Raw genomic sequence first — 250,199 nt, 5'->3', positions numbered from 1 at the left:
GGGGCTTTGAGTGACCTAGTCTACTGTGAGGCGTCCCTGCCCATGAAACTAGATGAGCTTAAGGTCCTTTCCAATCTGAAGAGTTCCATGATTCTGTCATTCCATTCTATATGCTGCACTTCTGGTTGCTTAGAATATAATAAAACCTGCTCCATCTATATTATTTTGTATTAGTTTGAACAGTTAGTTCATTGTATTTTGTTCTGACTAACATTTGATCCTGCTTCCTTATCCTAAAAACTGCTGAAACTTTTAAAGGTTTGAATGTTACTTTGTATTTTATGTGAAGTCTCCTTCAGCAATAGGTGAACTTTCTGATGTAGTCATGGTCTGAATTCCTGGTCCACACATACGTTTTACTGGAAGAGATCTGACCTGATCAGCATCCCTTCAGAAAGTAAAACAATGCCATATTTTTCTTAAATCCAGAGAACCATATTGTCAATGTGGCATATCTCTATATGTTTCTGAAACTACTGTTCTATATTTGAATTTAACATATTATTATATCTGATTTGAGATGTACACGAATTCTGTGCACCATAAATCTGGCTTTGCAACTTTTAAAGATCTTTAAGAACCAATATACAGAGTCACCCCTCTCAACATGGTACTTTATAAGATAAAACATTGTTTTCACCATGTACACCTTCTATTCTTATCGCATTACTGGAAGCCAGCAGTTTCCTTCTTGGTAACTACTAAAGCCATTGTGGTTTAGCTACAAACATGTTAAAAATTGCTCTGCTGTGATTCTTAGATATCTACACCGTACAATTTGCAAACATACTCTAATTTGCATTAATTTGTCTAATCTGTGTATCAACAACTAGATACCTGCATGATAAGCCGATGCCAGATTTTTAGTGCATGTTGAGTAGCTTTTCTGTGCTGAGGCTTGTTTCCATTTCACCTCTGTGTTGCAGCTAGGTAGGGCTTTACAGCTACGTGAAATGTGCCTGTGCATGAACTGGTAGGAATTGTGGAACCATCTGTGGGACTGTCCCTAGCAAGCTGCTAGCTAGTAAGTGAGGTGGTCTCCTGTTTCTTCATTCTAAGAATGGATCACCACAGCAAATCCTCTTTCAAAGAGATTTTGTTCTTAAACAGGCAAACCTTTTTGTACAGGCAAACCATAGCTGCTTTATTTTTTCGCCACTAGATCTCACACAGTATTTTGCAGTTGACTTTCCAAATAGTGAATAAGAAAGATTAATTTATTTTCAAATTATTTCACTTTTTTATTGCAAAATCACATAAACTAAAATTGTATTAATAGGTAAAACAAATACAAAAGCAAGTTTTGGTGGTTGCTATTACACACATCAGTTACACTGATAAAGTTGTATATAAAGCAAGACAGATGTGAAATTAAAGCCAATAAAGATGTACATTAATGCTAAATACAATGTCTGCAATTAATTTTAAGCAAGTCGAACATGTGGTGCATATTAGAGTTCATAAAATCTTGCCACAGGCAAACAATTAATGTGCATACATCAAGTCTGGAAAGACAGCCAACTGAAAGCGATTAAAGAAGTGTGGAGTATAGAATTAATTATAATTTGCTAGAAAAGTAGTAAAAAAGTAAACAAGATTCTGTCATTGTAAGTTAAGAAACTATTCCATCATTTGGAAAATAATTTAAAATAGACCTCATGTTTGCTGAAACAGGAAGTTTTGATGTTCATAAAATGTGCCATAAAAAAAAAAAAATCTGGTTCTGCTTTACCTTTCATAACTTTTCTCAACAGAGCAAATAACCTGAAACTGAAGTGGCCTGTCAGTCTAAATTTAAAACCCCTGAAATCAGTTATGGTATTAGAAACATGTCTGCTTCTCTTCAAATGAGAGTGCTCAGTGAAGTAAAATACATTTCTTGGTAACAGAGCTTATGAAAGAGATAATTTAAAAACATGTTGACTGATGGAAGCATCAAGACAATTCATTCTCTTTGACATAGAAAAACTGTCAATAAAGCCTAATTACTATATCCTTCCAGAAGGTGATAGTAAAAAAAACCCCTAACAAATGTCACCAAGATACATTTACATTTATGCTATTTGTTCAGGCGCACTTTACTCTCTGTACTGCTTTGTATGCTGTATAGAGTTTTGTACTCTATACTGTCTATAATGGAGATATATATTAATGTGACTATCAATTTGCTGCCTGCAAGGCAGGCCAGGCCAGAGTAGCTTGCAAGTGTGTGGAGCACCTTCTTGTGAGAAGCTCTAATGAGACAGAAGATAATTTCAATTTGATTTCTGGAATAACATTGAGGGATTGATAGAGCTTTTTTTTTTCTTTCCAGTTTAAGAAATTGAAAACAAGAGAAACTATATTGGAAAGTTCTGGAGTTTGTAGAGCAGAAAACTGATCTCTTCAAAATGTGGAAAAACAATACTTCAACCAGAATCATGTTCAGTCCAGTCAAATCCTTCAACCATCCTAATGACCTAAATCTGAATCTAAACTCAAGTGTTTAAATATGAAGCCTGTCACACCTGTACTGTAGTAAAGATGGGCCAGTCAAAATCCTATCTTCTTTCTGGCCTTGGCTCACCGTCCAAGAGGACAAATGAGAGCATTTAGCAAGTGATGACACATCTATGTCTTTGAATACAGATAAAATGGATATTCATTTTGCTTTTCAAGTCAGGCTTCCATATCAGCAGTGCATTTGCCAGCATATCATAAGCATGGGCTGGAGATAGAAAAGGATATGTTGAAGAACACAGAATGCCATATGCTAATACTTCTGTGGATTATCCTACTGAATCTCTACTCGTATATAGGATTAGTTACTTCTCCATATGGTGCTTAAGGGCCAAATTGCTGCTGGAATATTTTCCAAAGGTTATTTTTATGTTTTGCTGTACTATGGGATTGCGTTAAAAATTGCATCATAACCTGCACCTACACTGAGATATTTTAAAGCATCCGAAAAGCTTTAAAAAAGCTTCTCCATGTTTTAGCAATTACAATACTCTCTCTATTAGTAATCTTTGAAGAACTCTCTGTAATTCATTCACTGCTGTACATACATTTCCGTATGAATACAGTCTGCGAGCTTTGCAAAAGTGGGTGTGGGTGGTATGAAATCATTTATGCTGCTAATTGACAATTATGCAGTTGCTTCTAGTTTCAAACAGGAAAAGAAGTCAGTGTAGACTGGCAGATAAAAAAGAAAAGGCAAGGCATAAAATACCATTTTTTTGCTACTGGTTTGTGTAGTACTGTTTAAATCAATTTTAAGCTAACTAAAACTAATCAGCTTTAGTTAAAATAAAGTTCTTTCTTCTTGCTATTCCATACATTAGCTAGCAAGCTCTGTCAAGATGACATTATAGTTATTATGAATTACAGATCAATGCCTGTTCCCATCTATACCTACACTTGAGTGACATGAGTGAATTCGGGTAGAACTTGGCTAGTATGAATTAATCCTGAATACATCTCAAAATACCTTAATAAAAATGTCAAAAGGTACTTTACTTATTCTAACTTCTGTAACTGTTTGTAATAAATATACATATGCATAATTTACGTATTAACAGTGATGGAAGTTATTAGAGAACTGATGTCTTTGCTAGGAATGGAAAAGCCACATGCATCTGAGAGGAATGGAGAGAGGAAGTAATGGTTTTTGATAAGAAGGAGTAGTGCACTGGGCTGTCAGGAGCAAGTGCTGCCTGAATGCTCCTTGGTTGCAGAAAGCTGTCTGAGTTTATCCCATGGCCAAGGGCCACATGCAGCATACCCTGCACCTGCTCAGGCACACTGTGATGTGGGCCAGTGAGTTCTCCATATGCAGTTGTCCTTACCATCATCATGACACAGGGACATGAGGATCAAATGGAACTTTTTATATTAGGCAGCTTTAAATAATGCACACAACAGCAAAATAACTTCTTAATTTTGAAAACACACCACATTTGATCAGATTTCAGATCCTAAAGAATAACTTTAAAGCTCCCCCACCATCTAGTTGAAATGTTCCTGCTCATTGCAGGGGCATTGGACTAGAAGGCCTTTGAAGGTCCATTTCAACCCAAACTAGTCTACCATTCTATATGTTCAAAAATTCGTAGCTAAATTCTTACTCTTAGTCTTTGATAACTGAGCCTTAAAATAATTTCCCTTTAAAATGCCCATGTTCACTTTTCTTGGGTACAGAATCATAGGATGGTTTGGGTTGGAAAGGACCTTAAGATCATCTAGTTCTAGCCCTTCTGCCATGGGCAGGGACACCTTCCACTAGGCCAGGTTGCTTAATGCCCTGTCCAACCTGGCCTGATTTCTTGGTCAGTCAAGTGAGTCCTCCTTCTCTATAAACTGTTTATTTTAATACATCCGTAAATAAGACACATACAAAACTGAGTGTGGGAAATGCCAAACTTTAAGCATGCGTAGTGCAATGAAGAGCTTGACTGAGGCTAATAAAAATACTTTACAAGAACTGAATGCTTGTGATCCTCCACACAGAATAATTCTCTGTCTTTGTAGATATAGGTGTTTTGGTTTTTTTTTTTTGGATGGGAGGTGTCCCATTCGAATCTAAGTAGGACAGTCAGTTGCAGCAAAACCAGAATCGAAATACCCAAATCCTGGACTTTTAGCACAAGACAGGACAGCACTGTGCTGTAAACCTAGGGTAAACATCAATAGCTGTAGAGCTTCTCGCAGAAAAAGCTCTCCCTTCCCAAGAGATCCCAGTGTAGCTTTGCTAACTGAGCATGACATGACTGCATGTGCAGAAAAACACACCTGAATGGAAAACCTACTTTCTCCAGCCTGGAATATCCAACTGTCAAAATGAACAGTCTGGAAACATTAGCAATACTGGAATTTTCACAACTGCATCAAATTTCTGTCCTACCCACAGATGTGGTCTTCACATTCCATGATATGCTACTTGGCTACAATTGCACTGTGTATTTTTACCACGTGAATTAACTGCGGTCCTTTTCTAAGTAACTGCGGAGCGAATTGGAGCATCCAGTGGGAAACTTAAAACATGGACTGTGTCTGCTAACAGAAAAGTTAAAGCTGCCCAGTAGTACTTGCTACAGGATAAAGCTATCAGTTGCTTTCCTCTTAAAGCAAGGGATGAAGCCAAATCACAGACTAAGATGCCAAAGCTCACTGCCTTTTCTGGCTCCTTTAAGCTATCAGCAAGATGCCCTTTGCAGAATGGAATAATCAGGGACAACTTATACTCTATATTCACAGCAGAAACAATCTACTATATAAGTATTTTCCAGCTTGCTTTATGTCCTTTCACTAGACTGGAGAAGGCTGATACAGAAACAGAATAAAACTTCCACTCCTGTATAAGGATCATGTTTTCCTTCAGTGGTTATCACTTCTCTCTGTTCTCTGCTAGAGATGTGCTTTCTTTATACCTTGGTGTTCTAGCTGCCTAGATTGCAACAGTCCATGTTTTGGGGTCTTTCTGCTGTTGTTCAAAGTCTGTACGAAAACAAACTGATTCTGGAATGATTTTCTGTATGAAAGAACAAAAATAACAGCACAGACAATGCAATACTTGTGTTAACTTCAACATCGCCTTCAAAATAGGATGCATCAGCAAAATTCTGTCTAGCACCTCCTCATATGCACAGATGGCATGAGAACTGCTAGTGAAACAGCTTGGTTTCTTTCTTTCTCACTTTCTTAGCCTTGATTTTTCATCCTTGATATAAATAATAATTTTCATGTCTTTTGAATTTTTATTGCACGAGATCATGTTTTTAGTCTTGCACAGCCATATTTCTTTATTAAGAGTTTCAAAAATACCTGAATTATGTTCCTTGCCATGACGCTTTTCTTTCTATAGTTATTTTTGGCTCGTCAGATGTCTCCCAAGCCTTCCTCAAGGAGAATGACTTCATTTCTCAGTCTGTGTCACTGTTTCAGTGCTCTTTTGAATAGGATATTGGAGACACTTGCCTGGGTAAAAAGCCATCAGTCCATAGTAAACTGGGCCTAAACAACACCAAGTGATATCCAGCTATCTTACCTCCTTTCCTCTCTGTGATCATCTCTGATTTTAAATAACCTTTCCTTGATGTTATGGAAATTTTCCAACTTATTTCTTTGAGTAGGGCCTGGCATGAACAGCTGCTTGAGAATCAGCTTTGATTTCTTCCCATCAGTTCTTCAAAGCATTTCCTTTGTGAAAACTGGACTAGACAATGTGCATTCAGCCTGGCCTCTTTCAAACCCACAATCACATGCAGTGCTAGGACTTGCAGCTCCTACTTACCAAATGTCAGGATTCATCTAGGGAGACAGTTTGAAAGAGGCTGCCAGGGAGCCAGAAAAAACCACGCATCTGTATGTGAGTGATTCATAACCCGATCAGGCATAGAATCAGAGAATCACAGAATGGTTTGGTTTGGAAAGGGCCTTATGATCATCTAATTCCAACACCCTGCCATGGACAGGGGCACCTCACACTAGACCATGTCACCCAAGGCTCTGTCCTTGAACACTGCCAGGGATGGAGCATTTACTTACCACTTTTTTGGGCAGCCTGTTCCAGTGCCTCATCACCCACACAGTAAAGAACTTCCTCCTTATTCCAACCTGAACTTTCCCTCTTTAACTCTGAACCCATTACCTCTTGTCCTGTAACTACAGTCCCTGATGAAGAGTCCCTCTTCAGCAACCTTGTAGGCCCCCTTCAGATCATGGAAGGCTGCTATGAGGTCTCCACACAGCCTTCTCTTCTTTAGGCTGAACAGTCCCAATTTGCTCAGCCTGTCTTTATATGGGAGGTGCTCCAGCCCCGTTATCGTCTTGTGGTCCTCCTCTGGACTTGCTCTAACAGCTCCATGACCTTCTTATACATAAGACATCTGTAATAACTTACGAAGTTACTGTACTCCAGCTTAGGCATGGTAAAAAGATAATCTTGAGAGAGAATAAAAATTTTCAGGTGTGGACAGGCACAGTGTCCTCCCTGCTCTCTCCTTACCAGGTTGTTCAAGGAGACAGAGTCTGTACTACATCCAGTAGGTGGCCAAAACATTTCTGGTGGACAAGAGAGCCTGACATCTCTCTGTCCATCCCCATGCCCTCTATGAGTAACCCTAACTAAACCGCATTGCTCAGAATCTTGGTCAACTGGACATTGGCAGCATTAGTCAATCCAAGTTACCCATGCCTGATTTCACTAGCTGTGGTGTCTTTACATAATGCTCACAAAACATGATTTGTTCTGAACTTCCTAAAACAACTGGGCATGTAATGTTTCTTATAATACAATGTTTAAAGTTTTATCACTGTCTTTAGAAAGCTATAATGGACACAAGAAGCCTAAAGCTATGAGTATGCTAATGAAGACATATCCTGGGAATGTTAATGAAAGAGCCTTCAGGAGAACAGAGCAAGGTCATCTTTGCTCTTTTGTAACTCCACAAATGTACCCAGGTCTCCAGCATATCTCTTGTATCAAAAGAGTCTGTGGCCTGAAGGACTGCACAGGCCAGACTAAGAGGTGGAAGTACTCAAAAAAAGAGGTGTTTCCAGGATTAACTGAAAAAGCTTTCCAGCATGAGAGGAGGGAGAGAGCAGCACAGGTAGCCCCATGAGACCCGAGGGAGTGAAGAGTATGAAAACCTTTATCCCCATTTTACAGGAGAGAAAATTAAACTGAAAATTACTTTCCCATAAAAAGAAGGGTAAGATGATTTACACAGCACGAAGTGAAGTAAGGTGGCATTTCAGAAAGGAGTTGATTTAAAAATAAGTACAAATCTTGTACTGTACAGGTGCTTTGTGAGAAACACCTAAAACCGGAGATGAATGGGAAAGAGAACTGGTGTAGACAATAGCCAAAAAAAGAAAAAGAAAAAAAGAGAAAACAGAGTTTCAAACTTCCTTCTTGATCGAGTGATTCGGTCTTTCCACTTCCATTTAAAGTAGTCAGGAAAGGATCTTCATAACCTTTTAGTTTATCTTCACCAAGAAAAGGTTGCTTGTCTAGTCTTTGCTGAATCCTTACCAAATACCCACAACTCTGGTTTCAGGAAATTACGCATAATTTTGTGAAGTTTTTGTTTTTTTTTTAAGAAGCCTTTACGTTAGAGTCAGTCTGTTGTGCTGGGGGGGATGCATTTGCATTCCTTGCAATATTTGCCAGAGAGACTTTCTTCTGCATAAACAGATGATGACGATGATGATGGCTTGACTTCGTGAACGACGAAGGGCTTTACCCACCCTTACTACAAGACAAATGTGAGTAAACCCTTTGGGCCTGCGCAGTGGACTTTTTAGGTGAGGCACAGCATGTGTGGAACTGGCCCCACTGCTTGGCATGTTTGCCAGCATCCTAGAAATTACATGTATAGGATGTGTAAGCAAAAAACACAGGATCATTGACAAGGAGACTACTACTGGCATCTGAGGAATAAAAAGTGCAGAATGAGAAGGGAACACAGTGTTAAGGCAAGCTAATTCATTTGTCCTTTCCTTTGGTGCTCATCACCACACTAAGCCATTGCTTTGGAAATGCTGTTAACTTCTTCCAATTCAGCCAGGGGCAATTTAAATATACCTCTGCAAGAGATGATGATGAGTGTAAACTTCAAATGCACATTTAATCTCTTATCTGGGTTTTCGTGTGTGTTTGTATTTTATCTTTAACTTCATCAACAAAAACATGCTCGTTTTTGGTTTCCTGTGCAGGTCTACCCTGCACCAACACACAAAAACACACTTCAGAAACTCTTCAATACAATGGGGGAAGAGAAAGCTGAGAAAAGAGGTCTACTGCTTACATGCAGTCCTTGGAAGCTTTGTCTCTCTCTCTTAAACATAAGCTAAAAGCCCTCAAAATAATCCTCCAAAGAGACTTTATTTTAATGAATCTGATTGACTTTTCCTTCCAGTTTCTGAGAAAGAGCCCAATTAGTATTTTCCACCATTTTTTGGAAAAGCTTTTATACAGGATAAAATTGGAAGTATTTCAGTCAAGTATTTTCTTCCTACGACTAGGATGTAAGGAAAAAAAAAAAAAAGGCAAGATTTGACATTAAACATAAGAGGTTAACAGCATGATATTGCCTTTCACCAGCTGAGAAGCTGCATCAGCTCCTGGATATGAGCTCAACACATTCAGTGCTCCATCTCCCAGATCCATTCAGTAGGTATAGATCTAGCTGGCAAGGCTAGCATTTTCCATCCCTTCCTTGTGGTTGAAAATGAAATGCCTGATTTTACTAAAAAACTTAGAAATATTAAAACCAAAGAATATGGTGCAATACCTGCACCATGTGTTGCCACTGAACCAGCATATCCACGCTCTATGTACCAGTCCCTTGTCCCAGTCTAAGCAAATAACCAAAAGGAAGAAATATTTTGGGCAAGATGAGGCATGCAGTGTGGGGCTCACACTTTCCTTAGCTCAGAGAAAGCATTCAAAAAACCCTCTTCTTCCCTCATTTAAAAACCTACACAAATATATTTGATATTAAATTAAAAATTAATATGAACTCCTGTGCCCAATTCTTCAACAGCTTCCACAAATTTCCAGCTACTGGCAACTGGAGAGCTCTTTTCAGTTTCATAATTGAGCTGATTAGAAACACATCAAGGATGTTTAATCTTCATCTCCATGTACCTATTTTAATGCCAGCAAACATTGCAAATTTGCACCTGGGACAATATCTGCATGTCTTGCTCTGACTTTCTTCTCTTCAAAAGAGAGGTAACAATTGCAGGTACCATTACATTGCATAGACTAGGGACTGAAATCTCATTTTCAAAATAACTCAGGAAGCTTCAAGACTGTGGGTTTCCCAGGGACTACTGGACACTGTATCTGCACTCTAGTGAAATTACTTACTTCACTTGTGAATACCAAGCAAGGCATTTACTTGGTATTTACACTGTAGGACACATGGAAGCTCAGGCACTTAATCAGTGTCTGTATAGCATATATGAGACTGATTGCGTCAGCATTAGCAGACCACTTTATCATTTTTATATGAGCAGAAATTCCTTCTGAGGAAGGGAATTTGCTGTAAACCCATTTTTTGCCAGGTACGAATATCACACCCAAACCCATACCTACCTGAAACTTCTTCCTCTGAATGACAATGCATGCATTTTGAAAAAATTTATTTATTTTCACTGCTTTATAATCTCTCTACTGTAGTGTTAGCACTTAACATAAGCATCCACTCTTCTACTGTTCTATTTACAATCCATTGAAATGTATACTCTACAAATACAATACATATTTTCAGAAATGTATGGGAAATACACAATTTTGTAGGGTTTAAAAAAGTTACACTCATCTGTACAGGATTCTCAAATCATCCAAAAAAGTAAAATTTACAAAGCAGTATGCACACAGCTATGTAAAGGCAGGTGCTACAGTGACAAAGCAGCAAACTTGCTAATACAATAAAATACAGAAAATTAAAGTGTTTTGGGGCACCAGATAACACATTTAGTACCGCTGAAGTTGTAAATTTAGTAATACCCATATTTCTAGAAACATGTAACTGCAAACCCAGAGAACGTTCTGAAAAATATTAAACATTATATACACGAGGTAAATGTACCTTGGTCTTTTAAGAGGTAATTTGAGTTTAAAGCAACTGATATGGTGAAGGTTTTTTAAAAAAAAACAAAAAACCAAAAACTTACAAAACAAAAAACAAAACCAAACCAAAACACAAAATGATTTAACACCTTGCAATCCTTTCAATGGCACTATATAAAGAAGGAACTAACTAAAAGGTGAATTTCATGGCAATCACTCAGAATGATTACTGGGAAAAAAAAAAATAGCCTCTTATTTCATTTGACACCTTCATGTCCCCATATAATCAATCCCAATGTCTTTACCTGCACACAAAGTCTTTCTTAGGATTGTAAGTGGAACCATTGGAAGGTGACAGTGTGTCATACTCGGAAAGTCAGCTTGAGAAACATCCCAGAATTCCAGCTTTTAAGGTTGGAAGGTCCCTGAAGAATTCCAGCATTCCAAAAATCAACATTTTCGGCTTTTCAGCATCAGACCATTTCCAATGCTCCCTATTTTCCACATCCATATCCATGTGGTCACAAGTCTGTAAACCAAACTGAGGCTTCAATGCTACCAGAATGTCAAATTGATTAAATCCACAAAAGTTAAGTGAATGTATAATGTACGAAATATTTACAATAAACATTTGCATCAGTATTCATCAGAAAATGTTTTGGTATATACTTGAAATGATACAAAATTAATATTCTGAATGCTAAAATATTTTGGTCCCCCTGGATTTCCAAGAGCAAATCTGGTGATATTACAATCTTAATTTAAAAAATACTTATATGTACCTGTGTCCATATATATAAGATATGATCTTACACAGGTAACATTTAAAGTTACATAATATATACAGACACAGCCTTTGTAAAAGGTGTTCAGTTTATATAATGGAAAAGAAGAACAAAGCTTGAAGTTGTGGTGTCAGAACTGAGGATACATACAGCCTTATTCAGAATTTCCCTTTCTGCATTCCAATATGAATGTGTCCCAAAATAACATTCCTAACATCACACACTGTATCAAGCATCCTTCCTGTGCTTTGTTTTTTGCAAGCCTCTATTACAAAATGAAAAATTAGAACAATTTAAGAATAGTTGCTAGCAATTCAGGAGAATGAAGACTACTAGGTGTTTGAGATGACACGTATGTAACAAACCAGCGTAGAGTTGACTGAAAAGTCTGCATGCTGTGATGTTGCTCAGCTGCCTTAGATTCTCTTCTAAATGCAAAAGAACTATCCTTACATTTTAGGAAACTAAACATTATATTTGTAGGTGCTAAAATAAGCCCCTAATGAAATTATTTGATGAACTTCATTGGAAGCTCTCTGATGTTACCATCAAGATTACTACAGAGATCTGAAGCATGCCGGTAGCATGACGATTCTGAAATATGAACTGTACCATTTGTATCTATGGTAAAGATCCAGTTATGCCTATAAAAAACTCTCCTGTGACTATATGCTGAAGAATGAAATGGAAGCAGAGTTAAGGTTGCTGCGTTTGTTGACAACAGGATGGATACTGATGTGTTCTGAAGAGTAGGAATTTAGGTGGCATATTAATTACCACTTTTAAATACTGAAATACTACCAAGTGTTTTGGGTATTAATAAAAGCAAAGGACAACCAGACTCTTCCTAAAGTGGAAATAAAAAAAATAATCCTGTTAACAGCAATTTTTTAAAGAGAAATTTCCACATTAATTTTCCCCATCCCCTCCAGAAGTTCTACATCTGGGCAAAGAAGCAATTCAATTTCTACAGAAGTTTGCAAAAATCTTGTAATACCCTTAAAACTTTGGGCAAATCTTGACTAAAGCTATGTATATTCTTCTGTGTTCTTATGACAACACAAGCCATCATAAGCTTTGTTCTTGTAACTATGACGAGAATTGCTGAAATCCTCTGGTATTTGTATCCAAAGACCTGCAGCTCAGCACTTTCTGCAGCTCACCGCTTTCTGTGTATGAGGCACACACAAAATACATGCACATAAAATTTTTAAGCAGCTTTGAACTTTCTCATAAAAAAGTCCAAATAACTTCTCCCTAATTACAGGTGCACTTAATCCTTGTTTAACTGCAAACACTGTTCTTTGAGCCTTAAGACTCTGAAGAACTGCACAGAAAATATGCTTTTCATATTTGATTTAATGGAGCAAAATCTCCCTTAAGAGCATCTTACTCCTCGTGCTACTTTTCTGAAGTAGGTAGGTACTTCAAGCATTTCAGAAGTACCACTTGATAAAAAACAACAAAAAACTCCCTTAAATATAATTATGACTCATGACTTGACAATTACGACAGTGAATTAACTATCTTACACTATTTAAAACTCCCACAGTGGTTTAAAGGGTCAGATTTTGGTAAAATTAAAGGTATTTCATGAATTATGCACTCACTTGCTGAAATGAGTGTGAATTAGATCTTAGCTAGGCAAAGGAACAGTTGATCATTAATTTGTTTTTTGAAACCAAAAGTACCTTAGGGTTTGTACACTCCTACTGTTTTGCATTAAAAGACTCAAAAGCGGCACTTACTGGTATAATACAATCTATTTTGAAGGCAATGTAATGTTCTGAGAAAGTGGAAAAAAACCCCAGTGATCATGTATAAAGTACAGTTGCATAAATTATGTTCCCACAACTGAATGAGGTCAATTTGTAAATCAAAGAGTCCAAACGATGTACTACCTTAACAGCTAGCTCCAACAGTACATTCACAATCTGAATCAAAGAGCCTTGCCGGTGGTTCAGAATAGTCAATGTACCAGCCAGGAATAAAGTTGCTTACAGAGCCATCAATGCACTCTAGAACAAATTAGTGAACCAGTTCAATTTTAAATGCGACCTCCTGTTTTTAGCACAGTTAACTAGAAGACCAGCTATCAAAATAAAAAATTATAGGTTAATAAAAATAAAACTAGACTACACAATGTTTTGCAAGTAACCTGGGAAAGAGGTTCATAGTGCACAGAAAGGACCCAACACAACTGTTCAGCACGTCCACAAAAATCCTAGTAAGTGACGTTCCTATGAAGTACTAAAAGGCAGCAATATCCTTCTGTTCCCCCAGTGAGGTAGAACAATTAACCTTCTTAACACGCCACTCTGGTGCAGACATGGATTTTTACAGTATTCTTCGGTAGCGAATCCAGGATTACATCTTTATCCCCTCCTGTTGACTAAGTTGTGATAACGTTTTCTTAATGCGCAAAGCTGTTAGCCTAGCGGCTCCATTGGCATACCAGCATTCCCGCATAATTTTTGCCATTACTCGTAACGCCTGTAAAGGAAAGAGAAGCAAATATATGTACTGTGGTTCCAGTGAAGATCAGGTAGCCTCTGTCCTACCTTATCCTCTTCATCTGTTTCTGAAGTCTATTATTACCCATGTATTTATTTCACACGTGCTACAACCCAGTTCTCTCTTCCATCATATCTTTATTAATTTCTCATTCCTATTGTAGCCTACCACAGCTATTCTCTTCAGGTCTGAATCAGAAAGAATTGGTTCTAGCCCTAGATGGGTTCCTACAGTAAGCAATATGAACAAAGCTGGCTGGAAAGGAAAGTGCTCACTGCTGTGCATACTAATGCCTGTGCAGTGACTACCAGAATAATGAACTCACCCCAGAATCAGGTAAATGCTTCTAGAGAGGCATGGTCAGTAGTCGCCACCGCATGTACACTGCAGTTCTAAGTCTTTGGCTTACTAGAGCTTCAGCATCCTAGTAACAGCGTTCATCTTTCAGTAAGCGTGTAAAGTACAAATTCTGAGATGTACAAACTACTAAGGCCATCGGAATTTTTGGTGAAAATTCTTAAACCTTTTTTTTTTTTTTTTAAAGAAAAATTCCTATTTTGGTCAGTCTGTAGTATACCTCTTCATTACACACTGAAAGGGCAAAGACCCTTGAGTGAGTTCCAAGCAAGCATTTAAATGAGGCAGCACAGCACTGTTGAAAGAGATAACCAGCCTAGTTACAAACCAATTGGCACAGACCTGATTACCTCATGTATGTTTACTACCCTTGTCGTGGGTTAACCCCAGCAGGCAGTTAAGCCCCACACAGCCACGCACTCACTCCCTGCCCAGTGGGATGGGAGGGAGAATCACGAGTGCAAAGTGAGAAAACTTGCAGGTTGACACGAAGACAGTTTAATAAGGGGGAAAAAAAACAAGCCAAAACAAATCCTGCCCCTCTACTCTGCTCTCATGAGACCTCACTTGGAGTACTGTGTGCAGTTCTGGTGTCCTCAACAGAAAAAGGACAAAGGAACAAGTCCAGAGGAGGGCATGAGGATGATCAGGGGACTGGAGCACCTCCAGTATGAAGACTGGCTGAGGAAGTTGGGGCCGCTTAGCCTGAAAAAGAGAAGGCTGCATGGAGACCTCATAGCAGCCTTTCAGTATCTGAAGGGGGCCTAAAAGGATGCTGGAGAGGGACTCTTCATTAGGGTCTGTAGTGATAGGATGAGGGGTAATGGGTTAAAACTTAAACAGGGGAAGTTTAGACTGGATATAAGGAGGAAGTTCTTCACTATAAGGGTGGTGAGGCACTGGAATGGGTTGCCCAGGGAAATTGTGAATGCTCCATCCCTAGCAGTGTTCAAGGCCAGGTTGGACAGAGCCTTGGATGGCATGGTTTAGTGGGAGGTATCCCTCCCCATGGCAGGGGGATTGGAACTAGATGACCTTAGGTCCTTTCCAACCCTAACTATTCTATGATTCTATAAACAAATGATATAAAACCAATTGCTTACCACCATCCAACTGATGCCTAGCCTGTCCATGAGCAAGAGCAACCCCTGCAAAACTTCCCCCTCCCTCAGTTGTACTGCTGAGCATGACACTACATGATATGGAATATCTCTCTGACCAGTTTGGGTCAGCTGTCCCAGCTGTGCTCCTTCTCAGCATCTTGTCTACCCCTAGCTTACTCAGCAATACGTGCTGTGGGGGGAGAGAATGAGAAATGGGGAAGCTCCATAAACACTGTTCAGCATTACATAAGACACCAGTGTGCTATCAGTTTTGGTCACAAATCCAAAACACTGCCTATATAGGGCAGTTAACCCATATAGGGCATATAAAGTTAACAACCCCAGGCAGCTTCAGTACAACCCCAGTTGCACAATTTATTTGCAGTGATGATTCCTGTATGCTCGAGATTGCCTCAGGAGATGTCAGTCCTGTTTGGAAACTTCCTGATCGCATAAGCAGCCTTTTTTTCCAAACAGATTTGCCTATCCCACATGCCGTTGGTCACTGTGCTTGTAGTAAGCATGGGTAAAGCCCTTCCCAAATCTTCACTCGCGAAGCCAAGCCGTCAATATAATTCAGACTAGCTTTAATTTACGTTAGGATCACCTATGCTTCAAAGGAACAGATTACAGAATGCTCCACACAAGGTTAGCTATTAATATGCATGAAAATACATTAAATATTAGCGTATAACCAAGGATCAATGACATTCAATAAAGCTACAATGATCAGAATGTAATTAAGGTCTCGAAGCAACCCTTCTCCCCTCAACAACAAGCATAATTTATAAGCCAGTGTCCATTAAAGCAGCTTTAGCAAGGGTAGTTAATACCTCACAGCTCTGCCATCTGTTTGGAATATTGGGCCTTAACTTCTGCTCACACACAACTTTCCTCATTTCTTCAACAGAAGGGTCTGAAGGAACAAGGTCATAATACGGCAACTGGTAATCTTCGTGGATTCCTGTAACAGGTTGCAAATGGCTTAATTTAGGTAACACTAAATTACATACTCTTCACATTTTACTGTGTTCCTTATCAGTACCCTATCATTTTCTTTTTTTGGTTTTCATTCTTAAAAAATGCATTACAATGACTAATATTAAAAAAAAAACCCAAACACCACCTTAACCATACCTTTGGTTATGTTCGTATTACCCTTGAGGAATTTTCAATTTTTAGATTTATATATTTGGAAAAGATGAAAGCTAGGCCAAATCTTTCACATGCTATACTAAAGGCATGCTTCTTGGAAGCGTATGATTTCTAATAGCGTGTTTTAATTTAAATACAGTATGGATGTAATGGTTTAAAACTTAAACAGGGGAAGTTTAGATTGGATATAAGGAAGAAATTCTTTCCTGTTAGGGTGCTGAGCCACTGGAATAGGTTGCTCAGGGAGGTTGTGAATGCTCCATCCCTGGCAGTGCTCAAGACCAGGCTGGATGAGGCCCTGGGTGACACGGTTTAGTGTGAGGTGTCCCTGCCCATGGCAGGGTGGTTGGAACTAGATGATCTTAAGGTCCTTTCCAACCCTAACTATTCTATGATTCTATATTTTTCTCAACAGGTATGGTTCATCAATTTAAAGAGGTTAAATAAACCAATCATCATCTAATGGATTAACAGTTAGAAAGTCTGAAAAACACTAGATATTATTACATTGTACCATTTTTTAGAACAGACTTTGCTCAAACTTATTCAGGTTCCGTAAGCTATAAATCCTTAGTATCTCCACTTTTGTAAAGACTGCTACGTACCACCAATTGAACATCGCCGAGCTATTTCCCAAAACACTAATCCCATGGCATAGATATCTGCTCTTTTGAATGACTCAAAATGTTTCATATTTATGGAATCATCTAGAACTTCTGGAGCCATGTACCTATTTACAATAATGAAACAAAACAAAACACCAAATAAACAAAAGAACATTTAATTTCATAAATACTTACTGTATAGAAAACTTCAATGCTATTGAGCTGCTCAAAACCAAATGTAAATATGAGGCAAAGGAAAATCTGCTTCATTAATCAAAGACCTCCAATGCAAGGAGGATAAGTAAACTGAGGGAACCAAGCAAAGCAATAGTGGAATAAGAGGAAACAATGACCAAGTAGAGCCATAAGCCTGACAAACATGGGATAACAGAGACAATAACAAAACCCCAAAGTCTCAGTTGCTAACTGATGTGCTATTAAAAAACTCCAGGCATAGCTTTTGGGAGGGCCAGCCTGCATGCTGTAACTGCTGATATGCAGGAAGCAAGAGGAACATGAGGACTGTCAATACTCGAGGGAGGCCTGTAGGACAATGCAATGCCTGCCAAGGAATGTTCAGGAGAAGGGTAACTGAGAGGAACAAAAGTGAGCAAAAGACAGTAGTTTATGCAAGAAGCCACTTGCATAAACACTTGCCAGTCACTATGCTTGTTTGACCAAGACCTCCAAAGGCTTGCTGCAGTGTATCTTCTTACTAAATCTTAACTATCTTTTTATGCAATCTCACTCTCAACCCCATGTGCACATGTGCTTTAAGGACTACATGACAGCAACTGGAGCCAGGCATGAAGGAGTTCAGGGGTAGCAACTGGAGTCAGACAAGGGATTAAGTTGCCACTGGGCCTGGTGTGCCAGCAACTGGAAGGGAACTGCAGTAAGTGTCCGAAGGCCTTAGAACTATGTATCTGGAGCTGCTGTGGGGGTACCAGCAACTGCAATCAGACAGTGCGTGAAGGTACCTCTGGAGCAAATGAGGGTCTCTGCTTCAGCCACTGAAGTAGGACGATGTGTCACAGGCTTCACAGTCACCAGCTTGAAGATAATGGCTACAAGGAAGAACTAAGATGCCAGAATCAGAGTAAGAGGCTCTCAACAGCAGCAACTGGAGTGGGAATAACAGGTCACAAGATCTATATGCCAGCTGCTGGGGTGTACTTCCCCCAAACCCGGCATGCATGGCAGGTGTGCATATGTGTAATTCACTAGGAACTTCAAGCTAGTCTAGCCAGCAAAGAGCTGACCCATGCAGGGATGGTATTCGACGGAATACCACACAAGTATACACTGGTATTAAAGGGAATCCATGCACACAGGTGTGCATACAGGTATATGTACCTGTTTGCTACTGTGCATTAACCCAGCCCAGCTGGTGAGTAGGAGACCTGCAGGGCACAGAAGAGGGCATTAGACAGACCAAAGGTTGCATTCACATGGGAGGAATTCATAAGCACACATGGGCTTGTCAGGCTACAGCAGAGAGTTTGCTTTTTAACTAATGAAGTTCAACCCTCATCAGCTGAAGGAAGAAGACTTGGCTGTTAACACTTATATTTTACGCAAGTTCTGACAGTGTTTTATGTGGGTGTTGAAGACACCACATGGTATATAGCAGTCTGTATAACCAGCCCTGTCAGTATTGTATGTGTCTGTATATGCGTAGCCCCACTACTGGTTGAAGCCCAAAAAAGAAAGCAGCAGCTATATCCATGGACCTGGAATGGACAGAGCCCAGCCCTTAGGACACACCAGGCTGGCAGAAGCCAGGCAGAAGGAAGCCCGAGCTCCTGGAATCTGCCAACATATAGCAGCCACTTATAACATCCCCTAACAAGACCACAGAGGGAACAGACATGAAGAGCTGATTAAAAAAGCAGCACTGATATGGATCCCTTGGGAACAAAGGCTCCCTGCCATTACAGTAACTGATTATTTCATTATAAAACAAAAAGATTACTTTTTTCAAATAGAATACTTTATGCAACATAAAAATCCGTGACAGACTTTCCTGGTTTCAGTATAGACTTTCAATTGAGAAAGAAAGACTGAAAACGGGTCATGGCATTGTTACCTTGTTTAGTGACTAAGCCCAATGTGGGAACATCAAGCAAGATGTCAGTGTGGTCTGCATTGTGAAAGTTAGCAGCATCCTCACTGGCTGCTGGAAGGAATGAATGGTATTTGCAGCAGTCAACATCCGCTGTAGTTCTGCTTTCTCAACCTGGTATAGCTCTGGCTACTAAATCCAATACACAATGTTTACCAGAGTTCAGTGTGTTTCTCCACATGCCTTATCAATCTCAAGCTGCCATATTAATGAAGCAGGGAAAAACATCACCAGGGCTTTGGAAAGCACAGATAACTGGTAAAAAAGCAACACACATAGATTACTGGAATGGAATATAATGTCAGGTGATAGCTCAACCTTGAATAGTCACAGAAGCCTATGCAGAGTTTCATTTTATCAATGTAATACCAGGATTTTTCCATAGGGATGTGAGGCAGAATACAAGACAGTATTTAAATTTCAGGACTATGAGACCTTCTAGAACACTCAGCAGTACTGTCTTATAGAAGTGACATACATTCAAGGAAGCACGGGCCATAAACAAAAGAGCAAAAATGTACCCAGTAGTTGTATTTGCTCTGGACTATCCAGAACTTCAACAACGGTTGCTGTCATGAGAGTTCTCCTAAGCACTGTACAGACACAGAAATTCCCCACAACTGATAAACACAGCAGAAGCAGAGGACAACTGTTTAAAGAGGAACATAAGGTTTACTTTGACAGTATTCATTGAATGGAAGCAGAATTCTAAGTTAAGTTTATATATGTCACAATCTTTAACATAAGCAAGACTCAAATTATTCTGGGCCACCTGTATCAAAAGCTTTTTAATCAAGAATGCAAGACTGTGATGAGTGTTTTAATGCTCTCCAAGGATTTTGCATTATTGGATAATCTTAATGCACTTGACAGTATAGTGATCAGCTTTGGGTTTAGAAGGAAGAGTATTTGAGCTGTCTTAAGATCACATGGGGATGTGAAGAGTAATAAAGGTGGAAAGCCACCATACCAAAACCCCCAAACATGCTGCAAGACTGTCAGCCAAAATCACTTAAACAAGCAGTAAAGGAGGTTGTATCAGTTTCTGCATATTGTCCTAAGGACAAAGGTTTTCACAGGAAATACTGAAAGAGGCTCCATGTGTCAATGGAGCTGAATTCATACCCTCAGAATAAAAAAATCCCCACCCTTTCCAAAAGTGACTTCGTCTGAATTTATTGGCAAATTGACCTCCTACCATGATCTTCCATCAATGCATTTAGACTGGCTTTGGTGTCCATAACACAGAATGGTAAATGACTGATCAAAAAGTCTGAGAGATTACTGCTGGAACAAGAGAGGCGAAAGGCAAGTAGGACATCTAGTGCAGTCAGCAGATTAGCCATTTCATGGCTATCAGACAAAAGAGAGAGAAACATGCATCTCCTTTACAGTTTATATATTAGAAATGCACTGCTTGTCAGAAACAGTATTTTGGGTTCTGGAGAGAATTACTCTACATAGACTATAGGTCTGCAATTCAATACCCTCCAAGACTGACAGCCAAAGTCTACAAAGGAGTTTAAAAATGTTGAGCATGGGTCACATTTGGCACTTTGGGTGCCTACTGACCTCCCTGCCTCTTTTAGTCCAAAAATTCTGTATTAGCTGCCTAACTTCTTGCACATATAGGGCTGGTGTCATCAAATAGGAAGCATACACAACAAGTTGAACATGACAACTCCATCTTCTGAACAAGCATAACTAGGATTCTGTTCATATTTGGTTTGGATAAACTACAGAAAAGCACCCATGTTAAAGTGGAATTTGAGCCTTAGGGAGTAAGAGAGGAATTCTATTTTCTTCTCAGTTTAAAGCTCATATTCTCTGCTTTATACTGCAGGCTGAGCTGTGAAAACACACAGTTCACACCCTCTGGGATAAAGCTAAGCCTCTGAACAGAAAAGAAATAAAGATTAATTCAGAAAGAAGGATCATCAGTCTGACTCAGCACCTACATCACACAAACAAGAATGAGTCTTGCTTGCTTTCTAGGCCATACATCCTTACAACAGACAATCATTAGAAAAATATAAACTTAGCCAAATCTCCCTGAACCTGCACACAGAGCATCCATGTGCAGAAAAGGTACCAGCAGCAGCAATCAATGGGAGTTAAGGTAAGATCTGAACTCTTTATGAAAAATTAGCTACAGGTACAGAATTACTTACCAAGAATGCACAAGAGGGAGGAAGAGGAGATCAAGACTTTTATCAGAATGAACAATTTTCAGAAAGGTAGAAAGGACTAATGTCTTCAAAATGGGAAATGAACTTCATCTTGCTGCTGCCCACCTCAGCAAGCAAGAGTTACTACAGCATTACCATTGCAAAGAAGCGTAAGGCAGCTGCATCTTCATTCAGATACAGATTTAATAGCGCCTACACAAGAAGAGAGCTTGTAAGTGGGATCTACAGACACAGATGAAAGGATGCTTCCTCCAAAGACTAAAGAAAGTAACAGATTTGCACGTTTGTTTTTTTTTTTTTGCATGTAGGTATAGTAAAAAATACCGTGACACGAAATGCACACTGCACACAGCTAAGTCTGCAATGACAAACCCCAAAGTAGTCTGCTGTTTTACTACCAATGATTCCTGGAGACTTTGAGAAGGAGTAACACCCAGTACTTTGTAACCCAGTAGCATTTCAAAAGTAAATCTCATCTGACCATTTGTGTGGTATTTCTAAAGTTGGCAAAGGACTAGTACAGAAGAGCTTTAGAATAAAATTATGTCAGCAATGTAATATTCAGTACAGTAAATTTTCAGTACATGTTCTAAAAACTTTTGTTCACTGGGCCTTAAAAAAGAAGTTTTTTTCTTCCAAAAAGACAGTGCTAAAGGTACATCCCAGTTCATCATTTATGCTCATCCCTCAAGCCCCCTTGCAGTATCACTAAAGAGATATATAACTGAAAACCTGCTAGGGCATATGCTGAAGTTAATCACATACAGCCCTGAACCACTTGGGCTTCCACACATTTCTCAGTGATAGGCATACAAACTTTAGTTTGGCATAGTACTGGACCTATAGGCATCAAAAGGACAAAATGTTGTCTGTATCACATAACTCTCTTGCTATGGTTCACTGTTACTGCTGTTATCTCTGTATGCTGTATAGCTTCACAGACTGCTAAAGAAAATTAATCTTCTCTGCAGAACATCTTCCAATTACTATTCTCTGAAGGTTCAGCAATGCTGAATTACAGCCAATAACAAACTGCACTAGTGTCGATGGAGTCAAACACTCTGAGTTCTTCTGAGGACAAAAAAAACAGATCTGTATTTCTGAATTCAGAAATACACTTAGGAAAGGGAGTATACTGACTCATGTACTGATAGTTCTATTTATGCATTAGGTAACAAAGATGAATGCTGTTTTACATTCTCATATCGCTCTCAAAAATATGATCCTATGATAGCCCGTATCCAAGACTGTACTTTGTATGATCTACCACATAGGCTTCACACTGAAAAAAAATCCAGCTTTTAACTTCCACTGTCAATATCCTGTTTTACACTCCAGATTGAGCTGCAATCATTTCCGTGCAACACAAGGCACAAAGAATAAAGATATAGCAGTGAAATTTCAAGACTGTCACTCATGAAGTCTCCCAAGTGTTTTAGGATATACTTGCACCCTACAATATTTTGCAAGTTTTCTGTATTTTACACATACTAGTAGAAGATGCCAAGATTCAATATGCTTTTTAAGCACCTACTGTCTAACTAAAAACCAGCTGGCAAGGAAGTGCCTAGGAACTCTACCTGCCATTGTTTACATTTCCCTGCTGCTTGTGTTTGTACACATGTAAATCTGCTATACCGGGCAAGAAAATCCAAAGCATTTTACTGTAAATATCACCTGACACATCACATTAATGATTTTACCTTTTTGTTCCCACTCTGTGGTTTGGGGCAATATCAATTGTATCTGTAGCTGAATCGTGCCTAACTGCCAATCCTAGGTCTGCAATGCAGCATGTTCCATTCTTTTTTACCAATATATTTTTTGATTTCAAATCTCTATGAGCAATCGCTGGTTTGCCTGTAAGGAAACAAAACAAAAACCAAAACAGAAATAACACATCTGTAAAAAATGTAATTGCTACTGTTCTAAAATGGGTGCAGATTTTGTTTTATGTTACAGAATTCCTTCCAGTTCTGCTACTTCATGTACATTAAGGTAACTCCTGAAACCACTCACTGTGGACTGGCTGGCTATCCAGAATTACCTTAAATGCCTGCCATATTACATCACTTTACTGCTCCTTTTCCTCTTCCTGCAAGTACTTACTGTGTACCCATACTAGCCACAAAAAAGTTTCTCATGTCTTTGGAAACAGACACATAGTTCTGTCTCAAATCAAAGAAGATTCTAAAGGCACCATTACTTACTGCCTTTTAGTAGGCGTTTTGTAGGAAGGACTGTCACATCATAAAACCTGGATACACCACAGAAAGATAAAAAAAATCCGAATTAAGAAGTTCTATTAGTTCAGATATTATGACAGGCTCCAAACAGACGTTTTTCAATTCCCTCAGCTCCACAAGGGATTAACCTGAGTATCTGCATTGAGTTTAGCTGCCTTATCATCACATAAGTAGCTGTGTGCAAAGCAACTACAGGTTGAATGTTCTAATTAAAGAAAATAATTATAGTAGAAAGAGCATGTATAATTTCTCAAAAAATCCAATACTATGCACATGACAGGCTGAACAGTTGTAAGATTACCTTGTGTGCCAACAATTTCCATGTGAAGATGAGCAAGACCACTAGCAGTGGACAAAGCTAATTTTATCATTCCTTCCACTGTTACTGTATACCTGTTCAGGTAATCAAAGAGTGATCCATGCTCATGATAGTCAGACACCAACCACAGCTGAGTCCATGTACCATTGTCTGCAAAACAACACTGGCATGAATACCACACATACACACACAAAACGACAAGCAAACTATATACGCCACTTTAATACAATGCTTATGAAATACAAATTACGATTTGCAAGTAACTTCAGCCAATTAGACTCTAAAATCTTTACTTCTATCCCTCTAAGATTTAAATGCCTATATAAAGGCTGGGACTACCATGCAAGATTTTCCAAGTAGCTTAGTGAGTATTATTTTATTTAAGCTAAAACACAAATCATAGAAATCTGATGTCACTATGATTCTGAAGAGAACTATTTTGTAGTATTAGCCAGGCCCTGCCCACCCTTATCTTTTCTGCTTGGGGGGAACAGTGCTGAATGCATGATGCGAAACTAGCCCTGTCACTGTTGGTCTAGTACAATATTGTCCAGACTACACATAACTATGAGGAACAAGACAGGTCATAATACATATGCAGATATCCCAAGAAACGCAAATGACAGGTAAGAACTACATTGTTCATTATTAAACTAGTGGATGCAAAATAACTTGAAGTTCAAGCCACAGACTTTCCTAACTATTAAAGGAATAATCAATCAGGATGGGGTAAAAGCTTGGTGGTTTGGTTTTTTTTTTGTTTTGTTACCCAAGATGTAGAAATATACCCAGAAAAAAAACAATCCTGCCACAGCTCTTTCCTACTGTGTCTTGTGGCCCTTCAACCAGATTTTAAGAGGGACAACGTTACATCCAAGCTTACATGAATAGTATTAATTACAGACAAGATGAAATGAAGTACAGTGTCCAGCTATTAGGTGAGACACACAACATTTTCTTTACCTTGCTATATTTGAAAAGCTACATATTTGTTCAGCTATCTAAGAAGAACACATTCTGATGAACTTAAGTCTTCTTATACTGTTGACAGCAGTTAATTATTACCAAGTAATAACCTGACCCTGAGTATTTTTGGCTGCACAGTAAACAGCATCTGCCATGAAGCTTTCAGTTACAGGATATGCATTATCAAGTAATAAAAAGTAATTACATTAAGTAGTAATTACATATAGTAGCACAGCCTTCCATAATAAGATAACCTAATTTAGTTCATATACACACCATGATCAAGATTCTTAAGCAATTTCATAACATTCAAGAACATTACATATGTTCTTGGAAACCTATCTAATTTCTGTAATGAGATTAATTAAGGTTATTTCATTTATTTGCATGAAACATGAAAGCATTTTAGATTATCAAAATCACTCAGAAGTAACAGGTTTTTCTTTTGCAGTTCTAACAAAATTTGAAATTATGAGTAAAGAAGCTTTCAGATTTGTTAGAAGACTGGTTAGTTTCAGAGAAACATTAGTGCACTTGAAGCAACATTCATCTTAAACAAGCTGCCTCTTGAAGAAAGGGATTTATAACAAATGCTCTATAAAATATAAAATCACGTTTGAATTAAAATTGAATAGACTGAATTTACTTAAGTGAAGACACTTTTTTCACATTGGTATTAGCAAAACAGAACTGAGGACTTGGCATATCATATGCTTGTTTTCAAACCAAATACTAGGTTTTAAGATTTAATAGTATTGGTTGGTACAAGAGTTGTGAACCACAGACTTATGCTCCAACTTGAATGTTCGAAAGAAGTTACGAAAACTGCCTAATTGTACATGTTCTCCAGTGTCATATAGTAAAAAGTGTTTCAAAGCAAACAGTGAGATGCCTTTTTTAGCATGCAGATAAAGTAAAAGAAAAAATACCAACCAAAAACCGAAGCAAAAAAGTATTGAAAAGATCAGACAGACATAGGAACTAGAACACTCTTAGAAATGAGGTACTCGAGATGTCAGGGAAAACACTTTTGTCTGTGGCTGAAAGAGGGCTGATATTTTGTTAGTGAACAGTTTGACTATCTCAATGTGATAGTCATATGATTAAATTAATGAAAAGTGCTTGAGCTGTGTAGATTAGCAAGATCTTCCAGGCAAACTGCTAAGGCTAAACCAGAAAGAGTAAATAGCTCCAATATTACTTTTCTCAAGATAAAGGAATTTCACTCATTTCTCCAAAGCATACTGCTGAATATTATTCTTGGGGATCTACTTATCACATAAGGTAGTCTGAACAAAACTTCCAGCTAGTCAAGTGCAGCTTTCAATTAAGGGGAAGGCATGGAGAGGCTTAAGTATTTTAGTGCATAAAATTAATCTGAAAGTGTGCAGTACAAGACTTCACCTTACTTGTAACATGACTACAGACAGGTATGATTACAGAAAACTAATCCAGGGAAGCCTTTAGTACTGTAAACAGAGGTTGCTGCCTGCTGCCACTGCTTTTCTGCTAGTAGAATACTGCAGATAAGTAGACCCCAATACACTTTACAATTAAGTATCTAGGCTAAAAAGAACAAAACAAAAACCCCACCCAAAACCCAGACTATCTTTTTAGATGTTTCAAACCAAGGCAACACATGGCCCAGAAAGTAATTTCCATGACCCAGCAGTATTTGAAAGTTAGTATACACTCTTGGCTAAGTAAAGAGCTAACCAGACCGCAAACATGCTAGTCAGACAGAACACAACTGCAGTTAAAATAATTTACCGATTTCCAGCAGCACCTACCCCAGTGAATTTTGGGATGGGAAAGCAGACAGACAGGACTAGCTCCTGTAGCCTTCTGAATACCATATAATCTTGGGGAAGTAGAGAATGAGATGGGAGAATGTGCCATTAAGGCATATGGGGAAGACTAAACAGTGTAGCAACAAGGAGTCAAGACAGCAGTTCAGTCACAAGCTTTGACTCCACCATCTGAGCTGAACACCACCGATTTAGCTAATCTACCTGCACTTGTAAACACTTCCTAATCTCATACATGCACCTTTCTACTTGAAGGCACCCCCACAATTTTACAACTACAATGGAGAGCCAGATGTACCCCAGCAGTTGTGAAAAATATGCAGTTGCGTGAAGAGGAGAGACCTAATTAATGCCTTTGCTGGTAGAAAGATTTGCAGCATTAACACTGGCCCACACTTACAGCACAAGCTACATGCCAGGAGGCAAGAGTCCTAAGCATTCATGATGGATACATGAGGATCTGCCCGAGAATTCTACATGTATCATTGAAGCCTTCAGCAAGCACCGAGTTGGGATTGCGCAAGTAACCATTTCACTGCTCCATCTCCGTAGTTAACCTTGCAAGGTTTCAGACACACAGTTTGATTCTTAGTCTCATGACTTTGTGCATTCCAGCTAGGCTGTAGTAACTCCTGAATGCATTCAACAGTACACCTTATGGAGAAATCAGAAGGAGCATCAAAAGAAGAGTGACCAGCAGGTTGAAGGAGGTGATCCTGCCCCTCTACTCCACTCTCGTGAGACCCCACTTCGAGTACTGTGTACAGTTCTGGTGTCCTCAACAGAAAAAGGACATGAAACTGTTTGAACAAGCCCAGAAGAGGACCACGAGGATGATCGGGGGCTGGAACACTTCCGATATGAAGACAGGCTGAGAAAGTTGGAGCTGCTCAGCCTAGGGAAGAGAAGGCTGCGCAGAGACCTCATAGCAGCCTTCCAGTATCTGAAAGGGGTCTGTAAGGATGCTGAGGAGGGACTCTTCATTAGGGACTGTAATGATAGGACAAGAGGTAACAGGTTAAAACTTAAACAGGGGAAGTTTATATTGAATATAAGGAAGAAGTTCTTTACTGTAAAGGTGGTGAGGCAGTGGAATGGGTTGCCCAAGGAAGTTGTGAATGCTCCATCCCTGGCAGTGTTCAAGGCAGGGTTGGACAGAGTCTTAGGTGACACAGTTTAGTGTGAGATGTCCCTGCCCATGGCAGGGAGGTTGGAACTTTATGATCTTAAGGTCCTTTCCAACCCTAACTATTCTTTGATTCTATGAAATGGATGCAAATCCATCAAAGCTATTACTGCTGTGAAATAATACTTCATCTTGCCCCTGGCACCTAATAAGCATTTAGCAGTTAGAAGCAGCATCTACAGTGGAAGAAAAATAGGTGATAGGTGAGTTTTAAGCCACTGGTCTCTAAAGACATATTGTGATACACTTGCTCCTTTCAGAGTACCATGACAGTGCACACCTGATAAACTAGAAGAACTACTTCCATAATGGTCCCTTTCCGTTATGTTCTCAAATTTAATGGGATGTAGGTGGCCTAAAGTATTCTAACAAGAGCTGAAGTATTAACTTCAATATTCAAGACTTCCAAATGCATAACCTAGAGAGAGAATGGTGTGTACATCTTTCCTCACTGAGAGAATGCAGGTGGTTATACTCAGAATTCTGCATTAGTGGGTTAAAAATAATAATCCAGCTTTCCACATCTGTTCAGAGAGCAATGCTGTTAGAAAAAACAGCCTAGAATAGCAGCATTTTTAAAACATGTCTTTACTCATTTCTCAATTACCAATTAATTCTCAAGAAAACAGGAGTCATGCCATAACCCCTAAAGCCTCAAATAATGGCATGACCTATCAACTAAGGATTTTTTCTTTGTGTGTACAGCATACCAACAACAGAATCAAGGAATAATGTTATATCAGATTATATCACAAGGAACCTAAAGATGACTAAGTCAAATGGAATTTCTTCCTATTGCATCTGAAACCTGCACCAGCACTCAAATTATTTTAGGAACCTACTTATTCTGGAAATCTTCTTCATAACTTTTTCGCACAGTAGTTGTGTATTTTTTAGACAAACTATCTACGGGTTTGGAGCAAAATGGGAGCCTGGTAAGCCTAACCACAGAAAGATTTTGTTAAAAGTCATAGCTAAGCTAATTGCAATATATCCTTTAAGCTTTTCAGTGAGACATAGTACCTAAGGCTTCTGCAGAGGTGGATTTCCATTTATGTCTTTAATGCAACTGATCTATTAATTTTAAACCCAGGCAGAAGATACTCCATTAGGTCCATCAGAACAAATTCAAGCCCTCACAGGTGCTAGTAATATCCAATCCAACCTTAGGCATGAAAGTAAGATAGTTACTAATGGTAAGCATAATAAACTGCAGGAAAACATTGCCTGGTATGCTACAGATCTGCAAGCTCTTGTAGCCCTTTCCTGGAGAAGGGAAGTGTTACACACAACCTCTATGGTTCTGTTCCAATTCTAGAGATCTGTAGAGATGTAGAAACTCGAAATTAATCTACTGATAATTAGAAAGAACTCTATTTAATGTGCGTATTTCAACTACGCTAAACTATTTAGGAATTTCCCACAAAACTGAGAGCCCTTTTAGAAGCCAAGGATGTCTGTGGATTCTTGACTTCCCCCTAGCACGACAGAATTTTCTGTCAGTGCTTTCTCTGCAAAAAAAAGTCAAAAGCCGTTTATGGTGAAACATGTAATTTCAGATTAAAATAACTGAATGAAACAGTATGACATTTTAGCTCCTCTTAATGTAAGAAAGTCAAAACTTCTGTTGGTTTTGACAAATTCTTGTGTCTAAAACTGGATGGCAGGAAAATCCAGGGAACTCATCTGACTGGAACTTCAACAAACCAAGTTAAAAAAAAAAGAAGTTTAAACTGTTCCTCTTAGTGGATGCTTAAAAGCTTATAAGGAAAGCTTCAGGAAACAGGTATAATTTTTCATACTAGGAACAAACCAATAATTACCCTTTTCCGAATTCTTTTCTAGCTGGAGTTCTTAATTAATAACTTCTCACATCTTAGCCTTAAAACAAATTCTCTAACTCCTGTTTTCTATTAGGACAACAGGATTAGATATCACCTCTTTCAGTGCCATAAATCTATCTTATTAGGCTATAAGGGAAGTACAGGTACATGTATTCAGCAGATGTGTGTGCTGACAGGACAAGGCATTTCCTTTCTGGTACCAAACTTAGCCAGTAATTTAACTTGCTTGCAGAAATCACAGCTTATTAAATATGCAATAAAAATTAAAAATTAAACAAAGCATGTTTTCCAGAAAAAGGAAAACATATTTTTTTCCTTCATAAAGGCTATGAAAAGCCTGTCAAAACCTGAAATGCTCTAGTAACAAGATTTTTTTTTTCTGCTCTTAACTGGATCCTCACAACTTCATTTTCCACCCCATTTACCATCCATTCTGAATACACAATCAGCAAAAGGAATTCATAGTATCACTAACCTTTGTTGTCTGCAGCTATAAATCCAAGAATGTTTTCATGCCTTAGCATAACTGTTTGATAAATTTCTGCTTCGCGAAACCATGAGCGTTCCTCTCTTGAAGAGAAGATCTTCACAGCAACTTCTTCTCCTCTCCACTTCCCTCGCCAGACTTCTCCAAAACGACCCTTACCAATGCTTTCTTGAAGTACTATAGTTCTTGCAATTGTTCTTTGCACAAGTAGAGGTAAACCTAAAAAGAAGATTTAACATTAAACAGCATTCTAGCAAAATAAACACGGTAAGTATTAAATGTAAGATCCATATGCCATAAGATACTTCTCTTAGAAGGCACATAAACTCTCTTAAGATTTTAAGAGCTTCTTGTGAACTGCTAACTAGTATGATGCTGCCTTCACCCTTAAAGGCCAGCAAAACAAGATGTTATACTACAAACTGCCTCTACAGAAGAAGACACAAACTTTCTTTCAGTTCAGAATTTTGATGGTTTAATTCAAACCATGAAGCAATTGGGATCAGGATTGAGGTTTAGTGGTTTGTTTTTTTTAACTTGGGGGGGGGGGGGGGTGGGCAGGAGGGTGATTGGATCTGCCCATAGCTCGCAGTTCAAGAGCACTTCTAAGTTAAAATTAAACCATGCTTATCAGCAATACTGTCAAAAGTTTACACTCATGCCCAAGTACACCAGCAGCCTGTCAGCACTCTCAAAAGCCAGCGTAAAATAGGGAAACATTCTTGTAACACAGGCTTCCCATTTCACAGGCCATTCTTGTACACCTCACTGTAATTATACTTGAGAAAAATACTTACATTCATGAAGGTTTTATAGCTTTGGAATATCTACATGCTTGCAACTCACAGCACCTCATACCATGCTTCAGTTAAGTTTATACTTAAGAAACAAGAAGCACTGGCATCCCCCAACCATGGTTGGTTTATTTTAAACCTTTGCTGTTGTAACTGCAAGGCTTATCACAGGAATCTGTGGTGATACTAAGCTGCAGGATGAATGCAGCCAGGTTATCTGCTCACAATAAGCTCTTTAGGTATGGGATTATTTCACTTAAACACTTTACAAAGTAATCTATTACTCCATAATCACTGTTACAATAGCTGATAGAAGAACATCTGCATATGCTATAGAAGATAAATAACAACTAATAGCTCAAATAACTACTTTGAGTCCATCTCTGGTCATTTTTTGCTAATAACAGCACTGAAAGGACATCTGATCTGGCAAGCAGCATTGCCATGCTTGTATCTCAGTCTGAGTGCAAACTAAAACAGTGTACAGAGCAGTTCTTCAAGACTTACAGACCTACAGGAATTTTCTGTATGATCTGTGCTGACAACGTAACTATGTGAAAAAAGGGGAAAACATGAACACCATCCCAGTGATTAATTTGTCAGGTGCTGTGATAATTCCTACTGAGAAAGTTAAAATTTTTGCTGTAATAGCTGGCCTCTGGTTCACTGTGCTGCGTGCCCAAACTGTCAAGGCTCATCTGTGAAGCCTAACTTGCATTCCTTATGGACAGACTCTTGAAATGTAGAAAAAGCCAGACTAGAAAAACCACGGGACCAAACCAAACACTAAAAATGTATAATTTGACTCTGTTGGCCAGAGAAAGCTTTCTGGTTAGTACTTACATGCTATAGCAAATTCCACTGGTAAATGGTAAACACAAGCCAATCTCCTACATGTGAAATGGGCAAGATGCCTAATATTTCTTCCTACATCTGTTTCAGTAAACTGTACATTTTGTGTTTCAAATATATTTCTTTCAAGTTGCTGTGCCATTTACAGACACCCCTTCTTGCTTAAAAAAGATGTTGAAGGGTATGAGTGAACCTCTACACAGATAGCTACTAAGCTCTAAACCTTCCAGACATGAAGCACTTCAAATTCACAAGTGCCCAAACATCACATTAACATGTCACAGTACAATAAACTCCCTGCTAACTGATCTACCTACTGTGCTCCTATAATTTTTGTATTTACAAGATTCAACTCACCTCTCTTTTTTTGCAACTGTGCTTTCTCCTACTACTGCTGCTGAAAAAAAATGTAAGATTGCAATCCATATTTATCTTACATCCATAAAAATTCCGTACAGACTTTGTTGCAAACTGAGCAGTCTCTTTATTTTGCTATAGAGGAAACACAGCCCTGTATCACCAAGAACTTGAGCAACTGCTTTACTGTAAACCAGACTGCCTGAAAAGCAGCTAACTGGCAATAGATACAACACCAGCCTTCGACATACACATTGGGCACAACTGTACTGCAAGCTCTTGAAGTACAGCTTCTTTTAACTGTGCATGAAGATGATGGTCAGTTTGCTAGTCAAGATCCTGTTAAATTCAACAGCAGCTCAGAACATTTAGCACCTTTTCTTCAGCCATAGTCACTCAATTTATCCCTGAAGCCTTCATCATCATCTTCATACAGCATAACAAAGTACCCTCAATCAAGCCTTCTGACAGTTTAACAGAGTTGTCATTTGTAAGTTGCAAAGTTAACAGCTGACCATCCCAATCTATTTATATAGTATGTAGCTGATAAAGAGATTTCCACCATGATCTGAAAATTGTTCTCAGCTCCAAAAGACTTTGAAATCCGTCTCTTAAAAGCTGCAGGTTCAGCAGAAGAATGCATTTCTGCTGTTTCATCAATTCCTTTCACCAAGCCTCTCGCTCTTTCAGGTCTTGATTGTCATGAAACAAGGCAATACTAACATCAGACTGAATAACAACAGCTTACTATTCATCATTGCAGAAAATGAATCCTACTTCCCTTTTGAGTAGGAACCTCATTTTTAGAGTTTTGTTCAGTTCTATTTTATATGCTTCTCTGCGACAATACCATAAAACAAAACTGGTAGAATCCTTTTTATTTTACTTCAATCTCTTCTGGTCCCTCAGCATGAATTTTAAAGTAGAACATCTACTTTAGGTCACTAGACTAAACACTTCCTTAGCTGTGCCTCTTAGGTCTGGATTATTTTGTCTGTTCTGTACATTTCCATTGTTTCTTGCAACCTCTAGCCTAGCAGCACCCCTTTCACACAGTTAAGTTTGACAGGGTTAAGCCTTATGATAACTAGCAGCTCTGAATTTTCTCCCTTCAGTGACCATGCCCCCCACCCCAGTTTATTCCATAAACGTACAGTCTTCTCAATGAGATTCAACAGCTGCAGACATATTTCAGAACACAAGAAAATTAACAGTGCAAGTGCTAGGGCACTGTGAATTTAGATAGTCACTGATTGACTAATTTTGAAATAAGGTGATGCAAGTCATCGCAAATACATACGCTGCCAACAGTACAGAAGATAAGTACTTGAAGCACCTCCTACCCCACAGCCATAATTCCACGGCACCCAACATGAGAAGGACACAGACCTGTTCAAGAGAGTCCAGAGAAAGCCAAAAAGATGCTCCAAGGGCTAGAGCACCTCTCCTAGAGAGAGGCTGAGAGAGCTGGGCTTGTTCAGCTTGAAGAAGGCTGCATGGGGACCTCATAGCAGCCTTCCAATATCTGAAGGGAGCCTACAAGGATGCCAGAGAGGGACTCCTTATCAGAGGCTGCAGTGATAGGACAAGGGGTAATGGATTCAAGCTGAAAGAGGGTAGACAGAAATTAGATATAAGCAAGGAATTCTTTACTGTGAGGGTGGTGAGGCCCCGGCACAGGTTGCCCAGAGAAGCTGTGGCTTCCCCACCCCTGGCAGTGTTGAAGGCCAAGCTGAATGGGGCTTTGAGCAATCTCGTCTAGTGGAAGGTGTCCCTGCCTCTGGCAGGGGTTTGAAACTAGATCATCTTTAAGGTCCCTTCCAACCCAAACCATTCTAGGATAATAAAAGGGCAGTACTGCTAAATAAAGCTAATACTTCTCTTACAAACAGATGAACAACATGGAACTCATTGTAGCTTAATTTAAGAGATCACTTCTAAGAAAACATCCAGTCTTGTTTTACAGGGAACACAACTTTCTCTTTCAAGCATACAAATTCGTGAAGAGCTTTCCTTAGGGGTAAGTAAAATTCAACCATACTTGGCAGTTTTCTTCCTCTGATGCAGCCATCATTAGCCAGTGCTCAAATACTGCAGCAGGTAAGGTGCTCTGGGAGTCTAGACCAGCTTGAGTGTCTTGAAGCTCTGAAAACAAAGTAATTCCCCAGCATGCTGCTTTTACTTAAAATGTAATTCACAAATAGGCAAGGGAAGAGTCAGTAGTTTCTAACCATTTGCTCTGGAGGAAGAATCCTAAGTTTCTTCTAACTGGGATTCCTCACTTTTCAAGAGCGTAATTTGAAGGAGTACTTCCAGAGTCTTCAAACACGAAGAGAGGCTCAGAAACACCACAGGGAGGAAGGCCAGAGGAAAAGGAAGGAATATTCCTGATAACAAGCAGAAAGACCAATTGACAACTAAGTCTGAATTAATATTATCATAGGCCTGATTTCTGATATAAAGAAGTGTGGGAAAGCAGCGATGTAGAAAGTGGCAGAAGTGCTGTGATTATCTGAGAAGTTAAAAGGGAACTATCAACCAGACAGTACTTTAAAACAACATACACCTGCTCTTTTAAGTTGTTTGTTTGGGTTTCCCTCTCTCCATTAAATTTCTTTTCAGCTTTCTTTAAGAAAAGTCTTTACCTGCAGATATTAAGTAAAGAGTTTTATGCTCCTAATAATGTAACAACTATATATCATAGGTTCTTGCATGCCAAGAAATGTAAACCTCCAACTCCTTCATATTCTCCAAGTCTCTTAATTCTGTATACCCCTCCTAGAAAGGACATAACTGGAGGAGTACGTCCATCATTTGCATTTATCAAGTTCTAGCCCAATATATTGGAACATCTATTTCATTTAATCTATCATCACTTTCATTATTTCAGTAGTTATCACTATTAGTAAATGAGAAATTTAAGATTAACACAAACTACTAACGCTCTAGTTCTAACCAGAGAGCAGCTTACCCCATCAAATCTTATTTGGACACTTTCTCAACTGAAACAACTCCCTACACGCTCAGTGCAACCTAACCTTCTTTAGTGAAGATATGACTGAAGATTACTCTTTCTTTAAACTATATTCTAAATATGCCCAGCAAGTTACATTGATTTTACTTGATAGAGCAATGGACTCTGAACAGTTTTACCAGTTACTACTGCCTTTGAGAAAGAAACACAAGCTAGATGCTTAGGTTTTGTTGATATAAATCTTTCAGTTCTGGAAAATTAAAAAATTCATCAATTGAGAATCAAACACCAATATTTCTTTGCAGAAAGTACACTAAAAGGGCATGTATAATTCAGCACATACATTTGCAAGTAGTTGGAATAATTTCCAGTATTATTTAATCTTTCTATATAAAGTTGATAAGAGGTTGCAGTACACAATCTGATGTCTCTCTCCTAAACATGGACCAGAAATCATATAATTTATAAAATTATTTATCTGACACATCATCCCCTATCAACACCTATTAAGCTATATTTCTGTGACACAGACCACCACAATCCTATAAGCAACAATGTCAAGATTATGACAGCAAAGACTGTATGCAGTGAACAGATTATTACATCATCATCCAGAGCAACACATGTTAAAGTCAGTATTAGAACAAAAATTCATGAAATCAAGGAACAGAAATTGTTCAGACATGGTCTGCACACTCCATCCATTCTATACACATAGCTACTGCTACTCGCAACTCAAAAAATATCTTCAGTAAGGAGAGAACTGGCTAAAATATTAACTCATACTTAGAATTCAGAATATTATTCATATACCAATAGCTACAGATATAAATGAATTTTCAGGCTAAAGATAAAAACTTCACAAATTATCTCAAAACCACAGAAGACAGTAATATATATATGCTGTGCAGAACAAGAAGGTAAATGAATGATCTTACTAATAGAGAAAACAAAATATTTACAATAGCTTGACCGTCCCTGCATATCTGACTGCAATCTCAGACTGAGAAACACTAGCAGCAACTCAGTATCTTTTATTTCACTTATTTCCATACTTTGAATCTTCACTGATATTGGATGAATCTGCATGGAAGTAGCTTTTCTAGTAATTTCTCCAGTTAATTTCAAGTTTAAGTAGATTTTGACAATATAAAAAAATTGATGCCTTATAAGGTTCTTAAAACCAGAACAATTACTACTAGAAGTGTGACATTACCTGACCCAGAGCCTGAAGTTGTCATATCATAAATCAAATCCTTTAAAGTAGTTCCTTCCGATATAAAGGGACGATCCAATGAGGGATCTTCTTCACTTGGCACACGATGATGAATTACAGTACGATTATGACAAAGATACAGAATCAACATTAGTGAAATGCAGACAAAGCACACAGGTCCAGCAATGACAGCAGCCAGTTCCACGGGTCCTAGATTAGAAGCTGGTTTTCCTGGAGTAGGGCCTGACAGTAAAAACAAAAGAAAATAGTAAAACTACTTCTTTCTTTTTATGATACTGAATCGATTGTATTTTGCAGTAATCTCCAAATTACTTCAATGTATTGTTTATAAATTTGCACAGTAACTTTTTCAAGAATAAAAATAAATATTACAAAGGCACAAAAGCAACTATGTGCTTACTCACAGTTTCCGTTTATTTTGCATATAGGTCTTCAACACTGTCCCTAACATCCCTATCCAGAAGATTAAATTTCTTGTTCCAAATATCTTTAAATTTTATTTGCAGAATCTAAAGTGTATTTTAGGCCTTCAAATTCACCTCCAACTTCAAAACTGAAGCTTCTACTCTTACAGAATTTTCTATTAAAAAAAATAACCCCCCAAATATGTTAAAACCCCTTACCTGGTGTCGGAATTGGAAGTTCTATTTTATTGCAGTAGTCTCTGTCACAGCAATGAGGGAAAGTAAAGACTCCATCTCTGGAGGAGTGGGCACAAACAAATGGTCTGTCTCGGGGAATCAGATCAATCTCTGCTATACACATACTATTGTGTATTACTTTGTCTGCAGTTCGTGTTACTGAGGTAAAACACAGCCCATCTGTCACACATGTAAAGTTGTCTTTTGTGCATAGATGGCAGTAACACCGTAATGCTGTGTTGAGAAAAAACATGAATGTTAGTATTGGTACATGTTCTGAGCCAAGAAACAACTTGAAGGACTAAAGAAATAAAGAGTTCAAACCACTGAGGCCTATGATCTTTTTGGTTGTGTAAACACAGAACTGCAACACTGAAGAACAACACAAGGCTTTTTAGCAGGACAAAAAACTAATAAAATTAGGAGATGATCAGACGAAAGTAAAATTTATAGTGGACACAATCTCTCCTTATACAATTATGTATTAACAGAGAAAGGCTGAAATCCCAGATGTTCCCCCAGGTAAAGGAGTTTCATTACAGATCCTCATAGTAAAGTTCTGGACTTCTTAACCCCACCACATCCCCTACACCATGCCAGTTTGCTGTTTGCATACTGAATACAAATAATGCCTTTTTTTCTTCTTCCACAACAACGAGGTGAATAGCCTCGGTAAGTGACAAGTAAGAATGCTGCTGGCTACCTAAGATTAATACTTTATACATGCCTTGATGGCTTCAACTTTGCACCAAGGAAAGCTCATATAAAGGCTTAATCCTCATTATAAATACAAACCCTAAATGATCAAAGAACACATGCTTTCATGTAAGCAGAAAATGGTTTAGACTTGTTATTTATGAAGCCACAGGAAAACACTGCTTTGCATTACTGAAGTTGCTGGTTTACTAAAGCTATCAATTGCACTAGGAAAGGAGGAGGCATGGGTAGGGAAGCAGGAATGACAGACTAATCACATCTAAGATGATCAGGTTACATTCTTTACATTGCAGAAGTTGTTGGAGATGGAAGATTACTATTTCAGCTTGCTTTCTCCATATTTCTTTCTGCATTTACAGGACCAAAGCCAGACGGGGAATGGTGCAGTAACAACAATAAAAATATCAATACACTGACTTGTTCATCTGTGGAGACCAAAGGTTTGCATAGAGCTTGTGTACATGCATGCAGAAAGATTAAAATACAGAAATTTAGACAAAATTACAATCTTAAACACCCGTGCCCAAAACACAAAAATGAGCTGAGCCACAAACAAGCCTCTCTCGAGGGTGTGAGGATTAATTGGTGGTAAAGCAAAAGATGCCCCAAAATCTGAAATTTGTGTGCTTTACTTAAATTCACGAGTTTAAGGTAACCACCTGAACAGTCCCTGATTTTACACTCTTCTCGGTCACTGGATACCACAGATTTAAATAAAAGGCAATCTGATCTCAAATACACATTCCATCTCAAAGTTTTAATTCCATTTTTCTGAAAATACCTCCTTCCCCTCAGATCTTGAGTCAAAACGTATTACTGACAATCACCCTCTACTGTTAGAGTAAGAACATGGTAAAGTATCTGCTTTATGCTGTAGCATAAAGTATATGCTACAGAATGAAAACCCATGTTTCTGAGAGATTCATCAGCCCACAAACCAGTCAGAAAAAAAGGGGGGGGGGGGGGGGGAAAGGGGGCAGAAATGGAATTGCAAAATTATTTAGTATTAAGATTACTGAAAAAATACTTAAAATATATATAAAATGAGAACTGGCACATAGGAAGGTAAAGCTTCTTTAGATTACCACTTCTTGAAGATATAATTTCCCACACCCCCATTCACAGTAGTAAGGCAAGTCTTATTCAGAGTTTAACTATGAGGACATTTAACAGTTATTTTCCTGTCAGTGTCCCTTTGGTAATTTACACTTTATTTTTAAACCTGTTAAAGCATTAAAGTTTCCTAAAATATTCACACGTTGATATTTCTTTCAACTTTCTTAACAAGCAGGATTTTTATCTCACTGCGTCATCCATGACTTTTTTTCCTATTTAAATAACATTCTTGGCTCATCATAACAGCACATGCATCTGAATGCCTACAGTAAGGGACATTATTCAGTAAGATATATTTACATTGGGTCACTGTACAGAAACCAAGTTACTTGAAGTGAAAAATGAGGTTTGGGTTGACCCTGTTGCACTTACTCATCTTCCTGATCTGGTGAAGTCGTAGGGACACCCTGATACCACTATGACTAAATAAGCAACTGGCATCTTATCTTCCTCATTCATTTTGTTCCCACCTCTCTTTTGCTACAGAATTCCCAATGAATGTAATTTGATACAATTTGTACTTCTGCTCCACTTTGATGCCAGTACCTTCTAATCTCCTGCCAAAACACAGTACACTGTCACACATAATTGAATAGTTTCCTCAGCACAAATGTATGTATCTTTACTTCTTTCTGAAGCTACTCTCCCCCTCCCTTAAAAGGGGAAAACAATGCCTAATCAGATGAATAACCGAAGCTTCTAGGAATACAGGTTTTTGCTGCTCTCTAGTGGGCACACTCTTAAAAATAAATAATAAAAAAAAAAATCAACAACATTTAAAAATTCTTCAGCCCCCTTCCTACTGTCACCACTAACAATTCTTCATGCCTTCCAACTTAAGTGGAAAATAACTGAATTTCCGTATTTTCTAACAGGAAAGCTAACTCAGCATCTTCAGCAACAATCCATTCCAGAAGGAAACAGAACTGGATTATCCTTGCCTATGTCTCACTCTCCCATTACCTATGTGTAAAAAAACAGACTGACTATGTGAATACATTGTAGATTAGATTTGCCATCAATGGGATGAGATGTCAATTACCAACTGTAGTTAAATCACTTCATTTCTATAACGAAGTGTTTTCACTTATAACTGATCTCAAAGAGAAAAATACCATACGACTGTCCTCTTGGAGAGGTAAATTTTTACTGTCTCCAAGTAGGCCAATATTTCTCTCAGAAAAGCATTATAGCAATTAAAAATAAGTCACAAAGAAACCAGTCAGGTCTTCAACTTCACTTGAATGAATACATACATTCATAAGACAGGTTGACAGCAGCATGCGATAAGAGAATGACAACTCTGAAGTAAGCTGATTTTCCAGAGCCAGGAATATCTTTCAGGTATGATGCATTTCCAATCTACTACCACAAAACCTCCTTTAAAACTACTTTACCCAAAGAGGAGGAAAAAAAAAAGTTTTTACTTCTTAGCCCATGATTTCCATGGCACTTTTCTGTAGTTTTGTGTTTGTTCTTTTTTTAAGTATTACAACAGTATTTGGATGAAACCACTAGCACGAAGCTCCATACCAACTAATGAAAGGTCATCCCTGCAAATGATACGAGGCTTGGGAAATGAAAAGTACAGACAACTAAATGAATATAATGAAGGTTATGTAAACAACCAATGACAAAGCCAAGAACAAAAAGAACATGATTTGGAGCACCATCGTAATTTAGTGCCCTCTATTGCGTTTCCTCACTGCATCATGACCATTCTACATGATCATTCCTGCTTTAATGTGACTGTTTACTGTAACGGTGAACAGTAAGACAATACAGTTATAGAAGAATGTGTGTGCATTATGACACGTCATAGAAGTTATCAACAGCATATTTCCCATACCTCAATCTGATTTAGTAAGAATATTATTAACAGGCTGAGAGCTGGGTTTGTTCAGCCTGGAGAAGAGAAGGGTCCACAGACACCTTAGAGCAGCTTCCAGTACCTAACGGGGCCTGTAAAAATGCTGGAGAGAGCCTTTTTACAAGAGCATGTAGGCAAAGGACAAGGAGTAATGGCTTTAAACTGATAAATTAGATATTAGGAAGAAGTTCTCTTCCCTGTGAGGCTAGTGAGGCACTGGCATAGATTGCCCAGAGAAGCTGTGATTGTCCCTGGTAGTGTTCAAGGCCGGACTGGATGGACCTTGGAGCAACCTGGCCTAGTGGAAGGTGTCCCTGCCCATAGCAGGGGGCTGGAATTAGATTATCTTTAAGATCCCTTCCAGCCCAAACTATTCTATGATTCATCGCTAGTGTTGAACACAATCGTATAATTTCTCAGGCTGAGACTCTCAGTTTGACAGTTTGGTATTTCCTTTAAGAAGTCTCTCTTCCATGGGCGTTGCAGTCTGGAAAGCCCACAGTAAGAGTAACGCAAGCTGGTGACATAATTTAGAGACAAAGTACACAGCTTGAAGAAAATTTGTTCCCAAAAGCTCCAATATTAATGCTATATACAAAATATGAACACAGAATTAACTACACGCTATTCACTTCACTTTCAGAAGTCTGTACGATCAGGTACCTATGGAAACAAGTCTTTTTTTGTCTCTGTTGTCTTTCTGAAGCAGAAAAATAGCACAAAACCTTTATTTTTAGAATCGCATAAAAACCTATGAATCACTATAATATTTGCTAACATCCTGAAAAATTACTTCAACCAGGCAGTTTAGCATAGAATACCTTCAGCCAAAAAATTTTTGGTTGGAAATCATATGTTGAAATACTGTCTTTCAAAGGATGTTAACAGAAAGAAGGTGTTACAGCAGTTAAACTTGTGAGGTGCTCTAAAGAAACCAAAACATCTCAAACCAAATTTCATTAAGAGTTACAATTTTATATCATAAAATCACAAAATGGTTTGCGTTGCAAGGGACCTTAAAGATCATCCAGTTCCAAACACCTGCCATAGGCAGGGGCACCTTTCACTACGCCAGGCTACTGATATTTTCATTTATTTACTGAAAGACAAATAGTTTCTGGCCCCAAACATCAGCAAGGATAGAGGTTCTTCAGGGAAGACAGGCTGGGGAGATGAGGACGGGGTGTCAATGACCAGCTGGAGTGCGTAGATCTCTGCCTGGGGATGGACGAGGAGCCGACCGAGAGTTCATGGGTCAAGGATTACAGTGAGGGCAGGTGCAGGCAACATCACAGGGGAGGGCGTCAGCTACAGGCCACCCAACAAGGAAGACTGAGTGAATGAGGCCCTCTATAGGCAGATATGCACAGACATATTCACAAGCTCTGTTCTTCATGGAGACTTCAACTACCCCAGTATCTGTTGGAGGGATAACACAGCACAGCATGAGCCCAGGAGTTTCCTGCAATGCATTGATAAAATCATTTGCCAAGTAATAAAGGAGACTAAGAGACAATAAGAGGGACTATGCTGGACCTTGTTCTTACCAATGCAGGGGGGACTGTGTGGATCGTGAAGTCCAAGGGCAGATTTGGCTGCAGTGACCACAAAACACACAGTAGAGTTTGGTAGAGTTTGAGATCCTTAGAGTGACAAGATGGGTGCACAGCAAGCTCACTACCCAGGACTTCAGGAGAACAAACTGGCCTCTTGGTAGATCTGCTTCATGGATTGACATGGGGTAAAGGCCTGGAAGGAAGAGGAGTTTGAGACCATCTAAGGAACCTGAAGGTGCACAAGTCCATGGGACCTGATGAGATGCATCCACAGGTCCTGACAGAACTGGTGGATGAAGCTGCCAAGCCACCATCCAGTCATGGCACACTGGTGAAGTTCCCACTGACTGGAAAGGGGATTTTGTTGTATTTCCTACAACTCCCATTTTTAAGAAAGGAATAAAGGAAGACAGATGGAACTACAGGCTGATCAGTCTCACTTCAGTGCCTGCCAAGATCACAGAGTAGATCCTCCTGGAAACTATTCTAAGGCACATGAACAATAAGGAGGTGACTAGTGACAGCCAACACGGCTTCATTAAAGGCAAAACAAAACCCTACTGTGGCCTACAGTGATAGGACTGCAGCACTGGTAAGAGGGAAGAGCAACTGACATGATCTACTTGGACTTGTGCGAAGTTCTGACACTATACCACGTGACATCCTTGCCTCTAAACTGGAAAGGCGTGGAATTGACAGACGGATGGTTCAGCACATAAGAACTGTCTGGATAGTTGTGCTCAGAGTTGAGGTCAATGGCTCCATGTCCAAGTGGAGACCAGTGACCAGTGCTGTTCATCAGGGGTCAGTAATGGGACAGTGCAACTACTTTTGTTAGCAACATGGATAGTGGGAGTCTATGGCACAGAGGTTGGAGCTAAATGATGGTAAGGTCCTTTCCAACCCTAACTATTCTATGATTGAGCACCCTCAGCAAATTTTCTGAGGAAACCAATCTCAAGGTGTGCACTGCAGTTGACACACTGGAGGGAAGGGATGTCATCCAGAGGAACCTGGGCAGGCTGGAGAAGTGGGATCATGTGAACCTCATGAAGTTCAACAAGGCCAAGTGCAAAACATGACCCAGAAGTGTATGCTTGAGCCCAGAAAACAATCGTGGGCTCGGCTGCATCACCAGCAGGTCAAAGGGGATTCTCCCCCTTTACTCTGCTTTTGTGAGACCCCACCTGCAGTCCTGTGTTCAGCTCTGGGGCTCCCAACATGAGAAGGATGTGTACTTGTTAGAGTGAGTCCAGAAAAGGCCACAAAGATGCTCCAAGGGCTGGAGCACTTCTATGGAAACAGGCCAAGAGTTGAGCTTGCTCAGGCCGGAGAAGGCTGCATAGAGACCTCACAGCAGCCTTCCAGTATTGGAAGGGGGCCTACAAGGATGCCAGAGAGGGACTCTTCATCAGGGACTGCAGTGACAGGACAAAGGGTAATGGGTTCAAAATGAAAGAAGGTAGATAGAGATTAGATATAAGGAAGGAATTCTTTACTATGAAGTTGGTGAGACACTAACACAGGTTGCCTGGAAAAATTGTGGCTGTCCCATCCCTGGAAGTGTTAAAAGCCAGGCTAGATGGACCTTGGAGCAACCTGGTCTAGTGGAAGGTGTTCCAACCTCTATGCCACAGGAGGACCTAAATGATCCTTAACATCCCTTCCAAACCAAAACATTCTATGATTCTATGAAAGTACAATTTCTGAAACAGAAGTTTCACTGGAAAGTGGAACTTCACCAGAACGACCATCAGGACTCTCAGTTCCACAAGATGTAGTTTCAAGGGATAAAGCGACAAGGCTAGATTATATGCAAGAGACAGTATTAGATTTTGGGCAGATGAGCGAAAGGGCTGTACTTGTAGTTTTTTTTCTTCTCCTGTGAAATTTGCCAGAAGCAAAAAAGCGTAATACAGAACAGTGCTGTCAGCTTTCTATTCTCTTATTCAGACAATTCCCTCAAACAATACACCTGACTCATGTCTGAACTCTTCTAGCTCAAGATATAAAAATGACATCTTAGGTCTTACAATTTCTGGATCACGCGTACACTTTTTTAAGCCACGACATTTCAAGAGCTGCACTGACTAATTCTTCTCACAAAGGCACCAAGTTTAACTTTTGTAAAGTAACAGCACTGGATGTCAAGCTTTCAGGACTACTTTAACAGACATTTCACCTATCTTTGTCAACGAAAATTACCAAAAACTAATGTTTTCAATGGAAAACAACGTGATACACTCAAGAAAACAGACAAACTACTTTATTAAGGCAATATTCTCAAATTGCAAGTAACGGGAAACCCTTGTGAAAAATCCCAGCTTCAAAACAAAGCAACATTATCTTCTATATAGTGCAGGTGCCAAGTTGTACTACCTTTTTTTGTTTGTTTTTAGCTCATCCACAGACCTACTCACAGGTACATTCATGCCTCCTGCAGGAAGATGCATTGAAAATGTATTTCTGACATCTTTCATAGAAGAGTATGCTTTAGAAAAAAGGAAGTTATAAGCCTAGATTATAATTTTACTAACATTATGAAAGCAGAAAGAATAAAGATCTTCATTTTTACTTTGAAATTCATTTCAGCATACAAATCATATTTCCATCATTATATGTGATTAGGAGCAACCGTGAAAATGCAAGAATTTCCAAGAGATGGCTCCCCACAACCTTGGGGAGACCAAAACCTACCACTCACACAGTTAAATAAATAAATAAAGCAAGCTAAATTTTAGACTGTCGTTAAAACCAGGGGTGTTCTACTGTTAAGCTAGCTGCTGTGACTCATTACAGGCCTGATCTCCATATGGTGATATAAAACATATCACAAGACAATTAATTAATGCAGTTTCACTAGTACACTGCAGAACAGCAGTATCAGAAGTCAGAAAATGCCTAACTTCTGTCAACCCATGATAATACTAAGTAACAGTAGCCAAATCATACCTTGCACTTCCTTGTCAACTGAGACCACAATGTTCTAATTAATTCCTTGTAAGTACCAGGACTGGTCTGTGAGTTATGGATCAAGAAGCCTGGATCCCCATATTCTCTTGGATAAGGAGGATTTCTCTCTTTTTAAAAACTGAACAAAAAAACCCACACACAAACCAACAACCACCACCATCACCACCAAAACGAAGGCCACACACCACCAGTTCTATTCTTGTATGGTTTTGCATGGAAGTTTTTTGTATGGAAGTCTATGTTTTCACATAAAGCTTTTAGACATTAATTTCATTACCGCTATTATGGGAAAACTGTTGATTGATCCGAGGCATCAAGAGGGAAAAGTTCAAAGCTCACATCAAGATAAATTTCCTTCAATGTCTAAACTGGACATGTTACATAAGAAAGCTTTTAATTATTAAAGCCTGTTGCAGCTTTTCAATAACACAAGAACTATGGTTAACTTAAGCTTAATTCACTGCCTCTCCATCAAGGATTCTCCATCTTCTTCAACAAGAACATGGGCAATTAACACAGCATTTTAGTATAGCAACTTCTGTCTTCTTTAAGTAATACTTTAATACAAAAGTACCATCTTAGGCTGAATTATGAACAGCATGGTAAAAATCGAGATGAAGGGACATCTTAAAGCTGTAACTGAAGAAAGCCATGGTGCTTCTCCACTTCCTCTTTAGAACCCAAAGCAATACTCAATATATCCACAGAGGAATTCAGGGAGCAGTCCATTTATAAAGTGCAGACTTTGTGTGTCTGTCATCATCATTATCTAACTCACCACAGATGAAAATGAAACCTAAATCAATTAGCTTAGTGCCTATAACATGCGTATATCCTATTGAGGCATATGGCCCAAACTGCTAACTGTAGAACAAAACGGTTTGTGGGGTTTTTTTTAATGGAAAATTACCTATTTCATGTATTTCTGAATGCTGCTAAGAACTCCTGTTTCATGCATTAGCTCTGCAACAGCACAGCTCTAACACCATATCTCTCTCACAAGATAACATAGGTAGAGAAGGCTGGAGAAACAAAACCGTTTTACTGTACAAGGTTCATCAAAGATTTTATTTCTGCATGGCTTGGACCATAAGAGCATTCAGGTTAGCTGTCTGACTGTAACTGAGAGATCACCTCTATCTCCAAGCTACTAGCTTTCAGAGCAGACGCTGCAAACACACCACAATGTGGCGTGTAACGGAGCTAAAGCATCTGACGTGGGAGTTAAGGGAGTCTTTTACCTTCACTACACGGAACATTCAACACGTATCTACACGAGCAGACGCCGCTTGTCTCTCCTCCCCCGTGACTGTTTGTAAGAGCTCCTCAGGAGCTCACAAGGCACGGCAGCTTTTCCTCAGTTTGCTGTCTAAACTGGCCCACCCCGGGCAGAGCAAAGGTAGCTCTCGAGGGCTGATGTGCCCATAACGATGGAGAGAGAGAGGACGGTGCTCCGCCACCGATAACCAAATTACCTTCACGGGCCACGGCCACCCAAACCCGCTTGTGAAAGGAAGAGCCGGAGCCCGCCACATCCTCAGGGGTCGACGGGCTCACGGGGCTAGGGGCGCGGGAAAGTTACCCCAGACAGAGCCACCCGAGGCGGCAACGCGGGCACCGGCGAGGGGCGAGTGTCAAGCGTGCACAGTACCGCGTCCACCCCTCATCACTGCCCTCCTCACCCAGCCGCACTACGTCTGCCCCGCGCCGCGGCCCCTCCCGCGTAGCCACCACTGCTCTCGGCCAACAAAGGGACGAGCTCCCGCCGGGCTCCGCCGGGCTCGGACACCGGGGTGGTGGGAGGGGTAGGGGGGAAGAAGGCGACTCCGCCCCAGCCGGCCCCTCCGCCATGTTGTTGAAAGGAACCGACGGAGACCCGCAGCTCCTCATCGCTCTCTTCCCCCCTCCCCTCCCGTCCCAAGCACCACCTCACCCACTCCCTCTCCTCATTTCCCTTCCTCCCTTCATTCCCTCAGACACGCGTGCACTCACCGGCCGCCCCTGGGAAGAGCGGCGCGGACACCACCAGGCACAACAGGGCCCAGAGCCGCCGAGCGGCCGCTACCGCCATGGTCCGGTCCCGAAACCGTGGAGCCAGGGCGCGCGCGCGCGCGCACCCGCGCGCCAGGATTCCGCCTATCGCGGCCCCGCCCCTGTGCTCCTCCCCCGAGAGACAAGCAGACAGCCGCTCACACTGCCCCTACACCTCCCCGGCTCGCTCCTACCGCTAAACTAACTGACGCAGCGCCGCCGCCTGATTGGCCTCTCTCCCCCCCTCCGCTCCGGCCCCGGCACCGCCCCCGGCAGCTGCGGAAAGCCCCAACAACAACAGGCGGCTGGAGGGCGCAACCGGTGCGTCCGAGGGGCGGGGCGCGGCGCGGCGCGGTTGGGTTGTGATTGGCGGTTGGCTGTCGGCGCCTTGTCGCGGTGCTGGTGAGGACCGGCGGCGGCGGGAACGCAGCCGGCCCCGTGAGGTACTTGGGCGGCGGGAATTGCTGTCCCTGCGCATGCAGCCTGGGGCGATGTGGCTGATGGCAGAAGCCGTAGCGTCTCTTAGAAACAGGGGCGGGCCGCGCGTTAGGGCGGTGAGGGAGCACCCGGGCGTGTGGCTGAGGCTCTGTGGCTGCTCTAACCAGCAGCCATCAGACACAGCAGGGCCCAGGGCCGCCGGGTGATCGCTGAAGCTATGGTCCGGTCCCGGGGCTGGGAGGAAGCGGGCGATAGCGGTTAATCAGACGGGAGGAGTTAGCCCTCAGTTTCTGAAGAAGAGGGAAAGCTGCAGTTACCCGAGGAATTGCTCCTCTGGAGACTGCGGGTGGGAGACGGACTGGAAGTATGCGGGGCCCTTTCGTTTATCAACTGCGATGCTTCTCTCTTACGTGATTTGTCGGATGGGTTGTAGATGTAACACGCAGTCTGACACCTTATTCCCTGCTAACGTAGCAGCTGGTGTATGTATGAGACAGCTCAGCGTTCCTGCTGCTAGTGAAGCCTGCGTCGCGATTCGGGAGTAAAGGATGCACCTTCCCGCAGCACGAAGATTATAGGGTAGAGAGCCTACAAGTTTTCGTACTCTGCGAGGGAAGAACAGCGCTAGTCCCCGTGTGTGGTTCCCGTCTTATTTCACAGTTTAACTGCCGGAGTTACTTGGGAATCAGAAACAAATTTGGACAGTCCAAATAGCTGTTTGAGGTTCTACTTTATCTTACAAACTAGAATCAACCCTTCGAAGAAAATTACATGACTGAGGTTGTTAATTCTGTCCAGAGCTTTATTAGCTATTGTATGGGTGACAAGAAAAGAGGAAAGGCTCTCTTGGGATCAAGTAACCACTCTCCCAGAAGTTACCTGCTTGCTCTAGGAATCTGCCCCCTCTCCCCTGACATCCTAGCTCCATTACATGGCTGTTGTGTTCAGAGTCCACCAAGTTCAGCATATACTTTTGTACTATTCTTTTTACTTGCTGTGTTACCCTCCAGTCGTAGGACGAGACACGTAGGTCACAGGAGCTCTGCCAAATGGTGACTTCCCAGTTCAGTGTTCAGGGCAGCAACCTCTGCAGTCTTCAGTGCCACATTCATTTCCATGTCACATTGATCTCCTGTCTCCTTTTTCTTTTTTTTTTTTTTTCAGTTGTTCAGCCAACACAGCTTTTATAAAAAGTCTTGTTTCTCCTACAGTACAGTTCACCTGGATAAGAATCTTGATAACGGTTCAAAGTGAGGTACATTTTTATTAATTCATTTTCTTTCCCTTCTAAGCAGCAACCAGCATCATATATAAGCAGACCCTAGTTATATTTTCTCTTGCAAAATCATATTTTAATGATTGCAAAGCTACTGAAATGGATTCTGTATGTCTGGAATCCCTCTTTTCCATGTTTCTGGATACTTAGGGCTGCACCTTCTGGTCTTAATTAAGGTGGTGTCTAGGAACTTTAGATTATGATATAGATTCTTGATGCTGGAAGGACTCTGGTAGCCTGTTGGATCTTGATCTTGTTGGAAGGTCACTGACAGTGAAAGTCAGTACCTACACCTTTCCCCATTAGCTGTCCCTTGTTTCTGTAAGATTCATCCCTGTGTTTTTCCATCATCTTTTTTCCACTATTGCTTCTGTAGTCAGTTCTTCCCTTCTAATATTTTGGTGTTCCTGTTTCTTCATATGAACTTCGTAATTGCTTTTAGTTGGTCTGGGTAGGACTGTATCTTTGTGAGGGTTACGTGGGAGGTACTTAGATTTACTGTTTGAGATGCACAGTACCTGAAGTTATATATTCTGTTTGATAATTAATCACCTGTCTTTTTTGCCATATAAGATGGTACAGTTACATAAAAAATACAAAATAAAAATGATAGCCTATGAAGAATTTAATAATGGGCTTCTGCCTGTGTCTGCAAACAGTTGAATGCCAATCCAAAGAAAATGAGATCTTACATATGACTGCACCAATAAGGCTATGTTAGACCATGACACAGTCAATAAACAGTTTCTAAGATACACTTTTAGTAAAGCAACATTTTATTTAGGAAGAAAATAACTCTCCTGTGACTTCAGATTTTTCAAAATTACAGTAATCACTTGGCCTTTTTTCTGCCAAAATAACCAGAAAAAATAATTTCACTGTAAAGATCAGGGTGATAAGGAATTCTAATGAATGTTTCAGCAAGAAAATATGCACAGTTAGTGCTAGAACAAGAAGAAATAAGGTGTTGCAAAACTTCACTTGCAGCTTTTACTGTTTTCTCTCCATGGTAATTAGCTAAATTTTATATGCTTTTAAAAGAACTATTGAGTGCATCATGGTATTTAAAAATTATGTTCACCAAGGAACTCAGCAAGAGGAAAAATACTGAATGGGTAGTGTTCACCAAGACAACAAAGTAAGTGATATTCAAAAAACCACCACCCAAAACATCACCACTACCCCAGCCCCACCCACCCCACCCCTCAGTCCTCGATTTTCCCAAGCAGTTTTCCTACTCAAAACTGGAACAGAAAGGATCAAAGTGCTTTTTAGTGTGCAGTTTCTATAAGTCTACAAATCAGAAAGTTTAGGAAAGATTTGAGATCTTGCTAAATTAGTCAAGCAAATGAAAACACTTTAAGTCACTGCTTTATAAAATATCCAGAATTAATTCACTTTATAACTTTATGAACATTGCCTGATTTGCCTCATCAGTGCTTCCAAAACTAAATACAGTGGGATTTAAACCCCACTTAATCAACTCCATTAATAAAAAGCCAGCCAAAGCTTAAGATGTGTGAAACCATTTTCGCTTCTAGTTCACCGTGAAACATACCAGATCCGTATCTCAGAGTCACAAACTGAACAGCCTAATAATACCCTGCGTCAGTATGCAGTATGCTTGATCCCTCCAGCTAACACTTGCCGTATTATACAGCTAATAGGCTTGTGGAAACATTATAATGTTGCAAGTTCTTACTTTGCAGTTCAGCATATCTCAGTGATGACAGTTTTGTGCTGCTGCTGTTAAACCGCTTGAATTTAGTTGTTCATTCCAGCTTGTAGAGTCCATCAGCTGCTGAGCTTGTTTCCTACATGTATGATATCCTACTTCATTTGAAATTAGGTTTAAATGTGTTTAAAGAGATCAGTGTTGATTAAAGAGAGGTCCAGATTATCCTGAAAGCAGGGAAGAAGTACATAGTGCAAGATGTTGCTAAACACAGAAGTGACTAAGACCAGTTAGCTTAGGGAGGGGTTGCCAGAAGCAAACAGGCTGACATCAACAGGGTCTGGAAATGACTTTACAGTGCATGTCATTATCTATTTGAAGGCCTGATATTGCTATAGCAACCCTGAAATTGCCTGAGTATCTCACCTGTGACTATAGAGAAGGATAGATGCATTAATGTAGCTTGCTTCTAATTAGGATATTTTGTTTTTTTCTGTGGAAGTACAACTTTTTTTCCTGCCTGAACAATACTCATACCCATATGGTATGGGGCAAGTAATAATTTATATCATTCTGCTTTTCAAGAAAGGTCAGTTTCCTCCTACACTGACACCAAATTTGAGATTGGACTCGGTTTAGACTTCAGTAGGGAAGGAGCTGCATGTGTAAAGCACCAGAAGTTAGAGTCTCTCTAGCAATGCACAGATCACAAAGTTTTCCTATTGTGTGTTTGATGAACTTGACTTTCTGTTCCATTGAATTAGAGATCATTACAGACAAGAAATTTCTTAGAGCAGGAAATGGATGTTGTGTTTAAGTTGCTAAGATCCCAAAGCATTAAATGGAGGATCTAGATTCCAGCTTAGTTTACATATCAGTCCTCCTTAATTTTTTTTTCCCAATAAAACTTCCACTCTGTTGTTAAAATATTTTCTTAAGTGTAAGTCCACAATAAAAAAGAAAAACAACCAAAAAACTGAAAACCCAACCCACAACTTTCAGTAATGATGTAAACTCCTGATACTGATTTATTAGCCCTGCAAACTGGAAATGAGAAAAGAGAGTTTTATTCTAGAGCATGTTGTAGGAACGGACTGTTTCACTGCAGTTTTTCTAGACTTGCTATATATACCCGTCTCAGTCCCATTCTTCAGAACTTGTGACTGAAGGTTACCTGAAGTGGTATGTCAGACTTTCTATTGCAGTTAGGTTCTGCCTGATTGTTTCAAAATCCTGTTTCTGTAGTCTCTCCTAGCAGTGTTTTCTGTATATTTTCACGTGTTCATTTGCAAACAGTAGCTGAGTTTACTCCAAAGGTGCACACTAAGAAAATTATATGGAGATTTTCTGTAGTGCATTCTAAAAAGGTGCTTTTTCCTTTAAATCAGGTAATGGAGTTTGTACCTACTCAGGAATAAAAAATTTAAAAGAGAAAAATGGACCAAAGGTCTATCTGAATAAGATGACAAATTGGTCAGTGAAGAGAGATGGTGGAAATCAGTTGTAGAACTTTGTTCTTTACCCGTTCTTGAGCAGTTAAGTTTCTGACTTTTCTCCAAGAAAGTCAGACTTTGAGATTAAGTAAGTCTTTCGTTATTTCTCCATTTTCAAGTGACATTATTAACAGGAAAGACTTTTGCCGCTGGACCTATAAAAAAGAATAATTTTTGCTGTTTTCATTTCTGAGTTAGTATGGGAATTCTGAACAACATTTTTTTGGTTGCAAATAATAAGAATGTACTTCATTTTGTTTCTCTACAAAGATAATTTTCCATCAGCCATATTCCTTAAGTGTGATGCCAAAGGTTGACTTTTATCCAAGAAGAATATTAGGCTTGATACAAGATTGCTGAAGAAACTGTCTCTCTTGAGAATTAAGGAAGGTAGTGAGAATGCTGGTACTAAAATACAACTTGAAGAACACACAATAAGGCAGAAAAAGTAGTGAGAGACTATGGAGACGTGGAAGCTCTCAAATCTCAAATTTGTTTAGGAAAGGCTAGGGATGTACAAAACTTTTCATACATCAAAAAATTATTTCATTTGTACCATAAACTACTTGGAAGGATGAATTTTTAAGTCATGGCCTTAGTAAAAATCTTCTGAAGCAGGTTTTTGGTTTTTTGGTTTGTGGTTTTTTTTACTGTTTCAAAGACAGTGACAGCTGCAATATCCTCACACAAGAAACTGAATGTTCTTATTACTGAGTCTAGAGTGTTTTGTCGGTAGAAAGTAACTGTTCATTTTTCTTGCTTTTTGTTTTATCTTTAGGCATTTTTTTAATGTGGGTCTTTGTTTTCTAAGTGGGGTTGCTGACTGCCAGTTACTGAGGTCCTATTAACTGTATATAAGAGCAAACTAAGCAAATACATAGTTCCTGTGCCTTTGGATGTGGAAATACTCCCATTTATGTATGCATCCTGTGCAAAATCCTAATGATTACATTACAATGTGAATTCTTGTGTATGTCTGGTTATATGTCACTATTATCTGATGTGAGTTCTCTCTTTCTAGAAGATGTGTGAATTGTTTTTTTATCTTTGATGGTTAACAAATTATTTAACAGTTTGTCTTTCCTCTTGATGCAACTTCACTGCCTGGAACATTGTCTCAAATCTTACTACATTTGCAACTGTACTGCTTTCAAGAGCTTAACTAGCCTGCTTCCAAACAGTATGCAATATTAACTATGATGGTTTGGAAGAGTGCCAGTTACTAAGATAAAGTGAGAAAAAAGGAGAAGTTGCTGTGAGGAATGACCTTCTATTGATACACATTTTTTTTTCACAGGGTTGTGGTTTGCTGGTTTTATTTTATTTTTTTAAACCAGGCTTAAGAACCTGACCTTCAAAATCTAAATAAACCATTCCTATCATGTTCTTCATATCTATTTTCCAGGCCAGTGGCAATCTTCAGTTGGCAGGTTTCTCAGGTAATGCTCTCCCCAAGTGTTTGTGAATGTAGGTGGATCTTACAGCACATAATTGAATAAATAAGCTCAAGCTCAGAAAGCCTTTTTGATGAGAGGTCCTCATAGATGACTGCTGGTATCCATTGTCTGTCAATTAATGTTTTGGTTTTTTTTTTTTTTTACTTTTTCTAGTATTTAATCACATTTAAAATTTTTTCAAAGTGCCCTAGTACATAAAGATAATAGCTGACTCACACCTCTACTTTTGTCTACTAATAAAGCTTCAAATTGCTCCTAAAGTTATGAATAATTTCTGGTTTCATTTTAAAAATTCAGCACTGCAACAGCACAGCACAGTCACAGACCTAGCAAACATCATACAGGTTTCCTGGCACTCAGTTGTTTGCTTGCGTGCATTTGGTAAAATAGTTCTAATATATTTAACAGGGAAAAGGTTTTTTCATGTATCTTCTAAATAACAAGCCAAGAGATGTGGGCTTCTAGTCTTACCCTCCTTGTTTGTTTCTGCCAATATTTGTGAGCAGTTTACAGATCCCCTTTGGTGATGGACAGAATATTGAAGTTGTGTTGTGCCACATTGACCTGGGCTGTGAGCAGAACTCTGAGCACTGACATTTGGGTGCTGGCTGTCCATCTAGGAAAACCAAATTGATATACTCAGCTGTCCTTGCTGTAATCAGGTCTTTTTGCTGCTAGAATAGATGCCAGAATCTGGACACCAAGTGTTTTCCAGCTTCACAAACCGCTCTGCATTCCTCCAGCAAAATTACCTGTATGCTATTTTCTAAGGGGCAGCATACAAATCACCAGCTTCTTTGAGCCCAATTACTTCCATTCATTTCTGAATAGGTTAGGTTCAAATTTAAGTGATTGTGCAGGCAGGAAGATGTAAAAACATAATAATAACAAAAATTAAAATAAAAATTCCATCCTACAGTTTCTCTGCACGCTTGAGAGGAGCCCATCCCTTTTTGATACTCAGAAAAAAGTAACTGTCCTTTCTGGGGACCATCTTGCTTCTGTGGCCCATTAAAACCCACCAGCAAGAGCAGATAATTGTATTGGGCTATGGAAGCTGAGAATTCATTTCTGGTCTCTGAAACAGGACTTGTTTTTACAGATTATGAAACAGTGAATCCTGCTCTGGTGTAGTCATTCTTTCCTATGATGATTCATGAAGAAATGCACCTAAAAGCTGGGGTGTATTAAACCTGTTGACCTATTTCTACACTTCTGATAGTGAATGTTAACTGCCGTTAAACTATCTGGAGGCCATCACAAGCCACTGAATGGGAAATGCAAGAGGAAGTTGACACTAAGAAATAAATACTTCTGTTAGAGTCTGAGAGGATGTTTAAATTTCTTGCCACTGATGTAATCCAAGTATTTCCTATTCCCAAAATCAAGACTAGTCAAAACTGAAATTAAAGAGATACTGTCCAGCCAAACTTGACCTTGCATCCGATTAAATTAGATTCTAGATAACCTACATATCACAGAACATCTGGAATAGTAGTGCTGAAAATGCTTTCATCACACCTGCTGAAACTAACTGTGTACTGTCAGTAGTGTTTAAAAGTGACCATTGCTAAGAAATCAGGATAAATGTGTCACTTCCTAACTTAAAGACAGGATAAAAATAAGGAAAAAATGAGCATTTGAATGAATGTTTGGAAAATTTTCATCATGGCACTCGATTATTCTTAAAAAAAATACTGGAAATTATGTTAGTAAGAGTATATTTGGTCTAATGAAGAGTAAAAGATGGAAAAGTTCACTGGCAAGAGCTTTTCAGTTTAACTAATTAGCAATAGGATTAACTTTGTCAAAGTCAGTGAATATATTACAGTACAGAAAATTAAAGGCTCAAGAAAATTAAAAGCTCAAGAAAAATTGAACAAGCTATGTTAATTGAACATTCATTATTGAACAAGAATATTTCTTGAACAAGAAATGTTCAGTATTCACTAGGGCAAAATATTGGAGTATTCCCAAGTATTGTTCTGTTGCAGTTTAGTTTTATACGGAAGGTTACTCCTTTTGTAGCTACAGTTTAAGTCGTTCGAAGTTCAGTCTATCATGCTCTTAGTTTTCAGAAGAACAGATTTTCTTCAGAAGCCAAATGCTTTATCTTTTTCCAAGATACAGTTTCTCTTAGAACTTTGCTAAAGGTCAAAGATCTGTGTAAGTATTACATTTTGAAGACTTGCTGTGGTGTCTTTTTTAATACAGTTTTAATTTCTGATCAAATCAACTCTCAAAAATGGGCTGGCCTACAAACACGACAGAATTAATTTATTCTCATAGCCTGGCTGAGAAAAAATGCTTCTCAGCATTTTGTAGGATTATCCAGGAGGTGAGATAAAAGGAATTGTATTTAGGTGCATGAAAAGAGTAATAAATTACACATACACAAGAAGCCTATGATAGAAAAAAACATTCAACACTATGAAATAAAGCACTTAAAAGTGGCAGAACTAGGTTTACCAATGCCCCATTTCCACTTGGATTTGCACATTTTAGTAGGTTGTTTGTTTTTTTTTTAATTCAATTTGTGATCATATTTACAATATTCTTGCTTTATTCAGTGCACAAAATGAGCAGAGCTTGCTTAGTGATAAGCTCTTCAAAATTTTGTTTCACTGTCACAGCTCAGTAGGTGGCCTGTGCATGAGGGTGCAGTACCTTAACAACGTAAGCAAGCACTATTGTTCTCTGCATCTGTGGCTATGTGATTCTGCCCTCCCTTCTGCTGATGCTTGCCCATATCTTATCCCACAGGAGCCAAATCAAAGAGCTAAATCAGCAAGGAACATGTTTCTTTTACTTTGCAGGGTTTCTTTTTGATCTCTTGTGCTCTCTGTGGGGCTTCATGATAAGGAAGGTGGACACAAGGGAGAATGTAGGACATGGAGCACAAATGTATTTTAACTGTTGTGGAATTGCATGTTGATCTACTCCACAATCTACTCCACACTGTTTGTAACCTGTTCTAAAATGGACTAATTTCTATGGACCTTTTCTTCCAAGAGTGAATCAGGGACAGAATCCAGTTTCTTTGGGTGCTGTTCTGTTGCCATAAACATGAGATCATCCTTTCTCCCATCCTTTCTTTTTGGCCACACAATGACTTAGTCATAGCAGCATTTGTAACACACGAAGCTGGGATTTTCCAGGCAGCCTTACCATGATGAATAGTCTTAGTTTACTCTCTGGATTTTGCCTTTCTGTGAGCAAAATGAGGAAGAAGTGTTGTGAAAAGGAAACCACTTGATTCTGAAAACAGTGTGCATTTGAATATTTCTACAAAAACACTTAAAGGCATAACTGGGTCTCAACAGGTTTGTGTCCTGTTCTGTGCTTCGTCCTCTGCTTACTTTTCTGTATGCTTCTGAGTTGGCTTTGACGGGAGAGTCACAGTTGTTACTGGGCACTACTGATACTAATGAAAGAGGCTGACAAGTTCTTCTAGAAGAAGTGGAGTAGGTGGCTTGTTACTACGTTCATCTTATGTATCTTACTTTGGCCCAAAACAAGTTTAGGCTTCTCTTGCATGTGAACTAGAATTAACTTTCGAGCAGGCTGTAATTTTGGATGGCAAAAAAGTTGCTGCTTTATTTGTTATCTTGACCTGCCTTTGATTAAAATAGCTTTCAGTAGTTTGGAAGTGCCTTATTATTTCAGATTTAAGCAGCTCAAGTCTTATTACTGTAGTTTTTTACTGCTGGATGCTTAAGTTGTCTGCACAATATACAGAGAGAGATACTCATGTAAAAATTTAACAGAAAGTCTTGTGAGCAGGGCACCAAGCGTTGTCTAAATGTCTTCACTCTCTCCACATAGTTGTTTCTATGTAGAATCAGAGTTTTTCTGCAAAAGTATACCTGGAATCTGTTACCTTTTAACCCATTATCCTAGTGGGAAATACAGGTTTAATGCCCAAGTGATTTGTTCTCACAGACCTCACTTGCAAGACTTAAGGATATTTGGACTGCTACTCCAAGCTCTTTCAGTGTCTGGATTCTTATTCATGGGCTATGGAAAGATATTCTTGCTCTTTAACTGCCCAGAGTGTGAATAGACTTACAGTTGCCTACAGATATTTACCAGTGGTTGAGGGAAAGATAGAGGATCATGAATTTTGGACATGGCTACATAAATCCTTTTTGTCACTGTGTTTGACATGTATTGGATTTACTGGGCTGCTCTTCACAAACATCTCTTGAGTTCACTGTCCCTTTTATAGCTCCAACCTGTAGACTAGCTTGTTTACCACCTTCAGAGTCACTTTTATAAAACCTACACAGAGCTGATAAGTTGCTATTTTCTTCTAACTTCTCATTCATGGAATTCACCACAACTCCAGTGCTTTATTATTCCTCCTTTTGACTTGTCTTACTTCTCCCTTCTTACCTCATGTCCTACAGAGTGTACCAGTAAAAGCAGATACAGCTGTGACTATTTTGGTCCCTCCTCTAGGCTATTCATCAGTATTCATGATGTTTTTTCCTGATGATGAGTCATTGGGTTTTTGTAAGAAAGGTACTGTGACTCCATGACTTTGGCACTTGATTGAGAACAGGACTTTGTTAGTGTGTGCCTAAGGTGTGCAGTGTCCTCTGATACATAATCAATAGCTAGGCTGGGAGGGTTGGCTGCCTTTTTTCCCAGAAAAAAAGAGTGGATACTGGGAGACGACTGAGTTAGATGCAATTAACTTGTCTTTCTCTTCTCCCCCAGCCTTTTCTTTGTAAAAAACAGAGGCCTTTCTTCAGGAGATATATTTTGAGAGGCCCAGGCCACAGACCTTTTCTGACAATTTGGTAACATCAGCTAGATACTTTCCTGCCCTAGCAGAAAAATATCATGGCACATGTGTATACCAGCTTCTTGCCTTCTTAAAATGGAGGGAAGATCTGTGAGCACACTGTGCACCTTCAGTTCTTCCAACTGCAATTTGAGAAGACCTAATTTACAAGTTAGCTTAGCTGTGCTTTGAGCAGGGAGTTGGATTAGATGACTTTCTACCATTAGCTGACGTTTTACCATTCTGAGACATATCAAACTACAGGCAAGCAGGGACAGAGGTAGTGAATACACATTCAGTCTATGAATCTCAATTAACTGTGGCTATTAATAAGTACCCCTTCTGACTAGCAATCTGTGTCCATTTTTAATTCATGTGAATTAATGTGTGGCATCAGCTTTGGCTGTGTCTGAACCCTTTGCACAAACAACAGTCTTATGTATGCTGTTTTGAATTTCTGTAAACTTTTAGAAAAAGGGGTCAAGATGGACATTCTGCAGTCTCAAGAATGAAAACATTTGTAAATAAGCCCCCCAGTGCTCAAGCTTTGTCAGTTGTGTATGTTTTAATTACTTATATCAGCACTGCCACAGCAAATTTCAGTGAAATCTCACAACTTGTTAGCCACTTAGCTCTGTACAATGGTCTTGGCTCTCGATATCTCAACAGTGGGGGCAAACAGCCGCAGGGTATGTTTGAAAGACCCTGACTTGTAAGTTGTCCTGGGTTTAGCAGTAGCAGTCAATTTTTCTCCTTCTTAGTAGCTGGTTCAGCACTGTGTTTTGACTTTCAGCCTGGGAACAGAGCTGATAACACCGATGTTTACTCTGACCAAGGACTTTGTGAGTCTCATGCTCTGCCAGGGAGGAGAGGAGGCTGGGAGGAAGCAGGGGCAGGGCACCTGACCCAAACTAGCCAAAGAAGTATTCCATACCACAGCACGTCATGCCCAGGGTGGTAACTGGGACTTACCCAGAAATGCACTCTCTTCTTGGTTGGGCTCGTTTCGGCAGGTGGTATCGCATTCTCTTCCCTTGTTATTTCACTTACCATTATTATCATTGGTGGCAGCAGCAGTGGTTTGTGTTATACCTTAGTTACTGGACTGTTCTTATCTCAACCCGTGGGAGTTACATTCTTTCGATTCTCCTTCCTATCACTCTGGGAGCAGGGGAGGGGAGTGGGGTGGGGTGGCGGAAGGAAAGAAAGAGGTGGGGGTGGGTAGAAACTGTGTGGCTAACTGGGTTTAAACCAAGATCGCCCTGTCTTCCTGATATGGGCTACTTCTGAATCCTGGATGTTTGAGATCAAGAGCAAAAAATGACTAAGTTTGTGGTTTGAGAATGGCTTCACTATAATGATAAGCTTTGCAAAGTAGTGGTGTGGGAAAAAGCTGCTGAGAATGAGCCAGATTCTCACTCTGTAGGCAGAACTAATGTCAATGAAGGACACAATAGTGAAAACGTGCTGCAGTGAATGCTTCTGAAGCAACCTTTTCATGGATGTACCCTAGGGAATTCCCGAGCCCCAGGGACTTGTGAAGGCTCAGAGCCCACTGGAGTATACCTCCTTGGAAGGAAACATGGACTTGAAAATAATCTGATCAACAAGTTAGAAATTGCTGCTGAGTTCTGATGAAGCTGATGAACAATCCCCAACTGAAAAAAGGGAAATCTACTGCTTTTGGGTTTGGTTTTGGTCAACATCACAATGAGAATTTAGCAAACTCATGAGCTAAACATAAACCACTCATCCTGCCCTAATATGATGTAGAATCAAGGGGTGCAACCTCTGGAAGGGTTGCAGGTGGCACTGACCAGAACTGTACTGGGGAATAAATAGTTCAGCAATCAGTCATGCTATTTGTGCTATCTTCTGTACCCTCACCCTGATAATTTCCTAATATAGATGTAGCCTCAGAGATGTAACTAGCCTCTATTGAGACCTTGCAGCCTGCAGAGTTAAAATACATAATCTGTAGCAAAGCTAAACAACAGTGAACCATTTTTCAGAGATTAACATTAACCCATCCCCTAACTCAGTGAGGAGATACATTTTTCCAGTAGCAAGTCATTGCTGTGGATCTTGTGACTATATCTGGAATCAAAGGCAGCCAAACAAAATGAGTGTGAGGAAATACTGATACTGAGCAGTGGAGAAAGGGCTGTTAGGACATCGCCTGGTGCTGTTCATATGAACAAACTTCAAGTGCAGCATATAAAACATACCTTCCTACCTTTCCTGCGATCATTCTTGTCATCATTATCCTGGCTTGAATTTGAATTTGCAGGTGATCTTAGGTACTTCTGATAAAGTCAGACAGGGGTGTCACTCCCTTTTCCACTGAAGCATCACAAGTACCCCCTGAGACCAGCTGAGGAAAGCAGGTTAGTGTTACCCCTGACCAGCACCAGAGTGTGATGCTGAATTGACTTCACAGGCAGAAATTCCCACAGCCTGTCTGTAATTCTGTGCACTGAGTTTGAAAGAGCTACAGTGTAGTACTTTGGAGGAGCATGCAGGAAGTTAGCTGCTTTGTAAGGGAAGGAGGAATTGTGGTTTCTTGTTGACTCCAAAGGGACCTCTCTGGACTCTCTTCCGTCCTACTGCCTATACACAGTACTCCCAGCAAAGCACACACAAATGGAAGTTAACCTTCGTTGCTTATGTGGGTGCTGTGGAAAACAGAGTGCAGAAGATCCATGTGAAAGTTGGAACTTTCCTGGGCAGCTCCAAATGATGTCCAGCTTTTCACTGGAGGAGCCACACAAGTTTTAAATAAAAGACAAATGGTTAGGGAAAAGACAAGTGAAGGAGGAGGTCAATCATGAGGTGGAGGAAAGTACAAATGAAAAAAAAGCCACATTGCATTTCTTGTTCCTGCCTATAGAGGAAGTAGATGTGTTCTGACTTCTCATTCCTTCTCCCCCCAGGAAAAGTCTAATACTGCTAGAGCTGAACCATTCACTGGGTGTACTTCCAGATTAGGTTGTGCATACATAGCCATTACTTAGGAGTAGAACAGTTTTGTTTGTGTTTTTTTGTGGTGTTGTTTTTGTGGGACTTTTTTTTCTTTCTTTTTTTTTTTTTTTTTTTTAGTAATGGATAAAGTGGAAGAGAATCTGGGAAGTAAAAAAAGGTTAGCTCAGCTGGTAACAGCCAAACGCTGATCAGATGGTTTTGAGGGTATATGCATACCATTAACTCCCATACTTGAACAATGAAGTGAACTTGCAATTCTAGCATCTAATTCCTTTAAAATTTAGAAGACAGGTTTTCTTCTCCAGGCAGAGGACTGGCGTGAAAACAGGAGTTGCAAATGTTACTTCTTCTGAAGTCTTCCCTGTTGGAGCTCTTTAAATGTTTCTTCTGAAACATGTAAACCTTAATGCAAAAGACTCTGCAGTCTTCAAAGCAGTACATACTGGAATTCATTCTTTCCTCTTTCACCTGAATGTACAGCTCAGAAACAAGGCTGGACAGTCTTTGATTAAACCACCAAGACTAGTGTTCTTAATTGTCAGTCCTTTGAAGTGTCTATGCTGGACTGCAGAAAATCATAGGTTTGGCTTGCTTATTATAATGGCAGTGAGAGGAGAAATCACTTATCTCACTGTAGTTCATCCAGGCAGAGCAGCACACTACTGATCAATGGTAACATGTCACATTTTACAGCTGCCCAGAGGAAAGATCCTTGAGCTGAAGGGCAAAAGACTTTTTAAAGGGCCATAAGAGGATTGTGGGGTGTCTGCAATCCACTGCTTATATTCACAATTCAGTACAAATATGGCCCTGTGGGGAAGTATTTGCTATAATGAAAAATAGAACTGTAAGAAAGTGAGTTGAAGGGATGCCACATTTTGTTGGGCTTAGGTTTGTGAATTGGTTGTCAGGAAGTCACCATCCTGATACAGCATTCACGTGACGTCAAATAAGCTGATAAACAGTTAAAGACTAACACAGCTATGGGGTGTGAAATGGCAAGGATGGAAAAAAGTGTGTTTTTTTTTTTTTCCCCAGAAAGTATCCATGATAAATAAATTAATCTCTCCAGTGACAATTCAATATTCCTTTTTCAAATTGTTATTACTTTTCCTAGACCTTGCTGCTTTGCTCTGGTTGGCTTTTTCTCCCCCTGCCACCCCCACTTTTTTTCTGATTTCCCCCCCCGCCCCGATTAAGCACCAGATTAATTAAAATTATATTTTAATTATTTTTAATGGAGCACCAACTGTTTTGCGGAAGTGCAAGCCCCACTGTGGATTCTTTTTGATTGAAAGGAAGCTTCTGTTATAGCTTGCACTTCTAATTCGTACAAAAGAAAATCTATCAGTTTGATATCTAGAAATACTCATTCCAATAGCTAAAATGGATCTGCTGTATTTTTTTTGTCAACTAGCCCTGGAGTTCTCATAGTTTAGACGATTTTCATTTCATCTGTGTTTACAGTGTATTCTGTAAGTGCACTTGATCATTTTCAAGTACATCAAAGCTTCAAAATAAATGGATGTTTTCAACCAAAGCTTTCCTCTTAAAAGCAGAAGCAGCTTATTTGACTAATACTCTGATTTCATTCGTTCAGACTCCTGCATTGGTTTCTAGTGCAGTTACTTTTTCAGCCTTGCTCTGGTGCTCATTCTGGTGATTAATTTGCTTTATACACAGTTCCTTACCTGAATTAGCAAATGTTCTTCCTCAAGTGCACCTGAGCTTTGTGTCGGAATCATGCTGAAAAAAGTATTCTGCTCTGATAGAGAAAGCTAATTTATTTTTAAGTACTGGGCTGATTTTTTTTTTTTTCTCTGTCATGCCGTACTGTTTCTCTTCAGTTATACTAGGGAGTACAAAGAACCTCATTGGCTCTGGTTAAAAATTAGAAAAAGTGTGTTTTTTTCCAAGGAAAACCTCACTTTTCAACATGTCTCTCATTCCATTCTCTGGTAGGCTAGCTCCATTGCTGACGTGTGAGCGCAGCATGTGAACTCAGCACCCAGCAGCCCAGAAAATTCATGGTTCATGCTCTGTATATGAAGTTGAAGGGTGCAATGAATTCCTCTAGCCTGCAGATTAACAGTAGAAGTGTCAAGCAACCACTGAGGGTTCTTTAATATCTCAGTGATGGTGCTTAACCATTTCAGTTCCTGCTAAGCTGTCACAGCTATACAGGTTACGGAGAGGGGATTAGCCCTTTAAAAGGGGCACAGACGGAGTTCTGGACACAGTTTTGCTGGGTCCAACTTAAATGCTAGTTCAGTATCTCCTAAGAACTGCATGTTTTTTTTAGTCTTCTCTCTTTCCCTTCACACAGCTCTTCTGTGTGATCCCATCTCTCCCTCACCTCTTACCACTGCAATTCCAGGCAAAGAAATAGCCAGCTCCCTAGCTGCTGGCTCTAGCTCAGGAGTGGAAGATCAAGAACTGATAGTGATGGCTGGGTGATGACTGGCTGCAAGTTCAAACCCCACTGGCCATGACTTGGCTGAGCCGAGAGTCTACCAACAAAAGGCTTAAAGGTAGATGATTCCTGCTGGACATGTGTGAAAGCACTTTATTTTCCTCTTTGAGCCTTCAGTGACTCAGAGTGAAACCCTGTCATACATATACAACTCTTCCAACTGTGTGAACTGAAGGAATTCGGTATTTCACAAGGGTGCTCAGTACTGTAAGGAAATGGACTATAAATGAGTGCAGTGAATTGTTATGCATACATTTTAAACGTAATATAAACTGCTTTTGCCTCATTAGCATGTTGTAACAATGGAGTCATGACTTTTCCAAGGAAAAAAGAAGATATGATTCAGCTGACCCTGGGAAATAAGCTTTTATAGTAAAATGGAAAACCAAAGCTGTATGTCACAATGTTACATGATTATATCAGTGTAGGTTGCTTTTGTGTTTTGAATTAAATCTAGTGATTTAATACTGTTTGTCAGCTTATGAACATGTATTTCCAACACAGACTCTAGATTAAATCTTAAAAAATGATAATGTGGAGTTTGACCTCCTTAGTTACTGCCTGATAAAATACAAGTAAATACGTTGTTTAAAGTATGCAGTAGAAAAATATATAGGCAAAAGACTTTAGATATTATGGTGGTACTGTTTGCAAAGAATATTAGCATTTACTGATCATTCCTATCATTGCTGCTGTTATTTTATATTAACAATTCTTTAATTATGTGAATTCCAGAATGGTATATTCACAAAAAGTAAAATAACTTTGTATATAACTTAGTGGTTTAACATGTCTAGAACCTATTTTAAAGAAACCATGACAGACATCTTCCATTCAGTAGTCTGCCACAACAGGAAATTACTTCCTTTAATACGCAATGAAATAAATATAGGTCAGATGGTTTGTTTGTCTGCATTTACTTTGCACAGTTCTACCAGTGAAACAGGATGTTTTCTATTAACATTGCTTCAGGTTTCCTGGTAACAATAGCACCAAAATAAAGAGCAGATTTTGTCTAAGTGAAATTCATTCCTCCTGCCTAAAGCCCTATGCCTAGAATCTGCAAGAAAAAAAGCTGAAGTAAGATGTAGAAGCTGCTAAATTTATGTGTAAGCACCAGGCTGCAATCCGTGCAAGCTTACATGAGTTAGGTACTCAGCTTCCTCTGAAATCTAAGGAGGTGAGCACCTTTGTTCTTAAAGCCTTTTTGAATATTCCAGCCAAGATGTAACAGCCTTCCATTGTTTGCTCAGGGGCAGTATATATATATGTATATGAATATTGCCTTGGGTATTCAAAGCCTATGCAAGTGAAAAGAAGATCATAGGGCATGCAGCTTTTCAGCTGTGAAGAAGCAGCAGCCTTGCTGAGCCATACGTCTTAAGAGAGGCTACTGGACCTTCTCATAATCTACACTTGAATGTCTTTACTCTTGAGTGATCTTCAGCTCATCCAGAAAGCCAAGGCTCTGTGAATTAATTGTTGGCAATCTTTGAACTGTGGGGGTTTCAAGTGAAAAAATGGGCTTTAAGTCAGCCACATGTGACTTGATGTTCCACCTAACTGGAATGCAGTTTGTGTTGAGGTATGTTTTCTTTGGCTATTTTTTCCTGAAATGTGCAATTACAAAAAAATAAAATATTTACATCATTACAAATGAAATTTCAGTGTCAGCTTTTTCTGTCATAAAATGGAATATTCCTATGTGCAACAGATGAATTATTTTCCTTAGGGATCTGATACAAAACTGTTTTCAATACAGAGAACAATAAACTGATTACTACAGCTATATACTTTCTGATCAAGAAGTTTCCCGGTCTTCAGCGGTGATGCTTGTCCCATAGCTCCTATATCAGCTGTGTGCCAGGCTTCACAGTAGTTGCTAACCAGTCGGATCCCATTTGTAGTTGAACCATGCCATATTACTTTTTGAGGCCTGAAAAGTAATGTTTAGAAGTTATTTCATGAAAAAGTTTTTTTTTTGTTTGGTTTTGGGTTTTTGGTTTTTTTGTTTTGTTTTGGGTTTTTGTTTTTTTTTGTTTTGTTTTGTTTTGTTTTTCTTTATTTAACTGCACACCTACATATGTGGTGGCCTGTTTTTCTACTTTTCTCCGGCTTGAATCAAGCAGTGGGTAAAGAAATATTAAGGTAGAAAAGAGAAGAAGTAGAGGAGAACACAACCTGATATCCCATTCATAGGCTATTGGAATTTGAGAAGAAAGGTGACATAATTTCTAGTAGGCCAAAATATTGCTACTTGTACTATCTGGTAAAAATAAATGTCATGCAAGTCTTGTAAATGGTAGTGTAAACTCACCAAGATGGATCGGTCATTACGTTCCTCCCATCAAAGGAGTATATTGGAACATGAATGTTAAATTGTCCACCATTTCCATTAAATATAGAATTCCAGTTACTGAAAAGTGTTTCTCCCTGTTAAAATTCAAAGCTATTTTTATAAATAAATCCAAAATCCACATCATACCTGATTCTTATAGACTTATCTATACATCTAAAAGCTCATCTGAATTTTAGGACACTTACGATTCCAGTTTTCATATCTGTTTCTGCATGGTGCTCCTGAATAAACTTGTCTGATCTATCATCTCTATGCTAATAGCTCTCTGGTTCACACCTTTGCCTCACAGGTGCATCTCAGTTGTATTGTCACTCCAACTAGTCAGCTTGATCATCTCCATTTCCACTATCCTTCTCTCCCTCACTGCCTAAGGAGTTCTTTGAATAATTGCTTAGAACTGGCTATAGACAAAATATATAGATAATTTGTGTTGGAAATTCTGTTGAGGTCATAATTTTGTGAAAATTGTGGCATTTGTTGCAAATGATCAAGGAAAAAGCCTTGCATCAGGCTACCTCAGAATCAGGCTACCTGATTTTGCTTTTTTTCAGTCAAAGTTGAAATAATACTGTGTTTACAGATTTGTTTCCAAAGCTCCGTATTTGCATGCACTTCAGAGTAGCATCCATTCAGCATGTTCTAAGCATCACATATTATTCCTTTAGGTTTCTTTGGTCGTTTGTTCTGGGACCCAGCCAATGCTATGGAGACATGGTTTGTTTTCCTCAGTTTTACAGTGTCTGTTTACGTGAGACCACAAAGTGACTCATGCTCTAGACTTTCAGTTTCACTGGGGTAAGTCCAGCATCACTCCTAAGCAGGCTTTGCCTTTATGTTGAGGAATAAGAAAAATGGGCATTTTAGTCTACTATACTCTGTAATCATACTAGAAGGTAGGACATACCTGGTTTTGAGAAATGAGGATGCACTTTCCCTGGAATAAAAAATATCTAGAAAGCTGAACATTGTACAGTTGCTTTGTCAGTGGTCTGCTCAAAATAGACTATTCTCATAGCTTTATTTCTGCCATTAGCCTTAGGATACTGGAAAAAATCAACCCTTTGAAAATGTGAGGGAAATGTGAAACAATCTGTAACTTTCAACTTTCTCACTACTTTTTTGGAGTTTGAACCTGACTCTGAAATACAAAGGAAATCTTCTTCTCTATAAGATGCAGCTTGGGTTGAAACTTTCTGCTTTTTGCCATTTTCCAAGATTTTTTGGGCAATTACAGCCCGTCCTAATAAAACAAATATCAAGTATTCATTTTTACCTTAAGATTGACTATTGGTAAATGTTCTCGGTCGTTTTTTCTGACAACTGTTGCCAGATCTTGCAAATGTGATGAGAGGAAGGCTCTATATGTAGATGTCAAACCTGCTAGTTGGGCCTGTTGAAAGCACTGAAAATCTGCTCGAATGTCACCAGAAGATGGCAAGTTTAAAGCCACCAGATGCAGCTGGAGAAAGAAAGAAGAAAAGTCACCAATTTTATTGTGGGTTTTGTTTGGGTTTTTTTTGTTTGTTTTTTGGGTTTTTTTTTAAAGTTTGTAGCAGAAGGCATATATCTGAAAACACACTAGACCTTCCCTCCTTCTGCCAGAACAAGAACTGGTACCTTCCATACCAGGTATGACAGATAGCTCCTGCCTTAACATTACATTTCTTAAAGCTGAGATCCCTAGCAGAAATAATTTGAAATTTATCTGAAGAAACGGCTCTGAGGAGATCTTACAGCAGCCTTCCCATAGCTAAAGGAGGCTTACAAAATGCTGGAGTGACTTTTTACAAGGACAGGTAGAGACAGGACAAGGGAGAACAGCTTTAAGCTGAAAGAGGACAGATTTAGATGAGATGTGAGGAAGAAGTTCTTCCCCGTGAGGGTGGTGAGGGCCTGGCACAGGTTGCCCAGAGAAGCCGTGCCTGCCCCATCCCTGGCAGTGCCCAGGCTGGACGGGGCTTTGAGCAACCTGGTCTAGTGGAAGGTGTCCCTGCCCATGCCATGGGGATTGGAGCCAGATGATCTATAAGGTCCCTTCCAATCCAAACCACTCTAGGATTCTGTGAAAATTAAGGAAACCATGAAGGTTATATACACCTAAAAAATAAAATTATTTTAAAGCAGATAATATTTTAAAGTAGAAGTCTTGGAGTTATCACACAAACACAATCTCAAATCCTACAAGTATGAAATAAGTAGAAAGAAGTGACCATACACCATCCAAAAATTCACTGTTAGCAAATACAAGTAGCATGCTTGAATCAAACAGTATAGATGCAAAAACTAATCCACACTTTTTGTTGTGTGTTTGTGGAGTTCTGCTTGTTTTTTGTTTTAGATGTAACTCAGTTGCCTTTCTGTATTTGTCTTACTGTTTTTAAGTATTGTAAATGAATGCTTAGATTCTGAATTGTCTACCTAAAAAACCCAGCACCATGAAGATAGACAATATTCTAATTATTTTTTTTAATTATTTGAGTGCAACAATATTATTAACTTAGAAATTACTGTTTTATTGTAGGTACTATCGCTAAGTAAAGAGGTATTACTAAATCAGAATTAGCATTTTTGTTTCCTTTGAGATGAGAAAGGGGCTAGGATGATAAAAACAGATTTGGAGGAAACAATTTAAAATTGTCTCTGAGATTTCTAAACCAGTTAAAGTAGTGTATTTGTAAATATCTAAAGTGATATAATAAATAATATTATATTCACATAAATAAATGTGAATATATATTGATATATTTAATCTATATATAATAGAATATATAGTAATGATTAGATATATAATATAAAATATGTAATGTAATAATATATAATATAAAATGATTTTATATATATAAATGAAATGTGAATTTGAAGAGCAATTATCACAAATCTCTCTCAAGATGTGTACACTGTCATGTTTCAAACCAAAACCATGCAGTTGCAATACAGATGTCACACTTACTGCTGGTTTTCCATTGTTCATGTTTCGTACTGGACTTCGTGCTGGAAGAGACTGAAATCCCTGTTATTTTAACACAGGCAAACAGATATGTTAGACTCAGATCAGAGTTTTAGACAATAATTTTCTAAATGAAACAAACATTGAACATTGGAGAATCTGAAACTCTCTTGCCTCTGAAAAATAAACCCAAACCACGTAGCCAGGATACTTTATGCACATATCAGACCAAATTAATGGTCTGTCACATAAATATGTATTTGAAAGCTGCCCTGGCCAGAGCTGCTTTTCTAGACTCAAGTGTACCCATCCACAGTGCTCTGCCAGAGCTGATGTCAGCACCTGGAATCCTTTGTGGAGGCAGCTTGCTCTTGGCAGGAGCAGACGACCAGTTCAGGGAAATTAAAAGTGGAACAGTAAGGAGGATGTGGAAACAGAAAATGGAGTGGTGAGAATATTTCTCAAGGCCTATGTAATTCCTTCTTTGAAGCAGTTGGCATGTAGGAACCAGAAAGTTGATGATCTTCAGACTGTGTGAGGAACAGCAAAGTTTTCTTCTCTAGTTATGGTAAGTAAGAGTAACAAGCTGTACCAGATGGGAAAGTCATGTGGTGTCAGCTAAAGGCTGCATACAATTTCCTGTAACATAAGTCTAGACATTTTCTCAAGTATGTTAAGTGCATTTCTCTCTCATCAGACTGCTCACTAGCCCCTTCACCACTTCTTGGTTTTCATCCTCCTGTGATTTTTTGGGGGACAGACAGCCTGTTCACATGCAGGTTGGTACAATAACTTGCAGAAGGGGGTCAGGTGCAAACTAACAATTGAGGCTTGTGTACTCAGCACACTCTGGTATAAGCTGCATGCAGGTGGTGATGATATACCTTGAATACAGGACTATAATAATGTAAAGAAAACCTTTTCAGAAACAGAATTCTGAGTTCGCTTGAAAAAGACCAGGGTTTGATGCGGTTCTAGGCGACCTGATCTAGTTGAAGATGTCCCTGCTCATTGCAGGGGGGGGTTGGACTAGATGATCTTTGAAGGTCCCTTCCAACCCAAACCATTCTATGATTCTGTGGGTGACTTCAGTATTGCAAAACAGAATACTGTTTGGTGGTTTTTGTTGTTTTTTTTGTTGGGGTTTTTTGGTGTTTTTGTTTGTTTGTTTGTTTTTCCTGGTAGGCAGCTTGCTTTGTACTGCTTTTTGTAGATGCTGCTTTGTCTCTATAGTGTTTAGAGTCTCAGAAGATAATGGAAACAGATGACTGGCAATTGTGAACCCATTTGCAAGTGGTAGGATGTTTACTTTGAAGTGACAGGTCTCATCAGAAAATCATGTACAGGGATCTGCCTGCAGTCTGACAAATGTATTGCCTGGTTTTGCACATTTAGACTCAGTTTTTCATAGTCCCATGTATCATACTTACATGGCTTGATAAGGCTGGAGGAGGAAGGCTGTCAGCAGGGATAGGAATTAGCTCACCAAGCTGAAAGAATCCAAAAGGACAAGAAAACAAAACCACATCACCAAGAGTTTCTAAACTGTGAAAGAGAAATCTCTGTACCCATACTTCTCAATCCATGTAAAAAATATCTGCAACAATTCCAGTTTGAGCAAGGAAGTTGGAAAGGATTTGGACATAGGGCAATAGTACCTGCAATTTTCTCCATCCATTTCGAACACGGACATAAACCTCACTGGTTTCACTCAGATAGATTAGCGTACCTTCTGCTACCAAATGAACTTTTTCCAGCATACCCTCAATGTTATGGAATGTTGTAACCTGTCAAGTAGGAAAATGAAAGATGCTTCATCAGACACACAAAACATTTAGCAAGTTAAATTGTTAAACTGAAGTCTCATTGAAGACATAATTGTCAAGGCTTCTTCTGCAGGTAACGCTCATGAAGTCAGTTGTACATAATTTCATACAAAAAGCTTCAGTAACATAAATATCTCATTATTTAGCACACTGGCATCATCATTCTCTGGATTGTTGTAGAATTACACCAATAATTAATTTTGCACTGAGTGAATATCATTGTATCTCTACAGTTTAGCATACTTGATGAAAATGGCAGAGTTCAGAAGAGATTTGATAAGTCTTGTAAATATCATACACAACTCTAATTTGCTTCTGTTGCATTTTTGTTAGTGGTGTTATCTCTTTTCTTTAAGGGTGTTTTCTTATTCCTTTATGTTTTCAGATACCTCTAGTTTACACTGCAAGTATTTTTCAATTTCGCTTTCATAGATCAGTATGAGACTTAAACTAATGTCTGTCAGAAATTGATGTTGCACTTACTGCCTCTGGCTTTGTCACCTGAAGATAATATCACGGTCCTCCTTAAGGTGTATTGCTTTTACAGTCTGATAATTGCAGGTAGTGTAAAATCAGGGGCAAGTTTCTTGACAGTGCTATTTCTTAACACTGGAGTGTAATTTCTTTCTCATTTCTTCTGTGTCAGAAGGCATATTAATGCTTTCTGAATCATACAGACCCTACTATAGATCTGCATATTGTTTTTTAATGTTGGGTTTTAATGTTGATTTTGACCTAAGTCCTGGATCTTCTGTCTGTGACAGTAGCTCCCAGCCTGTATCTGCAGCCTACTACCTTGAAGCACCAGCCTTTGATCACCTGTTTCTCCCCTGATCTGTTATTATTGTCAGTCCTGAATTTCTGTGAGAAAAGACAGTCAGCAGAGGTATAACACTAGGGAGGGGAGGCATTAAGAAATTGAAACTCAGATTCTTCTTAATTCATTTGATTTGATTTACATGGTCTGAAAGTCTGCTTGTTCATTAGTGCATTCTCAAATGACTGCTTAACATATCCAGTGTATTGCTGTTCTACCATGATATGAGAATGTGGAAAAGGAAGAATTTGCAATGAACCCCATCTGCTAGCCTGATTCCCCCCCAAAAAAACTATGACTATTTAATTTAGAAATTAACAAGACAGAAGTCTTAACTATCATATTTACTGCATGGGTATCTGGGATACAATTCTGATTTGATTTAGCAGTAAGAAAAGGAAACAAATTTATGTGTATTATCTGACACAACAATTTTTAGATTTGCTGGGAAAATCTATGGTTAGAATCAAGTGACCTATATTAATGGATTTTAATTCAGTAACATTTTTTTCATGGAAACTGGGCATTCAGTAGTTATTCTAGTATCTCAGCAGGTGAGTTGCTAAACTCTTTCAGAGGCGTTGCTTTGAACATAGAATATGCACTTTTCCATTACTTTAGCATGCCATCAATCTTTACGTTTGAATAGGCTGTAACTAACAAGGCAGTGGACAGACTTCTCTTATCCCTTTTCCCACCTCTTTTAATTTCTTGCTGAAAAATATGGAGGTTCAGAAAATCAGAAAACTTTCTAATAAATAAAAACACAGGAAGGAGCTTTCCCTTCTCTCAGTGCTTCCAATGGCCACCAAATGATTTGAAGCAATGTTTCAATGGCAAAATTCCTTATTTTGCTGTCTTACCAGACTCCTGGTTGCAGGTGGCCCTGGCTCTCCAGGAGGACCTGGTGGCCCAGGCATTGCAGGTGCTAAAATGAAACAAGCACACAATACATGTTGAAGGTTGTCTTTTTTGAGAGACAAGGTTAGTGACATAAAGAAAGGGCTTGGTGGTGGTGTCTTTAAATAGCCATATGCCTTACATAGAACTTACATAATTAAGTTCTGAATAGCTGTGTTTAAGACAACCACAGAAAATGCATTCAAAGGATTTTTTGTAAAGCAGTGGTGAAACAGCCTTTTCTCTGTTACTTGGGAGGCTAAGGTCAACAGATTTCAATCTGTTGCAGATACTCTGCAAATTATGGAATCATAGAATGATTTGGATTGGAAGGGACCTTAAAGATCATCTGGCTCCACCCCCCATGGCACGCACAGGGACACCTTCCACTGAGGTTGCTCAAAGCCCCATCCAAGCTGGCCTTGAACACTGCCAGGGATGGGGCAGCCACAGCTTCTCTGGGCAACCTGTGCCAGGGCCTCACCACCCTCACAGGGAAGAACTTCTTCCTCAGATCCCATCTAAATCGCCCCTCTGTCAGTTCAAATCTATTCCGCCTTTCCCTTTCCCTACATGCTCTTTTAAAAAGGCTCTCTCCAGCTTTCTTGTCAGCCCTTTTAGGTCCCGAAGCCTTCTCTTCTCTGGCCTGAACAAGCCCAGCTCTCTGAGCCTGTGTCCCCAGCAGAGTTGCTCCAGTGAACTTAATCTGCCAGTTCCTTCAGGACCTGTGTATGCATCTCATCAGGTCCCATGGACTTGTGCACCTTCAAGTTCCTTAAATGGTCTCAAACCTATCTCCTACAGTGGATGGTTCTTCATTCCCCCAGTCCCTGCCTTTGCATTCTGTGGCTTGGGTGGTGTGGCTGGAGCTCTTGCTGGTGAAGACCAATGCAAAAACGTCATTGAGTACCTCGGCCTACTCCACGTCATGGGTAACCAGGTCTCCCATTTCCTTCTGAAGAGGGCCCACATATTCTGTCATCTTCCTTTTGTCCCCAGTAAAAGCTTATATCCCCGGTAAAAGCTGTAGAAGCTTTTCTTGTTGCTCTTAATGTCCCTGCCCAGATTTAATTCTGTCAGGGCTTTAGCTTTCCTAGCCTGATCCCTGACTGCTCAGACAGTTTCTCCATATTCCTCTCAGGCTACCCATCCTTGCTTCCACCCTCTATGCTTTTTTGGTGTGTGTGTTGGATTTTGTCCAGGAGCTCCAAATGAACCAGGTTCACTTAAAATTACCAGAATGCTCTTCTGGTAGCTGCTAATGGCATACATACAGAAGAGGAAGAACTTTTATCACCTGCCCAGATATTCTTTGAGGGAGGCTTTTTCTGTAAAAGTTAACAAAGCAGTAAAGAATTCTCCAGTAGTATGGATTTGAACCTCTAAGACTGCGGTCCACAATATCTAGTACCTAGTAGCTGACTCCAAACCTGAATTTCTTCACCTTGAGGTGAAAGTCCCTGTTTTCTGGAGTGAAAGCTCATTTATTTTTAGGAAAGGAAGAAGGAAAGATATGGAAGACTGAAAGCAAGCATCTTTCCCCATATTACAGTATGTGAGCCCCATATTACAGTAACAGCTTTAACAGAGATAACAGTGCCTTGAAGCTAGAAATAAATAAACATCTGTGTTTGTAACATTTAGTAAAATGGACATCCATCAGTGTGCTGCCTAAAGAAGCTTTTTACAAAGCAGAGAGGAAAATGTGTAGGAGGATGATGAAGACTAATGGCAGAGAGGATAAGTGAAAGTATAGGGATGGAATGCTAATAATAATTTGTTTTGTCTGACTGGGTCTCTTAGCTAATTTTCAGAAGTCCTTAACATAAATTACACAGGAAAAGGCCTGAAGGTCTTTATGGATGCTGAGGATCTGTCTGTATTATAATGGTGAGGGGCCAGTTCAGGTACAGGCTTATGTTCCAACATTAAACATATTAAGTATTTCTTCTTTTTCAAATATTTGTCAAAGGATGAAGACTTCTGATAAATACTCGGTTAATAATATTCATTGGAGCACAGATTGGACCTTGTCCCTGGACAGCTATAAAAATCAGTCTGACCAGGTTCAAGAAATACCTGGAGAGAACAAAATGAGGACAGAGCAGTCTGCTTCCCAACAAGCAGACTGAGGCACAGGTCTTGTGAGTAAACAGACTGATAGTTAGTTCTCAGAAAAAAAATAAATCAGTATCAGCTAGATCTGCCCAAACTTTAGGCAGGACAGATGTGCATTATAGCCTCCCTATTCAGTTAACAATTTCCTTTCTGTTTGTAAACCATCTTCAGCTGAGACTAAGGAAGGCTTTGCTCTGGTTTACCTGGCTGGATTCCCAAGCTGGTCAGAATTCCCAGAGGGAAGAATTAGAGTCACTTACTCAGGCCAGGTCAGTACAGTACAGTAAGGTCAGAGGAGGCCAGGACCCAATCCACCAGAACTTAATCTAAGGGCTAGACACTGACAGTAGGAGGCTTGTCACTAGAAGACCTGTGACCTAAGAGCCAAAGCAAAAATGTCTTGAACTACGGCACTTGGTTTATAGCCACATACTCCCTTTGATGCAAGTTTGAGAGAATCTGGTAGATTCTCAAGCTGAAGTGCATTCTGAAGCTCAAGTGCCACCTTGTTTGCAAAGGTCCCCCCCTCCATGTGACTATTTGTAGACCATTTTACTCCCTTTCTAGTCCAGTAAGTTGAAAATCATTAAAGGTTCAGTAACCAACCCTTTCAGAGTTTTGTTTCTATTCGACATTTGCATAACAACTAACTTTTAGAAGCACATCTCCAGGAGTTTCATTCTGGACCTAAACTTTACTGTGGGTACTACCTTTATATCATAGACTCATAGAATCATTTAGGTTGGAAAAAGCTTTTAACATCACTGGGTCCAACACATCTCAGTACAGGACTCAGCACTGAACCTTTCTGAACCTCAGAGAATCGGCCTTGGCCCATCAATCCAGCCTGAGCAGATCCCTCTGTAGAGCCTTCCTAACTTCAAGCCAATCTCAAGCGGATCAACACTCCCACCCGACTTGGTGTCATCTGCGAACTTTACTGAGGGTTTACTTGATCCACTCATCCAGATCATTGATAGAGACATTAAACAGAACTGGCCCCAGTACTGAGTCCTGGGGAACACCACCTGTGACTGGCTGTCACCCACATTTAACTCCATTCACCACAAGAAGAGCATGTTCCCCATTACTCCCTCAAGGAGAAATTGGTAGAGAGCAGGAGGAAAGAAGGAAGCAATCTGAATCAGGTGTGCAGAGTGTGTGGGCAGATGGAAGAATAGGTACATAAAGACAGTGGTGGTGTGGGAGTGGGCACATGCATATACACTCACATATACAGTGAAAAGCGAAATCACACCCTCTCACCTGAGCCATATATTGCAGGGGGTCCTGGTGGTCCTGGTGGGCCAGGTGGGCCAGGAGGTCCAATTTTTCCATAACCTGGTAAGCCAGGTAGGCCTGGTAATCCTGGAGGTCCTCTGGGTCCAACAACTGAGTCCCCTTTTGGTCCCTATCGGTGATAAAACAGTGTTTCTTTGAGTGTATCAGTTTCACTAGTGCAGAGCCTTTGTCTCTGGTGGTAACATTTTCTGAAGGCCTGGTACCACATCACTGTTCAGACATGGTCTGTATGTTGTTTCCTTCAAGGAGGCGTGGATATTAATGGAAAAGGAAAAAGGTGACCATGTACTAAACCAAATTAAAGAATTCAAGTTTCAGAAAGCTTTCTGGAAATTTTTGCACCTATTCCTTAGTTGCTGACACCTGCAAAACTCTCAACAGTACTCTCAAAGTCCTGGATCTCAACTTTGCTCTTGCTGAGACTACTTGATTTGATGTGTTTATGAGTTTTTCAGAAGGTACACGGTGCAAAGCTGTAACATGAAGTGTGTCTATGCAAGATGCATGTCTTGTGATGACTGTTGTCTTCTCCCCCCTGTGATGAAATTTCAGCTCATAGTCCTTAAACTCTCCACCTGCCAGTCTTCCAGATTAAAAAGGCTCCAACTCTGTGTTTCCAGTTCAGCAGTGTATCCTCAGCCTGAATGAAGAGGACTTGTGCTCCCTGTGCTAAAACTGGCTTGCATACATGAACAGTTTTTGCGTCCTGGACTAGGAGAGCTCAGCTGTGCCAACCAACTCCTTCTTGCCAGTAGAACAGTTTCTAAAAGGGTAGATGGTTCTCAGAAATGTGGAGTAGTACTAGGGGATTTTTTGGAGGTGGGCTGGCTAACCTAACACCTTGACCTCAGTTGTGACCCACCTATTCATGCTCCTTGGCACCGAATATGATAATGAAGCAATGCAATGCATGTATTTGTTGCCAGATCCCAAGGATAAGCTCAGGTTTCCAAATAATTAGTGCATTTGATTCTAAAGTAACTGTGGTGGGAATTGCCAGAAGATAAAATAACTAGGCAGAGATTAGGCAGTGGATGAATTTTATAGGAATGATCCAGACTGATACACACTGAACCTTACATTTATGTTTTTGGATTACTGGAATAGAAAATGAGATTAATTATTTAGATGGAACATAATTATTTTGGCATTTATGGGGCTGTAAGTAGGAATGTCACAAGTTATATATACTGCCTTGATTTGTAATGCTATAAATAGCATGAATCTACACACTGATGTAGTTGTATTAAACAGCTGAGCATAACAATGCATCGGTTTTTCATAGCAATTAATTCTGTGCACAACAGTGAAGTGTTTGTGTTTATGCCTAGTGCTATTCTGTTCCATTCACCTAATGGTTAGCATATGAATTCTTATATAGTTCTTAGCACCATTTTGTCTATTTCTTTTTAGTGCCTTCTAAATTAAAGCCCTGGGTACCTGCAAGTGTTCTTGTTCTACAGCTCGCATGACTTACAACTAATCCTGGTCTTCCAGGTGGTCCAGGAGGTCCTGTCAGAAAAAACCCTCCATTTGGTTCTCCTTTTTCTCCTTTTAAACCAGTGACTCCGTTGTCTCCCTTTTCACCCTTTGAAGAGAATATATTTTAAAACGTTGAGCTGAAGTGAGATCAGAGCTCTATGTACTGACCTTTCAAAGTTACATGAAACCTCTGAGCTTAATAAAGAAAAGCATCTGCCTAAAATCTTTTTCACATCGTGTGCTTCTTCAGTGATACGGAATGAAAAGGAACACTTTATTGAGGCTGCAAAGTTCTCTCAGAGCAGGAGCTAGAGGAGGTGGGGTTAGGTGGACACGGAGAAAATACCTCTGCTGTTTTCTGCTGTTCTACCTATACTTGTTTTGTGCAGTAAGTGGAGGTAAAGAGAAAGTTGGAGGAAGCATAAGCTTGTTTTTCTGTTTTTCTGCTTTTCTGCTTTTCTGCTTCATCAAGGCAAAAGCAAAGCAAGATTGACATGGAATGGACACATATTTAAAAGTATGTGGCAAGATTACTGTGCACAGGATGAGAGAAAGGGGAGGGAGGGGGGTGTAACAGGATAACAGGAAAGACACCACACAAAATTGCAGACACTTTGAACTGTATCACTTTTTCTGTCCTTCATTGTGGGTTATCAGTTAGTTTGGGGAACAGTCATTACTAGGTCATTATCCCTCTGGGCAAAATGAGCCACAGCAATTGTAAGTTCCTCCTCACATTATTTTCTTCTGTTCATCTACCTTTTTTTTTTTTTAACTTCACCTTATTTTAGTCTACTTTGTTTCACCTTTCTGAGAAATAAAAAGAGGCAAAGAGCAAAGCAAGAATGTCAGATAACTGCAAAAAGCCAGTAGAGATGGCTATGCATAGCTCCTCCTCTGACTTTTCTTCCTTTTAGTTTCCCAGCAAACAGGACTATAAAGCTTCATGTACGGCATGCCATTTTGCAGAGATGAAGGAGTAGATGAAAAATGAGTTCTTTGTAGCTAAAACTGTAAAGCTACAGACACAATTCTGTAAGATCAAATAAGCCATGTCAGTTCTGTCATGCATACATGTAGCACTTTATGTGATGGGAATAACTTAGATGCACTCAGCCACGCTGGAACAAAATCTGTAAGCCAGACAGCACTAAGAGTCCTTCAAGGAAACTGACAGTATACTGCTTTTGGTGGTATCATTAAATGATAACTTGTTTCAAATTCTGTCAGATCTACTGGTAAAAAGCCTTGTTTACTAAAAACCATTTAAAATAATATTGCATTGGTATTCTTTTTTGTCTCTTGAAGCGTTCAGGAGAATAATGGAACGAAGAGAGACCAAACACATCAAGGTGTGGGTACACTTTGTTGTGAGAGATTCCAGAGAAAGTAGTTTTCATCCTTTGAACATATTCAGGGTGCTTAAAAGAGAAATAGTATTGCACAGAGGTAATTTCTCCCCTCTGCAATGTGTTAATTATTGCTAAATTTTTCTAGAAGCTCTTTAGGTAATGAATGTCTCTTAGCTGACCTGGCATGGAAACACAAGCATTCATTTATGGCAGATAATTTATACCAATTTATGTTAGGTAACAGTGAATTATGACTCACTTTAATATCACCAGGAAGGTAAAAAGCCTCAGTAATAAATTTTTAGCAAAAGTAATCTTTATAGACTACTGACATCTGCTATCTCTATACTTGTAATAAGCTTGTCTATGCAGCTGGAGTTTAAGAAATTTGTATCATTTATAATTACTGATGCTCTGATTTGCTTTGTATATTTCACCATGCTATACTGTTTTATGCTTAATTTATACTAAAGTACATTTTAAAAAAGGTTAACAGAACTCAAGCACAAATGGGATATAATTACCTTTATGCTATTAATAAAGTGGCTAAAATATGATGGAGGCAGAGGTGGACCTGAAAAATGAAGAAAATACAATTAGGTACAATAATTATCTGTAATTTTCTTTTTAAAAGCAGTTCTTTGGATATTACTGGTTTGGGAGTTTAATGGAAAAATATTTACAATTTTAACATTAACCTTTAAATCTAACAGATATTTTTAGTTTGGTTTCCTAACAAAGCAAGGCTTACATGCCCTATCTTGTCTGTTATTCCACCTTAATAACTTCTAAATCTGATTGTGAATTTCAGACAAATTTGAAAGCAAAGAAGTCTCAAAGGTGAAAAATTCCCAGTCTTCTGAAAAAAACACATGGCAGCCTAGCAGAGGCTTAAGGAGAAGCATTCAAATTTGATGGAAATCAAGGTAAAAGAAAAGCTTTCCATATGTTTTGCCAGCAGTGGGGTGACAAGTCAGTAGCTGCATTATCTTTTATGCCAGGAGAGTACCATAACTGACAAGTGAAAGGAACAGGAAAGAAATAGGGAAACAGCACTGCTGTGCTGCTGATCACAGAATAATTGTTCTGTGAAGCTTTTCTGCAACAAAGCCCAATACCAGTATCAATGGTTATACCACCTGTGTTCTGTTGTCTGCCAATGGTGGTCAGCCAAAGCTGCCAAACAGGCACAAAAAGTCCAAAAAGCCTTCAAATAATCTCTGTTTGGCGTACACTTGGCATACAAAAAAGACTGTTTTAAAGCTGTCCATAACAGCTTAATGCATTTTCTTCAAATGTGTTCTGATTAGTTTTTGAGATCTTTGGGTCCAACCCTATGCCAACCATAGGACTGAGATCTCAGTATGCTGTCTCCGACACAATTAAATCAAGTAGACATTGTATACATCTGTATGCATCAGAAATGTATTCCCCCTATGGCAGCTATTTTGTCTGTATTCCAACCCTGCCAATTATAGCTTGCTGCAGCAGTTTACTCGATCCATGTGAGGAGACGCTTTTTACCCGCTTTTTATGTTGACTCCATATTTTTGCATGTTATCAATTAATAGAGCCTGTTTGTAAGGTTGTACAGGAGATATTTTGTGAATCTAAATAATAAATCCACTGCATGAACAAGTACTACAGTTCAGAAAGCTTTTCTGATTGCTGGAACTCAACAGATACTGTAGTGGAAGGATCTTCAGCCATCTGTCCCTAAGAGAAGGTTTTGAAAAATTCCAATACTTTGATCATGTTCCACTACCCTTCAACTTGTGGCTTGTGAATTTTCACTGTCAATGATTATATGTACATCTGCGAGACCTAGAAAACTGGTTTGTATGAAAGAATATTTTAGCAGCTACATCAATGAGCAAGAACCAAACAGGAATATTTTATAGAGCAGGAGCAGAACTGGTATTAGTTAATATATTTTAACTTCACAAAATATTGAAGCTAGTTAGGATTTGGTTGGAAAACAAATAAATGAATATCTGTTATTTTAGGAGAAAGGTGAATTCAGTTTTCAGGTTAACCAAAATTCTTGTGTTATTTTCACCATCCTCCACTAGCTGCAGTTTTATAACAAGATCATAAGCATAATCTTTTCATAATTCTCTTCTTCTGAAGAACCTTATATTGTAAGGTATAGGCAAAAATACTTGTAGGTCATGAATTTGCATTAAATACAGAACATGGAACAGCATGCTCATGGTGGATAAGCCAGCACAGAATACGAAATTTTCTTAATTCCTGCTGTTTCTTTTTACACGTTTATTGATGACTAGGAAGCACTAACCACTTATTTTAAGGCACTGGACACTGAATAGAATAAAAATGAATTAGAATGAGGCAGTAAAACAGATTTTATTAGAACAAACATTATAAACAAAAAGACAAAGATTATGAATATGCTATAGCAATATTAATTTGAAATATGGCTTCTTTTATTTCAAATTATTTCTGGCACTGACCAAAGGCTTATCTCAGTATATGAGATTTCAAAAAATGTACAGAAAAGGAAGAGATTGTATTAAGAATCTTTTGAAACAGATGTTTGTTTCTGTAACTATTTTTGAATGTGTAAGAATTAGCAACATGCATCAACTTTTCGATACAGAAAAGTAAATGTTTACAGTGGAACATCTGCTATGATGCTCCTGCCACCAGTGAATTGGTATTTTTAGTTCACACAGACTTGTCATGATTTTCATAAATAAAGCATAGAATATTAAAAAGCTGGTTGAACATCTAGTTCCACCTCTTGCTGCAAGTGGTACTGTCATCAGCAAGTAACTGCCTTGAACTCAGAATGTGGAAGTGTGTTACCCTGAGATGGAAAGCACTGGATTTTAGCCTAATTGGCTCAAAAAGATTGCCAACAAAATGGTATCTCAGAAAATGGACATGATGTCCTAAAATTTCAAAAAATCTCTGACCAGGCAGTTACATTTCAATATGTATTCTTGTACTTAACACATTCCTAATGCTCACAAATGTACAGTGTAGGTACTTCTTTCCGTACGACATTTTGCATAATATCATGGCTGCTTTGTTCTGTGTGTCAATTCAGCAAGGAACCTTGGTATAAGTCTTTAGGCAGGTAGGGCTTCAGGAGTAAGTATCAAAGCACTTTGTTGAAATGCTTCCTAATTTAAATGTGTATTTTATATTCCTTCATGTATTCATTTACAGGATGCCAGTGATATACCAGGTTTAGTATACCTACCTGGTGGTCCTGGAGCACCTCTGTCTCCCTTTTCTCCTTTTAAGTCCACTGAACTGCGCAGCCCCCAGGAATCTCTGTTTGCTTTAGCACCTGCCACAAAAGCATCATGAATTCACAGGAACTTGCAAACAAGCAGAGACAACAGCAGTGACAACCACTGAAAGTGAGAGCAGGCTTTGCTACACATGTGGGACACGTGGTTCCAGTCCTTACATGCTTGTCTCACTTTGCCTCATGAAGATTGAACAGGTGCCTGATTGTCCTCTCTTATGAACTCCAACATGTGCAAGACAGTGTCTTACAGGTCAGTCTTCCCTAACCACCTAGCCTAAGACAAACCTATTCTCACTGCATTTGTGAATTTCACTGGGGCAAGTGTACAAACAGTTCTTGAGTTATGGCTCTGCTTTTGACATCACACCTTTTACTAGCTCCAGACTTAAAACCAAACCAATAAATGATAATATCTGAAACTGTGAATGCCAAAAAAATGTTACAGTTTATTGCTCCTTCATGTCATAAAAGCATTAATAATGAAGAAAACATTCTCTGAGAACAGATGTTCTTTAGGAATAATTTTACATCCAGGTGAGCTAAGGGTAGAATTGCATCGAAATACATCTGGGTAAAGCCTCTATTTTCCCAGGTATTCAACTTTCATGGTAACCTTACCCTATAAAATATCTGGGTAAAATGACCTGTGAGTATTTAGACTTCTTAGGTCTGATTTCTCTCTTTGTTCTACCTGAGTAATTGCTAGCATCTTTGAAAAATTAATATAACACAATTGCACCATGATAACATCTTATAGCCACTTCCTTTGGGTAGAAATGCCTTTAAAGCTTAAGGTGAGGTGGTCCTATTCAGAGTTATGAGCAGGAAGAGTGCAATGACAAGCAGATACAAGATACATCTCTTGAAGTCATTTTTGATTGTTCCCTGCCATGATATCTTCAGCCCCTGTGGCTAGTAGTGATCTATGCTTGCAGTCAGTGGATCTTCTTACCTGATCCAATTGCATTTGTGAATTTCACTGGGACAAGCACAGAAAGAGTCTCTTGCTTGGGTACCCAGTCCATGCTCCACAGCCTGGTGCCACTTATAAATAAGATTTCATTATTAAGAAATAAATAAAGACCTTATTGGTAAGAAAGCCTTAGTCTGAAAAATAGTTGCAGCATTTTTCTTTCTTTAGTTGTGCAGAATGACTGCAGATTTAGAAGAATGAGATAGACTTCTTCCCTCTCGGAGTCCCATGTTACAATGGAAGTTTCCAGACAGTTCCTCTACACCCTTCTCTTGTCTTTCAGCCATGAGAAAGTTGGTCATACTCCCACAGGCCTCCCCATGATCTATCTGGTGACTCAGCCTCCAGTTGTGAGCCCATGTTCAAATGCCTACTGACAAAACAGTGAGGCCTCATTTTATAAATCCACTGAGGCCAATCACACAATGCCTCAGGTGAACAGCTAGTTTTCCTAGTTGTCAGCTGAACCCTAACTATCCCACTGTGACATCTTCAGAGTTATTTTCCAGGCAGATTTCCAATCTAGTCATCAGTATTTTAGGTCATCTTAAAACATTGAGACCAATACAGAGTTATACAAGCAAGCTGTTCTCTCAGTGTCTTCTTCGACGGGTTACTATGTCCATTCTTGCCCCTTATCCTGATCCCTTACACTCTTTTCCTTTTCTTGCTTTCTTTTTCAATTTGAATCAAGGTGGCCTGGTCTTTCTGAGTGTCTCAGTCACTGCTGAGAGGAGCTCTTCCAGTTGCTGAGCCTGCTCTGCCTACTCTCTGGACCATGCTACAGAGCTGGTCCCCAGGTAGCCATCTCTTCCTCCAGAACCACCCCCAAGCTCCAGCATTTGGAGCTGATATAGTGTGTACAGCTGCTGCCTCAGTTCAACTTGTTTTGCATGCACACTCTGAGTTATTTCATTAAACTGTAAACTTTCCAGACTCCTTTGCACAGTGATGGGAACAGTGATTTGATTCTCAGGAACATGGGAACAGGGTAACAGGTTTAGGCTGTATATTTAGGGCTCCATTACTGCTTTTTCCCCCCTCCCTCTGGAAATATAATGAGTAGGCAGGAATGAATTTTTGTTTTAAGTAGTTAAAAGGAGGAAGACCACTGACTTTATTTCCTCTGAGATCTTGAGAAGACCTCTTTCTCCACTGTGTTTCACTGTATCATAAAATTTCCAGCTGCTCCCGGTGGATTCTCAGGGACTTTGTTTTAGTGTTTGGTCTTTTTTTTTTCCAGCTTCAAAAAGCTCTGAAGGGCAAAACTGTCACAGAACTTTCTGTTACCCTTGGAGCTGAAAGACTTCCACACAATTTGGTCATGGCAGCACAATTTTAAATGTCTGTCTGTCACCGCTGGTTTTTTTGTGTGTTTTTTTTCTGTTGTTTTTTCTTGGGTTTTTTTTTGTGGGTTTTTTGTTTGTTTGTTGGTTGGTTTGGGTTTTTTTTGGCACAGAATTGCTTCCTGTTTCTCTCTGCATGTTTTCCTCATGCATCCTGGGAGCATGTCTTTGAGGAAGGACGAAAGCACAGACTGGGGCTTGCGTTAATTTTGATGCATGACGCGCAGAGTAGGTGACCACTTTGTGCTTATCTGATAGAGTTCTGGCTCAAGAATGGAAAGATTGAGCATTATATAATCTTAAAGTGGGAGAGAGAGAGAAAACTCTGTGTAAATGGTAACTTTTCCTCCTTAAACCAAAGAAAGAAGGGATGCATGCTGGAGTGATTTTAGGATTTACTATCGCAGCTAAGAGTATGCATTTAGAGAAAAAAACCCTATAATGATTAATTGAATAGACACAAGTTTTAAACAAAATTGTCATAGTTAAAATCCTCAGTTTCAAGCATTTACCTAGGCTGAAAGTCTTAAAACAGCAAAATGTCCTTTATCAGCTTTGAGTCAACTCTTAGAACTAAGGAAAGTGCCTTGAACTTGGTGCCTTCTATGGGCATTTATTCTGTTAAATCATGGATTCTTTGTTTAAAAAAAAATATGGACAGAAAAAACTTTTTCAGTCCCTGTGTGGAGGTGGACACAAGTAATTGGAAGTCTTTGAATTTAGGAGCATGTTGGGACTGGACCAAGATGTGATCTTACAGTTTCACCAGAAAAAGAAACAAGACCACTTCTTTCCCCCCTCTCCTTCCAGGAACCCCAGTTATGCAGTAGCCACAAAAAAGTGCTTAACTTAGAAAAAACAAAAAAAAAGCTTATTCACACCAAGGTACAAGAAAATAATTACTCACCATGGACATTAAGAGCTTCTTGATTTCCAGGGTAAAGAGTGTTCACCTGCAGACAAAGAAATCCATTAAAAATTATCTTTACACATTAACCAATGGAAGTGCATTACTTGGTGTAACTGAAAAGCCTAGAGATTTTGCATGCTAATAAATATTATAACAACACTCTGGATTATATCAAGTTTGATATAATCCGAGTGTGTGTGTGTATATATATATATATTTGTCCACATACTGGCTGATCAAGCTTTTTTCAGGACTGTGCTCTCTTTAACATGCAACATGCTTTTAGCAAAAGGGCAAGAACACATGTTTTGAGGTATCAGCAAATCCTGCTCTCAGTCATGCCAGTGAAGCACCAGAAAACTCATTCTCCAAGGACAATTCTGAATTTACACCAGTGGATTTGAAAGTGGATTTGACTTTTGATAGTAAGTTAGCAGACTGTGTTTGCAAATTTCTCATCAGACCATGGCTGTGCCTACTGTCTGATGTTAACCTGTGCTCTCGGGGCATTGAGACCAGAACTGGGAGGCAGAAGCTATTCTAGTCTATCCTTCTGGCACCAGCCACCTGTAACAATGGGCATGCTACTTAACCTCTACTGCTTATCTTCAAAATAAAGAGAATGCAGGAAGTGAAATGTAGCACAGTACGTGGAAATGGCCAGATCTTAGTACTAGCTAGAACTATTTATATGAATCTAGGCAAGTGTATGAAAAAAAATCAAAGGCGCTGCATCGGGCTAACCTGGCTCTTAGAAGTCTTACTCACATGGATAGCTCCATTAACTTCAGAAGCTTAGTTCACATGAGGAAACCTTGTGGGTTCAGCCTGTAGTTCTTTATCAATGTTCGTTTATGTAGGCATGAACAGCAGACTTCTTATATATAAACTTGAATAGGTTTAGGATATTACTCAAATGTAGGACAAATCTATCTAGCATACTCAAATGCATTAAGAAGTGTTTATGAGTACAGGTTTTTATTGCTTACGCACATAAAAGTTGCTCCTATTCACTGATTGTAACCTTCTTGAAAAGCGACTGTTATTGTCTGAAATTCAGCTAAAATAGGCTTATATTGTTTGAATCGTTCCACATGGAATCATAAGACAGTTGAGGCTGGAAGGCATTTCTGGAGATTGGCTATCCCAAAGCAGGATCAACTATATCAAGTTGCTTAGGTCCTGACCTCATTCAGACAGGTTTCAGAGGTTATGCAAACAGTATGTGATTATGGACATACATGTTTAAGCTACAAAAGTGTTATGTGGTGGGAATGGAGAGATTTAAAGGAGAAATTCAAAGAGGTAAACAGATGGTGCCTGGAGGTGTTGGGCCAAACCCACAATGTCAGTTTATCATACAGTAATGATTATTTATCAGTAATTAGCAGAAAGATCCATAAACTGGGATACATCTTTCTTCAGCAGTAAGTGCAGGATGATGATGAGTGTCGATACATCTACTATGGTGTAAGTCCAGAGCTGTTTCTCTAAAATAAGTGAAAAAGAACTGGAATGGAAATTGGAGGAGGGGGCACAAATGCTCTTTTGAGCTATACTGTCTAATGGAAAAGTAGAACAGCCATACTGCTCACCACAGTATTCAGAAGAGGACTGTGACAGAATCCTTTCCAACACCTTAACACATGTCTTAACAGTACAATATTGCCCTAGGGAAAGTACTTCCAGGACTGGACTTCTTTTGTTGTTCATTGTGGGATGTAATATCCATAATTCATTAAACAAAAGTTGCATCAGGGTGTTCTGAAAATATAAACCCCATCTCCTTTCTTTTTTATACTATGTGTGTAAATACGGGTCCTTTGAAGCTAACAGGGGCTTTGTCATTCCCTTTGAAAAGCAGGGGCAGAGCTTTACCTGATGCCATTCTTGGGATAATAAATGTCTATATGTGAATAGATTGCATTTGAGGATCAAATAAAGAACATGACCTTTCTTTTCTAATGAGTCTTTCATGCCACAATGAAACATCTAACAAGTCTTATTTTGTACAAGGAAATGTAAACCAGCTAAAGACATAAGAACTTGGAGACAGTATTTATATGTACATCTGAAGAATGCACATACATGTATGTATAAACATTCAGCTCCCCAAAGCAACTCTTAAACTATGGAAATGTAGAGTTTAAAAAGTGTTAGAACAAGCAATCAAAGTGCTTAAAGCAAAAGGTTCTAGTGCTTTTAGTTCTGTTATGTATTTTACATATGGCTAACTTTGGGTATCTAAATGCTTGGAAATCTGTTATTTTGAAGACTGGGTAAAACACATCTCTGGTGCAAAGCAGAAGGCAGGGGGTGAAAAGCTGCAAAGCTACTGTGGTTATGCACATAGCTAATTTGGTTATATACTGTCGCAGCCATGCATTTTGCTAAGAGCAGATCCTGTGTATGACTTACTGGCATTTTGCAATGAGGTCTGGGTGAGACTGGGAAAACTGTCTATTGAAAACAGGAAGGAAAATTATTTTAATCCATGTAGGTATAACACAGTAAATAACACACCACATAGATCTTATGGACATCTAGGGAGAAAGCCTGGAAACAAAAATTGGCACCTCCAGAGCAGAGAGCCCCACTTGCTGCTTGAGAGCTCTTATAGCCTTTTAGCAAAGTAGCGTGCTCTCTTACATGACAGTGGCTCCTGTTAAGAGATTTTTTTCCTATTCACATAAGCAAGGTCACCCCCTGTAAACTGTGTTGCCTGAAACAAGTTTTGATGTTTCCTTTTGCAAACTGTTTCTAGAGTAGCACATTTCTGGTACAAAGATAGAACAGCAACTGATCCCCAGGTGTACTTACTCCTTTGATATAAACTATACGTCCTGGTGGTCCAGGAGGTCCTGGGGGTCCAGGCAAGCCAGGAAGGCCCTGGTAAGAGAAAGTGAAAGAAGGAAGATATTAGACAGATCTTTTCATATGCAGTGCAACTTAGTCTACAGAAAGAAGACCAAGGGGCTCCGAGGACACTATTTAAACAAGACATTTTGTATTAAATGGCCTGAGGGGAGATTGAGCATTTAGTTACAAAGACCAACCTGTCAGGTGAATTGTAATATTTAACCTAAAGCACTCTGTGGAGATCAAAATGGTCTAAGATTGTTGTTTCCTGGGGAAAAAACCCAAACCAAACAAACAAAACCAAATCCCAGATAGAAACCCCCCAAAGTACTAAAAATCAAAACTGAATTAAAGGCAGTGGATTTCTTGTCCAAGGAAAATTAGGTATCTGAGACTGATCTGGGATTCCCAAGACTGCTGAGATTCGTATTTTTTCAAATGCCAGTCAGATAACTGCATGCTAATTAGAACCTTCAAGGAAGCAGAGGCAAGATTGCCATTTACAAAAAAAAAAAAGCGCCTATCCTTGCCCATATCATTTAAAAACCTGGCACCACACCATGTCCATCTTTCAATCCACATCAGTGAAATCTTCTGTGAGGTGACACATGTCTTCTCAGCAATAATTAAAGATTTCATCTTCCCTGAGTAATCCAGGAAACGCTATTAGAACATGTAACCTGTTTGTTTGCTTACTTGGTTGCTTGCTTCAATCTCCCAGCCTGATGTACTTCATCTAGTTATACTTACTTTAATAGTTTTTGTTTGGTTAAGGCAGACAATCCAGAAAACGAAACTTGACACTGTTTGAAGATAGGGAAGAATGGAAGATCTACTTTAGTATTTTCTGCCAGTGGGTGTTCATCTTTTGTCATTTTGTTCCAATTCGAATTTGTCTAATTTGTCTCATTTCAGCAGCTGATTTTCTATTTACACCTTTCTCTAGAGGTGTAAGCAACCTCCAGTACCTACTGTTTTCTTCTGTGAGGATACCCATCTTCAGTCTCCCTGTTAGTTGTATAAAGCAGTATCACAATCTCTCTTTATTGTCCAGATAGAAAATATACTTGTGCTTTGCAGTTTGTGTGCCATATATTTTTTTATTTTAAACAAAATAGAACAAGAAAAGTCATACAACAGAATTAATTTACAAAAGGTGCTCTACTGAAATAGTTATACTGACTAGATCCCCTCTTCTGATGCCTATCTGATCCCATGCTATCACAGTAAAATATGTTTGGCTTTTTTACTGGCATGTCTCTGATGCAGATGAAATATTCTTAGCTGCTCTTGTGGAATGAGTACCAATTCTTCTAACACAGGTTGCCCATGACATCAGGACAACCACACAAATTACTCTGCTATTGTGAAATTTGTTGCTTATGCTCAGCAGTGTTTATTACTGTGTAGTCCAGTCCTCATGTTTGCCCTGAGACCACTTGTATGAAGTCTTTTCAGAAGAACAGACTTGCAACACCAGGAGCTTGATTCATCACTTATCATTCCATAATTACAGGTTGTATGTGGGCACAGATATGCTATCGTGTATGCAGTGGTCATTATTCTGGATACATGTACATGACAACTAAAACAGGTACTAAGTCTTAGCAAGTATCTCATTGTTAGCAGAGTGGATTCCACTTCACTATGATATGCCCAAGTGCTGTTTACACCTGTGCTAGATAGCTGAGCCTATGGGAGTATGTTCACATGATGAGGAGTCCTACTGATGGCCTGGACCAGGGAGTCTTTGATATATAGAAAGAATCTGCAATCCCAGATAATTCACTATTATTTAGCTGTGGTAACAGTGCATCACACATATGATTGTTACACCTGGGAGCTGATGCAGCTATGTATGTCTTCAAGAACTGTCCAGATGGACACAGAAATTGACTTTTAAACAATTGTTATCAGATAGGAAAAGGAGCAGAAACATATAATTATTTCTAGATTGTTTCACATTTTGAGTCCTCTCATCATTTTAAAGGAACTCATATAAATCAGACTTCAGATTTTAAAGGGATTTTTTCTTCAACCAATTGCAATATTTAAGAACTTACATTAAATGAGTCACCTCGATCACCTTTCACACCTCTCAGTCCATTCAGTCCTGGGCGGCCCTGAAATTAGTAGAAATAGTGTAGTATGTGTCAGAAGCAAGCCCCTCTATCTTTATTCCACTTGAGAGCATAATACATACTGGACGTCCTGGAAAACCAAGCTCTCCTTTAGGTCCAGTAGGTCCTATTGGTCCCTGGACAAAAAAGAAAATGTGGTTATGAAGAGCATATAAAACATATATTTGACATATATTTTCATTATTTAGAATAAGAGGCATAGTTTTATATTTGCATTAAAAATAAGTCTGTGATCATCTGCAGTGAAAGCACAGAATGTCCTCTCTCCCTGCTCTGCTGAATGATCTCAGAAGCTGAGGCCTGCATGTAACAGTCAGCTCTGGCTTGGAAAAGACTGTTGTCAGAAATAAAGTCTGAACTCTCAGCCATTTGTAGGGTGTGCACTTCAAAACTGAGTCACCATGTATAAAGGGAAAATTAAATGTTTTGGTCAGTAGAAAAAAGGCAGTTAGCTGTGTATGCTTTGTACATCTCCTTTTTGTTTTGCTTTCTTTTTCTAATTATTTTTGAATTACGCCCTATGAGGAAATGTTTGTGGATCAGCCTGAGAATTCATACGGTGCCAGGCTTCTACAGGCCTCTTGCCAGCCTGGGCATATGAATTTATTTATTTATTTGTCCTTGCCTTTATGTGGTATCATTTTGCTGGAAAGTGACGTATGTACATTAATAGAATATTTATCTGGTTATGATGATGTGATTTATCTTAGCATCAAGCTGAAATTAATGGATTAACTGTTGTAATTTTATTGTGCCAAAATTTAAGACTGGATTAGAAATGAAATTTGGAAATGGTTAACACTTGAACATATTGATTTAAAACATCACCACTGTAATCAGAATTGAAATCTAATGGCAGCTGGAAATGTTCGAAGTTGGTAGGACCTTTATTAAACTTCTCTTTCATGTCCTGTTTGAAGGTGATTCCTGCCTGTATGATCAAAGATAATGGCTGTGTCTAAAGCAGGCAATCTGGTGGACTCTGGCAGATGTGAATTTCAATATCATGCCCCTAGAATTTCAAAATAATTCAGCCTATCCTTCTGTGATGCCATATCCAATAATGGGATCTGAAAAAAAACAGAAATCCAAAATGCTGTGGGGTATTTTTGTATTTCACTTTCAGGTATTTGAGACTTTAAAGAATATGCAAATCTGAGCTTTACTGAGAAATGAAGATGATTTAAACTATTAAAAAAGTCTGTTTCTAATCAAGAGAAGTGTCTGGATCTCGTGCTGTAACTGGGACTTTAAATCAACATCAACAGCATGAGAGTTGAGCATGCTGGAGCCACCTTTACTATTTCCTCTGTCAAAGTGCCTGCCCACCCCTGACAGAAGCCAGGAGTCACAGTTAGAAGTGAAAGAGGAAGCCACAGGAGACTGCTTACCAGAAAAGAAGATTTAATTTACAACAGCAGAGTTGATTTGAGCAGATTGACACTGTGGTTCTTACTAAGGGCTCCTGTTCAGCAATGTGCGATGGTCTGTTTCACTGACAGTGAACAGCATAATTGACAGGTAAAAGATTCTCATTTCCCCTGTAGCAGGAGGCTGGATTCAGTCTGTCTCTTCTGCTTTATCTGGTAACAGTACTAAGCTCCTGACTATCCCTAGCTCTCATCTGCCAAATCAGTACTTCTCTGCAGCTCCTTGTGCTCCAATGATCAGAGTCCCCTGCTGCCAAAAAGCTGTTCTTGGGCCAGTGTTTTACTTTGTGCAAAATGCAATAGGACCATCATAGTGAAAATTGTGATAAGTTATGCCACAAAAGCTCTGGCCCAGCATGCTGAAGTCTATATATTTTTGTTGCACAGGACTCCCACTGACTACAAAGGGATGTTTTCTCTGAGACAACACCAAAACGAATCATCCACATTAGCAGTGATGATCAAATTGAAGTTCTGCACTAAGAAGAGGAACTGGCTGAGCAAAGTCTTGAGACAGGTCCTTTGGGCCAAATTGTCTTACAGAGTAATCAATCACACCAGTGCTGGCAAGAACTTCCTCTGAACGGCCTTGTCTGCATGCTGAACTGCATGAAGCATCTTGTAGCAGTACAAAAGGAGATGTCAACACACAGTTTGGAGCTGATAGGAAAGGACATGTCCTGGCTGGTACACAGCAATAGGATGATAGGCAAGGAACACAGGCTACAACATGAGAAATTCAAAATAAATATAAGGAAAATATTATTTCTTTTTTTAACCCTGAAGGTTGTCAAATACTGGAATGTGCTGTCCAGAGGGGCTATAGAGTGTGTCTCCTGAGAGATGTCGAAGACTCAACTAGGCAAGTCCCTGAGCCAAACAGATCTGCTTTGGACACTGGTGTAGACTAGATAATCTCTGAAGTTCACTTCCATTCAAAATTACTGTATGATTCTATGTCAAGGTGATAGTATAGACTTATCTTGCAGTAATTCAAGGAGAAGAAAAGGAACTTTCCTTGCAGTAAGTTAGGATAGACCCCTCAAGGTATTTTGATACACAGTAATTAAGAAAGCAATTACTCAGCACACCCAGTTAGCCTGCTTTAAAGACTGCAGAAACTGATGGCAGAATCTCCTACAAACTTGGTTCACAGAAATGACACCATCTACTAACATTCTCTTAGGCACAGCAGAGACAGGGCTACATCAAAAGCAGAAGCAAAGAAACGTTCAATATCCTTGATCTTTAGAATATTAGATTAGAAGAAATTAATTCCTGCTCTAATACTTCTGAGTCTGGCCAACTGTTCTGTTCTTACTTTATAACTAATTTCTTGTGCTTTTCTGCAACATTCTGTGTCCTGTCAAAAATATCAGGACAAGTACCTGAAAGGAGGCCTCAGAATTCTGATTTCTGTGAGTGTTCTGACTCTACTACCCAATTTGCAGCTTCCTCAGAATCCAAGGCAGTTGCAAATTATTGGCATCAACAGAACCAGAGCCTGATGCAGTCAGTTGGTTTATGATCAATAATAGAAATAGAGAATAATTTAGATTGGAAGGGATCATTAGAGGTTATCTAGTAACACCTCTTCCTTAAAGCAAGACAAACTTCCAAGTTAGGTCATGCTGCGAAGCACCTTCTTCGACAATCCACCATCTCTCTGAGCACAATTTCTGTGTTTAACTACCTTTATTGTATTTTTTTTTTTCATATCTAATTGGATTTTCCCTTGCTGGAACTTGCGATCATTGGCACTCTTTTTTTTCCTGTGCACCTCTGAGAAGGACCTGACTTTGTTTCTTCTGTAATTCCCTTTCAGGCAGCAACAGGGAGCAAATAGAGCTCCTCTTATCCTTTTATCTTCAGGGCTAAACAAACTCAGTTCATTCAGAGTCGTAAGTTATGTAAGTTTCTAGCTCTGACTATATTTCACTATTTAAGGTAGTAACAGATACATTTGTGCTACCAGAATTAAATTCTGAATTGTCAGTAGTTTACAGCACCGCATATGTAACAACCACATTCTTTTCTTAAGGACATTGATTATCCTGAAGGAAGAATACTCCTTATCATCCCTACTCAGAAGGAATGTAAACCTAAAGCAAACTACCTTTATGTTTACTATAATCTGTAAAACCAAAGCAAAATAGAAAAAGACTCCACTCATCTTTGGAAATGTCTTACCATTGGTCCCACCGGTCCCACCACTCCAGCTTCACCCTGTTGAGGACAGACACACACAGAACAATGACAGGGAGAACTCCTGCAGTATCCCCAGGCAGAGGTGGCTGGTAACAGGGCCACCAAACATTCTGGCAGAACACAACACAATGTTAGCTCACCTTCTCCCCTTTTCTTCCTAATAATTCAGTTAAAGATCCATCAGCGGCAATGATAGCTCCTGGTTCTCCCTTTTCACCCTGTGATTATCAAAGTAATTTTACAGTGCTTACAAAACAGTTCTCAATTGAATCAGAAGTCAAAGCAGCATTACTGCTGTTTGAAGCATGGCAGATACTGTGATATCAAACAAAGTGGTGTCAATATGAGTAGAGTGAAGCTTGATTCTGGGGAAGAAAAGGGTTGATCTTTCTTGAAATGATTAAACTATTACACTATTACTATATTACACTATTAAAGTATAATAGAGTACACTAAACACATCCTGCTCCTGCAAATCAACCTGGGATGAATAAATACTCATTTTTTAAGAAAGACTTCTGACAGCTATCAGTAAAGTACCTAAGTGAAACATACTGTGCTCTGCCAAGGTAAAACAGGCTATTGGTGTCTTCTTGTGTACTTAGATATGGCTCAGGAAATACTGCTGGAAATGTGAAATCTTGATAGAACACTGATTGTCCTGATTTTACGATCAAGAAAGCATGAATCATTCTCTCTATGTGCCTGGCATGATGCATTTTCATTGCCTTTAATGAAGACTAATCTCCCGCATTCAAATTATGATCTTCTGCATTCCACTTCTTCAAGGGGTAATTCCATTGAATAATGGCACTACAACCATGAATTATCATTCCCCAGTGCCAGTGCACGGTTCCCACTCTGGATCTTTCAGCAGTAACTTTAGTCCTCCTAGCTCAGGCATCTGGGTATAATAGCTGTCCTAAGATCTCTTATGAAACAAACATGGCTTGAAACTAACAATTGCGTTTCTGACGGCCCAGGATACAGCACTTCTGCTGAGTGGGAAGTGCTATAACTCAGTTCCTCTTTCAGGTTCTTAAATACTTGGAGTCTTTGGAGTTTCCCTGAGAATACTTAGGATACTTTGGCGTCTTCCTCAGGCTTAGCTTCACTGTCTTTATCTTCTGTGAGATTTTCTGGATCTAATGTTGCCAACAGAAGCATCTCCTGAGCCTTAAAGCAAAATGCTCCTTGGTGTCTGTGCAGCTTCATTGTGGTTCCCAGTTCATAATTCTTGAGCATAACATGGTGTTCATGCCTCAGAAACATCACTATGTCATTAATGGGCACAAAACATAATGGCTTCAAAGTTTTGTGTTCCTTCCAGTGCGGACAGCATAAGCTAATAAAAAAAACCAACAGATTAAAAAAACCCATAACACAAACCAAAAAAACACCCAACTGGTTTTAAGGTTAAGTTTGATTATTTTATGCACTCCATAAAAGCACAGAGTCCTTATGACAAAAGGGGGCTTGTTTTTGTGGAGATGTTTTCATCTGAGCAATTAGATGCTGTTCATCCAGTCACATTTCAAACCACAATTAACCATTTCCAAGCCTTCCTATTACTTGTGAGAAAATGAGGTCGGATACTTAAAAGAGGAAGTGGTTTTGGTTTTGTTTTTTGTTATCCCCAAGATTGTAATAACTTCGATGTTCCTCTCCCCTGCTTCCTGCAGGTGGGTGAGAAGGGGAAGAAAAACAGAACAGCAGCGATGTTTTGTAAATAGCAGAGTCAGTCCTTGGTCTGTCTCACCAGTGCTATCAGATAAACACTGTTGTGCAGAAATCAGAGAAAGGAACTTAAAGAGAGAGCTCCCCAAGTCTTTGCTTTCTTTGGGAATGGAAAACTGCAGTCTTCATTCTGTAGGCAAAGCCCTCTGTGCCAAGCGAGGAGAAGGAAGATTAATCTTTTTTTTATTTTTTTTTTTTTTTATTTGGCCTTTCTTTTAGGATCTCAGGGTTTCAGGAAAGACAATTAACTTGCAAGAAGAGCTCACCTCATGTTTGATGTTTTTATAAACTTATTCTGATAAACACACACTGTACTGCGGTATCCCAACACTGAGGCAGGAATCTTAGCTCTCAGTGGTATTATATCAAGGTATTTTTTGAACTCTTTCAACTTCCACTTACTAAATTCTTCATGTGAACTTATTAACATCCCAATCCTTAGTAAAATTAGAATCATTAAACTTTTAATGTCACTAAATATTTGTTATCTAACACATTTTGCAGCATGTACTTTTCCTTATGCATTTCCTCTTTCTTACTTGTTGTCCTTTGGGTCCTTGTGGTCCAGGCAAACCAGTATCACCCTTTGGTCCCCGAGGGCCCTAAACAAAAAACAAATACATAAATCCATAGTGATATTTGCTAAGAATATGGAACTAGGCCATTAGACTAAATGGAATTGCAAATAACTGGAAAACCTTAGTTTTAGTCAGTCTGGTTGCAATCGAAGAAGTCTTACAAGACTAAATTGCTGTCTGAATCAAAGTATTCCCTAAAGCAAATATCATTTAGGGAGAATCTGTTAAAAAGAACAACCAACCTCCCCCTGATGTTTATCACAGTGTAGATGATACATTTACAAAGAGAAATATGTAAACATTAATAACAGTGGAAATTAAGCCTGAAATTCTCTATTTCCTCCTTACTTTACCCTCCCTCCCTCCACAGTTATTCAGCCAGAATGATGTTCAACAGGATTTATAAAGCTATATTTTTATTAAAAAAGTCTTAATCTGAAATAGAGATAATACATTTGAAAAATATGTAGTTTCTGTGGTGAAACCATTCCACTCAGACCACAGTTTTGTTTTACAATCTTCCATTATCAGTGCACTCAGAAGCAATTTTTTACCCACCAATAACTAATTTTCACACAATTTCTGCATTGGTTAAGAGATAAAGAAAAGACCTGAGTTAAGAACAAGAATGGTATTTTCAGATCTGTAGAAATTCTGTAAATGAGAGAGTAAGAATTCATTACATCATTTTCTAAACATTATCAGCTCCTTTTCAAATGAAAAGTATTTTTAAGGAGTTGCCCCTGTCATCTTCCTTTGCAGTATATAATACCCAGGACCTAGTAAACAACCTTCTGTAGAATTTTGGGAGATTTGCCAGCATTTTATCAACATTGTTTGTCAGCTTTCCCAGTTTTCTCCTTAGTTATTCTCAGGCAATAGACAAAGTATCCTGAGATCATATGGATGCATCTGAACTGGGAAACAACCCTAACAAGGGAAAATAATTCTATCACATTATATAGAATATAAATATAATAGTATAAACAATACTATCTGAAGTCACAAGCCAGGTAATGTTTATATGGTGTGTCAGTCTGAGCAAGTAGGTAGAACAATATAAGGCACCTTTTGATACTACGGCTGTGCAATACTTACGTGGTAGCCTTGGTATGTTATTATAAAAAAATAACAAATGTTTCCTAAAGGATGAAATAAAAAAGGTACACCTCATAGGGCTTTACTGTACTCTGTCGTGGGGACAAAAAGAGTCTAAAGAAAACTATAACTACATATACATATGAAGATAACTTTTAGAAGTCCATTTGTTCCATTTATCCCTCCTAAAGTGGCACTGGTCTTTTTCTTAGGTAGCATTTTCTTGTTAGAGTCTATTATGTTTGCTACAGAACTGATTTGGAGATAAGCAGAAAGACATGGTGTACATATCCTAGTATAGTTCATTTACAGCAGAGTTAATTTCTACCACAGCTTTTGATTCCATGAACACCTACAGTCTCCAATATGAAAATATGTTACACTTTTTGTGAATTCTGTACAAGATAATTCTTTTAAAATATTAAGTGATATTGAAAAATACTTTCTCAAATCCAAGGAACAGTACTTACAGGAAATCCTGGTAGACCTGGCTTGCCATCTGGCCCCTGCAAAATGCAAAACCCCTTGTAAAAGTGTATTAGACTTACAAAAGAGAGTATGCATTTTCCATGTGTTGTAAATATTGACTGATCTGAAACTGGTGTAAGAACTTCATTCAGCCAGTGCTAAATTTGTGAGCACTCCACAATGAGCTATGCTTCTAAATTTTGTGGGACATTATCATTTACTTCCCAAAATTGAACAGGCAGAGATCTAGGAAAGGCTGAAGACAAGTGACATTTTCCACATATGAAAGGCATACAACCATAATTCAGCCTCCTCTGAATCTTTTCCAGGTTCTAGCACAGAGATGATAGTAGCCCTCCCACCTTTGTCAATTTGCTCCTGGTTGTCTGTAGACATAAAAAAAGAGTGTGCAATAGGCTATGAATAGAAACATGGATTATGGATTTAGATTTGTACTGGGCATATTTATGATTGGCCCACTGTGATATCTGCAAAGAGACCCTTTAGTTTTAGTTCATATCACCTTGATGTGTATTACCCAAACAAATGTAAGACTGCACTTCTTTCCTGACTAGGGTGAGCTCAGAGGTTAAGGTTCAAAGATCTTTCCAATTGCAACGGCAGTTTGAGCTACAGGACCTGGTTCTTTCTCTTGGGACTGTAATAACCATTACAAATCAATACATTTCTGCCCATGAGTACACTTGTCTATGTTATTTTGAGAACCTATCAACTAGGTTTTGCTATCAAGTGGGAATTGCTACTACCTGCAGTGAGAGAGCTCACACAAGAGGGCCCATTCTATCTGGCGCTCTACTACGGTCAGGGATTAGGAGACTCAAGTCTTTAGGAAACACATCAAAATACCCTTCCTTGAAAGGTATTTTACCATAAGCACAGCTAGATGCAGCCACAATAATATGATTTATTTCTACCATGTGACAAGTATAAAAAGGCACACTAGGCTAACAGACAAAGGTTAAAAGCTGTTACTGGAGCTAATGCCCTTCTTTCCAGTTCACTGATAGATTCAGTAAATATTTGGTTTAGGACACCTGTATTAATAAGGTACATGATTTTTTTTTTTTTTTTTCAAACTACAGCTATGTCAAGTGGAATTCTGCTACCATGTACACAAGTTCTGGTCTTGTTTCATGAGGGATTGAATGTGGTGGAGAGAATTCTGCTCAGAAACAAGAAAACAAAATATAATAACGCAAACAACAGTCCAAAATGAAACTAGTGAAGTAAGATGCTTCATTTTGGGGGGATTAAAATTTTTCTGAAGGAGAACTGAACAAAATATATCCCAACATTTTACGACTTGAAAAACAAGAATAAAAAAAAAAAGGAACAAATGCTATGTAAATCTTGGTCCCTAATTTTATATCAGTCCCACATTCATGTCATTCTGAGCATATAGCTCAGATTCAGATTCTTTGATGCAAATGTTTATAAGTAATTCATTCACACAGTATTCAGTTCTGCCCTGAAATAATTCCACAAAGCTTAATGCTGAAGTTAGCAGGAGCCCAATTCTAAAGCATGTGAAACTCAGCTCTAGCTGACACTTAAAAGGGGCAGAGAAGATAGAACAAATCTGAAGATTTAATAAAGCAGCATATACTCACTGGAGGCCCAAGAAGTCCTTTAATTCCAGTAAAGTTTAAAATTCCATCTGTATCATTGAGTAGTAGCTAAAAAAGTGGTTAAGGAACAGGTTATTTCAAATTGATTAGCTAGGGCACACATAGATGTTTAAGAAGTTAGAGTATCCCTTAGTAAATGTGGGAAGAAAACCACAAATAAGGCCACAGAAAAGGCTCTCTACTTCTAATTTCTGTTACACCTGGAGTAACAAAACCTAGAATTCATTTTACACTTCTTATGTAAGGATCTCAGAATGCTTTCAAAACTTCAACTGAAAACTCAATTAGAAAACGATGACATTAAATGTTGCAGCCTGAATTCATTTCTCCTCAGCAAGATAAAGACCAAATGGATGTTTTATACTCCAATATGTCACTGGCATTCTAAGATAGGGAATTGATCTGACCATATTCATCCTGCTTCAGCTTTAGTCTGAGAACAATGCTGATAACACACTGATGTGTGTTCTTGCTCAGTAGCACTTATCCTGATCAGGGACTTTTCAGTCTCATGCTCTGCCAGTGCAAAGGGGTACAAGAAGCTGGGAGGGAGCAGAGACAGGACACCTGACCCAAACTAGCTAAAGGGATATTCCATAATACAGCAAGTCATGTCCATATATAAACTGGGGAGAGACACCCAGAAGGGGAGATTGCTGCTTGGGTCTGGCTGGGTACTGTTCATCAGGTGGTGAGCAACTGAGTTGTGCATCACCTTTCCTGGGTCTGATTTCTCTCTCTCTTTTTGTTGTCTCTCTTTTTATCATCATTATTATTTATCTTTTTTAACTATTTTATTTCAATTATTAAACTGTTCCTATCTCAATCCACAGATTTTACCTTTTTTTCTGATTTTCCTTCCCATCCCACCAGGCTGGGGGGCTGAGCGAGCAGTTGTGTGGTACTTAGTTGCCAACCATGGTTAAACCACAACATTAGGCTTTCATTTTGGTTTCAGATAGCTGCCTTTCTGGTTTAAAAAGGTGTTTCCAGTACTATATCATATGGTCATATATTACAGTTCAGGACAGATAATATGTAAGTTCTAGCTCCACGCGTATGTTGTAGGTGAACTGATCCTCACTCAGTTTTTGCCTTTTTTTTTTCATTTCTTTCACTTCAACAATCCTGTTTATTGTGTGATAGTTTAGCCTTATTTTTGATTCAGAAATATGTACTGAATATCCTTAGAGGCTTGAACTAGTCCATTTGTTCAGCAGGCAAACCATGACACCCATTTTGATACAAGGCACTGCGTGCAGCACTATTCCCATTAAATGTAATTAATAGCTTCTGAATTTCACAAGGCTAGGGCAGGGCATGCCTTCAGGTGCCAGCGACTCACTTAGCACGAGTGTGTTGGCACTGAGATGTTGTGAAATCTGAATGCCTCTTCTGCTTGTAACCATGTGCAGGTCAATGCTATCAGATCACCATCTTTTGCAACATTTGTTATGAGTAGAGTATACAGGAAGAAAGATTGAAGCTACCTCTGCTTTGTATAGGAGGTGTAGCCATATGGCCTCCAGAGGTCACTTTGAACTATGAGTCTCTGAATTCTATTTTTCTAATCTGGGTTGTGAATGAGGACACAAAAGAGAACAGATGTGCTTGGTCACATCACATATCCTGTGCTGTCCTGTCATGTCCTATGTCATTTGATCATGGCAGTATGTAGTCAGCTTTCTGTACTTTGAGGTCATGCTGGCACTATGATTCATGCAGCTAAAGCCTGTTACTTTTACTGGGTGTTGTTACCTGCTCACTGTCCTCATGTTCTACAAAAAACACTGGAAAACTGTCAAAGAAAAAGACAGTTTAAGTCCTGCAGGCAGCACTCCAACTCCCAAACCACATGATCTTTCTGTTGCATTGCTCCAGGGGTAGCACAATGCCATTGGTCCCACTATTCCCAGCTCTAAATGGCCCAGAAAGGGAGTAAGACATGGGCTGTTACTTTCATGACAATAATAAGAGTCTTGCTGCTCAACTGTTTTGCTTTATCTACAACTGGTGGCAGAAATCCAGGAACCCTGCATTTACACTGTCTTTTCATTGTGGAATTACTCAGTATTCATTCTTTTTGGGCTCAATCCAAACTTTATTGAACTCAGTGCAAAGAATCCCAAAAGCTTTGCTGAGCTTGGGATCAGGCACTTCATCTGTTTTATGACTGGAGTCCTGCTGCAGATGAAAAATGTGGTTGGAAGTCAGAAAACTGTATGCAGTGCTGAAGAAAATAGGAAAATAGAGGATGTGAGGATGTAAGGAAGTTGATTAGAGAAAAAGATTGCACTTTTCACAGCCTGCTCCAGGTAAAGAGTCATTTATCTTCCTTTTTGGATGTGCAAGCTGCTTTAATAGCAACAATCCAGCAACATAACTTTTCAACACATAAAATCAGTCCAGAAAGTGGTAACTACAAAGTAAGGACATTGTTTTTTGTATTTTTTTCACCGTTAAGAAGAGGAAGAAACAATAGTTTTTAGTGTGATTTTTCTGGGTTGGGTTCTAAGCAAACCTTCAGCTTTGTACCCAAATGGTGTGAATATGCCTGTATTACAATTACAGAAAGGACACAGGAAACAAAATTTTCTGACATCTGCTTTATACCCCCAGCATTAACCTTTCTCCAGACCTTTTATTCAGTTCTGGTACCTAAAGTATGGATGGATAAAGGCAACAATAGATAATTTTTTTAAAGTTTTAAATTTCAATCCAGTAAAATTTCTCTATTTCTGTACTGTTGTCAACTAAATTGATATGATAAAATCGCAGTAACAATTAACATGATTTTCTTGGTTATCATGATTCTATGCATGAAAACACACTGAGCATTAAAGATTATGTTCCAAAAGAGGAAAGTGGCCAATATAGAATGAGGAATACTGGTTTCAGTATTTTTTAATATCAAACAGCAGCAAACTAAAGAGACACTTTTTTAAGCATGACATTGGAGAACAGACTTCTGACCTGCAACAGGAGGCAACGGATGAGTGCAAGCCCTTGAGACCCACAGTGTTGGAAGGTACTGCAAGAACCTAGCCTGGAAATGGCTAGGTTCTACTGCAGACCTCAATTTTATCTTATCATGTCTATTCACAGGGTTAGAAGTGTATCCTGAAGGAATCAAATCCCCTCAGTTCACATAGAGACAAGTTAAATGAGGAGGAAACCAAGGTCTGCTTTCCGGTGCAGTTCAATCAATGTGCTATTGACCAAATACTGGTGAGTCCTGGCCCTAAGCCACAGCTGTCCACATCAGATATTAATATATACTGAAACTGCACCAGCTCTTTAATTTGTTTTATTATGATTGAGCAGCATAAAATCTGTTTAGCTGTAACCACATAGCCCTTCATAATAAAACTTCCTTCCAATTCTGATCAAGCCATTGGTCTTGCATAGCCCAAGAAGTATTGTTGTCGTTGGCTACACAATGGTTAAATGAGTGAACTAATAGTCCCTGACCCAGTGAGTGATCTCTCTAACTGGCCCGTGGTTCGCTTAGATCACTTAATTATCTCAGCTGCTCTACCCACATCAAGCCAATATCCACATTACAACAGCTGGTGCTGGTATTTGTTTTAGTTCTGTTGTTCCAATTGCAATTGATAGGTTTGCTTGCAGTAGTCCTTTCCAAGGTGAGAGACTGAGTCAGCAAAGTGTATTTGGATAAATTAATCTTCTATCTCAGCAAATGTATAGTAACCAAAGGTCCTGTTATACAAGCATTTGCGAGGTAGATAGAACTCGGTGTCATACATAGTGACATATACTTACATACACCCCCTAGCTGCATCAAAATGCAGTATGACAAGTCCTCAGAGAAATCATCTGATTAACAGTATAGAGGATTTGGAGCATGTGAGGGTAGATGGCTCTTGCTGTACCCCTCTTGAATACCTGTTTGCTACAAATGGAAGTAACACCATGTATATTATGCTCGCTATTTTGTGAGAGAGCTTACTTGCTGAATTCCAAGGCATTTAGAGAAGGAAATGGGTTTTGAAATGAGTTTTGAAATGGGTTTGTAATATACCTAATGCAATACAGCTTCTACAAGGCTCTATGCATTTCTGTAACGCATGGTGAAAGCAGTTCATCCAGAAGTCCTGAGGAATCCAGAGGATGCATGTTAGATTTTTTCAGACATAGCATTAGACACGGGGGCTGTGACTATCACAAAATGTAGTGAGCCATGCAGCCTCCTGCAAACTGCCATCATTAGTTTGTTCTGTCAGCTTCAATAATCTTTTTACATTTCTTCTGCACACTGTCCTCCCTCTGAGGCTCTCATAGTGTTTCTTCAAGTATTAATGAGCTAAGGAGCAACACATTCAGGTTCATTATTACTGCAGAGCTGTTTAGTCACTGATAGGAGCTAAGACCCCAGAGTGACACCTTGGTAGACTGCAAGAAAGAACATGAATTTTACACCAACATTTCTGTCACAGCTATTAAGGAATTTCCCAGAAGTTCCAAGAGAAACATGATGAATTGTAGAGCGTGTGACAGTGCCACTTCGAGCAGGACTTTGAGCTAGATGATCTTTAGAAGCCTCTTCCACCCAACATTTCTGTGAATCTATAATGCTGCTCATCCAAGATCTTAGTATCTTGGTATCTTAGGATTTTAAATCCTAAGATTCTGTGTGGATACCAAATAAAAAAACCCCACACCTCTGGTTATGTGGGCTATGGGATGCCAACTTATGCTATATTTGCTATCAGTAGCAGAAGCCTAAGTGAAAGCCCAGTTGTTTCATTCAACTAAGAATCTTATGTGTATCTCACATTTCAGATAATGTTGGTACCCAGCTTCCCCTAACAGATTTCTCAGGTGGGCATTTTTGTTACTTGCAATCACAAATCACTTCTTACTGTTATTATATGCATTCCTGCGGGTGAGTCTGGCTGTTTTAGACACCTTCATCTCTCAGAGGTGAAGAATTTCTTGCAACAACTCACAGTTTCTCCAGATTTTAATGTCATATCATGCCAGTTACAAACATTTTTGTTGTGAGTTTGAAATGGGATTCCTTTTAATCTCTAGCCTACTAGACTAGCTAACTAGTATTGATTTTGTAAATGATGTACACAGAACAAAACTGACTGAAAATGTACATACAGCTAAAGGATATTGGACAGTTTTTATGAGCTTCTAGCATTTTATGCTTTGGTACTTTTGTCTGTTGCTTCCACACCAGAGTCAATGCTCTGGTTTGTAGAGTGGACACCTGTCAGAAAACACAATGTGTCTCTCTCCTACATACTGCTATGTCTCAGGTACCTTGCTTTGTCAGACTTCCACAGCTTGTATTTCTCTGTTTATTTTTTGTTTGATGTTCACAACTCCTGCAGAATCACCTGGAGAGAAGCTCTCACTGTGACCTTGTGATTCTTGTATGCAAGCTCTTCATGCAAGCTCTTCACCAACGTGCCTTCCTATTTTGTCTTTTCAAAACAAATCCACTTGGTATAGAGACATATTGAGATATTCTTGTTATAAGGAATAGACTCATGACCTGAACAAATTTGCCAGTTTTTAACCATTTGTGCCCTCTTCCCTGTAAGATGAATTACAGAGACTTTAATGCTTGACAAACACACTCACCTCAGGTATAGCTATGATTGGTCCTGGTGGTCCTGGTGGTCCAGGTGGGCCCACGATACTGTTCCCATCCTGTCCTGGTACACCCTATTTCAAAAACATTAAAGATGGAAAAAAAAACATTCACTAAGTATTACTTTTAACATATGTTTCTCAGAAGGAATGAAACCCACACAATCTCACCTGAGGTCCTGGGTCACCCTTCTCTCCTTTTGGACCCTGCATTGGATTAGAAAAATGAGCTAAGTGATTTAAAAGGAAAAATCGTAAATGTGTGCTTTCTTCAGCTTCAAAAAAGCACATCAGTAAAATGCAGGTATAGAATGCTCAGTCCCCAGGGGCTCACTCAAATCACAGATGGGGCCAGCTGGTTTCAACTCACATCCTCTGAGGATCTGATGTTAAAAAGTATTTCCCAGCACATTTGACAAGAGTTCACAGATGACCAGAAGCAAATGGGCACACAACATTTCATTAGTTGGGGATTAATTCTACAAGCTTTTCCTTCCCTACATTGCTCTGCCATGCCTGGCTGCTCCTTCCCTTTTCAACATTAGTCACCTCAATTCTGTCTGGTATAGCCCAATGAACTGGGAAGGGGAACACAGGTGAGCTGAACAGTCATTTTCAGACAGGTTATTTCTAAGCTTAATCAGCCCCTCATTGCACAGCACAACTCTATGCTGGGGACACAGACAGTTTATCTGGCACCAGTGAGAAGAAGGTGTCAGGGGATGAGCCTTGGGACTTCACAGCCAAAGAGCTCTGTAATCCTCGGAGATCTTAAGCATGAGAAATAAATTAAAATCACTTATGAGCCTGTTGGCTTCCCTTTAATTAAAAGCAGAGCTGATGTCTGCATAATTACAAGCAAAAGGAGCACTGAAGAATCAGAACTAGCCTCTGGAGAAGCCTGTATCACTTCTGACTGGTGAAGGAGACAAATACAAGGAACACTGTTCTTGTATTTAGTGTCTGAGGTAACTGCTCCAGGTTAAGTAGGGCAAATCCAGGCCCTTCTCTCCACATCCTGCTGGCAAGTGGTGTTAGGGCTCCCGCTGATCCTTAAGACATAGATCTGAGTGCCACTGTGTGTTATGTAATCACAGATTATGACAGCCCTACTCACCACATCTCCAGGATGTCCAGCGATGCCAGGAAAGCCTGGTTTTCCGTCTGTACCTGGCATTCCCTGCAACAACAAATTTACTATTATTCTCTCCAAATTATACTCAGTTTAATTCAAGCAGAAGGCTGCCACTTTTGGGAGGGACACAGTATGTTTCTGAATGAACTAGGGGGTGGGTTAGCACTTCTGCAGTTTCCCCCTCTTCATAGGATGGGTATTTTTAATGCGTCTTTAATCATTCTCCAATGCTCCCACCTCTGCTTAGCAAAAGGGTGAATTCTGTTGCTTTCTCCCAAGATACATCTAATGGGTTATTTCTACCCTTCAGCTAAGTACTCTCAGGCTGGACAAAGAGGAGACAGAGGCATTGAACGTAGATGGGAGTTGCTTGATAGCCCCTGCTCTAGTTTAAGAGTTAGAGATTCAGTTGCGGTTCAGAAATAATTTCTTGCTGAGAAAGTCCCTGGATCACAAATTGTTGAAGTCAGGAGAACTATGATATAGTACTTGCCCTTTTATAAGGTCAAATTACATCTAAGCAACTGCTCAAACTGATTATGCTTTTGACACTGTTGGAGGCATGATACAGGGACATAAGGAAGGATGTGACCCAATAAAACCTTTGAGAATTATCTAACGCTCTACAGAAGTGTCTTAAAGAGCAACAAAGTTGCAAAGAATCCAAAGTAAAATGGTATTCTCTGCTGCATTTCTGTTGTGATAGAAGAAATTCAAATTAACACTTCATAGGATGCAAAATCCTCTCTTCTTATGCCATTCTACAGAAGCATTAGCATAAAAGATTTAATATGTCTAAAAGGATATTCTCACTGTTATTTCTATTTTTGTCTGTGATCAGCAAAGCATGTGGTTCAGGAATAAACAGTTCATTAATATAACACAATTTCTGAGGTACTTCAGTTTTCATTTTATAGACGTGCAGGAAAAAAAGCATCTCTGAATGCTAACAGATTTAGGCACTTACACAAGTACAAGTATCTGGGCACCTACGTGACTAGTAAAAATGGTACTTGGGACTTAATTCTCTCTAATGCTTGTAGGAAATTATATATATCTATGTGCGGCAAAGGTAATGGAGCAGAGGAAATAACCTCGAATCACCAGCATTTCTTCAAAAGAATGCTGTCATTTCAGGCATGTTGGTGCCTGCAGATCAGCTTCCTGCTATTATAAATGCTGGATAACTTCACCAGTTGATTTTCCTAATGAAATTTGATTTGGAATCAAAGACTCAGGATAGGCAGGATGTTTTACTATAAACAATGTATCAGAGACATCCTTATTTCTAACTCCCTCCATATTTTAAGAATGTAGCTATTTGGTCAAATGTAAGAGGACTAAGATATATCTTTCATCCGAAGATTGAAGAGATAGATGATTTTTAATATCACTGCAGTCACTCTACTTGCAACATATACATGTTTGAAATTTATCTTTCACATCAAGAGTAACAACTACTAGAACAAGGAGAACAAAACACTTTTTGGTATAATAATTAAGAATATAATCTGTAATAAAATAAAATAAAAAGAATAAAACCACTGTCCTATACATCAGCTTTTAATGATCATGCTGATAAATATATCTGTGAAATGGCAATATCAAAATATGTACACCAGATGGAATTTAGGGCAACAGAGTCCTGCTACATTATTTTATTGTTGTGGTTTTTTGTTTTTGTTTTTTAATAAACAAGCAGATGTTGCTAGAAGACTGTGATGAAATTCAAGTAGACATTCAGCAAGCAAAAGGTTGATTCATAATTGCTTTTATCTTGTTTCCTAGAGCAACTCTTAATTTCGGTGCTGTCCCAAATCATGAAACCATAGAATGGTTTGAGTTAAAAGGGCCCTTAAAGATCATATACCTCCAAGCATCCTGCCATGGGACACTTTCCACTAGAGCAGGTTGTTCAAAGTCTTGTCCAACCTGGCCTTGAATACTGCCTGGGATGGGACAGCCACAGCTTCTCTGGGCAACCTGTGCCAGGACCTCACCACCCTCACAGGGAAGAACTTCTTCCTGAAATTCCATCTCAGTCTCCCCTCTGTCAGTTTAAAGCTGTTCCCCCTTGTCCTGTCCCTACCTGCCCTTGTCAAAAGCCTTTCTTCTTTTCTTTTTTTCCTTTTCCTTTTCCTTTTCCTTTTCCTTTTCCTTTTCCTTTTCCTTTTCCTTTTCCTTTGTCTTTCTCTTTTTCTTTCTCTTTTTCTTTCTCTTTTTCTCTTTTTCTCTTTTTCTCTTTTTCTTTCTCCTTCTCCTCTCCTCTCCTCTCCTCTCCTCTCCTCTCCTCTCCTCTCCTCTCCTCTCCTCTCCTCTCCTCTCCTCTCCTCTCCTCTCCTCTCCTCTCCTCTCCTCTCCTCTCCTCTCCTCTCCTCTCCTCTCCTCTCCTCTCCTCTCCTCTCCTCTCCTCTCCTCTTCCCTTTCCTTTCCATTTTATTTTATAATTTAATTTCACTTTTTTTAGCTTTTCGTGTTTTTCTGTGAGTCACAACATCTCCCTCTGCTGACTTTTGCCTGCAGAAGCCACACAAGTCAGCCAGAGCCTGTCAAACAGCAGCACATTACAGAAGCTTACCAGAGTAGACATGACAGAGAAGAAAGGTGAGATACCAAGGAACTCCAATCCATCCATTTCAGTACTAATACCGTGCAAAGCAGTATAAACTGTCAGGTTTCTCTGCCAATCAGGTCTCATGTCTAGAAGCTGCACTAGTCCAGAGCAGCAGGTCTGGGTTGCACACTGGCGCATGGGGTGAGTTAGACAACTAATACAAACTACAGCTTGAGAAGTACATTCCATGCACATTAGGGAAATTACCTTTCCAAAGAGGATAGTGAAGAACCAGAACAAGATACCATGAGTAGATTAAGAGAAGAAAGGCAACTGAGAAGAAATTACTGAGGCTTTAAATCAAGTTTATAAATTTCCCACCTTTGAACCTGGTGGACCAATGTTGCCTCTTTCTCCCTGAAACAGAGACACAGTAAGGCTCAAATATCAAAACGAACAGTAATCACAAGGATTTTAAACATCTATATTACTTTCCTTGCAAACAAACAGACTGAATTGAGTAAAATGATTAGCAAAAGTAGGACACATTTTTGATAAAAACTGATGCTCAGCATACATTTGTGAATTGGTTCTGGGAGGTTTAATTGCCCACTTGCCACCCGTATTTTAGTTTCTGGTCATCATGTGTGATTTTTGCTGAGCATCAAGCAAGCCACATGCCTGAACCTTCATTTTGGTGTCTGAAATCAGCACATGGTAACATTGTGGCATCCACCAATGACAATTATTTTGTGCCTCCACAAATGACCCACCATCTTTCTTCAACACAACTAACTCAGCCTCCACACTACTGCTCTCCCCATCTACCCAGCCACTGTGTCATAGCATGAGCAATGTAATGCGTGGTGCAGTCTTCCACATTCAGGCCTGATCCTGCTGTATTCTAGCTCCGAGTAAACATGATTCCTTGATTTCATCACAGCCAGAGAACATGAAATTTAGTTTATTTCATATGAGATAGAGCATATAAGCATGAATAAATCAGCAAGGAGCTACAGCCATTGCCTCGAATGTTATCTTAATGATTCCTGTTTAAAAGACAGGAGTGCTTATATTCATGAATGCATGAAGATTGTAGACTGTTTTTTAATGAAAACAGTTTTTCATAATAATAATAATGAAAACAGAATTTGGATCTGTTTTTGGATCTAAGAAAGAGAGAAAAATTTGATCACAGTTGTTGCGTTTTGCCACTGTTGCCTAGTGAAGTAATTTATAACCATGAAGAGTGGGTGTAAAATTCATCCCCATGACAATGGTAGTGTATTGTAAACACTTCCTATTAATTTTCCTGTAGTGTACCTGATTTTGTAAGATGTCAGGCAATAGCATGTCTCTTTCTGTGTCTCCGTGACCTTGGGGATGAATGACTCAAGACTAAACAGCTAAAATCTTAGTGTAGGTGGTGGTGAAGTCTCTTGGCCAAGGCTGATGACCCTTCAGTCCCAGCACAGTTCCTAAATCCCAGGAATCACGCTTACCTCCATTTCTGAAGTATTTGTGAAACAGTATTTGCACTATATTTTAGAAACAAGATTTCTAGTTAAGGGCAGAGAATAAATTTGTAACAAAATACGTATTTTCCTCATGGACACTTGACACCTACTTACGTCCATAGAGCAGCACCATGTGAAGAGCATGTCTATTCCAGACACGCTTTTGGAGTATCATTCACTAACAAATGCTGTGCAAATACTTGAATTTTTCACCCATAAATAGTGTGGTTCTCCAGAATCAGCAAAAGTAGTACCCCATAGAGAGACCTTTTCAGCCCCATAATCTGAGGTGTATAGAGACTCTAGGCACAGGGGACTGGCCAGATGTGAATTTGCCCTTTTTTCTCTGTTTTTTTTTCCTTTTTTTTAAAACTCTGCATTTTTTTTCTCATGGGTTACTTAACCAACAGCAGCATCAAAGTGGAAAAATTCAGTTACTACTGAGCTCAAATAAAAAACAAGGAATAGCAGTCATGGCATCTCCCTTCTTTCCCTCAGCATCTTCCAGAACATTTTCCTGTCACTTTCTGGGATTATGCCAGAAGATCTCTTTCTGCAGGTTTCTCTTTCAACAGCATACCATGTAACCTCTTGGAAACCAAAATGATGTATAAATAAGCAACAAAGAGAAACTGCTAGATGTCCTTGAAAAATTTAACAAAAATACACCAAGTGCCTTGGAATGTAATGGCTCAGCTGATATTTACTCACTGTCCTGGTGTGGATGTAAAATAGCTCTAGTAATACACAGTCTGGATGAATAAGCAGTGTGAGTGGGAATAACATTTGTCCTGTACTTAGTCAGTATATAAATGTTAAACAAAAGCTGTTTTGTTAAGGCAAATTCTGGGAATATAGAAAAAAAATATATACACCAAAGCAAAATAGGTTAGCTTTCAGGTGTTCCTTGCTGTACAGGGTACCTTTGGTCCTAATGGCCCACGCTGTCCATGTCTTCCTACAAAACCCTATAAAATTACATTGAATTTACTGGTAAATCCATATAGCATTTCATAATAAATTTTCTCAGAAAAAAAGCCCTAATTCATAAACACAACCAAAAACCAAAAAGCACTGTTGGAGACCAGTATTATCAATGGAGAGTAATAAAATGTAAGCACTGTTTTACATTTGTTGTTCTAAGAAATATTGCCATGCTCTACATTATCATGCAAAGATCTAAAGATCTTTTTTCTTTCAAAGACAACTTTAATCTTGCACTGCATACTATGCATATTTTTAGAAAATACGAGAAATAAAACTGTTCAAGTGCATTTGTTGCAAGTCATCGCTTTCAATGGTGGACAAATTTTTTTATTTGCCTCCTTGGCTAAAATTAAGATATGTGACGAGTTTAGAGACAACACAGCATTGTCTTGCCAGGTTTAAAAGCAGCTTGAAACAAACATTTGGGGATGCAAATTCCTCTCTTATCTCTATATGGTGACATCAGTTGTAGCATACAATTATGACTCTGATGGTAAAATGAACTACAGCTCATTACTGATCATTTTAGAAAGTTGAATGAAAAAAAAATTCATCAGAGTGAGTTCTCTTCATCTGGAATACGAGGACAAGACAACAACAAACCAAACACCAACAAAAGAATTCAAAAGAATGATAACAGAAACCCTGGAAATGATAGTAAACCCTGAGAAGACAAAATAAGTTTGGTACTTCGATACATGACCACTACTTTCTCATAAAAGACTAATAGAAAAAATCAACAGATACAAAGTAGTGCAAGTGAGTGTAATTTATTTCCAAGCAGCTGCTTTAAGTTACAGCCTTCTTAGAAGCAGATACACTCTATTCACTCAAACACGGTCACCAACCTCTGGAGTTGTCATAGGGTGTAAGCAGCTCATAATACTTCCATGCAGAACCAGTAAAATCATTTTAATAACTACAGAAAAGCTCTTATGTCCCCTTTTTACTGACTGAAACATTGTGGAGTGACTCAGCAGCAGCCGGAAAACAAAATTCCAGGATTTTGTTCAGCTGCAATGAGACATTTTTTCAGTATTTATATCTGAGTGACTTGGAAACAATGCCTCTTACAAAACTGAAACGGAGAGTAAGGCTGGCATTTAGGCAGGTCAGAATGTGCAATTTTGGCACTGGTTTTGGACATCTCGTTTTGGACACCTGCTTGTTTCAGCTAAGGAGCTATCTTATTAATTTTGTAATTTCTGCAACAAAAGTATTTCTTGTGCCACTGCTTTAACACCTAAGGAAAGATATGAACAGGCAAATGTGTCGAAGATATTGAGTCAGCTATAAGTTCAGTGACTCAGAATTACTAGTACTTTAAACAATCATGGCAAAAACCTTCTAAACTCACTCCTGTCTCCTGCATTCAGTTAATTTCTTGGGATTTCTATGATTCATAGAATCACAGAAACAGGGTTGTAACAGGGTCTCTGGAGGCTATCTAATCCAATCGCTGCCTTGAAGTAGAAACATCAGTAGCTCTGGATCAGATCGGTCATGTCTCTGTCCAGCAAAGCCTTGAAAACTTCCAAGAACAGAGCTCCTACAACCTCCCCGGACAAAGTGCCCCAGTTCTGCATCAACCTCCTTGTGATGGTTTATTCTACTGTTTGGCCTGAATGTCTCAAGCTGAAAATTGTGATCACTGTCTCTTGCTGCACCATCTGACACTATGAGGAGCAGTTTGGTTTCATAGTATTTGCAATATGATGAAACTTCAAAGACTTGTAAGCAGCTATTGGATCATGCCTTGTCTCCTTTTTGACACAGTGTCTCTGTTTTCTCCACATCCACCTTGAAGTGCAGTACAAAACCCCTGGATTTAGTATTTCAATGCAGCCTCACTAGCCCTGAGTAAAGGGCTATAATAATAACTCTTTATCTGCTTTTTCTGATGTATTCCGGTATAGGGGTTGCCTTATTTGCAGTGACAGTGCACTGTTGCTTAGTAATCAGTCTGGCATCTACCCAATGTCATCATCATCGCTTTCTCCAGATCTAGGTAAGAAGACTCATTCTGTCAAAGCTATGCTTTGAAAGTTTGAATGTTTCTTTTGGAGTGAGCGCAGGGGTAGAACTTCCGAAGACCAAACTAGAACAATGCAGACAGCTCTGGGAGAAGGAATGCTGGATAATTGCCTGCTTTAGGGAAGGCATCACAGGCTACAGTTCTGATGCTATTGCTGAGAATGGGGATAAATCTAAATGTTCCGGTAAGAACTCGCACATTGTATTCACACATTCCCTACTTGGTATTTTAAAGCAGCCCACACTAGCAAAAATCTCCTAAGACACAGTGATGGAGTAAAAAACACCCCTTATTCTAGGCCATTGCTTCCACACTACTGGGAACATTTCTTTAGTTTAAAAGTGGCATTTCAGATTATGTCCATTTGATTGTTAAACTATGACATTTCAATTTCAGTAGTGTATGTAATTCATCTTCATAAACACGAAGGGCATCTATTAGGGTAAAACAAGAAATAGGGAGCTAGATAATAATAATAATAAAAAAATATTTCGTCCTTCAGTCTCTCAGAAACACACCAGAGCAGAATTTAAAAATCATCAGCTAACTAAGTATCAGAGAAATATCGTTCAGATTCTCTGGAGGACACAGCTATTGTAATGATATTCTAGACCAATTGCATCCAGTGCAGTGATTCCAAATCTACAATTGAGCGGGGCTCTGTGTTTCCAAAAAGCAGAGAGCAGGACACAAAAAACAACCTGAAAACCAAAAAATGTTCCGGTCTTCCAAAGCATCCACTTACCTTTGGCCCTCTTGATCCTGGAATTCTGGATTCACTTAGTAGGTCAATGCTACCTGATCCTTCCATGTCCTAATGAAAAAGAAAAAAAATGCTAGAGAATTTATCTTTTGGTTGGTTTGTTTGTTGGTTTTGTTGCTTTGGTTTTTTTTTTGTGGGTTGGTTGTTTTTTTTGTCCCAGCTGCTCTGTTTTATGGAGTCCTGTAGAAAGCTGGAAAAATACTGAACAAAAATATATTTGTCTTCTCTCATGAACCCTTTTTTTGACCAATGTATGATATTCTGGAGATAGGCTCCACTCAGATGCAATAAGGACATGCTGATCCTGCTTACAGAAGATCTGGTCTTTACAGTCTTTCCAATTTACCAGTCCATGTCAGAACCAGGAACTGCCAGTTCCAAAGCAACCAAAGAAATAAAATCGCAGGCTGCCATAATAATCTGTTTTACCCCCAGCAGCAGCACCACCACTACATATTCCTATACCTTGTCTTATTCTTAATCTAGAACTTGTCACACTGTACTTCCAACCAGTTGTATGAACCCTGCCAACAGGAAACTGTTCACTTGCTTTTAGCTGCAGTTTTAAATGCAGCTGCATTGGCTTAATTGTTTTTTTTTTTTCTGAAAAGGGAAAAATCTTAATCTTTCTTTGCTCCACTTTGCTGCTCACAGCCGTACAGCCTTAATTTTCAACATCAGTGCCACATGTTTAATCCTCTCACTTTCCTGTGAGCCACTTTAAATCACTTAAATGGCAAAAATATACATTACTTTTTGAGGGTGGGATGGTTCTCTAAAATGTTAGAAAACTAAATTGGCTTGTGGAAGTATTGATTAATGAAACACTGGATGTTAGTGAATATGAATGGCAGGCCTGTGCCAGGAATGGCTTTAGCTGGTAGCAGGAGCAAAGCAGAATCTCCTCTTAGTGACAACGAGCCCTTGTATCAGCTGATCATATTTAGAGATCCTTTAACTCCTTGCCTACTTAGCTTTTTGCTAATGTCTTGAAATGGCTCACATTATCATAGATCTCGTGAACTCTGGAGATGGTGTAAAGGAAAAGGTGGAAAACCAATAAGATCAGATTATGCTGCTATGGAATGACAACCTAATGCCAAAGTTATGGAAAACATCAACTGATCTGACTCCAGTGAAAAAGAGAGATCTTAGTCTTTTGCCCTTTCCCACCAATCCCATGAGAATTGAAAAAATAAGAGAAGCAGAAAGAGTGCACAGCTGGAATCAGGTCCTTCCTTTCGAGGACCATGGTGAGGGACATTGAGTCATCAGGTTGGTCAAGTCCTTTCATGCAACTTCACCTGAGATTGAATATTATTCATACTTTTATTTTGCTTCGCCTTCAGCTATTGATGTATCAAATAGCACACAATCTGCTGATTTTTTTTCCCTGTTTAACCAAATGCTCGCTACTTATATTAAACCACAAGTTATGCTTCTGGGTCCTTCTTTCCCTTGCCTCCACTGTGCCAATATTTTTTTCCTTTTAAAATGAGTGCTTGATGCTTGCTTTGTATTACACACCATCGCTTTTGACATCAGCATGTTTTTAATGGGTTTACCAGGTACCTTCTGCAGTTCAAACTGTTTTTTTGGCAAGCGTAAGTGCCAACAAATCCCATGCCATTTGGTTTTTGCACATAGCTGATCACAGATGCTAGCAAGTGCTAACAGGAATGTTTTGCAGAAACAGCCTTGCAGCAATAAACAGACTGCCAACCAAAAGCTAGTGTTGCCCTAAAGAACTGGCAGACCACAGTGCTGCCTTAACAGATGGCAGGGGTGGGCATCCAAAAGATCAGCTACAACTAGCAAGCCTGTTAACAGCTATGTTCCTTTCAGGGAAATGACGATCATGCTGATTCTGTTAGGACTAGATGAAGTCCAAGATGATGCCAGTCAAGATACTGTTTCTGCAGTCAGAGCTGGGATCCTTCTATGTTTGTGTCCATAAAACTGGGGACTACCTGTTTCCACTCTCTTCTGCTTATCTGCTAACTTTCTTCCTCTGAGACATAGGTATCAGGAGTAACAGAATTTGGTCCTAAATACCTATGTACAGGGGAACTCTGGTGGCACAATGAGGCAAAGTTGGCTTCTATTCAAATAATACAAATGGGGAAGACTGGAGAATCTCTTAACGCTGAATCCTCAAGGATCACAGAAGATGACTGTAAGTTAGACAAGCCAACATCCTGGGCTAAAACTCAGACCAGGACTAGGATGAAGCTGTGGCTTACCATTGTCCTTATCCCATTCTGAGACAAGTACATATTTATTCAGTAGAAGAGTCTACACTAGCCTTTACAGTGTGCCTAAGTTAAGGCAATAGTGTTTGTATGCTTAGACTTTATGCTATTCCTTGCTAACAATTACAGTGCTGGTCATTAAGAACTTGTGAACTGCTGGAGAGATTTTTCATCCATTAAAAGCCACTGATATCAGCAAGATTATTAACCAGTAATGTATATAGTACAATATTATTTAGCTGGACATCAGAAATCAGAATATGTCTCTAAACAAGAATTAGTGGTCACCTCTGTTCTTGGAGTACTCGAAGTGTCTCTAGAGTAAGGAAAAAAGAAATACAAAAAGAGGCAAATCCTGGAGAAACGTGTGTGAGTAAACTGGTATATTTTAAACAGAACTTTACTGCAGCAGTTCTACAGATGACCACAGTTTCGGTTAGATGTTGTTTACTTCTCTGCTGAAACTGCCCTCAGTTCCTATGCAAACTTGTACTATATCCCATGATGTAAAACCATGAAAACCCTGGAAAGACTTTCCTGAGTTAAGCAGCTAAATTACAAACGAAAAATGCATGGAAATATTAAAAAAGATGACTCATATGTCAATGCTGATGTAGGCAATTTTCCAGCCTCTCTTCATAAATATGTTAATGCAGCAGCTCTTGCTCTTGAACTTGAGCATGCTCCCTTTGCCTTTCTTTTCCGCAAAGCAGCTTTTTGCTCTGAAAGCATCATCTAAGTGAGAAGTTCTCTCAAAAGTCATGTTAAACTCAGTTTAAGCTGGCCAGATATCATATTTTAAAGTGATGAAGGTATTATTTTCAGAAGCAGACAGAGTAGCATCTGGATTTGTCATTCTTTTGGTTTGGTTTGTTGGTTTTGGGGTTTTTTTAATAGAACACTTTTCCTCTGAGTAGAACAGACCATGAGGTCAGAAATGTCCAACATCTGTCTCTGTTATTTACATGCTTCATAAGTGACATGCCTAAACTAAACTTGTACCCTCAAGAATGAGTGAGGGATGTCATAGCTTAAGGGGGACCTGCAGTTTGATTTCAACAAATACTGACAGGTCTCTATGCGTATTTAAATCATTGCTTTAAATTATTTACATGAAAAAATAAAGTGTTGAAGATTTCCCTTGTAGTACAGTATTTGATTATTTTTCGTTAGCAATGATGTAAGAATCAAAAATAGCATCTGAACACTGTTACTACTGAATAGTTTCATGAAAATTGCCCCAAGAAGTCCATTAATTCCATAGTCTAGCATGGTCAGTTATATGGTCAAATGAAAAAGGAATTGTAGGCAGATTTCAGTCTTGAGCAAATTACTGTCATCCGTCATCAGCTCAGCTTTGAGCTTTCCTTCCTCTGGAGGAAGTAGATCCATAGTCACTACAAACCCCATGACAGCAAAATACCTCAAATCCCAGACTGTAGCTGAGTCCTGGGGGTCCAGGAGGTCCAGGGGGCCCAGGGGGGCCGGGAGGTCCTGGTGGTCCAGGTTTTCCAGGAGACCCAACAGCACCTGCTTCTCCTTTAGGGCCTATTGATCCAGTGTCTCCAGTATCGCCCTAAAATAAAAGGTCAATCTATTGGTAAACAGAACATGAATAAGTAAATGCAAGTAGAATCACAGAACCATAGAATGTTTTGGGTTGGAAGGGACCTTAAAGATCATATAGATCCAACCTCCCTGCCATGGGCAGGGATACCTTTCTCAGAGCGCCATCCAACTTGGCCTTGGACAGTTTCAAGAAGGCGGCATCCCCCTGATCATATTCCTGGCTCTCCCCTGGAGCCACTCAAGCAGGTGCATGTCTTTCTTACTTTAGGGCTCCCAGAGCTGAACAGATTACTGCAGGTACTGCAGGGAGGGTCTCATGAGAGATGAGGGAAAAATCACCTCGCTCAACATCTTGGCCACACTTCTTTGAGAAGTACGTTGGTCAACTGAGAAGCCAAATTTGCCAATTTCGTTAGGTTTCACAATAATAAACTTTTATGCTTCTCACACCTTTTCAGTAACATGTTTTATTACAGTGATACCGTTATCCCATAAAGACACTATTTTTATTATTTTTACCTTTGGACCAGCAGAACCAGGAAGTCCTTTATCACCCTGTAAAAGAAAACCAATCCTAATTACTTACAGTAAGAGCATTAGACACACAACAAAACCACACTTATAGTATTGTTTCTTAATTAAAATGTCCACAGATTTCTTTGTTGTTTAATTTGATGCCATAATGTTCTTTACAGGAAACATTAGACATAAGAAACCATTGTCTTCTTACTTAAAAGAAAAAAATCTGTAATTCAGGAGTTACAACAACAAATGAATAGCTCTGGTCTGGTATGCAGTCAGGATGCAATCTTGTATTTCAGTTATTTCTGCAGATTCTGTGTCTGGAGCACATAGAATTAAACATTGAGGGTCACATCCTCATGCTTCTGAACTTAAATGTAAAACTCTCATGGGATATCACAGAATGAGAAACTGATCCCACACAATTTGTCTAGGGCATCATTCCAAATAAGCGATATGATGACTAATATGATTTTAAGGTTCCTCTACAGCAATCAAGTTATTTGATTTGCTTTTTTACTTCACTTAGGTACTGTTTTTTCCACTTCTAGTTCTTGGAGTAAACAGAAATTCACAGCGTGCAAATACTTCTTTTCCAAGTTGCACTAAATCTAACAGGATTAACTTTTATACTGGCAAGCTCCTGTCCTTACTCATTCAATAGAAATATTGCTCAAGTGAGGTATGAAAAAAATGAGTAAGGACCAGGATTAAAATGATAATGTTTTCTTCCAAAAGTAATGGCAAAACCCCCACCAAATTACACTCCAAGGAGTAAACTGACTTTATTTTCAATGCAGCCTGCAGTTTCCCCCCATAATCTTCTCTGGATTAATCTGGAATAATGATTAAATGTAGAAATTGTGATATAGGTTAAATCAAGGTTTTTAGTAGAAATTGAAAAATATTGTTATCCCAAGATGTTGGGGATTTTATTGAGCAGGTGCAAATATGTGGTGCCCCAATTCTAATTAAAATTTTATCAAATATCCACAATGCAGAAAACAGGCTTAGAGAGGTTTTGAGTTTTTTGAGGTTTTGTCCTTGCTTTTTGAGGATTATGCACTTTCTGAAAATTTTATCTTTCTTCCAATTACTTTTCTTGTTAGTGTTTTCCTATAATATGTGAGTCAGGACCAATTAGTTTTAGCTAGACTTCTTTCTATTCTTAGACTTCTTTATACAAAACACATGCCACTGATTACAATGAACACAAGATTTTGATGTCTGCTTATACACTGCATCTTCTTGACAGTTACTAGTTCCAATGTGTGCTGCAGTTTTACCAACCTCAGGCTTTTGTAATCACAACTCAGATTCTTCAATCTCCAGAGAAGAATTTTTTTAAAAACCCTCTTGTAATTAAAAAAAAAAAAAATCTATATAAAAATCAATATTCTGGCCATTTCATTTCTTTTACAGTGTGTCAACTTTCAGTGTACACGTGGGAATGTATTTTCAAGATCTTGTAAATGGACAGTGATTCTAAAGCTCAATAGAAATTTTCCTGGAGTTTTTGTCTCTATCTTCTCTACAACCTTCTTGAAGTGGGGTACAAAAAACTGGATTCAGTATTTCAAATACAGACTCAACAGTCCTTATTAATTAAATGGTTATAATTATGTCTTTATATCTGTTGGGCATGCTTTTACCTCTCTTTCACCAGATTAAATGGTTTGAGTTTCTTCAGCCTCTCCTCATTAGTCATGTACTCAAGGCCCCTGCCTATCTCCATAGCTCTTTCTGCTGCAGTCTCTGTCTTGTCCACATTCTTCTTGAAGTTGGGTGCAAAAAACTGAATGCAGTAATTTGGGCAAACTTTAAAAAAAGAGTGGCAGTCTTGCAATATGTAGTTTCTGGTTCTATGGCAACACAAGAAAATCTGTCTTCTGGATGCTATGATCCCTTGCTTTCATCTATATGTTCCCCACTCCTCCCCTTTTTCTGGCTAAAGTACTCATCTGATCATGCATAAAGCCAAACAGTGCAGCAAGTGAACAGAAAACTAAGTAACCCTTGGCTGCCAGGTTAGGATCCTGAAATGTCTAATTAAGAGTTGAAGGAAGGCTGAAACTGCCACAGATGTGGAAGTGGCTTATCCTACCTGGGGGCAGCAGCAGTGGAGTAGTCAGCAGTTAAGGCAAATATGGGCTGCTGCAAGGTGATATGCTGTCAGTCTGTGCCAGTCTGGACTACCTGGAGTTTTCTTTCTCCCCCATAGTAGCTCATTTTGAATTGTGAATACTGCATGCTGCAGAAAATGAGACTGTACCCAACAGGGAATTCTGGATTTCTGAATATGCCTTTTGAGATACATTCTAATAAGCTATTAGCAGCTCTATTCAATTAAAACCAATTGAAGCCAGCCAACACTGCATTGCAGGGACAATTATTTATGATTTTTTCGTCCTAGAACTGACAAAGATTTTCCATTGAAGTGGAAGCAAGACAGACTTACCTTTTCTCCCTTCTGTCCTGGTGGGCCAGCCACTCCATCAAGACCAGGAGGACCTTGAGGACCCTGTAGATGTAAAGCAGGGTAAATCTATAAAGTATCAAGACATATAAAATATATACATCTGTAGAGATGTAAATCTAAAGCAGATGCCGTGAGAGTGCATGCATGTAAGTATTTTCGATCAACTGATGATACAGCATTATAAAAGACTAATGTGCAGCATCAGGTAGCATATAACACCATTAAGTTCTATCAATCATTTGTATTTCTTGTCTTTAGAGTTTTCCTTTGTATCAAAAACCATATCTAAATATATTTCAAACAATATCTATATAAAAGTATAAATGAATGACAAAATAATACAAAATAATATAAACAAGCATAATGTAATTATACAGTTAGCATGAAAAATAATGGGGCTATCCAAGCAGGTTTTGACATTATTACTACAGATATGATGGGGGTTGATGGTGGCACACCTGCTGTCTACACTTTTGGCAACCTCAGTGTCAGACAAGGACTAGCTGAGAAAATGTTGGTATTGACAAAGTCAGAAAGTGGACCAGGTTTTCTGTGTGCTGCAGTTTAATTTCGCCCTGAGACACCTATTTTTAGCTCTCCATCCAACTGTGTTGTATCCATGACAGCATGCATTTGAGTGAGCAGTCCAGCTGGGAAAAAATGGTTTTGTAGGGTCAACCAGTCAATCTGTGAAGTATTGAAGTCCAGCCCTCAGTAACTATGCATGCAAGAAAGGAAACAGTTAGTTACATACGTATTTGTATGCTCTGTGCTTTTTTCAGTTTGGCTCTGAGAGCCTTTCATTAAGTTTACAGGTGTGCATTCTGGCCTCTGAGAGTTTTTATTCATTTATTTATTCATCTGTTATAAGGAAGGATATGTATGGCTGCAGAAGGAGATGGAAAACATTTTCCTCTGGTGTTTTCAGAATGGTCACAAAGGCCTCATTTTCCCTGTACTCCTTAACTCCTCCCTCTTCCATTTTTCCCTTTGGATGCACTGTATATGATAAAATAACTAATCAATTCTTTTCAATATGAAAAGGAAATATTTTCAGTATGCTTCAAGCACAATCATGTTGTATTTTGCCATGATTGCATAGACACAGGAAAATTAGAAGATAGATTGGGCTAACAACAATAATTGTTCAGATTTTAGTGACTATTTTCCCTTAACTGTTTAGCAATTTTAAGTTTCATTGCTCCATAATTGCTTGTTTCCTTTATAGCTTTTGAGTAGTCTCTGTCATGTAGCTAGCAAGCAACACTTGGAGATTTGTTACCCACTTCAGGGTGTATTCTTTCATTTGTGAACTACTTTTAAAAAATTACCATAGAAAATATCCATATACAATGTCATGACGCACTTGAGTTTCATGTAGCATTTAGGAAATATGTGTTTAATCACATCAATATCACATCAGTATCAGATGCAATGCGGAGCAGTTAGAGAAGCAGTTATTTCCCATTGCAAAAGGAAGCCTTTACCCAGACATTTCCAAGACACACTTCTCATCAGGAGAGATGTTATGTTACAAAGTTCTTGATTTAGGAGGAACTTCAGCCTGCACGCAGCTTCAAGTAATTGACTACTCTTTTGAAATTAGGATTTGCAACTGAATTTAATTACACAACTATTTCAAAGTGTTACTGAATGAGGATTCCAATAAAAAATTTTTTTCTATCATTAAATTTTGCTTTTACTGATCCTAGACTCTTTGTATTTTTTTCTTTTTTTTTTTTTTTTTAGAATTTTTAGCTAAACATAAAGAAAAACATGGGAAAACATGCCTAGTCATGGAGCAGACTGCTTCTGATAGCAAAGCCTTAAGATGCTAAGAGTCTTCATTTCACTAAAATATGCTTTTCCATATATGAGCACTGGGGAGCAACACTGAACTTACATTAGAGGGCAGAAGACCTATAATTATTTTCTAAGGATACTGTGGTTCTGAAAATACTGTGGTTCTGAGAAATGTTTCCAAAATAGGCATTTTCATGACAGGTCTCTGCAGGACTTTTTAGAATGCTTGACACTCTCCTAAATCCCAGAGGATGTGTTTTTTTTGCTAGGTCTAAGCCACTCATTCAGTGACAAAACAGCTTACCTTCAGACAATTAAAATACAAAGTAAGGTAATTAATTGAAAGCAAGAAAAGACTAGCTGGGTTTTGCGTTTATGTAGAAAAGCTATGCCTTTTTCCTAGTTATATTATAGAACGACTTCTGTTCATGTTTAAAGTGAGACAAGAGGTACAATGAAGCATATGCCTAAACTGTTTCAGTGCCATGGTCTAGCACTTGCCATTCTCTTATTCTGAAGTATTCACAGCACTTAGTGGGAGTGTTTCTATGTATCTGAAGAAGAAGAAGGAGATTTCCTAAAGGAGGATATTTATTTAATTCAATTTATGCTAAAAATTCCCTGCAGATTAGTTAAGTGATTTAGCAAACTTCATTTTCTGGAAAGCAGAACAGGAAAAGTAATCCTTAGCCTTATGCAGTGTTGGTAAAAACATCCTTACTTTTTATTTATTCTGGTCCAGATTCACCAGTATGTCTGCCAAATGTACATCCTGCTGTGGAGTAATATGCTTTGGTTAACTAGACATTTATTTTTTTATTCTTTTTAATAAAAAGTATGCATAAAATCCAAGCTCTTACATTAAAAATATTCTGCAATATTATTAAGAATTTTATGGGCTGTAAGACTTAGCACTTAGCGTTGTAGGACAGAAACAACATTAATATTTGTGCATAAATGTGTACTCACCTCAGGGCCTTCTTCACCAGAAGCTCCGTCTTCCCCTGGTGACCCAGGAGGTCCTACACCTGAATCGGGTGCTGGCTTTCCTGGAAGACCAGGCTGTCCGGGAGGCCCTGGTGGCCCAGGAGGACCCTTGAAAAATCAGTATCATTGTTAGAAATGACCCTAGCCAGGTTCATTTGTATATACATGGAAGAGGAAAAGCTCACACAGACAGATTCATAAAGCTATCAGCTTGAGTTACCGTTTGCCTTCTGCTTCATTAAGAATCAATTTTATATTCAAAGATACACACTTCACCTAGGGTCACACTGACCTCCTCCATCCTTGCTCTCTGAATTATGCCACCTCACCTTATGGCATGCACAGAAAGCAGGAAGTTAAAAACCAAAATATTCTGTCGCAGCTCTCCTTAGTGCAGTAAAGACCTTAGAGATTTACCAGTGATCGACCCAATGTTAAGCTTAACCAAAATGAAATTAAGCAATCACTGAGCACAGGAACCGATTAGTTTTTTCTCTGTTTATTTCAAAGGGTTTCTTGATGCTGTTGCTGCAGCACTGAGAATATGTACTCATGGTCAAGATCTCACTGTGGTAAGTGCTGTAAAAATGGCATTTGCTCCAAACATCTATCCTGTGTAGATACGAACATTTAAATTTAATAAAATGAATGAAATAAGTTACTTGAAGAGAAATAGTATGTTTATAAATACTCTTTCTCACATACAAGTCCATCCTTGTTACTGGTTGCATTAGCAGGCAAACATGGACAGTTTGAAATTTTGGGGCATGGCACTCCTTCCCAGGGACAGAAGTCTGATATTCCATGTTACACAGCCCAGAGAACCTCACTCAGGAACATGTACATGAAAATCTTACTAACATGCACTAAGCCAAAGCATCCCTCTCTACTATCTAGCCTTCATGCGACAGTGTTAAAATTCTTCACAAGGGCAAGGATACAATGAAGTTCAAATTGCCATTAAAATGGATCAAGAGTGTAAGTTGTAGTGTAAAATATTTCATACAGACATACTTAATTTTTAGAACAGGTATTACCAATTAAAGAAAGCAAAGAATAGTGTAATTTCCATCTCTCTCCTCTTTAATGTCTTCTCAGAATCAGATTAAAAGCATGTTCTCATTTTAAAAAGTCCTTTTGCTTTTACTTCTTTGTTGTCCTCTTCCTTTCTCATACTTCTTCCTCACTCACATACACTTAGGCCTTTTCAGATCTTGAAATGAAACCCTACATTTTTGGATGCTGTGAATTAAGCATGTATAAAATTTGCATTGTGAAATAGACCTTCTACAATCTAGATTAGGAAAGAAAACCTCTTTATTATGCTAATGAGAAATAAACATCAGTATATACTTACTCTTAAAATCTCGGTTTCTCCATCAATGTCTCCTGAACCCGATTCTTCAGGTTCCAGTGTATTCTGAAATTAGGGGAATTCCATTTTAAAATACTGCTACTAAAGTTACAAATGAAAGTATCACTTGACAATTACAGCAAATACAATTATAGTCAATATCCCTGCAGCAGACTGTCATAAATTGTGAAAATTGTAATACAAGAAAAACATTTCAGCCCTGTTTCTGGTGTTTTGGACCATTGCGATGTCCAAGTGGAGATCAGTAACAAGTGGTGTCCTTCAGACATCAGCACTGAGATTGATCGTGTTTGACATCTTTGTCGGCAACATGGGCAGTGGGTTTGAATGACCCTCAGCAAGTCTGCCGATGACACAGAGCTATGTGGTGCTACCTGCCTAAAAAAACGGCCACTGTTTTCTAGATTATGCCTCTTAGGTCAAAACCCAAATTCTAAGATTCCTACAACATGAACCTAAAGAGGCAGTTTATAAAGGCAAATTAATAAAGCATTCTCTAAAATGTTTTGTTAGAAAACAGTTTGGGTTTAGTATTGCAATCTAGTTGTACTCATCTATAGGACAATCTCATAGACCCAAGCTTCTTCAGCTTTCAACAATCTTCCTATATTGTGGAACCTATAGCGAAAACTATAGGCAGCATACATACTGTCAACATTTTTTTTTTAAACGTCCAAAGAAAAAGAAGTATTATTTATGGAAAATTTGCCATCCTGTAGTTTCTCGGCACAGTATATATAGCAAGGTGAAATGAAGTCCAGTTATCTGTTTTTATAAAACTCTCTGTGAAAGTTTCATAGAACTCATAATTTCAAAAATTAAAAGAATAAACCAAGATGCACTGGAATGGGTTGCCCAGGGAGCTTGTGAATGCTCCATCCCTGGCAGTGTTCAAGGCTAGGTTGGACGAGGCCTTGGGTAATATGGTTTAGAGTGAGGTGTCCCTGCCCATGGCTGGGGGGTTGGAACTAGATGATCTTAAGGTCCTTTCCAACCCTAACTATTCTATGATTCTATGTGCAACAAACTCGGCTGTTGAAGTAAGACTTTTTACATGCGAGTTCTACCACATTTAAAATGAAATGTCATCTCATATAAAAGTAAATTAATTACAAATTCCCGTTGCAAATTCTTGATGAATTTCATAGCTGTGTATGCTTTGTAAACTACAACCCAAAGTGCACTGAGATCTAGTACCCAAATCAGTTATAGTAGTACCAAAGCTAATGTTTCTAAAGCACAGGAGTATGGGATGCATTCCGTGACTGCATTGAGACTTCCTTCACTCGAGAATAAGAAGTCTTGAATCTTGCTATCACAGACAACAGGAGCGTAAAGGTGGTGCAGGACCTGGTGTTCACTGCTACATTTAAAGAAGTAGTTGGGTGAGAAAAGGTGTTGGATTGGAAGACTTTGCCCTAGTGATCTGAAGCTGTCTTCAAGTCAGGATCAGTGGAGGTTAAACAGTGCAGGCTTTCATAACACTGTTACTCTACTTCAATGCTACAAAAGCAGATTGGTACAATTTAGCAGACCCTAGATCAGGGAAATACATAATCCAGTTTGGTCACTGAAATATAAGCTATCTTGTTAAATACTCACAATACCCAGTGTGACAGGTAGTTTTGTTTAAAAGTCCACTGCAGGACTTCACTGCTGTTAGTGGTGGGCTGTGTCTATGTGTAAAGTCAAGTGTCACACCATGAACTGAAAATTCTTTTTAAGCTGCATATACAGGTATCCTCATGGAAACAGTGGGAAAGTTCTGAGTACAGAAAAGAGATGAAGCTGAAACATATTCTTTAACACTGCCTAAGTACTGAACATTCAATATATAAACACTGTCACCATGCTGGTATGCATTGTAGTAGTTAATGACAACAAATGTAAGCGACTGTCAAACCATTTCTCTGTCCAGTAAAGGGAAGAAATTAATAATTCAGATTTATAATGCTTTTTTTAAGGAAACTTTGGTCTGTTATTCTCACATATATTATTGATCTTGCCTAGGAGAGAACACACATTGACTGGATTTCTAAAATGTGAATATTGGGTGTTTACGTAAATAACATTGCACATTAGCCAGACATTTATTTGCACTTCTCCATGAGTGTTTTAGAAAACATGATTATCTCTGTAGCAGTCAGGCTACTTTCCCAGAGGAAACCTCCTACTGAGTTCTGGATTCCTCCATGGTAAGCTGAGCTCAGTGACAGAATCCCAAATACTCACTAATCCTCTGGAAGAAGCAGATGGTCCTGCGGGTCCTGGTGGTCCAGGGGGTCCTGGCAATCCCTCACCAGGATCACCCTAAAACAGGAATGAAGATAAATCAACAAGGACTTAATCATGTAAATGCAGAGCAGGATTTTTCAGCACTGGCTGCAGCCTGCGTGGATTTCTAGTCGCAAGAAATAACAAATGTGTCTGCTTTGATGCTATGAGCAGAGTTGAACTTTGTTAATTTCTAATACAAGCTCCCAAGAAACATGATCTTTGTATTGGCAAAGGAAGAAAGGACTTCGCCCTTTCTAGCTTCTGCCATGATTTTGCCAATGTGCAAGCAGCATTAACAGCATTAGACAGTATAACTATCTTGTCACAATGTTTTACTGTTGGTCTTGCATTTTTAAGGTACATTTTAGGCCCATCTCCCCATAAATAAGTAAGTAGAAAGTGTGTTCACACCATGGTACTGAATAAGTAATTTTTTCATGTCACTGGCACCATCTGTAATACTTTCTCCAGTACCACCATGTCATGATTATTCCATGTGTTGACCTTTATCGGCTGCCAAGACAACAAAAAATCCTGCTCAGAACTGTGTCATTTTCTCTCATAATTACTACCATCTCTTCTACTTTGGCTTTCTTACATCACCCCTAACCTTTTGCTGAAGCTAGTTTGAAGGGCTTCTTCTTAAGATATTTACAACTTCTATTACATTTTCTGCTGGACTACAGAATTTTTCACTCAAGTCAGGACTGATGTTCTGTCTCAACTGCTTTAATCTAATTTGGAAGTGTTTTATTATGTACCTTTTCATTCTCAACTGTCTGTGTGCCTTTTTCAGGAGAATTCACTATGCAGTATTTGGCCTTTGTATTTTAAACTCTTTTGGGAGAAGGATGCATCTGCATCCCCTAAAATGGGGGCAATGGTTTCATAAGTAGCTGGCACTGCAAAACATTATGATTCCTTAATTATCCACATTGTTCTCATCATAGTATTGGCGCCCATTTAATTTCATTTTTTGAAGTCTTGTATACCTCTAAAAGTGATTGAGCCCGCTTTTTACCTAATACATCTATTGGAGGGAATGCCAGGAGAAAATGCAGTGCCTTCTTCTCCCTCCCTAGCTGTCTCACATTTCTTGCCTTTGGCATTCAATAACCACAGTTCACCATACTGATGAGTTCCTCAGTGTGCATTTTAGACATTCTTCCTACATGGGGATCCTGTTTTCAGGAAAGACGTACATTTAGAGGCAAAGAAAGAGCGATGTAACTGTTCAATTCCCAGAGTTTCTCTCAACACTGGGAGTGAAAAGCTCAGCTTTCCCTCTACCCATGCTTTCACATAGCACAGATTGCTGCCCTCCATACTGACACTGCAGAGCTGTAAGGTGTGACCTCTTTCCCACTTTGCACCAGGAGCAGAGAAAACAGACTGTTTTCACTGAGCTTTCTCAACAGGGTGGAAGTCATAGAGACATAACTAACACTGTTAGCCAGCCTCTACTGATCTATGCTTTACCCTCTGACCTGCAAATTTGTCATCTGGACTTATTAGCACTTCATGTTCTCTAAATGCATATGTTCCGTTAATAGCAGGAAACACCGAGTTTTACCTGCCTCTTGATCACTTGCCCTTTACGCTTGAGAATTCATTAGATAAATGTATTCATTAATTTCTTTGTTCCCTGTGGCTTTGTCAAATGGTTCCTATAGTGATACTTCAGTCATATTCACAGAGAATGTGTTTAGTTAATTTCGGGTTATTTTCACTGTCTGCCAGCATGTTCATTTACAGGTACTTTTCATTCATTTTAACATATCCTTTGCTTTTTTTTTTTTTTTTTTTTCCAGTGAATATTACCTTAGCTCCTGCTAGAATTTTGTGCTTGTTTTCACTCAATTTCTTCCAAATGTGTGTACTACAAGAAAGAAAAATCCCTCCCGCTTAGATCACAGTCATGCCTTGGAAACCTAATTGTATCCATTCCCAAAGAGCATCTCATCTCACTGTATCTCTGTCATCCTTCCTGACAAAGCCCTGACAAAAACCTGCAAAAACTTAAGGTATAAATGAAGGCCCATTGGAGAGCCATTAGGAGTTAATTCTCCTTGGAGCAGCAGGCCTGCAGTCTCCCCTTGGGTCAGGACACCATTCAAAATAAGTCTTTGAGGTTGAGAGCCCTCCCTTTTTAAGTGAGCAATTGCACATTTTGGATCATTTGCCATACATTTTAAGAATCAGAAGTGGTAGTGACAAATCCTAGAATAATTTAGATTGGAAGAGACCTTCAAAGGTCATCAAGTCCAACCCCTCTGCTATGAGCAGGGATATCTTCAACTAGATCAAGTTGCTCTGACATGTGACATCCCAAATGAGTAGCTGATGTTGGTGGAGCTTTAACTGAATTTGAACAATAATTTTTATTTAGCCTCAACTTATTGGTTCCTTGACAGCAAGGCCCACAAGTGAAAAAGTGACAGGCCAGGTCCCTACTCTGCACTAGTATGTATCACCCCATTCATTCTCACCTTTCCATTTTCAATTGGAAGAACCAAAAATGGGCAGGTGGATCTTGCTACTCTTCCTCAAATTTAAGTAGTATTATGCTGAAAAAGAACTGTCTTTAGAGAGCATAACTGGTTTGAATTTTTTTTGTGTGCATACATCAGTTCTTCAAGCTCTGCTCACCCTACTAGCATAACAGGTCCTAGGAAATCACACTGACCAGGCTGTGTGTCTTCTTGCTTGTCCTGCTTTCTGCTGCAGGAATTGGGTCTGCTAAAATATAACCAAGAAAAAAGCTCTGCATATGAAGCTGTCAGTGTTCCTTAGTTCTTTTCAGTATGTTAATTTTTTTTAGTGCATTTGCTACACCTCTTTGAAGTATCACTTGGAAGTATTAATCCTGTTTTAAAAATGGAAAATGAAGTTTAAGATGTCTTTATTAAGATTGCCATGTTATCAGTAATAAATTACAGGCGTCTTTTCCTTCCAGATATAACCTTAGCTCACTGTGGCTAAGCTGCTACTCCTGCTGCCAAAAAATTATTTTTCTAATGCCTATTGTAATCAACAAAGTAAAGCTGGGGACTATTCTTTAGCCCTGAGGTCAGGAGAGCAAACTGGCTGTGTTTAGAGTACTTAGGTACCTGACCCTGGGGGTCCTTTCAGCTATGTTTAAAGCTAATGTTTTGAGTACGGGGTTTTGGTGCAATTTTCATGAAATCACATAAGAACTATACTGCAACTCATCTGCATGATGAGTATTTCAAAATAAAAAGCCTGCTGGAATAGCAGTGCAGGGGAGCATTTACAATGAACAGAGACAACCCGTGCACAGTGTCTTCTTGTAGCATACTGGGAACAGTTAACAAACAATGCTACTCATGGGTAGTGCTGAGGCATTATGAAGCCTGAATTGGTTTGGTAAACACATGAAACAAGTTATTAACTTAGCACTTGGACTTACTGGCTGAATACCAATTTTTGTGTACAACATGTGCTTTAATGATAGATTAATCCATTATCGCTCACTTTATCCTGGATGTGATACAAGTTGTTACTTCGGATGGTTTAACTCTTATTTTCATTATGTTAATTTCATAAGAGTAATATGATTATATTGCCTCTGTTAAATCACTTAGCCAGTGGAGTAAGTTGCACAGAACAGTTGTATATAACAATCGCCTTTGTTAAATGTTACATATATATTCCTTAGTTCTCCTGTGAAAGCTCAACCTTTTCTACAGCTGAAGTTAATTCATGTTCCTGAAAAATCCTTATGATTTCTATTATGGCTATCCTTCATGCAGATTCACGGGTGAGCAGCAGGATGTTTGAATTCTTCCTGTGTTTCCCTATTAATATTATTCTTTCTCTCAAACAGTACCAAATTAGCACTTGTCCAAGCATAAATGGGATCTGATTGATTGTTGGTTATTAACAGGACACATACCTTTTTCCCTTTGAGGCCTGCTTTTCCTTTCAGTCCTGGCAAGCCCTGAAGTCCATTTTTGCCCTAAAAGGAAGTAATTTTTTAAATTAGACATTATCGTTTATGCAGGTTGAAGACACTGTACAGAGGCTAGACATAAGGGTGCTAGGTTCTAACTCTTGTTTTGCACAGTGGGAGGAGATAGGGGACTTACACCTTTGCAGCTGGCAGTGCACAAAAACGTGCTTCACCAGATCTGCTTTGTCCACAACAAAGTGGCAGCGAAGCCTGTTTGGAGGATACAGAAAGACTTGGCAGTCTTCATTTGGATTTGACAGGTGAACCAGACATATCTGATGACAAATATTTTGAAAACTATAATGTTCCACTAGAACAAATAGGGACAGGCATCTGGAAAGTCCTCTTCAAATGTTCTGTCTCTTAGCCATTTACTTATCTAAGAGATAAGAAACTCTTCGTTTATTCTGAAGTTGCTGAGTATGCTTTCAGCAGGTGAATTCTGGGCTAACAAATTCCTCTTCCCTAACAACTTCCAAATTATGGGAAAATGGTCACTTGGAAGAAGCCTACTTTTAATTTCATTCAGAAGTGATAGTCAAAAGAGAGTATTTGCCACTACTGCAGACTGCTGCCTTGAGTGCACCAAATCATATCATTGGCATTAGCCTGTTCCCACCTTCTACTGAAATCCTTTTTGCCTTTGACCCACCTGAATATATCCAGTTCCTACCAAACAGAATGTTTCATGACAGGGAATGTGTGATACTACATAGGAATTTAAGCACATTTTCCATTCTAAACCTCAGGAGTCAAATTAATCTTAAATAACCTTTCCATATAAGTTTACCTTTTCTATATTTAACACACATGCCCTTAATATAGAGGCTGACCACTGGCTAGAAAAAAACTCCCACTAACTTAAAAGTCAGTGCTATTATAAAGTGGTGCTATTTGTAATTCAGTTAGGACATAGATGCATGAAGTGACAGCAACAGGTAAGAGTAAGGAAACAAAGAAGCCAGGTAGTAAAGCATCTGCAGAGGACAGATGTGCAAACAGCAGCTGAGACATTTATGGAATATGGATTTGTTATTGTGTGGGTTGCTGGGCAATACTTCACTGTGGAGGATGCATATACAATCTGTCAACGGCTTGTGGTAAACTGACGTATGAATGGGAGTCACCTGGAGAGGAGTGGAAGGAACATTACAGGAAGGTGACAGCAAATGTGAAAGAAGAAAGGGTAAAATAGAGGACTGCAGAGACAGGAAAGTGCAGTTGAATTACTGCTCAAGACTTGGGGGGTGAGAGGTACACCTGGAAAGTTAACAGCAGCTGAGGTTAGGAGCATGCAATATGGTAGCATGTGTGTCTGAAGAACATTGTTTTGGCCTGGAGGAGGTCTGGGTCTGAGTTTGTCCTTTTTTTTTGAAGTTCCTGTCTGAAACCAAACCAGACTCACCAGATCTGGACTCTTGCAGAGTTGCTTATAGCATGCCATGTCTCTTTCTTTATAACTGGGAAATCATAAATTTCTCTTAGAAACCTGGGTCCCCCTCTCTAGGCAACCTGAGGAAGTCAACTGCAGCACCAGAGCTGCCATCTAAAGAGAGGACATGAAGAAAGCACTTTGCTGCTTAAGCTTCCATGTAGCTGAGTCTCTGATAAAAAATGTTTTGTTTTGTTTTGTTTTCTTCAGTTAATCAAATATGCATGAAAGAGTACTTACAGGTAACCCATTTTTGCCAGGAGTGCCCTAAAATAAAACATCCTTGTTAGACAAGTAGATAAATCATGGTAACAAAGAAGCACAAAAGAGAAAAGCAACGAGCTATAGCTTGATGTGTCATGTAGTAACAAAACAACAAACCAGAACTGTAAGAAATACTGTCTCACAATGTGATCTATTTTTCACCTCTGTTTAGAATGATACAGATTTATAATTCTATACAATTTAGCATTATAGAATTATCATGGAATCATAGAATGGTTTGTGTTGGAAGGGACCTGCAAAGGTCGTCTAGTCCAATCCCCATGCATAGCCGTGTTTTACTGTATACATCTCATGCTGATGGTTCAGAAAGCTATGACATATGAAACATCCTGGATACACAGAAGCTACTGAAGGAGGCTTGAGAGTTCTGAAGCCCAGCAGCTTTGAACATGTTCAAATATGACAGTTGGGAGGGTGGTGTAGTACTGCAAAGGCTGCCCAAAGAGTACTGCTCTATGAATATTAGCACATCAGCACATCAGCTGCTTGCCTTGTGCTTTCTGATGATTGTCTCTCATCAACACTTTTATAGCTGCTGACACATCTGCAAAGCAGATACGACACTTCTTGATTTGATTTGGTGGCTCTAAGACCCCATCTTGCAGAAGTAAGACACTGTGCATGAGGTTGTGAAGTTTCAGCCCTTTATGCATGTGTGATGAGCGACCCTTTCTAAAATACACGAATTCTTTCAATAGACAGAAAACACTCACGGGCTGACCATGTTGTCCAAGTTTCCCTGGAGGTCCAGGAGGTCCTTGATCTTTTTTCTCCACATCTTCTTCTCCTGGCATTCCTGGAGATCCTGTGGACGCTCCCTCTCCTGCCTGACCTCTCTGGCCCTGTGCAATATAATGTGAAATATGAAAAAAGTGTTGCATTACTTTTTCCATTTTTCTCCTCTCTTCCCTCTCTCCTAGAGTTCCTGCTTTGTTCAATGCAGTCAGAAACCTGTTAGGCACCATACAGACAACATACTCCATTCAGTAAAGGCAGTCCATATTAAAGATCATTCATGCAAGTTTAAATAAATTGCTCACTGAGATGGAAAAAAATGAGAGCTGGTCACCCACATGCGAGTGACCATGGTCTAACTTCAGAGCTGCACAGTCTAAATCAATAATGTAACAAACTCAGTATGTCTGGGGAAAAAGTCATGAATGTTAAAAATGAAAGTTTAGGATTGCTTTAAACAAGTACTCTGAGATCTACAACTCTAACAAAAGAGTTTTATATATCCATTTTGGTTAAAAAAGAAAGTGATAGAAGAGGAAATGAGGAAACTGATAACAAAGAGTAAAAATGGACAACCAGCAAGAGCAAAAGATGTCTAAGGAACAAAATAAACCTTTTTGGTGGTGAAGCTCAGACTCTAATACATACTTAAATTAAAATCCAGTATAGATGATGGAACATTTAAGTCACCTTTGTATCGTATGTTGAAACAAGCACTAGGATTTGCTCACATTTTACAGCAGCAATTAAATATTTTGAGTTTCTTTAGTAACTAATGAAGCTAGGAGGCATGCAATACAGTAACTATCCAAGCATCAAGTAGGATGACAGCTTTCAGCAAAGGAGCTGTTAGCTGAGTTTTTAAAGATCTTATTGGGTTTTGTCTCTAGGAAAGTTCCCAAAGACTAGAGGTTATTTAATCTATTACCATTAGGGATTTGTTTTCCCATCTGAAACAAAGTTAGACGAGAGCACAGATAACTAAGACATGTAAGATCATAAGCTGAGTGAGATAACACGATTGTTGATATAGGTCAATCCTGAAAGAAATTCCTGCTTGGACACTTACAAGGCAGCCTATCCAGGATTTCTGGAAGGCATCTCTGACAGGTGAAATATGTCCAGATACAGCCTTTTCTAGAGTACTTTAAAAAAGTGTGCTGGCAGCCTAGAGAACCTGGGCATGGCTGTAAACAGCATTTATTCATATAACTGCTCTGACACAGACATGAGTAATACAGGAATGCCAAACAATTTTGCTGACTTGCTTCAACTTTGCTCCTTTATAAGACCATCTACTAGGAGTAAAAAGGTTGTTCAGTCTTAGTATTTTACTAATCAAAATATCTTTTTACTGTGAATGCCAGGAAAGCTGTTGGTTGCTTTCTCAATGGAATTGTTTTTCCTCTCTAGGTGTTAATGTGTGCAGCTGTCAGTCTGCAGCATATCCTGCTTCTTAAAGAAATAACTAGAAGTTGCAGATACTTCTCCAGTGCAATCCAGGAGTTTCCCTTCTCAAGACATGGAATATAGGATCAGCCTTTTGGATGGTAACTTGAGTAAGGTTTGGTTTATAAAGAGGCTTATAAAGACATTTTCAGATAGTCTGTGGGCAACTAAGGAAATCCAGTGATACACATTTTAGACATAGATTCCTCCAGAGTTTAGTGTGTTTTAGAGTTCAACTTTTGTTCGGATCACCTGATAATGAAGCACTGTGATAATGAACTGCTTTTATGAACTTCTTGCTTTTAAGGGACAAAAACCATGGGCTTTTAAGGTGAGGATTTATGTTGGGTATTTTCTGTGTTTCCCAGTTTCTTAAATGCAGAATAAAGAAATGCAAAACTGAAAGAACGATTTTGGTTTGTTAATCAAAAATCTCAAGCCCATCTCAACTGTTATAGATCCCAACTACTGCATAGTGTCAGCATTATTGTCTGATGTCATGAAAGGACATTCAAGAATTTAAAAAGTTGCTTCTGTTTGGCATGCTTCTACTAGATAAAGGTACCATCTCAGAAAACGCTTAAAATTTGTATATTTTCCTGCTCTTGGAACAAAAAGATAAGGCATATTATGAACCCATTATACAGACCTCCTCTCTGCTTACTCCTGGCAAAGCACTATCACCAGAGCCATCTTCTTCTCTTAAGATTTTCTGTGTTACAGTGGTGGACTCATTGTTGCCTTGTTCAGTTTCTGTGACAGCTGAATCTAAATAGAATAATCACTTATTAATGAGAGAGCAAAATAAACCTGCCCAGAGCTATCTATCAGAGCACAGATCCTGCAAGTTGATTGAAAAAAAAAAGAAATTATTTTGATTATGACCAAAATATGTTCCAAATATCAGTATTAGTCATCTAATAACTCTGAAAACTTTAGAAGGAAAGGAAAAAAAAGAAAAAAGCGAGAATAAAATTATAAAACAGATGTTTATTTTAAGAACAAAGACTGTATTGCATCATTTTATTTGACTCAAGCTCCAGCCTAACGGTTGCCTATTTTTTATCTCTGTAACAATAAAAATAAGAGTACAACAGGTACTATCAAAAGTATGTATAAAATTCAAACAGGAACATTATCTTTGGACTTATTACAATAACTAGCTCTACTTTCTGTTTTCTAGGAATGTGCTGAAATTGCCTTACTCAGAGCACTATTTAAGGCTTTTATTGCCTTGCATGTTTAACTACAATGAGTGAGATAAGCACCTAAATGGGGTGAAAAATGGGAGATGTGTTGAATAGTGGAGTTGTTGCTACCACTTAACTGTTGCTGCTATTAAGAAATTGCAGCCTAACAGACTGCAGTTTCAAAGACCAAATGTTCGACGTGTCAGTTCTTTTCTAACACAAAGGATGTCCAAAACCATTGGATTTTTCATTCCTGTCATCACCCAAAATATAGCACTGGCTTTTCATACATAGGGAAATGTCAGACTCAGACCTAGAATGTAAATGACTGCCCTCCACCCCCCAAAGAAAAAGAAGTAGTGCCTTGTTCTTTAACTGCTGCTTCAGAGGTTTCTTCTGATCTGTGATCTCCGGAGAAATCATTTTCTTCCAAATAAGACAATATAGTTGGGGGGGCTTCCACTGGCTCAGCTGACGTATCTTCAGGCTAAACAAAACCATAAAATCCCAAAGAACTGTTTAGACAAAAGGTTTATCACATATTTTAAAGCAAGAATTGGTAGATTACCTTGCTCAAAGCATAGCAATCACAACTACTACATTTATGAAGCAAAACAGAAATCCATATCCTTGCCATTATCTGTCCTTACTCTTCTACTGCCCTTGGAAATATTAACTGTCATTGCTATCATAAAACCTGAAGTTTATTGATGGCCAATTATACACCCTCCTTCATTACCAAGTTTCTAATTTATTTCATCTTCTATTTTGTTTTTCCTCTTCGGAATACACATCTAGTCAAGTTCTTGAGGAAACCTAGCACAATACTTTTAAAATCTTTTCCAAACCAAGTGATGTACACCTGTCAAACACATAGAGAGGGAATAAAACACAAGGAATATAACATTACACTTCAAGTCTAAGAGCCTAGAGCTGGCTAGTACCCACCCTTCCCCATGCTGTCTGTGGGTGGGCAAGAGGCAGACATTTAAATAATCTGGTATCAGCTGCATGAAGGAATGTAAAAAGCTTACTCCCTACCAGGATTAGAGGCCTGGTCAAGTGCTGTCCCAGTGTAATCAGATTACATCATGCAAACCTGCATTTGCCATCTAAATAAGATTTAAAAGTGTTTATGTTGTCGTGGTAACCCTGAACAGACTTAGTGGACCAAGCACCCTGGGGTTGAACCATGTTATGATCTAAAAATTGGCATTATAAGGCTTGCTGAAATAGTTAATATTTATTGGCACGTTGATATGGCCTTTTGAATAATATATTATATTCTGTAATCATTTTCTGTGACATTTTTTGCCTCTGGACATTGATTCTAGCCTGATTATGGAATTCAAGTTAATCATATGCAACTTCTAGGTCTTCTGAAGCAGGCATGACATTGATATATTACCATGACATTGTCAGATCTTGAAATAACATTTTTGGCATTCAAGACTGATTGTATCTATTTGGAAAATCAAAGGAAAATGTCATATTTTTACTCCCTGGGAGTGGTATGTCATGATAAGCAATAGCTGTTACACTTTCAGGTCTCTGTTCATGTAAATCATTTTTTAGTAATCTAACACTAACACTTATTGAAACAAATTTTCTACCTTTTTTACTGTGCAACAGTGAATGACATACTGAGAATCAACATTCTTGTGTGCTGGTTTTGGCTGAGATAGAGTTAATTTTCCTTATAAGAGTTAGTATGAGGCTATGTTTTGGGAATTTCAGCCGAGCACAAAAAGTAAGGGAGAATATGATGTGATAGGAATCTCTAAAATCACAAATGTTATGGTGAGAAAAGAGAATTTATTTACTCTGTGTTCCAGTAGAGTAACATCCAAATGAGAGCTGCAGTTAACATGCGTAGAAGGGCATGAAAAAGATGATAGTCCTTCACAAACATTAAATAAGCTAAGGAACCCTGCAGCAGGAAGATGAGGATGGTGAAATTCCCACTGGTTAAAAAAACAAAGCATGAAATTCAAGGGCAAAAAACTCGGTGGAAATCCACCAAACACAGACACACTCCTGGCTCAAGCATTTGTTGAGATGGAAATTGTTCCAGAGTAAAAGAGTATTCCCAGTAAGTGCCATATTTATGTTCCTAATCTGTTGTTATACTTTTCCTAAAGTACTGGTTTTTGAGTTGTCAAAAATACCAGATTTTTGATCTGGCAAGGTGCAATCATTCTTATGGCTGGGTGCCTGTTTTTCTCATAGGTGCCTTTGAACTAGCCACATACAAAAGAACTAGTGACAAAATCCAGACCTCACAATCCAAAAAAGTAATATTAAGCCAGAAATGTAAAGCAAATAAATAAATTTACCGTTGTGGGGAGATGAGAAGGTGCAAGGATTTCTTGTGTCTCAGAAACACCTCCAACTTCTTGAATGCTGCCATTGCCACTGTTGTCTCCTGAAGCCTGTGCAAAACCCAGTCATGATAGCAAGTTCATAAAAGTCAGAAAAAAAATATTATCTCCAAGGAATCAACTACTTCAGTGCAGATTATTTCTTTTCAGTTGGTGAAGCCTTAGTGTCATTACGATGTTAACTTATTTCAGTTCTTACGTTTCATGAGTCACCCTTCGGAAAAATAAGTCATAGTTAATTTTCTGAAAGGTGTTATAGACAAAAGAAAACAATTCTTTTTGAGTGTGGTCAAAAAAAGAGATTCACAAACACAGTTTTACACATGATATTATGTTCTTAAGAAGAAATACTATGTTTAATCTTATGAAAAATGTTTAATGGCAAATTAGTTTGAAATCTCTGAGGCACTGAGGAGAACTAATATAGGAATACTCACGTAAGGATCGTCATCTTCACAGTGATCATCAGTAGCCCTTGGGTCAGATTTGATTGTCAGATGTTGAATGGAGCCCTACATGAAACAAAAACAGTTCAAGGAAGTAATATTTGAAGTAGGACGTGTGAAGTAGGGGGGTTGTGTGTGTGGCGGGGTGGGACTTAAACAAGTCAACAAAGAACCCCAGACTCAGTTCTGATTTGCTTGGAAAATGATGTGAAGCATAAATTTTTATGATAATAAATTCAGTTAAAATAAATTTAAATCTATTCTTATGTTTTTCTTTTGCAAAACCTATAAAAAATTGAAGCTGCCAGAATAAAATGGCTATCATGTCCCAATGACAATGCAATTGCTATACTTTATTATTAGTGTCCCACCTGAAAGATCTAGTCCTACATTGTGTTCTATAGTCTGCAAAGAACTGTCTGCTTTATCTAGTTAAGAAGTGCATTGCAGGTCTAAAAATGGCATGTGAAAACTCCTGAAAATGACCATGAATGATGGAAAAAAATACCTGTAAGTGACGGAGCGGGTCAGGGAGAAGCCAGCTTAAAGCTTTTCAAAGCAGAAAGAAAGAAGATACATTTTGTGATAACAAACGTTACTTTTTTCAGAGTTCAGATTATATTTTTCAGTTTGACATGCTGAATGTGCAGCAACAATTTGATTTTAAATGTTTAAGTCTTGTTTCTTAGAGTACACAGACTCAGAGTGTTCTAAGAAACTCGTGAGGGATGTTTCCTTCTTATGAGGTCTTACAGATTTAGGCATGGTGCACACGTAGGATGGAAAGATGGATATTCAACTCAAGAGCCATCATACCTACACATGTGACACACCTGTTCCTGTTTTGCCAATTGTATATTTTGTTTCTCTACTTTTATATTTTCTGGGGAATTATAAGCAAGGAAGTACTTTTAAAGCAACATTTCTGATAGCTTCTGGAGTATTTCAGAAATTAGCAAAATTAACAAAATCTATCTTTAATGATCCTCTACTTTATGTATGTTTAAAGACCATGAAATTCATGCAGTTCATACATCCTGAGTTTGCAGAGAATCTGAGATAACAGCTCAGTTGAACTGAACTATCTCAAAATTTAGAAATGGGCAACTCAGACATTGAACAATGTCAGACTAACAGAACTGTTCATTGAAAAATTATACATGAAAAGAGGCACAACCAGACACTTAGGCAGTCTCTTGGAAGTGATGCTTTGATTTCACAGTATGAGCAGATCACATTTGGAGAACAGATTTTTCCTCTTGCTCTAATATGTGGCTCTGGGTGATGAAGGAAATAAAATGGAGAGCTCTGCTGTTTCCTCAGCGCTGCTGCTAGCCAACTACTCCAACCAGAAAAGTCATGGCCAAGTTTGCCATAGTAGGAATGGTAGATAGGAAGTATTGGATTCTGCCTCCAAGTCTTGTGCCTGCTGCTTCTTTCCCTGTTAAAGCTGGTTTGCAGAATCTGGCTTCATCACTGTTTCAGCTGTATTTGGTTGTTTTCTGGTTTCTACTTTTCTTTTCAAACACCAGGGATAGAATTTCTTTTTGTTGCCATAAAATCTGAATGACATAAACCATTATGTCCTTTCCTGTCTATCAAACAGAGCTTTAGACACATGAATTCCCATTAACCAGAGTAAACCAGTAACTGACATTCATTCAGAGCCATTTGTACTATCGGCTATGAATTGTTTCTATTTTGGGCAGTTGACGCAAACGATTCTTGTCATACAAACAGAGCTTGAGGAGGAACAAACCATTTAGTTTTTTGACCCAAAATCAGTTGTGACGTATAATAAATGAAGAAATAAAGGCACAAGACATAGAGTACACGTCCTAGTTAACAGTGTTGAAGCAACCAGAATACTAGCTGAAATTTATGTACTCACTTTAGCATACAGACAGCCTATTTCAGTGGAAATGCCTTAAGAGTATAATCTACCATGCATTCTTGTCACTGTATTTATAGATTTATTGGTGATAATCTCAGCAACTAATCATCGCATGTTTTCCTGGTGGGGTACCAAGGTGGTCTCATTTTCTTGAATGCTTCTAATTTCTACTTACTAATCTTACATCCCCAACACTCCAATCATCCCATCTGTCCAAGAAAGGTAGTGCCAGCAGCCAGGTTTTCTGAGCAACGCCTTCTACCACTTGCTGTGAAATGCTCCTGTAATTCTAGGTGATTAGACTAGTCAGATAAATGGTAAAAGTGCTGCTTACCAGATGAAGCTCACAACCTGCCAGCACACCTGAACTTCGCAAAGAACATACTTTTCTCTAAAGGGAAGGATCCTCTCAGTATTTGTGCTGCTTTACTAACTTAGGGGAGAAGATACTATTCTCACAAAATACTGTAAAAGTTTTGAAGTACAAGGGAAGTACAAAAACAGGATAGAAAAAGTGTGACATTTCCCTTTCATTTGACTATGAGTCAATCTCATGCATATTGACAACTTTCACATTTCCATTTGGAAGCTTAGTGGCTGAGAATTCCAGTGGGGATGCAGCAGGAAGGATGTCTGCATTCAAGCTAGAAGGCTTGGGAGCCTTGTAGTAGTGTTTTTGGTCCTTTCTGTTTTTCTAAAGCTTCAAGTAATATATAAAATGTATAAATATATATAAAATGTAGAAATACGACTTCATCTCTTAAGTATCTTTGTCTTTGATGACATTCTCTTCCTGATGTTGAATGTGAAGTAAACATATTTAGCACGTAAGCGTTTAAAATACAGACTTTCTACTAAGGTATTATTCTTAGAAGCTAAACAAATGGATACCCTGAAATCAGCCCTTCATGAAAAGGCCATATAAATTTCTGTGATCTATTTTCTTTGAAAATCCTAGTATTCAAACTGGTCATTGAACTTAATATCTGGACTATAAACTTCTTTGAGGTTCTACAAACCTTTGCATTTAAGCCAGAGCTTGTATATCTGCACTGCCTGAACTCTGGCCAGGTACATAAAATACAAGCTACATAATTTGTAATCTCATTTGTGATACAACCATTGTAAGCAGACTTTCTTGGGTAGAGTACATGCATGAAAGACTGAGGAATGCAAATTTATCAGGAGCTACTTACTGTGAACTTTTCCAATCCTGTGGCTCCTGCGTTACCGACAAATATCCCAGATCCAGATTCAAATACCAAGGCTCGATCTGATCTTTGAAACTGAACTCTCTGATATTCTTCACAGTCCATGAACAAAGCAACATCCTTGCCCTGAACAGTCACTGTAAACCTATTCCACCTGTTAGTCATGACTGGCACTTTAAATGAAGCAGCCTCTCGGGAGATATGGGAGCCAGGCTCTGTGTAGTACATAATTATCCTCTGGGTGTTGTCATCAACTGGTGAAAGTCTCATTCCCAGGTAAATAGTTTTCTGGAAGGCATCTGTTATTGCAAATAACACTCCTCCACGATCACTGTTTGGTTTCACTGTATTGACAATAGCAAAATCCCTGTAAAAGGGTGATGGTATTATGGCACTTGTCAGTCGACCGATGTTAGCATCTGGACCAAAGCTGTAAGCTGGAAACCCTCCATAGCCAGTGACAAAGTAGACAGAAGGAGGAAGAGGAACTCCTATTAACTCAGTGAGGTCAAGATGTCCTTTTGAGCCTCGTTCTGTAAAGTGGTAGAAAAAAAACATGTTATTTAATGTGTGAGAAACATTCTTTATTCTTGAGACACTCAGCCCATTTAATATAAATGATTTAAGAAAGGCCTTAACAATTGTAATGCAGTATTATAACACCAGTAACATATTTCTAATATTTTAGGCCCCAGTTCAGTTAGTGATTAAACACACCTAGCTAAATACACATGTAAATCTTTGGCCTTTGACTAACCAAGGCTACTCCTATACTAAAGAAAAGTGAGTGTAAAATTTGGTGAAGCTGATGGGTAACAAGTAGTTCCTGCAATATATTTTGCTTCAGCTGTCCATAAACCACAGAAAGTGCTGAATATGTTTGCAAAATGAATTCAGTGAAGACTGAGCAATCTTTTGCTTTCTCAAAGAAAGATCCTTTATCCTCACAAACAAAGAAGGCAGTAAGAGTCCTCTACAAAAAGCATGAGAGGGTTTCACAAATACAGGATAAAAATTACAGTGGATTTGCTTTAGACCTTGCAGTTACCTACTTCTACAATACAGCTCCACTCAAACTGAGAGCCTTTCCTCCCTTTACAATCTCCTCTAATCTTACATTCTTAAGTTTCTCAGTTTAGCTACATGAGTTAAGTTTCTCATTTTATCTAAAAGTCTCAATTCTTCTTACTGGTGTACATTTTCACCCTTTTGAAAAAATTTATGTTACTCAGAAGCAAAGTGCTAAGGTGTAGCTACATCATGTAAAAATATAATCACTGTGATCACAATGAAGTATCAACGTGATTTGTGACTAAGTAACTGCTGGCTTTCTCAGCAAACATGAGAAAAGGTCTTCATGATCCAAGAAAGTCAGATTTTTACATCACTTTCTTGATGAACTGCATCCTAGCCCCTCTCTACATTCTTCACGGAAAATCTTCAGATCCTGGTAAAGGAGAGGATATATTTGGAACCACTGCTTTTCAGTTCCTTTCTTTATCTACTTCGCACATCAGTCTCCCATGGTTCTTAGATTAACTCCATCAGACAAAAAACTAGTGCGGAAAGAGGCCTTGTGGTAGAATGAGTACAGCTGAGTACACATGAGGCCGTCTTGAAACTTCACTAAGGAAAGACTTAATTTGTGTCTTAGACTTCACTTTTCCCTATTCTACCAGCTGGTGGAAATACCATATCTGGAGAAGTATCTGTGGTGGTAAGATATTTCTTTGTACCTACACCGCCTGTCATCCACTAAGGCTCCCACTGCCCAGAGGCACTTCCTTGTGATATCTCTTCATGAGGAAAGTTCCATAAGATGGTGTCCCTCAACAGCATTAAGCAAAGTTATCTTGTTCAAGGGTCATTTAATTTTCAACCCAGCATGGGGAGAACTGATGCCACCTATGGTAATCTAGCACTGCAAACATTTATAGGGTACAAGAGCTCAACACAGCCCATCTTTTACATCAGGGCAACAGACAGCAGAGTCAGTCCCCCAATCTTTTTTTCTGAACAAGTACTTACATAAGCTGAAAACAAGTTCCCAGTCTGCTTGAATATAAGCAGTGAAGAGACACATGAAACTGGCTCCTAGCCCAGCCTACCTGTAAAGGACCAAGTCATTCTCAGATTCTGATGCATTTCACCCTCAGAAGAGCTACATTTTATAAGCAGCCTGTACACTCTGGTCATGGCATGAGCTGAAATTTCCTGGTAGCATATAAAACCGTGGGATGTATACATGCAATGCCAACCCAGAATACCTCAAGCTCTTCCTCATGTGGATAGGCTTATTTCTGCTTCTAATACCTGTAGTACTCCCTTTCCTGCCCTAGGATGTTCTAAAGGATAGTTCCAAGGTGCGTGTGTTTATATTACCTGGCCACTTCAGGCATGATAATTTGCCATCAAAAAGGAGAAACTAGATAATTAATTTCACAGCTCTCACCACATCTTCTTCTCATTAAGATACTAATGTGCCACTACCATGTCATGAGGTTTTGGGTTTCAAGAATATAGCAGGATGGGTGCCCATTACACGCTTATATGGAGCGTCTTACTTAAAGCATTATATGCTTTTATGGAGCCTTTATAAGTCTCCATAAAAGGAGAAAATGATCTTGATATGAGGAAAATTGTACTGCCAATGCTTCACTTTGCCGACAGTCTAATCTCTCAAGGGACACAAGGACCTTCATCCAGGCCGGTGATTTGAAACAAAACTGGTCAAAAAAAATAATAAATTACTGTAGCTAATAACGTCAAATTTATTAGTTAAAACGTGAGTTTTAATATGTGTTCCCTGATTTGTAAGCATTCCCAAGTCCTTCATAATGTATATATTTGTGTAGTGTAGATTGATAAAGTATCTTTCAATTTTTAAACTTAATTACCGTAACTGTAATAGTTATATGGGCTGAATATATCCAGCTGGGACAGTAATGGAAGAGGTGTGACAGTCCATATTAATACCACAAAGTGGACTCAAAAACTTTATACCTAATTAAAATCGGGAAAAATAAATGAATCTTGCACTTGGCTCTGAAACCTGGCAAGCTGGTTCTGAAGAACAGCTAGAGAGAGGTTCTTCAGCTGAAATACACTTTTGTTATTCATTATTTATATGCAGTACTATAATGGGCTATGTGTTGCAAAGTGTTTTTCATAGAATCATAGAATAGTTAGGGTTGGAAAGGACCTTAAGATCATCAAGTTCCAACCCCCCTGCCATGGGCAGGGACACCTCACACTAAACCATATCACCCAAGTCCTCGTCCAACCTGGCCTTGAACACTGCCAGGGATGGAGCATTCACAACCTCCCTGGGCAACCCATTCCAGTGCCTCACCACCCTCACAGGAAAGAATTTCCTCCTTATATCCAATCTAAACTTCCCCTGTTTAAGTTTTAACCCATTACCCCTTGTCCTATCACTACAGTCCCTAATGAAGAGTCCCTCCCCAGCATCCCTATAGGCCCCCTTCAGATACTGGAAGGCTGCTATGAGGTCTCCACGCAGCCTTCTCTTCTCCAGGCTGAACAGCCCCAACTTTCTCAGCTGATCTTCATATGGGAGGTGCTCCAGTCCCCTGATCATTCTCGTGGCCCTCCTCTGGACTTGTTCCAACAGATCCATGTCCTTTTTATGTTGAGGACACCAGAACTGTACACAATACTCCAAGTGAGGTCTCACAAGAGCAGAGTAGAGGGGCAGGATCACCTCCTTGGACCTGCTGGTCACGCTCCTTTTGATGCAGCCCAGGATACGGTTGGCTTTCTGGGCTGCAAGCGCACACTGAAGCCGGCTCATGTTCATTTTCTCATCGACCAGCACCCCCAAGTCCTCCGCAGGGCTGCTCTGAATCTCTTCTCTGCCCAACCTGTAGCTGTGCCTGGGATTGCTCTGACCCAGGTGTAGGACCTTGCACTTGTCATGGTTAAACTTCATGAGGTTGGCATCAGCAACAAGGATGTCGTGTGGGACAGAGTCAAACACTTTACACAAATCCAGGTAGATGACATCAACTTCTTTACCGCTGTCCGTCAGTTCTGTAGCCCCATCATAGAAGGCCACCAAATTGGTCAGGCAGGATTTCCCCTTAGTGAAGCCATGCTGGCTGTCACCAAGCACCTTGTTGTTTTTCATGTGCCTTAGCATGCCTTCCAGGAGAATCTGCTCCAAGATTTTGCCAGGCACAGAGGTGAGACTGACTGGTCTGTAATTCCCTGGGTCATCCATTTTCCCCTTCTTGAAAATGGGGGTTATATTTCCCTTTTTCCAGTTGCTGGGAACTTCACCTGACTGCCATGATTTTTCAAATATGATGGCCAGCGGCTTAGCAACTTCATTTGCCAGCTCCTTCAGGACCCGCAGATGGATTTCATCAGGACCCATGGACTTGTGCACATTCAGGTTTTTAAGATGATCTCGAACCAAATCCTCTCCTACAGTGGGCCCAAGGTCTTCATTCTCACAATCCCTGCGTCTGCCTTCCAAGACTTGGGTGGTGCGGTCAGAGCCTTTGCTAGAGAAGACCGAGGCAAAGAAGTCATTCAGAACCTCAGCCTTCTCCAAATCCTGTGTAGCTAGTTCACCCGAGAGCTTCCTGAGGGGGCCTACGTTCTCCCTAATCTGTTTTTTATTTGCTATGTACCTGTAGAATCCCTTCCTGTTATCCTTAAGATCCCTAGCCAAGTTTAATTCTAACTGGGCCTTAGCTTTCCTGACCTGGTCCCTAGCTTCCTGGAGAATATCCCTGTACTCTTCCCAGGCTGCCTGTCCTTGCTTCCACTTTCTATAAAGCTCTTTTTTCATCTGAATTTTCCTCAGCAGCTCCTTATCCACCCAAGGAGGTCTCCTGGCCCTCCTGCTGCACTTCCTTCTGGTTGGGATGCAACACTCCTGAGCTTGTAGCAGGTGATCCTTGAAGACCAACCAAGAGTCCTGAGCCCCCCTGCCCTCTAGGGCTATTTCCCATGGAACCTTACTAAGCAGGTTCCTGAAGAGGCCAAAGTCTGCTCTTTTTACTGTCCTAGTGATTTTGCAAAGAAATGGTAAATTATTCTCCCTGTGCCAAAGTTGTTACAGTCCAGTTGAAATCAATTCCAATCTGTAATCTTCTCTGTACTTGAGCCTCAGCTCCTGGTAAGGGAACTCATTAGCTGGAAAAAGTCTGATGTTTTGCCTGATAGATTTTGCCCCTTCCTAACAGCTTAAAAAATCAATTATTTTTTTTTCCCTGGCCAAACAAAGATAATATTTTTTTGATTGTGACTCTAATACTGAGTCATAATTTATATTCAGACACACATACACATGCTGGAACCTCAGCTACAAATAAAATGCATAAGCAATTACTTAAATTTAAAAAGATAAGATAAATAATAAGGTTGAAGAAGAATATAGGAGCTGTACACAGATACCAAACGTACTTCCAAAGAGCCATGGGAAAAGGGACCTAGAAAGAAGATGGAGAATATTTAAGGTGGCCAGCAGTCAGCTTATCAGGCTTGCATAGCACGATGTATCCGAAGAGTGAATCTAATTAATAGAACTGTAGTTTCCCACTTCCTATTCTCAAAGGAAGATTTCATAAGTACAAAAAAGCCCATTAATTCTCCAAACACACTATGTGGAGCTGCAGTGTAGAGGCAGTTTCCTACTCACACACCAAACAATAAAATACAGAGCTCAAAACTCTTGCTCTTTTAGCATAGGTTCTAAGACAAATGAAACATGTTTTTAAAAGGTGGTAGCAGAAGACAGTAAAGAAGAATCAGTATTTGAGTAAAACAAGTCAGAAGGCTCAGCAAATATCTGAACTTCATTGAGACTGGAGTAGAAGCTTGTATCTATCCCCTATAGAAAAGCAAAACAAGAAGCTTCTAACCAAATTCTGGGCTTACAACTTATCCCAACTATTAATGGATTTATGAGGATGTATAGTTACAGTTAAGAGCAGACTTACAGCCACAGATTTTCCTCCCATTCAATTATCTCTGATAAATTAATGTCCCCTTGATGCAGTTATGTTAGAACAAAAATGCCCTCTTATTCCCTTAAATCAATGGGTAAACACTATGCTATTTTAAGTACCTTTAAAGCCAGCAGAACATTATGTTGCACCAGTATAATTTTATTTCAAACATGTACTGCTACTAAGCCACTGGATATTGGGAGCATCCAGAATTCATCACATTTATGTCCATGTTTCCTGGACCTGGGGCGCTGGAAGGTGTGGTACAGAAACACCTTCAATATTATCTATGTTTTATCTCAAAAAAGAAAGTAGTAGAATACCATAAATTGGGATGGTATTTTTATAATTTCAGAGTTCTGAGCTGTGCTATGTTCTGCATTTATTAACATTTGTTATTGTTCTTCACAGTCAGAATTGTTACAGCATTTGCAGGTAGCTGGATGGTCTCACAGAGTAGCTTGAGGAACTAGCTGTGCAGTATCAGTGTGTTGTGATATATTTAGATTATTTATGTGCAATATTTAGATTATTTCAAGACTGTAGATGACAATAGTGAAGGTTTTTTCTTCTTTTAATTATATTTTTTTTCATGTAATTACCTCACTGCTTCAGTACTGAAGATAGTGAAGTTGTAAACAAACCACTGTTTTGGTGTTGGAAGATAATCTGTTTTCCTAATTGCGTCTTAACACAGCAATCAGTAACAGTGAAAGATCATGAATCTCAAAATGGACTGGAAAAACCAGACAAAGCTCTTTAGAAATAGGCAGGACATCCTCCTAGAATATATTGGTATAGACAGTTGGATCATTTTCTTCTGGATGCCTAAGGAAACCACACAAGCTATTTTTAGTGGTGTTGCGTAGCCAAAAGTGAGGCTGCAGTCAGTAGGAACTCTGATACTTAACTGACATGTAAAATCACGCCCGACATTCTTTTGTGAAAACCGTTTTCCAACACTTTCAGCCAACAGCTGGTTTTACGTCATTATCATTCTGTCCTGTACTGGACAAAAATGTATGTAGTTTATGTGCCTAAATATAGCTCATTAAATATGCATCTATATTGCACAAAATGGTCCTTTTTGTCTTGTTTGAGAAACTTTATTTCATCACAATGCTTTCAAGCAAATCAACAAAAAAATTTTGTCTTACATATAAGCTATATTTTTCAGTTTTTCTGATAGAATACTGAAGTAATTATAGTTTTATTTGCTGCTTGTTTGGAAGATTTTCCATATACGTTTTTGTGCACATTGCTTTTGTATAGAAACCCAAGGTCTTTTGATATGTATTATACTCAGTGAACTATTCTCCTTTCATTAAAAAAATCTGCATTTAAAACATATTGTCCTGGGATAAAGTTGATTTTCTTCCTAGTAGCTGGTGCAGTAGCTGGTACAGTGCTGTGTTTTGGCTTTAGTCTGAGAACAATGCTGATAACACACAGACGTTTTAGTTGTTGCTCAGTAGCACTTAGCCTGATCAAGGACTTTTCAGACTGTCATGCTCTGACAGTGTGGAGGGGCACAAGAGGGCGGGAGGGAGCAGAGACAGGACAACTGACCCAAACTAGCTGAAGGGATATTCCATACCACAGCATGTCGTGCCCAGTATATAAACTGGAGCGAATCACCCAGAAGGGACAGATCTCTGCTCGGGTTGGGCTGGGTGTTGGTCGGTGGGTGGTGAGCAATTGCCTTGTGCATCAGTGTTGTTGGGGGGCTTTTTTGTTTGCTTTTTCTCTCTCTTAGTGACCCACCTAGTTTTATAATAATGAACAGCTGTGTGCACACATGTAGGTATATTTGTGACTAAAGAAAAAGAACAAGATTATAGACTTGGTGCATTTCTAAAGAATTAGCACAAGAAAAGAGGATCACCTTTGGAGCAATGCCTTTCATGGGTAACTAAATATATGCATTAGTGCAAAAAGCAAAGGCAAATTAGTAAAGATGCCCTTCACGTAAAAAGATTTCTAGATTTGCAGGAATCACTCTCTGTAGAAAGACCTGTGCTGTTCCATAAGCTTCTTTATCTTGTAAACTTCTTTACCTTGTAGAAATCTATACCAAGTTCTCTATGAACATGAGATAGACGAGTGATGTCTTCTTTCTCTAAAACACCCGATTATGAGAGGAACAGTTCAGCTTTGGATGATGACAGGGATATTTCCAGGATGAAGGCTGCATAACCAGGCTTCACTGAGTTAGAGAAAATTCTCAAGCCCGTACATTCAGCAGTAACTCTGGCTAAGTTAGTTGGACAAACAGTAGCTGCAGCAGGAGGGTAGGAGAGAAGGAGAATTAGCTGGAAGAGAAGCACAAAGGTGTGGGGTGCTGTGCTAGTCACTATCAGGAAGAATACAGAAATAGGCTGGGTGGAAAGGAACAGAGCCCTGGGAATTAGAGAAGTGCAGCAGAACTTGAACTGCTGAAGGGTGGTTGGAGGCTCAGAAGGGACAGGGCTTGCAACAGACAGGAGCTCATCTTAGGTGCTGGCCTGAAAAGGGATTCAGCACAAAGTGATAGAACAAAACCTCATATGAAAGTATAAGTCTGAGCAACTTTAGTATTTCTTTAGAAACACAGAACCTTATCCCAGTGACTTTCCCCTGACAAAGTCAGCACTGAAATGGGTTTTGTGCAGTTCTTGTACACAGAACAATGCAAAGCTGCTATCGCGTCCTGCCTTGTTCAGGTAGGGCAGGGGTGCATGAGGGGGAAAAGAACAGGCTTCCAGGACATCTGCCCACCTGAAGATAAGTGAACAGTTAACCTGTATAAGAATTTCAGAGTCTGTATTGAATACTGCAGCTGTCCAATAGTATGCACCTGTGGCAAGGTTGGACACCGGCTTTATGAAATCAAGTTTTTGTGTGGTGTAAATATGTAAACTATGATGCGGACAGTATCGTTGCCAGCTGCAGGGACAAGTAGCCTTTAACGATTGCGGGAGAGCAGGAGCTTTTGCATTTCACCACTAGGCGACAGCAGAGCATTTAACAAGTCAGATGGAGCTTTGGTTTAGGAATGAACGTTGCTGATGATTCACCAGTATCAGCGTCTGCTGGGTGCTTTCTTTTACAACGTCTAAGCTAGCATATGTTTAATTTCCATTACGTTTATAACAAAACAGATGTGAATTATCACCCTGTTCTTTTTCTTTCACAATGACCTTGGCAATCCGACAAAATACATTAAACTAAGTCTGCTGTGTGTTTTCTTGGGGGAAAAAAAAAGAATACATTACTGTTCTTGTTTTCTCTTTCACTGTCTCTTTTTTAATCTCGAATTTTAAGGCAGAAAATTCTTGCAAGGCCATTGCCAACACCCTCATTTCCAAAAATATGTATTTCTAAGATGACGAGGGCAGTTCTCTAAAAGTACTGGGAGAAACGTCTGACACTTTCCTAGATTTAACAGTTGTACACGTCAGCAGAGAGTCTCTGCCCAAATGTGGAAAAACGGACACCTATTTAAAGACACTGACATAGTCTGGCACACTGACCTGGATATAAATTCTCATCCCATATAAAGAGATTTTAATGGGAAGTCAGGATAGAGAACGCTTAATCAGCAGCTCCTGGAGTTGCTCCTTCTCTTTGCTAGCCCCTGTCTCCACTACAAGGTTCTGTCCTTGGACCAGGGGCATAAGAAGGATATGAGCAGACTGGAATTGTGGGTTTACAATTCCTCTATGAAAATCAGAAACCTTCACCCAGAAATGTTCTTTCCCTCCTCACACCTACCACACTGTATCTCTTAGCTCAGCCAAATGATCTAAACACTATCATAACAAGGCCAGGTTGGACGAGGCCTTGAGTGACATGGTTTAGTGTGAGGTGTCCCTGCCCATGGCAAGGGGGGTGGAACTTGATGATCTTAAGGTCCTTTCCAACCATAACTGTTCTATGATTCTATGATCTCTCTATACTTCCCATGAGTAATATAGCATGCTTTTCCACTTGACACTGTGAATGACCAAGGAACTTCTTTCCTGTAAGAAAATCCTGCTCCAGATCATCACCACCACTAGTCAGTGCTTCTGTAAGAAGACAGATATCATGCCCCCTTCTCATACCACTTTCACGACATCTGTTTCATCAAAGCATTATGAGTCAGCATCTAGTGGGGTTTGCCTTCAGGCCAAATTTGTATGCTCTGTGCAGTTTGATCTTGCAAGCAGAGCCTCAAGCCTATCCAAGTATGCAAGGGCAAGCACTGTCCCAAACAGGGCTGGAAAGGCTGCCAACAAGGAGTCTTTGAGTGGGACATGAGAGAAACAAAAAAATCAGATGTTTCTGTAACTATTACGTTGTTTCATGGTCTCCATGTGATGGAGGCTAATACATCTACAGGACATCATCAGGGATTTAAGCAAAGCTTTATTATGAGATCTACTAACCTGAGAGTGGAAAATCACTTAATTCCAGATCACATTAGATCAGAACAGAAATCTAAGAATATTGCAATAACTCAGCTTTGGTTTGTTTGGTTTGGGGTTTTGGGGGGAGGGGTTGTTTTGTTTTGTTTTGGGTTTGGTTTGTTGGTTGGTTTTTTTTTTGTTAGTTGGGTGTTTATTTTGTTGTTTGGGGTATTTTTTCTTTTTTGTTTGGTTGGGTCTGGGGTTTCTGTGGTTTTTGTATGTGTGTTTTCTATTGTTGAAATTAAGGGGTGTGGAACTATTAAGGTGATTAAAATGAAAGGATTTTTTATGCATCTTTGGCTCTTACAAGGCACCTTGAAATATGGTGGACTGTATTCCTCTCTCAGCTGACTATGCCACCCATTCTTTTATGTAAAGAACAGAAACTGATACTTTATTACTGAAGTTTTACTTTCAAGTCCTTGGGAGGACCTATGTTGTATTCCAGGAGCACCTCTTTCGTAAATGTCTTCCAGTTTATGTACCTGGTATTTATTATTATTTTTTATCCTGTTAAGTATATTGTCATATATTCTTTACACTATTGGATTTAGTAGCTAATGGATTTGATGCTATAAAAAGCTGGAATTCAGAGAAGTTGAAAAATTATTGTGAGGTGGATGGTATGGGAACAGTATAATCTAAAAATGTCTTGTATTGGACATTAACATTTCATACAGCTCAATGCTTTTTTAGCATGAATGATCCAGTAAAATTGTAGGGGGGAAAAAATCCAACCAATGTAATCCTACTTCTTCCATCTTCCTTTTCCCAAGAATTTCATTTCCGAAGAGCTACATTACACTACTTTTATATCTTACTGTAAATCACATATGCTTTTATTATGAACATTTTTTTTTCATTTCCCCAGTGAATACACTGAATGAATTAAACAAAATATCTTAAAAATGTCATTTCTGGTACAAAAAGTTCTATGTTAAAACCCTGGCTAAAGTCCTAAGTGAAAGACCTTCTTGTTTTAAACTGACTCATTAGTATAAATGAGCATGTCCCACAGCACACTGTTAATAGCAGTCTAGGGCCAGACAAAGCTTTACAGTCAGTAACAGGGCAGGCAAGTACAATTTCCAAGAGCACAACCTGCTGCTGTGGTAATTCAACCAAAGACCAGTAGGACCAGGTGCATGGAAAGCTGTTTTAGATACACTTCTATCAAAAAGATTGAAACACCTAGTTGATTACATCATTTTTTTTTCTCTATTTGTATCAGCACTAATTGTCTAAATGCTGTCCAACTTCACCTGCTACAGTTCTCATGCTGAAACTCAAAAGTCTAAGAAAGCTGGGACAGAAATACACGTCTTGTTCAAGGGCTACTTTTCACCTCAGGACAGTTTCCTTCCAGTAATTCACAGAATTATTGAATCATAAAGTTGTAGAATAGTTGGGGTTGGAAAGGACCTTAAGATCATCAAGTTCCAACCCCCTGCCATGGGCAGAGACACCTCATACTAGACCATGTCACCCAAGATTCTATCCAACCTGGCCTTGAACACTGCAAGGGATGGAGCATTCACCACTTCTTAGGGAAATCCTTATATCTAGCCTAAACTTTCCCTGTTTAATTTTAAATCCATTCCCCATTGTCCTATCACTGCAGTCCCTAACAAAAGAACACAGAAGAAAAAGCACTTTCATCTTGCTTACAAAGTCATTTGGAGTTTTGCCAATTTACTTTCATTTTCTCTTGACAATTTAGGTGAAACTTGGAAAAAAAATAATCTGTAGAGGAGTGTCTCAGCTCTATAGCAGGAGAACCATCCACTATAACCTGTTGTGTCTGGAGAAGGAGCTGGCTGGCCGTTTTCACCTTTAATCCAGTGTCAGAAAAATTCAACTATTCACCTGAATAAGAAACTGCTGCAGGCAGCAGAACTGCTGAAAACTCATTTTGACCACAGTTTTTGCTTGTGATTGGATTCTGTTGTCAGGAAAAAAACAAGTAATCACTAAAGCTTTTCCAGCATTGAAAACATGTTATGAAAAGTTGTTAGCTCTCCAAACAGTCCCTCTCTTGGTGGAGACAGAAACATCGTTTCCCACCCTTACTCTGTTCCTGTTCCATGAGACTTGTAAGAACTTAATGTCTGTCAGTCTTCTGTGTCTTTGTCAGTTTTGGTACATATAAGCTCAGATTCAAAGCAGACTCAGAAACTGCTGCAAACACACGATGCAATTATACATGGCTTTTTTCCTTGTGAAACCAGGTTAAACTCAATGCATCAGTGTGATACATGCTTACAGCTCTTCTCTTGAATGTAAATACAGCAGGCTCTTTCTTCAGCTCAGTGGAGTAACGGCTTTTACTACTCACAGACCACAAATTTCCCACTGTGGACCTCACACATGATCTTATGCAACAGTAAACTAAGTAAATCCGGCTTTAGCTGCACAACTTTGTAAACAAATGTTTTGCAAAGCACCTATTAAGGGAGTTGTTATCTTCATTAAGAAGAACATAGATGTCTTCTTTTAAAGAAAAAATGAAATAAAAATTAAACCTACTTAATGTAGCATAAGATATATTGATGGGATGCTGGATATAGATACTTCAGACTTTGCACCCCATTCATATAGATGCCGTAATTCAGTGTAGTGACTTTCAGCTGGCTTCAGATGAGCACGGCCATAGATATTATCCATGTTACAAGGACTTTCTTCATAACCAGAAATACTACAAGTTTAGAATAAATCGTCATGTAGAAATCATACTGGCCTTACTGCTGACACTTTCAGCTCCAAAAAAAGCCAATATACTCCTGACAAGTTCTAAAAATAAGATTCATCACTACCTTTTTCTTTTTGTTGTTTTGTTTTATCTTAACCCCACACTTTTGACTGAATTAATACTATGGAACAATAATAAACTGATTTTTTCAAAAAAGACTTCATGCAGAAAGTAACAAGAAATCAGATGTATTATTCAATGTAGCTGAAGACCAGAAGTCTTTCCCCACAGCGTAGCTGCATTTTCAGGCACACGTTCCCCCTTCACTTCATTCTTATCTATCTACCCCCATCACATGACCCAAAATGCAGTCTTACTCAGTGGTTTGAGAAACGTGGGAGAGATAAGACAACTTTTTCTCTGATTCAAAGATACTCTTCTTTTACATTATTTCCAAGGAAATATGGCAGGAGTAATATGACAACACTAGAACAGCCACATGAATTAGATAACTCATCAGTGTAGTTCACTATTTTAATCAGACTGTAGCATGTAAGTAAGATTTAAAATGTATACCAAAGCTTGAGTTATCAAGCTATGAGAACATTGATAACTGTCTGGTGACTAAATCAGATATACAATGTTTTAGGTAGATCATAATTAACAGTAAGATCACTGACTCAAAGTGAAATAGTAGATAATACATTTTCCAATTTGCTGATATTCATTTTAACAGCTCTACTATTACGTTCATCTCCGCAACTTAATGCCCTCAAGAGCAGGTTTCCACTGCCTGCATACAACATGGATTATTCAAGAGATTATGTCTAGAATAACTGAATCACCTATTAGATTTTATTGAGGATTTAAAGTTTTATGACTGAAGGAAAAAAAAACCAACTTTTTTTGTTTTTATGCAAAGAAGTTATTATGTTTTACATGTGCATGGCAAAAACCCCACACTTAATTTCCTCCAGAGTATGTAAAGTATAACAGAAGTCTTATTTTTGGTGAAATTACATTTTTAGTTCACTCAAATGTTCTTTGATCCAAGAGCTGAAAGAAAGATAAAAAGATAAAAGTAATAAACAGCACTTATATTGTTTGATACACCAGTTGAAAGTCTTTCCCAGATAAGTCTCAACTGCATGCTATCCCAGACTTGAAGATTATTGCTGATTTGCGTCTTTATCCAATATTTACCAATCAGTTTAAAGTATGTTGGCATGTTGGCTTTCTGCTTTTAAAAACTTAGCTGACAAAAAAATACTGTACTTTTGGCTTAAATCTCAAAGGTTATTTTCTCAAGGCTATTATTATTGTGATGAGAAGAAAAAAAGTAATGTCCTTAGGACTTACTGTATTTTGTTAATGCCCATTTGAATTGAATATTCAGAAAGTCAAAAAAAGAAACCCACATCATAAAAACAACAAACCACAAGGGTGTTGGAATTTTTTGGCTTTGATTATAGTTTTTTCTCTTTCTCATCACTGTCTGGAACTTCATTTGTATTGTAAGACACTGTTTCCACCAATTTCACTGCCGATAAGCACAGATGTGTATTAATAGCACAACTATGTTGCATAAAATTTTGATTATGTCTGAACTAAAGTGTGATGTGTCAGGCCTTCAACAGGAGTCTTCAGGTGATGGCAATTATAACATTATGCAAGCTAAAGGCCAAGCTGTATAAGTTCAGAGCAGTGAGTTCTCCAGACCCTTTCAGTTCTCTGCTCTCACCTACTTGTTCTTCTCTAGATGGAATGACTTTCCTTCCCCACCATGACATATATAGTTGAATATGACTTCATCTTTGTTCTGACTTTCTATAGCAACTTCTTGCCAAAAGCGCTGGAAAGATGTGCCATCCAAAGCATTGATCTCCAGCTTCTGGAGGAATTTTTCAAACCCTAGGGTTTTTGGAAAATACAGGTAGTGCTGCAGCCTATTCCGTGAGAACATACCACAGCTTAGTCTTGTTCTGTGCCATATGTTGCAAACTACTGCCAGATCTGTGAACAGTAATGAGTTTGTGTAAGATCAACAGGCATCAAAGTGTCTGGTGTCTTCTGAATGTGTTGTCATTCTTGTCAACAAAAATGTAACAGTAATCTTCCAGACCTCTACGTCTCTCTCCCCCTTTCCCTATGTGCATTTTCACAGCTATCAAAAAAATGTAAAGGGAATAGAATCTAGATATTACCTCTCCCTTGTCAGTCTTTGAAAAGAGTATTAAGCTTCTATTTGTTTGTTAGTTTGTTTTACAAACTGGCCTAGCAATTTAATAGTAATAGTCATGTACACTTTTCTGAGCATGCACCAATTAACATGACTAATCTGAAATCAACAGTTATGATCTATTCTTCTGGCCAAAGTATTTGAGAAATAAGCATATTCTATAGCTGAGCAGATTGTCCTCCTTGTACATGTGTATGCATGCGCACAACATATGACCGTGAAGGGAGGATATAGCTTCAATTAAATCACATTTTCAGCTTGACTTTTGTGTGAGAAACCAGAAGCTGATGCATCTGGATATAGTCTTGTTAAAGTGGTTTATTAGAAATTGCACTGTGAAATCACAAATCTTCCCCTGGAAAAGTGTATCTTAAGAAAACACCATGTACCAGAAAATGTGGTTAATGAGAAAAGCAAGTAAAAAAATCCAAAGCTGTCTCAGTCAGTCCTCCTTCAGAGTTAAAGATTTGGTAGCCAAACTTGGGCTTCTTAGAAAAAAAGAGTAACTTCACTGTTTTTTCCACTGGCATCCAGCAAGTCATAAAGGTCTTGCCAACAAAAAACTCAACATAGAATCATAGAACGGTTTGGGTTGGAAAGGAACTTAAGATCATCAAGTTCCAACTCCTCTGCCATGGGAAGGGACAGCTCACACTAGACCAGATCACTCAAAGCCCCATCCATCCTGGGCTTGAACACTGCATTTACCACTCCTCTGGACAACCTCTTTCAGTACCTCACCACTCTCACAGTAAAGAACTTCTTCCCTGTGTAAGTTTGAACCCATTACCCCTTGTCCTATTGCTACAGTCCCTGATGAAGAGTCCCTCTCTGGCATCCTTGTAGGCCCCCTTCAGATACTGGAAGGCTGCTATGAGGTCTCCATGCAGCCTTCTCTTCTCCAGGCTGAACAGCCCCAACTTTCTCAGCCTATCTTCATATGGGAGGTGCTCCAGTCCCCTGATCATCCTCGTGGCCCTCCTCTGGATTTGTTCCAACAGTTCCATGTCCTTATGTTGAGGACACGTTTAGGTTCATCCCCTGAAAGCCGAACATTAGGACTTCTGGTGGCACTCACTGAGCTTTGATCTTCTTTTTACATGCTATTCTATATGCAAAATGCAGCAGTAGTAAAGCACATTCAAGTAACAGCAAAACCATACTAAATAGGTTAAACTTGAAACAGTTCTGAAAACTGAGGAAAGTTTGGTTTTAAATTGGTTTCTTGGTTCTCAAAGCTCTGTAGTTGTTAGGAAAAAAAAAAAGGTAGTGTAACTAATTTTCAGATGGGGTGAAATTTTTTTCAAAAAAAGATTTGCTGCTTTCAGTACAGTTGTGACAATTTTATATAATATAGCAGCTACCTCCATTACCTAAAGGGAATCTCCCCAAATGGAGAAACATGGTTGATGGTAAAACCAAATTTAAAGTCACCAGTTATTTCATCAGCCTCTTCTTTAATCATCACCATCTTGTTTCAATGCTAAATATGTTCCATAGAAACATAAATCACAATTTTACATGATCATTGCAGCTGAAAATAGAAGGTTTAATCAGAAAATTGAAATTTACAATACAGAGATTTGAAGTATTCATTTCCCCACACCATCCACAAGAACATTCCATAAAAATTAACTTCCTTGTAAGCCAGGTCAGTTCCCAGGTCTCTCTGGCAGCTGCATCGCTTGCTTTGGAATAGCACCAAGGAACTAGCTGATACAGCCTGTAGAGTCCTATGTGCATGGAGTTATATTATTTTAAAGTAAGGAAAATAATCACAAAATTATCTTGGCTTCAGAATGCAACTCAGAACTTCAAACTCAACAGGGCAAGACATTTGTTTTGGATCTGATAGGATGTCTCTTTCTGCAACTGAAATTTTGTAGTTCTGTTACATGACCGCAATAGCCAAAGTCATAATGTTATTAATGTACTTGGCTACACTGTCATATCTGGTATGTGAACATCTGCAGTGTCCTGACATAACCTCACAAATTCTGATAAGCAAGAAAATAAGGACAAGTTTTTTAAAAACCAGTCAGTAGATACCTAGAACTGTGTCCCAGAGGAGGGATCTTTGACAGTCTGAAAGGAAATCAACAGAAAGATCCACATTCTGATTAGGAAGAAAAACAGTATACAAAAGAAATATCAGCAATACCACCACTACCTTTAAGCACCCCTCTTGCTTTATAACTTTTGGTATTAATATTAACTGCTATTAATCACTAGAATAGCTACTTAGTAATACAGTTCATGGCATCAGTCTGTTAATAAATAATCTACTTATGAAGTAGCGTCGTATTTGAATTGCAACATAATATATGTAGTTTAAAAAGGGTAGGTGTTTTCACCATTGTCCTTCCTTTTGTCTTTTCCTTGCCTTCATAAACAGACTTTGAGAAAGTGGTACCCTGCTTCACTGGTTTGGTCATAGTGGTAAAACTTTCATATCGTGGCAAAGACTTGCAAGCAAAGGAAAATGAGTTATAAACAGCAGACATTTTCATAACTCTGTTATAAACAAACAGACAGATCTTCCTTTACATATACATATTTTTTACATATATGTACACAGGCGTGTTTTCCACAGGACATGTGGCTGAAAAAAAGAGAGCTTGGGTCCTTTGAAGCCTCCTATTTCTGTAGCTAGTAGAGGTAACTTTCTCAAAGGAGTTTCAAGGACCTGGCACACAGAACCTTATTATTCTGATCTTATTAATGTATATAAATATTTGAAGGGAGGGTGCAAAAAGGATGGAACCAGGCTCATTTCACTGGTCATTAGTGACTGGAAAAGAGTGAACGGGCAGAACTGAAACATGGGAAACCCTCTGAGCATAAGGAAACACTTGTTCACTGTGAGGGTGGTTGAGCACTGGCACATGCAACTCAGGATTTTTTTGTGTCTCCAGCAGAGAGATATTTAAAAACTGTTTAGACATGATCCTGGGCAAGAGGCTGTAGGTGGCCCAGCATAAGCAGGGAAGATGGACGAGATGATCTCCAGAAGTCCCTTCCAATCTAGACCATTCTGTGCTGCTGTGATGCTATGGTTCCATGACTAAGAGGGAGAATTACAACAGATCACCTTTACAGTTCCTTCACCCTTTACCTCCATCCAGAACCAATTCTAACAGCACAATTGTAGAACAGTTGTGCAACTGTCTTGAAAAACAAAGAGAACAGAGAGTGTCCAATCACAACATACTGCAGGAGAGGAGGTTAAATTCTTGAGAGACAAAAAGGGTAAAAAGAGGTTCAGATACATTAAGAATAATCTGTATATATTTGAAAGTACTGATTATTTGATTCTAAAGTATTTCTTTTTCCTGTTTTTTCCTATACCTTCATTTAATTTTTTTTTTTTTTTTTGTCATGGTGAAAAGAACCACTGATTGACTTCCCACCTGGGAGTCTCATTCTGTTTTCAACAAAATATACCACTAAGGAGACAGTCTAAGAAACAAAGACTGAATAACTCCTGCTGTGCAAACTGTCAGAGTGGTCAGGTAGTTAACCATGATAGCAAGGTGGTGCACCAAAAACCTACAAGCCCATGCTCTGTTGAAGTATGTATGTGTATACACACACATATGCACACTTGACTTTTTTTAATTTAACTTACTGAGTTGTGAATTTCTAATGATAAAAATTTTCTTTCTGAGACTACATGATCCAAAATGTACAAGTATGAAAAATTCATTCAAATTATGCAACCACTCTGGAATCCCCATAAACATTGAAACAGTATGTGGTAACAGATTTTTTTCCCCCTTTTTCTAAACAAGAGCTGCTCAGTCTAGTTTGAAAGCAGTTGGTGAAGTGTTTGCTAACAGCGGGAACTTATATGCTGCTTGATCCAGCTTTGGTTATGTGGCAGCTACAGATATTTCAGACTGAAGACTGGGTATTTGTTGGTCATTTATTTCCATTAAGACAAGTCTGAAATAAGTACTTGTATTTGTGCTTAGTCCAGTAGTGGTACAGAATGAAAATACAATCCTAATTCTCCAGCATGCTCACTGTACCCAAATACAACAAGCACCAAGGAGATGTGAAGCAAGCACTTCAAGTAGGAGTGTTTGTGGTTTACTCTTTTGAAGAAAAACAAACAGTAGGCAGAAGGCAGAGGAATAATATGCTGGAAAAAAAAAAAAACCAAGAAAAAAGCACATGCCCTCCACACTCAATTGCAAAAATAACATACTTCCCTTTGGAAATGTGAATTTATTTTACTGATGGGTCATTAACTGCTAAGAGGACTGTAACGTTTACTACCATAGCCACTAATGAAATTAACTAACTGCGCCACTTTTGAGTGAAAAAAGAGTCTTCATATAGTCCAGAAAAAGTTAGCTCAGCTCGGGCTGCAAACGCCCTATGAACTCTGATTATTTTCATGCATCTATTTTGTGATTGTTTTACATGTTTTTGTAATTCATGAAAGCAACACAACAAAATTGTTAAGATACACAAGTAATGCTATTAGGAGATGCACTGACACACGTTTTCCCATTGTAAAATAAAACACGCAGCCATGCCAAATGTTTTTGGATTATAATTCTGGCATAGCTTAACAACACAATAAATTTAGATTACAAGGTTCTGGAATTGTATAAAAATATCATCACAACCTAATGTTAAGGCAGCATTTTCTAGTTTAGCTTTGTATAGACTGTCTTTACAGTCTCCTAGGAACATGGTAGAATTGGGCCTTGAGCATTAATTTGGAATCTATGCACTCCTGGACTGCCCTGCTCTGGATTAGATGCAGGCATACAGAAAAATGTTGTCTGAAACTGTGAAACATCCTGCCTAACTGATATCCAACAAATATTTTTGCATGACTGGATAGTGCATAGATGAGCCATTAATGATTGTGGAACCACCTTGTGGTTTTGGGTTTTTTTATTCAGAATTACTGAAGCAGAGTACATTTCTATAGTTTATTACTGAAACTTGTTTTTTTAATTTTCAAAAATCCTTCGTGGTGTTTAGCACATCTGAAGATATTATCCCAGAACTTTATTTGATGATTTCTCAGCCATATTTTAACTGAATGCTGCCATAAATTGGATATCTCCTGGAAAACACTTATTCTACTTCAAAAGTTACTGATTATACTATCATTCTCTTTCTTGTAACACAAAAAAATGTTCTTGCATCCCTCTAATGGTTATTCAATGACGCAACTGAACAGACTGGACAATTGACAATTCTTAAGCCAGTTTGGTGACCTTCCGTTAATCCACACAGGTGTAAAATACACACAGACGTAAAATCATCTACAGATGTCCCTCTCCTATGTTACAGTTTGATGCAGAGATTACTTACTGTAAACTCCATACATAAATTCTCCAGACTAACTCTTATTTTATTCACTGAAGTGTATCAGTGAATACTTCCTAGTCTGTAAATACTTTAGCCATTTCTTTCTATGATGGAAAATAAATACATCACTAAAAAGATATTTTCTGAGCATCCTGAAAGAGTGTAATATAATTTTTGTGAGGAATAAACAGCAATTGCCTCTTTCATTAGTTGCTCTGTATGACTCATGCAATTGTTCACTTCTGTATGAATACATCTTTGTCACTTTTTGTGGTGAATGTAGAAATATTGCAGTATCTGTAATTCTGACTTTTAAAGCATGTATCAGTGTTTTCTGTGTAGTGACATAGTAAGAAAAAAAATGAGATATATGTATTTGTTTATTTTCCAACCCATATTTCGATACCTCTACACAATCTGTTCGTTCAATACGGTAATTATCTTTAATTCACACAAGACTACTTCTACATGGAATTATAAATCCTTCAGGCCAAACAGAGGATTGGGTCCTCACTGCTGAAATTATTCTACTTGGCTAACAGACTTTCAGTCTTTTCTTTGAATTTCTTTTCTGTTGAAAACTGTGAAATCTAATCAAGCTCACAGAAGATTTATACATTAGACATATTACTGTATCATTATATATTGATGTACTAGGACTATTTCCAGAGTTCACTCTCTTCAGTGAAATAAGTATCACCCAATACAGAAAAAGAAGCAGTGTGTTACAGAACACACTTAGTTTGAACTTTTGGAAATTTAGAGCTATGGAAATGTAAACTGAAATTACATTTAAATTCTTGTCACATTTTCCTACTTAATTTTCAAGAGGATCTCAAGCTGATAGAGGAAGCAAACTCATTGTATGCCTAAACATCATTCTTCTCCAATTTTTGATTTATGTCTTTGTAATTTTATCATACATATTTATGACAGTCATGCCCCTTACAAGCAGTTTCTAAATTCCCTTTGAAGACTCCATTTTAAAGGTGAAAATTAATGGGAATTTAGTGCTGACCTTCTGACAAAAAAACTTATGACAAAATGTGTTTCAACTGTCAAAATGAAGCCCAGCAAAGTATCATCTGCTAAATGTATAATCTAAATGCCAACTTCCTCAGCATCGTATCTAAAACACTATTGCAAAATAAAAGGCTTTTTTCCAAAGCACATACTGCTTGACTGATTTCTTTATACAGACTGCTCTAATGGCCACCTTTCTTTTTCTACAGTTTCCTACATTTCATAGGAATTTCTTTCATTCCATACATTGATCAATGGAGTTACTGTTTAAATTACTGCAGTCTGGATTCACAGTTCGTGAAAGATGTTTTTCTAGGTGCAGATCTTTAAAAATTCAGCCACTGTTATGTTTTAGCAATTTTTTGTGCAGCTCCACTTCATTTGTACCCAGCATGCTAAGGGTTATGAGAGGCCATGAGAAGTGAAACTATTTATTCTAGAATTGCGTTTAATAACTCTCATATTTTCAAGCACAGATTTTGCAAAACATATTTAGCACCAAGAGCAGTCAGAAGTCTATGCTTTTTTAATATACTTTCCAGACATGCATTTCATAGCAGATTCATTTTTAATGCCAGCAAAATAAGTACATAATGTAGGAATATCTGATTCAAGTATAATTTTAAAAGTAGCCCCTTAAAATAGTTACTTCAGTTATGTATATAAAACAGAAGTTTATTTTTCTTTCTCTTCAATGCTCACATCAGAACTGCTAAAGATAATAAAACTAGATAGACCTCTTGTTCCTTCCTTGGCCATACTGTAGAAACCCTTCTACCTACAGACTCTAGTGACTGGTATCTAGCGTTATATGAAAGCAGAACTGAGTAATAGTGCACAGAAGATAATAACATTGCCAGTGCTGCTTGTAGGATCATTTTCACCAAAAAGGTTTGTTTTGCTTGCAATTACAAGGCTATAGGCAATGCCATGTATATCAATTACTTAGAAGTAATTAAAGATTTATCTCTAAGAAGGTACAAAACATCTAGGAAGTTCAAGGCAAAGCCAAAGCTGATCTGATCTAGTAATGGTCACATCCTGTTTGAGTGGGAAGTTGGAATAGATGGTCTTCATCGTTCTATTTCCTCCACCCTGCATTGCCATGATTTTGCTTTACAGGTGGAAAATCATCTTCTGTAGCTGTCATTACTCACTGGTACGTTACTGTGAATGCTATTGTCATTTTAATGGTGCCGAGGAAGCAACAAGTTTGCTCTAAGATACTGAAGGCCACATTGCACAAATTTTTAGGCACGCACTTGAAGTCAAGAACCTGTACCGCTGGTTTCTTAAGGAAGAAACACGCCTTTAGAAAAATTTTGAATTAGTAGAGGAGTTAAATAATAGCAGACAACATTCCTTTAGAGAAGACACATTAAAAAAAAAGATCTACTGAAAAGTACATGAGAATGGTTTAGAGCGAGGTGTCCCTGCCCGTGGCAGGGTGGTTGGAACTCGATGATCTTCAGGCCCTTTCCAACCTTGACTATTCTATGATTCTATAGGAGGGAGGTTTAAGCAGCAAATGCTAGGCAAACAGTGTGTGTAGGAAGTGCAGTAAAATAGAAAAATGGAAGATTTCTCAGGTTTCTGGACTTCTATGAAAATCCCTGTCGTTAGTTTTATGGTAAATAGCAATAATACAAACACCTAACCATTCATTGTTTACTCAGCCTCAGTCAGCAGGACCATGAGGAAAGATGAGAATTCAAAGGGTTACCATAACATAATTCTGTGTTCTGTTCCAAAATTGGTTTTCCAAAAGCATTTTACAAAAATTCAAAACAAAACAAAACAAGAAAAGGAGTGGAAAGAGAACAGGAGAATGAAGAGAAAAGGGAGAAGGAAGAACAGAGGGGAGGATAAAGGAAAGGGGAAAGGTAAACGGAAAAGGGAAAAGAGAAAGAGGAAAATGCAAAAGGTAAACAGGAAATGAAAAAGGGTACACTCTTTGACCCATCTTTAGATAACTACGTACAGAGGAAAAGGGGCATTTGATTCCATACAGATATTTGATCTAGTGCTACAGCCAGTTAAATTAGTGTTAGCAGGCTAGCTTTCTAACTTGTTCTAACAAGCTTCAAAAACAGCAGCCATGCATGATCCAAGTCTTATAGTAACCCATACTCACTCTCCCGGTCTTTAACTGTCCTTGTCTGTAATCATAGGCAACTCAGTGAGAACCAGGTCACAAAGGAATTGAGTATGTAAAGTCCAACTTTTAGTTCCATATTTAAAATCACAGAGTAAAGTAGTTTAGAAGGGCCCTCTAAATGTCATCTAGCCCAATCTGCTGCTCAATACAGGGCTAACCGGAGGAACTAGGTGGCTTAGAGCCCTGTTTAGTCAAGCTTCAGATACCTGCAGGGATGGAGATCCCACAACCTCTCTCTGCAACCTTTTCCAGAACTTGGTGAAGAAATTTTTTCCACTTGTTCAATCAAAATTTTCTTCACCTTTTGGCTTGGTTTTGTCCTCTGAGAAGAGGACTTTACTGGTAAAGTTTTGTTCTGCCTACTAACTCCTGAACACTCTTTATGGGAATCCTGCAATGTGCATGGAAAAAATATATATTGAAATAGGATACTCAGGATACAAGTAACTTCAGTATCCATAGAGTTGCTACATATTAATTTAACATTTATAATGCATATCCTCAGTGGTGTCTGCATTAACTCAGAGCAGCAGTCTTCTTTCCCCACTGCTTGTCTTTATTCTTTGTTCTTTCTTTTTTCTTTTCTTTTTTTTTTTTTTGGTTTGGTTTGGTTTGCTGTTTTTCCACAAATAAAAAGCAACTTTGATCAATGTAGAAAAAATTAGTTTTTGAAGGATAATATTTCAAGACAGGTGATGAAAACCTCCTTGTTGGACAATTCAAAGCCGGTGTGCGTAAAACAGTTAGAGTGGCCATAATTTTGTTCTGTCTTTTGAGATCTGATAAGGGAAAATGTAAAAAGGACATCAACGACTTCACCAGGTCACCAGTGATTTGTGTATTTCTCCATTGAGAATGCATCCTGTAAATTTTAAACATGTTCAGTTTTACACTTAACATCACTCACACCATACCCCCACTCGTATCTCTGGACCAGGAAACTGCCATGCAGCACTTATTTGTCAAATCTGCATCTCATGAGAGATAAATGTTTCTCTGTAAGTGCATTAAAAAAAAAAACCAAGCAAACAAAAACACAGCAAGAAATATACATGTAGAATCAAGGCCTTGATTATAAGTCCACCTTAGCAGTATTTTGAGTTTAGTCAAGTATTGTTTGTTAAAAACAAATGCAGTTATACACAAATATGTCATATGTTATAAAACTCTAATTAAATATTCAAAACTCTTTTAGATAAGTATTTTCACATGACTAGCACTTCATCATAACAACTGATAATTTATTTTGATCAAAGCCAGATTTTTTCAGCTGAGAAAACTTGGATGTGTCATATACCATTCATGTAATTGCATGGGAAAGAAAACTAAAGAAAGAAAAAAATCAAACCATGCATGTTAAACCACATTCACAGCTACTCTGAGAAGGATGAAATATTTGCTTGGTTTTTACAGTGAATAGCAAGAAAGGATTAGATTCATACATAGACACACTCACATGCACCGCAAAATGGCAGTACCACTGTGGAGCATTCATTGCAGATGAGTGGTTCCTTCTATGAAGTCAAGAGCTATGTTGGTTTGGCAATGTGTTGAAACAGATGAAACTGGAACAGCTTGTGAAAAGCTGAAGACTAAGAAAAGCTAACACTTTGGTCCTCTGAGAGTAAAAAAGCATCATATTCACAGAAGTGATGCAGTGTAATTAGTTAGTATGTAGTTAAACAAAGTTGGATGGCAGAAATAAAGGACTATACTGTGGAGAGACACTGCACGCCCTCACTGTGATGCAGCCAATGGCCTGACAAGGAGTATTTTTGAGCCTGATCAATGGATACTTTGATGTCAGGAATCCCAAATATGAGAGAATTCCTAGAAAAGCCTTAGATTTTGCATGACTTTCCCTCATTTTTTTACCACCATATACATATCATGCCTAACAATCAAACAAGCTAGCAATACATTGGCCTCTTGAAGATATACCTTTGAATGAAACATAATGGTACTGAGCCAGAAGTAACTTTTATTTAGATCAATAACTTGATAATTCACCAGATAAGACATTAAAACCAGAATGTGTTAGACCACTCAGTCATTCTAACTGTTCTTCAAACATTGATACAACATTCTTCTGTTGATGTTAGGAAGTGTAACTCTGAGTGGGGAGGCAGTTGCATGGGTAAATAACTGGTTGGATGACTGCATTTAGGGTAGTTATTAATGGGTCATTCTCTACCTTGAGGTAAGAAGTGGACCACAGGTGTATACTCTGAGATCTGTCCTGTTTAACATCTTCACCGGTGACTTGTGGAGGCAATACAATGGACTCACGAAATCTGCAGGTGACATCAAAGGGAGGATAAAAACAGGTGGGCTGGGAGATGCAATTAATGTGCTTGAGGACAAGTCTGCCATCTAGAGGGACCTAAAACGGCTGAAAGAATGGGACAACAGGAATCTTTGTAAAATTCAACAGGGGCAAATGTAAAAACCTGCACCAGCCAAGGAAGAATTCTTTGCAAGAATACGGTCTGATCAACAGCTCTAGAGAAAAGGACATGGGAGGCGTGGTAAGCAGCACACTCAACACTGAGCCAGCAGCATGCTCAATCAGCAAAAGCTGCCAACAGCATTGCTGGCTATAAAGACAGGAACATAGACAGTATCAGGAGGGAAAAGATTTTTCCTCTTTACTTGACACTCATTAGATCACATACAGAATGCTTAATCTGGTTTTGGGACCACAAGAAAAGAAAGATGTTGATAAACTGGAGCAAATTCAGCCGATTACTGCTCTAAGGCAGACGCTCCAATCCTTGAGTTATTTCAGTTATCCTTTACTGCACTTGTTCTGTATGTCCATGTCTCTCCTAAACAGGTAAGCCCAAAGCTAGACAGTCCAAAAGTGGCCTCACCACTGAGAAGAAGGGAAGGATCACTTTCCTCATCCTGCAGGCTATACTTTTCCAATCACAGCCTGGGGTGCTGTTGGCCTTCTTTGCTACTGGGTACATTGCTGGCTCATGATAAGCTTGTCCACAGTCCTACCCCAGCTTATAGTAGATTAATCCTCAGCAGCTGCAGAATTTGGCATTTTACTTTGCTGAACATCAGGAGATTTCTATTATACATTTTTCCAGCCTGTCAAGATAATCAAGAGTCGTACCTCAGTGACATTAACCATCTTGATGAGCTCTCATGGATGTGTCCCATCAGGTCCTGTGGACTTTATATGTCCGACTGGTTTTAATGTTCCTTCACTCATTTCTGCTCCTTGGAGAGTAAATTTTCATTGCTCCAGACTTTCTCAGTAGGCTCATGGCCTCAGTTTCCTGAAAGGAAACCCTACCAGCAAAAAGTGAGTCGAAGGCACTGAGTACCTTGTCTGTTTCCATGTCCCTGTCACCAGGTTCCTTGCCCCATTCAGCAGCAGGTCCTCACGTTCTCTAGTCTTCTTGATTCTGCGGGTACACCTGTAGAAGCCCTTCTTGTTGGTCTTCATGTCTCTTGTTAGATTAAATTCCATGTGGGCTGTAGCTTTCCTGACCTAGTTACTGTAGTTTCAGACTGTGTCTTTATATTTCTGGTGTGCCATCTGAGCCTGTTTCCATCTCTTGTGTGCTTCCTTTTACTGTTTGAGTTTAGTCATATGAAGTATTACCAAAGATGAATCAGAGCTTGGATGCCATGCAATTTATGTTCTTAAACTGTTTTGCAGTAAACCCCAGTTATGGGCTACTCAGAATGTCCATGCAACGTAGCTACTGCTTATAGGAAACTTTGAAGCATGTCTTGGAGCAATATTCTTTTCTCTCAAGAGTCAACAACTTACTCTTTAGCATGCTGCACAAAACTGAAATTATTTCTATGTGGGTTCTGTTCTCCTTTGGGTTTGGTAAGGTGCATCACTTGCAAGAAGGGAAGTAGATATAAAATGCAATAAGCAATGACCATGCAATATAAATGCCCACCAAAAAACTATAAAGAAAGTCAAAAGCTGTATTCGCTTTCCTAAAAAGCAGTCAGACATCCTGATTATGTATGGAACTGTGATTTCACAGTTCAGAGAAATATATGCCATGAATAAGACTGGAAGTTAACACTACCTGAGCAGTTATAAGTTACTATGGTAGGAACATGCAACAGCAAAACATGGATTCAGTGGCAGCAGAGGAGGTAGACCCAGAGTCATAAGGCCTAGGAGATCCCCAAGCATAGAATAAATTCAGAGAAGGGCCATGAAGATGATGGAGGAGAAGATGAGATGGTGGAGTACCTTGCCTATGAAGACAGGCCAAGAGATTTGAGCTTCTTCAGCCTGGAGAAGAGAAGGCTCATGGAAGACCTTAAAGCAGCCATCCAGTAACTAAAGGAGGCCTTACAAGAAAGCTGGAGAGAGACTTTTGACAAGGACAGATAGTGACAGGTCAAGGGGGAAATGGGTTTAAACAGACAGATGGTAAGTTTAGATTAGCTGTTAGGAAAAAATACTTCACAATGAGGGTGATGAAGCCCTGGCACAGGTTGCCCAGAGAAGCTGTGGCTGCTCCATCCCTGGCAGTGTTCAAGGCCAGGTTGGATGGGGCATTGAGCAACCAGGTCTCATGGAAGGTGTCCCTGCCTGTGGCAGGGGGGTCATAGTTATGTGATAGTTAGCTGATCTTTAAAATCCCTTCCAATCCTAACCATTCTATGTTCTATGAAATGGCCCAATATCATTCTTGTTAATGTTCTACCTTCTGTACTGAAGATGAAGCAAAAGACGATGCAGTTCAAATTCAAATCTCATCACTGAATTGCTATTACCAGTTTCAGGTCTCAGTCAATTGGACGTTTGAAATGAAATATACTTGAGTGACTCCAGAAAACCCTGGTTCTTCTCTGAACCCCTTAGGAAAACATGGTTCAAACCCTAGCTCTTCTCAGATTGGGCTCTAAGATGGATATTCGTTTAAAATACTACAATTCTTCAGCAGCCCTGGCTGTTGCTTTTTCCAAGGATTTCTTACCAGAATGTATCCTGAATAACACATCTGTTTGTTGTTGCACACTGTTTGTATGCAAATATATTAAAATTAGGGTTGGCCTATTTTACTCATTCTCTGGGATAATTCTACCTGCAGTATCTGTGACTTTCAATGTTTGGGAACAGAGAGATGGGAAGACTATATGGATATAATTCATCACAGTCCAAATTGCTGGCTTATTTTGTTCTTTTTCATATGTGCTGTAATCATGTGCATTGGCCAAATGGGAAAAGATTGCTTGGTGACCTAGAAATTGTGGTGGTAAATAGACATACTCTCTTAAATAGATAACATTAATGACATCTGAAATAAAGTCATCAGATTCCATCAAATTGCACTAGCCAAGGCACACTGTGCAAATTGGCAAAGATATGGCATGAATTTGGTCAAATGTGAGATACTACTAGTAGAAATCCAAATCAAACCACAGTCCATACACCAAACGAAAGGGGAAGAAATCACAGGTAAAGGTACAGGCAGCTTCCAAAACAAGCATTTTATTTGGAAAATAACATGTTAGAATAAGAAATTAGTTCTTTGGAACCTTTTGAATACCCCAAATATATAGTGCAACAAAATCTTCCTTTCCATTGCAGTTACTGAAATGGCAGCCTGCAGTTGAAGTCTGTATTTTTGTTGGTGTCCACCTGCTTGAGCTGAACAAGCCAAGGTTATTCTTATGCACACAGCGTAAATCACTGTATTCTTCTAACTATTCCTAGCCACTTACAGCAGTACTTCTCATTCTCTCCAGTCATCCATTCACTTCCATAGCAAGGAGTGGTAGTTCAGTACCTAACACTAGATCATCAGGGTCAGCCATTGTCTTTATCATATAAGAAACAAATCAAAGTTGAAACATTTTAATTAAATTGATAGGTTAGCAGGTACTAGCAGGTACTAGAAGTACCTGGAACACTTGGAAATGGCAGTTTATGCACAGCAGCTGCTGCACAGGACACAGAGTAACAAAACTATATATAGGCTGTTGGAAATATGTGAGAGGGCATGGTAGTGCCCAAACAGATGTATATGCATTTAAATACTCAGGAGATAACTAGGACATCTTTCAAGAAATTCCTTGTGTTGCATTGTCTACAGCTAAGCCAGAACAACATAGAAAGGAGATATGTCAGTATAGCCTTTCTTAGCAGAGCAGGTCCTTCAAACACCAATTAGTGGCAAATGCAAGCACAATTGAGATTTTGAGTTCTATTCAGATCATGGAAACAACTGCTTGCTGCAGGCTTCGAGTGTAACCAGGATGCCTTGAAAGAAGGCACCCATCTTAATGATATATCTAGCCCAGCTGGTTTCCCCTTGAGGCCTCAGAAAATGCCAAAAAAAAAAAAAAATCTGTTGCCTGAAGCTAAGCCTGTAGCTTAGCAAACATGTAATTTATTGTCCAAGAGAATTAGCATGTAGAGGGTGTTACACAGGAAACTAATCCATTTAGAAAAGTGACAAAATGGAACAAATTTACTAAAGCAGGTTTGTTCCACTGGTGTTATCAGTCTCTTCAGCTACTCATACAGATGACCTCAGCTGAACCCAACTGATTTTCTATAGTAAATTAAGTATATTTTCCATGGAAAGGCATTTTATCAACTATGAAATTAGGCTCAGCTGCACATCAAAAACATGCACAACAGCTGGTAACAGCCTGAAGATGCCTGTGAAAGATCCACAGTGGCTCGTTCAATTTAGACTCAAGTGCAACTTGATGATGTCCAAATGCTCAGTAAGATACAAGAGAAAATAGTGCCATCTAAATTATCTTTACAAACTAATACATTGCATGCACACCAGCGTAACCATAATTCTACCTTAGGAAAGAATAGTATGAGCTGTCCCCATCACCACTTCAATCAGTATAATTGTATGCATTTAACATTTAAAGCACATGCAGTATTACTTGATAGAAACAAGTTTTTAAATGCATATAGATATTTATTTACGCTCATTATGTTGGTTCATTCTGAATAGAAGTGCAGGATAGATGCTTGTATGAATTATAGCAGTTGATCATCAGCCAATAAAAGTCAGTAATTCAGAACTCCTCTATTAAACTTAGCAGGTCATGAATATAAAGTTTATTTCAAAAGCCTAATGACAGCCATTCTGCCTACAGAGAGCCAAGGAAAGAGACAAATATTTACTTTATGTAAACTATTGCTGAGCATGTTACTTAGGGCAAGAAAGTGCTGTTCAGCTTGGCTAGTAATAAACTCCAGATGTCAATGAGAAATTTTTGAAGCTTATTTTAGAGCACATAACCATAATACCAACTACAGAACCACATACACTTAAACCTTTATATATATATATTTATTTAAGGCATACACTGATTTGAATGCCAAGGCCTGAATAACACTGATAACTGCCTAGATAGCCAGGAAGAATAAATATGACTTCTGCAAAAGGCTAGATCAAGTCATAGGGAGGACTCTGATACTCGAACTTCAACAAGGTTAGCTTACAGGTTTTATAACTTTAGTTCTATCCACAACCTAGGTCCCAGCATGTTCAGGATTGTGTTCTGACCACCTATTCACTAGCTTAATTTGTGGTGGAAGATACAAAGGAACATGGGTAAAGTAGCCAGGGTAATCAATGTAAATCAAGATACATTATCAGGTGTGTAACTAAAGGCCAAGTACATGCACCAAAGGCAATACCAATTAGAATAAGATAGACTACACTTTTATGTACAGATAGATACATGCTCAATTATCAATTTGAACAAAGGTGAAATGACTAAGTAATTTATGAGCACACAATATATCCTTAACCCTCCCATACAAACCTAAGTAGAACAGGGTACTATATTTACACAATTTTCATGAACACAGGAGAAAAACTACAAAAGCAGGCCAGTTCAAATGGCACTGTATTTGGGTGAAGAGGAAAAAGTTATATTATTCCTTGCCTTTTTGTACATGTGCAATGCTACTTGCAGCAAAAGAGACTAAAATGTCCCAACAGAGTTAATAAAAAATCAGAATTATAATTCATAGGAACTGTTGAGATTTCAGAATTACTGGACAGTTTCACTCTAAAGCAAGATCTAAGTATTTCTTAGGAGATTTGGTGAAATAATGACCAAATCTCAGCAATTTGCAGAATATGCAACAGAATTTTAAAATTCTGAATTAAATATTTCTTCCTTTTTTTTAAATATTTTGTCACAACACATAGCTTGATCTACAGATTACATCCAGATATGAAACTTCATTTTAACAATCTAAACAGATGTAATTTTGATTGAGAAGGGGTGTCAGCTGGTACTATGAATTTTTAACTCATGATTTTAAATATAAGCTTTTTAAATACATTGTTTTATTGTCTGTCTTATTTTACAATGAAAGTGGTAGTCAGGTATTCTAGGACTTGGGAACGAAAGCAGCACCTCTGCTGAAATAAAAGACCCAAGACTATACAAGCTGTCTAAAATGTTAAACTAAACCCCAGAAGTTCTGAAACAATTTCAAAGACTGCCATCTGAATCTGATGTAAGAGTAGACTGCCCCTATTCTTCCCCACCGTCTTTTCAGTTTCTTTCCTCTTTCTCTGTAGGAACTGTCCATAGTTATACAATTTCCTTAAGAACAACAACCTGGTCAAAACACTTTTCCTGATAGGAAACTGATCAAAACTTTCTTAGTCATCTTTCTAATGTCTCTCACAAAGACATGGCGTAGCTCGAGGACTGTGATGGAGTGCTGCTGGAGCTTTTGCTTTTACCTGCTACCTTCATACCCCTCTGCAATTTGGTACTCCCCTTTGGCACTTGGGGAAAACAAGAAGACAAGGCTATAGCTACCTAAATTGCATACCACTAAGCAAATTCACTAAACGTCATTGAAGAGACTGCCCAACTGGTAAAGCAAAGATGACAAAATTTTCTTCTCTAGACTCTCTGTGGGTTACTGCTTTGGCTGCAGATTTTTAAAGAAGTTACTCCTTCCCCGTTATTCAGTGAATCCATGAGCAATTTTCTTCACATGAACATCTCAAGATAATGTTTTCCATTGTGCATATAGCCTGTACAATGATACAACAGAAGACACCTGTTCCTCTAAAACCTGCACTGTTCCTCTAAACCCACACTTACCCATTCCCAGTTCTTCTTATATAAAAAGGAATTTAGAGATACAAATATGTGATATGGAAAGACAGAGGAGAGGTCAGCCATTAGAAAAGCAGCACAGCAATATTCAATGGGCTGGAAAATCCTGGAAAGCAGTAATCTTAAAGGAGACAGTGAATAAATGAACACTGGATAAAGCATAAGTTTAGCATCAAAAGGCCTGAATACCAGAGGGTCAATTAATCTCCTGTGTCTCCAAATATTTTCATCTTAAATACACAATTTTATTTCTGTGCATTCTATTACTAAAAGGAACTGTGGGAAAGGAAGAAGTTATTTCTGCAATAGTTAGATTAAAAGATCTGAAATATATATCTCTTCAGTAGTTACAGGGAGAATTTATACCATTCATCTATTTCTAGCACTCAACACCTGATTTCAGGAGATGAAAGCACTTAAGACAAGCATCAGGAAAATATTGCTTGTAAAATAGTCCAATGTTGTGGAATAGAAAACATGAGAACCCTACAAAGTCAGGCACTTAAAAATCACATGTTTAAGGAAAAAAAAGAGTAAACATTTGGGAAGAACTTTTATATTAACAGACAAATGAGTAGGGAATGAGTGGGACAATCATGCACAAACACATTGCCAGAACAAGTCTCCAAGTTTCCAGTGTTCTAAGGAGACTTACATAACCCCACTTGGTCTTCATCCATGGTAAATTTAGGAGTCCTTCCAGCAGTAATAAGATATTGCACAGAAAGAAATTGTCCTGTAGCAGTAGGGTTATCTTTTTTACTTCTGACTTCTGATCTGACATTCACAGGGTTGGATATTTACAGGACCAAAGCTTCGAGTAATAGAAACTGGCATAAATCTACCAAAAGAGAAACTGCATGTCAAGTAAATATTTGTTCTATCACTGTGCTTGAAGTTTTAATGAGCTTCTGCTTATTAACTTTTATGTGCCGAAATTTGATTCTTTCCTGTCCAGATCTCACTCACTTCACTGTCATTCATCAGCTTAAGAAAAACAGTTTTGCCTAATGCAACAGATTTATCTCCAGTGTATATATAATATATTGTATTTCTGTCACTATTCAGACATACAATAACATTTTCCTCTTTATAATATCTGTTTCCAGTTTGGTGCCTTAATTAATAATCTGTAGTACAGCATTATAGTTCTCATCTGCAGTTGCAGCACTTGTTAATGATAACTAATCTGTTAGTGATAACTAAGCTTTTTCTCCTACTGCAATGAATACCTCGAGCTTTGACTCGTAGATGAACCATCTATTCTATGGCAGTATCAGTTAAAAAGGAAAATACAGGCTGAGTAACATTAAAGTCTTCATGTGCAATATTGTTTCCCTTCAATGATTTCTAATGGTCCTACTACATACTTATCTAAGAGTCATTTACATAACAAATTCAGACCATTTTTTGTAAGATAGTAAAATACCCTCTTTTTGATGTAGGTATCATTGTTCATAATGGAAAAGTGATAAATGAAGTTTTCTGACTACTCTCAAAATTACATGTAAACTTTTAAATCAGTGTTCTCTCTCTTAAGTTAAATTTGAGGCTATGTGTTCCAGAGATGCTGAGGGATTTGGCTTTGTTATAAGAACACATGATCTGCGATTACAGAAAGACTTTCCACTGAAAATCCAGAAAGGCTAGACTGGTTAAACTAAACGTTTAGCTCAAGAAATCTGAAAATCACTTTTTGCTCAGACACTAGGAGAACCCTCTATGCACTGGAGAAAGCATCACATCTTTGTCTTTGCATTCATACTGTGCCTGATACATTCCTGATATCTCCAAGGTGACATATGCATCTATCATAATTGCTCTCTGCTACCTTTCTCTGAGGTGATACACCCAAAACCATTCAGTAATCTCAATTTTTTAAAAATACATTCTGTTGATTATTATGAAATTGAGAAAGCAGATACGATAGGCTGCCTTACAGCTGGGGAAACATCTTTTTTAACCTTTTCCAGAATGAATGGTAGTTTAAGCTCTTAACTTGGAGCTGCTCCCCTATATGAAACGAAGACCAGTAAGCAGCAGAGAAAATTAAGATCTGAAATGAAGAGTTTCTTTCCATATTAGGAAAGATTATCTTAAAATTAACCCTTACTCTCAAGTTATATACATGATCTGGAGAAGTCTTACCTTCTATGATCTGAGCTGCTGAACCAGCATGGATTGACAGGCCAGAGAGCAATAGCAGCAAGTCCCAGGTCCACCAGGAGTGCCTGGAGCAGGTGTGCCAAAAAATAAAGGGGGGTAAGGCATGGAAAATAATGAGACCAAAATGCAGAACGGAAGCACAAGGGTAAAAAAAGAAAAAGTAAAATTTAGAAGTGAGAGTTCTTACCATGGGAGCATTTTCTGAAAGTCAGTTGAAAGACCTCCAGTGAGGAAAAAGTTCAGTGCACATGAGTTTTATGCTTACAAAAATAAGAAGTTAATAAAAACTTGAGCCTGCTGTTTCTCCTCCAACGTTCAGACACAAGTGGAACAAAGGCAGCTCTCAGGCTCTCTGTGTGACTCACTGCAATTCAGTGCTCCAGCTCTGAAATCTGACTCCGTGTAGACTTTCCTGTCAGACCATTGCTGAAAACTTCCTACTTTATTTATTGATGGACAACCCTTACTGCTGTACATCACTCCAACCTTGTTATTATCCAGTCTTGTCTTTAACTACTGTGTACTCTAACAGTAGCGTAGCTTCTCTAGTTTCCCCTTTCCCTCCGCCCACTCATAACCTTCAATCCAATAAAACATGACTTCCAACATCCTTCCATCCAGCATTATATAGCAAATGATATGCATTCTTGCACTTTTATATAGAATAGGACATTCCTCTGTCTGTTTTAACCAAACTTCAACAGAAGATATTTTAAGATATGAGCAGGACAGAGCAGTCACTGTTAAACTGCAACATACACGTGGAAGCATTACTGTCCCATAGATTTTCTGTCACCTACAGAGACATTTTGAGCCACACGGTTTTTTCCTGACAATTTTTCTCTAATACTCCTATTTAAAGAGTTACACCCTGTAAGTATGTTAAGAGTGTTTATCCACCTCAGCAGCTGTACATATATGAGTCTGCTATAGACATCCTGTAGCTAAGCATTTCTAATAGTTTCCATTCTAAATGTTATTTCACCCCTCCCTCCTAACTTCATGAAAAGCCTTTTTTTTTCCACATGTCCTTCAAAGCCAATTCTTGCTCAAGGAAGAATTTTTTGAAAAGCAAGGTTGAGATCAATCAGACAATTTTTAAGAAGTCATGCGATTTCTAACAAAGACTGCAATTGTCACTTTTGGACTGGGACACAAGGGAGCCTGGAAACCATTTCATATGGAAAGATACCAGTGTTCTCTTGGTAGAACTAGGGCAGAAGGTGCTGAAGATTGCTTTAGGAGATTAAAAACTAAAACTGGTTTTACTTAGTTTTTTTGCATTGGGTTTTATTATTTTTGTTGTTATTTCATCAAGTAAGGAAATACTGAGGCTAGGGCTTTAAAAGCTAGAAACTTGATTCTGCCCCAGACTCCCCTTTTAAGTTAGAAACCACAACAGATCAGCTCTCTTCAGGTACATTTTTAACTGAGCCATAGACCAGCATTATTAGCTATCCATCTTCTGCTTAATGATAAGGAAGCAAGAAAGTTAATTATGGTTTAATCAAGTTTCTTATTATAAACACAAACTTTGAAAGTTTTTTTAGAGGACCTTTTTTCCTGTTCCATAAAATACTATATCAGGGCTGAAAAAAATTTCACTATTTACCTTTTCTACATGAGGCTGTCAGCTCTTTGTCTGTCCGTAAAGTTTCTCCATTGTTATCAAAACCAGCAATGCTGCTGATAGGAAGTGTTTGCAACATTTGTGCAAATCATATACCCAAAACATTTATTTTAAGCCTTTTTCTAGGACATTAGATTTATGTTCTCCCTGTTTTTTCAAGCATTCTTGTAAAATGTCTGTATATACAAGACTGGTTCACTTTTTCCTTTTTATTTTTTTTCAGGCAATCTTTAGCAATAGCTACCAAGAGCCATTATTAGTCCTTGTCAAACTATTTAACTCAGTTCCTTCTATTCAATAGTAATCTTTCTATCTCTCTATGCATAAAATGTCAGATGTTTACCCGCGTAATGCCTTCTGCTGTACTATAGTTTTTGTCTGGTGTATATGACCAAAATACACGTCTAGCATATTTAAGAGAAAAATGTATGATCAGACTCCAGAGATCTATAAAATTTAGATGACTATTTGGTAAGTAGTATTTTTACAACATAAGCTGCAAAAACTTAATTTTAAAACAACATTTCTTCTATTGTTTACCATTTGATGGATTTTCCCTCTGATTTTAGAAAACCCATAGAAAAAAGGAAGCACCTCTCCTTCTCTGACAGGTAATTTACTGTTCATGCAGATGATCTAAACGAAATGCTGCTGGGAGAGCCTTTAGTTTCTGCTGGATATTTTAATATGGACGTCTGGCCAATGCTGAATATTTTTAGAGCTACTGGATAAAGGAAAGAAAGGCAAAGCATGCTCTTGACCTCTGTATTCCATTAGTTTTAAACGGACAGCAGTGGAGGAATCTCTAAATACAAACAGTTTATTACCCCTGCTCCTGCAGGCCTCGAGATTTTTTAAGTTTCTAGTGTTCATTTGTAGTCTCAAGAGTTACAGAATATTAACAGGCTATCTGTATCTGCTATATCTATTTATGTCTATCTTGCTCCACACAAGGGCAGTGACATTTGTACACATTCACTTGGTTTTAACCTTGCTGTTTGTTTCTTCCTTCCTTTTCAAACTCAGCAAGACCTCTTTGAATTAAGACATAAGAGCTTTTCTTCAGTACTGTCTCCAGCTGCCTTCAAGTAAGTTGGAGTTTTCTTGCTGGTTAAAAATCCCCGTTTTCCAGGCAGAAGTTTTGTTTACTTTTCTCAGCTCTGTCAACTGATTGCATTCCTTTAAGACTTGAAATGGCAAACTACAATTCTGCTGTTGCAGTTCTTGTTTTTATGGCTGGGTGTTCTTACATTTCTGATCATCTCCGTCTTCAGATGTTGGGGTTTTTATTCCTCCTGACTACAACACAAATTTCTTAGCTCCATGTTTCTAGCCTCTATAATCTTAGAACTTAAGAATCAGAAGATTTTCTTGTGCAAAAATAGTGTTACAGAGAAGCAGTATGCACAAAAGCCTGAGTCAGTTAGGAACCATGCTAAAAAGAGAATAAAGGTTTTCTCTTTTGCCTAGAATTCTACGCATTCACAATATCCTCTGGCAAGGAGATCCACTGCTTAGCTATGCCCTTCATAAAAATGTCTCTGCTTCTTTGATTTTGGTGCTGGGGTTCTTTGATCTCTCCAAGTTCTTGTGGTGAATAAGGATTACCTATTCACTGTTCATTCTGTTTTCTCCATGCTGTTTGTGATTTCAGAAGCTTTCTGAAATCACTTGTCTGATTTCTGTACTGAGTGTGAACTTACTTGGTCATTCTTGTAATGCAACCATTCCACACCTCTGGATGTCTCTTTAGCCTTTCTCAGAGTTTTGTGTTCTCGGAGTTTCTGTGTTCTAGTATTTCATTTTTGATCTTTGGTGGAGGTGTGGAAATTGTGACTGCACAATGATTAAGTGCATTAATGGTTAGGATGACTGCACATCCCAATCTTTTGAGTGACATAGCAATGTTCTCTGTATTTTCTCTGCTGAGAAACACAACCCTGACCAGGGTCAAGGTGACATTTTCATGGAACTCTCATAAGCTCAGTAATAAGAGATAATTTTATGCATAATTAGGATTTCTCCTCCCTCTTTCTTTTGTAGTAAGCAAAGAGACCAGGTTTGTTGAGCACACAGACAGGTAGGAGGGCAACCAGACTAGTGGGAGGATGGAGGAAGACTACAGAGAAAAGTGTGCAAAAAGGAGAATAAGACTGAATGAAAAGCCTGGGACAGGAAGTTGGGAATAAGTGAGGACAAAGCTAAGAAGACCTCTGGAAGCCAGTTAGGAAGCAGAAAGGAAAAACAAAATCTGGAAAAGCAGGCTTAAGCAGGATGATCTCCAGCATTTGCATGTAAGCAAGGGACCATTATTAGAAAAACCCAGACCCTTGCTGGCAAATCAGGATTCTGGGGTGCCTCTCTGAAGTGCACATGCATTGATGTACATAGCATGGGGAATAAACATAATGATTTGAGATCTGTGCACAGCTGCAGGCCTACAATCTTGTTGGAGTCACAGAGACATGGTGGGATGGCTTACAGGTTATTTCTGTTGACAGCAGGTTGACAGAGGTGCTCCTTCCACTCTGCTCAGCATAGTGAGGTCATGCCTGCAGTCCTGTGTCCAGTTCTGGGCTACCCAGAACATACTGGAGAAAGTTCAACAAAGAGACACAAAGATGATTAAGGGACAGGAGCAACTCTCCTGCAAGGAGGGCTAAGAGTTGAGACTGTTTAGCCTGGAAAACAGAAAGCAAAGGGGAGGATCTTACCAATGTATATCAGTCTCTGAAAGGAGGATGCAAAGTGGATGAAGCCAGCCTCTTTCCAGTGGAGCCCAGTGGTAGGACAAAAGGCAATGGACACAAACTGAAACACAGGAGGTTCCCTCTGAACATCAGCAAACAGTTGTGAGGTGTTGTCACAGAATGGACAAGGTGGCTGTTGAATATCCATCCTTGGAGATATTCAAAAGCCATTCTGGGAAGCCTACTCCTGCTTGAAAAGGAAGGCTAGACTAGATGACCTCCAGAAGTGATTTCACTTTACTGTTGGCCATGAGGTCTTACAGCAAGTTGTCAACATCTGGAGCCCTTTACTGGTAGCAATACTATATTCATGCTGATTGTTTCTTCTTCCTCTCCCCTAAGACATATTTGCTTTTGACTTTAGGACTTTAAAAATCTTTAAACAAAATCCATCACATAAAAAAAATGAAACTAAGATACAAATTAAAGCTAAGATCTATTCAGAAAAAAACACACCACAAACCATCACATATTAATCTGAAATAATTGAGGTGGAAGAACAGAAGTTTCTGATCTCATGAAGTTTAACACACAGAGTCACGGTCTGTCATTGGAAAACTGTCAGTCAAGCAAGGCCACTGTGTATGATGATCTCAGCATGATGGTTACATTTGCTGGCAGGCTGATCTAATCACACTTGTACTGTAGAATATATATTCCTGATGAACACCAAACTTCACTTCTGAAGTATCAACACTCCATGTTACAGGGAGGTAACTCTATTTGCCAACACAGAGCAACAGTGTCACAAAGATCTTTGAAACAGATTTCTCTTTCCTTTTCAAATCTCTGGTACCCAGTAGCTCAGCTACCATATTATTTTCAGAAAATCAAGACATCCAACTATTTTAAAACTGGGATAATATAATAATAATTTTTAATAATTAGGAGAACTGACTATACCTCGAAACAGAAAAAAATCCCAAAGCATTTTCAAATAATTTTCTAAACAGTCAGTTGGAAAATTATTAAGGAAAAAAAAAAGGAAAAAGTCCATACCATCTATTATTAAGATTAAATGGACATAAATAAATAAACACTTCCAAAGCAGAAACCACTTTAAATAAAAATGGCAATTTTTATGTCTTATGTTTCACCTTTCAGTTCACAGAATGGATTTTTTTTTTCCAAGAATAATTTTCTTTGAGATTATCATCTGTCAAAGAACTTTAAATTTTCAGGAAAGTACATGACCACCTTAGTCTGGCATCACATTTTAGCAAATAAATGCATTCTTCACTCTTATCCAAGTATGTCTGTTTCTGCTTCACCAGTGTATTTTTGGAAAATGCTTTCCAAGTGGCAGACTACTTTCCTGCCATTTTGTGAACTTTTCCCCCTTTCTTCTCAAAATACAGTAAATTCTGCTTTCCATATTACCTATCCTTCCGTTACCAATTGTGATTTTTCTTCTTCGGATCACTTTCTGGCTGAGACATTCTGGAATGCCTGTTCAGGCAGAACAAGGCAGCAGAGGTTAAAAACTAAACCTGCTAACTGGTTTCAACATCGGCTTTTGACATGAAGTTTCTCCACTGGCTATACTTGTTAGACTGTCTACATGCAGACATGACTACACACCTGTGTACAGAACATGAGGCCTTGGTCCTGGGACTGCTATGGCTACAACCTGCCAGTGAGCCTGCTAATTAAGGGATCAGGGAAAAAAAAAAGCTAGGCATTTAAGTACCACAAAAAGGAAACACACAATACTAGCAGAATAGAAAATGTGTTTATGCTGCCTATGACTGTTACAGGATAACAACCACCCACAGTTATGAGACAGAAATAAACACATTAGGCATGTGCTTGACAGTTTTTCCCAAATTTAAAATACAGTTAGTTATACCTTTTAAAAAGAAGATGTGGGCAAACGTTGAGCACAGCATGATTCACATATTGTAAGTCCAACATTTTTCATTATTTTTATTTTAGGAAGAGTTGTGTGGCACATAAACACATTCAATAATGCTCTACAAAAATCGATTTGAAATGAAAAGGCTCTGCTCCACAACTTAAATAAACACATGCCTTCTGACACACCAGCAGGGATTGTTCAACACTGCTAGAAAAATTCACGGAGATCAAATCAAAGCTTATAAATAGAGATGATTCTTAGTAAATTAACTAGTATTTCCTGAGGGAAAAAGAAAAGAAAAGAAAAGAAAAGAAAAGAAAAGAAAAGAAAAGAAAAGAAAAGAAAAGAAAAGAAAAGAAAAGAAAAGAAAAGAAAAGAAAAGAAAAATAAAAAAGAAAAGAAAAAATAAAAGAAAAGAAGGCCAGAACACAAGGCCTTAGCTATGGAGCTACAACTCTGCCAGTTACCTAGACTGTTCATGGGGTTTTTTTGTTTTTTCAAACACAGGCCTCAGAGCCAACCCAAGTAACCTTTATTCCTTAGGCCACCCTCACTCATTTTAAGCTTTCCATACAACACAACCTAGGCAGACAACCTGAATAGGAAACTGTAGTAACTAATTAATCAAAGCTTAGCAAAATATAAGTCATTTAAGAGCATGAACCAATACCACAAATGCTGGGCACTTCAACAAGCACTTCTCCTTGGCACACACAGAGCACACCCTGAAAAGCCTTCTAGAAACTGTCAGCTTGGAAAAAAACCCCAAACATTGTCATTCACTTTCAGCATTTCTTTTCTATCAGTTTTAATTTAATATGCTTCAAGTTTCCACTTGTGTTTACAAGACAGGACTGAATTAACAGAACATGTGATATAAGCCTAAAATACAGTTACACTTGCTAGTGTGGTATAAATAGGGTGCCAGTATATTAACACTGTCAGCCACACCTCAAGACATCAAACATTAATCCCACACCTATAAGGCGTTTCAAGAAAATCCAACCTTTTCATATCATTGCCTAGCCAAGCCAGCTGACAACACTTCTGTTTTTACCATCTCTGAAGCATATTTAGAAACCTTTTAACTAGGGTTTCAAGGGTTTTTTTCGTCTTTCTCAGCCTGAGCAGCCAAACCTCAGATCTTCCACAACAGTTACGGAAAACCCACTTCTGTGATGCACTCGCTACACAAAAAAAACAACAGAAAGAAAAAAAAACCACCCTTAAATTATATACTTTGCAAAGAGGAAGTCAAACAAGAAAAAATGTATAAGAAAAAATACATTTTTGTACATCAGTCGGGATCTTGCGTGAGAGGTATGCATTGTAGAGCAGTACCAGGAGGAATAGAGAAGAGGCATTTCTCTTTCTGTCTTCCAAGATAGAAGGAAATTTCAACCTTTAAAAAAATAAATACCAGTTTAAAGTGACATATGTAGCAAACAATCAAACAAAACCTCAGGATATATTTTCAAGAAAGGCTAAAGCTAAGTTTCTTAACGTTACTTGTAAGAGAAAGGAGGAGTAGTAGAACTCAGATTTTGGATTTTCCAAAAATAAAGCATGGCAGTTATTTTTTGTAGTTTCTGTCAATCTCTCTGAGATTTTGATTCAGATTGCCCATAACACTTCAAAACAAACAAAATAAAATCAAACAAAACCAAAACAAAAAAAGCTCCAAACAAAACTATTTATCCCACAAGACTTACTTAATAATTCCATCTGCTACCTAGAGCAACAAAATGTTAGTTTTCCAAACTTTCCTCCTCAGTCCTGTGTGCTCAGCTTCTATGTTTTCTTAAGTATTGCAAAAAAACCTGGGCAGTACATATAAACCAGTTACAACTTTGATGGCAATGACAGTAGTATGGGATGATAGCAGTCTGCAAGTAAGATCTTGCAAGAGTAGTGAAGGATTTACTTTGGGACAAGTTTGATAGATGGTAATACACCAGCAAAGGAAAAAATCTTGGTTGGATTTTTGGTTCACAGGTGAACTTACAAAAAAAAGCAGAAAACCCCTACATTTTTAATTTAAAACCAAGAGCATTTAGTAAGGTGTGACCAATACGCAATTGGTATTCTATGCATATTGATGAAGTCCTTCACAGATCAAGGCTATGTACTGATCATACGGCTTCTGCTATGTTACTCAGGAATTTTCTTTCCTGTAGAAGTACTAGAAACAGCAGGATAGAAGGCACTGAGTAAGTCTATTCCTGTCTACAGTAGCTACTGCTGCAGAGCACAGGGATTGTTTCAATTAAATTTTGTGTTTAAGGTGACTTCTCAAGAAATACCTGTTGTTGACACTAGCCTCAATGCTAGTATATATAAAAATGGGATTTTACAAGCCTTTGTTTGCACATCTGGATGGTAGTTGTACTAATAAAGAAACTGGTGTTTCCTTGGCTCCAAGAAACTGTAAACAAAGGAGAAATGGAAAAAAACAAGTAAGACTAACAGAAGGTTCTTTTAGCACAGAATCACTTTAGCTTTCCTGCAGCATTATAATCCAATGCAGATGTTCATTTGCCTCATTCTTGGCAGCTGTGTTAGATGAACTTCCTCTCCTCAGTAACATTTTCTCAGGGATTTATGATCCATTTGTTAGTCTGCCCTTAACTTGCTCATTCCTTTCATGTGACAATGAAACCCAAAAGGGTAAGAAATCAAGCTAAATACATGAAAAAAATTACAATACAATAATAACATTATGTAAAATTAAACATAATATTTAGGTGATTAAAGTACAACAATGATCTCTGCTTTTGTTTCATCATTTCTGATGGTGGTAATGGCTCTTATTTATTAAATCAAAACAAACCAAGTAATTACATAAGCAAATAAGAGAGAGGGAGCAGTAGTAATAAATATAATGGCATAGACAAGTTTTACATTTAGCAATAAATTTGTAGAAATCATAGAATCAGAATGGTTTGGGTTGGAAAGGACCTTAATGTCTTCTAGTTCCAGCCCCCCTGCCATGAGCAGGGACATCTAGCACTAGACCATGTCACCCATGGCTCTGTCCAACCTGGCCTTGAACACTGCCAGGGATGGAGCATTTACCACTTCTTCAGGCAATCCGTTTCAGTGCCTTACCACCCTCACAGTAAAGAATTTCTTCCTTTTATCTAAAATGTGCTGTGTATCAATATCAAATGAGTTCTATCAGATATTTTTAAATAGCCTAACACATTAAGCTTTCAGAGAAATTATTTTTTACTCACAACAGGAGCACACATAGACAAAGAAGGATGATTAGGGTCTGCTCACCTCTAAATCCGATGTGTAACATTGAAGCCTCACTTACTGCTAAGAAGCAGGTTCTGATTATATGAATATGGAGGAGCTGCCAGTACTGACAAGTTCTTTAGCATTCAAGTTGCTGTTCTTTTAAGTCCTTTCATCAGTTTGATGCAAAAAAGTAGCAGACTATCAGGGCCTTGAGTGCACGAATAGCCATTAATTGCTCTAAGCAGCCTCACCAGGAACCTCCACTCACACTGTTTGCCTGTTGTGCCAGGAACTCTATCGAAGATCAGTTCTGGGCTTTCAGTACCTGAGCTAGCTGCAGATGTGCCTGTCTGTGGTCCTATCTCTGGTACTACCAGATGGGGTCTAGATCTACGTTGCAGTTAGTTAGGCTCCTGGGTGGACTCAGGACCTGCATTGTAGTCTTACTACCAGTCCTGACTCCGTTTGTTTTTGACTAGACTCCATCAACAGACGCTGGATATGAGTGACTTCTTTGCCTTGCCTGAAACTGTCAACAGACCTTGTTACTAGCACCCTGCTTTTTTTGCTCAGCTCAGGTGCTGTGAGACACTGTCCTGTACAGCAAGGTCTCTACCTGAGCTATGATCACTCTCAGCTTATGCCTCAGCTTCCCTTATGGAGCAGTCAGTCCTAGCTGTTCTGTGACACAGACTCCAAAAGACCTGTGTTATTGTATCAGAATTCTATCTCCATTAGTGCTAGCTGAAAATGTGTCAAAGTGCTACGAAAAAAATTGCATCTGTTAGGATAATTTAGGAAAATGCCTATTTTGATGAAATTCTGTCGGAGGAAAATGCAGTTAGGAATCATTAATTCTCCTTATTCTAAAACTGATTTAATCACACATAAAAAAACAACCAACCAACCAACCAACCAAGCAAAAATAAAAGCACAGAAAAAATGAAAGAAAACAGAAAAAAATCCCCAAACCAACCAACCAACCAACCAACCACAAAAAACAACAAAGACTTTTTAAAAGTTTAGATTTTCTTAAACTCTAAAGGGAAAACTTTTTACATAAATAAGGTAGTAACAATAATCTGTTTCATCCATTTTTTTTTTAAATACTAACTTGAGTCCTGAAGCCCAGAATGCTATCTATTCCTTTTAAATAACTGAAAAAAAACCCACCCCAGCTTCACATCATGACTATTCTAGGGGTTTAATAACATGAATACCTGTACCTGTCAGGGGTTGCCAATCCAGTACCCCGAAAGAGGTGAGACTGGAAGAACCATTTCCCCAGGTCCTGCCTGTATTGAGGCTGAGCCTGTAGAGGAGCTGTAGGGCCAATAGGCACTCAAACATACATAATACATAAGTACACATTGCTGGCCATACAGAACAACACAGACAGAAATCAGAGCATTTGCACAAACAGCACCATTCTGTTCCCCCCATGACTGATCAGGATGGAAGCCCATTAGTGGAAAATGTGTAGATATGTATATAATATCCTCCCCTTCTTAGATACTCAGGTCTCTCCAGCAGCTCTCCACTCGATTCGTTTGACTCTCAGATTGCTGGCACCTAGATATACAGTCCCCAGTGTACAATCCCACTTCAGTTGCTGGTACTCAGACTTACACATGCATTCACACACGATTGATTGACTGATAAATCGATCCATCCATCCACCCACCCAGACACAACAGGAATAAGGCATGGCCAGAAAATTATACTTTCCATCCAACTGCTTACACTTGACCAGTAGCTTTTTACCCTTATCCATCTATTTTCCTATGATTGCACCCCCGAAAACTATTGTGGCCCCCTGCATTTCCACACCTTTAGCTCTCCCTTAAGCAATCACAGGATGCTTCTGCCCAGCATCCAATAAGTCCCACACTGCTGTAGTCAGAGACCTCTCCTGTGCCTGTCAGGTGGCCCTGAAGCATCTCTTCATTGACTCATGTTGATGGGCTTCATGTTCCGACAGTGATTTGCACACTATCCTTTGATGTCCTGGGATATGATCAGGCTGCTCTGTTCCTCTGATTTGTTGTTGGGAATTGTTTTGCCTGTCAGGATTCAGTACTCCAGCTTACCTCCCAGGTCACATTGACCTTCCCAGGTCATTTGCTTGGAGAGTGATTACTTGTGCTAAACTTGGTTCTGAGCTACAGACATGCTGACATACCAGCATGTGTTATTTGCCCAGATGGTCTCTGCATGTTGGATTGCCTGAAGGGTGGAGTTCTCACTGCCTTTCCTTCACTGTAGGCTAGAATTCAGGATTCTTTCAGATTAGAATTCTTTCAATTCTCACAAGACTGAGAGCAAAACCTTTGAAAATCTATGCTTCTACATTAAGCTTGGCTGAAATTGCTGAACTAAGTCATAATTCTCTGCCACATACATAGAAGAAAAGGTGTCAATAGAAGGAGTATAGAGGACAGAATGAAGGTATGGAGAACAGAAAAATCAGATGGCTGGGCAAAGAGAAAGTACAATAAGCTTCCTTTTCTTAAAAAAATGGTTAAGAGCAAAAGGCATCCAGCTACGTCAGATCTGAATGTAGAACCATTAGTCAGCAAATGACAAACTGAGAGGGGACATCAGTCTGGGGGTGCAGGGGAAGCTTCTAGTAAATGCAGCTAAGAATTAATGCCTGGGACAGATCAGGATTTGCAAGAAGGATTTGCCTGAGTGACACAGTGATGTAAAGTAAAGGAAAATCAAGACTGTGGAGACCCACACTTCTCCCTCGTAGCCACTTGCTATTAAATAAATCAGGTCTTTTATCTCTTGCTGTCTATCTGTGAAAAGTGTAGAAAACTAATCTGCCTGAGGTCCTATTTGCAGCAAAAGGTTGAAACAAGCTAACAAACTACCTAAAATATACAGAAAGGATGTTGTGGAGAGACAGGCAACATGACAGACGCACGAAGGCAGGAGGATTGCATAAGTCTCATTTCCTTTGGAGGTTCTGTGATATATTTGGAGTGTATTAAAAGATTTAATCCTGATTTTTAAAAAATCTTACTTGCAACATTATTTCACAAAATAACAACCAGCAACACATTTTGCTTCTCGCTACTCTGCCAGAATACAGTGTTTTGTGTCTTTGAAAGATCAGGAGATCAGAGAGATTTATATAACCATTCCTGAGTATCTTATAATTAACAAACACAGCTATTTGGAACTCAAGACTGTGACCCACCACACCAGTATTTCTAGACTGTCAAAGTTTTCAATTATGCCACAACAGTAGATGTATGAGTCATCAGGACTTCTGAACACAGAGCTACTAAAATACAGATAAAGAAAAGAAACACTGACTTTTAATGATTCCGTGGGTAGTTGCCATTGTCTCTGTGAAGCCATTGTGCAGCACTTCACCTTTGTTCTTTGATAAACAAGACATACATTTACCTTCAAACTCCCTCTCTGGGGTGACATCTTCCTGTCTTTTCACCATATCTCGGTCCATTTCTTCCCCACATATGTTTACTGTATAAAAAAAAACCTGACTTTTAACAGTTCTCTTATTTTTGTCCCCTCTTCCCAGTGTGGCTCACTGAGCATCAGCTTTCTTCCTTGAAGCATTTGGATATAAGAGAATACTCCTGAAGGCCATTTTGTCCACAGTTTGATGTCTACTGTTTCAGACACATGGCCAGCTAACCTGCTTTGTAGAGCAGCTGAGTTTCATCAACCTGAAGTATTCTGAGCAAAATTCAGGTGACTATTTTCTCCACTCTGCACTATCATTATGTCTCTGAGAATTCAAAGGGGTTAGCTCTGGATTAGTTCTGAGTTTATCCCATGCAAGTTTCAGGATCATATCCAAACAAGCCATAAGACAATTTTGAAGCTCACTTATTGTTTTATGTACAGCAGTTAGAAGCTAATATTTCCCTGATAATTATTAGAAGCAAAAGGAGGAAAAAAGAGGGTTCATCTGGAAAGGAAATAAGAGATATTTTCTGGTTCGTTTGTGGGATTGGATTGCCCCACTGTCACAAGTGCTTATATTTCCCTTTTCTACTCAGTTCTGTAAAAAAAGCATATTTGCAGGACCACTAAGGCAAAAGGAACATTTTAGTCTGACTATATATAAAATGCAGACAGCTAAATATTAGTCACGTAACTTTCTAAAAAATTACCAATACAGTTGGTAGCATAACCCAACCTCAAATGAGTCTTAAATGAGGAATCAGATGTTTTCTTAAAACTTCTCTCCCAAAATATTGTAAATTACTATTTTAAAATTTCTGTGACTTCAGGAATTATGACATTGACAAATACATGTATAAATAGCACACGTATTGCAAGAAATGCCAATTGTAGTTGGCAATACAACGTAACATGAAAACAAAGGACGAAAAAGGGAGTATGGTTCTGGAGCTCTGTATGGGCTAAGGATACTGATGTAGCAGGGTTCAAACCTGGACACAAGTTCCATTTGGTGCTGGGTGCTATGCCCTGTGGCACAGCTCCATCATTGCTGAACCCTTATCTGCCGTCTTCATTGGACAGCCCTCTTCTGCACAAGCTGCTGAAGAAACTATTTCTGTTTAGGACATGCCCTCTAGATCTTGCAGTCAGATCAAAGGACATTTCATAAGGAATAGTCGACCAAAGTGATTAGAAATGGCTGAAATTTGTTACTAGCAAATATCTCCATACTTTAGCAAGCACCCTGGAGAACAAGAGCTCCTAAAAGGTCTCTGAAGATCCAAAATGTTCCCATGAGATACAGGACACCTACAAGCAGAATGAAGAAACTGCATCATAGATTGATGCACCTGTTAGCTACCTCCATTTTTTGCACTCCTACAGGTTTGTTTCCTCCGTCTGCTGTCTGAAACCTTACTGATTTTCACTGACATTATTAAAATTCTGTTTCTATAGAGTAATTCCTAACTAATGTATCTGCATGAAGCAGGAAAACAGGTGGAGGAGAAAAATGATGAATGCAGAATATAGTAGAGTAATGCCTGTGGAGCAGGAGATGAAGACCAGGAGATGAAGACCAGAATATGAGATCAAGGCTGACAGTGCATGGCATTACATGGTTATGCTAGAATTACAGCTTCCTGTGTAGACGATGTTTGCATGCAGACATATCTGATGCAGGATTCATGCAACCAACACATAGTTTGAATGTAGTATAAGCAATGCGTACACTCAAATGAAAATATTTGACAAGAGTGGTTGTAGCTGTCTCAGTTGTAAGTCCATTCCGCTGTTGAATATAAACCAGATTTAAACAGGTTTCGGAGCGCCTACCAAATGATGTTTGGCATTTTAGTAAAAATATTTTTTACAAACATCTTGTGTGGAAATAGTGTGAATGTTTGTCTAGAGTAAGGCTAATTTATCATTTCAATATTTATATGTTCCTACATTCTTTGATCTTCAACACTAACAGGACCTGAAAGAGATGCATGATGCTCTCCAGGACATAGAAATTACTGTCAGTACTTACTTTCCTTTTTTTTTCTTTCTTTTTGCTTCTGCAGTTAAGAATAATTCAGGTCCTAAGCAATTCCTTAAACTTCATGAAAATGTTGTGCTGCAGCATCTAGAAAGCTATCCTTGTAGGTGAAATTTTAGACCTTGAAAATTTCCATGTCTGAAAGCACGTGCTGAAAAGTAAAGTGGGACAGGAAAAACTTAAAAAGAAAAAATCATATATAAAATAAAAACTTTAATCTGCTCTACCCAGATTCCCATGTCACATTTCAAATACTGAACCTGCAAATAAATTAGTTATTCTACCCATAAGATAGAAAATATACAATCAATTAATTGTTGGAATCAAAATCTATATTCACTCTTACTTGGGGAATTTTTATTTTTGTCCCCAGAATACCAAACTTGGATGAATATCAGATACCAGTGTCTTACACTGGTTTCTGATGCTTAAATTATCAATCAAAGTATGACTTCGAAGAGAGCATGGTTGCTGTGGCTCTTAATTTTTTTTTGCTGTTAAACAAGAATAACCCACAGATATGTATGAGACATCTGAGTCATATCTCAGAAGTAGGTATTCAGAATCCCAATAAAATTCTAGTTTCATTTAAATAAGAGGAGAAGCTACATTACCTTTTTGAAGCTAAATTATCTTTTACCTTCTCTTTCCGCAGGAAATAGATCCTGTGCTGGCAGAGGAATCACTTGCAGGGGATTCATGTACTTTCTACTCAAAATGAAACTGTGTCTTCAGTACACCTTTTATTTTCAGTTTAGAAAATAATAGCAAAAATATTCATATAGTTTATTCAGCACATATCCTGAAGACAGGTCCAGTATCCTGGGAAAAACAAAGCTGTTCCATTGCTTGTCCCCACTGCCCTAAAACATTTCCTGCGCACTACCGCCAGTACATTGTCAACTTCACTGAGATTTGGGAGCAGGAGTTGTACTAAGCCAGCAGAAAACCTGATTCAACAAAACACATAGCTTCCCAAAGACTTAGCACCTGAAGACTCAGAGCAAGATTAGTCAGGTGGAAGGTAAGGACAGGAATTGATGGGCAGGATAGGCAGGGGCAGCAGATGGGCAAGACCATGATAGTCAGCACTTAGTTTGGCTTCAATTGCTGTGAAATCAAAGCCGAGAAATGAGATTTTCCAGCCGCACTATTTTGTCCATGCTCTTTCATGTGAGCTCACTAAACTGGCAGAATTATTGTCCGTTTCTGCTGCACTAGTTTTCTACCAAGTAATTAAGAACATTTGGTTTACTGCATGTAAGTTGAGAACCAGGGTTGGGAACAGGAATTTGCATGGATGTACAGCCAGAAGCAGCAGGAGAAGGAGGGAAAGATTGCTTGCTTTCTTTATTTTGGTCAGTTTTGAATGCCACAAGAAGCCCTTCATTCTATAAAAGTCTTACCCCACATGCGAGACAAAATGAAGAAAACAACACAAAATGTATTCAGATGTAAGCAGAATCTTCGAAACTAGTACTCCATCTTGCACTACATACTTATGAAATGAATAAATGCAGTAAAATAGGCAATGGATTTTCAGTTGTTTCTTTTGCCCAGTAAATCTACTCACTGTCTTTAACAGGTGCAATAGATTTCACCCTGAATTTACTCAAATGTCTAGTAGTTTATCACCAGCAGTGAATACTCCATTTTGTATCTTTCTTTCCTTAATTTAATTTCCAGGCACAGTTTAATATATGTACTCTTTCCCTGTACACAGTGAAAAATTGATTCTGCTAGGTATAGTAATCACAGCTGATCTGTAGTTTGACCTACTTCCAATTTCAGGCAGTTTTAGTTAAGACTTCACTACTGAATTATCATTAGCTGCTGTGAAATCAATTTGTTAATTTAAAAATGGCATTTATATTTAAGAATCAGAGTATTTTGGGTTTGATGCTGGAGATTTAGGTAAATTTTATTTCTTTAACAGTCATACCTGTTTCTATGACAAAATTCTAACAGCTTTAAGCCATGAGAAAAAATGCTCAAAAGTGAGACCCATAAAAGCATGTGTACTAAGTATGAAGCTATCCAGGCCTGAGAATCTAGGCCACAGAGGCTTTTATAGCCTGGGGTATGGGAAACCTACTATGGTTGATTCAGTTCAGACAAAGATGGCCTGTGACTTCTCTGCAGTAAAGTTAAAATTTATTTTGCTATCACCCAAAGGATGAAGACACACAGAAAAGTTAAGCTTGCTATAAGAAACACTGTAAGAAATACAAGCGATAGAAACACAATAGGATAGAGAACTGGGGCTGAGAGGGTCGGTAGAGGGATGGAGGAATTGTTCAACAATTGCTGCTTCTGACAGTTGCTTTATTCCTCAGTCAATAGTAGCACAACCCAACCCTTCCCTCAGTAGTAGCACCCAGACCGCCAGAGAGAAAGCAGACAGTGAGGTCCTGATCTTCTCTTCCAGTCCACTCCCTGTGGATACCTTGGTATCTAAAGTAGACCCTGAGATCAGGGACTTGAACCTCGGTCATCCCAGCCCATGATGTTTGTTGTTCTTTGATGTTTTTCAGCTGCTTCTTGACCGGAACCATGCTGGAACTGAAAAGCTTTAGAAAAAAAACAATTTTGTGTACTTAAACAAATAAACAAACAAACAAACAGAAAAATAATCCAACAAAACTCAAAACTAAATCAACCCCCAAAAAAACCCAAAGCCAAAAAAACCCACCAAAAACCAAAACAAGCAAAACTTATAAAAAAAAGTATTTTTGCAAAATGATGATTTGAAAAACTGATTGATTTTTAACAAAAAATATTAATCTGAAATACTTCTGAACAGTTGTCTTTGTGCTAATAATAAAGTTTAATAATAAAAGCAGTTTCTGTCTCAGGAATGTGACTATTTGCAGAGAGGACAGAAAATGTGGGAAGCCTGAGAAAGTTTTCTAAAGGTCAAACTTCACCTCCCCAGAAAACAGTCCTTCTCTAAAAGGTAATGAGTACCTCATTCAGGCTGAATGCTAAAGGAAATTATCAGTTTTCCTCAGCTCTTTTTTAAACTTTGGTATAAGTCCCACTTTTAGTCTAAATTAGAAGTTGTTCCCAACTGACGTGATTTGTTGATTTTGAGAGAGATTAATTTCATGGGTTACACCTTCACAGTTCACTATCGCAGTATGTAGTCTATGACAGAAAGAAGAAAGATCTCTAAGAAATCCAGCAAGTTATAGCATGTGCTCCTATTAAAGGCTGTTGTCCCCAAGCTCATACTGTGGCACAGGAGCAAAGCAGTGTGTGAGTGCTGCTTGCCTGCAGATAAAGAGAAAGTTTGTTTCACTAGAGCTAATGCCTCAGATTTCCTTGACATGGATATTAAAGGTATAGGAATTTACTTACCATAATGCAGATGTAAGTACTGGCTCCTTTGTATAAACACAACATGTGCAGCTATACTAAATATGGCAACAGAGCGCTGAGTACAGCAGTTTTATTTCCTTGCTCAGTATAATGTATTACCCATGTATAAATCATACACGTTCAGTATATGTATGTATAATAAAATGCATAATTTATTACAATAACCATATTTGGTATTATGCTATGTCATGTAATTAATAACTAAATTAATCATATTAAATAATTATACATGTGCACTCGTACCCGTGTATTAATTAAAGGTATTTGGAACCAGAAAAATCCAGGACTATAAGTCAGAATTATTCAGTCAAGAAATGCAGTGATTAAATCACAGGCATGTGAGACAGAAGAAAAGTGATTCTTATAGATTAGTGCTTCCTGTTCATCTCCAGAATCGGTATGTTATAGCTGAAGTTCTGATAGAGCATCCAGTTGTTCTGTCACTTTTTAGTGGCTTGATGTTTTTTCTGGATCTGAATTTCTAGGACAAATCTCAACTGGAAAACCAGATATTGTTTCTTAACTCACTAGCAATCTTTATATTCTAGAGGAATGTGAGCACAAATCTACTTATAAAGTTTTGCAAGAAGAAAATCCTCATAAACAGATTGATGCTACTATTCGATAGCTATTCAGCAACTTCACAGATTGGACTAGATAAGCTAGAGCTCAAGGATGAGAGAGCTCTCAATGCCTTATATCAGACCTTGCTCCTTTGCAAAGTGTTGAACTAGGATAGTTAAACATGGGGTATGGAAGTAATAGCTTGAGAGCCTGGGAACATATGTAGAGACAACTCTACCTAAAGACAGCATTGGGGTTTTATTACTTGTGTACCCACACGTTCAGAATCTTCACTGTTTGGCATGAGGGAGGGTGATGGGGCATTTCCAAACAGGCTTCATCTCCATGCTTGAATAAAAACTTCCAAGGAACACAGTACCATCAAGCAGGTGTGTGAACAGGACACTGGCCAAGAAATCATGCTATGATTAGTGTCATCTTGACTATGACATCACTGCTTGCTAAACAGATTTGAGTCTCTGGACAAGCCTAATGTAGCTACCACAGTAGCCAGGCCAAAATTTTCTCTCTACTGTTGCACTCCTGTACCTCAGAGATGTTTTTGTAATACCCCAGAAGTATTTGAAAGCGTGGCTATTACAGAGATATGAAGGTTGATCTCAAGGGCACCCACACGAATGCTGCTTCGATCCACTTTAGATAAAGCTTAAATAAATTGCTGAAAGCTATTTAACAGCCCATAGCAAGGCCAGGAATCAAGTATTTTAAAAGTAGGAATGATCTGGCCTAAGCACGTCCACATTTTATTTCAGTAACTTAAAAAACCCAACAATGCAACATAGTTAATCACTTCAGTAAACGCTTGCTGAGCACTCCAGCCTCCCAGTTAACAGATGTGGTGATTAAAGAGAGGAAAACAGAGCCTCCATACACACTGCTTACTATGCTATTACTAACTAAAGAAAAACACTGACTTTAATGGTAGAAGAACAAACCTAACTTAGGGAAGAAAAAAATCTGTATTTACAGTCTAAAGAACTGTGTTTTCCACAGAGTGAACCCCACAGGCATCTTCAGAGAAGTGAAACCTGGCTCACCTCCAATTTATGAAGCTAACTGCCTTCAGAAAGTTCCCAAATGCAGCCAAGCATGTGGGGAAGGCTTTACACTGGACAAGAGTCCAAGTATTTGAACTATTGTAACAGCTGCAAAGCAGGTTTGCAGGCAATCCCATGCTATCCAAATTCTGTTTTGTTTCAAAATACAGAAACAACACTAAGTACATTGGAAGTGGCATTACCCCATTTAGCTTTAAGGGGCACATGCCATCAGTCAGGTGCCTGGGCTTTGAGTGCATCAAGGCCACCTTAATGACTCTGAGCCACCTCATATGGAACCTCCACGCATACCTTCTGCCCATAGGCCCAGGATGACTATCACAGCCCCAGTCTGGGGTATTACGCTGCCTGAACTGTGCTGTAGGTGTGCCTGTTTGAAGTCCTGGGCCTTGGATGAGGTTTGGACCTATGCTTTTATGTAGGTTGTCTACTGGGTGGGCCCATTGGATGTGCATTGTACCCTTGTTCCCAGTCCTGCTTCTGGCCCCATTTTCTGCTGTCTGCGGGTGGGGCCTGGATCTGATGGGTTTCTTTACCCTCTTGAGGATCTCCAATAGACTCTGTCCTCACCACCCTGCATTGTGTGCTATGTTCAAATCCTGTGGGATTACACCCTCCTTGGTAACAGTTCCTGTGCTGTAATTACCATTTACCCCCAGCTCAGTTTGCCTCCAAAAGAAGAGCTATATTCTATTCCCTGATTTTTCCCAAGAGCCAATACACTGACAATTGCTCATGTAATGTAGCATGTAGGTCTGTATTCAGTACAAGAGTAACTAGGGGACAGGTGTTGTTTCTCAGTATGTCTGCTCTGAGACAGGTGTAATTCTTTTGAAAATTGAGGGGAAAGGTTTCCTTGACAGAATCCTTTGCCTCTGTCTCTTCCCTTGCTCTCTGTTGTCTCTCTCTGGGTTCATATGCAATCACAAATATGCCTTTTTGATTTCATCAAGTGTCTGGGACTGCACAAGGTTATGCAGAATCTTCTTTGTTTCAGATGCAGAAACTGATGTACCCAGGGACCAAGTGATTTGTTGGCATGATGCAGCTAAAAACAGCTGCATCTCACGAGGAACAGAACTCACTAAAGTAGGAGCTCTCAGAAGTTCCCAAACTGTGCTGTATGACCTATATGCTGACTTCCAGAAAGAGCACAGCTGTGGTTCTGCTTACTTATCTGCTGTTTTCTTGTTCTCCTACAAGGCACACATTGATACCTTCACAAAGGCAGGCATTAGCAAACACAGACAAGACGGGTGCTAATGCCTTACCAGTGAGATAGAAATAGATACAGGCACAATTTTCTGGTCCACACAAACTGGAGTAGTACCAATACTGCCCCCATGTACCTTCTCCCTTGAAGGAAACCCACTAAGATGAAGGAAAGAAACTACCCCAAAAATAGCCTCTAGTGGAAGTTATTGTCCAAAGTGGTACAAGGATAGAGTATAGGGGTTATCGGATACAGGGGAAAGTGAATTTTGTGTTCATGTGAAACTCATGAGATGTTTATAGGAAAGAACAAAGGTGGGAAAAGTCAGGGACCAATATAGATTGGGGAGGAACAAGTGTGGCAAAATAAAGGGAAACATGGATAAGAGATCACATGTGTAAACAGGTGGCTGCACAGTATGCTTGTCTCACTGAACTATCACTGTAATTTGTCCTAACTTATTACATTCTGTTCCTAGCCATTTTCTCCATGGATGTGCTTGATTGTGTGTGTGAATACTAACAAACTTCAAAACAGACATTATTTCCATCTGTTATGATCTGTGGGGTCAAATATTTTAATAGTTCTATTGGGCATATATACTCAAGTCTTGCTGTGGCAGGCCTTGGGAATGTGGAGCTGCAGCAGGTTTGTATCTGGCAGGCTAAGACAGCAGGAATCCCCTCACATTCTGAGGCCTGCCAAAGTTAGTTGTCTTGTAGCATCCTCCTCAGAAAAAGATGGGAAAAATAGCCGGGGGGGGTAGGGTATTGGGGTATTGAGTTTGGGGGCTGGGGGTTTTTTGGGTTGTTTTTTTTGTCCCAAGCCAGACATTGTTGCTCATCTTCTCACTTTTTCAAACAAAGCATTAGCAGAAGGTTAATTCTTCTAGGACAGGTTTACCAGTTCTACTTCTAGGTACTCACCTGTTCATAGCTTTTTCAGAAAAAGAGTAACCCCTGATGTGGATAATGAAATTCAGATTTCTGGTAGAAAAAGCTTCAGAATATCTACACCTGATTCTTGATTTCCTTGTTAAAGGAGCCATCAGTTGACACAAATCTTTTATTTTGTTTTAGAGTTAGATTACACTTCCCAAAGGTTCAGTGATTTAGCTATATGAAAACTTGCCATAACTTACTGCTCAGTTTCAGAAGCATTGTTCTGTATTATATTTCATATGCAATCTACAAATAAGAATTGGATGCTAGAACTATAAATTGGCAGCAGGTTAATGCTGAAAAGAAGGCTTCCAGAAAAGCAAATGCTGTTTTAGTTCCCATGGCACCATCCCAATATTTGTTTTATATTCCTGAGAGGAAAGAGGAAAGCAGAACAAATGTAAAACCTCCCACACAAATTCTCAAAGTAATAATATTATTCACCCTAAGATTCCTTGCTGTCAGGCTGCTTTTTTTCTGTCAAGTTTATAAATGCTTCATTGAGGAAAGATAATAATTATCCAAAGTTTAAGTCAGTGAGCTTTTATTCAAACATATTAACTGTATACTCTCATTGAAAAATCTTGGACAATCATTCATCTAATTTGCACAGTATGATTACCACAATCAGAGACTCATCTATATGCTTGTGTAAATGAGTTATTTGCCTAATCATCACCTTTATGGGAAAATTCTTGCTTTGTCTCAGTATTTATTCATACAGATGATCTCAGTATTTATTTCCACAAAGAAATATTCACCTGTGCAGATTTTTTTGGTTTGCACCTTACAATGATGTACTTCTGATCTGTTCCCTTACCCTTTTTCTTATCAGTCCTGGTGTCTGCTTTGAGGAATTCCTTGGGCTGAGCAAAAACCTTCCTAGAATGCTCAAGAAATTATCTTTTTGTTTCTTGTTGCTTGCTTGTTTTAAGATTTCAGTTCAGCCATGTTTATGCACCTTTGAGGAGAAGAAACGTTATCGAAGTTCCTTTTTTCATATTTTATTTGTAAATATGTTTTCAAGGCTGCAGATCTTTGTTTTCCTAGAAACTAATTATTAAATTGGCACTTAAATGGTGGTACCATAGTTGCTTAAACACTAAAAAAGTCCATACAGCCAGAAGAGATGTTCAGCGAGGTAGTTCAAGAAACAGAAAGCAACAAACTCAGTACACTTAAATCAATAGTCAGAAACACACCTTAGCTTCTCTGTGCACGTTTATTTCATCAGATCTGATTACTTCTCGTAGCAACCTATAGCCAGTTCTTTGCAGACTGAGGAAGATGAGTACACAGACTCTACCTGAATATGTCAGCTGAAGGGTAAACCTTCACTACATTAATATATTCATTAGTGCAGATGTTGTGTATTTGCCAAAGCAATACGAAGTTAGTTTTTAGGAGTATTTTATGTATATTTGCAGACTAAACAAAGTCTAAAAGCAAGGCTATAGAAAACCCCCAGCTTTATACCAGTAATTGCTAGAATTGAGTTCAGTTTCGAAGTATGTTCTATATTTCATTCAGCTAGCAGACTTGATAGGATAAACTTACAGCTGTCAGATCCAGACCCTGCTTTCTTGGACAAGTTTTGTCCCCTACACAGTTTTTTTCTGAGTGGGAAACATTTGCTGAGACACTGTTCCCCTTTAGATGCATTTATATTTACGGTGATCATGCAGCAAGTGTGCTGAAAATACCAACCTTTAGAGTGAGTTTAATTAAAATGTTTAACAAAGCAATCTGGTTACTTCACAGAAATGTTGTTCTTCCAGGGTTACTTTATACTCTGAAAAGAAAAAAATTCTGGAATCAAAATCTCTTACTGCACATCTCTAGAGATTGCCAGCACAAGAGGTTGCCAATAAACAGCCTACTCAGGTGCTCTACCTCTACCAGCAAAACTGAAAAAAGCCTAAGCACCTTCAGGTGGCCACCTGTCGTGGTTTAACCCCAGCCAGACAGCTTTTCACTCACTCCCCCTGCTTCTTTCCCTCACCCTATTCCCAGACGGACAGAGAGGAGAATCAAAAAGAATGCAACTCCCACGGGTTGAGATAAGAACAGTTTAATAACTAAGGTATAACATAAATCACTACTGCTACCACCAATAATAATAATGATAAAGGAAATAACAAGGGAAGAGAATACAACACCTCACTACCAGCTGACCAATAACTTGCCCCACAAGACCAACCAAGCACCAACCAATATCTCCTCCAACCCTGCAGTCCTCTAGCCCTTCCAGGTCACTCTCAGTTACCTCCTGGGCATGCCATGCTGTGGTATGGAATACTTCTTTGGTCAGTTTGGGTCAGGTGTCCTGTCTCTTCTTCCTCCCGGCTTCCCTCCTCCCTGGCAGAGCATGAGGCTCACAAAGTCCTTGGCCAAACCAAACCATCATTGTTATCAGCTCTGTTCCCAGGCCAAAAGTCAAAAACACAGCACTGCACCAACTACCAAGAAGGAGAAAAATGACTGCTACTGCTAAACCCAGGACACCACCTCTTTTGGTAGTGCCACTGAGAGAAGCAAAGTATGGTGCTGCATAAATGAGCTCTTAAAGGCTCTTCTTTCCTCTTTGTGTTTCTGCTTTCTTAGTGACTCTGACTGAAAAGCTGCAGCAGACAAGTGCAGGGAAGCTTCAAGCTACCTCTGGCTTTTAAATCATTTCCATTGACCAAGTCTGACCCCAAAGCCATCCGAAATCAAAAGAAGACCTAACACTTACAGTGACATTAAGTAGCACTTACAGTGACCTTAAGGGCATTTACAGTGACATTAACCGTCTTTCAAACAGGCTAAAGAATCAAAGAATAGTTTGCTTCAAAGGTCATCCCGTACAAGCCCACTGCAATGATCAGGGTCTACATCGGTTGGCACTTCTCATGATCAGTGATCTATTAAAAAAAAAAAAAAAAGAGAAAAAAAAAAAATCGTACTCTTTGAAGTATGTAATGAAATGGACTATTTTTTTTTATTTTTTTTTTGGTAGCCAGGAAGTCTCTAACAGAATGAAATACATGTAAAGGCAAGAACTACTCTACCTGGTGCATTTGTATCTATTTGGAATTGTTAGCTCAATTTTACATTAAAACATGGCAAGCTCCTGTCTATGCAAAGACAGCAGAAAAGAAGGGATTCTGCAGTTCTGTTCACATCAGATGGTAAAAATCAGACAGACCTATAGTCGAGTGTCTTAGGTTTGTGTTTTGCCCTGCTTTACACATGGCTCCAAAGCTGTGGTGCTCACATCACGGTTTGACATGAGACACACATACTTGCAGGTGGGTTTAAGATGTTGCTGAGCTCTGTTCAAGTAAGAAATTGCCAGCACAGAGTCCTTCAAGCAGCATTTGCTGTGACAGTCCTGACCCAGAGTGAAAAGCACAGCATGCACCTCCAGGTCCTTTTGAATGGAAGCATAGCTGTGTAGTTTTAGGATAAGGGCCTTCGCTGGGAGCAGAGTGATTTTTTGACTGCTTCACACCCAGACTGCTAAGTACTGAGTACCAGCCTAGTGTTATTCCTAGAAGACTGCCAACTGGAGTAAGGCCTTATTTTGATGCAGAGGGTTGACCAGTGTACAGGGGGGTTATAGAAGGGGGTCGTACAAGGGGCTGTGCAAGAGAGGATAAAGGAATTTTTCCTGTTTAACAGAAAGCATTGTTTGCAAATACCTGTCAAGCTTGCCATGCAGTTCCAGACAATAGGCTATTGATAAGGGGGAGATACGGTCTGATAAGGGGAAGAAACAGACTGATAAGTGGGAGGAACAGTTACTTAATTCCAGTGAAGACCACTTTTGTGGTTTGGACTTTGACCAGACTCCTAAAGAGCATGCGTGACGGCTAGAGGTGAAAAGTTCAGGATCGAGGAAGACTCATTTACTTCATCTTGAAGACCCCTACTCACAAGAGGAAGACTCGTTTACTTCATCTTGAGACCCTCGCCCATGTCCGGGGGGCACTGTGCAGGCGCAAAGGACCTTCTAGCTCATTGTAATACAAAGTGATTCAGAGAAAACTCCAGGATCAAACTCGCCATTAGAGTTTCAAGCTGACAAGCAGGTATTCTTTATTGTGCCACCGGGAGACAAGGGGGATAGCTCCTCCTAATGTGTGTCCCTGCCGTGCAGGCCATCCTTATACAGTCACTGGGCGTATTACATCATTTTCCAGACAGTTTCCGGCATGCATACAAAAATGTGGTGGTCTTTAAGGGTCGTTTACTTTTCCCAACAAGCTTAATTGACATTACAGACATAGCAATCATCCTGCCCTTCTACTTAACAGTTTAACTGCTCTCATCCTGGACATCACCTAGTCCGGGATACTCCCCAGCAGATGTTTACACCAGTTTAATGGCTTTATTAACACCAAATATAGCAATTATCCTGTCCTTCTACTTATCAGTTAGTTTATCTGTGTCCACCCTGGACATCTGCTAGTCCCAGATAAGGCCCATCCCCAGGTCCTGTTTTTCTATTCTGCTTTTCTTGCACCTTTTGTACTAAGGTCCTAAGGACCTGAAACTGTCAGCTACCTTCAAGCACCGCAGTTTTCCATTGCAAAGCCATCACACTTAACATTGCTTAGAACTGATTACATTTTGTGCTTTTGTGCCTCCTTGTCTCACAAGGGGGGGTTGGGGGTTGGGGGGGGATGGGACATGAATATGTATAGGCGTATTGTGCAACCTTATAAATATATGTAACTTTAGAGAATAAATGTAGAGGGAAACAACACTGAGGTATGCATGCCTTTGGAGGAGCTTTCCCCCATGTGTCTCAGCACTGAATAAAAGCGTTGTGGAATCTATTTGCATATCAATTTAATGATTAATGATTACATCACATGGACTAATTTGATGATCACTCTCTCTAGCAGCAAAACTCCTCAAAGACATTTCCATGACACCGTTTTTGTTTCTTCTTCCAAGAGTTCTACGAGTCATCAGCATAAATGAGGAGATGACAAACTGCCAAAAGAAATAAGAATGATTGGCTGGGGATGGAAAATTAAAGTATGCTTGTAATCAGAGAATATGCAGCACCATGCTATTGCTTGAGACTATGTAAAATGGAATTCTTGAGCAAATTACTGTACAAATATTTCTACAGTTCTAGTGCTAGAGCTTATTCCTATACCACAACAAAACAAATCTGAGGGGAAAAAAAGGCTGCTTGGAAAACAGTGTGCTCCAGTCTAGCTTGCTGCATATTGTTGTGTACATTTTGATCTGGCCTCAAAGGATAGTGCAGATTATACAATAGTTAAATAGAAAACAATGAAGTCAGAAAAAAAAAAATCAAGTGTAATTTAAAAAGGATGCAAAAAACCTAACCCACGTATTTTCCTACACAAATTTAGAAATTCTAGGAAATAATATGGAGTAACTGGAATGCCTGCTTTTAAGTGAAGATGTTGGTAAGTCGACATGTCAAGAATGAAAGAAAAATATCAGTGGGAAGATACAGTATCAGAAGAAAGTGTGCTGGAAAGGCTACTTAAAGAAACAGTATAGCTAATGGGATTCAGAAAGTTGCCATATAAGTTTCCATCTGTACTGTGACACAGATTGTTTCACAACTATGACATGAACTGTAACATAACTGAGACAGGAGCCTATATTTGGCATCACTTCATAAATGGCAGTTCTTCGCAAACAACAGCAAACAGCAGCTCTTTGCAAAGGGCAGTGCTTTGTGAACTGCAGCTCTCCATGAATGCCAGCAAACAGCAGCTCTTTGTGAACAGCAGCTGTTCATGAACAGCAGCTCTTCAGTAGAAAGAAAGACTTAAGTCTGGGGGGTTGTTTTGTTTTGTTTTCTGGCTAATACCAGTTCACCCATGCAAGATGTAAATGCCTTCAAGATAAGAAACAACAACAGCAAAATGGTTAAGAAGTGTACTGGAATAATCTACCTTACTTTGTGTCACTCTGGTCACTTTTCTGTGGAATTTTGTTTTTTTTGTTGTCGCTGTTGTTGATGGGCTGGACTTTGAAATGACTTTCTGAAATTTTATGCCATTTAGAAAAACCTAAGCTTTGGACTTTACCCCTGTTCAGATGCTTTTTGCTTATTTTCAGGCTTTCATTGTAAGCTGAACTTTAAACTACTTGGCTACTTTTAGACCAGCAGCAACAAGACGTACACTCTCTCCTATGGCACTGTTTGTGGTCCCTGCCTGAATCATGCTATTGTTTATAAGCATGGTAGGTCAAACCAGCAACTGGTTATGAGGAAACATGGTCTATCCAACCTCTACTTAACTACATTAGTGCCTCAAGACCCTAAGCAGAAGTAGAAAACAGACTGCATTCTGCTTTTCAGTTTAATTTGATCTGCAGCAATGTAAAAAGTATTTTGCTATGACTACTAGCATTGTACTCGAGTTTGAACATTCCACTGGAAATGCTATTTCCCCTACAAACTCATATAGAGATGGTAAAAAGTTGGAAATATCTTCCCAGAGAGTTTATCTTGGCAGCAGCACAGAGGAGACACTATATGGCAGCCTGACTACTGAAAGACAACGCATAGTAATGACAAGCTGTGCTGGAAATTCTGTAAAGAAATCATACCACAAAGCATCCTAATTCCTGTCTTTCTGTGGAAGCAGACAAAAGCAGCACAGACCACTCTGATGCCCTGAATGACTTAGCAGACAAATGAAATATAAGCAAAAATTGACTAGTCTATCCTTTAAATACACTCTTGGAGGACAGATGAATTTAAAATCACAAGTAAGAAAACTGGGGAGACTAAAAGACAAACAACTTGTCCAGAAATGCATTCAGAGGATGTCAGGGCAAAGATACAAGTAGTGGATTTCTTTACATGGCACAGAATATATGAGAAAAACAAAAGGAAGGATTATGATTTACATGAAATTTTTATTAATAAAATGAATTATTCCAAAGTATATGTTTGTACTTCTTAATTGACAAAACACCAGAGCTTTATATACAGTGCTTTTATTTACACAAGTCTAGCCTGAAGACTTCACTGGACCTTCAATCGTTGTTCTAATAAAGGCTCACTATGCATGAAATACAGCTTCATCTAGCTTGAAGTTGAGAAAAAAAATGCTTTTTAAATTAAATTCTTAAATTATATCAATTATCTTTCATTTAAACTCTGAGCTGATCCTTAGAGATTTCAATGTACCATCATTAAAACTTGTAGACAAAGGTATTTTATTGCAGACCCAGTAGTTTTGACATACATCCCCAAAGGCCTGATTTAAAATGCATCAATGTCCTCATTCTTTGTCAAATTACCTGAGACACTTAGCAGACCACACCAACTTTTCAACTCTTACAAATACATATACAACATACAAATAAATTAAATCAACACAAATCCTCTTCTGACTTCTAGAACCTTGCTTTAAAATCATCATAGTGTTCTCATTGCCTGGCCTTGGCTTTCCTACCCTGGGTTCTCAACCCTTTCTAAACTAAAATACTGCACTTACAACAAGCCATGAAAGTAGGATCATTTGAAATTAATTGTGCATTTCCACAGGTTATAGAATCATATAACCATAGAATGGTTAGGGTTGGAAGGGACCTTAAAAATCTGGTTCCAACAACCCTGCCATGGGCAGGGATACCTTACACTAAACCAGGTTGTTCAAAGCCCCATCCAACCTGGCCTTGAACACTGCCAGGGATGAGGCAGCCACAACTTCTCTGGGCAACCTGTGCCAGGGCCTCACTTAACAGCTAATCTAAATCTACCCTCTTTCAGCTTAAAACCATTCCCCCTTGTCCTCTCACTACCTACCCTTGTCAAAAGCCCCTCTTCAGCTTTATTGCTGGCCCCTTTAAACACTGGAAACTGCTCTAAGGTCTTCCCTGAGTCTTCTCCTTTCTACATTGAACAAGCCCAGCTCTCAGCCTGTCTTTATAGCAGAGGTGCTCCTGCCCTCATAGCATCTTCGTGTCCATCTTCTGGACACGCTCCAACTGTTCCATGTCTTTCTTATGTTGGGGGCCCCTGAGCTGGATGCAGGACTGCAAAAGGGGGGGTCTCAGGAGACCTGCTAGTCATGCTGCTGGTGATGCAGCCCAGGATATGGTTGGCTTCTAGACTGCCAGTCACTCTGCCGGGTCATGGGAAGCTTCATGTCAATTAACTCCCCTCAACCCCAAGTACTTCTCCTCGGTGCTGCTCTCAATCCAGTCTCCACTGAGCCTGTGTTTGTGCTTGAGATTGCCCCAGCCCAGGTGCAGGACCTTGCATCTGAGGTCCAGTTTCAAACAGTCGTTTAACCTTTAAGATTAATTTTAAGAAAATCATTGTCTTTGCATATTTTCCAGTGAACAAATGGGGTAATAAAAGTCTTCCCTCTTCAAACGCTTCCCTCCAGGTTTTGAATCATGTCATTGGATTTGGATCAGAAATTAACACTTTCAGCTGCTTTGAAAAATGTTAGTCACAGAAACATAATAAAATAAGCAGTGCTCAGCTTGGCAAAGGGTCTATGTTTTCTTTTTGCAATGAATAAAAACTTGATTTATTTTACTGTTTCAGAATTACTTAGCTTTCATAAAATCTTACATTCCACTCACTATGCTGAAAGTCTGTGCCTTCACCAGACTCAGACTTTCATCATCTAGTGACCTAGATCCCACCCAGCAGATGAAATGGTTAAACTATAGTACAAAACAACTTCTGCCATAGCTTGGGAAGTTCACTTTTTTTCCTTTGGATCAAATCCTGCTATTGCTTATTTTTATTTGGCAAAACATTTTATATCTCAGAACCTCTCTTTCAGCAAGCCTAAGCAAAGTAATTCTATAGCATTACAATACAGCTAATACTACATTTTGAAGAGGGATTTTCACTGCATTTTCACGGTTTCAAAGTTACCTTGTTCATTAGGGCTTTTGAGACTTTCAGTCAGCATTCCCATTCTCACATGACTTGCTAAAACTTCAGGATTCATGCTTGCCACCTAGTGGCTTTGAACAGAATTAGAAGCAATCAGTTAAAGGGCTTCTTGTGCTAGAAGACAGTTGTTTCAATTTATGGTTAAGTTATTCCCTCCATATAACCATTAACTGAATACAGATAGGAAAGACAGGATTAATTCATGGCCACTGAATCTCCTCTGAAAAGAACAGCCATGGTTATTGCATTTGAACATGAACACTTGCATTGACTGGGAGAGGTTACTATGAGGACTCTTCATATCTAATGTGTCTTTCAATACAGCAGTGCTGGAAATTCATAAGGCAATCCAAGCAGAGCACAAGCATTATTTGTCTGCCTTCAGTAAAACAAGACTGTTACTTGCTCGCAAAAAAAAAAAAAAGCTAAATAAGATTTTGTGGGGGCTCCTATGACCATCTTTCTCTGTTCTGCAGAAAATGTGCATACTTCAGAGTATATATACAAGATAAAACAGTTCAGTCTAGAACCTGCCAAGCATCCTTTCCCAGGCCTAATTCCTAGATTGCAGAAAGGCTTCACACAACTGGAAAACAGAAATAAGCTTTCGTCACTGTGAGTTTTCTTTCTGGAATTGCAACCTAAAATAAATCATTTATCAGGATTACTTAACTAGGATTGTAATAAAATATTATACTATTGCCAGCCATAGCACAAATCCATGTATTCGCAAAATCGCAAACACTAAAAATGGTCTCTAAATTCTGCCAAAGTCTCAGAATACCAGTGTGTCCTAGTTTTAGTAAGAAATACTACGAGTATCTATGAAATGTTAAGAAAAAGGCAAACTACATGGCTGGGGAAAATGACGTCATCTCAGATTCAGGAATGAAGAGGGCAGGTGTAAACAGGAAGAGCTGGTCTTCACAGTTTTTTATAGCCTTGATATAATCAATGTGTCTACAGAAAGACCAAACAAGCAGTGCTAGTAAAGTCTGCTTTTGAACCAGAGGAAATTTATCTACCCTCAATGAAACACACACAAAAAACTGGCAATATGTGCAACCTCTACAGTTCTTAAAGAACTTCAAATCCAGCCAAGAAAGTAATGTCATGCTTTTGCATTACCATGGAAGTACTCCTATATCTATTATATGGACCAAGACAGGCACATATAATAATGTACACCTGTAATGAGTGCTTGTTTTAAGTCTTTAGATGCCTTTATTTTAAAAGCCACAAATCCACTATGGCTATATAAAATTTTGCCTCTCACTAGACTTTCTACATCTGGCTTTTATGGAAGTTCCTTACATGTGCCAGTATTTACAAAACAGTGATTGTGGGAAAAACAGAACACAACTGCAAATGACTGAATTTGGTACAATCTTCTCCCACTGGCCACCTTTCTTTATTGGGGGGGATGGGTTGGGGGATGATGAATAGGGAAAAATATATATTTTTCTTATTAAGACAATGAATAGACACTTAGGCTTAACAAAGAGGCTCTCTTTACACAGATGCCATAATAAAAATATACTAGCACTTGACAAGTTCTGTGCAATTTTTTAATGCACAGTTTCTAGTGTTCATCAATAAAAATAGGTCATGACAAAATCATCTCATGAATATATAGGATAACATTGATTTAAAAGATACAAATAAGGAAGTAAGAAAATGGACTATCATTAAATTATTTCCAATACCACTAGCTAGCATGTATTAACTGGGTATCATTATCTTAAATTCACTATTTTATCTTCATTTTAGAAAAAATAATCTTTTTATCTGGAAACTCTCCTAACATTTCATTCTTTTATCTGACTGCAGGTAAAATACTTTAGAAAAAAAGAAGAGTTGACAATTTTGTAACCAGTATTATACAGGGTATGTATTTTACCATGGAGAAGTTGACTCTGCTCCTTTTAGGAACTGGATGCATACATTACCTGGCTTTTGCACTACAAAATATTTTTCTCCATAGATTATTTGTTACTTCTATGTCATGTTTATAAAATAAAATAGAACCAGATTTCATTTTAAAGAACCTTTCTTACACATCATACTCTTCAGCAAGAAAACACGGTCCATTCTGGTTCACGTCGGTGCATTTCACAAAGAAGTGGTATTACAAAATACAATTAAGTGATCTCTTGATTCAAAACTTCTGAATCTAATGAAATTTTAAAAGTAATAGCTGATAATAAATTTCAAGATGGAGAGTTGTCACTATAAAGGGTCTGGGTCACCACCAAGAACTTCAAATGCTTCCCAGTTTCATGCTTGATTTCAGAAGCAATAACAAAGAGTTATGGCAGAAGTATCCGATTTAAAACCTGAACATTTATTGCTGTTAAAAATATAAAAACCCCCAGAAGTATAAAAACTGATGCACGGATAGAAAGTTAGTAAGAACTAAGGAACAGAAGTCAGCCCAATTCTAATAACTGCAAAAGATGAAAACAGACTTTTAGCAAGAATTTTGTTTTACATCCCCTTACTGGCATTTGAAATAAAGCTTTTGAAAAATATGCTGTAAAATTTCTTGTTTATTAATGAAAGTTTTGAAAAACAAGAGCAGGCATTCCAGGGTTTTTAGGGTGTTTACAAACAGATGCATAGCAGTCACATAGATTGTATTTTTCAGTGTTAACAATACAGACTATAAAACTATAAAACAGGAGAGTATCACACACAGTCTGCAAGTTTGCTTCTTTCTTCAAATTGTTTGTCTACTGCAAGTGAAAGAGCCTGAAGAAACGTTGTCATTGTAACACTGGGGGACTGAAAATGAGAACATCTTGTTAGACACACTACTGCAATAGGCATACATAATATTTTACACACAAATCAGCTTTTAAAAGAGAAATATTTGACTTCCATGTAACAAAATCTTCAAAATGCTACAAAACATAAACCTCTAGCTTTATTTTAAACCAGCTAACACAGCAAAGTCAAGCTATGCAAAGTCAATTGCTATTACTGTGGATTTGCTTCAAAAAAGGTTTTAACAAAATAACGTAATTTATAAAGTGGCAGAGGGTTTTGTTCCAGCAAGACATTATCAGAGAAACAATATCCATGTTCTTTCATAATGTTTAATTAAAAGAGAATGCTGTTGGACAGGTCAATCCCACACATCATTTTAAATTATGGGAAGCACAAGATTCTCCCAGTCCACAAAGCTGCAGCGACAGTGCAATTTAGCTTAAAAGGAGGGTGTAGCCAAATCTTTTACTTCATACAATGTCCAAATGTCTTCCCACTTGTCCAAAACCAAACTAAAATATAAACTTACTTGAATATAAAGTGCATGTGCTAGGAAAGGAAGTTTTCTCAGGACCCGGCCACTAAGACCTTCACTTCTTCTATAGTAAAACAGAAACAGTTACAGCTTAAATGCTAAATATCCACTCTTAAAATAAGTGTGTTCTGTGTTTCTCACATAAGTTCCTCTAAAATACTCAAATCAAAATTCAGCAGGTCACTTTCAGCCTATGGAAGGCTATACAGTACAGAAAAGCAAACAAGGGTACAGAAATAGCATAGTCAGATTTGCTTGCAGATGCTTACACCATGCCCTTCATGTCACTGTGCCATATCTCATTAATTTGGGGAAATGTCTACACTGAAATGGTATATAGACATACCCTGGAAAGACTTGAAAATTTGGTTTTGAAGGCTGAACCTCCCAGCTACCGATTATCTCCTTCTTCCCACCAGTTACACACTGCTCCCTTTACCTCACTTACTTAATATATGTTTCTGTCTCCTCCAAATACCTCTATATAGAACCCAAACTCCTACACCTAAGAAAACTTCATTGCTTTTACTGCGCTCCTTACTGGTTAAGATTGCATAGAGCAGAAGGAAAACAAACTTTCCTGACTTTATGCGTGTTATTTTATTTTGTACTACAGAAACCAGCACCTTGGAAGAATATATTGCTCAATATTGCAAATATAATTATTATTGTTTCAAGAATTGTTATGCTGAAGTGAAAGACTATTTTGCTCTACTAGCATACTCAGCAAATCACAACACTGTCCATTTGCACTTTACTCCTTTCACCTTTGCTTCTGTCCACTTACATCTCGATGCTAAAAACTGACTTGGTAGATTGCAGCAAAGCATTCTAACCCACTTTCTTAGCAAGAAATAAGGCCAATGCTGTTTATGCTAAACTGCATTACAATTCACCATATCCACTGAAACCCAAGGCATCTTACTAATCCAGCTGGCAATTTGTCAAGAGGACTTCAAAGGGCACAGCGGAAACCAGAAGAATACTAAGCCAAGCTAGATCTGAGACTAAGCAATGTTGGAAAATCCTGATTACTTCTACTTTTTGTCCCCTGATAGGTTTTGCGGTAACTTTACCAGAAGAAAACAGATGTGTGGAGATGTTTCAGAACTCCAGCCATATTCCACTATTTTAATACATCATTTCACAATTCATATATTACAAAAAAATAGAATTTCAGAATCTTACCTTGAGATTTCTTTTAGTACAAGGCTTAACCTTGACACATTATTTTCTACAAAGCCTATCATCTCTAGCTCTCTGAGTGTCAGGAGCTGCTGTCGAGGATATATTATTTGACACTAGAAAGAAGAATTATACACTGTTGTATGAAAAAACTTAAATACATTCAAAATTAACTTGTACAGTAAGAGTGGAAATAAAGAGAAGGAATTAATTTTGTGCATTTTTGTTATTTAGGAAATATGATTAAAATGTCAAATGTATTAAAATAGGACATTTTAGAGTCTTGCTTTCAAAATATTACCTTCATCAGTTCTTCCAAGCAAGAAAGATATATTCTAAATATTGCTGCAGTGGATGGAGGTCCAATGTATTGCTTTATGTCAGCCCTGTCTACAAAGGCCATGTCAATTTTCTCCGTAATATTTGAAGTAGTCAGGATAACTACATTAGGATACCTTCAAGATAAAAGCAGACTTTTAGGTCACATGTACAATAATTATCTCCTTCTCAGCCACTACTTACTACACTATTTCTGAAGCTCTTGGCCAGTGATCACCAATCTATTCTTTCAACTATTTCTCAAGTGCACACTGTTTCTCAAGTGTACACAGTTTTCTTTAACCCTATCTTAGAAGTGTTATACATTAACTATCTAGAGCCTACTGGCATAGTTTCTGACCCATCTCCTTGCTCAAAGAAATACTGAAAGAATATTCTTAACCATAGCTATTTTTAGATGAAGCCTGTGAACTTTTATGTGTGATGAAGCCACTTACCTTTCATTAGCAACAAGACAGGGTCAAATATGTGGCACCTTTCTTTCTATGAACAGAGCCAAGCAAAAAGGGGAGGAAAGTGGTAGGAAAAAAACTGAATACGGTAGGCTGCACTAAATCCAGCACACAAAGCAGACCAAGCATCATTAATGATTGCTTCTAAGCCACGTGTTGTGCAAGTCTGCTTTAAATTGACATCTAGAAGCTCCAAATAACGAATGAATTCTCCACTGACCTTATTCTCCTCCCTAAGCATGGCTATTTGGCCTGTATCACTCCCTGGCTTTAAAGGAAGCATACCATCTGATATGATTGCTCACTCAGTTACATGCAAAATATTCTGTTCAATTATTCCTATTTCTTTTCACAGTTACCATGATTAACAAAGAATAGTTCATTAACCAATTTGGTTTAGTATTCTAAAGAGGAATTAAGATTTAGCAGGAATCAAATATCTTTTCCTGTTGCAATAATGAGTTTACCTTTTAATGTGATCTATTTGTGTCAGCACAGCATTCACCACACGAATAGCATCTGAAGGCTCTGTGCCTGCCCTGAAAGCACTACGGGCTGCTGTGAGGCTTTCCACCTACAAAAAAAAAACAAACCAACAAACAGAGAACCAAAAAAATATATATAAAAAAAATAATAATAATTTGCCCAAATTACCTCCCCACCTTCCCTTCCCCAAACCCCCAAAACAAAACATAAAGGATTGCACATTTGGACTGCTGGCAGCAAGCAAATAGTCCAATGTACCTTCTGATCCTTATGTCTGGTATCTAAAACATCACCTCCCAAATTTTTGTTAAGTACGAATTTACAAGGAAAGAGAAAGGAATGTCAAGGAAGTAAAGTATAGTGACTGAAATTCCTGACTGGAGAATGGAAGCTGTTTATCATATGAATTAAATTTTGCAAGCAAAGGGGGAACAAGACACGCAGAATAAGGAATACATTGAATTTAGAATTAGCTTCCCTGTAGGAACTCCAATATAACAAAGATAATAAAATACATATTTACTAAGGTGCTTACATATGCAAGCCAGAAGAGAATGACAATGAACTGAACCATGATAATGCTTTTTAGAGCTTTACGATATACGTAAGAGCACAGTTAATACAAACCTAGGCTACTCTGAAGTTTAAAACAATATCTGTAAACCATACAGCAGCAAAGGAACTTCCACCAAGAAAGTTTTAGATTAATTTTCAGCTGAAATTTGCCTGCTAAATCATACTTTTTTCCTCACAAATCGCTGAAATCCGCATCAGTCAAATTTAAAATTCACTTGGGTGCACAAAGTTATGTAACTTACAAAAAATCATAAGTATGTTTTTATTAATCTTTAAAAGTGAGCATTCTTATAGTTCCCTCCCATCTATTTGCTTTCTGCTAATTTTTATGTACATCAATGCTATTAGAATCATACCTCATCAATCAGTACAAATACAAGAGCATCTTTGTCATCAATTAACTCTTGAATCTTCTGGAACATCTTGGTTACAAGTTTGCCACTCTAGAAAGAAACCATATGCATAAATGCAGTTTACTATTTCCTTATCACACAACTTTTCATGCCTTACCATATTTAAAAATTGAATTACCTGATTTTTTAAAGTAACTTTCCAATATAGCTTCTATTTAAGTGTTCTCAAATACATTAATTCTTCTGAGTAATCTTTGTATGCATACTTATTTTATTAAACAAGCTCAACAGAAACAGTGTAATTTCTAAGTCTACTTAATTAGCTGCATCAATACATACCTCAGAAAACCATTTAGAGAAAAGGCTATGGCTGTTTATCTCAATTAACTGTCCATACCTATACCTAAAGTATGAAGAGAAAAAGAAGTATCAACTCTACTGTACATAAAAGCCAGTGATATCACTAACTTCCATATATCTTGCTCTCCCCATTTCAACCCTGGAATTCTGTGAATTAGGGACTAATTCTGTGAATTAGGGACTAATTAACTTTCAAAACATAATAACTGTTTCGAGTTTGTCATTTCCAGAAACATGTCTCACTAGAATTTTTTATATTAAATTACTATCAGGATTCCTTCATTAGAACAGGTGCTATTCAAACACAGTTTAAGTAACAGTACTATGCTAATGGTCTCATTCTTCTGTTCATGTAAGGCTTTGTTCAGTATAGCAAGAACACACATAAAAGCAAGAAGCTCACTTACTTAGCTCTGCATGGATAACCTTAGAACAAAATACCTCAGCCAGGCATTATGTTGACCATGTTTATCACAAATTCAGCTTGGCCTACAGTCAGATCCACTCCAGTATTTACATATTATATTACACCTAGCATTTTATATAACTTTTAAAATATATGCATATAATTTTGTTAAGTTTAAGGTTAACTTATTACTCACCTGATATACAGACTGACCTCTGCAGACTGTGGCATTCAGACAACCCAAGTTCAAAACAAACTGGTCACAAAAATTACTACCTATTAAAACCAGGCTTTCTTGAACATGAAAATACAAATAGCAGGCTCAATAGTCTGTGATTCTTTGTCCTTTAATATTAATTGATGTATAAGATGAGCACAAACAAATTACTATATCACCACTGGAACTTTTTTCACATACCTGGGCATAAATAGACATTTTAAAATACATTAAAATATACTAACCAGTCTCTGTCAGAATCAATTTTATTTATAGTTCACCTGGCTAGCAAAGAACTATGAGCATTAGCATCTGGCACCACTTACTTAATATCAAGTATTAAATATCTTTGGGCTACTGCAAAAGAACAATTAACAGTAGTAAACTAAGTGAATAAAATTCCAAAAATTATCACCTGTACGACAGCCGAATTGTCAGCTTCTGAGCCAGTGCTTTACAAAGAGAAGTTTTCCCAGTTCCAGGAGGACCTGGTTTGAAATCAAATCCATAAATTACACAGAATCTGCATTATACTGTTAATTACATGTGACATCATAATAACTACCTTATTTCAGTACAGCAGTAACTGTAGAATAAAAACACAAAGACAATGATTGTGAACACCAACATAGTTTTAGAAGATTGCTGACTCAGCTGCAGTCCTACAGCTGACCTTTGAATTTATATAATTTTCAATTATTAGTATATTTAGTGTAATAGCTTATATGTATGCACCATAAAGTTAAAATACAAAACAGACACAGAAGTCAGAAATATCACCCCTAGCTTATGATTAACAGTAATATCAAAAATCAGTGCTATGCTCATATCTTCCTGAAACATGCTTTTCTAACATGCAAACCAGAAACACATTTGACCAGCTGTCCACTTGCCTAGAAATGTCTACATTGGGGCAACACAGAGAATCTTAGGAAGTATGCTGTGGGACAAACCTTTTGGATCTGTTTTGACACTACTGAAGAGCAACACAGACCATCTCCAAATAGACAAGTACAAGCATAGCTAAACACAGAACAAATGTATGGAAGATGATGTATGGGTGCTAAACAAACTGTTAACATGAACCAGAAGACAGTACTTTTATTCAAAACCAATACTGTCAGTTCAGCATAAATGTATTTTGCATTACAACAGTTGAGGATTTCCCAGCATTAACTTCTTTGTGATTGCAATAATGAACTCATTACAAAAATTAAATAAATCCTAAATAAACTGTTAATAGTCTGAAATAAATAGTTTTTCAAACAAAAATATCCTGCAGCTTCTAAACTGATGGTTATAACTTTAATATAATCAACACTCGTAAAAAACATTTTCACTATGACCTTTTTATTTATGAATGCCAGTCATGACAACAAAATTGTCAAGACTTGCTATTGATTAATCAACAGCAAGCTGCATTTTGCAAGAAAACTGATCCAGTTGATGTTAATCTCATTTATGGTATAACCTACACAGTAAAATAGGACTGACTGAAGATTATGGCTTCACTGAAATAGTAATAACCAAATTTGTGAGTACTGCCTTCATATTTGGCAATACAATACAGTGTTAATAATATAACACACAGACTGATTTCCCAGTTTCCTCAAAAGTTTTCATAGCGCTATAATTAACAAAGTGTTAATTTTGCAATAGAACTGTAAGAAATATATGGCTCCTAATGCTCTCAGTAGCTGCATTACCTTTTGCACTTTATAAAAAAAACCCAAAAAACAGCATCACTTAAAAATAAAAATTAAGAAAAAAATAAAAATCAAAACCAACTACTGTAACTGCATTGTAAATTCTAGAATCTAAATTCCTGCAAAACACAGTACATGTGAACATTGATTTCATTCTGACATTAAATTTAATCTAAATCTGTGTAGGAGAGAGCACTTCCCTGCTGCTTTTGCATCATCTAAATTCACTACACAGAAGTGCAATACAAGTTTTACCAGAAAGAAAGTATAAACAGATGGCCAGGTACTTGATTTAAGACAGACAATTTTTACCGTGCAGCAAAACAACTCTGTTCCATGATATCAAGTTGCTGTCAACATTTTTGTCAGAAAATAGTAGTGTTGTCGTCACATAATCAAGTAACTAATTATAAAGAAGAAAAAGACACACACAAATTAGAGACTTATTAAAAAATACAACTACAATTAGAAGCAATCTTCTAACTACATCTACTATATACTCAAAGACCAAAAAAAATAGGTTTATGTCATTTAGACATAGGTAAAATTTCTCTCTCAAAGACTGGAAATTAATTTCTTTCCTGCCCTCAGGAAAAAAACATAGCATGTACTGGGCACAAACGGACTTCTAGAACCTTTACATGAGTAAATGAAATGCTTTAGGAAAGTGAAATTATTTTAATTTTCCATTATCCCACTTCTAGTGTGTCTTTAAAACACAAACTGCCCAAGCACACTGAGTCAAAGAATCAAACTCCAGGTCCTCTTTAGATGTTGTATATTTGTTCAGTTTTTTGTAGTCAACCCACCAAAGCATTTCCTGTCACATTTAAGTTCCTTTCTACCAAAGCATTTGTATCAGCTACTATGAGGACTTTATAGACTGGTTATCCTTTCAAATAAGGGAAGTTGCATGCATTTCCTTGAATGCCTGCTTCTCAAAATACTACTACTTCACTTTAGAATTATCTAGAATTAGGAAGTAGAGAACTCTCTTAACAAAATGTATACAAATCTCAGGAGTGAATCTACACTGATTTTTTTGCCTATAATAACACCTGATACCATATTATTTTATATTGCTGTTACCTGTAATATGCTTTTGATCTCTATGTCTTAGTAGGATAATAGTATTCCTGCGATACGTCATGCCCAAGATGTAGCAATTACACAACAGCAAAAAAACTGAATTCCATCCATCATGTTTTTCAATTCTTATATCAACACGGGCATTTTGAAAATTCACAGCAAACACTACAGTCTGTAGAACCCAACTATACCCAGCTAGCTCAATTGTTTAAGAATGAACATTCGTCACAACTGCTTTTACAAAAGTTAAGTAGTTGTAATTCTAGTCATTAAAAGCTGCTTCTCCTAACTTCTTTCTACCAACATACACTGACAGTCAACAGTTATTAACTTGCTGTTATTTAGCCCATCAGTAAGTCTAATTAAGGTCTTGTAATTTCACAGATGATTTGGAAAGCAGCTCCATAAATCAGACAAATGTGGATGTATTAATTGTTGTTTACCTTATAAATGAAGTAAGTACAATCATTGTAATGTTCTGCTTTACTATAGATGGTTATAAAGTCTTAAGTGAGAATACTGTGTTTATGTTATTGTAAACAAGCTAGTGAATTAGTTATTTGTGTCCAAAAACTTCAGGTAGAAGTAATTTTTTTTTAACAAGCACAAAAAACATCTTAGTGAGTGCTGTCGAAGAGCAACTGAACTATGTGTGGTTTTTACATTACAGTTATTAAATTTCAGATTCCAGTATTACAATTCTATAAACTGGCAGTTATCATCGCAACCTTTGATGAATGCACAGAATCTTCAAACTAGAAAATGACCCCATGAAACTACTTTGTTTCTTCTAAATATTTTACCAGCTTTTAAGTGGGAGCCAACTCACTCTAGTTAAATCATTCAATGGGGATTTGTATGGACAGTAACAGTGCTTGCTGGCTGACATTACTGCTACCAATGAACTACATAGCTGCTGTCAGAAACACGTAATTAAACTCCTATTACCTTTTGCCTGGCCTGTTACATGACCATTTGATATAATGGTAATAACCACTTTTGTTACATGATCATTAGCTATAGTCACAGTGGACCAATCAATGAGACAAAACCAGATAGAAAGTAGTGCACCACACAATAAGTTAAACACTTTAAGTAATATAGTTTCCTTGGTTAGTTTACTGCAAGGTAATCTGTGCCACACCAAAGACAACAGATCAGGGGGGTTGGAACTTGATCTTAAGGACCTTTCCAACCCTAACTATTCTGATTCTATGACTTTCAGAATGGCGAAACAGAGAATCAATTTCAAAGAATGCTGCATAATTTTTTTCTAATTTCTTTCCCCCAGTTTTCTTCTTCCCTTCTAGAAAACTATGCAACTAATGAGCCTTAAAACAAGGTTCAGTATTTTAATGAAGTAAATTTCTACCCTGTTCTACAGAACATCCATATTTTTTTTCACAGAGGCTGATATGCCTAAAGCAAAAGTGAGAGATGTTATAAGCTGCTACCAAAACACCTCTAGCTGTTGAATTTCTGATGTCTGTATAATAAGCCAATGCATATGAAGAAATTGTTTATCATTTGTGGCATAAGCACCACTGAACCCAGTTTCACTGGGAAACAGATTTTTGTAAAGCTGATTTCACAGCAATACGTATTGATATGTTGTAGATACGATGTTTAATCTCAAAACATCAGCTCTGACTTTTGTTAAGCGTTTTTCAAAGAAGTATGTAACTATCAAAAACTACATAAAGGTTTTTTGAGCTGGTGATTTCCAAATAACTTCTTCACAGGATGCAGCAAACTTCAGACAGGCTACATTTCAACTCTTCTCAAACAATTTTAATTTTATTCATTTTCAACTTACATGTGATTTTACTTCACTTTCATAGATAAGACTTTCCCAAAGGCCATGGAATTCGGCTGCAAAAGCAATACATTATATACCTGTTTAGGATAAATCAATCTGAGATCTTGTAATCTATCACTGCAGCACAAAGCAGTTTTTTAAATTATTCTTAACTAAAATTAAGGATTAAGAACAAATATATGAGAGCAGTTAAAACAGTTGGGGAAAAAAATTTTTTTCTCAAAATGCAAACACTACTTTCTAACAGACAAATTCAGGAGTTTCACAACTTCTGTTTCCTCAAATAATTGCGAGTAAAAATTAATGTTCTTCATTTCTTAACATGAAAGGAAAAATATTATTCTTTCTACCCGCAATAAGGGATGAACCTACATTTCCCCAAGACACAGAGATATGAAAAGTTGGGGTGGGAGGAGGGTTCTAAGCCCAATTATCATTCAGGGTTTTTTTCCTTTTTTAACATCAATATGTAGAGGACAAGAAAAAAGAAAAAAAATAAATTTTGTTTTGGGTATCAATAATTTCTAGCTGCTGGTTTCTAACTTTCAGTAAAGAATAAATAAAGACTAAACAATTATAAACCACAATAACATAGGAATAATGTCAAAGTATCAGGTTGAATACTTCCAGAATGGATAGTTAGGCATGTTTTTACAATATGCAAAAGAGCAAGAAATATCTCAGAACAGCTCCCTTTGAGCTTAAGCTCAGATTTGTACTTCCTCTCCCAGTCGCAGAATACAAGCTCTCCAAGCACAAGACAGTAACAGACAGGCCATGCCCTATTGGAGAACGAAGCCTTCTAGCCTTTCCAACTTTCATTGTAAGTGCCCTAGACCTTCCAGAAATACCATATAGGTACCTGCTGGTAGCACCCAGTGATTAGCCGCAATGATATCCTCATTCTCTTCTTCCAGATTTTCAGAGCTTGGTCCTTCTTCATTCAGATGAAAAATATGAAGAGAAAGACTGCCTTTGCTCAAGTCAATGGGCTAGAATAGACATAGAAAGAATTTTAATACATCATATTTATCAGTCAAACCTAATGATAACATGAAAAAGTTACAGCTTTGGTCCATCCAGCTTTGAAGCCTACTACTTCTGTTTCAGACCTTAGTTAGGGGTGTAGATCCAAAAACTTACCCACCTTTTCCCAGTTATACCAGTTTGGCTATTAAAGATACTACAGCATCCTAGAAACCTTGTCTTGTTTATGCCCTTTAGCTATCAGTAGTCTACCTACAACCAGTTCAGAGGCATATGAACAGAGCTGTATGTTCTTGATTGTGAATACCTGTCTGTCTTTCAGTTTCAGATCTGTATCCACAATTGATACAGACTGCACATTGTTGTTAAGGAAACCATCATCAAATTCTGTCCACTTGTAATCACCAAACACAATGTTATGTCTGTTCAACAGTTTCAACACACTCATCCTGATATCTTCTTTCTTGGCCACACTAACAAGAAAGAAAGAGCATTATTTATGACATTGACATTTATAAGGAAGTATGAAGTAACATAAAAATGATTTATTTCACACATGGAAAAAAGCTTCCATCTTTCAGAAAAATAAAAAAATCCATACAACCTCTCCCCCCAACCCCCAAAACAAACCACCCAGACTGTTTCAACTAGGAAAAGCAGAAAAACTCATAGCCAAACTACTCAACTGAACTTGGTACACTTTACTTGGAAGCTCTATTACGCTTTCAAGTCTAAGGACAGCTGGTATTTCAGGATGGGGACATGCTATATGGAGAATTCTAGCAGAAGAGGCAAAAACGACAGAAAAAAAGGAACACCATTTTAAGATTTCAGAAAGGCTTTAACTTAATTTTGCAATTTTGGTGATACATTCCGTGTGGATTCACAGACCCTTGTCTTTTAATTCTGACAAAATCAGAGCAGTGGACATTTCACACTTTGACTTTAGCAACGTATTCGATACAGTCTCCCAAAGTATCCAGATAGCCAAATTGGTAAGCTAAGAACTGGATAATGAGACAACATGGCTAAACTGTCCAGCTGAAAAGGCTGTGATTAGAAGTACAAAGACTAAGCAGACCTGCCAGCACGTCAGTTGAGAAAGGTGGGGCAGTGCTGGCAATAATGGGACTCACAGTGGTTTTACATCTTCATTTACACCATGGACAACAGGAATGAAAGCAACTGCAGCAACTTCATGGCTAACATCAAAGCAGGGAAAGCTCTCAGTATACTAGAGGGCTACCTACCAGAGGGACCTCTGCAGGTTGAAGATAGGGTTTGACAACAATCTATTGAAGTTCAACAAAAGTAAACATGAAACCTCGTCCCTCCATCTACTACCCAGCAAACAGTACAGACCAGAGTCCAACATGCCTGGGGAACAAGACGGCAATGAGTCACGTGCTCCCACAATAACAGCCAGCCTCATTTTAGGCTAAGCACAAATATTAGGACAAGAGATTCTTTCAGTCTACTAGCCACTTGTGAGACCACATCTTAAATACTGTGTGTGGTTTTATGCTCCACTGTATAGAAACAGACTCGATTTGGAGGCTAGGTCACAAGACACACAAGAATCTGAGAAATGGGTTTGTTCAATCTTAGGAAGAGACACCTATGTGGAAACTTATGGGAGAATATAGAGAAGGCAGGACAGAGTGCTGTGCACGGCACAGGGTCAAAGTGCAGCAGGACACAAGCTCCAACAAGTGAAGTTCCGACTGGAGACCTGTTTGATTTCTGAAGAACTTCCACATGCACTTGAGTGTTGTCACACACATTTGGGAGCGCTTGCTTCAGTTCCCCAGCGACTTCATCCATTTTTTCACTCCTGGGGGAAAGCAATACCAAAGAGCAGGCTTTCAGCAACCGTTACATGACAACGGCACTACCAGTCCTTCCCGGCACGGGAGACGCCGAGCCCCGTGTCCATGCAAGCCGCCCAGCGGGGAAACCGACATTTCCCTTCCTCCCTCTGGAAACCACGACGCTAGGCAGCGGGGAATAACGGCCCTCTCCTTCCCTCGCGGACCTCCACGGTGGGGGCAGGAAATCACCTCACGCCAGACACGACCTCAAGAACGGCACGCTGCAACTGGAAAAATCAGGTCCGACCGGGAAGCGGAGGGACCGGGAAGCTCCTCTGTTCCCTCAGCACCCTGCCTGCGGAGAGAACTGGCCTCCGCCGTACAAAGAACGGAAAAAAAACTCGTCAAGATCGAAGAGCAGCCAGCACAATACTACCGCCCTTTCGTAAAAGGCGGGCTGACGAGGGGCAACCCGGCCCTCCCCCATGACCTGGATCTTCCTCCGTGGCAGGCGGAAGGAGTTCTTTTACCCTGGCTGCTTCCGGTGGGGGCTGAGGGGAGTCTGTTACCAGAGGGGGCGGTTCGGCCATGGGAAAGAAGCACAAGAAGCACAAAGCAGAGAAAGCGGAATGGCGCTCTGCTTCCGCCACCGCGTACAGCGGTAAAAACTGGGAGCTGTACGGAGATGGGCTGGGGAGAGGGACGCGTCTACTGCCGGCAGGACCCGGCATCACTTTGTGGGCTGGACTGCACCGGAGCGCCGGGAAGGGAAGGGTCGTGTCGGAGTCCGTGAGGCGCGGGGGGCCAGGCCGCTGATCCTGTCCCGTAGTCGGGGACTTGGGGAAGCCGGGCGGTCGCACGGGGCGGCAGTGAAAGGGAAATGGCGTGCTGTGGGGCTCCTAGCAGACCGGGAGTGGGAGAAGTGAAGTGGGTGGTGGTCTGAAGGAGGTGGCTTGTTGCTGTGTCCACGCGAAGGTGGCTCGGGAGGGGCACGGGGATTGCGGAGTGGGCGGTGGGGTGCTGGTGTGGTGTGTTTTGAGACCAGGCGCCTTCGTGGTTCGTATGGCTCTTGATGGGTTCCGGTTGCTGCAGTAGTTGAGTGATGCTTGGTTTCACCTTACTCTGATAGGGATCTTGAGATGTTTTCTGGGAAAGCCGATGGGTTAGTTCCTTGTATGTTCCCAGTTTGTGGAAAATCATGATGTAAGATGTGCTGAACAACTGTTTAACTTGGATTTGTTAGTCTTAAGTATTACTTTTCTCTTTAAATGCATTGCATATGTTTTCAGCCTTCAGCAAATTATTGTAAAGAACATTTCTAGAGGAAGCATCAGTAATTACTTTGTGCTGTTATTTCTGTATGCATTTATGAAATGTTTTACTTTTTCTTCATTTAGATTATGTGGATAAGCCTTTGGAAAAACCCTTAAAGCTGGTGCTTAAAGTTGGAGGAAGTGAAGTGACTGAACTTTCTGGGTCAGGGCATGATTCTAGTTACTATGATGACCGATCAGATCATGAGCGAGAACGGCATAAAGAAAAGAAGAAAAAAAAGAAAAAGAAATCTGAGAAGGAAAAAGAAAAGCATCTAGATGATGAGGAAAGAAGAAAGAGAAAGGTAAGCTGTGTTTTTTATAATTCAGACTTGCAGCTCTTCTTCATGCTTGCTTATCAGATCTGTAATCTGGCACAGAGTGCCATTTGATTCACTGTTGCAAGAAACTTATTCTTGGCAAATGCAGAAAAACCCTGTGTATGTGTTGGTATATTTCTCCTATTTGGGCGAGATGTTCCTGTGATGATTTCTTGAACGAAGTAAAAGCTTTTTTCTTGTAACTGCTTGGTTTTTGTATTCATTTGCTTTGTTTGTAGGTATGAATACCTTTTGATTGCAGCCAGGTCAGAAACATATTTTGCTACCCTTCGGGGAGGGTATTTTCAGTTTTTCAAATAAATCTAGCTTGCATTTCTGTTTCTGGGATATACCAAGTTATTGAACATTGTAATTGATATGTTTAGTTAAAACAGCTTTCTGAAATCTGATCTGTTGATTACTGTTGTACAGTAGTCTTGTTGGCTCTTGTTTAGAATAACCTGCATGCTAGGCTTTGTGGCTTTCTTAGTAGCAGCTGGTGTGGTCACGTTTTTATTGTATGTGTTGGACCTTTAGGAGTAGAAACTGAAATCAGCAAGGCAGTGTTGGTGGTACAGTTACCTGTACAATTTCTTCCTGGAGACATCATAGCAGCCTTCCAGTATCTGAAGGGGGGCTGTAGGGATGCTGGGGATGAACTATTCATTAGGGACTGTAGTGACAGGGCAAGGGGTAATGGGTTAAAACTTAAACAGGGGAGGTTTAGATTGGATATAAGGAAGAAATTCTTTCCTGTTAGGGTGGTGAGGCACTGGAATGGGTTGCCCAGGGAAGCTGTGAATGCTCCATCCCTAGCGGTGTTCAAGGCCAGGTTGAACGAAGCCTTGGGTGGCATGGTTTAGTGTGAGGTGTCCCTGCCCATGGCAGGGAGGTTGGAACTAGATGATCTTAAGGTCCTTTCAAACCCTAACTATTCTATGATTCTATGATTCTATTTCTTCTGTGTACTAATGATTCACTGACATATCTGCTTTTTTAATTATCTTCAGTCCTGTAGTTTTCTTCCTCTCATAAGATAGTTCTTTGGCACTACTTTGTATGTGTGTATGGCTAAACTCTCATTTTGAATTGGTTTGTTAGGCTTGACCTACTTGAAAGTGACATAACTCTGTTGGATCATTCAGAAGTTCTTGAATACAGGGCAGATAGTGCAAAGTTTTCTTTCTACAAACATTTTTCAGATGTTTCAGCTAAGAGTATGGCACTTGAAATGTAGCAAAACAACTGGCTTAAATGCAAGATCTTGCAGCATCAAATTAATTATTTGTTTTGCCTTTGCTAAATTGGGGTGGAGGGGCCAAGTTTGTTGTGGTTTTTTTTTATCTCCCAGAATTTCACTATTAGTACGTGCAAAAGAAACTAACGGATAAGTAACAAAACTGTAGTCTAAGCATGGTTAATAGAAGTATGCTTTTCTGTGAGCATGAATAATGACTTGTAAGATTATAGGAATGACTCAGGCACGTGTTTGCTTTGAAGTTCAGGAAGAGATCATTAATTGCTACCACTGTCACAGAGGATATCTTATGTTTATTTTGCAGGCTTCCTAAATCATCATGTACTCTATTGATTCCCATTTAATGCACGAGACAACCAAAATACACTGATCATAGCAGAGCTACAGACTGATCTTTAGTGAATAGTAAATTATACTTCCTTTTACATAGAAATATGTGTATTTTACATATAAATAGCTTCAGAGTTTAACATTCTTTTTAGTAAAAGAACAGTAACAAATGATAGAACAATAATATATTAAATACAAAGCAAAAGGTGAACAGAATTAGTTTTCATTGGAGAAGAAAATTGAAAAAGTGACAGTGAAAATATATGCACTCTTATTTAAGCCATATTATGGCTCAGATATAGAATGAGTGTCCCAAATGAAAAATCACTCTCTTACCATTTGGTGTGCAGGATTGTACATTCTTCTAAAATCTGTCTTCTTCCTGCTATGCTAGGAAGAGAAAAAGAGGAAGAGGGAGAAAGAACAGTGTGACACTGAAGGAGAAACTGATGACTTTGATCCTGGGAAAAAAGTGGAGGTTGAACCTCCTCCAGATCGTCCTGTCAGAGCATGCAGAACTCAGCCAGGTGAGCAGCGAGAAAAATTAAATCGTCTTGTGTGTTTTTAAAAGCATGCGCAGCATAGCTTTTGTCAAAGATTCCAAAATGTAAAACGTCCATGAGGATCTGCAAAAATCTAGAGCCTTTACTTTTTCCAACATTAAGAGCTTTCAGCTATCTGAAAAGTCAATATTCCTCTTGGTGCTTCTGGTGTTTAGTAGGTTTATTTTCATGTAACTAAACTTGCCACTGGCTTCTGCTACTTGGCAGAATAAAGCTAGTATACAAGTATTGTGTGTAGCATCCCCTTAATTTCTTCTTCATAACATTTCCTCAGCATTTACAGGACAATGGTCAGCATGTCTGAAACCAAGTTTTCTTAGAATCGTAGAATGGCTTAGGTTGGAAAGGCCCTTAAAGATCATTCAGTTCTAACCCCCTTGCCGTGGGCAGGAATTGCTTCCACTCGACCAGGTTGCTCAAATCCCCATCCAGCCTGGCCTTGAACACTTCCTTGAACCACAGCTTCTGTATCTTACCACCCTTACAGTGAATAATTTTTTCCTATATCTAATCTAAATCTCCCTTTGTCAGCTTAAAGCCAATCCTCCTTGTCTTGTCCCTACCAGCCCTCACCAAAAGGCCTTACCCAGATTTCTTGTCAGCCCCCTTTAGGCACTGGAAGCTGCACCAAAGTCTCCCCAGAGACTTCTCTTCTCCAGGCTGAACAAGCCCAGCTCTCTCAGCTTGTTTCCATAGAAGTGCTGGATTCGCTTGAGCAGGTCCATGCTCTTCTTGTGTTGGGGGCCCCAGAGCTGAATGCATTATTCCAAGTAGGGTCTCGCCAGAGTGGAGTAGAGGGGGACAATCCCCTTCCTTAACCTGTTGGTCACGCTGCTGGTGACCAGCAGCAGCGCAGGACACGGTTGGTTTCTGGGCTGCAATTGCTCACTGCCAGGTCTTGGTGACCTTATTGTCAACAAGCCCCCCAGGTCTTTCTTCTCAGGGCTGCTCTCAGTCCAGTCTCCACGGAGCCTGTATTTGTTTTGGAATTGCCTCAACCCATGTGCAGGACCTTACACTTGGCCTTGCTGAACTTTGTGAGGTTTGCACGGGGCCCATCTTCTTAGCCTGTCCAGGTCCCTCAGGTTGGCATCCCTTCCCTCCAGCATGTCTGCTGCACCACACAGTTCAGTGTTGTCCTCAAACTTGCTGTCCATGTTGCCATCAAAGATGTTAAAACAGCACTGGTCACAATACCAAACCCCCCCCCCCCCCCGTGGTACACCACCCTTCACTGGTTCCACTTGGACACTGAGCCATTGACCATGACTTTGAGTGGGACCATCCGGCCAGTTCCTTATCCATTGAGTGGTATGTCCATCAAATCCATGCCTCTCCAACTTAGAGACAAGCATGTCATGTGGGACAGTGTCAAATGCCCTGAACAGATCCATGTTAGGTGACATCAGTTGCTCTTCCTTTATCCACCAATGCTGTGACCCTATTGTAGAAGGCCACCAAATTTGTCAGGCACAATTTGCCCTTAGTGAAGTCATCTCGGCTGTCACCAGTCACCGTCTTACTGTCCATGTGCCTTAGCGTAGTTTCCAGGAAGATCTGTTCCATGATCGTGCCAGGCACCAAGGTGAGACTGACCAGCCTGGAGTTCTCTGGGTCTTCCTTTTTCCCTTTTTCCTAGAAAAGCAACTTGGTAGCAAAAATCTGTGTCTTTAGGGGTGTTGTGTGTCTTCTGTTTGGACACTGCCCGTTGACTGGCTAGGTAGTTTACTGAATAAATGTTTATTTATGTCTGCACATTAGATTGAGGAATGGTGTCCATCAGCTGTCAAGGGGACCTAATAGGGGTAACTGAATTTTTCTGGTCAAACCTTTATGTCTCCAAGAAGTCTGGAGCCTGACAAGCTAAAAGCTGATCTCTGTATTCACAAGGCTTCTGTTTTCACCTGCTTGGAAAATTCCATTCAAAAGCATATAAATTACCTTAACTGTTCAGGTTAAGAAGGCAAGTATCTTTCCATTAACGTGAGAAAAGCTGGGGTTTCCATTCTAGGTTTTATCCTGCTGCTGCTTTGTTTTTTCAAACCTCACATTAAAGCCAGTCTCTCTGAAGTATGTTCATGGGATAGGTAAAATTAACTTGTACTGTTTACTGTTTGATCTGTATGAAAGTGAAATGGTAATCGGTATTTCTCTTGCCAGCAATCTGTCACTCTTCTTTTTGACTGAAAAGATTCAGAAAAGCTAATTGCATGGGTGTTATGGTAAAGAAACCATTAAAATTGCATAGATAACATGCTGTAAGAATGTGAATTTCTCAACTGCAGTATTTGAGCAACCATGTTTTGTGTTCCTTTTTTTTTCCTGGTAAAATAGAGAATACCTTACTTTCACCTTAATACATTTTCTTACAACTACTAGACTTAGCATCTGATTTAATGTGTGCTGGTTTTTACTGGGATTTAAATTCAGTAGTAAAGGAGAAGAAAGAGTTACTGCATGCTTAGAAAACTGATGTACTTCTGCTTTGGAATCCGTGTCTCATTGACCTTCAGATCAGTACAAGCTGTATTTGTAGTTAAGATTTTATCTCTGGTATTTATATTTTTTAATAAATGCATATACCTGTATTCTGTTTCATTGCACTTTTCTGTGTTTCTGTCTCAAACTGCAGCTGAAAACGAGAGCACACCAATCCAGCAATTACTAGAACACTTCCTTCGCCAGCTTCAAAGGTATTGTTTTGTATCTACAGCTGCAGCCCTGATGTCTAATGCATAATTATATCTGTTACGTGACAACTTCTTATCCTGGTTTTCTGTTTGAAAATAGTGTCTACAGACTGGCTGTAATATGTTTGGTAATTTTGCAGTCATATCAAACCTGGCAGGTTTTAAGGATTAGTTGAGGAAAACTATTACCATGTATGCAATTCTAGCTTTTGCAGGGAAGTGTTTTGGGCAGAGGTTATGTTGCCATTATAAATTTATGGAATATTAATGGCTTACTTTAGGAATATGAAAACAGTTATGAATTTTAATAGTTTAAAAGATTGAACTCTTCTTACGAAATTGTGTTATTCTGTGTCCTCTGTCAGACACCAAAGCAAGTTTATACCTACTTCCTTGATAAAGCTGGGGAGGCCTTTTATTTTAATTGTTTTCCATAAAACGTTAACCCTGTAGCACATGTTTTAAAAAATATAATAATTTTTTTATTATATAGCAATAAGATAATTTTAAAATTAGTTAATTTGAAAATATACTAATTTGAAAATACAGAACACAGTAGTTATTTTTAGAGGACCTCATGAACAAGAAGAATCAAAGAGTTTATTACTCAGTGAAGACAAAAGACCCATCTGAGACACAGAGCTTGCAAGAAACAATTCAAGGACTAGATTAGTCTTAATTCAAAAAAAAATCTTCATATGTGTAAATTTTTTTTCCTGTATCAGGAAAATTTTCAAATATGTTTTATAAGAGTTCTTTTAGTGTGTGAGGGTTTTTTTTGGGGAAGGGGGTTTGCTGTGTTTTGTTGTTTTTTTGTTTTGTTTTGTTTTTTAAGTAGTACTGTTCTTTTTGTACCATTAATACAGTATAAAAACTATGATAATTTATTTTGCTGATCAAAATCTAAATGTATTGTTTTTATTTTTAGGAAAGATCCTCATGGGTTTTTTGCTTTTCCAGTCACGGATGCCATTGCTCCTGGATATTCTATGATAATAAAGCACCCTATGGATTTTGGTACAATGAAGGAAAAAATTTCAGCAAATGAATACAAATCAGTCACTGAATTCAAGGTAAATTCATAGACAGTTATTTCAGAGCTCTTTAGTAAGAAACTGAAGATTCTTTTTAGCTGTAGCAGCCTTTCTATCTTTCATTATTTTAGTGTCTTTTTTTTTGAGAGCTGCGCACTTCATAAAAATAATTGTGTGTGTGCTAGAATGGGGTTTGTGCTTTATTTTTACTGAGGAAGCTCTGTATTTGTGAGAATCTAATACAGCCTACTACAAATCACTGTAAAAATCAAGGACATGCTCTACAGTTCTATAGAATTCATTAAAGAAACTGGAGCCCTTTTTTTTGTTGTTTACAATTTTTGGAATGAGGTAGGGTTTTGGTTCAGTTTTGTTGTTTATTTGGTTTGGGGATTTTTTTTTTTTTTTTTTTTTTTTTTTTTTGAAAAAAGTATAGGGACTTATAGGAAGTAGTAAAGAAAGATTTGTAATAGCATTGCCACTAGCAGTGCCTTCAGGTCTCTAAATTCTAATGGCCTTCTGGATTGCCTTATCCATCAGCTTAAAAAGGAATTGTGAATGGGAGCTCTGTGGCTCTATTTAGTTACAGATATGGTTGCAATATTGATACTGGGGAGATAACCTAAAAAAATGAAAATCACAGTCTTGTTTAGACTGACAAGTTCTGTTCCTTTTGAAGGACTTGATTTCTGCTGGTATTCTAAGGAGCAATGAAATGGTTGATAGAAGTGTCTGCCCTACAGTGGTGAAGAGATATATGTATACCTAATTATGCTTTGGCTTTATAATTCTATATAATACAGAAATTAAATTTATGGGTTTTAAACCTCTAAAACGAAGCCTGCTCAAAGGGTTATCTTTCATTTATAATACATGTAACTAGCTGAGCGTAGTCAGAAGCCAATAAATAACCTAAGAGTAGGATCCACAAGAACCATTTGCTGTATTTAGAAGAGGGGAAATTGCTGCAGAGAACTCATCAGTTTTGCGGCCAAAAAGTGGTCTGCTTCAAAGTTGGGCATGCAAAGGACTGTCTTTTTCTGCAGCATTTCATAAGCCACCACTAGATTTATAGCTCATGTGGGCTTCTGTATCTGGTGTTGGGTTCATAGTTTCCTCCTCCATGTCACCTCCTCAATTTCTGGTTTTGTGATGGTCTCATTAAGAAAAGGCAGATGGCTTAAATACCATAAAAAGTCAAGAGGCTGCTAATTTAAAGTATGTTCATCTACTTGCTTAGTTTTGGCTTGATGACAACTACTAAATGATTGGGAAAGCACTGCTCTGACATCCCTGTGTGGAAACAGGAAATAAACCAATTTTGGGATGTTTTTTTACAGAATCTGGTCATAAGTGCAGTACAGCAAAGTTATTTTTTGTGACTGTTGGGTGCCAGAAAATGTCTGTAGAAATAGGTCTATGTCCCAACCACAATAGTAACCTTAAAACATCTTTGTCTCAGCAAATCTATTCACTGGTCTGAAAACTGAGTGGCTTAACTTACCGAAAACATATTATCCTGTTTGCATACACTTTTGCACATAATCCGTTCTTTTTCAAATATAATGGACACCTGCACAAAAAAAACCCACATTTGCATTTGTCTACAGAATGAATGAAAACTGATTGCTTGAACAATCATTGTTTAAATATTGAAAAATTAAGAGAGAAAAATATATTCTTAAATCAGTCACTAGTTGAATTTGTTAGGATCCAGTTTGTGAGCTGCCTGGAAAGGCCACTATGTGATTCTTGGTTGTTGATTTGCCAACTTCACAATTTTTCAGAGGCGTATAATAATGTCTTTTTAATTCAGTGTTTCATAGAGCTTCTAATATTTTTTTTCTATGCTTTACAGATGAGTAGTATGCGACTAGAAAAAAAAAGCACCCAAATTGTTTGGTTCTGTTTACAGTGGAGTGGTGTTGTACTTTTGCTTTGGGACCTTGCATCAATAAAAATTACTTGACATTATGTCTGATGGATAACCATTCAAAGGAGAAGGCAAAATCAGGCTTGGTTGTTCTTATGCTTTGAAGTTTTCTGTTTTTGTTGTTTTTGTTTTAATGCAAGTGACTGAAAAAATGGTCAAATTAATAGAACTGAGACTTTATGTAGGATACTTTGTATCTTTCTGATATCTTTGTATGATTCAGAAGATGGCAAAACTACCAGAAATGTACTTACCTTGGTGCCTCAGCTGTTTTACGAGTTTCTCCACTGTCCATTTGTGTAATGTGTTACATTTGTCGTTCAGGTAAAAGTAAAGTATTCTTTTTTAAAACCAAAAAGCTAATTCCAAACAAAACTTGAAGAAGCAAAAAGGGCTCAAACCTTTGCAATGTTATGTTACCTTTTGGCTTGTGTTTAATCCATGAGCCTTCTGCTGACATATTATTTTATTCTTCACAGAGCTGCCATAGTGAACAGTATCTTCCTTTACAAAAGGAGTTTGAAATTTTAACAGTTCTTTTGTTTTTTGTTTTACAGGCAGATTTTAAACTGATGTGTGATAATGCAATGACTTACAACAGACCAGATACTGTTTACTACAAGCTAGCCAAGAAGATACTGCATACAGGCTTTAAGATGATGAGCAAAGTAAGAGACCTATTAAAAACAAAAAGCAGAAACTCTATGCAAGCTTTTTTGCTGTACTTAAAAGGATTGATTAATTACAAAGATAAATGTTATTTCATCTATCTGTGATAAATTATAGCAGTGCCTATTAGGGCTGCTGTATTTAAAGGGCTTAACAGTATTCTTGTTATAACCGCATGCGTATTTCTCAACTTTATCTGCACCAGTGAAGTCTGAGGGAGTTTTTTCCACTGGCTTCAATGGATGCAATTAGGATCCATGTATATAAACCTCAAGTGTTAAATACTGTTTTGGCTGAAATTTTAAAACCAGGATCTCATTTATATTTTATTTCTGTATAAGCAGAAGCCTTTTTTGAAAATGGTGGGTGTAGGGGAGGTTTCAGGGGGGTTTACAGATGTGTACATGCAAATGCTTTTTACTCAAATACAGCTGTTGGCTTGTAAAATGAAGTTATTTTGATGAGCTGCTCTGTATGTGTGTTTGTGTGTGTGTGTGTGTGCGTGCATGTATTGCAATTATGGTAAGTTTTGTGTAAAATAGGCAGTTGTCTTTGCATATGCAGTTTTTTTTGTGTTTGTTTCTCTCTTGATAGTTGGGCTGCAGAAATTCTGATGCCATGCTACCATGACCAAATCATGTTGCATCGCCATTGGAAACGAGGCATTAAGAACAAAATAAGGCCATGGCCATTCCCATCCCATCCCATTATCATAGCATCTTGGCTATGAGGGAAAGGTTAAGTCCCTGCCGCTCTGTCCTTTCTGATTCTAGGAACGGCTGTTAGCTTTGAAGCGCAGCATGTCGTTTATGCAGGACATGGATTTTTCTCAGCAGGCAGCTCTTTTGGGTGATGAAGACACAGCAGTTGAGGAACCTGTCCCTGAAGTTGTTCCTGTACAAGCAGAGACTACCAAGAAATCCAAAAAGCAAAATAAAGAAGTTATTAGGTAAAGGTTTTAATGGGCATGCTTACTGGCTTGTTTCAGCTTTTGTAATACTAGACAGCAGCAAAGAATTGAGGGAAAATAAATTACTTTCAGCCTTTCTTTTTGTGGTCCATAGGATAAATGGGCAATTTTATTGTATTTTAATACAGTGATTCCCAACTTGAAACAAACAATTCAAAGAATGACTACATATTCTTTTAAACAAGTTAATACATATATATATATAGAGAGAGAGAAAGAGATACAGATATAATTACAGATACAGATATTTTCATCTTTCTTTATATTAAATGAGTAGTGTCTTCTCATAAAGTTTTGAAATGTTCTTTTTTGAACATAGCCATAAATTCCTTCTGCATTTTTATATCGTGTCCCTCCTCCCTTCTCCCCTCCCCCCCCCTTTTTTTTTTCTCCTAAAATGATGGACTGTATCAAAATCAAGATCCTTCTGGGAGGGCAAAGTGGCTCCCAATCAGTAAATTGTTTTATTTAACTTCTTTTTTTTTTGCAAGATATAGAGGTACAGGAGGTTGATTTTAGAGCAGATTATATGTTCCAAATGAAATCTTATTAAGCTTCTTTGTATGCTAATGGAATAGCTATCTTCCAGCTATTAGGCACCCTGATGTCACAAAGTTGTGGTTTTTACAGCTAAAAACTAATTTAAAGGATTTGTTTTTCTATTTTTGAGATTTTAGCAGAAGCTGTGATTTGGAAGAACATCATGTTGTTCAATGTTCTTTCATAGACTTTCTAGGATAGATGTTGAATTTAAATGGTAGGGCATTATATCAACTGGAATTTTATGAAAATAAAACTAGCAGAGCAAGTCATGTCTTAAATTATCTGATCACATATTCTGCAGGCTTCTTAAACATTTGATTTTTCTAATTGACTTGAGCTTTTAAGCACTTGTATTTTGGCATCAGTAGGATATTCTTTTTGATGTACAATAAGAGCTGTGGGAGGGGAGAATTGAACGTAATAGCAGATATTTTTGTCTTCCTATTTCCCAGTTAAAAACGGAAACATGGCTGAAGTCAATGTTTGCAAAGTGCTAAAGCAGTTTAGACCTATATACTGTGGTTTAAAAAAGTGACTTGATCACTCGGACATCCTAAGTAGTTTTTTAAATTTTGTTCAGGATGTTGCAATCTTCTGAACATTATTTCACAAATCTTGTGTAAGTATTCTGTAGAGTGTGATAGAAAGTGCCAGTTGTTGAGGGGTTTCCTGCTGTGTACACCTTTTCTTAAAGTGTCAATGAAACAAATCGTATAACACATTTGTCTCACAATGGTATGATCCTGTGATCTTTTTATTGTCTTTAATAGCAAAACTTCCTTGTGTATCAGATCTGAATATCTATACAGAGAGAAATTCTTAGCTAAGCAAATGGAAGAAGATAACCCAGGAGAGAGAAATGGATTTGGTGTGAGGAGATGCTCTACCCAGTACCTAAGGTGTTTGGCCCTAGTGTCTAATGTCCGTATAATATCCTGAAAAATTTTGATGTACAAAGTTTATTTTAAATATATACTGAAGACTGCCATGTCTTATGATATCTTCACACTTTCCCTTACAATACTACCTTTCTCTGATATTTATATAATAGCTAAGATATGTCCTGTTCCATCTTAGGTATGCTTATTTGTTACATTTTCATTATTCGGGTGCTTTAATGAAAAGGGATCTACTGAAACATAGATGTTAATTTCTGTCATTTCAATGAGAAGAAATGGTATGATTGAAACCTCAGTTTCAGTAGTAGGAATACTAATTGCCAGTATTAACAAACATAGGAATTAAAGGACTCCCTGCTGGACTGGGAGCAGTGTCCTAATTCTATAAGCAACTAACTGATATAATCCTCAAAATGCAGCTTTTTTTTTTTTTTTTTTTGCTTTTTTTTTTTTCACCTCAGGTTAGAGTACACAGTATCTGTTCCCTCATTACAAAATTTCTTTTCTGCATCTTCCTAGTTGGAAGTTATGAAAATAGTGTATTTGTGCATGTGGGAGACTGAGGGCACATACAGCATTCGCTTTGTATTAATGCAGTTTTATTCCAAATCTATTTTGTAATGCTTCCTTTATTTTCTTCAAGGTACAGGAACAAAATTCTTGAAGTTCCATAGTTTGGTAGTTCTCAGCTTCTGCTGCAATACTTCAGTTTCATAATATAATTCCACTTAAATTCTGAAGTAGACTGACACTGGGAGAGGGGCGGGATGGATTGTTCTATTTAGCAAACCCAAAATTCAGCCCTTTGTTTTGTTTTAGCTTTTAATTTCTACAGCTACTCCTTTCTTTTTCTTAGTTGCATATTTGAACCTGAGGGAAATGCGTGCAGCCTGACAGATAGCACTGCTGAAGAACATGTCCTGGCACTAGTGGAACATGCAGCAGATGAAGCTCGGGATAGGATCAATCGATATCTACCCAACAGCAAGGTCTACTGCACAACAAAGTTCACAGTTCCATTTTATGTCTGACTTTTGAATGCTTTGTTTCATCCTGGAAAACAGGCTTTAGTATTGTTATTTCCTAAGACTGTAACATCTAGGATGTACGCTCTGTGAGGAACACCAGTATCTCTATTGTCTATCATTTATTTCCCACTGAACACCCGTTTTAGGGTGTCCTAAAAGGATTTTGAGTTTTATATTGTGCAGTGAATATATTTAGACATTCTCTTGCAGAAAACAGTGAAATGTTGCTCAGTCTTGAATCTGGCTTCCTTAATTACAGCCCTTAGCATTGAAAGTGATTAAAATAGCATCACACTCTTCTTCCTGTTGCACTCAGAAAAAACAAACTTTGGCATAGTTTGAAGGTTTGAAATTCAGGAATTTTAAGTGTTAAATTACATTTTTCAATGAGAAGTCCAGAACCTCTTGTAGTTTCATGTAGCTATAGTCACCTATAGCATCTTCCTATGCAAGTACAAATTACGGGCATCCTTCAGTGACTAGGAGAGGATAGCAGTATTTTGTCCATGTTGGAGTTTTTGACAGTGCTAACTATAGGTTTCATAATCTTGAATGTGATTGTTACTGTTCCATGCCTGGTTTTGTGCTGTTCCAAGAGTTAGAAAGAAGCTCAGTGATACTGTTAGTGCAGTTTTCTCAGCACATTCTTTTTATGGGCTGCTTTGTTAGCCTGTGTGATTCCTTCACTACTTCATGCTAGGGTTGGAGTGAATGCTACAGGCATTTGCTACAGGCTTATGCTGAGGTGCATTTACTCTGCTTACATTGCATTGTGTGTAGTCTTTATTCTTTGTCCTCATTTCTCATTTTGTCACATACTTCAGTGACCACTGCAGTAAAAAAAAATAATCAGGAGGTTGCTACATCCTGTGTTTTCTACCTATTTTTTTAACAACTGTTGCAGAAGAAACATTTGCATTGAAGCATGAGTTATAACAGTTGTCTTCAAACTTAAATGTCTTTTTCTTGGACAACTGGATTAGGACGTAAAACCTCAACAGCAGGAGAAGGTTTAGTTTTTTCAGTGTATTTCTGTTTCTTTGGTTAATTAGAAGACTTGCTAGGATTGAAGGTAATTTCAAACCTCCAAATTAAGAGTGTCTTTTAAAAATGGTTTAAAGCAATACCAATCTTCTGCTAACTTCTCACTTTACTGAAGAGGCCTTTCATGATGATACAGTCAGTTTTGCAGTGTTTGAGAATTGTTCTAGGTGTGCAGCTGTTGTTTAGGCTAGACAATCCGCTACAGATCCCACTTAATCTAGGTAACACTGATATGTTATTAGAATTCACCCATTATGGACTTTTGCCATCACTTGATGGTATTGTTATTGTTTATTCTCTTTCCAGCATTTGTCACCTCTATTTTTATTATATGTCAACATTAGCTTTGGCCTTAAGTATGGTCAGTTTCTGACATCAGCTTAGTTTGTTGCATCACTTCTGGCAGTTTACAGACTCCAGTGTGTTCTAATGTCTTTCATGTTTCTGGCTGTCTTTTTAGCATTTTGTGCATGTGGTCTGATAGCTTTGTCACCTGTTTTAAGAATTTGATAAATTCATAAAATTACTTGTGTTTATAGAAAGTTGTGGCTGAGATATGAAAACGGTCTAGATTTGAAAAATAAACAATGAGGTAGATTGTGGATAGGATTTACAGATCTGCTTCTAAAGAGAAAGTGTGTTGGAGGCTTGGCAGTCAGAAAGGTTGGCTCCCTACTAATTATAATGGAATTGATTTTGTCTTTCATGCAAACTTTAGATCTGATTTAAGAAGATGAATAAGGAATTGTATATGTGACGTACAAACTGTTACTCCTGAGTCTTCTGTGAAGCATTTGCCAGGCGGTGATAAATGGTTTAATTTTCTGTGTTAGAAGGAGTACCAGAGTGCAGGATCTGAATATGGCTAAAAATGTGTTTTGTAGTTTTCTGTGTAAGTAAACACCTCCTTCTTTGGGTTCGGACTGTTTTGAGTGATTGCTTCAACATCTTTGTGGTTCTATTTGCAGATTGGTTATCTAAAAAAAAATGGAGATGGAACTTTATTATTTAATGTAGTAAATTCATCTGATCCAGAAGCAGAAGGTAAATGCCAAAATTTTTCAAGCAGGCATTTCTAATGTTTAATGTTTTAGCAGATTTTGTTGTCTTAACTCTACACACAGATCCTGTGTCGTACAGATGAGTTTAAAAAAAACCCAACCAAACAAACAAAAAACAGCTCCCCAAACCATTTTTCACAACAGCTATATTTAGTATCTCCAATATAAGGTGTTTCTCTGCCTTTCAAATTGTCACTCCTCAGATGCTCTGTTTTACTCATGCTAACAGTAAGGAGGTAAAATAATACCTATTTATAAGTAGTTACACATTGCTACAACTTCATAGAGAACTTGAAAGACAGGCTTTTTCTTCAGGTACCTGGTAGTGTTAAAATCTAATAGACAAAAGGTGAGGGAAAGTTCTGTAATCCTATGTAAATGTGCAATGCACAGATGCAAATTCAGAATAATTTTTTGCTTATTTCATGATTTAAATTATTAACTACATTTCAGTCAAAAGTTAATTGGGTTTTGCTCAATTGTTTTTCTTTAGTCCTCTGATCTTTTCTATGGGTTTTTGTTTGTGTTACTACTATACATAATTTATACTGTCTTATGTTTTTCTCAAAATGCAGAAGTTTCAAAGTTTAATGTTGGAAATATCATGGTCTTTATGCTGCTGTGTCATGTTGATTTAGCACCTCCTTCTCTGCACCTTTAGAGACTGGAATTCATTCACAGGTCACCTGTTGTTGCACTGATGAATGTATGAGCCCTTTCAACTAGTTGCATATCTATTGATTTTTTGACTGAGGGGATACGAACCTCTGTCTACATTCCTTTTCATTTGGTAGTAAATTTTTCTGGAATGGAAGTGAACATTTAGCTGCCATTATGCCCTTACCTAATTCTGGAAAGAAAAAATCAAAAATAAAAGTGATTTAATACCTTTGAAATCATGCCACTGAAAATTTAGACAGTGATGGTAAAGGGAACAGAGGAAGCTTTCACTGTGTGCTGTAAAGAACTGTCCTGCTAACTTAATGTTTCTGTGAAGAAGATCTTGTGAATAAGAGATGGAAATACATTTACAGCATGTACTTGAAATTTAAACGGTGAGCTTGAATTACACTACCTATCCTTAATGCACAGATTGAAAGGCATTTAGGCTTTATGGTAACAACAGCTTCTTGAAATGGCAAAATCTCAGTTTTCACTATAAACTTTATACATGAAATGCTTTTCTAAAAATAATCATCCTCTTTTAATTATTAGAGGAAGAGACTCACCCAGTGGATCTGAGTTCACTATCAAGCAAATTATTACCTGGCTTTACTACACTGGGCTTTAAAGATGAACGAAGAAATAAAGGTAAATACTAAAGAACATGTTTGAACTTTGTGTTAATTAAATGTTTGCATTATTTCCTGATATAAAACAATTTCAGATTATGCCTGTCTCCAAGTGAAAGTTCACTTGCTTGTTTCTATAATATATAATTGTTCCATTTACAGCAGAATGCAGATTTAATTAATTAGTCTTTTTTGCTTATTAAATGTAACTTAATTAGGAGTTTATGGATTAATGTTTTGTCTTTCTGTTATAACCACAGTAAAAGCTTTCCAGTAATGGTACTCCATGTTCTCTGGAGGAAATACATTTTCCTGAACAACTGTGCTTAGATTTGAGATTTAAAAAAAACCCTTTGGTTATTTGCATTCTTGTATCATATGGCACGGATTTCACAAACTGATGATATTGCTGGGATTTTTAATGGTTTCTCATGCTTTCCAGAAACTGACTGGCAAGCAACAATGAAGTAGGCACATGTAAAATGTAGAAATGTAAAGGGGGCAGGAGAATGAATCTTTTTTTGTGGGAGTGAGGTGATTGGCTTAGTTCTTTATTTTGCAGTAGTATAAGTACATTTATTTATACGGTTAAAATGGTCATGCTGATTCTAGAGTCTGGAAATGCCCTTGTGATACTGCTCTTAATTTCAGTTGGAGGGAAAGATGCACTGCACTTTCTGTTTCAGAAAACAAAATATTCCCCCCACTCTGTGATCTTTTACACTTGTAATAATCATTTGTCATCCTTCTTCTACCTGTCTAGTAACCTTTCTTACAAGTGCTAGTACAGCACCTTCTATGCAAAACAACTCTATATTTCATGATTTGAAATCAGATGAAATGGAGCTCTTGTACTCAGCATATGGTGACGAAACAGGGATACAGTGCGCCTTGAGGTAAGCGCTTCCTTATATGAGGCCTAACTTCTTGTAGAAATTCTATGAAAAGCGTTTGGGCCTAAATCTTAACTAGGAGCCTCCTAGCCTGTTTGTTTGCTTGGGTTGGGGTTTGGGGGGGGGGGAGTGTTTGTTTGTTTGTGGGGTTTTTTTGTTTGTTTTGAGGGTTTCTGTGGTTGTGTTTTGTGGGGTTTTTTTTTCCCCTTAACACTGATTTAAAAAATAACTTGCTATAAAACTTGAGGTTCCCTTATTGGTGGGGTTTGGTTTGGGTTTGGGGTTGGTTTGGGGTTGGTTTTTAGGGAGGAGGGGGTTGTCTTAAGTTTCTTTATTGGTGGCTTGGGGGGGCGGGTTGTTCGGTTGGTTTTCTGTTTCATTTGCATTTTTAAGTTACCCTGTTTTGTTTGCAAGGCTGTTATGGATCTTGTTACTAGGATCTTTGACTGCAGGATATTATAGGTGCTAAAAATCTAGTGTTTTGCTGTAAACCCCACAATAAGTAGGCTTAGATATGCAAGTAATAGATTTCACTGACTTTAAAACAGTGATAATTTCAAGGCATTTCTAAACAGTTAAAGCTACTTGAAAAGGAAAATACCAATTTTCATTAAATTGCTCCTCTTAAAGGCAAAGAATCACAAACTTCTTGTTTCCTTTGTGGGTTTTTTTTGTTTGTTTGTTTTCTTGTTGTTTTTTTTAATCCACTGCAAATGAAAGTTCCAAGTGAAAACTTGCTAAGAGTTGTAAAAACCAAGTTTGCATGTACATTTCCTTCCATTAATTGGGGGGGGGGGGGGGGGGGGGGGGGGGGCGGAGGAGGAAAAACCACCTTATCTGAAAGGCCTTAATGGCTTTTCCCCCCAAAAAAAATAAAAGAACAAAGAAAATGTAGGCGTGTATTTAGGGAAAACTGTGTTATATGTTGAAATGTTTTATTTTTATTTTTTTTTTAATTAAAGTAATAAACACATTCTGTAATGCTTGTATCTCCATTCCTACCAGCTTACAAGAATTTGTGAAGGATGCTGGAAATTACAGCAAGAAAATAGTAGATGATCTTCTGGACCAGATCACTAGTGGAGATCATTCCAAAACTATGTATCAGCTAAAGCAGGTGCGTCCTTGATGCAGAGAAATGTCATGAGTTCATCAAAAGGCACTCGGACTTCCTGACGTAGTAGAAATGAGATTATGCTAAATCTCTGCAGATTTAGAAGGAGAATAGGGGAGATTATGGTTGGGGAAAAAGGAGATAATAGAACAAAAAATACAGAGAATCCTTCAAAATTTTATGGGTATTTTTTCCAGTACCTACTGGAAACAGATTCTATATGAAACAGGAGGAAATGTAAAGGATTGGTTTAAAAAAAAAAAAAAGAGAAATTCAAAACCAATATTTTGAACATTGTTCAATATTTAATTTAGCTTTAAAATAAAACTTCTTCCCCTTTTTACCACCTTCTTCTATTAATATAATTCCAAGTGTAAATTGCTGAATACCTTTCAAATGGTCATTGGCTATTTACATTTAGAAATGGTGCTCAGTTGAGACATATGTGGATATGTACAGATTTAGTGCAATTAAATGTGTTTCAGTGGTGATGTGCCATGGTGTTTTATATTTGAATACTTTCTGCTGCTACATTTGAGTAAGAATGAGTATCTCTGAAGTGCAGTCTTAAAAATTACTATCGTCTGATTTGGAATCAGAAGTTGCGTAAGTAACAGCTAAGATACTGCACTTGAATATGAAGTTCATGGGTAGAAGAAATAGTGTAAGGAGACTCAAAAATTACTTAAAATGCATGAACATATATTTCGAAACAGTAGCTGTTACGCTATAACTGCATTAGAGATACTTCAAGAAGTTAACTGTCTATAGCCTCAATTTGTGTGGGAAATTTGAATGTAAATATGCTTGAAATTGTACAAGAGAGCGGTCTCTCCCTTATTTTGAATAAAACAGTATTTCTTTCTTTCCAGAGGCGAAACATCCCAGTAAAACCACTGGATGAAGTTAAAGTAAGTTAATGCTGGTACTCAGTGTGGTTCGGTTGTTTTGGGGTTGTTTTGTTTTTTTGGAAAAGTGTCTTGGCATTTGAAGTAGAGAAAGTGATGTTCTCTGGGTTTCCAACAGTCAAATTCCAAATTTTATTTAATGTGCATCTGTTCTGTATAATACTGCATAAAGAAGAGACTGTTAGGTTAGTCTTAAAGAGGCTGTCTTAGTTAGCTCTAAATTGCTTACATGAATGTATATGGTCACCCATAGAGAAGAACTAGTCATTTTGTTGCTTTATTTAAAGGTTTCATGCAAACATCACAAAATAGTGATAGTGTTCTATGGTAGTCTGGGATCTAATCATGGTAAATCAGTAGATTACACAAACTAAGAGTATACTTAGGAAACATAAGTATAAGCTATGAAATGCTAACATCTAAAATATGATTTGGTTCTCTAGGTTCTGCCAGTTCTCATAAAAGAAGAACACAAGTTGCGTAATACCTGTCCAGATTCTTCCAAACAGATTATGGTAAAATGGTTTATGTGTTTAGAAAAAAAATATATTGACACATTCTTTTTGTCTAGAATAAGCTTTTCAGTACTTAAAGTGGATTCTCTGACACTCAATCTATTTCAGTTAGTTTGTTTGTTTGCCCTATTGTTCTGTATTCTCTAGTTTAATTCAGCATGCATAACAATCTCAAAGGCAGAAAGATCAATTAGTAATCTGAAAGATACTGAATCTGCTGAGTTTCAACCTGCTATAAAAGTTTTTAAAACCTCAGTTTTGCCATATCCATTGAAAATGTGTGTTAGAAAGTAGAGGTAAATAATGCATATCTTTCACAGCTACTAATCAAATTTTTTTTAAGTGGTTTTATCTTGCAAATTATTTGTAACAACAGAAAATTTGTGTTGTATTCAATGGCAATTGACATAAAAATCATATGGATTACATTATAACAACTAATAGAATTTCTAGTTTTATAAATATTCCTCTTTTTTTTTTGTGGAAAGGTTTGTATTTCTCTAGAAGGTGATTGGTTAATCCATGAAAGTGCTGTATTTCATTTTCATATCCCTACAAAATAGTACCTGGTTGTATATTTACCTGCATGTTTTTGTCTTCCTCCTAGAATAGACCACCTCAGAATTTTGTTTAGAATATGTTTTGAAACTTAACAACTTTTACACTGATTATATAGCAGTAGTGCAACAAGTATGGGGGGAAAAAAAAAAAGCAATTTTTGTTGTAGCGCAGGCTGTATTTCATTATCCAAATGTATCAAAAAAAAACAAACTTGAGAGAGCAGCTCCAGCTGATGCTGTGTATAGGGAGGCCGGCCCACCTTACTGGTTTTGTTAGTCACGTACTAAAAATTTCAATAAATCCAGTATAGCATTGAGAAGGTGAGGGGAAAAACAGTATCTGGAAGTGGCTTAGGGCGATACTGATAATGCTTCCCTCTGCCAGAGTTCTGACATGGGACAGGAAAGAATAGAACAGGTAATTGAGTTCCAGAGGACTTGGTAATGTTGGTTTCAACAGTCCTGGATGTTGAGATGAAAGGTCCCTTGACTGTACACATCCTTTGCCATTCATATGACTGGACTGTCCTGAAGCCATCTGTGAGCAGCCTATGAGTTGCAGGTTAGCTAAGATAGTTATTGATGCTCCAGACTCAAGTGTTGTGGTGCACATTTTTGAGAGTGTAGATTCATGCATGTACCTTAAACACTAATTACTATGACAGCTTATCACTATTGCTAGTGTTTCTGTTTCTTGTATTTTAATAGGTTGGAGAATCTGCTGGAGACAGTAACACTTCTGACTTGGACTTTCTGTCTATGAAACCATACTCAGATGTATCTCTTGATATTTCTATGTTAAGTTCATTAGGTAAGTAAATATAAAAGCCATCAATTGCAGTTTCGTTGTACTATTTAGACAAAATAACAGCTGCATTTGCTAAGCAAATGTTGTGTGTTCAAGAAGTTGAAATAAGTCTACATTTAACATATGTAAAAGTCTGTAGGCAACATAGGTAGACATAGGTAAAAGGCTGGTACAAGGTAAATGAAACATTCGTCCTGTTTTCCCTTTGAAACATCTGTGTGCTAACCATGCTAAGTTTTTTGTATCACTGAAGAAATCAAAGTATTTCTACCTCACAATTTTCATAGTTCTGCTTGTTTTTGTGTGTTCATAAATTTTAAGGGTTGGTGTGGAGCTTTGCTTCAGAAACGTTACTGCTTTGTATGCTGGTTTTTGAAATAACCTGGGCAGTAAATAAATGTGTGGAGCTCAACCATATCACCACTTGGAATGTCCCAAAAGAAAAATCAGAAGAAATTTCAGGCGTTAGGAAGACTTCAGCTTCAAATAAGACTGTTGTATGAAAGTGTTAGAATATTGCTTCAAATAAACATCTTTGAGAGAGGTGTCCTTTAAATACTACACAAAACAGTGTTCCCATTTCTGCAGTCTGCCAAGCTGTCCAAATATCTTCAAAAATGCCATCACAAAAAAATAGCATCACTCATAGCTTAAGATACTTCTAATTCAGAATGGGAAAGTTGCTAAACTATACTAGGAGTCAGTTCAGTTTCAGCCATTTCCCATGGTGCTCTCCTTGAGTCTCCAATATCACCAAATGCTTTCCAATATGTATTTCTTGAAACTGAAAACAGATCTGCAGCTATTGCCTTATAAAAGTGTGAAGGAAAATGCAGGATTAAGATAATGTGTAACATTTATTTTAGAATTTTTTTTTTTAGTGTCTTGATAATGAGTCAGTATGCATGTGCTGATTTTGGGTTTTGGTTGATAACTGGTGGCCATTAGGGAAAGTGAAGAAGGAGCTTGATCATGATGATAACCATTTACATCTGGATGAAACAACTAAGCTGCTGCAGGACCTTCATGAGGCTCAGGCTGAGAGAGTGGGATCCCGGCCATCATCCAATTTGAGTTCCCTCTCCAATACCTCTGAAAGAGACCAACATCATCTTGGTAAAGTTACCTTTGTCATAGAAGTTGCAGTACTACTGCTATAATTGAAACTTGTTAAAATTTAGATTTTAATTTACATAAATCTTTGCATGAAACTACTTTGATAAAATAGTGTGTTAACTACAGGATTATGTCTTAATTTTTAAATATGTAAGGCAGAGGCAACTAAGAAGATATGCTTTTGACCTGTGGAATTCAGGGCAGTAACTGTAGTTACCTGGGATTTTATTAGGCACGATTGAAGTAATTGTGAAGTAAATTGATACTGACCAGCAAATCCCTATATGCACGTGCATTTTATGCCCTTAGAAATACTAGGGAGTATTAATGTTTCCTTGACATGGTTGTATGCAGCAAAGAACAGGTGGGATTCTACAATAGCCTTCCATTATCAACTATAAAGTTCAATGATAGGATAGTAGGTTAACATATTACTTAACAATTTGTTGCCATCTCTGTGAAGGTAGGACATGTTGGTGGGATGATACGCGATGAAATTTAGTATCCTGTTTGTTGTTTTTTGGTTTGGTTTTTTTTTTAGCTCAAATTAGTAGAATTATGACTGCTTTTCCCAAAAAGGTCAAGACTAGTGAAGAATCTTGTCGATTATTTTTTTCTTTCAAAATCTCCTCTTTACATACTATTTAGATGTCTGTCTTGCTTCAAAAGTGTGAAAGGAACATATGAACTTACCTTGCTGTTTATATGCATAAACACCTCGCCATTAATTTTCTATACTTCTAAAAGTTTTTCTTTTATTTCCCATGTCCTACAGGAAGCCCCTCTCATCTGAGTGTTGGAGAGCAGCAAGACATGGTTCATGATCCCTATGAATTTCTTCAGTCTCCAGAAACCTCAAATGCCACTACTAACTAATCTGACATGTACTATATCTATTTTGTATTTTAATTTTATTATGTTTTTATAAAGTTTTTGTCCATGGCAGAAACCTCGATTTTGTTCCTCTTTTCTATGAGGATTCCTGTATAATATTATCATGTATGCTGGATTAGACAAAACAAAACTACGTAGAATGTCATGTTGTTAGCAACGTACCAAGACCTGCTTTTGGTTTGTTTCTTGAGGGAGATTGTTGTACACTGGTGTGTGTGTCTTAGCTGAAAATCAGGAAATAATGTGTTAGAAAAATCTGTATTTCATAGAAATGAAAAAGTGATAATTTTCCCAGTATAACGGCAGCGGTCATTAAATGTTTCTACTAAAATTATCTACCAGTTCTGTTCAGGTTCTGAGTTGAACATCTTCAAGGAGGACTATTTCATTCTAGCAGTGACAGAGCTGCATGAATTGTGATCATTATTATATTTCCCATCTCCTGTTGCTAATGATCTGTACAAGTTGTTTCTGTTTCCACGTACTTAAATCTTTGTTTGATCCCTCAAGAGGAGAGTAACAATGCTTGATAGTTGCATTAAAATGCTCACTATGGAATTTTACCCTGGATCTAAAAAAATTGATGTTTTTGTGATCCCTTGTGTCTTGAAACAAAATAAATACAATCCTTTTATTTTTTAATTTGATATGTATATTGGCTGAAAAAAATTCTGGGTAAGGTGTGTTTTTCAGTAATTTTAACGACACTTTTATAATTCAGTATTGATGAAACTGGGGGTTTTGTACCCTTGATACATGCAAGCTGGACAAATTTACAGATTTACAATATTTTGTAAATATTAATAAAAATACTAAGCCACTTTTTATTTTTGCAAATACCTTGTTCTTGCCAAGATAAAATTCATTTCCTTATCTTTACAAAATCTGAAATAGTAGGAGGTCTTGGTCTGAATTTTTGTGCTGCCTTGAGAGATAAATTTCATTATGACATGTATAGCTGTAAGCAAAATTTCTAGGAACCAACAGGGAAGCCTGTCAGGTAACTGATATCAAAGTCTTGATAAAGGCTAAACAGGAATATCTCAAACTAGTTATTTGTGGTCTGGACTGTTTCCCTCCCCTTCTGACATGGCTCTTCCCAGCTTCTTCCCCACCCCACTTAAGCAATGTGATTTGTGTTTAGCTGTTGTTGTTTTATGTTAAATCGGCTGGTTTCTGGTGATTTGGTGGTTCTGGTGGCTGCCTTCTCTATACACTAGTTGACTGCTCTTTCTATTGCAACAAATCATTTGTGGGATTTCCACCTGAACTGGATCAAAAACTTTTGAGTTTCAAACATTCTTTGCTTTCCTCCTAGTCAGTCAGTTTCACAATTAAAGGAGCAGTGGTGCCCACCTAAAGGCTGGAAGTAAAGTAAGGATCAGAAGATAGGAGGGAGCTCTTGAAATCATCATTGGCAATTACAGCAAATCCTTCATGAGTTGATTGTGAAGGATTTAATACTGATTCTTCTCTAGGAGCAAAGTTCTGCAGCATATTCCTCTGCCAGTACATCATTGTTGTGTCTTGCCTTAATAATGAGCAGAAACACAGATTTTGATAAGATACTTTGATAAATCAGGTAAGTATCTTACCTCTGCCAGCCTTCTTTGATGAAAGTATTTTGGTTTTGCAGTTCATCCTGAGGTGAAAAGTTTTAGTCATGTATAAAGTTTGCATGTATAAAATTCTGCTATTTATCTGTTACAGGTTTAAATGTTGGAGTGTATTTTTAATCATAAGGCTGCAAGCACTTCGATATTTTTATTTTTTTTAGTTATTTTATTTACATATAGAATACTGCATATTCTGGTCTAGAAAAGTTGGGATCGCACAACACAAATGGGCAGATCTGCCAGAGATCATAGCAGAGCCAAGATACTCATCACATGAAGTATTTAGGAATAATTACTTTGAGTGTATAGAAAACATACTCCACAGTGCACATGTGTAATTCTGTGGGGAAAGATTTATTTATTTTTTTATTAAACTTAGACCAAAGATTTTATATGAAACAATTCTTGGATGTTTTTGGAGAGTCAAATTAAATGTAAATTCGACTGGAATTCTACTAGTATACTACTTTCTGTAGAAATGGATGTCAGGTTTAACATCTACATTATGTTTACTATTCGGACACCACATCTATCCCAAAGGAATGCCAAACCTTCACCATTTATGCTACTGCAGTACTGTACTGTACACATCACCAAGATCTGTTTGCACCCATGAATTCTTACTGTTTCAAGAGGGTCACTTTGCTGCAGGTTTAAGCTGCAGTAACTGTATTCATGGCTACCAATTGCAGGTACACAATATAGCAATCAATCTATTACATCACTAGTAGAAGCAGCCTGTGCCAACTTTAAAGGGCTGGGTTGATTTAGAAGACATGAATCAATGGGTACATGAAATCAACAATTAGTATCTTTTGAAACCAAGATGACTATGTTTTACAAGCAGATTATTTTGATCACACCTTTGTGTTTTGTATTGTAAAATTCATTGTGGATTTGCAGTAACCCCTGTGGAAAATATTTTGAGTAAGTAAAATAAAC

The 250,199-nt window shown here is 38.5% G+C and overlaps 4 protein-coding genes and 1 long non-coding RNA gene across 18 annotated transcripts; 2 read left to right on the top strand and 3 right to left on the bottom strand.

Annotated features, from left to right (window-relative positions):
- Nucleotides 1-10,114: 10,114 nt before the first annotated feature.
- Nucleotides 10,115-47,484, bottom strand: TGFBR1 (transforming growth factor beta receptor 1). 2 transcript variants are annotated; one of them, XM_061346329.1, is made up of 9 exons: nt 47,330-47,484; nt 37,088-37,339; nt 36,444-36,686; nt 30,239-30,469; nt 23,942-24,109; nt 23,098-23,254; nt 17,081-17,205; nt 16,154-16,284; nt 10,115-13,839 (listed from the first exon to the last, which is right to left on the bottom strand). In XM_061346329.1, the coding sequence occupies exons 1-9, from the start codon at nt 47,406-47,408 to the stop codon at nt 13,714-13,716; spliced, it is 1,512 nt and encodes a 503-aa protein (XP_061202313.1). In that variant the 5' UTR covers nt 47,409-47,484; the 3' UTR covers nt 10,115-13,713. The 2 variants fall into 2 exon arrangements, with proteins under 2 accessions (XP_061202313.1, XP_061202314.1); XM_061346330.1 differs by lacking the exons at nt 36,444-36,686; nt 37,088-37,339.
- Nucleotides 47,485-62,673: 15,189 nt separating this feature from the next.
- On the top strand, nt 62,674-65,613 carry LOC133208467 (uncharacterized). The gene is made up of 2 exons (XR_009724375.1): nt 62,674-64,009; nt 64,924-65,613. It is a non-coding gene; the product is annotated as an uncharacterized LOC133208467 (long non-coding RNA).
- LOC133208464 (collagen alpha-1(XV) chain-like) lies at nt 64,594-178,295 on the bottom strand. Of its 3 annotated transcripts, none has more exons than XM_061346327.1 (42): nt 177,932-178,295; nt 177,727-177,809; nt 142,596-143,143; nt 139,497-139,571; nt 139,015-139,110; nt 137,042-137,165; nt 136,138-136,256; nt 134,018-134,146; nt 131,531-131,593; nt 127,570-127,647; nt 125,320-125,382; nt 123,945-124,070; nt 121,152-121,214; nt 118,691-118,726; nt 118,026-118,178; nt 114,333-114,401; nt 111,489-111,533; nt 109,430-109,465; nt 106,477-106,539; nt 105,531-105,566; nt 105,351-105,434; nt 99,717-99,782; nt 98,088-98,123; nt 96,481-96,543; nt 94,345-94,422; nt 94,187-94,222; nt 90,629-90,682; nt 90,489-90,548; nt 88,387-88,455; nt 87,985-88,026; nt 85,564-85,609; nt 82,284-82,373; nt 79,579-79,628; nt 77,698-77,808; nt 76,185-76,329; nt 72,764-72,828; nt 70,916-71,044; nt 70,688-70,747; nt 69,261-69,311; nt 67,584-67,769; nt 66,269-66,384; nt 64,594-65,887 (listed from the first exon to the last, which is right to left on the bottom strand). In XM_061346327.1, exons 1-42 carry the CDS (start codon nt 177,940-177,942, stop codon nt 65,680-65,682), a joined length of 3,861 nt encoding a protein of 1,286 aa, XP_061202311.1. In that variant the 5' UTR covers nt 177,943-178,295; the 3' UTR covers nt 64,594-65,679. The 3 variants fall into 3 exon arrangements, with proteins under 3 accessions (XP_061202311.1, XP_061202310.1, XP_061202312.1); XM_061346326.1 differs by having other exon boundaries at nt 69,261-69,320; nt 177,932-178,293; XM_061346328.1 differs by lacking the exon at nt 98,088-98,123 and having other exon boundaries at nt 69,261-69,320; nt 177,932-178,293.
- A 32,302-nt stretch (nt 178,296-210,597) lies between these two features.
- Nucleotides 210,598-224,254, bottom strand: TRIP13 (thyroid hormone receptor interactor 13). Of its 2 annotated transcripts, XM_061346325.1 has the most exons (14): nt 224,136-224,254; nt 223,808-223,909; nt 222,383-222,548; nt 221,951-222,080; nt 221,086-221,141; nt 218,493-218,583; nt 216,890-216,962; nt 215,831-215,894; nt 215,495-215,581; nt 214,544-214,650; nt 213,587-213,740; nt 213,289-213,401; nt 212,095-212,164; nt 210,598-211,580 (listed from the first exon to the last, which is right to left on the bottom strand). In XM_061346325.1, exons 2-14 carry the CDS (start codon nt 223,897-223,899, stop codon nt 211,485-211,487), a joined length of 1,299 nt encoding a protein of 432 aa, XP_061202309.1. In that variant the 5' UTR covers nt 223,900-223,909; nt 224,136-224,254; the 3' UTR covers nt 210,598-211,484. The 2 variants fall into 2 exon arrangements, with proteins under 2 accessions (XP_061202309.1, XP_061202308.1); XM_061346324.1 differs by lacking the exon at nt 224,136-224,254 and having other exon boundaries at nt 223,808-224,080.
- Nucleotides 224,255-224,423: 169 nt separating this feature from the next.
- On the top strand, nt 224,424-249,042 carry BRD9 (bromodomain containing 9). Of its 10 annotated transcripts, XM_061346314.1 has the most exons (19): nt 224,424-224,547; nt 225,284-225,504; nt 227,502-227,634; nt 230,303-230,363; nt 231,289-231,433; nt 233,885-233,995; nt 234,770-234,945; nt 236,280-236,408; nt 237,265-237,397; nt 239,449-239,524; nt 240,757-240,852; nt 241,597-241,729; nt 242,732-242,843; nt 243,713-243,751; nt 244,192-244,263; nt 245,532-245,634; nt 246,580-246,747; nt 247,523-247,631; nt 248,960-249,042. In XM_061346314.1, the coding sequence occupies exons 1-18, from the start codon at nt 224,475-224,477 to the stop codon at nt 247,621-247,623; spliced, it is 2,082 nt and encodes a 693-aa protein (XP_061202298.1). In that variant the 5' UTR covers nt 224,424-224,474; the 3' UTR covers nt 247,624-247,631; nt 248,960-249,042. The 10 variants fall into 10 exon arrangements, with proteins under 10 accessions (XP_061202298.1, XP_061202304.1, XP_061202303.1 ...); XM_061346320.1 differs by lacking the exon at nt 248,960-249,042 and having other exon boundaries at nt 234,833-234,945; nt 236,301-236,408; nt 247,523-248,466; XM_061346319.1 differs by lacking the exon at nt 248,960-249,042 and having other exon boundaries at nt 234,833-234,945; nt 247,523-248,466.
- Nucleotides 249,043-250,199: the final 1,157 nt, after the last annotated feature.

This window comes from Neopsephotus bourkii, unplaced genomic scaffold (assembly GCF_033783945.1).
Source record: "Neopsephotus bourkii isolate Nb327-2 ecotype Australia unplaced genomic scaffold, CSIRO-AGI_Nbou_v1 NB_272, whole genome shotgun sequence".
Classification (NCBI taxonomy): domain Eukaryota; kingdom Metazoa; phylum Chordata; class Aves; order Psittaciformes; family Psittacidae; genus Neopsephotus; species Neopsephotus bourkii.
The sequence above is the reverse complement of the archived record's forward strand: the minus strand, read 5'-3'. Positions and strand labels throughout refer to the sequence as shown.

What these genes read in the sequence shown, in the direction of transcription:
- TGFBR1 (XM_061346329.1), bottom strand. Translation starts at nt 47,408, where the DNA reads ATGGCGGTAGCGGCCGCTCGGCGGCTCTGGGCCCTGTTGTGCCTGGTG. An exon ending in GCTCTTCCCAGGGGCGGCCG is followed by an intron (nt 37,340 to 47,329) that starts GTGAGTGCACGC and finishes TTCTCAACACAG; the next exon opens with CATTACGGTGTTACTGCCAT. An exon ending in GGAAATTGTTGGCACACAAG is followed by an intron (nt 23,255 to 23,941) that starts GTAATCTTACAA and finishes GTTTCCTTACAG; the next exon opens with GCAAACCAGCGATTGCTCAT.
- LOC133208464 (XM_061346326.1), bottom strand. An exon ending in TTGGTCCACCAGGTTCAAAG is followed by an intron (nt 106,540 to 109,429) that starts GTGGGAAATTTA and finishes TTGTTGTTGCAG; the next exon opens with GGAATGCCAGGTACAGACGG. An exon ending in GTAATGACCGATCCATCTTG is followed by an intron (nt 65,888 to 66,268) that starts GTGAGTTTACAC and finishes ATTACTTTTCAG; the next exon opens with GCCTCAAAAAGTAATATGGC.
- TRIP13 (XM_061346325.1), bottom strand. Translation starts at nt 223,899, where the DNA reads ATGGATGAAGTCGCTGGGGAACTGAAGCAAGCGCTCCCAAATGTGTGT. An exon ending in TCACTGGGTGCTACCAGCAG is followed by an intron (nt 221,142 to 221,950) that starts GTACCTATATGG and finishes TTGCTTTTGCAG; the next exon opens with CCGAATTCCATGGCCTTTGG. An exon ending in ACAATTCGGCTGTCGTACAG is followed by an intron (nt 215,895 to 216,889) that starts GTGATAATTTTT and finishes TTCATACTTTAG; the next exon opens with GTATAGGTATGGACAGTTAA.
- BRD9 (XM_061346314.1), top strand. Translation starts at nt 224,475, where the DNA reads ATGGGAAAGAAGCACAAGAAGCACAAAGCAGAGAAAGCGGAATGGCGC. An exon ending in AGGAAAGAAGAAAGAGAAAG is followed by an intron (nt 225,505 to 227,501) that starts GTAAGCTGTGTT and finishes CTGCTATGCTAG; the next exon opens with GAAGAGAAAAAGAGGAAGAG. An exon ending in AGATGAACGAAGAAATAAAG is followed by an intron (nt 240,853 to 241,596) that starts GTAAATACTAAA and finishes CTACCTGTCTAG; the next exon opens with TAACCTTTCTTACAAGTGCT.